Raw genomic sequence first — 238745 nt, 5'->3', positions numbered from 1 at the left:
AATAAAATAAAATAAAATGTATGAGGATTGAATCAGCTAAAGTCCATCTTTAAAAACTAAGTTTTAGACTTTGTCTTGTCTTTAAATCTCTATTTTACACTTGAAGAAAGAGCAGAGCAGAGTCACTGGTCTCAAATGTAGCTGTTGCGATTCTCTTTTGGTGGAAATTACTTTCAGCAGGTTTGACACTCTGCCGAAAGCTGCCTGTTGCTTATCAATATGTGCAGTCTAACATATAGGTTTAATGTGGGCAAACCATATTAATAACCATTGTAAAAAAAAAAATGACAGCAGGTGTGAATGTGAGTATAATTGTTCTGCTGTGTATATTAGTCCTGTGACAGGCTGCTGGTGTGTCCTGAGTTAACACTGCCTCTGACCCTGTGAGTGCCGGGCCCCAGATAAACAGTTTTTGTCAGTTTTTTCTCTCCCCATTATTCCTTTTTTTCCCTTTTTTTTTGGAACCCTGATTTCCCTTTTCTGGGGAAAGTCATGAGCAACATAGCAGTCACTCATTGTAATCATATCTGATTTTAAAGCCAAATTCTGTAGCAGAGGCAGACTGAACTTTTTGCACCTTTAGAGGTTAACAGAGGTTATTTATTTATTTATTTATTTATTTATTTATTTATTTACCAATTTCTGTCGTTTAGCTGATTTATTTAGAAAGGTTAAGATTTATTTATGGCACAAGTTATTCGGAAAAAAACATCGCAAAGTTTTCATTGCAGGCTATTTGAGGTCACCCCTCTCACAGCAGCCCTGGGTAATAAGTAATGATGTGTTCTCTTTCTTTCTTTTTCTGTCCCTCAGGCATGTAGAATACGCAGACCTTCGCAGTGCCACTGAGCGGCTGACCCTGAGTGACTCAGGCGTCACAGTGCAGAGAGACAGCAGTGCGGCCCTGGGAGCAGGCTGCAGGTGAGGAGACTATTTAAATTAGGACGAAAAAAATGACTTTTAAGGCCACAACAGGGTTATCACACATAATGTGACAGCTTATGAAAACAAAAGTATGGACAGAGGGCATCCACAAAAGTTTTAACCCCTTCAGGAGTCATTATATTTGGACGTTCCCAAAGTAATTTGCAGAAAAGTTCCTAAAAGGCTTCTTTCATCAGTTTCCACACAGTCAGACTTCATATAATGTGATTGGTAAAGAAATAAACAACCTTCTGCGGACATACTGTATGTTGCCAAAAGAGACAGCCAAGAAAGAGTTTATTTATCATCACAGGTCATATTAGTCCAGATGATTAAAATAAATCTGATTCCACCAGTGGCAGTGATTTAGATCGTTCGGAAGTATGAAGCTGTGCTGGAATAGCAATGAGTCTCACTGTTGAACTCTCTCCAAGCAGCCTCTTTGTAATTAAAAGCATGCATATCCATTATAAAACTTAAATGAACCTGTGCTCCTTGCTGTGCCCCCTGCAGACTTATTTTCCTGGGTCTTTTCCATATGGAGGTGTTCAATCAGAGGCTGAAGCAGGAATAAAATGCCTTCTTTATAGTACCAGCGCCCAATGTGCCCCACAAGGCTATCCTCTCTGCACCCAAACTTATCAAGGTAAGAGCCGTTTCCTGCCCGTATATTTTCTGCTTTTACAGTAGAGGTGGGCTTCTGCTGTACTTACGGCAAAAAGAAAGTTTTAATTTATTTGAAAGTTAATTATAAATGGAGCCTCTCCTTGGGCAAACCATATTTATAAAAGGAAGCCAAGAAAATGTATTTTTTTTGTGCTTAAAAATATTTTTAAAAATATGTTTATATGTCTCATGCCATCTTACCTTATTGTATTGTTGACAATGTAAATTCATGAAAAAAAACAATCTAACATTGTTGTGTTCTTAACAAATCACACAGTGACCAGAGGAATGTGATGTACTTACATTGTTAAAAAAAAAAAATCTGTTGACTGAACTTGAGAAGACAAGTTAGGGTAATTTTGTAATGATTTAAAAAAAAAAAAAAAAGCTTTTGCAGTCAAATAAACTTAGAAGGATTTAAGCCAAACTACTAAGAACTGAAATTAAGTTAATTAATATGTTTATTTGACTGCAAGAGTTCATTTGTTTTGAATCATTGCGGAATTTCCTCAGTCTGTAAAGAAATTCTGGTGATCCGTTTTTATGCCTCTGTGCTGACGTTTTTGGGATGTCTATCCATCACATCCCAGTCTTCCAATCTGGTACAAACATCCACTGGGGGTCAGAAATGAACTCATTAGATTTTGATTGTTGAAGTTCAAAGGTTAAAGGTCATTATCACAAAACATGTTTTTGGCCATAATTTGAGGATTCATATGGCAATTGTGACCAAATTTGACACAAACTCCTAACAGGACAAAACGAAGTGATGACATTTTATATTTGAAAGGTCAAAGGTCAACTTCAGTGGGACATGATCTGCAAAAACAATTTTCTGACCATTCAAGCCGTAACTCAGGAACAGAAGGGGAAACATTTGGTCAGACACTAAATTGGTGACACTATTTTTGGGTGTCCACCTTGAAACTGATTGTATAGATCCTCTTTGCTGATGGGGGGGGCAGTAAACTGTGACTGCAACTGAAATAGTTTGCATAGGCATTCAACAGTGAGGCAATAACTCTAGTCTAAGTATGATCTTATTTTGTTTTCTCTCCTTTATTTCTGAATTAAGAAAATGTGGGGAGAAAAGGTTTTGCCAGGATTATTATCAAATTTTCATCTGTGAACATGAGGGAAGAAAAAAATCTTCAGCGTTACTTTCCTTTTTCATCTGCTTTACTTGATAACTGATCTGTGATTTTTAACTTTTTTTGGGGGGCACAACTACCCCATGTTTTAAGATGGGACTACGAGACATAACAGATATGTAACTTGCTAACATGCAACATATGTACTTTGTGTTTCGAGTGCATGGAGAAATTAAAATTGAAGGAAAATATTCATGCTGTTAGTCCTATCTAGAACGTGGAGTATTGGTGCACTTTGGTCTTTTGTGACCAAAATAAGTATTGCAACAACAAACACTTTGAAAAAAAGATCTTGACCAAAAAATAATTTTTAACAGCTGAAACTTTTTTTTTCACCTGTCATCACAACATTATAGGTCAGGCTCAGAAAATGGATCACCACACTTCTTTCCCTCACTTGCCTTCAGTACTTTTACCTCCAGCCCCATACTTTGCCCTCTCCTGTGCACTTGCTTTCACTAGATCTTTGAGGACAGAAGTTCCTTTCTTGTCTCAGGAGGTGTATTTCTGACGCTGCTTCTTATTTTCTTTGCCACAGCTGCCTCTCATGGCTTAATTGTCACAGCTGGCAGCTTTTTACGAGTTTACATAATTTCAAGGTTATATGGTCCTTCATTAATATAGTAGTTCTTCTGAGCCTATGGAGCATGAAATGTATTCAACACCCAGGATAATATTTTAAGAAAATGGCTTCTTGGCATCTAGTGTTGACATTATCTATTACAATGACTTTACACACTGGACAAGGACTTCATTCCATTTGTGACAAGGACAATAGAGTAACTTCACAAGCGGAAAGTGATGACGCACGGCAGATCTGTATTTAATGTACTACCAGTGCCACTTCAGACTCTGGTAATTGAAGGGCGCTACGCTTCACCAACAATGGCTGCTCTCTGACCATTTATACTGTAAGCCTTGGAGCCAGGCCGAGTGTGGCTTCACTGTCATCTTTCTTAAAGGACAACGCACCAATCACAGCGCAGAATGTCTCTTAGAGGAGTCACGTCACAGAGCAACTCAAATATATAGAATGTGACCGTACCTGAGAGAGGATGTCCTGTCAAGCAGAGAAGTCATTCACATCTGTTTGATGTGGAGGCTTTTATCTAAAGTACCTTACAGTATGACAAGAGCATGCAGTTACAGCGAAATTCAAATACTTGCCTTACCCATTAACCCTTTGAAACCTGGGCAAATTGGCTCAGTTTCTTCCAAAAACATGGGAAAAAGGCAATGAGCAGTGAAAGAAGAAATTACCCCAAAACTTGCAAGAAGTTAGTTAAAAGTTTTTTAAAAAAATTTAATTAAAAAAATTTTTTAAAAAGTAATTAAGTAATTTTTTAAAAAAAAAAAAAAAGAAAAGAAAGTTTTAAAAGCAAAACCAACAAAAAAATAGGGAAATAACATGAAAGAAATGTGCTTGAAAATGATAGTAAATTTCTAGCATAATTTAAAATATATGTAATTAGAATAATTCAAAATATTGTTTTCCCCCTTGTTTTTTCCTCCTTTCTCTCCGTTTCCGTTTCCCTAGGTTTTTAAAAAAAATTCTTTTTCTTCATAATAATAACAATATATTTATTTATAGAGCGCTTTTCTTATAGCTCAAAGACGCTTTACAGGGAGAAAAACAAAGTCAGTTAATATATATACGTACACAATATAAATACATACTGAAATTAAAAACAAGATCAATTAAAGCATGGCAGACAGGCATAAAATGTACATAAATCAAACTACTTTTTTTTGCAATTTGCAGAACATTTCTGTGCTCATTGCCTAACACATGGTTTTGAAAGAGATCAGCACCAATTTGCTCAGGTTTAGATACTTGTGAAAGGTGTCTGAAAGCAGTCCAAGAAAGGTGATATCACTCCCAGTTTCAAAGGGTTACACAAAGGGGGACACTCCTCTGATTACAGTCTGAAGTGTTCATCAGTTCATCAACGAATTAATGGATAAATGTGATCATTCTCTGACAGTTGCTCAAAAGAAAGCAAGCAAGTTTTAATATTTTGTAGACAGTGGGATTAAGTGGTTAAAGCTATCTTTTAGATTAACCCTTTTAAACCTGAGTAAATTGGTTTGATGAAAAAAAAGCATCCGGAGAAGGCAATAACCGAACATGACGTGGCCCAAAAATTAGCAAAGAAAATTATAAAAAGTTACAACAAAAATCCCCTGAAACCTTAAGAAGTGCTGAAAAATGTATTATTTCATATATTTTTATATTCTTTCTATAACATAACTTGTAATATAAATGTATTATAACTACAAATATATTTTTCAGGATTTAGTTCCACTGTTTTTGGATAATATTGTAATAATAGTACTCTTTTTTAAAAAAACTAATATATTAAGATAATTTTCTTGGCACCTTTTACTAATATTTTGCGATTTGTGGGACATTTCTTGTCCAACTGATCGTTGCCTCTTCCCCCCATTTTTGCGAAACACAGCAAACCAATGTGTTAACATTTCAAACAGTCAAATAGCTTTTGAAAGGCATCCAAAGGAAGCATACAAACACAACAAACAACAACAACAACAAAAATGGATATTAATCTAGGTTCCAAAGGGTTGATTGATAACTTCAAGAATATTGTTCCACCCTGTATTTAGTAAAACAGTTTAACTGCGTGTGGAAACTCCATTTAAAACATGAAACATTCCTGTTTGATAATGGACGCTCTGCAAGTAGACTGAATGAGGAGGAGAGTAACAGCGGCAAAGATATGGCACCTGAGTCCTGAGTCCCTGTCCTGAGTCTTCATTTTTGTCTTCCATGTTGTCTCTGATAGTCATCAGCTTGTGGGATAGTTACAAAATATGACAACCAATGTCTCACAGTTTGAGGGAGTTTTTGAGAACATTTCCACACTGCATTGCTGCAGAGAACCAACCTGTCAGTGAACCTCAAAGTCTGTCTTTGAAACAAAGCTCCCAGTAGATGGCGGCATCAGCTCAAACCCACAAAAAAGCTGAAAGGGACGTTAATTCCATGCAGAGCTCATTTCTAATCAGACCTCATCAGCCTCAGGCTCAATAAATGTCAGCTTTAAATCATATAAAACTCAAGACAGTCCACTTACCTTCTACCCTGCAGTTATAGTGGCTTCATGAAAATAACTCATCATCCCTATGTGCTGCCCTTTGCACCTGACAAATTAAAGCAAATCTCATGAAGGGGACTAATGGGTAATTCAGCTGTAGTGAAGGAGATGAGACTAGCGCAAGTTTTGTACTTCAGCGCTTTGCAGTGAATCCAAGTATTATATATATATATATAAGTAAAAACACTTGAAGACTGTTCGTCAAACATGTAGAAATAGAACTGTTCATTTCAGACATTCTGACATGTTGAAGCAGGAAAAGCACGAGTGAAATAAATAACATGGATGACTATATGACAATAATTAATGTTATTAATGACACCTGTAATGTACCTATGACAGAAATAAATGAGTAAAAAAATGAAGACTGATACCTAAAAGCCTGTGTTTAATCAAATTCTAGACAGATCGAAGATTTCTGCTATTGTTAAATTAGTTTTTTGTTAAATGAGTTTGGAAGGCATGTTTTTTTTTTTAATTTCCCCAATTTACACAGAAATTATCTTTTGATGATCAAATTTCTTATGGCTCTTGAACACATTATGAGGGATGAGCATTTCCATCATAAAAAAATACTACGAAATCCAAGCTTAAAATAGTGATATTTTATAAAGAAAATAATTTTCTTTCGTTCTACATGTCTCATTTAAAATTTTGCCAAAAATTAAAAGCACTAACCAACCACCATGCATGACAAAAGTGAAAAAATAAGGCTATTTTCAACTCGAAGAATTTATCTTCATCTTTGATGGGTGCGTTTTTAAAAAGAAAAATCTAACAAAGAATTTATGGTGGAGGGAAGTAACAAAACAAAATCAAAAACAAAAACCAAAAAGAAAAAGAAAACCAAGTCACACCCTGGTAGCCCCTTTCCTCTGATAAATACACAACAGTCCCTAACCACTGTCTTTGGACTACCTGCTACAGGTACACATGTGAGTGTTGAAACTCCTTCTTTAAGAAAAAGGAATGATTATTCTTTTTTTTCCCATAAAAATTATGGACTGTTGATTTTATTAACGTGCAATAGTGTATTTACATCTACTCATATTTATAGTCACAACAGTTGAGGTATTGTGGGGGGAAAAAGCGTATTGGTCTCGTTTGACTCTACTTAATACCCGTAGTTCCATGCGCTCAACGCGGAAGTTAGTATGTATGGCTCCAGCGCTAACTCGTATTAGTGTTTTTATTCGTAATTACAGCCTAAAAGATAGAATTAAGAGGTAATTTATTAAATACCGAGACACGTTGCTTCATGGTATGTTGTTTAACTCTGCGCCCGCCTAAAATGGGATGTTTTTCTTTCTGTCTTCTATATTTGGGTGAACTCTGCAGGAAGCGTCATGTCGGTTGCTAGCTAGCAAGTTATCTTCCTAACACACTCGTCCCTTAAAGTGTCCGTCAGCCAGCAACATGAAAGTCCGCTCGTCTGTGTTTGCCTCGTTCATTTTAATATTTGAAGTGATTGGCGTCGCCCTCTTCCTGCGGGGATTTTTTCCTGTGCCTGTTAAGTCTTCTCTCTCATCCAAGAACAGGCTGTCAGATCTGCCAGCGGAGCCGCTGACAGGTGAGCTCTCAGCATCTCTGACTTCCCCGAGTCTACACGCGACCATCCGCCTGTAATGTGGACTATAATCTCTTAAAACTTATAAATCATTTCCTCTAATTACAGGAGGCGCTCCTAACTCCTCTCGCCTCCCCCAGCCCCTGTTTAAAAGGGTGGTTATTATGTTAGTGGATGCCCTCCGGGAGGACTTTGTGTTTGGACCCAATGGTCGCATGAATATGCCCTACACCAGACACCTGGTGGAGAGGGGCTCATCGCACAGCTTTGTGGCCAAGGCAAGACCTCCGACAGTCACCATGCCCAGGATCAAGGTAACATGTCACTGTGTCACTCAGGTATAATAATGTGGAGACTCAAATGAGCGCTCAGACATCAGGTTTGTCCATCATGCATCATCCCACTTGTGGCATGAGTTTGCAAGAAGTCCTTGTTTTGGATTGGCAGATGATGCAAATGATCAATGTTAAAAAAAATAAGACGCTAGTAAACTGTACTTAGTTTGAATGCATATCTTTAAATTAGGGGCCGACAGATTATTGGCCTCATGGAGCCGATTTTCAGCATTTCGGCATCCATATCGGCATTTTATTTTAACAGTTGCTGACAAAATTAATCAATTAAAAAGTGCAAAGAAAGTGTCAGCATGAGAGGAACTTTTACTTTTTAAAACCTCAGGGAGCTATTTTTATTCCTGTGTTTTTTATTTAAATTCTCACTTTATAGAAAAAAGTTGTTGGGAACTTGCTGTATATGATATTGAAAGTTTTCAGTTTTTTTTTAAACATTTGCTTAAGACATTTGAACAAAGTTTTGTGTTGGAGTTTGTTATATGTTGACAGAAAGATTTTCAACGTTTTTGTAAATGTGTATCGGTTCCAGATATCAGTTATCGGTCTCTACTAATAATCTGCATCGGTATCAGCCCTGAAAAACCTATGTCGATCAACCCCTGCTGTAAATCAGACTTTAATGCTAAACTACAGTAAATAAACTTGTAGTAGTTGACTTTCATCAACAGTGATGAAATTATTAAAAGGATCAGGCTGGTGTCATATATATACATTTTTTATCTACTTTCATTTTTAGGTTTAGGGATTTTCGAAAGAGCACAAATACACTTAAAAACAGGAGAGAATGGTCAGACCACAGAGAGTAATAAATTGAAACTCCAACCGAAATGGTTAGTTCCTTATGGCATGTATCTGGGGATCATGCATAGAAGTCCTGAAAGTTACTAATGTGAGAGGAGCTCACAATACAACACACTGTATCAACAAAATAATAGTGATGGCAAGGGATTCATTTCAAATGAGATATATCTATATTTTTATTGTCAATAAACCACATCAAAATACCAAAACCATCAATGTGTTAGTCCGTCTGGACACTTCCAGACTCTCAGCCGCGAGCCCCTCTGTTCCTAGTGAAGATGTAAATCTTAAAATAAAGAAAAGGTCATATATATATGTTGTTCGTTTTCTTTCAAAAGGATAAGAACTTCCCCGAAACAGGTTTGGCACAGGACATAAATGTTAGACATCAGCTAAACTTTGACATATGCTCAGTTTCCAGTACAATAGGCCTTTGGAACTGTTGTTGATTGAACTGATTATTTTGGAGGCTGCAGTTTGTGGTCCTGTTGAGCTGCATTGAGCTGACCGTCGTTCAACAGGGCTCTTCCTTTGATTTATTTTAACTTAAAATAAAATTAACAAAACATTCTCAAGTCGAAGGTGAGGTCAAAGGCTGTAGCAAATGCATGTTTTCTGCATATTTGCTGAACGTAAAAACTAGACGGGGTCCCACTCTTTCCTTCTGTAACAGCTGATCATCATCTAATTAATCATAATCTAAAAATAATTGCCCAGAATAATAATTTGACATCAATTTCTAAGTCAAAAGAAAAAAATTACATCACCTAAATAAATTAGACAACTTAGAGAATATAATTTGCAAACAACACAAAACATGGCTCCTGCAATGTTTGTAACATTTTGTCCTCTTATTGATATCAGTGACCATATATATCACACCCTTAGATGTACAGTTTAAAACGTTTAAGAGAGGAACGTCTGCTTCAATATAAGGTGAAGGGCACTGACTACTGATATTTAGTATTTAAATAAATATTGAAAGATAATATTTAATAAATAATATTTAAATAAAGGGGAACTTGAAGGGATAAAGTCTTTGCCATATTTCTAACAATTTTCTTATGTGATTTTGAGTCCCTGGCTGCAAGACCAAGTTATCAGGGATACTAAAGTTATAATTTAAGTAAATGCTGAGTTCAAATTGACCTGATTTTGCAAAATATAAATTTAATTTCATCTCCCTACTGGAAGTGAAAAGGGAACGTTGCCTTAAGTCCTCGTCCATTAGGGAGCCGCAGCTTTATTTAAAAAAAAAAAAAAAATTTTTTTTTTAAAAAGTTTATCTTTTGTCGCAGCTTAACAAAGTTACCTAATTGCTAAATGGTAGTAATGTCAGATCAGATCAATATGTAAACAGTTTAATTAAGTGCCTTGTGAACGCAGCTGAAACAATTAATTAATCGCATGGCAAACTTAATCAGAGAGAAAACTTTCTGAAACAACACAGAATTTCTAACATTGTTTCTTACACAAACATGCTGAACATTTACTGCCTCTCGGTTTATATCGTTAGAAATTCAATAGGTTTGGGATTGTTGGCTGGACAAAAGAATAATTCGAATTTTGTCTTCTTGGAATTTGGGAAAATGTGACTTGTGATAAGTAAAACAGCCCAAAAAGTTTAAATTCCTTTATTACTAAAATTTCATTAAGTTCATCTAAGAGGTGCAAGTGTTGGTTTTAAAGTTTTTAATGTTTTATGTTTTCCTGTGAGCCCATTATAATCCTGTAAAGGGACATTTTAAGATATGTTCTAAGTTTCTAGCCTGCAAGTGCAAATAGGGTAACATGGCAGAAGCTGAAAAGGGTGAAAATGTGGTGCGCTGTCACATTGAGAGTATTTTGGGAGCTGAGCCAGGAGGGAATTACACTTCTGTCATGCGCACCACGCATGAGACTTGGTTGTGTTGAAACACACTAAGATTTTGGGCCGACTGGGAAAGAGCCAGCGTGTTGTTGTCAATGGTGCTGGAGAGATTTTGCAAAGGGAGTGATTTTCCGGTAAAAGGAGCAGCTCGGTCTTGTCCGTATGGGTGCGCTGAGGTGGAGGGAGGGTTGAAGTTGTCAGGTGAGGAAGAATATTCAGTCTGAGTGTCAGAGGGCAGAGTAAAAGGCAGCATTCATGCTTCAGCAGTGGTGGGAGGAACGGGGATGTGCTGACAATGTCAAGCCATTGTAGAGACGGAGGAAGATAGGAGCCAAAAGTTGCAGGCTGGAAGAAACTTGCAACTTAAGATACACAATGTGGACAGAATCCTCCTCAGTGATGTCTGATAAATGTGCTCAGACAGGTAGGATGGGGAGCTTGAGAGTGCTGACTCGGCAATCTTCAGGTCAGCAAGGGCAGCAAAGAGCATGGTGTTGGTGGACAGTGTCAGAGAAAGTGGACAGGATGAGCACTAAAGACAAGAAGAAGAAACTGCAGAGGAGAAACAGAACATCAGTAACAACCAGGAGCACACTCCCATTCATAAAAGCCTTTCTGATGCCAGATCCAACAGAGCATGCTGCTGTTTATGTCTTTTTTTTAAATTTGTGAATTAATCTTTTAGCCTATAAAATGTCAACACTAATGAAAAATGGTATAACGTTATCAGAATTGCTCATTTTAATTAATACCAAATAAATGAAAGCCAGCAAATTTGTGACACTTTCCAACTAGGGATTCAGCTATCTCCCTTTAAATTAATCTGCCTTTTTTTCCATTAATCAGTTTGTTTTGTCAATAAAATGTCAGAAAGTAATGAAAAAGGGCAATCATAAGTTTCTAAAGCTCAAAGTTATGCCGTCAAATTGCTCGTTTGCCTAACCAGCACTTCAAAGATGCCTATAGATAATTCATTTGTGGTCTCATTGGACAAAGAGGAGCAGGACACGCTCACCACTGAGACACTCCGAACACTTTCTGTCACATATTTCTGATGTAGCTGATATTCTAATGATAAGCTGAGTTGAGCTTCTACAGAAAAACTGAATAAACGTTAAGTTGTTATTTTTGTTGAGGGATGCACTTTTAATTTTTTTGGAGGTGTTTACAGTAACTCTTGTTCTAATGGATTTTTAATGCATTTTAGGTTTGATGTTTACTGACGTATTACAACTGTTTTCACACATCCGTAGATGCAGATGTGAGTACTCTGAGTTAAAATAAACTGGTTAACTGTGTGTAAATGGTTGAAGAAACAGTTTTTTGAACAGAACTAACTCATGTTTCAAGGAGGAGCTGAAGTTACATAGTTGTCATGCACTGACGCAGGTCAGTGATGATGTGGAGGAGGGATGACGGGATAAAGCTGAGCGGGATTGAGGTGAACTTGCGGGGAGACAGATGTTCCAGTATAATCCAGGGGTTTAGAGACGGATGCAGTGATGATGGAGGGAGAGGGGCCTTAAGGCAGCTTGGAAAAACAGCTCTGCCTGTGAACCTCCTGAAAGGATTTGTTGACAGTGAGAGAGTATGTAGAGGAAAAATCAATAAGAGAGGAAGTTCAAAATAAAATCTTTCTGATTTAGAAGCACAGGCATGAAGGGTTTATGTTGCAGCAGAGATGTACAGTACACTATATGGACAAGGAGGAGAGGGGGAATTGAAAATGCCACTTTATCAGCTGTCTAGAAATGTGTACGTTTGATTTGCAGGCTTGCTGAGAGCACACAGGCACATCTATAAGCCCCGCAGAAGGGCCACTTAATCACTTTTTAAGGGGCTGGGTGTGGTCACAGTAGATTTGAGGCACAACACTTTGCGTTTTTACCTTAATGTAGTGACTCTACTGCTTTATAGTTTCCCTCATATACAGCACTGTGCAGAACCCTTCAGCCACCTTAAACGTTGTTATTTTAGCAAGTTTATAATGATCGTACATATTTATTTCTCAGTAGTCCCTTAACTAAATTACAACCAGAACATGAAGGAAATAGGTACACAGTATTAAAAACGCAAATATTTCAGAATAAAACAGCTTCAACAGGCTAAAGTTGTAAGTATTTAGTGTGACCTCTCTTTCCACGTCTGTATGTGTCTCTAACTCTCTGGGGCCAACAGTATGAGATTTACAGTGATAATCTTCGGGTATACTACAAGATTATTTAAGAAATCTTCAAGATAGTAGATAGAAAAAGCCACTTCGCCCTAACTTTTTTGGTGTTTTAATGTGTTGAATAATAAAGATCATAAATTTAATAGACTTAATAACATATTTATCTATCTATGTGTCTGTGTCTATCTATCTATCTATCTATCTATCTATCTGTCCTCATTGCAACTTAACTAAAACAATAAATTTATAGTGGCCTAAGAATTTTGCAGCGTACTGCACCCTCCAAAATAAAGTACTAGATGATTTTTTATTAATTTTTGATGTATTATTGAGGAAATACAACTGAGAGCGCTCTTTGATGAAACCAGGATGTCACACCGCAGCTGGTGCATCACGAAAACAAACATGGCAGCTCATTACTCGTCTGTAATAAAACATACAGCTTAGTTTAACCTGGAAGTGATTTAGAAGTGTTATTCACAGAGTGTTAACAACATCACAGGTGAAATTTTTCCATCACAGTGTTGCGATTTAGCGACACACCAGTAGGTGGCAGTACAGACCAACTGCCATTTCCTGCCCACTATCACTGCATTGCACCCAATTAACTGGTATGACACAGACAACTAACCTAAATCATAATCTCTCAGTGGCATGGCCATTAATGTACACACACACACACACACACACACACACACACAAGAGCTAACACTCCTCTGCTGTGTGGAGTAAAGTTACATGCACACAAAACAGCACAACTGATTTTGAAATCGCAGCGGTTCTAGCATCTAGTTTCCTGTCTGTTATTTTTTTTTTAATTAAGAGCCACATTTGTTATACAGGAAACTCCACCCTGGGGTCTTCACACTGCTTTAATGGCTCCAGTTTACTGACTCTTTCTAACCACAACAGGAGGAGAAAAGAAGTTGGTTTTGTAGCCTCAGTCGTGTATTCACATGTGGCCAGTTGAGCCGCGCTGTCAGACTTTTGGACAATGAGTCCAGTTCATCATAACAGCAGCAGTTGCAGCAGTGTGGCTGTTAGAAAGGCTTGTGTCTGCCTGGTTAGCGTGCATGCAGTAGACCAGGGGCCTCATTACAGAAACTTCCTGTGTCTTAAATCCCGTCGTATCTCAGTTTAGGATGACATTTAGGATTTTTATGATAGAAACATGTCCTAATTGCATTTAGAAAAAAAAATTAGTTTCTTTTATGGTAGGGATCTATTACAGAATAGTACTAACCTTCCCAAGATAGGAATCCTGAGTTATAAAATAACAAAAAAAAAAGAAGCCTCATGTAAGGTTGGTATGTTTATGACTATGAAGATGGGAAACAATATGATTGCAAAAATATAGTGATTGAAAGGCTACTCGAACTGTATGATGATGTGCTTAATTGCATAAATTTTATGTGAATTTTACATTTAATTAAACTGAAATGTATTTATTTGTATGGTACATTTCAGGGTTTCCCACACATTTATTTATTTGTGGTCGCCTGCCACAAAAAACATCTGCCACCATGTATTGAGTTTATATTTTTGGAGTTGGACCGTTTATTAGAAGCGTTGTTGGAATAAATATACTGTTTAGGTATTGATTGCATCACACTTTCAGAGCACAGAGCATACTCAAGGCACAGACGGAGCGGCAGAGAGCCAGATGCAGCGAAAGTGAAACTGAAACATGAATTGCACTGATTCCAAAAGTTAGCTTTCAGTAGGTTCTGCAGTAGCTGCTCCTCTTATTTTCTCTTACAGAATTAACCAATCAACTATCCATCCTGCGACTCAAACCCCACAAACTGCTGCTGAGGAAAAATAAGCCATTACAAGCTCAGCCTGTGCTGTTTTCATGGACCCACGAAAATGTCTGAAATTAGAGAGGGGACACAGGCCGATGAAAAAGGGACACACACATACAAGTTAACCCCCTCCCCCTGTAGTCAGCTACCTCCACACAGATTCTGGGGGAAACACTGAATTTTAAATTTGATTGTGATGTTATGTCAATGCTGGTACATGGTTGTTTATATCGCAGACTCACTTTGTTCGTTGGTAAAGGGTAATGTCCAGACTGAGGTTGTTGAGGTTAATGACAGGACAAGAGCTAATTTAAATATCAAATTTACACTTATAGACTAACTATAGACTAACACGTAAGACTAACTGGTTGTAGACTAAGTGGTTGTTAAGCTTTTGCCATCAGCTTTTGGTTGCCAGAAATTAAAATACAGTTGCCACTTTTACTGGCATTATATTTTGAGGTAAGTAATTGTACATTAGCTTATTGATGGAAATGTAACATAAAAGAATTCTGAAAAGTTGAGTAACAAAACAAAATGATTTGCTGTTTGCATTTCATTTGATACTCTACAGTCCTTTTCAGAATTAATTTGCTCAGTCCTTGTGATGTCGACAAGTAAAACATTAACAATAAGAGAAAGTACTTATGCAAAGCTGGTACTAATGTATCGATACTGTGGAAAATGAGTACTAAAACAGTTTCAAATATCCAGAATTGATATCTATACTTTTATAACACTACCCAAAAGTCAAACAAGTTAATTTGCTTTGGCATTGTCTCTGAAACAGATGCTTGTGTGCACAAGAGTAAATGCACTTATTCACATACAGAATTTTTGGACAAGATTCAGTCATTTGCAACAATAGCGATATAGCATTAGTCTGGATACAGTAACAGCAATATTTAAATGTCACTAATGCAACAAATATTCAACCTTTAGTTATTCTGAGGCGCATGTTTTGATGTTTGCTGTCCCCAGTTGTTTATATGATAAAAAATGTTTGCAACCAGTTGGTTGCCAATTTCTCAAAACGGTTGCAAATGACAACCTTGCAGCTGTTACTGTTGAGCCCTAATAAGATAAGACTGGATTTATGAGATAGGGTAGGACACAGCCATGAGTTAAGGAATTGCTTCTGTAATAGAAAGATTCATTTCTATCTTTGAAACTTAAGGTAAAAAAACAATTATGATATTTCTCTGTATTGTGGCCCCAAGTGAATAAAAGGTCCACTGTATTACCTCCATAAGTATTATCCAGTAATAAGACCAGAGGATATTGAGAACATTTGAAGTTAATGGTGGAAACTCTTTTATTCAGTAGTTAAAAATATGTGAAGAGGAAATGAAAAAATAAAAAAAGCCAGCCTCAAAGCCTGGAAGTCACAGTCCCTTCCATCTGTTTTTTTGGCACCTTTACACGTTTTCACGTCAGTGCCAGAGTGTCTGTGTACCCCACTGATATTGTATTTGACATTTTAGCAGTGGCACATTGCGAACTTCGACACATACTGTGGGCCAGTAATTAACACATAATGATTCAGTGATTCCTTTAGGCAGCTTCTAAATCTTTTTTTTCCTCTGTCATCTGGAGAATTTTTAAGATTTAGCCTTTTTAAACTGTGAACTTTTTTTTTCATTGTGAGCTTTTGTGCGTGTTTAGCTGATCGGTTTTCTCTCCAGAAGAATCATCTCCATATGCCTCTGTGTTTAATATTGCATAACAGCAAAGTGCTCTGCCAGATTGGCAAAAAGGGCCTGTTTTTGTCCGAACCACTGGTTTCATTGGTCAGCCTATCTCTATTAATAGACGAGGGACCTCGGTGAGACTGAACAGGCAGAAAGAGAGGACTGCGTTTGAAGATGAACCGTCAGTTTCTTTTCATTTCTTCCTGAAACAAGCATCTGCTCTTGCAGGAGCAAAACAATCGCAAGGAAGGAAGTGGTGAATAATTGAGCTCGAGGAACAAAGCTCAGAAGATGAAGCTCAAAATTTTCTAGTCAGATCAGTAACTGTGAATCAGTCGACAAAACTGAAAGGCTTCTGTAATACTCATGCATAGAGTATGTTTATCGGTTTGTCATTTTTAAAAGGAAACACAAACATTTCAGTGTGATAGTAGAGAACTTTGCTTAATAGTAAATTAAGAAAGGTTTATGAATGTTTCTCAGGTATGTGGGGGTGTGAGTTTATTGGTGGAGTTACTGTAGAACAGTTAAAGGGATACATCAGAATTTTTTGAAGTGGGGTTGTATGAGCTACTTATTCATAGTCAGTGTCCCATCAAAATCAGTTTAGGTGTATGCTACATTGAGAATATTTTCACCTCTTTACCTTTTGTCGGACAGTACATTTCGACAGGTAAGCTGTAATAGCACTCATTAGCAGCTGAATTTGTCAGCTGTCGACCACAATGCTGTAAGCTCAGCTGTGTCACCGGCTGTCGCCAGGCCTTAATGAGGAATTTTGAGAGATCAGTAAAGCTTCTGTTTTACCATCATTTAAGAATTAAACAATTATCATTAAAAGTTAACCTGGCCAACGGCACACATTAACGTTAGCCGTTTTATTATACGCCATTAGCCGACAGCCACATTAGCTGTCTCTTATGCTGTCGTTTACCTAACATCTAACAGCTAATGATAATAGAACGGCTAACTTAATGTGCGTATTAGGCAGCCAACTTCATCAGTCCTGTCCATCGAAAATGTTTATAATCAGTGTTGATTTAGTAGTAGTAGTAGTATTTTATTCAGTCATCATCCATAATACAATAAACACAAACAGTATCATCAGTATAAACAAAAACAGCAGTCTGTGTATGATGTAGAGACTGAACAGGTTTAGGCAGAAGCAAAATGCTTATATATGCCTAACCTACATGCTCATCAATTTAAGCTACCTTTCAAAATGTAAAAAAACAACAAAAAACATATTCAAGTTTGTACCCTTCAAAAATGTCTTTACAAACCATTCTTTTGAAAACCAAAAGTGAATTACACATTTTTAAACTTATACTTGCATCATTCCATAATTTGACCCCAATAATAGAGATACACCTTCTTTTAATTCCTTTTTAGCTTTTTGTACAGTAAACCTATAAACACCTCTCAGATCATATTTGCTCTCCCGTATCAAAAAGAACTTTTGGTCAGAATCTGACATTGATTTTGGTTTGAACATTATTTGCATTATTTTACAGTAAAACAAGTTATTAAATTTTATAACATGAGAATTTAGAAATAGTGGATTTGTGTGTGTGTGTGTGTGTGTTGCAGAATAATCAGTTTAACAAATTAACATAATTATTTGTTTCTGAAAAGCTCCAGACTGAAGCTGAGAAAAGTCAACCTGCAACTAGACAGAAACACTAGCAGCCTACCCTACCAACTCTATTTGATCACTGAAAATGTGGTGCCAATCACCAGAAGCAAAGAGCACAGAAAAAAACACAAGAGCACACAGTAACCATGCACAGACTGCTACAGAGTGTTTTGCAAACAAAACAGTAATACATAGAAACTGATAAGATCAATAAAGTCCCCAGATGTGAAGTGGAAAACAGGGTTATATAAGGACAAATGCATCAACAATAAAACAGATAAAATAGTGTTTCAAAAGGTGATATAAAAGATGACTTTGCCAGCCCAGCTCCCTCGGCCCGTTTCTCTAACACCTGGGCCCTCACACTTTAAAGGCTGGTCACCTCTGATTTAAGCCTGGATTTTCTGAGCGTGCCGGACGATCTCAGGCTGTGCTCCCGGCAGCTCATAGGGAGTATGAATAACAGTGCTTCCTGCCAGCATCTGCATACCCGTGTCTCCTTCAGTGCATAAAGACAAGGCCTTTGTACTTCCCCCTCGACGATGCACCACGCTCTCTCCTGACTTCCAAAATAGGCTGTGTTTCTCTTGTCAGTCAAATGGGGGCCGGTGTTGTTTTATTTCAGATTCCATGATGAAATCAGTAGAAACTGTACTTCATAAATTTTACCAATCTACCTGATTCAGCTTTCACTTTCCATCCGTGGCAGCGAGATTGGATTGGGGATGCAGTTTAGATCAAAGTAGTGACCGATCAAATGAAAAGGAGAATTGATTCATTCATTTTGTTTTTGAATATTAGTTATTTGTATTTTTACTGAACCCTGTGCTACAGCACAGATCTTAATTAGCTGGATTAATATGATGAAACTGTGAAGTTGTATAACACCATTAAAAGGCAATTATTGTTCAAAGGACAATGACAAAAACACATCTCTCCCCAGGCTCTAACCACTGGCAGTATCCCAGGCTTCATTGATGTGGTAATGAACCTGAATTCTCCTGCACTGCTGGAAGACAACCTCGTTTGGCAAGCCAAAACAGCAGGGAAGAGGATGGTCTTCTACGGAGACGACACCTGGGTGCGCCTCTTCCCCAAACACTTCATGGAGTACGACGGCACGACCTCCTTTTTTGTGTCCGACTACACTGAGGTACATGTCAGTCAAACAGCCACGGTTCAGCTTTGTGAAAGGTATGAGTGATGTGTTTTTCTCCAACAATCAATAAAGGATTAAAGCACGTGTTGGTAGATACAACACAGGAATTTTTAAAAGTGATGAGGAATCATGCCCCTGTGTCATTAAGAAACAGGTAAAGGACAGGAAGGAAAAACCTGAATAATTATGAAATCCTCCCATCCTCAGTTTGAATATGCATGAAGCACCCTTTTCTCTTTTTTAGTGTGTGTGTGTGTGTGTGTGTGTGTGTGTGTGTGTGTGTGTGCGCAAAAACCTCAAAAGCAATCAAATTTACACTCAGGTTCCTCAATTTTTAATAGACTGCTGCTGCTATACATTTAATAGTACTTTAAACTTTGCTGATTTTCAACCAGGTTTGCATCATAACAGTCGGTAGTTTGTGTAAATGAACTGTCACAGACTTCACTCTAACCCGCGCCCAAATCTCCCAGCTCAACTTGTGTCAACCTGCAGATTTTCACTGAGCTACAGATTTATTTTTTTTGCATTTTTGTTCGTCTGCCACCATCAACACAAAGCATATAGAAGTGGATCTCTCTCAAACTCAGCCCAAAGTCAGATCAAATGGTAAAACAAGGCAATGCTGATCAAATATAAACCGAGGATGTGTAACTGTGTTGCTGTAACAACAGAATATGTGGCTGTAATATGAGAATGTATGAACAGGAAATTGGCGCCATACTGTTGTTCAAACAGGGGCTGAAAAAACAAAGATCAGACGGTTAAACTAGGCAGTTCTGATCAAATACAAACCAAGATTCTGTTCCTACCGTGCCTATTTCTCATCTCAAATGTTTTCCCAAACATTTTAGTCTACTGTTTGACTGTAATTTGAGATTGTTTGTTACCAGCCAGTGGCTATATTATTTCTTATGTAAAAACGGGCAAGCTTGCATTACGTCACTCACCAACAGAAGCATTTTTTTGGTTCGGTGCAGCTCAGCGCATTCTGGCAGTTGTGAGTTTTCTACCTCTTGAATAAAAAGCAATTGCCGCAGCCCTTTTCCTCTGTTTTCTCTAGTCATGTAGCAGTAGGGTTGGATATCATTCACATTTAAAGCCGGTACCAGTACCCAGTGGTTCCTTTTTTCATGTGTAAATGTGTTCCTTCTCATCTAACATCAACTCAAGGCTATTACTAAAGTAATATCGAAAAGAAGATAGACTAAACGTCACTACTGCTGCAGCAGAGGGTCACTGCAGTGACAGTTTTGGCTTACAAGGAAGCTGACTGAGCAGCGGATGAAGCAGCTGCAGAGCTCTGTGTCTGGCGTCCCAGCTTTGGGACGCTTTGCAGCACATTGGCCTCTTTACCTGGCATTCTCACTCAGATGTGATCTCAGGTACCAAAATTTACAATTGATTTACCGTGATAATTTGATTGGTACGCTTAAAAATACCGAGCTCAGTACCCAGTCCTAAAGCACCAGTGTCTTAAGTTTTTGCATCGGCCGTGTTATTGTAAGACCGCCTTTTAGCAGTGAAATACTTCTTTAAAGTCTGACTAAAGCCAAAATAAATGTGTGTTCTTAATAAATGTTATTTACCACCCAGCCAAATTTGAGTTTGAGGGACAAGTATACAAAATTAGGTGAGTAACATTGTTTTTATATAGTGGGGGAAGAGTTATGATAAGGATGTCTCCAGTGCATCATCAAGCCACGATTTCAGGCCCACCCAAAAAATCCTGGATACAAAATAGTGAAAAACAGCTAAACAGGATAAATTATATATGTCTAAAAAGAAATCTGTGATTTTGCATACCTGGACTTAAATTTTTTAAACTATAACAAAACTCAGTAAAGACATAGTGTACATAATATACTGATAATTAATTAAGCAGCTGTTTATATATGTATTTTGTGGACTATGCTGTCCGTGAATTTTGGGAATGTCTCAGTCACTGCATCATCTACTGGGCCAAAGGATTTGCATTAGAGAGATGACAGCAGCTGAGCCACCAGGGAGGCACAGAGATGAGATCACACACAAAAATGCCGCTCATCAATTAGCTCCGTATGCCACAACTACAAATGCCGTGTAATATTTGCCCGATGATAATCAGATAATTATCCGACTCTATCGCAGCTTTGGGTAAAGCTCCTCTCAGCTCCGGTTTTATTTGCTCCAGGGGACGGTTTTGAATAATATCAACCTAAATTGGTTATCAGTTGAAATACTGCAGATCAGTAAATATGTATCTTTATGCATCATGTCTCCCATGTAGGTTGACAACAATGTGACCCGTCACTTGGATAGCACCCTAAAGAGAGACGACTGGGACATTTTGATCCTCCACTACCTGGGACTTGACCACATCGGTCACATCAGTGGACCTCACAGCTCTCTCATCCAGCCTAAACTGCTGGAGATGGACGACATCCTGAAGAAGATTCACAGCGCCCTCGTTTCAAAGGTAAATTCTCATCCTATTCTAGTTTAAATGCTGAATCTTTATGTTCTGTTGTTGCAGAGATAGTTTTATGCAGTGTGAAATTATCATGGAAATTCTTTAAATTTTGCATGAAGTTTCAAAGGTGTACTAATCAATATTTTTATTTGAACAATGGGTTAATGTGCAAGGGTAAAGTGTGCAAGTGCAGAGCAAAAGTACAATCAGTGTTTTGTGCGCCTTTTGCAGTTTTTCGTTCAGATATTCCAATTTTCAAAGTTATTTTAGTTTGTCCAACATAAACCACACCACTGGGACATTTCTGCATGGAGTCAGCTTGTATGCTGCTGGAGTTCATGAAACATTATTCTGTTTCCACAGTTAAAGGCTTCAAATGAGTCAGTGTGCTCTACTACACTTGTTTCTCTCTGAAGTTCAACTGAACTTGGTGTTTTATCTTAATTTATTGCCAAAAAGAATCAGATAACAAGAATCATCAGGGTGAACTCATGTCATCTGTTAAGAAAAATTTCAGACTAAAAAACACAGTAAAAACATGTCTGGTCTCTGCAGTTTACACATGTAAATTTTAATCTTTGAGTAACATTTCTCCTATCCTTTGATTATTGGAGTTTTACGTACTTGAAAGATGCTGTGTAAGTGAAAGGAATACAAATATGCAATAAAACTAAATATTTCAAGCACCAAGGTAGTGCAACATAATGATGTTCTCCTGGCCTCACAGAGCTTTGATAATTAAGTTGTGAATAAATCACTACTCTTTTTTAAAAACATAAAACACTGAACACTTAAAAATAGTTGCACATAAATTAATTTTGCATCTTAAATTAGCATCATAAACTGTTACTACAAACCCATTACAGAGGGCGTCTATGTAACAGGAGTCAATGGTGTTTGATGTCTCAATTTGAAATGATATTTGACACACTTTTTACACAGAAATCTTGCTATAGGGCTGTGACTGAGTCCCTTCTTTATGCTGCTCCAGTGTGTGATTTTAAATTGGTTCTGGCAGTGTGGGACCAAAAGAAGCATGACAGGCCACCAGTATTGGCGCGTAAATACGTGGGTCTTTTAAACATGGGTAAACCCGCTAAAAATAGGCTACAGACTGCTGTACCATTGCCAGTAGACTAGAGCTGTGTACACGGCTGTGCAGCAGCATGCCTTTCTGTGTGTGTGGGTGGCTTTGGTGTGTCTGTTCGGCATCACCGACAGGCCATAGAACAGGTAAACAGTAGAAAGCAGCCTGGACAGAGGAGCTGTAAAACTTTACGGTGGTTACTTCGCTTTATATATCTCTTTCTTTTTCAGTCTCTCTTTCAAACTCGCTGCAGACAAATTAGGATAGATGTTTTAGCACTCCATGGGAGGAGATGGATGGTAATTTGTGGTGGCGTGGCATTAGTTCTCCCTGGTTAAGGAGCTGAAACTAGCGTGTACACCTAGGTGTTGTGTTCCCATCAGTGCCAACCAGAGCCGGAGGCCATATATATCTGTTACTATCTGGCAGAGTCATTGACCTGGATGTGAATGCTGATTATACACTTTCTCACTGCATTAAAAAGCCAGATGTTCGCGGGTGTTAGCAGGATTTTTGTGCAGTGGAAATTACGTTTTATAGAACTGCAAGTTGGCATAACATCATGATATTTCCACCTTTTAAGAGGCAGTGTAAAAGTGGCTGTATTAGTGATAACCTTTGTAAGCACATGGCCTTGGTGTGATTATTTGTTAAGGTAAACTTTTTATAATTATGATTATTGATCAGTTTTTTTCAGGGGTCATACCATTTAACATAAAATCCTAAGCATATTCAGGTGTGTTTAGGATTTTAGGGTAAATGGTATGACAATATAATAATAATAATATATAATATAATATAAAAATGTCAATGATCTTATATTACTTAATATAATTATACTTTAGGGTCACCAGAGGCTCCTCCTTTGTAAAACAATTTCTTGTTACATGGTCTTCATTCACAATACTAACAGTGTGGCTCCTTGGTGGTAGTTACACCAACTTGACACTTCAGGATAACTTGACTTGACTTGACTGACATGATTCCCCAAATTCTTTATGAAATTTAAAACAATGGTGGTCCATAATTTACTGTAAAATAATTCTAATGTACAGTTATACCAAAGTAGTTTATGGGGTGTTTTATTGAAAATTTCAAGTTTAATTACAACATTTTTATGGTAAACAAAACATTGACATTTTTGCCATCATGTCTGGATATAACTTAAACTGATGCCAACAGACCGCTAGACCAGACATTTTACGCAAAGCTGCATTTTTAATCATTCAACCTGTGCTTTTAATCAAATAATAATAAGGTAAAATAAAATATTATGTGAAATAAGTTTGGCTTAAATGACAAAATTATTGATTTTGGCTCAATTAGGTTGACTGAAATGTTACCCATATTACCCATTTTAACGAGGGATTAAAACAAGTAATAGACGATCGATTAGTTGGTCGTAAAGAATTTAATCAAATGTGAAATTTAGTCAATCATTAGGCTGTGCATGCTGTCAAATTAAATGCAATATTTTACGGTGAGTTTTTATTGAGGAAAAAATATATTTGGTATTGTTTGAAATAAGTTTTATGTTTTGTTTTTTTTTTTCAAATAACGAGAAGTGCAAGTAAGAGAAGTGCAAGTAAGAGAAGTGCTTTTTTTTTTTTTGCAACCCTAGTTTTAACTGACCAATATCAGACTACAATTTTTTTTCTATGACTAAAATAAGACTAAGATTCTCAGACTTTTTGCCAACTTGACTTGAAAAAAAAACAGCTGACAGATTTGACATTTATATAGAGAGGTAATTACAGAAGGTAACTGCATTAAATGGCTGTCTATAAAAGAACGAACCGTGAAATATGATTGCTCGGTTTAATGTAAGGAAAATCTTGGGTTGCGGATTCAAATCGTCTGTTGTTTACTCAATGCATTGGAAAGAACTGGCTTGCCTTCTAATTTTCATTTCAAGTTAATCAGACTGATTTGCTCTCTGTGGCTGCTGCTTAATTTAATTGTTTCTTGTCCAAATCTGTTTCAAGTCAGCATTCCACTCTAATTTTGGGGCAGTAATTCTAACATTTTCAAGGCTTTTTAGGGTTATTTTAATAGTAGTCGCTGTCATTATAGAGTAAATAAATTAAATATGCAAATATGGAGAAATGATCAATAGTTAATATATTAATGTGATGCTATCAGAGGATGTTTGAGTGTGATTGGTGTTTGGATGGTCATTTAATTACACAGATAATTTGTAGTTACCATCAGTCATATTATCTGTTCCAGCAACCACAGAGATTTAATAAACTGTTAAGCTTTTCTGTTATCTTTAATTTTGTCTTCCATCAGCGTGCAAGTCTTGTGGCCTTGTTTCGTCTGCACGCTCAGACAGCTGGGCATGCATATTGTCTTTGTGCCGTGTGTGTGGTGTTAATGGGCATTGTTTTGTTGTCATTCAGCTGTGCAGCTTGTGTTTAGATTGTCAAGTCGTGTCAGTACGAGCCTACAATCTCCCTCTTGTCTCTTATCCTTCTGCGTCTCTTTAAATGGCGCGGAGACAACAGAGGCCAAATGCAGATGTGCTTGTGAAGTTTTCCTCTTTTTTTGCCAAAGGTACAGTGAAGGAGATGTCTGGAAATGTTGATGCAACATTTCACCACATCCTCACAGTTGTTAATTCTGTCTTGTTAAATCCTGTCTCTGCAGGCTACGGCGACATCTGTGTGTTGTGGGCAGCCTCACACGGGCTCCCAGTGAGCTCTTTGAATGAAAAACGTTTGAAAGTCTCGCTTCAGTCACATGAGTGAAAGCTGTGGCTGTTCTTTTCTACAGCAGCAGTGTGACCTAAATATAGGCACAGCCCAGTGGGGTCCCGCACCTCAGAAGCGTCGACAAAAACAACGATGTTTTCTCTGATCAGCTTTTAGCATGTCGACTTTGATTGGCATTTGACTGCACAACTAAACTGGTTGTTTTTTGCCGCTGCATCTCTCAGTACCAAAAGTAATGATGGCTCCCACAGCAGCACAGTGAAGGAGAAAAACAGGGTAGTTTTGAAATGACAGCCCTCAGTGTTTCCGTCGTAATGTGATGCGAGTAGACGACTTTTTCAGCTAGTTCATATTAGGAGCAGGGACATGCTCTACCTGCAGAGTGGACAGACGCAAAACTCCCCATTAAAACATGATTGGAAAGCAGGACCTCCTGGTCATAAAGACCTCCATCAGACCTTTGTGTTAATGGAGATCGCATGGCCTCAATTTTCTCCTCTGAGATATTTTGGATTTTAAGGTTTGGTTGCTGCTTTCGCTGTTTGAAGTGCTAAACTTCTTCAACCTGACCCGCAGAGCAGCGTGTAATCTGAGCCGTGTATTTCATTAGAGAGATAAATGAAATGCTGCTAATGTTTAGACTGTTGTATCTCTGTTTCATTTTGGTTTTTTCCTTCTTTCTTTTAATATTCTGTTCTGACAGAGGACCTGAATATTGTCCTGTTTTGATTTGTTAGTTATGCCAATATACAACTGATCAAAGTGGTTCTATTTTTGTGTCGAACGTACACCCACTGCTCAACTTTATCAGATGGGCTACTTTGTGTAGCTGTATATCAGAGCATTAATATAGCAGCAAACAACTATTTGCTATGTATAGATATAGTGGAGTAATGGCGTCCTGAGTGGAGAATGAAGTCAACTACCTCTGTGTGTGTTTTGTAATCTGATCTTCACAGATAGTTTGGCCATGTGTACATGTGTGTCCCTGTGAGTGTGTCCAGTTGATGAGCTAACTGCCGCTGCACTGCATTTTACTCTGATATCGCCGTGGCGTCATCGCAGAAGTGTAGCATAGGGCCCAAGCAGGTTAACACTCGCCTCTTTCACACAGAGATTGCACTATAGGGCCGCAACAAAGTCTCCTCTTTATACCGCCCCTGCACTTTAACACAGAACCAAACGACAGAGGCATCATTCTGCTCCAGTTTGTGATTTCACACCGCACGGCGACATCCTGCGATCAAAGAAGGCTTGAGGGACATGGCATTTGACACACAAGTGTTGTCTCTACACTTAAGATATATGCGTCGGCAGTGCTTTCTAAACACTAACAAAGGCAAACTTTTCAATCACAATCATTCACCTTCTCTGTTATGTGGCGGCTGATCTCGTCCTCTACTCCAAGGATAAGGAGCCCCCGAATCTCATTGTTTTCCCAGTTTTGGGACAATTACGGCCGCCATTCTTCTTCTTTAAATCTCCCACTGTTTGGTTGCACACATAAATACGCTGTGAAAAGGTCATACCAGTGCTACCCATGGTCACGTCTTTCTGGCTTTACATTTTACACAGACAACGTTTTGGGTCTGTTACTTCCTCCGCTCCTAGCTTAGAGGCGAGAACACTCTGCCCCCCCTTTCCACAATCGGACATTATATACAGCACGGGGAGGTGGTATAACTGTGTGAACAGGCAGTGTAAATCTGGGTACTGTTAGCTCTGTCAACATTGTTGCTGTTGTTAGTGCTGTTTATTAAATTGCTTTTATTTTTTTTAAAGGATCCCCAGTAGCTGATGGCTGACACCAGTGTCACCTGCTAGTCTTCCTGTGGTCTGAAATTCAGCACATCACATGCATCTCACACACACACACACACACACACACACACACACACACACACACACACACATTGTACTCATGCATGGATGATTTACATCAGATTCATCACAAAAGATGCTGTATACAAAACTGAGTCTGTTCTTCTCAAGTGTCAACACATATGCACCTTTAATTGTGTGGCGACTTTCATAACTTCATCATCAGTGGAGTATCAGTTACCTTTCAGTGCTTCTTCATGGCCCCGAAGAGAGATGGTAGTCTGAAGGTGCTAAATCAGGAGAATAAGGTGGATGTGTCAAAGTGGTCAAACCCAAAAATGAGATCCATCTCCTGTGTGTTGATGCTTATGTGGGGACACACATTGTAATGCTACAGGAAGACGTTAGTCATCGAATCCTGGCTCTGAGCCTCTTGAGAGGTTTTGGCGTTTTGGTTTTGGCGGCGATGGGTGGCGCTCACAAAGGTGCACCCATGTTTCATCCTCAGTGATGCGTCTTCTCTGAAAGGTGGAGTCAGTGCAGGAGTTGACCCCGGCAGTCTTGCGGTACTCTCACTGGTGATGCGCCTCTCAAGCTTTGATCAGAGCGTCAGCTCGGGCCATGTTGGAAGGATTGACAGCTGTGGATGGGCGGCCACTCTGGGGCATGTCGTCTATGCCGGCCCATCTCTTCACTGCCTTTCACACGCTTCTATTCACATTGCTCGAGTCAAAGGCATCGTCTTTGTGCACATTTTTTTAAACTTTTGTGGATGTTTATAGGAGTTTCTCCCTCTACAACACAGCATTCTATGACAGCTCTTTGCTTCTAACGAACAAGAGCAAACAACATTTTTTATTACTCTCAAGAAGACGCGTACAGAAATGTGTGTACCAAATTTTAATAGGTTTGAAAAAAATCTCAGCTTGCCGTTGATTTGGGGGCATTACGTTTTGAACACCCCTCATATATTAACTAAATTATATATATTAAGGCATCATTTAAGTTCTCTCAAGCATCCATTCTGATACAAATGAATCAAAATACAACATGTTATTCCTGGAGTCTAAGACAGTTAAAAAATACAAGTAAACATGAACAACTCTGTCCCAAATCTAGAAGCTAGAGTGAAGAAATAATGTCATAGGGTATAAAGTCTGGAGCTCCTCCATAGACGATGCATTGGGTGAGATTAGAGCCCGACCAATACTGGTTTTTTTTTTGGGTTGATGCTAATATTGAGGTGTAAAAAATTCCAACATTGAGACGTTGGCTGGTTTAATTTATTCAGTGCATTTGGCAGGATATTTTACAATTTCAAACTTATAAAACTTTATCATCAAAAACAGTATCAGTGCACTCAAACCATGAACTCAATGGGGAATTTATTAATTCTATAGTACTCTTAGCATCTCTTTCTGCATAATGTTTTGTCAAAAATGGATTTTTATTTTGTGCATATCAGATAACATATACGCCCATACCGATATATCTGTGATGGGCCAATATCGGCTGATAATATCAGCTGACCGATACATCGGTCAGGTTCTAGGATGTGAAGATGTGACGATGAGAGCATCCAGGGGAATGTGAATGGAGAAATTTCCTGTTTCAAAATTGAGAACTCAACAATAGAATAAAAATTATTTGGGCATAAAAAAGGAAAACAAATATTCTGTGGCTCCACAATATTAGTCTCCTATTCATTGTCTGTGGAGCCTCAGACTTTATACTTAATAACATCACAAGTTTAAGACTTCCTTCTCTGGTTTCTGGCTTTGAGAAGGAGAAGATTATGATGACAAATATTAATTAAATGTGGCCTTCGAAGTAAAAGATTGGAATTCTTATTTTAGGTGTCAGTTGCCTTTACATAACAACTTGTGTTTTTTAGCTAATTTAATTAGTTAAGCTTTCCATGTACTGACAGGCAGCTGCAAAAGTACCCCCTGGGGTACGAGTACCCGGGGATAGGAATGTTTGATTTACCAGATTGAGTAGCATAATTTCAGAGTAAGAGTGAAAACCATTTAGCTTCTTTTTTTTACCGGTGGAAAACATGAGCTGTTTTCTGATTCAGCCTGGTATCTTGTGTATAAGTTAAAAAAAAAGGTTTCAAATATGAGAAAAGTCTCCCAAAAGAGGCGCGCCAGGTGCTTTCATCGTCGAGAAGAGGAGTAAACTCTGACTTATCCTAAACAGAGAAGAAGCTTTGCACAGCGTGGGGCTCAGTGGTGTTTAGTGCCGGTCTTGAGGTGTTTTTTTTCTTTTTTGTTTTTTTTTGGTTCCCTTGTGTCCACTGCCATTTTTAACAAGCATCCAAGAGGTAAAATCTAGGACAGAAGGAAGCCTTTTGCTCCTTTGCTGAGTGAGAAACAAATCTAGTGGGTCAGCTGAGAGCACGGTGGCACAGTTTGGTTTCAACCTGCAGTGCTGGCTGAATGTATTCATCATGTTCTTGTGTCACTTTCTAACAGAATCAAAAGAGAAGGATTGATTTTACTACAGCCACTGCTAAATAAACTGTTACGCTGACTCTGGCCTTTTCTGTGTGCCTGTTTGGATAAAGTCATCCTCAATGAAAGTAACATTTTGCCTGACTTGGCTTCCAAACACAAAAACAAAATTGATCTCAGCCTTTCAGCGATCATTGCTTCCTCCGTCTTTCAGGCTGTCTATTAATCCAGGCTGGATCAGATACAATTTTCAAACTTTAATAATAAATGAATTCTCTTGTCTTTGATATTTTTTGCGATACAACACTGGAGCTGAGGAGTCTTTGAAAGTACTGTAATGTGTGGGAAGATTTGGCTTTTATTTTGTTAACATCTGTGGTTTTTTTTCTTTAAAATCAGCCCCCGCTGCAGTGACTCATGAGGCATCCTTGTTGAAGTCTTAGTCAATGGAAGGTTCTTGTGTAGTTGAAAGGGAATCACTTACTGCGGAACCTAGCTTGATCAAAGTCGGTCGCCCTCGACAAATGTGTTTGTTTGCTGCTGTTACTGTTCTTTTTTTTCAGTGTGGAGACGCAGTGAAAGCTTGCCAGGAAGTGTTTGTCCTGACTTCCTTTTCGAAAATAATAATACTTTCTTTGTCTGCTGCTATTAAATGTCTCCAACATAATAACATCAGAAATATCAAGGGAAGCAGTTTATCACTCCAGCAGCTGTCATTTTATGCTCTTGTTTTCCAAACTGTGTTTTTTCATTTGGTGCCAGATTTGAATTATTTACATCGCTGAGCTTTGAGGTTTCGCTCTCCCACATCACATACAGTGAGATACCATTAACCTTGGTATTTGCTTCTCTCAGGAGGCAGAGGGATCCTTGCCCTACCTGCTGGTTCTGTGCGGAGACCATGGCATGTCAGAGACGGGCAGCCACGGAGGCTCCTCGGAGCCAGAAGTCAATACGCCCCTGGTGCTCATAAGCCCGGCCTTCAAAAGAAAAGGTAAGCCGCCTAATGTTGCGTAAAGGAGCCCAGGGCCGCAGATTAAATCGAAGAGACTCTGTTTGGCGGGGGCCAGTGATCCCATGACAGCTACATCCTGTCAACATGCAGACCAATGAATAAGTGTGTAGACATGCTGTGATTTTGGACCGTTTAGTTAACCCTTTAAAGCCTGGACCGACTTCATTTCTCTCATGCTGCATTCAGACGCCTTTACAAGCATTTTAACCTTTGAAACGTGAGCAAATGTGGTTTGATTACTTATAAAAAATATAAAAATATGTTTTTTTTTTCCTTGTTTTTGTTCCTTTACATATCTTGTTTTCTTTTTTTTTGTGCTAATTTCAAGTATTTTTCTTTTAAACATATACTAATTTATTGATAGCTTTTGGTCCAATTTCTTGTTAAGTTGCTTATTGGTTTCTTTCTGTGGTTTTGAAAGAAATCAAGCCAAAAGCCGAAAGCACTTTGTAACTTGTTTTGAACGTGCTTAAAAAAAGGCATCATTATTATTATTATTTATTTATTTATTTATTTATTTATTTATTTATTTATTTATTTATTTATTTATTTATTTATTTATTTATTTATTTACTTAGGTTTCAAAGGGTTAAGGCATCCTGCTGTTGAGAATGTGTTTTGTTCATGACTGAAAATGATGCAGTAGTCAAACTAAACTAAGATTTTTTGTAGAAACATAAACATTCTCCTTAGTGCTCTCACAAAACTTTCCATAAGTTTTAGCGGGAGGGGCAGCGTCGTGTCTAAAGAGTGCGAGTAGAAACTCCTTTTTATTTCGGAGTGATGAATGTGGTTGAGTGTGAAAGCGTGATCGCGATAATTGCTTCTTTCTCAGCCAAGTCTATTTTTGAGATCTTTTCTCGCAAAGGTTTTTTATTTATAGACCATTCATGCTAATTAATCATTTACAGTTCACTTGAGTTGTTGCTACAGCATTGGTGGTATTGCTAGCACCCTGTGCCTCCTGTGGTGCCAGCAGCTTGAATCACTTTGCCTACAAGTTGGATTTTGTGCTCACAAATTCTAAAATTTTACCAATCACAGAAGGGGGGAGGAAGTAAATGCCAAACTCTGTGTTTTCGTCAATGAAATACATTCAGAGCCAGTTGAATTAAGTCCTTAAATCATTAATGAGGTGGATTTCTGTTTTATTCACATTGAATTAAAAGAGGCTATAAGAAAGTTTCTTCGGGAAGTAAGTAAAGTTCATATTGTGGCACCTCTTTAATGTTTAAGTATTAAAATAAAGGCAACAGACAGAATATAAAAATAAGACAGCTGCTGAAAAAGGTTGGCTTTGTGTTGTTATTTGTTCATAATAATTGACAAGCTGCAGTCAACCAGGTATTATTTCCAACTCTTAAAATCCGGATGCTTTGGCCGTTGCCCTTGGCATCAGTTATTAATGTACTGAGGCGCCTTTAAACGTCATTATGAGACTCACTGGGTGGTGACATATTTTGATGCTGTGAGCAACTGCTGCAGTACAAAGAATGAGAAAGTCTGTCTGGGGCAGAAAAGGAGATGGACTAATCAAACAAACTATGGACTTTTACCTGGAGACCGCTTTTTTTTTGTCCTGTATGAAACCAAAAGTCAGTTATTTTAATAACATGTAGTGTGCCAGAGGGGTATCCAGAGCATCACAGTTTGACATGTAAGGCCAAGCATAAGTATTTGAAGAGTTGAGACTGAGAATGTGTTGCGCAATCTTTAATCAGATTCTGATCCAAATGTTGCTTCATCCGGATTGGTGTGTGGAAGTACATTACTTTTTTTCTGAGTGCTACATGCTCACTTTAATCCTGTGAGAGGAGTACAGAAAAAAAGAAATGTCTAATGTTAAAAGAACCTAAACAATTCTGACTTAAGCAGCAAATAGTACACCCATGTTACATCCCATGGCTCAAAATAAGAAGCTGGCTGAGAAAAAAAGTTTTCAGGACTTAAAGTCCAACTGAAGGTGTTCTCTTTCCCACTTTTGTTATTGTGTTGGTGCATATCCAGCTGTCTGTCTGTGGAAGCCTTTAATTTTTATACCACTTTAAGCTTCCCTCTGCATACTTTGAAAAAAGCTTTTTAATTTTTGATCAGATTGTTTATAACGATGCAGTTATTAGTGTTATCAGCCCTTCATTGTCAAAAACAACCTACATGTTTGAAAAACACATGCAAACAAGAAAACAATGAACAGCACATAAACAACAATTTTATTGACCCTAAAAATAAATCAACTGTAAGTCAGGGACTTCATGGTGATGAAGCCCAAACCCAGGATTATTAGCCTGCTCACTACAGAAGTGCACTGAAGTTGCCGCGTTATTGTTTCAGTATTGAGATATCTGTATCAAAGTCATAATGTTGGTGTTGTGACAACACTACTTTCTATAGAGGAAAAATTGTGAAGCATCTAATTTAATTTAAATCATAAATTAAATATTATATTATATAATATTTTAATTTAATCTAAAATTTTGAATCTATTGCACCTTGAATCATTTGCAAACACAATTTTCCAAGAAACAGACTTTCTATTAATACCACCTTTGATGTTCTTATGTTGACACGGAAATGTTTTCTTTTTAATGCATCGGTTAGTACAGTCAGTGGCCTTATCAGAATTACTGGTTATCTTTAACATTTTGAGGATTGTGTGTCATTAGTAGAAAGCTGACCTGCTTGTTTTTTTTCATTAGAACATGCTGCAGTGGATCAGAGTTCATTACTGGCACGGTACCTGAGCTTCACTTTTTAATCTGAATGCATCATTGAGAAAACAGCCCTCTCACTGCAGACTGGCAGAACATTTAGTGCTGGGAGGATCCTAAGCGGGGCTGCCACTTTAATCAGTCAGTGTGGGTAAAACAAGACATACAGTCATTGTTTACCTCAGTTACTGTGTATCCTTGCCTTTTCTCGCTTTCTTTGGTAAGCCATAAGACACTGTATTACAGTGAAAACCATGAAACGTCAATAACATAGAATGGATAAGGTGAAAACGTCCCAGCCTTAAAACCCACAGCAGCAATGGTGCAACCACATCAGCACCTGATGCAACAATGTTTTGATTCATCAATGGACAAAATTTCAGCCTACTGACATGACAGAAATATTAATGAACTGAAGTATACAGCAGACTGGCAGATATGGGTACTTTGCAAAATGTCAAGGCCACGCCCTGTTTTGGGGGATTCAAAATCAAAACTCAAATAGATGTCATTGCAATATGATTTTTGTTTTGACACTGCTGTATACATCTTTTCTTGATTAACAAATGTTTGCCTCATTGGTATGGCTAATAATTGTTTCATGACCTTGCCTGAACCTGAGCGTTTGCCATATCTTAATAAATCAAGGTTCATTGCCATCATGTCCCTTCGGTCTTGTCCTGTCCAAATAGAGGAATGACCCAACACAGTCCGGACATCTACATTTGATTGAATCACAGGCATTGTTAGGGTAACTGTTGTCTGTTAACAACCTGATGCTGTTTAAATGTATGACTGCCATGTTACTGCAGCAGCCTCCCACCCAATCATTTATCATCTCTGTATGTCATGTGCCTCAAATCTAAGTGTGAAAGCCTTGGTTAACCTGCCACAATTTTGGGGGGCATTTTCTTATGTCCCTCCAACAGTGTGTTTTTTTCCCCCCAAAGTTAAATATCATGCTGTATTGAAAAAGATGTGAAACTAGCGAATGAGACCATAAAGTCATTCAGAAAATGTTTACTGAGGTAATACATCAAAAGAGAAGTGGAGTAGTTGAAGTGAAGTCACCCTCTGCTGGCATTTAGAAAGAATGCAGGTCTTAGGTATTTCTTTATATAAACTGTAAAAAATAATGGACAAAGCCACTGAAACGTCATCCATCAGTTTGTGGACTCCTGTTTTGAAGCCACAAGTTTGGCTTTTGGCATTCCCAATCTTGGATTTTTGGAGCCAAAAGTGGCCATATCTGAAAGAGGGAGATAACCCCAACACTAGGTGCTACCTCAGTGCTGGGTGCTACCTTGGTTAGCAAACTACATTTATATTAGTAGTTACCAGAAAAACTGAATCTCTGACTCCTTAGGGTCTTTAAGACTTTTTTAGGCAACCAAAACATTACAATAAACTTTCGTAAACCGTAAACCCATTGAAATAGTGACAGCTACAGCTATGCCTGTACTAGGCCATGGTTACCTTACTGATGTATGAATGCTAATTTCCCACCCTCTGTGGTACCCATACACATTTATGTGGCATCCTCAGTTTAAGGTAACTGTTTAAAATCTGTAGAGAAAACCTTGTTTTGGCGCCAAAGTGATCTCTAATCTGAGCAAATGTGTGGCTCTGTACAGTCATATTGAATATTCAAAGATGGTCACGGTGGTATTTCAGAGATAATATTAGCGAGCTACATGCGAATGACTTCATCGTCAGATACACTTTTCTCATCTGTGAATCAGCATTCAGCGTGTGTAACCTTTTACTGAGTTATGACACATCTGTTCTGCCAGAATGTGAGTCGATCTGCCCGGTGTAAGCCAAACAGTGCAAGCAGAGGGGATGTTGTTCTAAAGAGGTTCGGTTGGATGTAACAGTAAAGGCAGGCATGTGGTCAGCGGTCTGGCAAGCAGATTTCTTCTTCTTGGCTTGTTTTCAGAGAATGAATCATAAAATGATAATGCATGATATTACACACAGTTAAAATGGGATTAGTGTTTGATAAAACATCACTGGGGGGGGTTGAAAATATTTAAAATAAGGCTTTGTCAACTCTGCTCATTAGTGTTATAACTGCAACTGAAAGCATAACTTAAACATGTTGAGTCATTCATTACTAAGTAACAGATTTAAACAAGCCTCATATACTTGGCAGATTTATGGTATTATCCTGAATAGCTATGGGCTTAATACAGCAAAGTCCTTGTCTTGTTGCAAATCCGTCTCCTTTTTATATAAAATGGATAATTCTCTGGCTTATTTCATTGTGTCCAATTACCAAATTAGCTCATAGCTCTGGGGTTTGTCCCGGTCTTTAGTCTGCAGCTGTCTCACTTCCCCACACATGCAAGCTGTATTGTTCATTTTTAGATATATTATACGGCAGTATAGTTCATCACTGCAACCCAAAAACTTCACTCAGACACAGACAATTTGGGAAATGACTCCCACTCTCTGTTTGTATTCTTGAAAGCTCTCTACAGGAAGCCAAGTGTCAACATGCTCGCTTTTGACAGGAGACGAGCTTCGAAAAATTATAATGATTTCAGTCTTTCATTCATTTTTTGTTTTTGTTTGGGTTGTTTTGCATGTTGTCGTGACAACCCTCCCCATGGTCGTACCCACAGGCATTGATACAAGACTAATTATCACGGGGTTGTTTGTGGTGCCTTTGTGTTCGGATTCTGGTTGTCTGATTTAGAACTCAAATTAAATATCGCCTCGATTTTAATCAACAAACAAGATGTAACTAAATGCACTTTGCTGTAGTAAATAAAATGAGAGTCAGGTTTGGAAAGAAGCTGTAGATGTTTCACTACACACTTGCCATTTTACCGTGACCGCAGTTTGACTGTCCTGAGGGGAGAGAAAGCAGCAGCAAACTCGAAAAACCATTTCCTGCAGAATATGCGTGTGGATGCTTAGAGCTGAAATGAATTCAAAACCATGGCTGAAAATGGTGAAATATATCGCAAATTGTCGGAAATATCTGAAAAAGTGGCAAAAATGAAAGCTGAACTGCTTTAAAGTGAAGAAGCTACGAGTTGAGCTGGAAGAATGTTAAAGGAAGAAGTTGTTTACTGAAAAGGTTAAAAAAGAAGAAAAAAATTATTTGGATAACAATAGTGTGGATGCTTTCAGCAGCAAAGACTGCCTCTTGTACAGATGTACTTACATGTGGCGTAGGTCATTCTGTTTGGTGGAGTAGGTATTTCTGTTAGGTACAAATATGTATCAGAATGCACTGCTTCCAGTATAGATGTAGTTAATGCAGCGTAGGTCATTCTGTAAGGTAGACTACGTCATTTTGTAAGGTGAAATAGGTCTTTGTGTCATGTACAAATATCCTTCAGAGTAGACTGCTTCCTGAATACATTTAGATACAGGCTGCTGAAAATCATCCACGCTAATTGGTAGTATACAGTAGTACACAGTATAATATACAGTATATCTTACTTCCAAGAGACACTAAAACATGGGATTTTTCACTGTCAGTGTTTGTGTCAGGTTTATGAATTTAGAAGAAGGACCTTTTTTTATGTCTCTGTACTGGTGATACCTGCGGCCGGAGACATTATTTTTTTGGCTTGTCTGTCCGTATGTATGTCTGTACATCCTTCCTGTTCTTGTGAATGCGAAATCTCAAGAATGTCTTTTGGAAAATTCTTCAAATTTGGCACAAACGTCTAACTCAGACTCAACAATAAACTGATTAGTTTTTGTGGTCAAACATCAAGGTCAGTGTGACCTTGTCTCATGTACCTAGTCTCATTCTCCAGAACCCAATATGTTAAGAGCACGTTGAAGGAATTTCCTCAAGTTTGGCACATACGGCCACTTGGAATTAACATTTTAACTGATTAGAATTTGCTGCTCAAAAGGTCAAGGTCACTTTGACTTTGCCTCCGTCTCATTCTCATGGATGCAATATCTTAAGAAGGCAATAAGAAAGTTTCCTTAAATTTGGGTCCACATCAACTTAAGAATTAAATTATTTAGAATTTTGTTGTTAGAGGTCAAGGTTACTTTGACCTTTACAAACATGTTTTCGGCCATAGTTCAAGATATCGAATTATGACATTTCACACAAATGTCTAATAGGATTGAGTTATTAAGTGTTGATGTTTTATATTCAAAGGTCCAAGGTTAACTTCACTGGGACATCAAAATATTCTGCAAAAACACTTTTCTGTTGTTTACTTGGTGTCATACCTCAGGGAACAGCATGGGAGACATTTGGTCAGATAATGAATTGGTGACACATCCATGTTTTCACAGACATGGATGTACACTGTAAATGCAACGTGACAGGTGTTCAGAGGGCATAAATCCACAAGGCGATAACTCTAGTTTTAATTTATCTTGATGAGTATGGGAAATCTTTCAGACAAACTTTTATTGTGTAAACAAAGCATTGCGGCTTTGAAATGAGTTTGAAATAGCCACCCACAGACACCATGGGACATAACCAACTCCATGTATTTGGTTACTTGCTGTTTTTGTTTGATGATCTTGGGCGTTAGGAGAGTTGCTGTGCAATGCTGAACCGATTTGTCACTTTTAAATACTATTAAAATACCTCCAAATAAAATAAGCCTTATCAAAAACAAAGTTCAAATCAATGGAGCAAAAAAAAAAATAAATAAATAAATTTATCAAACAATAAAACTGAGATTTGACCAAAAAACATGGCAGTTGAAGACTGTGTTCTCTTCGACCTCTTTCCTGTTGACCAATTTCACACATCTGCCTTCAATGAGAGGATTGTGAGATGCCAGGTCAGGCTAAGTGATCCTCCAAAAAATGGGAAATTAAAAAGGCTAGCTAGAAATGGTTGTAACACAAAAGAATCCTCCACAGCGGACAGTTTGAAAATTGAGCCATTTCCACGTTTCCATCATGAAAATAGTTTTTGTTTGTAGATTACTTTTGGTTTCAAAGTAATAAAATGCAACTTTTATTCTTATTAAAAAAAAAAATCTATTTTGCCACGAGCTATCACTGATTAATGTAACACAATTGTATTCGGCACTTGGTTAGTTTGTGAAAGCTTTTCCATTTTCTGTCTCTGACACTGCAGGTTTTTCGTGGCATGAGAGGGTGCATTTTAACTTTCAAGTGTGTTTGGTATAAACTGAAGAACCTGATAGTTGCTCCATTCAGGTTGAGCAGATTCTTTGAATTATACAGGCTGATTGACAAGTAAAGGTTAGAAAACAACATAGCAAAACAAAGATGCCAGCAAAATATGAAATGCACTCAATTCCTGTGTCATTATTTCACCATCCAGTACTGCAGGTTCAGCAGTTCAGCTCACTGTTTTGCTTGTGTTTTTGCCCTGTTGTGTCAGGGGGAATGGAGAAGCCTGGAGTGGTAGAGCAGGTTGACCTGACTCCAACCCTGGCCCTGGGACTTGGCCTGCCCATATCTCAGAACAGCGTGGGTCGCGTCATCCCGGGCGTCTTGGAGGAAACCTCACTGCGAGACCAGCTGCGCTTCCTGCATCTCAATGGCCACCAGCTCAGCTGCCTACTCAAAGACAGCATGCCCGACTACGAGAAAGGTAGGTTACAAATTCACTGTGTCCAACTTGTGGACTCGTTAAAGCCCAGAGAGCCAGGACCTTGTCTGACAGGGAGTGTCATCATTATGCTGTATTGTTCACAGGCTGCTGATGGTATCAGCAGCTACATTTTCCCATGCACACAGCAGTGTGCAAGAAAGCAGTTGAGTTTAAGGAGTAGCTCTTTCCAAAAATGAAAATCCTGTTGTTTCATCCTCACTCAGTTGAAGTTGGAGACACCACCTAACGCACAGCAGGTCAGTTACTCCATCTTACCTTTTTCTAAACTATTGAAGTTAACAGGGTCATCTTTTTAGATGCTAAAAAATTACAAAAAAAATTCCCAGCACATGCAGTATCAAAATACAAAGTTTTTCTTACACATAACTTGCCTCAGAATTCCACCTAATTATTTTACAGTTTATGTTTTATAGAGGGTCATTATTTAGAAATATGCATGATAACAGAACATGAACATAATGGAGCATTTAGCAGCCAAAGAGTCAGATATTTCCTCCGGGAGTCGGTGGAGATCAAAAGAAGAGCTAAAAAGTACATATTATTATTAAATATTATGTTGCTGGAGGTGTATATTATATTTTACAGGCAGTTACTAAGCTTAACAAAGCTGTAAGATGGCAATAGGGGGGTTTCCATTAACCCTCAAATTGCACAAATTAAAATTGCAAATATAAAATACGCCTAATAGAAACATGTCGATTTCAAAAAAATTTATACCAAAGGCGCCACAAGAGGTGTTTTTGCATCTCATAACTCTTTAAAGTTGAGCAGATCATCTGAAAGTTTTGAATCCACAATTCCTCTGCGAAATTGTAGACTTCCAGAAATCCCTCATACACGGCCGCTCCCACATATATAAGGGGCTCACCTTATCGCTCACATAACACGTCAACATTGCCTTCGATTGGAAATAATGACAGCTAGCACGGTGGCTGCAATAGAAATAAACCTGCTAATTTTTTGAACATCCATCACAATACCTCTTGAAATGTTATCATAAGAGGAGGAGTTGCACAACATCACTCAATGGAAACGCAGTTATCTCGCAGTTGTGTTTTATTGACATTTCAAAATTAGCACTTAGGTTTTGCGCAAATCATTAATGGAAGCAGGCCAAATGTGGTGCTGGCCCAAGTGGCTAAAAAAATGGCTAGTGCTGCTTTAAAGAAATAAAATGTAGGCGTACATATGTTCTGATAGGTCTCACGTAAAATCAAGATGCTCCATAGAAGTTATTGCAACAACATATGTTAGCTCAGGCTCCGAGGATCACTGTCTTATTTAAATAACTGTTTTATTTGCATTCAGCTCACAGTTTTGTGCATGTAGTGTTTTCATTGAAGAAACTCAGAAGGCAGAGACTTAAGTTGACTCAGAAATGGTTTGTTGTAAGTCCATCTCCTCATTATTCACACGGTGTTGTCGACGACATCAAAGCAGTGTTTAACCTGAAGCAGTCTGATTAAGATGAGGGTAGAATCATCTTACAAGTTCAAACGATTCATCACACTGAAGCTCACCGTCACTGGAATCCTTTGCAAAAATGACACATTTTGGAAATTTCAGCTTGTCTTAAATGAAAATAAATCCATTGAAAAACACAAATGTATTTTGGTTAAAGGTCTCTAATGGTTGTTAAGAAATTGAAAGAAGTCATTTTGCAATTAGATAATTCTCCAAATGTTTAAGCTAACAGTATTTTTTGTATTTTTTTTTCTTTTTGGCAGTTGAACTTAGTATACATTCACAGGAAGTAGGTCACTAAAAGTTGCCATAAATACTGACCATGTGATACAAAAGCAGGTTTATAAAAGGAAAGATAAAAAGGCAGACCTGTTCCTGTCATGTCAGGGTGTAAGAGTTGAACCCTGTGCTGAAAATTTGTGTACTGATCTCTTTAAGTTCGGGAATAAATGACCTTACAGCTGCGAAAATTCCTCATGGGAGACTCACAAACAGTCTGTGGTCTGCTCTTGAACATTAATGCTGCCCACTCTTTGTGCAAATAGATGCACATATCCTCACTGAGTTCGGCTCCCTACTTTTATCTCGGGGTCACGCTGTTTGTCAGAGTTATCCATCTTGCAGCCTCTCCCACACGCCTCTCATCTGTCTCCCTCTCTGTCTGTCTCTCTGGTGCTGTCATTTTCACAAACATTTGATACACCAATGGCAGCAATTACCATTGCAAATGTTTGATAGGTCAGAAGTTATTTATCTTATCGTTTTAAATGAGACAGAGGAAAGGAGGAAGAGAGAAGGTTTTCTGATAACTGGCTTGTTTGGCATATAATTTGACACGTGGTATTTCATTTGTAATTTCATAATGTCTTAAAAAAAGCTGTTTTCCTTAAAAATGCTTTTTAAAAAACAAAAACTATAGCAGTTATCAAGGATTGTATGTATGGATCTCCTTCAGTTTTCTAGACAGCCGTCTGACTGACTTTATACTTGGTGGGTGTATTAGTGAGGGCCTAAGGAAGTTCAGTATTGAGTGTGAGTTCTTGAGATCTGCAGGATGTATTTATTAGTGTAGCATTATTGCAGCCAGAAGTAAACACTGTGTACCAACCCAAAAACCAAAAAATGAGCAAGGCTGGGAGGGGGGCTGAGACACACCCAATCGTCATCCAATCGTGCTGCCTCTTGATCCACAGCACCTCCCTGTCCCTGCATAGACGATTGGTGAGAGGGCAGCAATGTAACAGTTATGGGGCGGTGATGAGGTGGTGATAAAGCGGTGATGAGGCAGTGATGAGGCGGTGATGGGGAGCTCGGGTAATGATGAAATCAGACTTATCCTAGGATCAGCCAATAGCAAAATTCAATTGCAATAGCCAGGTTTCATTCTTTATAGTGCTGTCGCTATGCATATTTATACACAATATATGGAATTGTCAAATGTCAAGAGTTTGACAATCAACACTTTTTTGTGTATATATATAGCTTTTCAACTGCAAAAGTGGTTTTGGAGTTTAGTCACTCTTTAACTGAATGGGGTGCATATGAAGAAAGAGAAGTCACAGATGCTACATTGTAGCAAACTTAAACATTTCAACCATCAGTGATAACTTTCAAAATGAACAATTTTGTTCCCAAAAGTAGCCTGGTTTCAAATAACCTGCTGTCAGCAAATGACGCATTTACTCTAGCATTGCCAGGGGATGCAAATATGTCATGGTAGGTTTAGTGCTCAGAACTGAGAGTGTTGGCTGTAAGTAACTTACTGTAATCACATTGCATTTTAGACAAGAGAACCAGGGGAGAAGTTAGCCTACAAAGCAGCACTCTATAGCCAGGTTTAAACCAGTAAAAGACAGTTGCTGTGCATATTTATTACACAATATTTAAAATACTTTTTACTAAATTGTTAAGATAGGACTTGAATCAATCAACAACATTTTTGAATACCCACATACTTTGGTTTTCAAAAGGTTTTGAGGCTAGTTACTCTTTAATAAATCATATTTCAGTTTCAAATATAAAAACTTTCTGCTCTCTCAAAGTAAAAACACATCTTTGTGTTGTCTTTGGGCCTACAGACATGTGTATGTTGTCCTCATGTTGTTGTGAGACAAATTTACACTATGATGTCTACAAGAAAGCACAGACATGTTTAACTACCATGAGCTTGCAACTGAGTAAGCAGCAAGTAATGCATTTTTTAAAACTTGATTGGAAACTAACTACTTCCTTTCACATTAAAAAACTTACCGCTCTGGCAGCACATTTTCCTCTCTATTTTGGTCCCTGGTTTCCATAGTGATGGGATGAAATGGAAATTATTTCAGCAGACCTACATTTGGATGTGTTGATTTTTTTGAATCTGTCCACTTGGGTAATCATGAAGCTGTTATGCAGTAGAAAGTAATAGTTGTCAACATGTCACTGCTGGGAAATTCGCCTGGGATGGTATTTTAAGTAGCGTGCCTGTTGGACACCTGTTGGGGTCAAATCTAACTCGGTGTGAGAAAAGTTGCTTCAAAAGAAAGCTGCTGTCTGTCTGAAAAGAAAGCAGTATTCAATTATGTCTCATCAGGGAGACAAAGAGTACTTCAATCGAAATTTCTTCTTTTCAAAAAGATTCATAATGCCCAGACACTCTCAGCTTGAGTGTGACGCAACTGGGTATTTTAGAATTTCTCATTATTGTGCAATCTCTGTTAAGTTTTTGCAATCAGTTTTCTTTGTCTTAAAGTAAGACTAATGCACAGAACATGAAAGTCACATTTTTAAAGTTCAATCCAAAATAATATAAAAGTAAAATGATACATGTTTGTTCTGCCTCTACATCACTTTTCACAAAAATATATATATTAAAAAATGATTAATATACAAACAAATTAACTAAATTTGTTAATTGTGCCTTTACATTTGCTTATTGCTTCTTTTCTGTTATCTACTTAAATGCTGCTGCTAGTTTGAAAAGAAAAGAGGGGTTCCTGTCATTTAGTTGAGAGAGCAACTGAGGTGCTCCACCCAGTAATGATTTCTGTAGCTCCAAGAGGAGTGTGCAGTGAAATACTGCATAATTTTACTTATAATTTTACTCCTGCAAAACTGGGAAGAAAGGAATACATTATTGTGATAGGTGGCTTCTTCCCCACATCTTTGCCAACAGATTGATATAAATCTCCTTACAGTACTTTACTACAATTGCAGCTGTAGTAATAGAAAAAATAAAATAAAATCATAGTTGAATTTTCAAAGAGTACTTTTCTCAAACTCAAGAACAGCTTCCATAATTCTTGTAAAATAGTTAAATTCAGCTCATTCTCCCAGTTGGTAACCTTTTTTGATTTTTCTGACCTATTATTATTATTGTTTATTAACTTATTTCTCTTCTTTTCCACATTGCAATAAAACTGACCCAATATGTATTCTGTATTCACCTTAATGGATGTTCCTATTATAAAGGCTGTTAATGGGTGTATTTCCTACACTGCAACATCTCATTTGTTAATTACTATAAAAATGAGATGTATTCCAACTGCACTCTCTCTTAAAACATTAAATTGTATTCTTTATACATGTTTTTTTCATCATTCGTACTAATCATTTTAACAGACATAAGCCTGCTCCAATATTTCCCCATTTGTTGGATTTTCTTCAACTCTGTTACAGAATCATAACATAGCCTGATGTGATTGGTGGAATTAAAGCCGCATGGTAATAACAGATTCTCTTTGGAAGAGCTGTTCCCCTGAGCACTTTGGTTGTTTTGTTTGTTTTTTACAAGGCTGCCTTCTTTCCTGAATGTACTAAAATATTTTAAAGTGTATGATTTGGCACATTTTGCTATGGAAAATGTGAGTCTTTGTTAAATATTTGTTTTAATTGTGATTTTTTTTTAATGGAATCAGTGCCCATGTATGTAATTTAAGTTTAATTGGACTCTCCAAGGCCCCAACATTGCATTGATAAAGTGTGTTTAAAGGATGTTTCAGATTATTTCGAATAGGGGTTGTATAAGATAATTATAGTATTCAGAGTATTATGTAAAACAAATTTTAGCCACCTAAAAACATAGATATCAGTTTGAGTATACACCTTATTTAGAATATTGTCTCTGCTTTACCTTCAGACAGCCCTTTTGATTGGGAGCCAACATATACAACCCCACTTTTAAAACTGAAAAAAGCCATTTAGATTCTTCACTAGTAGTCAAACTGAAATATTTTACTCTTTTTGGTACCATTTTAGATTTTATTACATTTAATAATACAATGATACTCAACTTACTGCCCATATACTGCCCAATAGTGTGCCTGGTGGCCCTTAACCATTTTCTAATTAAAACAAAGTAATTTTTTTTATAAAATAAAATTAAAGTTAAATAAAAATAATTGAATTGTTGTTGTACTTTTGGTATACATAACATGCCAGAGTGTATAAAACAGCAATAGAGCTTGTTTATCAAGGTAGTACCAGTGATGGATCCCTGCATCCCCCACAGAGTTTCTAGCTAAGCTCATGATGTTCTAGAATCCTAAAAATATCCCAAAATCCTAGAAACTTTCTAAAATCCCAGAAATGTCCTAAAATCCTAGATATGCCCTGAAATAATAGAAACATTCTTAAATCATAGAAATGTCCTAAAATCCTAGAAATGTACTAAAGCTCTAGAAACATCCTAAAATCATTGAAATGTCCCGAATTTCTAGACGTCCTAAAATCCTAGAAACATCCAAAAATTGTAAAAAAAAAAAAACCTCCTAAAATCCTAGAAACATCGTAAAATCCTAGAAATGTGCTAAAATCCTAGAAATTTCCTAAAATTAAAAAAATTTCCTCAAATCATAGAATTTTCCCCAAATCCTGGAAATGTCTTAAAATCTTAAAAATTTCCTCAAACTCTAAAAAATGTTCCTAAAATCCTAAAAGCATCCTGAAATCCTAAATCAGAAAAAAATAAAATCAGGGATACATGTATGCAGCTGCTGTGAATGGTTCCTGGCCCCCTATCATTTTGAAAAGTGGCCCCCAAACAAAGTATCCCTGCATTACACTGTAAAGGTAAATGTTGCCTTTCCTCGTAAAACTCATTTTTAAATCCATCACTGTCGGCCTTGTTTCAATCTTCATAGTGTGTTTTTTCTTGTGCTTCTAACCTCAGGCATCTTGGAGGGCCATTAACCAATCTCTGCACTTTTCGACAGATGAAACATGGTTAGGGCCATCGATATTGTATGATTCATGCCTGTGGCTTAAGGTTCTAATATTTCTACCAACCCCTCCGTCTGCCAAAGCCACAGTCACTATTTATCACCCCTATGCCTATGCTGCTGAGATAGGTGTTATACTGGAAAATATTGTTTTTGGGAGTGTGTGTGTGTGTGTGTGTGTGTGTGTGTGTGTGTGTGTGTGTGTGTGTGTGTTTGTCACTGATGTATACCGCAAATCAAACCTCCACATTGCTTTTGTCCTTGAACATGTTCCTTAAGCACTGAAGTAAAATGAACGCAGGCATCATTTCGTCTGCTTTGAGTAAACACGTGAATGAGTCATGGCTTGTCGTTGTTAGGATCCTGACAAATTATACATTGCCTTTTTTTTCCAGGAGTAAATGGTTTTTACCATGGGATATTATCATCTTTTCAATTTAAGGAACATTATCGACACAGAAAACAGAACAAGAAAATACTGAACGTTAATAGATTTCCCATTTGAAACACCCAACATGCATCAGCATGATTGATGAGGTCATAAATAGGATTAGTAATCTCTTATTCATAATGAGACAAATAGTAAGAAAATGCCTCTTTATGATGAAATGCAGCAGGATAGGCATGCTTCAGCGTGTCTTTAAATAAGGTTATAGTTTAAAAAAAACTGCATTTCTCCCAGTGGCTCCAACTCTATTCATAGCTTAGGCATTCCTCCATGCTTGCAACATTGCTAAAATGTCACAATATGGTGACAGACTGTTGATATAGAAACAAGGAAATTGTGTTGCCAGTTGACAACAGTGCTCTCCTATAATACTGGGAAATATTGCACCCAGTCTGGAGGCCGTCTGCAAACAGAAGTGGATTGGAAAGCACAGATTGTTTGGTTTCATAAATAAGTTTAATTGTCCAGATGCATCAGATGGTATTAGGTGATAAATAAGCAGTGCAAAATGAATGTGACAGGAAACACACAGACATTAATAATGAGATGCTGCAAATGTCCTCATTTTGACACATCTCTATAAATGCGAAAGCTGCTGCAGTTCCAACACAAAGTTTTACAACATATCACAGCAAAGCCAAGTCTGTGAGTATACCTGACAGCAAACATCAGTGTTGAGTAATCCCCGATTAATGCTCACACTATGTCAACATGCAAGTTGTTGATACGGATGTCCTCCTCCCCACTTCTGTCTGATTTCAGAGGCAGGCTTTGAGCATTTCCGCGTGGCAGAAAAGGCTCATGGGAGCTGGATGAAGCTCTTAATGGAGGGCAACACCTCTGAGGTGCTCTCCAGCATGGGCAAAAAGGTGCTGAAGCAGTATCTGGAGGCCCTGACTGCCATGAGCTCGGCCCTCAGCAAACAGCTGGGAAAGTACGACATGTACTCCATGATCGCAGGCATGGTGTTCGTGTTTCAGGTGAGCGCACAAGAACTTCATTCATCCTAAGCACTCTAAATACAGGTAAACTGATGTAGCTGGTAGGCCAGTATCAGTGTTGGGAGGGTTGTTTTTGAAATGTAATAGGTCATAGATTACTAGTTACCCTGTAAAAAAATCTAATAAGTAATGTAACGATTTTATTCAATGTTACTTAAAATATTAAATTACCTTTTATTACTCTTTTAACCCTTTGAAACCTGCAGTGACATCATTTTTCTTGTGCTGCCTTCAGATGCCTTTTACCGTATTTAAACCTTTGAACCCTGAGCAAGTTGGTGCAGTTTCTTTCAAAAACATGGGAAAAAAGGCAATGAGCAACTTTGTAAGATTTGTTACACAAAGATAAGTCAATTTAGAATTTTTTTCTTTTTTTCAAAGCTAGGGAAAATATCTAGGGAAAAAAGCAAAAAAGCAAGGGAAAAACTGTATTTAAAATTATCAAAATTATGTATTTAAAATTCAGTTACAAAATTAGTAAAATATTTACCCTTAAAAATAATTATTATTCTGCAACATATTTTTTTCATTTTGTTTTTTTTTTAACATTCTTTGTCTTCTTTTTTCCCTTCTATTTCTGTTTTTTTTAAATTTTTTTTTAAAACTAATTTTAGGTAATTTTCTTGTTTTTCCCCCCTTATTTAAAACTAATTCTTGGGTCCTTTTTCTTTTATTGCTCATGCCTTCTTCCCATATTTTTGAAGGCCAGTTTGCTCAGAGCAATAAAGCTGTGAAGACTGAAAAACAACAGACTAAACCAGGCAAATACAGATATTTTTTCATGCATGACTGCAGTTACATTAACTTACAGTACCTGTAGATGTCTCCTTGAGTTTGACATCTAACAACAATGTTGACAGCTGTGTTGACAGCATTTTCACTTCTGGTAAACAAGCTTTACACTGTACACTAATATTGAAACCCTTTCCTGATTTTTAGAAGGAAAACATTGTTGAATTTCCAGCACTAAAAGGCCTTCTTTTCTGACAACATGGACATCTGCCTTTGCGTGGTCAGCTGGTCACCGGCACAGCAGACTCTGGTTGCTTTGAGCAATGTGCATTGATTTATTTGGCATACGAGAAGCGAGTAGTTCAAACAAGAGAGCAAATCAAAAACAACACTCCAAATTTGAGCACATATGCCAAGTGAATGAAGGCTGTCTGGACACAAATAGCTGGGAGCCACACGACCCTTGATGGTGAGGCTCATTGTAATTCGTCCCAACAGCTTTCCTGACCTGCGCTGTATGGAAATATGCCCCAAAAGAAGGCATTCCTGCCTCACAGAAAGTTGCAAAGCAACAGAATGATTGTTACATTCGACACTCAACAAGCTTTTTACCAAAAAGAATAGATTTGGATGCAACCCCTTCGTAATCATTTTGATTAACTGTTTTAGAGTTCAGTAATTACAGGCTGGCTGCTTTTAGTTATAATCACGCGTGCATCTGTTAGAATGCACCCTCTATGTTCCCCTAAGACTCAAATTAAATACTGACTCCTGAGACAGTTGGTCAGTTTACTGCACTTTAGTTTGTGTGGTTCTGAAAGTAAACAATATAGTGTAGCTGTAATGATAGCTCGCACAGAAGATGCAATAGCTTTCGAAGGCAGGTCACCAGCTAACTGCTACAACAAACAACACAAAACTCAAACTGTCATAGTCTCACTGGGACAATATAACAAAGGAATGCATCGGAAGCTTAATTAACCATTCAGGAACACTGTAACTCTGTATCAATGTGATGTATGCGACTTCATAAGTTTCAGACAGAAAAAAACTACTCTCTACATAATATAAACAATAAACGTAATGAGATCATATGGTGCCGATTGCGCCGATAAAGGACGCATTTTCACTGCCATTTATTTATGCTGTATTTACAGAAATTTAGGGTGCGTTCATGAATCTAATCTGACGCTTTACACTAAAATAAGAGAGCTGTTGTTCAAAGAAATGGAGCGTTCAAATCTATTTGGCGCTTTGCTGCTCCGTCTCGAAGAAGAATCTTTTGATAAGATAGATTGGCCTTAACACTAACACTACAAACTCTAAACATAACTTTAAGCATGTACCGACCCGCTTTACATTCATTATATGTGCATCCAGTTTCAAATGGCATTGCTCATTAATAATATAGATAATCCATATGCAGAGTTTTCCTTTTAAAACAATGTGTGGACTCATACAGATGTGAGGTTGTGGCAGTTTATTTTTACTATTTTCTGTGCTCGGGAGGTTTCTGGGCATGTACACCCATAGACGCTCAGATGAGGCTGTGGCTTTATAAAAAGGAAGCCACCAGGTGCTAGACCGTACACAGCAGGTGTCCAAGAGACAAAGAGCCCTAAAGAACACAAAAATAATGAGGCGAAACACCAAGCAAGAGTGAATCTGGGGTTGGCTTTTAATTTCACTTTCACTTGCAAGCATGTTTGCAAACGGTAACTTACAATCCTTCATGGTATATACCTGTAACTGCCAAAATAAAGGAACACTGTCTCCACTGCTCTCATACTGTGTACTCTAGCCTTCTGTGGTTGTATGAGTTGAACAAAAAGTCGATTTAAGGTGTTTTTCGTCCCTCTCTATTCTCTCTCTCTCTCCTGGCCCTCCAGCTCCTGTTGGTCTTACTGCTGGCGATGCCTGAAGCCCTCAGCGGTGACGCAGCAGTGGACCTCCCGGTCCTCTCAGCTCTGCTCTCCTTGCCTTTCTACCTCCTGTGCCTGCTGCTCGCTTCAGTGCACGTCTTGGTGTGCACGTCGGCAGAGAGCTCCTGTTACTTCTGCAGCCTCTCCTGGGGTCTGGTGTTTGCTGCTGTTGCCTTCTCCTCAGCAATGTTTTGTATTCTTGTCTCCATGGCAATGCGCCGACTCCCCCTGGGACCAAAGATTCACGGGAAGGTGAGTCTGTGCACCTAAATATACCACACACACACGAACACACTCACATGTAGAGAGTGGAACAGATGTTTGCCCTCAGAGGTGTATGCACATGTGATCTGGATGTAAAACCTCACAGTTTAGCAGGTTTAACAAAGAACTCTAAAGTGAGGGAAAAGATCTCATGTTAGTTTTTCGACCCACAGACAGCTGGATTCACTAACCGCTATTTAAAAGATAGATTTCTGCTTTTATAAATTTAAATTGTCACATCCTGCTGGTGGAGAAACATTACCTACGAGACCATCAGAATTTATTTGAAAGGAAATCTCCTAAATCCACCGAGGCTCAGGGGGGATAGCACGCTCTTGTCTGTTGTACCCCCACTTTGTGATTTAGCTAAGTTAGCAAAGTCTTTACTAATGCAGCTTTAAATCACTTGAATGTGCTGTGAAACAAAGGTCTGAGAAAAAAAAAGTTTTAGGAGATTTTCTTGGAACTAAGACAATTGAAAAATCACTCTGAGTGCGTCTTAGTTGATTTAAGACTTCGGGCGCCGTCTATATTAATCAAATAGTGCTTGGCTGTATGCACAGCTTATCATGTGTTTTTAATGGGGGATTGCAAAGAGCCTTCTTAATTACTCCTTAACTACTCTACAGTATTGCACAGGAAAATGGTTAGCTGATAAGTAGGGAGCAGCTTTGAAGGGCCTCTGCTCAGGAGGTTGAGCGCGTTGTCCTGTAATCAGAAGGTCGCCGGTTCGATTCCCAGCTCCTCGTGTCATCATGCCGAAGTATCCTTGGGCAAGACACTGAACCCAAAATTGCTCCTGATGGCTGTTTCTTTGCTGTGTGAATGTGTATGAATGATTAAAAGCTGAGTAGCAGGTAGCACCATGTACGGTAGCCTCGGATACCTGTGTGTGAATGTGACTCGTTGTGTGAAAGTGCTTTGAGTGGTCTGGGCTACAGAAGCACAATACAAGTGCAAGTCCATATACCATTTAGTTTGTTGATTTTCAACCATCTAACCAATGCCTGCCTCATGAAACTCTGCTGTATGCTGTTGATCGAACGACAGGCTGCACCAACGTGGACACAAAGAATTAGCAGATCAAAAAAAGAAATAGACCTGCATCTCTCTCTCTCTCTCTCTCTCTCTCTCTCTCTCTCTCTCTCTCTCTCTCTCTCTCTCTCTCTCTCTCTCAGTTAAATTCATTCAGTTTTTTCAAAGTAAGGCGGCTGTACTGGCATGACCACAATTGACTAGTATTGCCAGAGCACATTTTAACATGTGTTATACAGGGTAGAATATAGAGCAAGAACAACGACTTCTATGTCAACAACATTATCTAATGCAAGATGAACATACTGATGGACATCAGAAACAATATTTTAAAAGAGAACTAATAATAAAACAGTAATAATAATGATGATGACTGTGTGTGTGTGTGTGTGTGTGTGTGTGTGTGTGTGTGTGTGTGTGTGTGTGTGTGTGTGTGTGTGTGTGTGTGTGTGAGGGTGTGCGCTCTTCAGAGTGTGGCAGGTAAAGACATATTTTGCTGCCAGGCTGCGGCTCTCCATGTGCTCCCCCAGCAGGATTTGCAATATGTTTATTTGGGTAATCAGGTCAAAATCAGGATGTTTGTGTTTGAATTTGGGGAAATATTTTGTTTGGACTGGCTGGAGTTTTGTACATTCTGTTAGGAAGTGCCATTCTGTCTCAATTTTATCTTCCTTATACAGCTGAAGCGCTCTCCTCTTTCTCTCTCTCTCTCTCTCTCTCTCTCTCTCCCTCTCTCTCAAACTCATGCCAAAATCTGATTGAACGGTAAAACTAGGCAGTGCTGAACGATTATAAAGCAAGATTCTTTTACTCCTTTTTTTTCTCCTGAAGTCTTTCAGAAATATATTTTAGCTGAACATTTTACCAGATATGAGATTGTTACCAGCTGGCCGCCATTATGTCATATGGAGAAGTTTGCATTTTGTCACCCACCAACAGGAGCATTTATTGGTCTGCTGCAGTGCAGTGCATTCTGGTAGTTTAGGGTTTTCTTCTTCTTTAGCAAAAGCAAGTGCCGCAGTCCTTTTTTTTATTCAATAATTTCAAAGGTATTTCCATCTTTTAATATATAGGCTGCCTTGTTTTATCTCAGGATATGTGTAGTTTATGGTTTCTGTGAGGACACTTTATATCAGTGAAAAACTTCTCTGATGTTTTAACCCCTTGAAACCTGAGAAAAATGTCTTTATTCCTTTAAAAAAAAACATGGGAAGAAGGCAGTGAGCAACACAAGATGAAATAACCCCCAAATTAGCAAGCGATTAGTAAAAAGTACAAGAGAATTACCTGGAAATTAGTAAAACAAACAAACAAACAAACAAATGCAAAAGGATAAAAAAGGAAGAAAATAAGACAAGGCAATCAAAACTTGGAAAAAGGGCTACAAATATTCTGTAGCATAATTCTAAATGTGTAATTCAGATAATTATAAGTGTAGTTTGTCCCTTTTACCTAAACATTTTTCACTAGCTTTAAAAAAATAATAATTTACTAAATCTGCTTATTTCTTGCAATTTGTGAAACATTTCTTACCATGTTGCACATGGCTTTTTCCCATTTCTTTGAAAAAAAATAAAAAGTAAAACTATTAATTTGCTTGGGTTCAGAGATTGAAATACTTGTGATAGGCATCTAAAGCAGCGATGAGCAGTGATGTCGCTCCAGATTTCAAAGAGGTAATGCAGAAACTTCAAAATGGTTTTGTTGAGACATATATTAAGTATGAGATTCTTTTTGTCATTCAGTGCCGTGACCATGAGAGTTATATTAAAGGAACCCTGACTCAGTATTTCTAAAACTACAGAGTTTAACTGTTAATGCCAAGAGCACAACAGAGGGGACGTGAATCAGCTACAGATGCTGCCACAGTCTGTTCTGCTGCAGGTTTACTCTGCGTCCCAGAAGTCACAGGCTCCCATTGTTTTCAAAATCCATTAAAACCAGCTCACATGTCTGAAACACACTGCCGCATTGATGAACATCATCCATCATTTTAAACGGCATATGTTTTTAACGCACTTTATAACCTCACGATCGTTGCACCCCTTATCATAAATGTTCCATTCCAGCAGAAATGAATGAATCTGTAGAGATCATCGTGTGTCTCCAGAGTGACTGTGCCCTCCACTCTCAATTAGAGAAAGTTTTGTTATGCCGTCTTGTTGCCAAAGGCGGGTTATGTCAGTTCGGCCTGATGGAAAAAGTTAAAATAGCCCGAAGACCTTCGACTGTTCGGAAACAGCAGCAATGGACGTGCTGGTTAACACCAAGTATCAGTCATTGCAGCTGCAGAATGGATATATTAAGAGAACTGGATGCCAAGATCTTGCCCAGTTAATTCCAGTGAAAGTTGTTCACTGGGCAAATAAACCAAAAATAGTGTCAGGCTTCAGCGGACCCATAGAGTATGCTTACTATACACTCAGGCACGCTAAAAGTAATGCAGAATAACACAACAGTCCTGCAATGAATCTCCCTCTGTGACTGTTTCAGTGTTCAGTGTTTCCAAAGTTTTAGAGGTGTTTATTCACCCTGGACGTATATTGAGTGCTATTAAACTGTATTGTGTTATACCAACAGGTGTTTCTATTATTTTGTCCACACTAAGTTTATCAATGAGAGTTAGGCTGAATAACAGAATCAGCTCTCTGTCTATTGCAATACAGTTCAACCAAAAACAACATCCTCTAAAGTAATCACGAAGTTGAAACTTCAACTTCAACTTCAGCTTTATTGTCCCCTAAGGGAAATTTGCCTGAATGGAAGTCACAACAGTTAGTGTAAATTCATTCACTTCCCTTGATTTCTGTGCAGCCTTGCAGTTTTTGTCCAATGACCACAACTTTTCCACAAATTTGACCAAACATAGTATACATAGTTTCCTGTGATTTTCACCAAGCATAGCAGTCCCCCACATCAGTTTAAGATTTACAAATAGAAATTACTGCTAAGAAGACAGTGGACAGCAATGCCCAAAAGTTCTGCATTAAAATAGGGATAAACAGTTTTGAACCATGGGCGACATTATCAGAGACACATCTGACCCCGATTGATAAATGGATGTTAATATATGCTTCATACTTTTCTCTCACATACTTTACCCAGAACGGTTTATTCTGTCTCGTTCAATGAGTGCAGCTGCAAGGCTGTCTGAACTTGAATCCGATTCAACCGCCTCTCATTCACTCATCGTAGCAGGCAGCGAGAGCAGTACCATATGGTAACAGCGTGTGGGAAATGCTTGTAATTCATGAGCACTTGGATGTTATACAGGGACCATAAATGATACTTACAAGATTAGTTCTTGCAGATTTGTTTGCTAATTTTTGCCCATCAATTAGCCACAGTGTCCACTAAAGCAGCATAAGCAGCAGACAAAGGCCTGTCTGGTTACCATGAAGTTCATTTTTATAGAAGTTCTTTGCATATATAAAACCAGGTTGTTGGCTGGAGTTAAAGGTAGTTAGCTGCTTTGATCACAGATACAATTATAAATGTTTAAACTTTTGTTAATATGGACATGTTGCACACATGGTTAGCTTTGTAGGATTTTCTATAATTCAGTTATTCAGCTAATTTTAGGATACCATGAGCATCAGAGAAGAAGTGATACTGGCAGAGTAAACAATAAATAAACAATTTCATCTAGGTTCTTGCTAGGAAACAGTTTTGTGTGAAAGGAAATAAAAGCTTGTCCCATTGAGACACCTGTCCTAAATATAAGCCTGTTGAGTTCAGTGATATGTGGATGTAAATAATAGCACGGGCTATTAATTGAAGTTTTACAGTATATAATTTTCACCTGCTTCTGCATATTTATTGCAAAAAATGCCCTAAAAACATTTCAACATGCACTCCAATTTTTGAGAAAAACTGCTATGAAATTAGGCGTTTATGGCTGCAACATTCGCCCCCAAAATGTGCAAAATCCTGGAGGGGCTGATTGCATGACTGTTGTATTAGTATGCATTAGTTTCAGCAAGGTGTGCCGAATAAAGTGGCAGCTGAGTGCAGTTTTTCTCAGGCTGAGCCGGCTGGCTTCCTGCTGGCTCTCCACATACATGAGCTGCATGAAAATAATTGACTGATGCAACTCTCCCAGGCTTCTGTTGGACTTAATCGCTCAAATTTTTAAACTGCAATCAGTCATGTCAGAGTTTACAGCTGTTTCTTTTGTAATGATGCAATTATGGCCACGTCGTCAAAATCATCACAATGTCAGCTCTTCTTAAAACACTTTTGAAAACAGTGTGAACTCTGTAAATAAAACATTCTTTAGTATAGCAGATTTAGGGAGAGGCTGACTTCACATACAGCTACAAAAATAAGTTGATATATTTACATGAGCATCATGTTTCAAGGGAATGGGAAGGACAGATTTATGTAAACACATCATTAAAAATGACTTAAACACAGTAGTAATGTAAGCACCATTACAGTTGCTGTAACAAAGGTAGGTCATATTATGATGAATGCCTGTTTTCAGTGTTTGTCGGCCGTAAAGAAGACAAAAAACTGTATGTTTACATATAAGATGTCAAACTAATGAGGATTACCAGGGAGAAAAGAGGCCACATCATCTCTAACAGCTCACTGTTGCAGCAGTGCTTCGATGATTTTTTGTGGTTCAAATTTGTTTATGTTATTTTGTCTTCCCCCTGTAGCAGTTATGTTAAAATTTACTTCAACAAATAAAAGTAAGTGCCAGCGATGTTTAGATAGCTGCTCTAAATGCGGGCTATCCATCAGATATAGTGGGACTAGTTACTCCGAAGGTGGATGCATTCAGTCTTAAGTGTTTGTTTAAATTGGCTTAAAAGATGAGTCCTCTTTACTGCTGCACCTCTTTGCTCATTATAATTTATCTGTAAAGGTTACATCTCATTTCCCTCTTGGGAACTTTGCAAAAGTGCTGACAGGGCAGAAAAGTCTGAAGGAATCCACTCGGGCCATTAGGTTGGGTGAAAAAATAAACTCCCAAATCCATACACTGGAGCATGTGAAGGAAATGTACTGTAGTTTTTTTTTTTTTTTCTTGAAAAGACTGTGGAATATTTTCTTTAAGTGTGAACGTCACAAAAATGTCTAAAAAAAAAAAAAAAGTGTGCATGCATTAGCTCAGCTGGCAGGTAATGATTTGGCTGAGTAAAGAGAAGCAGAGAAATCACCAGACTTTGGCTTGAAAGGTAGAACAGTCAGAAAGTTTCGGCTCACGTCATGAAGGCAACTTAAAGCTGAGGTAGTCAGTTTTATTCTTGCGTGATTGGGCTTAAGTTCCATGATAAATGTTGAGCATATTGTAATTTAAGAGGACTGAGAGAACACTAGAATTCTGCACTTCCTCCTGTTTTCAGGCTTCTGAAAAATATGATGGTGAGACTTTAGCTTATCTTGGGTCATTTCAGAAAGAGGGCGTGAATGTTTGTAAAACTCATACATCACCATTTTATTAAGGTCCAAAGTTTGACATATTGAAGAGCATGTCCACTCAGCAAAGCAGTCCACAGTAGCGAAGAGCAAAGCAGAGGGGCCGCAGGGTGTGGTAGTGAATTTTTGTCTCATGTGTGGTCTTCTAAAGAGAGAGTGCTACAGTGAAATAAGATTAAATAAGTTAGTGTATGGGAAACACGTAAAGTGTGTTTATATGCGTGTGGTCGTCTGGTGGGAGGGGCTTAGGATAGAGAAAGGAGAGCCGTAGGTGAGGGGTGTATTATCAAAATTCTGCTCTTTTTGTGGGTTTTTGCCCTTTCCATAAAGCTGCATACCCCAGCATAAATCAATGAATGCATTAAACACACATGAACCATAGGTATTTAGGGAAAATTTAGACTACACCGTTTTGTCTCTGTTAATGACACAATAACCATAAAATCAAATGGAAAATATAATTTACTCTTATTAATTTACCGTTACTGCTGCAATTAATGTCTTAATCCTTAAACCTGTGATCATTTATTTTTATTATTTGACTAAATACTCAGTCTAAAAATGATTTCAAAGAATAGTGTAAAAAAATTCCCCACACCACAATATATTTTTAATTTGATGTACAATTATATAACAGAGAAAAGTAGGCACACCTTACATTTTAGAAGCTGAAACAAGAGAATGTGTGGGCATTACTTTTAATAAATGTCTGAATAATGATCGATTTAAAAATATACTGGTGTTTCAGCACTACTGTCCGTGTGTTATAATGAAGATTTATGTCAGGAAAGTAATGCAATTAACACATAGGTCTGTATCTTAAATGCATTAAAAAACACACAGAGGAGAATCAAAGTGCTGGATCCTAAATGGCAGACCAGCCACAGTTTAAATGCTACAGGCTGTAAAAGCTCATAACACTATACATTTATGGATAATAAACTGAAGCTGTAATCTGTCTTCAGCTATTAAAGCTGTTACTTGTGTTCATTTAGTTCTAAATCCTGCTGCAGATATATTTTTAACTACAACTTTTTACTAGTCTTAGAGGGACCGTAAAGAGTAAAGCCACATTAGCATTTCAGCTTCCTTACATTGACTTTAAGTTGATGATGGAATCAATTTTAACATTTTATTGATTACTCTGAAACCATTTTATGGATTTGTCCCATTTATTACCGATATATCTTGTTCCAAAAACGGTGATTAGACATTTACAATCATAGCTTATCTCCATGGCCAAAATCTTTATATCTGTAATAACCTGAGTGAGGAAGAACATGAGTGTGTGTCCTCTACATCATGACTGACACACTTATTTTGATATTGAGACTAGATAATGACACTCTTTTAGTGTACACTATATTAGCATTAATTATGATGTGCAGGAAAGATTATTCTGACAGGATGAAATCAGCTTTTGTAAATTTTGCATCTTTTCCGACAGTTTTCAGCAACTATCAATTTATTTAAATACTTCCAAAATACAACAAGAGTAACCACTAAGCAAGAAAAGAAAGATATTGTGCAAGAAAGTTCCAAACTGAGGGGTGAAAAGGGTAAGAAATGACCTAAAGACAGATAAAGTCTTGTTATAATCACTTGAATCAGTTTGGTTCAAAGTGCATAGCTGTGCCTGCTTTGGCTTGACAAATGACTGCATTATGGACGGCATCCAAACCTTTTATTAGAGGTATCCTGATTAGTTTCTCTGCGACGGGAAGATTAAGCACACTTACTAACTCAACACTCCAACAAAAATGTGATTAGAATTCCAGTTGAATGAATTTTAATAACCTAAAGGTGAGTGTACTTCATTTAAAAAAAAGTGGTGTCTATGAAGGAGGTGACAAGTGGGCGAATATTTGAGAAGAGAAATTGGAGAAAACAGAAATGCCAGGTGTAAAATACCAGCATCATTAAAAAAAGACCCCCGTAACAAATATAATAATTGAGTCTCTGAAAACTTTTGTGAGGAGCAACATTTTAATAAGCTGTCTTTTTTAGGCTGGACTGCAGCAAAGTGGGGGCCAGTCCTCTGAGGCAAAAGTCTGTCACTGATGAAGTGAGTGAAGTTACACCGTTGGTCGGTCGTGTGTTGGTGTTTCCCTCTTTGTCGATGTTCTCCAAATAAAAAGGCCCTATGGTGTTTCAGCTGGTAATATCTTTGCCTCTGTGATCAATCATCTGATCCACTTTCTCAATACATCCACATTTGTTGTTGCTGTGCAGTCCTATATTCATAGGGTGTTGAGATGGCTTGATGCATGTAAGAGTAGTGTAGCTGTAATGAGGAATAGCTACATAATGTGTGTGGTCAAGCGAGTAAGAGAAAGAGTGGTATTGGTAGTAAATGTACAATGTAGGTTTCAGTTTATCCATAAATAAATGCTGCGGCTCCTTAAAATTATGCAACTTTTAGTTGATTGTTGAGAATCATTTGACAACCTGGGAATGAGGCTCAACAATCATCTAAAAGCTGCATAATGTTGTTTTAGGATCCAGATAAAGCAAACAAAGTCTTCCCTGTGCTTTCATGGTCTGGAGGCTGAGGCTCAAAAGTTATCTGGCTATGTTTCAACATTTGAGGCTGTGGGTAAGTTAATCATTGTCATGGCATGCAACCTAGGTCAGTTCTGTTGAACACAGAGCCTGTTTACACCTGGTGTTAACATGCATCTCGGGTGATCCGATCATAGGTGAGCCACTCTAAGTCTTTCTGTTCACACCTGGCATTAAAACACATTTCCAAATGAATCTCAAATGAAGACTTGTAACTGGATCTCCTTGCTCAAGAAAACACATGAATCATTTCATTCACCATTATAGGACACAACTGCTGTAGGAGTGTGAGCTCCACACAAGGGACAGTTGACAGTCTGCCTGTATACACATTGACAGGGCTAACTGTTAACTTTACCCAACAGTTATTGCCAGGTGTAACGACTGTTTTTGTGTCAGTTTGCCTGGACTTTCTCCAAAAAATTTTAAATGTAGCACATCTCAAGTCTTCAAGTAAAGGAGGACAAAATACTCAAATTTTACTTATATAGCCTAACATCACTATAAAATAAGTGAAATAAATAAGTGAACTGTAAATATTTTGTCTGCTGTCTGTCTATGTGCTACCTTTTCAGTTTTTGGAAATGAGCTCATTGGATTTTGAGTTTAACACTCCACTGAGAATCTCATTGTTGAAGCACAACCTCTTTTTCTAAATACAGTGTTTGTCAGGACTATTTAACAGCTGCTGCAGAATAGGCTAATGCTAACTGGGCAGATGTTAAACTGACCATTCCCCAGGAGAAGAGTGGCTCTGGAGATGGTCCTTCAAAGCTGCAATCTAACCCGTGTAATGACAGCAACAGAAAGTGTTTTTTATTCGGTGGGGAGTTGGGTCTGATAAGAAGCTGACGTCAGCTAAGTAGGCGTTTCTTCAGTGTGGCCCAGGACAAAGAATTGGGCCATATGCAGCCCAGACCATTGGATGCATCCACACCTGTATGTAGAGCTGTCCACTTGTGAATCGATCACCTGAGATGCATGTTAATACCAGGTGTAAACAGGGCGACAGTAACACAAACTCATGCCTGTCCACTGTGCAATGGCAAGTGACTGAAATAGGACAATAAAACTTTAGAGGAGGAATCCAAAACAACAATGTTATGACAAAAGCATCATTGTGACATCAATAAATTAAAGCAGTAAATTATTTGAGTCAAACACATTCAGTACACTTTAAGAACAAATATTACTGGGTCCATTACAGAAAACTGCAGATGATAGAGACTATCACTGACTGTCCCTCTAACAATTTGTCCATAATTTAGCACACCGACCATTCTCAGCTTAGCCATATACTAGGTTTCCATCTCTTGTTTTTGCTCGAGTGAAAAGATCTTTGTTCACAGAAAAAGCTGGGAAGTCCTATCACAAATGAGTCTGAAAGGGTGTTTCACAACTGCATGGTGGAAGGTTGTGTTTAATGGTCTGCCATTAGTAAATCATAAATCATATACACATATTAGACCCACGAATTTTTGAAGTATTTCCAGAGGTATAGCGACTTATTTGTCAAGCTTACAGTACTTTGGCCTAAAGTCATAGAAATATGATGATCGACTGGCATGGGTGCAAAGATGGCACCATAAGTCCTCCAAAAATTTAAGGCAAAAGATTATATTTTAGACAAAAAGGTCATTATCCTGTCATTTTACTGTGCTTTGTCATGGTGAGGAGAGGGCCATTGACAGGGTATTGGAATAATATCCTTTATCCATTTTAGCACAATAGGCTTCAGTTGAGGTTTTGACTGATGGATTTTTCATTGTATGTGTTGGTCCTGAGGCTGCTCAAAAAGTCTACCATATTATGCTGTTGAAGAGAATATCCTTGCTCATTCATTGTTTCAATTGTATAACAGTCTTTTTTGATAATTAAAGGAATAGGTTGACATTTATTCACTTTCTAGGGAAGGTAGATTAGAAGATTGATAGTACTCATATATGTCTGTTGGATAGCCATTACTGGCTGTGGGTAACTCGTACACCACTGTACATTGTACGCTGCTGCTAATTAGCCTTCTCTGTCTGTCCGCAGGCTCTCACACTGGCCGTTTTTTATATACAAGAGTCTACTTGGGCTGGTTCCCTCTTATTTATGTACTTGTATTTGTAAAAACCAGAATCAGTATGGTCTGCGCTCTTACAGTACTTATTTGATGACAGTCCCCAAAGTTCACACAGAACTTGGTAAAAAAGCTTTTAAATTTGCTGCCCCCTCCACTTGGAATAACCTACAGAGTGACTTAAAGCTGTCTGAACTGATCACTATGGTGGAATTTAAGTCACTTTTAAAAGGTCGAGAAAATAGCACTATTGGTCAATGTGACTGCTACAATGACAACTGAAATTTGATGATTGCACTTTTTGCATTTTAACTGGAGATTGTGCTCGCTCTTTGTATAGTGTGATAGTTGTATTTGTCTGTATTTATTGTTGTAACTTTTTTTTTAGGCTGCCCTCTTAGCCAGGTCACTCTTGGAAAATATATTTTAAATTTCAGTAAGTCTTTTGGCTAAATAAAGGATGGCTACAGTCAAAAGAGGGTTAGCTTAACCTAGCACAAATGTCTTGTTTCCACCAAGCGGTCTGGTTCAGTTCAGTTCAGCCCCATACAAATTAAAAACGATTTTATTGTATTTCCGTTGTGAAAAGTTGTAGACGGTACCAAGAGAGCCATTTCATACAATTTTCCATCACCCCTCTGTTGGGTTACTAAACTCTGATCATATATTAAAAGATGGAGCTAGAAAGGCTGCTGTCCGTTGATTGGGCAAAAGAGAACCTTCAACGCCCCTCAGGGGTGAGTTGTGGGTGGTTTTGATGCTTATGCAACCACTAATCATACTGTGGAAGTTTTTCATACATTGGTCAACTATAATTATAAAATGAAAGCATATTTTGCTGCCTTTTAACCTTTACCAGTTAACTTTTTGCAGCTATAACTGAGAATAGATTGTTTAATTCACTGTGCCACTCGCTCAGAGGTTACTGCCAGCAGCTGCCAGCAACTTTTAAGGTGGTATGTTTTCTTGCATATCGCTCAGTGCATGAGTTGAGGATGTGAATTCATCAGTACACCTTTAATATCATAATAACTTTGACCATTTCATTTTTTTATTTTTTGAAAACTTTAGTGATGATTTGATCGTCAAACATTTGATAATGTTACAAAAGCCGGATCACTGTTAGTTAATGGAAACACATCAGTATGTGCTGCTAATGATTTTTACAGGGAATATCGCCATAGACACCCATTTGGTAACACTACACATGCTTGACCTTTCATCAGTGGGTCATAGACTTAATTACCATTTTATTATGTCATACTGAGATACATAGTGACTCACCAGACTTTTATTTAAATGAAAATCTTCAAGATTATTACTATAATCTGGGAGGCGGTCATAAAAAACTTGGAAACAAAAAATGTGATTGAAAGAGTTTCATACTAAACAACCTGAATACTTATAATGTATGAAAATGTATGCAACCTGGAAGCTGTAGATCCTAAATTTGCCACAGTTGTGTGATGTTGTTTTTTCTTTTTTGGAACACAACTACCTGAATTAAATATTTATTGACACAGCATGTTGTTTAAAGTAGACAGGCATGTGTGTGAAAGCTGGGAAAAATAATAAGTCATTTCAGTCCCTCAGTTAAAGTAACTGGTACTGTAGCCTGCAGAAAATGTAAGAACAGGCAGTCTTTTTCATCAAGGTGAACACAGGCTAAGATGCATGTCTATATTTGGTAGTTGTTTGTTAGACTAAAATAATGCTGCTGAATTAAGAAGTTGGCTGAACTTCATTTGAACTTGCCTCGCATGGCGATGTGCTGTCACTACCAAACAATATTATTTGCATACAAGAACGCGATTGGACGGTGCTGAAACACATATTTCAAAAGTGTGATGGAGGCATCCACAGGTGACCGAGCACAGTTTATGAGTGACAGATCACAGTCACTGTCTGCTGCTCTATGGCAAAATATAGCCTCTATACATAAAGTAGACTATAATGAATGACTGTCAAAAAAATCAGCAGTCTGGATGTAATCTTTCATCAAATGTGGATGTGAAAAGTATACAGTGTGCATCAATGGACAGTTTTCTCTGAGTCTGAAACAATGTGGTTGAGATAATAGAGCAGGTATAAGTGGTCGCAAATTGAACAGTTTTATTATGAAGTGCATAGGTCATTTAATGAATGTCACTTGATGGGTTTATTTTAATATTGAAATAGATTGCTGTGATTCACCCACACAGTAGTTTGATCTAAATAATTATCCCATTGAGTTGAACTGTTATAACTGCCAGTGGATCCACAGCACAGACAGGTGGGCGAGGGGATAATAGGTTAAGTGTGTAGTCGGGCTTGTGTATCTGTGGTAGTTGCATCTCTAGCACCATTTTGGAAAGGTATCAGGTTAAAGAGAAACTTCAGTATTGTTTTTGTGTCTGGGTGACTAATTGAGACAATCATTTTTGACATTGGTCCAGTAAACAGCGAAACAGGCTGCAAATGTAATCCCTATGGTTAATTGCGCATCGTCAGTTTACATCCATTAAAAATGCTTGCTTTTGCCTTCAGCAGACTCAGAACTGTCTAAAAACATTATGGAAAGGGTCCTTCCAGTTTTCTTTACTGACGCCTTTCACATGCGTTAAAACCTTTCAAATCTGAGCTATTTGATTTCTTTTAAAAACAGTTATGTGCCATAAATTTAAAGATTGTCCTTATGGAAGAATAACCAAACTCCCATCTGAACACTGTGAGAGACTGAAGCATCTCAAAAGCTGGCATTGCAAACAAAGGCCTCGCCACAAAGTGTTAGATAGAATTCCTTTAGCATGTTCAATACTTTTTTCCTGTGTTAGTCCACCTTTTTGCATTTATCTTTTTTTATGGACTTGATAGTTTTATTGAGTTGATATTAATGTCTGGTCTAAATTCTACACGAATAGCTGCATTAAAAATGTTTGAATATTTACTTCCCCCACTGAACATCTGTTGTTTGATTTATAAGACACTAGACTGAGAACCAAACCAACAGACAAGAGAAAAATAATGACTCAGCATCTATGAAGTAACATACAAATGTTTTTTGTCATGACCGTAACCACACTGAACACCATTTTGGACATTTTTCTTCTCTTTCACAGTCTCCATTGCGGAGCAGCGAGTGGTCGCTGTCAGAGCTGGATGTGTTGCTGCTGGCCGGCACGGTCGGACACACTCTCAGCTTGGCGGCCAGCAGCTTCGTAGAGGAAGAGCACCAAACCTGGTACTTCCTGCTCAACACCCTCTGCCTCGCCGTCTTCCAGGATGTCTGCCGCAAATACTTCAGAGAGCAGAGAGGTTCTGGAGAAGAAGAAGAGTCTATCCTCCCTTCCAAAGACAGTCATCCCTCTGCTCACCCCAAGGCTGAGATTTCCTCAGAGAAGTGGCTAGCGTTAGCCACTCCGCCATTCACTCTGGTCTGCTGCCGACTGCTGCGCTCCCTCAACCAGACCGGAGTGCAGTGGGCTCATCTTCCAGACGTGGGACACTGGCTCAACAGGTTGGCTTTACTATTCCTTTAAAATGATCCCTTTGAAATTTGGGAAACATCAGTTTTTCTAGTGCTGCGTTCGGATGCATTTCACATGCATTTCACCTTTAAAATCTGAGAAAAGTGGTTTGATTTCTTTTGAATACACAGTTTAAAAGCCACTGAGCAACTTTGTAAGAGATATCCCACAAATTGCTAGAAATTAGGAAAAGGTAAGAATGACCTGGAAATTACTTTTCACAAAGAGAGAGAGAGACAAAAAAAGAAATGATTAAAAGTCAAAAATAATTCAAAAATAGGAAAAAAAAATGTCCAAAAAACAACATTTATAATTACTGTTATTTTAATTATCATCTGTAGATTCAGATTTTTTTTGTTTTTTGTTTTGTTACCATTTTTTAAACCTTTTAATTGTCCTGTAACTTGTAACTTCTCACCATGTTTTTTTTTTTAATTTGCTCAGGATTCGAAGAAAAAAGGATGCAGAAAAACATAAGAAAAAAGCAGCTGTTATTAGTTAATTAATTGAGGCAATTACTACTACTTATTTAAAAATGGTTCAAGAGGTTGGTTTTTATTTCACACCTGCATCTTTGCCAGTGACTGACCGTCATGTCACTCATGACAGCGGTGTCGTCAGTCTCCAGTCCCTACAGCCTATATGATTATTTTATTTCATCCTTCATTTAAACATGTAGTATCACTGACACCAAAAGCTTCAACTTCAAGGTCCAGTATGCAGGATAGATGTATTGGCAGAAATGGTATATATTATTCATAACTACTCACCTGAAAAAAAAATCATCATGTTTTTGTTACCTGAGATTGAGACTTTTAAGCCTACATACAGCCTGGGTCTGCTTCCACAGAATCCACTATGTTGTTTCTGCGGTACAAACCAAACACTGGCTCTAGGTAGGGCCATTTCAATGTTTGCTTCTGTCACCATAGTTTTAATGAAATGTACCATGAGACAATTAAAATTACACTCAGAGGCCAACAATAGATATGAGACGATTTCAGTAAATATCCTCAGTGTATTTTTTACTATTATCTGCCTGGCATTAGGCTGCAAGCATTGTCTGAACTTTAAGAAAGGAGATGCATTTGGACAAAAAAAGGTGACACAGACACACCATGGAAATTTCAAAATAAAGGCACATCTTAAATATGACAATATATATAATATAATAATATTAACATTTCCCCTTTGCATCAATAATATTGGATTAGTCATTGTATCAATATATAGACCAGATTGATGCATTGTTTCACCCCTAATTCAAAACAAATGCAAAGTTTACATGCACGGAACAGTGGTTACACATTAAGAAAAAGCATTACAATCAGCATTTCAGAATAAAGTATAAAAAAAGTAGAGGGTTTTGTTTTTTAGACATGTTCATTTTAAAACCAGTATTTAAAACCAGTTACTCCAAGTTCTGTTTAAACACAAATAATGTATATTTTAAAAAGCTCCTTTATAGTAATGAAAAAGAACCAATAAGGAGTACTGATGGTCATTTCAGAGAATGTAAATGAATGAAAATTTGCCTAAAAGTCATGGAAAAGTCTTGTAAATCCACTTCACCGATATTTGGCCAGTGGTGGGTACTAATTTCCAAACTGTTAACGACGCTACCTGTAGCTGGCTGGCTTTGTTGGCTTGTGAACTTGGATGTTTTTACTAGGCAGCAGAGCAAAGACAGAGTGTTAACAGCAGCAGCTACCTGGAAGATTCAGAATTACTCTTGGCAGCATTATGATTCCTAAGAGGTTCCCTGGGGAAAAGCCGCACCACTCTATGAATAGCAAAAAGATGGAGTGGTCTGTCTTTCTCCTTAGCTTCTCTGAAGTCTTTGGAGTTCCCATTAAAGAGCTAGACATATAAAGTGATCATATCGAATCTCAGAAGTCTGTCTGGAAGTATATTTGATAGAGAATCTGTTAAATGCATGCATTAATGAGTGTACAACTCCATGTCTTTGCCTCTTGTTACCCAAGAAAAACTTTACTATTTGAACTCCTACTGGAAAGGCTCTAAGAATAGCCAAATCCTCAGCATGTTATTTGTTCTGTCCAACACTTTTATGTGTGGACTGTAATGAACATGGGGCTGCTAGCAGGGCTGAGGATTATTAGCCTTTCCTTTTTTTACGCAGATGTGTGGGAGCCTGTAGCTGCCAGGACATTATAAGAACTCATTTTTAACACAGCTACAGCTGAGGGTGAGATGGGGAACAAATTTGAGGTAAACTCGAGGTTTTAGTGGAAGTCCAACAGAATGAAAGTTAATAGGCTTCTTTCGCTGTTTAAATACCGACGTTCAGCAGTCACACGGGGATAGATTTATTGTAAAAAGGCAGAGATACCAATTTGTGAGTAGTCTCAAATGCAATGCAGTGGCAGTTTCCATTTGTCTCTCCACCTACACAAAACAGATCAATGTAACAAGTTCACCTCTCTGGGGAATATTGAAGGCCATTATGGGAAATATAGGAAATTGACGAGGCAGGTTGAGTGAAATGCAAGAAAATTACACTTGATAACAAAATAAGTCCCAGAATGATGTGGTCATCAGACATTTAAGGGAGGGTATAACATTATACAAGTATTTTCTCCTGACACTGAAACATTTTTAAGGGTGTTTTCCTGGCGAGGAAGCTGACAGAACCCTACACTTAGCATTTTTTCGAAGAAGATTCAAGAAGGGAAAATAGCCTGTGATTGCTCAGGCTGAAGAAAAACGGTGATTTCTCAGTAAAACTGACTGTTTCAGAGCCATTAATATTCTGTCAAGAGCACGGGGCAGGGGATTATGGTTTGTTCTTTAACATGCATCACATTGTGGAATAGAGATGTGGATTCTGACCTTTTCCCTGTCCAGCGTTGCCCTTTCTTCCCACCTGTACTGCCTGTTGCTTGGATAATGAGATCGAGGTAGCGTTACGCCTCATCTTGTCTCAAAACTTCCACTGCTGTCGGATCCAGAGAATGGCTAAATACACGGCTTTTATTCAACTTTGATATGTCCTCTGAGGTCTTATTACCTGTCTGTGCTCAGTGGCAGTGCAATTTCAAACTATATAGCCTTAAATTCGGTTAACAATTGAAGATCCGTGCCTCTTTAAAGTTTAAACTACTGCTGGAGGATTTGACTGACAGTGTTTCTCCTTAAAATGTTCTCTGCTGCTCAATAAATAGTCTACTTCAAGGTCTAAGCTTTTGTTTTGATTGATCATATAATTAAAGTGGAAACAAGACAACTTTTCAAGTTTTCCGCCACTCGTGTTTCCACTGCTGTCGCAAATCCAGATCGCTTCCTCAGAGCTTAGCCACTATTACAGTGCCCACAGTTAATTTGGTTGTTCAGCTGTCCACTCTCCAAAGGATAGTAACTGCAAAGAACTCATAATGATACCATTTCGGAAGTGGGGATAGGTACTGATAGCTATAAGGGAAACAGAAGCGCTATCTCAGGGTTTTCCACAAAATCATTTATTTGTGGCAGCCCGCCACAATTAAAACATTTCCTGACATATGATTTTTTATATTTTCGTAGCAGGAATGTTAATTCGGAGTGCTATTGGAATATATATATATATATATATATATATATATATATATGTGTGTGTGTGTGTGTGTGTGTTTGTATATACTGTTCTGGTATGGATTGCACCACACTCTTGGCGCGCAGAGCATACTCAGCTCTAAACTGACTGAGGAAAAAATAGAACTTGTGAAAAGTACCGGCTGTGCTGACAGACCTGCAAAAATGTCTGAATTTGGACAGGGGACACAGAATGATGAAAAAAGGGACACAGTTTCAGCAAATGCGACAGTCGTTTTCATAAAAATGATCAACTACAGCTTTAAAGCAAAAAAATGGTCTACCTCCACCTTAATGCATTCTCATTTTATTTTTTGGTAAAATAATAAAAATGTTGAAATGCATGAAATATGTAGTGTAAATGTATTTGAAATGAAATTCAGTTCTGAAATTCAAAGAGCTACTTCATATCAGAGTGCACAGCATTTTCTTCACCTCATGACCGTGTGTCTGTCTGTTGTTCTTACAGCTCGGAGCACAGGACCGTACTCTCCCTGCTGGCTGCCTTCTGTTTGGTTCTTATCTACCTCCTGGTTCAAAGACGGTGCTCGTGGGTCTCCAAGGTTGCCCTCGCTCTCGGACTTTTGGGTGTCTACAGCTACCGGGCAGCTGTCGGCAATGTCTTGTTTCCCTGGCAACACTCGGGTCGAACTACGTCCAAGTAAGTTTTGTGAACCTTATGATCGTGATTTCATTCACCATAACAGTTGGCAAATGGCTGTACCCTGTTAGCGAGTTGATTTAGAGGGCAGGAGTGCTGCTCTGATGCAGCTGAGTGTGCAGGCTGCAGTGCTGCATGTGTCACTTGGGACGAGCACTCACACCCGTATCTCTTAAGCTGTGATGATGAACTGCTGTACGGTTTTTTTTCTTTACATCTATCTACAGTAAATCTTTCCGACCCATTGTGCCATCGAGTCCTAAAAGCAACTCTGACTGCGTCTTAAATTAATTACACTGAAAGGCGAGCTGTTGATTTAAATTGACAGTCTGTAAAAAATGCAGTAGTATCGACAGTTCTTTTCTCCTCCAAAACAAACTCTCTGGCACAGCCACCAAACCTCCACCCCTCCTGTCCTCTGGAAAAGATGAAAACAAAGTCACATTTTCACAACACAGAGCAGTAAGCTAATTAGAGTACAGATTGAACAGGGATAGTGAAGAGGTAATGTAACAACATGCAGAACATTGGGATAATGCATTTGTAAATTTGCTTTTCATTTGGCTTGAAATTAGTTTTTTTTAGCTTCCATGACTGAAATACAAAACCATGCATTTCTCTCCATTGTTGAGCAGTAAAGAAAAGTCAGTTGTTGGAGGGTTTGTAAGTTTGTGAGTGCGCAGAAACTCCTTTGAGTGTTTTAAGGTGTGCAACATACGGCACAGGCCAGGGAATCCTAGCACCTGTTGGCACTGAACAGCAACCATTTTGTACTTTTTAAATGATTATTAAAGGTATTTCAGAGACCGTGTATTTAGACTTAAATAGCTTTAGGGATGGTAATGGGTTTGTCTGTTGATCCAACTGTGAAACATCTCAAAAATTTTTGGATCAGTTGCCATCTAGTTTTGTGCAGACGGTCATTGTCCCCATAGGATGAGTCCTAATGACTTTGCTGATCCCCTGAGTTTTCCTTTATTGCAACCAGCTCAGGTCAGAGTTTCCACTTATCCAGTGAAATATCTGAACATTCAGTTGAGTGGCACAACATTTTATTGACATTCATAGTCTCTAATATGGATGCACGAACAGCTTTCAAATAAAATATCAGCATCGGCCCGAAATGAGCATTTGTGCTGATATGACATGCAATAAGATGACACTTAAGAATGCAACTTTAGTTAGTTGAAATAGGTGAAATTCACCCTGGTTTTAGCAATTGCCAGGATTTTTTTAGGGATAGAATAGGCTAATAGAAAACAGTCACACTGATTTAGTCACTGATGCTCACTCACGTCGCATCCATTTAGAACATCGGCCTAAGTCAGGAATCGGGACGCAAACCGGAAGTTTTGGTGTCAGGGTCCTGCACTTTGTTTGCACGCCATCCTCCCAAACCAGTGCCTCGTGAAACCTACATGGTACATGAATGTTGTGATTCATTATCAGAAAGTAATTAATTGCATTAGCACGACAACATAACTAAGAAAGCAGTTTGGTAACATACAAACGGAATTTCTGGAATACAGATTTGATTCAAACAGGCTCTTTGACAGAATTAGAGACCAGAAATAATCTCAACCTAGAATTGGAGACATTTGTACTCATATAAGATGCAAAGACATGAAGAAATTTTACTAGTTATTGTACTGCTTAGTGATAAGGAGGGTGCTTTTTTGAGCGTGTTGGGGATAAACCTTTTTATCTCAGTTCTTAAATTGCTCTCGAGTTCCTCCTGCTATCATTGAAAGATAAATCTTAAGAACAGTTTGGATGTCTTAAACCTGCAGCTGCACTGAAACCCTTGTGGTATATACCTGAGGGTAGAAATCTCCCAAACCTTAATCAACCATACGACGTTCATAATCACATTCATTTTACACAGTGTATTATAAAACAGTTCATGTTCACATAACCCTACAGTGCACCCCAGACAATCTGTGCGTCCTTGAACTCAACCGGAATAATGAAAAGTTATGTTTAATTTGTGCCTTAAATATACATCGTTACTCTTGAAGATTGATGCTTCTTTACACTGTATACATCTGATCCTGTACAATCTATATGTAATAGCTACTGTTAGCATTGTCCAATACGAGAGGAAATCGACAATCCTGCCGCTCCTTAAGTGTGGTAATTTTTCATTCTGCAGACTGTAGCTTGGCACAGAGTTATCTCCTACTAACCCCCGTCAGAAAATAATGAGTGTGCAGGGCTGCACACAGTTCTCCTGTCTAGTTTTCTTGACCTCCCTTCATCTACCACCAGTACCTGGCCTTCCCTAACCTTTCCTGTTCTCCTTGGCAGTCTCTCCTACTTGCTCACCTAATTAAAAGCTCAACCTCTCACCCTCACCGACACAAAGACACCTGACTAAAGCCATGCAGGGACCACGGCTCATTTTGACGAAGCGTATGATTGACAAGGTTGATGTTGAGCCCGTCCTTTAGCTTTTTCTTCAGACCTCAGCAAGTTGATCATTATGGCGCTCCGCCTCAAGGATGTATTTTAGACTTGGTCCAAGCTGTGGATTGCTTGCCAAAATTTTTTATATAACTGAGACAAACTTTAATCTTGTGACAATGACACACAGTCTGTCTCAGGTCCTGTATTTTGATTATTGAGCAAGGAGAAGCTATATTTCTGTAATTGTTATACATGCACGGAATGTGAAATTCTTAATAACAATTTTGCAGATAGCTGATGCTAGGGTTTTTGTTAGTGTAGTTTATTTTTTTTATTTTTTGCTTTATTCATCCTTTTGTGCTATAGAAACAAAGAAATATACAATATGAAAATAACTGTGTTTCATTACACTTTCTTTGAATGAGCACAATACAGATTTATGAAAAACAACCTTTGAAATAAAGTTCTTCTCCTTTTTATTTAATAACTTCCTCCAGTGCCGTTTACAGCCTTTGTGTGAAATATCATAATTCCCTCTCTAATATTTGCTTTACTGTGAAAACATCAACAAATTTCTTTCTCAAACAGCTGCATTAATTCAAGTTTTTTTGTTTTTTTGCCAAAAACAAAATTTACCAGATTTCATTTGAACACCTTATGAGAATGTTATAATTTAAGATGTCCAACACTCTTGAACACATCAAAATGTACCTCAAAGGAGACGTGCCGAAATGAGCCCTAAAATTGGGAAATGAGTATTTTCCGGTTCCCTTATCTTGAAGTCAGTGGGTGTTTTGGATGTGTTTTTTGGTTAGATGCCTGAAATAAGGCTTGTGGTTAAGACGAGCTTAAAAGACTTTCACGTTCTGTTCTATGACATAAAATATGTCAATAAATACCCCACCACGTGAACTTTGAAGCTTCCATGTGTCTTCCATACGGTTGCTATCAAGTGGCTAAATGAGAGTACAAAACGTCATCACACCGAACACGACTTTACAGCATCATAGTGGAAGGGATGTAGTTTGACCGTAGTGTAGTTCAATTGTAGCCTTTTTTTTTTTTTTTTACTTCTGGTGTTTGCATGTAGGCTTAAAGTGGTGTTCATTTGTGAAGATTATCCTGCTGAACAAAACATGTAAGTATCATAAACATGTGTTTACACAGAGCTAATTTTTCTGGAAATATCCAAAATCCAATGGAAAAATCCCAAAGGCTTTTTGAGGGAACCAGGGCAATGCTAACTTTCACACAAGCCTTCAGAAAAACATCATACCTGGAGCACTCTATTCAACCTTTGTTAGCAGTAAGTTTAAGCCACTGGCTGCTAAAAGCTAATGTTACGAGCTCTTCTCGGGCTGTTTTCAGCGTGGTTGTGTTTTTCATTATCAGGGACACAGTAAAGTGAGTCCCCTGAGGTGCTGATAGTGAGTTTATTGAGTCATTTTGGCCTGAAGGCATCCTTGCACAGGATCTCTGTTCGTCCCAAACATGTTTGTCCCAAGGACCACTGGATACTTAACTTGAGTCGCGCTTTTTAGCCTGTGCAAAATTGATGACATACAGAAAAATATGGTCCACTCTCATCAGTGAAGCTCATCTTATATGCCAATAGGCCAATGGCAGTCAACAGGGCGAATATCTGCCTATACCATGTTCGATAATTATACCAGAGTAGTACTTTGTTATGGTATAGTATAGCTTCCAACTGCTGAGTTGCTGGAATCAAATAATGGTGAAAATTTCCCATGGGCCTAATTATTTGGTATTTTTGAACAACCATATAGTCGACCTTATGGTTATTGTAGATAGAATATCAGAGCAGTTTCTTTTTCTCTGAAACTATAAAGCCCCAAATGTTTTTTCACTGTGGTTTTTTTTTCTGCACCATAATGTGAATGTAAAAAGGAATGACTTTGTATAGTGACCCTTTTTAAAGTCTGGTCTTCCAGGGTTACTCTTTCTGTGTGTTTTATCAGAGTAAAGCCGCCTGACAACTCCCCGGCTCCCTCCTCGCCTTCCCTTTGTGCCTTCTGCCTAATTGCGCTGTTGCATCTTTCAAAATGGCTAATGGGGTTGAGAACCGCCAACGCTGCTCACTTTAAACGGTTCAAAGAGTTACTCGGATTGATGTCACTGTGGATACAGTTTGTCTCTCTGTCTGTTTTTCCATTCTCACGCACACACACACACCCTTCCTTATGGTATCATCAGAAATGAGCCTAAAAATAGACGACCAGTCAACTGACAGGGCAAAGATATACTCTGCATTATTTTTTATTTCACTGGATATTAAAAGATCACTGATTACAACCTGAGCACTAAGAAGCAATATAAAAAAAATCTATAGAGAAAGGAACAATCAAGGTAACAGAAAAAATTAAGTGCTCTAATAGGAAGTAGCTCAACATCAAAGCAGCCGGCTGAGGGCCAAGCCTGTCTAAGCCTCTATACGTCACAGCCAAAGTTTGCTTCAGTCTCCGTCCCCCTCCTTTGCATTTATGGCATATTTTCTACCAAAGGCAAAGCCACAAGAAGCATTTACAATGTTTGTTTTCATCTGCATGTGTATGTGCTTCACACCTGCACAAAACATGACCCATTTTTATCATGTGCTGCTTTAACTAGAAAGGGGCTGTTGTTGTGAAGGTTCCCAATTTAAAAATATTCATGCATACCGATCCCGCTTAAAAATGGAAATATATTCAAACTCGTCTCAAAACACCTGTGAACCCCTGCCACACGCACACACACATACACACACATAGACAGACAGATACTCACACAGAAAATTCAGCTTTATTACCCAAGAGGTAAACCATTTTATAACCCTGTTTCAAAGGCAATTCTGTGTTGCTACAACACATCAGTGGTAGCATTTAACAAATTATTATTCTCCACTGACTTGAAAGCATTGTTCGTTAAAGTGCTTCTGTGTGTACTTTACCTTTCCAAATCATGGTATTATTTCAGAAAAAACAAAAGCGTTTTTTTTCTGATCTAACAAAAAGTTGAAAAAAAAGAAGGAAAAAAGACATCAACACACACTGCCAGCAGAGTAGGTATTGATCTAGCGGTTTGTAGTGTAATTAGATGTTTTGTCCATAGCCATTGTTTTAAAGTCTGCCACTTTGTCCCAGTGGCATTTCAATAGTTTGCAACTTTGACGTGGCCAGATTTATCCGACAGAAAGACCACGGCTCAGACAAAGCATCGCGGGCCCTCCTCATTCTCAGGCGTCTGCTTCAAAGCTCTCCTCTGGCAGTGAATTACTTGTTTTGGCTGATTTACTGTAAGCGTTAGCCCGACGCAGGTGATTGATGAAGGGGATATACCAAACATGTTGACGGGAATTGGACATCGTCTTACCGTTTCTTATTCACTTGCTGGAACACCAGCGCTTGTTTCCAAGGTAACATGAAATCCAGGCAGCTCCTCTGTACCACATCTTGACAAGCTACTGTTTTCTGTCCACTGCTACTACCATTAAGATTACAAAATGCAGCAAATAAGATCAGATTGATTTCACTGGGGTTTTTCCACCAAGTAATGTGGGGGATTCCCTAAGGCTTTAAAGCCCGTGAAAACTTTGTTTCAAATCTAAAGTTGTTTCCTTGATAATATCCAATTGTATATAACCAGTATAACAATATAAGCAAGAAATAGTTATTCAATGTTTGAAAAAGATCTCATGTTATTATATAACAAGAGTTTAAAGGGACGGTTCACTCCAAAAACCGAATGACATATTGTTCCTCTTACCTGTAGTGTTATTTATCAGTCTTGATTGTTTAGGTGTGAGTTGCCAAGTGTTGTAGATATTGACCGTAGAGATGTCTTCCTTCACTCCAGTCTGGAACTACAGTAGATGACACTTAGGTTGTGGTCCTCAAAACACAAAATAATACATTTGAAAAACTCAACAGCAATGCCTTCCATCAGCAATCATGATCCAATTACTCAAGATAATCCACAGGCTTTACTGTGAGCAGCTTCATACACTGTAACACTTCAGTATTACTGTTAAATTATTGCAGTATTCTACAGTAGAATGTGAGGTTTACAGGGTAATATTGTGGTTTCTGTCCGTCTGTTAGGTCTACCTTTATATAAATGAAAGATACTGCATAATGCCGTAGAATTGTAAAGCAGCCCGCTGTTTATGCTAACTGTTGTTTTGGCTCCAAAAAGCATCAAGATTGAAGTGTTTTACTGTATTTTGGGAAAATGCTAAATAACCAATTCTTTTTATTTTAAAGATTATATTTTAGGCTTTTTGCCTTAGCTTAAGTCTGAAGGAGAAAAAAGAGGGGATGACTTGCAGCAAATGGCAGAGGTTGGAATTAAACCCCTGACTGCTGCTGCAAGGACGTAGCCTCTGTACGTTGGGTGCCCGCTCCACCAACTGAGCTACTGGGCGTCCTAGTTACAGTGTAGGAACTATTTTCTTTTTGCTGAACTACACCTGCTAACTGTATCACCACTCAGAAGGAAGAATGCATCTACTGCTACCTCACCTTACTCATGCTGAGGAGGACGCCATAAATGTTTACACCTCATGCTGTCACGAGCACGAGCCTCCAGTCGGTGAGTAGCTGCACACTTCCTTCTCCGTGGTGATACAGTTGGTTGGCAAATATCATCTTTTTCCATTATATTTAAAAGAAGACAGACATGTCTACTGTTGATATCGCCAACATTTGGCAACTCACACAAAAACATTCTCAATTAACAAATAACACTACGGGTGAGATGAAATAAATAAAAAAATGTTTAGTGGTGTAAGTGACTCTTTAAGGCGGAGGGAAGGCAGTTCCATTTTGGCATCATTGGGCCAAAATCCAATAATAATCTTTGAGCATTCTGTAATTCAGTTGGTCTGAAAGAAGACTACACTTCTCCACCTCCTCTTGGCTTTCAGGCTTCAAATCATTTCTTTTTTAAGTGTTCTAGAAATGCAGATGCACATGCACGTCCCTTTAGTGATAGCCTTGTTCAATGGTGGAGAGTCTTTTAAAAAAAAAGTTGCTTTTTCAGCATTGGTGACATTTGCCTACACTGCAAAGCAACCCCAAAAAAGGACTATGGAATTATCAAAAAGAGAGTCTAATAGATCAACAAAATAAAGCATGTGTCAATATCAGCAAAGCATCTCAGATATGGAGAGAAATGTTCTTCATAGTTAGGCCTAAAAACCAAAGCCAGAGGCTCACAGCTGCAACTTCAAGTTCTTGTTTATGTAGCTCGAAAGGAGGAGAGCAGGCAGCAGCTCCATAGAAAGACCCCTAGTCAGTGGCTACAGCAACCCAAATCCATCCCATGCCATCCCATCAGCTTACTTTCTGTTACTGCCTTAAATATAGGTTAGACCGGGCGCTGCTACTGGCCACAATCTTGCAGCGACACCCTGCATGGGAGGGTTGGTGCTGGCCTAACCAAAGGTCTGTCTCTGAGCTGCTAATTCCTGTCTGATTTGAGGTCTGATAAACAGAGAGAGAAAGCATAGCAAAGAGAGACTTCCTTAGAGATTACTGTATAAAGCATGTGCATATGCCCGTGGTCGTCTGGTGGGAGGTGCTAAGAAGGGAGAAACTTTAGGGTGTATTTTCAAAATTTAACTTTTCTTGTGTGCTTTTTTCTGCCTGCCCCCTTTAATATTCTAAACACTCAGCTATTCTGCTTCATCAGGAATGTGTGTATGATTTCATCAGATTGGACTGACAACCACAAAACTGTCCTCTGTTCCTCTGATTCAAAACACTGCTAAATGTTGAGTGGTGCATGAAAGTACGAGGCTGTGTTTGCAGCATGTGTACCAATATCTGCTAACAGTCCCACAACACTGTGTATCACATTTTAAAGATGGAACAACTAGAGTTGGGAAAAATGACAGTGATTGATATGTCAGATATCTCAGTTTACTGCTGAATAGAGTAAACAACTTGGTGTCAGCTTTATTGCAGTGGGAGAAATGACTGTAATGGCACTGCAGCAGCATTGTCTATCCTTATAGATGAATCTATCTTTTTACTGGCATTGCATTTCAAGGCAACAGCTTGGGTCCATGTTAACTGTCTGTCAGCCGATGTCATTCATGTACACTGGGACAAAGGGACCCATTTAAAATGTTTATATTTCAAGTTTAAAACAGTCTATATAGACCAAATCACTGTGACATTGCACTGACACATTGCACATCACTTCTGGCTAGACAACTGGCAGTTGTTTTGAATTTTGGAGTTACGTAAAATCAGCAAACTTTGACATTTCTGTGTCATTTTCAGTCGTAGCTGTAATGTTTAATTATGTTTAGTTAAACCCAATGGTCCGACCTATGTGACATCGTTGCTGTGCTTATTTTAGGTAGTTTGTTGCTTTGCTTTTATCTTTGATAAACTACGGGGACAGAAAAAAACAATGTACTGCTATAGACAGGACTGCAGCAAAATGTATTTTAGCCATCCAAAAATTAATATCAGTGTAAATATTTGCTATATTTGAATATTTGCTCTGCTTTACCTTACACAATAACTGATTGCTGCCGCAGTAGATCAGCAACTTAGTTTTCTGATGAGTTAAACGACTCTTTTTGTCAATAGAGTCTTGTGGCTTTGAGATAACGGCTTAAATTCCCGTTTAAAAAGGCTGTCTGACAGCAAGGTAAAGCGGTGAAAATATTCTAAATATAGCATCCAGAGCTTGTGCTCAGCATTGTTTGATTTCATGTATGTGACGTGAGGATTTTCTTCCTGGAAGTTTTTGTAAATAGACATTGTGATTCGGTCTGTAAGTGACACTTGTGAAATTCACCGAAATCCTGACGGGTTGTTTAAAGGCACACTTTCAGTCTGTGGGCATATCTCTGTGGATTGAGCATTTTGATACTTTCACAGTTTCTATATAACCCCTTTACCTACTTTATATTTAAAGAGGAATGAAAATCTGACTTTTTATAAAACTGGGACCTTTAAATATAATTACTATAATATGTTTAAAATGAAAGAAATAACAGAGAGAATCGTCGTGTGAGTAATAGTGTTTTGGACGTATTTTTATATTCTCTAGTCATTCTCTATGTGTCTGGCTACATAACTTTGATCCAGTGATCAATTAATACAGTCAGGATATGTTAATATTGTATCTGCTTTAATGGAAGTTTAATGACCTGCCTTCTTGTGTTATTGATTTGATCGTGGCATTCTCTGGAAAGATTTCTATTATGTTCTAGCTCTGTGAATCCACACGTTATCTCGACAAATGATGCCCAAAATAACAAAATGCCCTCTTAGCATTATTCTTTAAGATGAATGTGCTCTGCTGAAAGACACAGCTGAACACTATTATTTTACAACAACTTTGGCCTCTTCCTTGTTATTGTTCTAGAAAAAGCGACCCGCTGTGACCTCAGTGTTTGCATGGCGATCTGAACTACAGCATGCTGGAGGGCAACTGGAGGACTTTTCCAAACTCCTTCACACAAAATGACAATAATATCTCTGAGGAGGGTTGATGGGATTGTTGTTCAATACTAATGACTTAACAATTACACTGTCTGTAGTCTGGAACAAAATCTCCCTCTAGACTGAAGTTTCAAGATGCTGTGCATACTGACACCAAGCACACACTTCAAAGGAGGATGCAGCATCATTAACCCACCATTTGCCATTGTTACACGCTGCTCCTAAACTGGCTTACATCTTTCTACACTTTGACTGAAAGTTGATTTTACTTTTACAAAAATCTAGGAAACCCTGTGCCTTGCCCTTTTTACATTGCCTACTCAACCAGGTAATTACTAACTGGATTTCATATAATTTAAAAATAAAAATAAAAATAAAAATAAAAATAAAAATAAAAATAAAAAAATAAAGTAATAATAATAATAATAATAATAATAATAATAATTGCACCTATTGTCTCCACTTTTGCTATTTCTAATGGTGATTTTTATTTTAAAATTCATAAATCATTTAGTTATTGATTTTACCTTTTATATCTTATCTTTCCAGTATTTTATTGTAAAGCTGTATCCTTCATTATGTTTTTAGATTTTATTGCTCTGTAAAGCACTTTGAATTGAAATAAAGTCGCCCTGCCTGAAATTTAGTTAATGAAGTTGTTGCAACTTAAAAATGACTAGTTTCATTAAATCAGTCTTTCTAAGTTTTTACAACTCCAGTAAACCAAGTATATCTGTATTCTGTATTCTGCAAGTTGCAAAAAGATATATTTTTATTTTCTTAAACTCTCTCTCTTTAAGAAAAGAGGACTCACAGATCTCTTAACTTCATCATTGGCAAAATCCTCTTTGACATGATCAAGTTAAGTCAGACTAACTTGGTTTACTGAAGTTGCCAACACCTAGAAAGAACAAGATAATTTCACTTGTCATTTTTAAGTTGCAACAACTTGACAAAATTAAGTAAATGCAGCTTAATTTTAAGTAAACTTCACATAAATTAGGATTTATAATTACATGTACTTTACTTTATTAGGGCAGCTGGTTTCTAAGATTATCTTGTCAGGTTTTAGAGTGTGGCGGTGTCAGATAGCAGGGACTTTGTTGTTGCAGTACCTGCTGCTTGTCTGTAGAGTTCGATGGAAATAATGACATCATCCCCCCTTGAGCTAAATGACTCATTTAAGTAAGGGCTGGAGAAGTTGAGGAATCTGAAAGGTGCAAAGCTTTGCTGTGTGATATACTATAATCAGAGACACTTAAAGTAACTGCAGCCACTTTGGAGGGGGGCTGCAATTGGGGAAATGACATAAACAGGAAAGAGCCTTTATTGCTCAGACAAGGAGGACGGCTTGTGCTTTCTGCACTGAAAATGTCAAAGCAATTCAGAATTTTTCATGCCTCTGTGTTTGTTGTTTCAGATTGATTTGGATTAGTCTTTCACAGGTAATACAGGTTTCAGAAGGGAAGGCATCTTTTAATGTCCATGTAAATCTCATGTGTTTCCAATCCTGCTTTCTAGTTGTGAGCACAGCCACATTAAGCGCACAGCACAATACTTTTTGTTGCATGTCGGGTGAAAAGCTCAGTTTGTAATTCTCTAGGTTTTTCCACCCAGCACGCTCGTTAACAAGTAAGCCCGGCAGCTCAAATCCATCACTGTCCTCGCATGAAAATCAAATCCAGGCCAGGATTTTCCACTTTTCCTTTGCATAAAATAATGATGAATACAATCCCTGCCACATTGTTAGGGGAATAGTGAATAATAAAGAATAGTGCTGTGTGGAGCGTATTACTCTGCTCCTTCCCCCCTGTTGGAACAGGTTTCCACAAAATACACTGATTAATAATACATGTCCAATACTTGCTCAACTCCTTCAGGGTCAGCTATTATCCTGTAGTACATTTTCAGCTTTGACTGCATCCTGCTGCAAAATAAATGTCGCTTCACTCCGTGTCAGACTTCACTGGAGAAGAAGCATGTTTCTAATGTCATGCTTGCAGACGCAAGACTTTCTTAATGTGTAAATAGCTTTTAAGATGTCACTGATTGGAATTAGTACTTTAAATGGATGTTAGATATGATCTGGGGGCACTGTGTTTGATAGGTTAATGTGTAAAAACATTGCATTCTTACTGACTGGGTTAATTGCTTAATGTTTGCAGAGAATACAATTAAAAGCCTCAGTTTCCTCGGGCTGTAGCTCCTTAAAAATGCAGCACAGCTCCTTAACTTCATTAGCTCCTAATGCTCTTTATTTCCCCTTCATCCATTCTGAAATAGAATAAAGCAACTTATCATCACTGCGGTTCTTTCCACTCTTTTGTTGTCTGTTTTCTGTTTTATAAGGGCTAATTTACTCATTCCTCTTTTTTTGGACAAATATTAATAAATGTAAGTTAATTAAAGAGCAGTTTTGAGGAGAGAAAAAAAATCTTTTCATTAAAGTTTCTGTGGATAAGAGAGCATACACTGAATGCCTGAAATGGAAATTAGACTAAATGTAATTGCCTTCGTAATCGAAAGCACTTTTGCTTTAAAGCTTCAATTTGGGAGTTTTTAAGCATATAAATTATTGATAGTTGAAAAATGATTTTTGTAGAGTAAGCCTTTTAGAATGAGGAGGGCCTTACGGAAACTTTTTTTTAACCTTGTAGCTTCAGACTTAAGACCCAGACTCACAGGGCATACATTATGGGCCTTACCCATCTTAAAATCTGCATTAAATCTTGCTGACATGAATTCAAAGCTTACGTAGCTTACATTCGTCTAACTATTAAGGATGAAACGTTCTGTGTTGAAAATCCCCTACCACTCAAAAATGTGTCATGTTCCCTAAAATGTCTGACCTTGACTTTACTGACTCGTATCTGTCTAAAGATTGTCACTAAAGATGTGTTTTCCTCTACTGAAGGAGTTGATGTGCGCTGGTCAAGCTACATTAGATACATTACTAATATGAAAGCAAATGGCTGTCTAATACAGGAAACAAGCATCGACAGGAGAACAGACTTCAACACATTAGCAAAAGAAACCTGAAACCTCGATCACAGAGTGAACTTGTCAGTGCAGAGAGCAGAGTTAGCATTAGCACAGTGAATGTAATGTAAACTGGATCCTAAAATGTTTTTATACCAGGATGGTTTCCATTACAGGTTTGTGAAAAAATTAAGTGAAATTTTTTGGATATGTCGACAATTGCGCGATGGATGTCCAAAACATTAGCAGGTTTATTTCTACTGCAGCCACTGCACTAGCCGTCATTATTTCCAATCAAAGCCGATGTAGGCGTGTTATGCAAGCGATAATGGAAAGGCAAGCCTCCTTCTATGTGGGAGCGACCACATTTGAGGGATTTCTGGGAGTTGATAGTCCACGATTTCACAGAGGAAAATTGTGAATTCAGAACTTCTGGATGGTTGGATTGCAAGTGTCTATCGCCGGCTGAGGTGAAATCCGTGTTGAATTTGGGCAGTGTCTGATGTTGTAGACACAGAAACCTAGCTTACTAGCTAATGTTAACAAGTTTGCTGATAAATACAGTGAAATATGATGATATTGGTAAATCTTCCATTTCCTTACTTTCCATGCCTGTCTGCTGACCCACTTACAGCCAGGCAAGATGGCTCATGTGAGATTGTTTTCACAATCAATATCATATAAAATCAGCTGGTTGGTGTGTCTCTGCAAACACTTCTTTGCTGTTGGTTGAAGCTGCAACTTTGCCAGTCAAAGTTCACCAAAGCTAAACTCAAAACGAAGTGAGGATACAAGATTGCTTTGCAACAGGAAGCAAATGTTTTATTTGCCCTTCTGCTCGTATTGAATGGAAGTAAACAAATATTCACCAGTGTTAACTTTCCTCGTATGTAACTATACCGTTATGTGGGAAAACCATATCAAATAAAATGTCAATATTATTATAAGTTGTTTTTTTTAATCATTTGTCAGGAGAGGGACTTTAAAGTTGTTATGGTAATTGTTTGGAGACAAAGATGTCAAGTTCACTTGAGGCGATTTTGGATCCAACCATTTCAAGCTGAATGAGCAGGCACAGTTGTCTGACAACAGAAAGACAAACTGTATAAATGACAAAAACGAAGTGGGCACTACAAGTAGGAAGCCAGCTGGCAAAAAATACTCTTAGAGTGAGTCATGCTTCTGATTACAGTCTAATGTCTGATTTGGGTCATTATTTCTGAATAATTTTACTTAGAATTAAAAAAGGCAAACATGCATCAGTTTGTAAACTGTGATGATTTGACAACTCAAACATAGTAAGTAAGTAGTAAACAATAACTCTAATTTGCATATCTGCAGTATAAGCAGAAGTTACAGGTACAAAACCTATATTAAAAGTGTGGCAGTTCACTTTAGCTTTAGTCGACTCACGCAGGTGTTTCCACTCATGTTGACTAATTCTCTCTGCTAAGCGTGAGCACGGAGAGGTTGTGCATGCATGTGTGTATCTATCTGAAAAACCTTTCACCATGTAATCACTTGCATCCACAACCGGCCGGTTCAGAGGAGTTACGACGTTTCTCAAAAATCATGAAACACTGCAACCTTACAGGGTCCTCAAACTCACAGTCATAAAATAGTATATGAGATTAGCTTTTTACTAGCAGCCAATTACTGCAAGAGTTCTTCAGTTAAATGTGAGATGTGATTGGCCCACTACTGCAGCAGCTACAATTCATACAGTCTGAGGTTTAGCAAAGTCAAGAATGTGTGTTTACATATTTGTTATTGTGTATCGGTGAGCCGATATGTCACCAAAGCTTTCAAAAGTATGGCAATACCACTAGCCTGTTGCATCCAGTAGCATTTTTCTAAGTGCTTCCATTTACGTGATGAGAATGTGATAAACGAGGAAAAAGAGGTATAAGATGAAGTACAGTATCACATAAGGCTTTACACAGAATTATGCCGGTCAAATTAGATTTGGCTGTTCAATATGAATATTTGAAAATCCTAAGTTTATTCACCATAAAAAGGTTGAAAGTTTGAACAGGGTTCAGCAGGACGTTCAGTGTGACCGCAACATTCGCATAATATGGTAAACACGAACTGCGCCAGCAGCAGATCTGAAATGTCAACATTTTTTGCAGACCACTTCTAAGTAAAAGGTAGAAGTTATATCAAAGCATTACAGTGCAGTGCAAGGTCTCTCCCCCTCCAGGCTGCTGTGTTGTTTCTAAAGCTATCTTTACCAAAGAGTCGCATGGACATGAAGACCAGTCACTATGCAGCAAAATCTGGGGACGTTTTGGTCCCCAGGTTTTGTCGCAGTGAACTGCGCTACACACTAACTAGCAAAAAAAAAAACTACTGCTAGACTTGAAGCAATCTTACTCAAGTGAAAGGTCTCCAACTGATGATTAAAATCCCCACCTTTCAGAGGGCAGCCCCTAGTATCAGTATTACTTTAAGGTACTGGTATTATAATTGTAATTTCCTAAACTTTACCATCCCTGTTAGTCTATGAAATATCCAGAACATGTTCTATCCATCCCATTTACTGACGCATAGTCCAGTGTGACGCACTGTACATTACTTACGACAATTATATAAAAAACAAACACAGGGTGTCATCTGTTAGTGAGTTTAGACTTTTCACATAAATTAATGTCAAAAGAAACGTTTTTAATATTCCAAGTCTGTTATATAATCCCTCTGTGACCTTCAACAGTATCTTGGAGTTTTGCTTGTTTCATTGCAACTGTTGTTATTCTCACTAGTTACAACTTATGAGACTTCATTCAAAAAAGAGAGATTTGATATCAGAAGCAGCTGAAGAAAATCATATGACCCTAAAATGCACTGAGAATGTGTTGATACCACGTTTCTCAAATGAGAGCGATGTAGAGTACAACAGACAGAATGATGGGTGTGAGAAAGTCTGTTTTCCTCGGGCGATTCATTCTGTCTTCCAGGCTCATACCTTTAATTATTAATGTTACATTGACACACTGCATACTGAATGAAAGAAGGGTTATGAGTTACAGAAATATAAGGAAACCCGTCTAACAAGACACAGGTTATGAAATTAATTAAAGCAGTGAACTCTGAAAAGCTATTATAACCGAGGTCTGACAGAAATATGCAGGAACTACTGATATAGTCTATCTGACTGCAGATTATAGGATTGTTGATATGCATATGAGAAAATGCTTATAGTCCCAAACTTTTGCTATAAATTAAGATTAATAAATGAAACATGTGATGATGGGTAACTCTGCCTAAAATGAGCTACTGCTTTGAGCTTTTGCACTCAATTTTTATCATATCTGCTGTAACTGTTGCCGCCGTATTTGCTTGTTTATTATAAGACACCCCATTTATCAAAGTTTCTCTCTCAGTATCACAGAGGTAATATGTGCAGACTTTCTGTCTTCTTTTCAAAGCTTGTGTTGGGGCTTCATGCTCTGTTGCATTTGATTTATTAAGACTGTTGTTTTGGTTCTGTTAATTAGTTCGATTTTATTTTCATCCATTGTTTTACATCTTTTGTTGTCAAGAAGTATTTTTCTTTTATCATTCAGTACATAGAGTCTAAAGTTAATTTATTTTTCTCACGTTCCCATACAGAAAATCTGCTGATATTTAATTGCTAAATGCATGAACAGGTACAGAAAAGCTGCCAGAATCCCAGAGTCACTTACTTCAGTTCACTTGAATATTGAACGAGGAGTTTTGTGGAGAAAAATCAATACTGCCTTACTGCGATTGCAAAAATGACACAGTGTAATCTCTCTCTTTTAGGGGAACGGTGGAGGCGCGCTTTGTTTACGTCTTCATCTTGGGCATCCTCTTCACGGGCACCAAAGACCTGTTGCGATCCCAAATTCTCACAGCAGATGCCAAGTTGAAGAGCAGGGGATTATGGGAGATTTACAGCGGCTTGGTCTTGTTGGTTTCCCTGTTGTTTCGTGCTCACAACCTGCCGGTCCTCTGCTGCTGCCTGTTAATCCAGACTCTCATGGCTCAGTTTATCTGGAAGAAACTCCATTATGACGCAGCCCAAACCACCATCATGCATTACTGGTTCGGACAGGCCTTCTTTTACTTTCAGGTAAGCAACCGTATCGATATCAGTGATGCAAATATTTAGCCACAACTTTGTCTGTTAAAGGTCCACTGTGGAGGATTTAGGGGCATCTATTGGCAAAATGGTACATAATATTCATGATTATGTTTTAATTAGTGTATAACCACCTGAAACGAATAATTGTTATGTTTTCATTTCCTGAGTTGTCTATGTCTACGTACTGTATAAAGTGGTTCCTCTTTCACACAGGCCCCCATTAGGTGCGCTGGCCTTTGAAATTAACTTTTGTAAATGTCAAACTCTGACATTAGTCACGTGATGTCATTTGACCCAAAAATACTTTTTCCATAGACTTACAAGGGTGAAAAACACGTCTGTTACTTAGATGATACAATTTTTTGAGCATCACAATCCTTAAAACGACTTGTTTCACTATCAGAATTTGATTGGTATCAGAATTTAATTACACTTAATTTCTGATTATATTCAAGAGTCTAAAAGAGCAGCAATACTGAATCATTTTATTCCCATTCAAGTTAGCAGAGCACTCAACCAGAAGTAGCCGGCTCGGCTGGCGGAAGTTTGGAGTGCGCCTGCTCCACGGGCCACACAGGTGGAAGCAGTGCCCATCAGCTGAGTGATTTCATACACAGTAGTTAAACTTTATCGAATTCATGCGACACTTAGCAACTTTTGTGGGAATATACAGGGCCCCGCCTCCAATGCTGTATCCAGTTCTCTTTACACATCCATGCTTCAACGGAGTATGCCATGTTGCTTCTACAGCAGCCCAGAGTGGACAAACTAAACACTGGCTAAAATGAAGACTCTGTGTGTATTTGAATTTATAGCCCGTCAATTTATCGCTCTTTATTTTGGAAACTTTGTTGTTTGAGTGGTCAAACACCAAAACCACAGAGCAACTTTTTCTCTGTGCATAAACGAATGTAGTCACTGTGACGTCACCATTTATTTTGGTCATCGCCATGTTGGTGTTTTTGGAGCCAGAAGTGACCATATTTGGTTAAGAGGGAGGGACTGCGCATTGTCACACTTCTATCCCTACTGACAGCTGGCCATGTCTGCAGTTTAAATCACAAAGTAGCCACACCCTGAAGTATGCTGTGATTTAATGCCCGTTTTACTCTAAATTGAACCATCATTTGCAAGATAAACATCATGCTGCATTGAAGAAGACTTGAAACTACTGATTGAGAGCATAAACTTATTAGGAAAATCTTAACTGAACTAATAAATCAAGTGAGAAGTGTGGTCGATGTATCAAAGACTCTAATACAGTCAGATTTATTTTTGCAAACAGTGGATTTGCGCCCTGCTGGCCATTAGAATAAATGCAGGCACTTCCCCACTGGCCTCACTTTTCACACCTGGAGGCTATGTCCAAGTGTTTTATACAGTCTATGATTTCCCCACAATGTTATTACCACCTGTTTTATCCTCAGAGTAATAATAGTATATGAGACAGTGGGGAGACAAACTTGTTTGAACCTCCCTGTCGACCTCTCCAAATTAACTTTGATTGTAGTCCAGGCCAGTAAAATTCACCCTGCATTACAGCTAAAAATCAGTCTTGCAGTTAAAAAACAATTATTAAACCATTAAGAGTTTACAAATTACAACCATTTCACAAACGGCAATACGTATTGCTGCTGACGCCAAAAGAAAAGAGGTGTGAAGATGCGAATCAGAGCCAAAATCACTTCCTACCATATCTACAAAAGCGACTTCAGGGAGCAGCAAATCAGTAAGCAAGTTTTCCTTGTCTGATTGTAGGAGACATCTAATTTAACGCCCTGACACAGAGTGTAGCAACATTTAGGAAAGCTATCACCACTGATAAAGTGTTGGATACTGTAATAGGTGCAGTTCTTCTGGGCAGAGGGTGTGTTTGAGTGTAAATTATATTACTTTCATCCGGCACTGGCATGAAGACCAATTGGACCAGTTGTTTCCTGTGGATGTGTTAAGGTGTTAGCGGTGTGTGAGCTGTGAATGCTCCTCCAAGGCTGATATGATACCCGCCCTTTGATTTAACCTCCACCCAGGACAGATATTTGGTTAGCAGATGTGTGTTGTTGTCAACACTGAGCTTCCACATCGCTAACAATTTAATAAGCGTCATCACCCTGGGGTCATTAATACTGTGATGGGCTCGGGAATAGACCGCCAACAGACAATTTTCAGCCCAGGCGCCCAGGCATGTAATTACAGACCTTTGAGTAATAACGTTCTCAACAAAGCTGTAACCATAATGGATCTGTAAAGCGGCAACGCATGTGATTTAAATTTGCTGCTCTGAAACAAAAACTGGTGTCACGCACAACAATCAAAATTATGCTGAATTAAAATCTAATCAGCGAGTACAGTAGCAGCTGATTAGTGAGCTCTGGACGACAAATTGATTAGAGCTGTAAGACATTAAAGGTGCATTATGTAAGTTCCAGACAGCCACTCAAACTGAATAGGGGGCAGTGTTTCTCCCTTTAAATGTCGGTCTACTGCTGTATCCATACAACTGCAATTTACAGTCATCAGTCACAAATAAAGGCAACTCATAACTGACAGCAGAGTAAGAATACAGTCGGCCAAGATAAGGCTGCTATCTTATGATCTTTAGGTGTGGCATTTGTGAATAGTTTACTTTTTAGCTGACTGAGCTCAGTTTTAGCAACGCCACAGTAACAAGAAAACTGTCACATCCCGCCATTTGAAAATTTTATCATGAGATGGGAGCCCACAGATTGTCATTAGTTACACTAAAGATATGTTTCAGTAAATAGCCAACCTCAGATGTTACTTACCCGTCTAAAAGAAACATGGCGAGTTCAGCATCAAACCGCATCTTTTACTCTACAAGAGCTTTCTCCAGCGTTGGAGAGCCACACCAATGTTTACTCTAGTTTTGCTTCATCTCACATCACTTCTTTTCTTTGCCGCGAGATGTTGCCTCTTTCCGGGAGCTGCTTGTGATGGCAAAAACGGCCATTTTTCTGAAGCCTCTGCCATCAGTGTTTCTTACACACTAACTAATCAACTGAGAACTTTGTTAACTTTGTTGATTTTTAAGGGTAAGATGTGTCTGTACCCAGTCATTCCTTGCTTGCAAATGCACTGTTATATGTAGCTACATGCTAATGTCAGGCGAAACATGTCATCTTGGAGGCTGATGTTGTTAATTTCTCCCCAAACTTGGAACACGGCACTCACGCAGCATGTATGAGGAAAATAAAGTGTCTTTTGAATATTAAATTATATAAACATATTCTAGTAGAAACCTAATTGCAGGTATATACATGAAAATTAGAATAATAGGTCCCCTTTTATGTAAAGTCTAGACACAGTTGCTTTTGCTGTTGTGTTTTCAGAGGCTTAATTATAAATATTGCCAGAAAGCTGTTGTTTTCCAAGTGTCCTTGTTGTCTGGCAGCCAAACACACAAAACGCAAGAGGATTATGGGAGATATTCCAGGTAACCTCAGATGCAGACATTGCTAGTGTCACAAAAAAGTTAAATCGTGTCACATGATGAATTAACATCATGTCTCACGGCAGAAGTTTTGGCCGTCTGCGTTTAGCTGCCTTGATCATTTGAGATGATGGATGACTCAGACTTTGCAGTGGATTTTTTGTGGATTTATCACCGTTCCAAAACCAGATGGTCAGTAAAGCAGAAAGAAGGTGTGTATTCTTCACAAATGTGCCAGTTTGTGTTGCCACATGAGTAGGGACAAGTCATCTCGTGGGTATAAATTTAGATACAATTTAGCATAGAAATCTGAATCATCACAAGCATACCAAGTTCAGTACTTTTAGCACATTTTGTACACAGGGGCAATTCATGCTTTACATGAATAAAAGCCAAAGTAGTGCCCATATATAGTTGTAATTAAAAGAAGTGCAAAGTACATAAAATAGTAATTAAAAACAGGGTAATATGAATAAAAGACCACTAATGTGAAAAGAAATACTAAATACATGAAAAAGAATAAAGGCGTAGTGGATAAATCTTGATGTCTGCTGGGGTCAACTTCCATAATTAAAGTATATTACGAATAGCATTCAAGTTTTAGAGCTCAATCATAGACACAATCATAGATAATTTCAAACTGGATTTAAAAATAGCTATATTCAAGGTACATCAAGGATCTGCTGGCAGTTTGTTTGAGTCACATGCAGCATAACAGCAAAGGCTGCATCATTACGTACCACTCTGCAATGTGCCATCTGACCAGATGAGTTCTAAAAGTACACAAACCAATAAGTTATTTTGCCATTGTTATTGTTTCATGTGCATCATCACACAAAGCAACAATAGGCTTGTATGAGTTAAAGAGATGGTGTTATTGTTTCCTAAACGCTCTGTTTTACATGTCCACACAGATAAAAAGTAAGCAGAGTTTTGAACAATCTGCACCTTAGAAGGCATTTTGAAAAATTAGTGAACTAAAACTCTATTTGTGTGTGGACGAGAGGACAAAATGACAAGGAAAATATCTGTTTACAAAAATATCTTTTTACCGTATGTGTAGACACGGCATAAGAGTCATGCATGGTTCATATTTTTTAAGCATATCAGAGATATATTCCTGGCCTAAACCATTCAGGGATTTATGCAGTAGTAGCAGCACTTTAAAATCTATTTGTCTAGAAGCCAGTGTAAAGATCTCTGTACTGGAGTAATTTGCTCTGTTCTCTTGGTCCTAGATATATCTCTAGCAGCTGCATACTGGAAGAGCTGTGGCTGTTTAATGGTCCCTGTGGGAGCAGTAGTTAAGAGACAATCACAGTAGTCCACTCCACTGGAAATAAAGGCATGGATGAGCCTGTTTTGGTCATTTTGGGACACTAAACCCTTGATTTTGGCTATATGTTTAAGAAGATAAAACACTTTTTTCCTAATTGCTTTGATATGGCTGCTGAAAGTGAGATCTGTGTCTATTCAGCCTCATCAGACTTGGTCTTTGGTTTTTAGATCCCCGAGAGTTGGGTAATTTTTAAAACTGATTATCTTCTCCTCATTGTCAGAGATACTAATCTCTATTTTGTCCTTATTCACTTGGGGGAAAAATGGGCTCATCCAATCATCTATCTGCTATAAACAATGACATAGTTAGTCTATTGAGCTAAAGTCATCTGGTGAGACAGCCAGATATATCTGAGCATCATCTGCGTAACTGCAGCAGTCATTGTTGTTGTTGTTGTTGTTCTTTCAAAGTCAGAACTGCCCATGGTGTCAAATTTACTCCAACCTTCCATACAAGATCTGAAAAAAACAAGATTTCCCCCAGGAAGTCCTGCTCAATTTTTCACACTGTCCAGCAGTTTTCTGTTCAGAAATTCAAAAATTTCACCAGTGTATATGGTATATGAAAATATAAGTGTGCAGTGCTAAAACCCCTATCCCCTGACAGCGAGTGTGCGACTTACATTCAGCTTTTCAGACTAATAAATACACAATAGAAACACAAAAATGTTAAGAAAGGCAATATTCTCACACCTATTTTCCATATTAAACAGAAATACAACTGCACAACTTTTGAATTCACCTTTCTCTCAGTAACGGCAGTTTTCCGTTGATTTTATGATGAGTCAACAAGGCTTAATGGCCTTATTGACTCATCATAAAACACACTTCATTCAAATTCAACGGAAACAAAATTCACCAAAACCAAAAACTCTTGCTAGTAATCGAGTTAGCAAGTACACTGTTACAGCAATCATAAACTCTGATTTGGTTTAAATAAATCCTTAATCCACCAAGTTAGATGTAAAATCATGCCATTATTCCCCACGGTCTCTCTCAGCCGTTGCTGGCCGGCGGCTGTTTACATTCCTGTAAGTTATCCCTGTAACCACTAGGAATCACGTTGTCTGTCAGCTCAGCTGCCTGTTCCACCAGTAGAGACTGAGCTCTGGTGGTGCGTGCTGTGCACTTCATATAATGAGTTGAGTAGTGAATAGTATTACCATTATACCGTGAAACCTCCCAAGCTCAGTGAAAAAACCAAACATTTTTCAGCTAGACTCTCAAATAAGAAACGTGACTCATTCCCAGGACCTAAACTTCCAACGGCAGTGTAACAAGTCAGCATATCAATGATTTAGGGTGCTTAACTGTTTTCTCTAGAATTTTTTGGTTAATAGTATTACATTTTGTCATAGCATTCAGATTGCTTCTAGGTGGTTGTAGAGATGGTATATTTCCATTGTTTGACTGTGTGCCATTGATGGTCAGTCTTCTAGTTTTGATTTTTTTTCACTGAAAAGGCAAGGAAATTCATTACATTTCTCTGTGGAAAAGAGTGTTCTGTTTGGGGGGGGTTTGTTAGCTTGTCCACTTTGGCAAATAGAGTGTAGGTGTTATTGATGTTCCTGACTGTTAATCATTTTAGAGAAATGTCGCTGTCTCGTCCTGCATAACTCATAGCTGAAAATACAGAGGCTTTGTTTTTATGGGTCACAGTGGATTTGAAGTTTAGCTTTTTCTCCACTCATGTTCATCTTTACCATCATAGTATTTCTCCATGGTGCCTTCTGTTTGGTCAAAGTTTTCTTGAGTTTTACCAGTGCAACAGTATCTATCAAGACTATTGAGATTTTCAATTTAAAGTTATCCATTGCCTGTTTCTGCACCATTGTGTGGTGACATAGTTATTTTCTCCATAAACTAGGCACTAGTAGTCTTGCTTACATGCCTTCTCCAAAGAGAAACAGAGCTTATTTGAACAACAATTTGATACTTGATATAAGGTGACCTTGGGTGTTTTGAAAGGCATATATCAAATAAAATGTATTATTATTAAAGGCGTGATCAGTAAGTCCAAAAATACATAAATAATTCAAAAGAGCCATGTCCCTAAGCATAACAAAAGAAGTGCTGAGACCTTAGACAATTTTAAGAGACCCACCAAATACAAAGTGTGGCCTTGTGTGTGCACGTAGGCTGTTCAACATGATATAAAAGTACAAAAGTGTCAAGTGGTGCTACTGTCCGTGTCATTATCGTTGAGTTTAGTAACTTACTTGAACTTGGAGTAAACATTCAAGTTACAGCAGATATTCCTGTTTGGTGCTCATAACACTATTCAGGTTGTCATACATCGCTTTTAAGTTATCCTCATCAAACAGTCTGCAGACAGAGGCGGGATCAGATCATTGCTTTGCACGTTACAAGTCTTTGCAACCAACTCCTAAGTGAAGTCCCAAATCAAGACTGACAAATCCCAAGCCAAGTCCCAAGTCCTAAACTTTGAGTTTCGAGTCCTAAGTGAGTCATAATGTGCTCTTTACAAAATGCTCTTCTAACAACAGGAGTGAGTAATAATAAATTGAATTTACAAAAATAAGAGTGCTTTAAAAAAAGTGTTTTTATTTCTTAAAAATTGATTGTTAAAAGTTATTTAGCTATTAAGGTAAGGTTAGCCAAGCATTAGCTTACTAATTGCATTAGCCTAATGTTAATCTCAATTTACCTTTATTTGTGCCACATCAACTGTGAAATGAATTTGATCTGTGTCTGTTCTTTTTGACCCACACTCTCTGCATACTGCAATTCTTTGTTGACCACCAAGTATTCTTTGTGCAAACCAAATTATCTTTGGTATCATTTATGCCAATCGCCATTTAGTAACTTAAGGTTACTTTCTTTGATTCTTTCCTGCAGCTTGATTGGATGCTGTCGGATTGGAGAATTTAGTGTTGACTTACTAGGAATTGACAGAATTAAAGTTAGTTGATTCAGGAAATAAATTGATTTGTGGCACCGTTTTCACATAAGAAACTTTTTGGGTGTGGAGGAAGGTATCAAGTATTTACAAAAGGCTGAAAGTCCAAGTGAAGTCACGAGTCATTGATGTTAAAGTCCAAGTCGAGTTGAAAGTCTTTTTTGGCAGATTGAGTGTAAGGCCAACAGATTTGTAACTCAAGTCCACACCTGTGTTTGCAGACATCAGTCTTTCCACAAAATATAATATTCACTCTTTTCTTTGAATGCCATACATAAACTGTAGCAATGATCAGACCTCCCCCACTCCATGCAAGTTATGACAATCAATTTTGTCTTAATTTCATTCATAAAACATTTCCTGCACTTCTGTTTTTTCACACGGGATCTATTTGTTGAGGCTGCTGAATGACACGCCTCACATTTGGAAAAATCACAGCAGGAATTCAGCCAGAAAGCAAGTAGAAAATATCCAAACGCCGCCTTCAACCTGCTGACTGAAAACACTGTATGGAGCCAGCTGTTAATCTTCTCTCTCTCTGTGATCAGAAATGTGTGCACAGAAGGGTAACAAACCATCACTTAATGCTTTGCTGTTTATGGATCATCATTGACAGACAGAGGAGATGTCTGCTAATTCCTGCACATTTCTCTCTTTCTTGTGTGTGTATAGGGTGAAACATTCATGCGACAATCACAATGAATTTAAAATGTAATTATCACTTGTCACACACATGGAAGTTAAATCTGGCAAGTATAAAAGGCTTACAAAACGAAATACTGTAAATGAATTCTGTAGGAAAAGATGTGAGCAGACGTGACAGCGTCTGTCAGAGGTGCTGTTCAGCGGCTCGGGTTGATTGATTTGTCTGGAGGTTGCGTCTGCGAGGCGTGAACAGAGCGCAGGTGATGTCAGCAACCTGAATGTGCCTCCCAGAGATCAGATTAAGCACCTGAGAACCACAAGTTTAAAATGGATTATTTTGCCTTTGTTTTTTGTTTTGTTTTATTTATTTATTCATTTATTTTTTGCCTAATTTGATCTGAATGCAGTCAGCTAAAATCTATACCTTTGGGTGCAGAAATGTGTTGTGCTTCACTGGAGTTAAGGAGATTCTCTGGTAAAAAAATATCTTAACCTGCTTACTTTATTATACTTACTTTATTATGCTTATGTTTAATTTATTATCTGCACTGGCTAAAGACAGATCAGGTTATATATTTCGTTATTCTTTCATTTAAAAAAAATAAAATAAATAATGTCTGAGATGCTGATTGAGCAATAAAAAGACAAACTCTTTAAAAATTCTCAACTATGGAATGTTTCTTCATAATACCTGCACAGTTTTTTTAAAGTAAGCACTATATTATTGCATCTCAACAAAGGCACGGTGTCTTTTTGTAAATATATCCTACATTTACAAAACCAAACACCCTTTATATTGGGACTATAAATCCTGATTTCATTGCAGTAGCAACATTTCTCTAAAGCTCGAGTTGAAACTTCAGAACAAGAGAGAAAGAAATCAAACAAGGTTAGAGGAGTTTAATATTTCCACTTTACTGCAGGCATATTTGGCTCATTGCAGAGATACTGGAAATTGGTTGCAAAGTGAAATAAGCCAGAAATATACTAAAAAAAATGTGTGTGCTGTTTTGGTGGCACTTACACAGTAGCCTGAGTGGTGCTAACAGGAGTGGAGACAGGAAGCTGTGTATGTAGCTCTGGTCAGGGACTGGAAAACCACAAAAAACAAGTGGGCCACTGGGAAGGCGCCAGAAGCTCCCAGTAATGATGATAAAGCAAAGGGCCGTATCTTTAGAGCTCTGAAATGCTTACAAAGCTTCACCCACACATCTTTGTGCACTCATTTTTGTCTGCATACAAGCTAAGTTATTCCTGTACCTGTGGTGATGCTAAAATAACGTTTCTTTGTGTTCCTGCAGGGTAATTCCAACAACATCGCCACTGTGGACATCTCAGTCGGCTTTGTTGGGCTGGAAAGTTACGTTGAAGCGCCTGCCATCTTCCTAACGGCCCTCAGCACTTACGCGGGGCCCCTGCTGTGGGCGTGTCACCTCGTCTGCTACCTCAGCTCAGAGAGAGACAGGTAAGTGTCACTTTTAAAGTCACTCTATAGCCGGTGGTTCCCAACATGGGGGTCGCAGCCCCACAAGAGTTCATGAGATAAATGTAATGGGTCGCCAAGCGGGATCATTCATTAAGATGTTTCTCTTTAATTGATTTTTTTCATGCATAGTGTTGAAAATTTGTCCCTGAGTACGACTTATCAAAGAAAAAGAAAGAGCAGCATTTTACCCAACCTGGCTAGAACCAAGAGCATTGGTTCCCAATATAGGGGTCAGGTCCCCTCCCATGGGGTCGCAGGATACACCTGAGGGGTCATGAGTAGACAGATTTGGGTATCAGAAAAAATGTAGTTCTGCCTCACCAAATTATTTTACTGCTTTTTATCTTGTCATTAATTTTATTCCTGAGTAACTTGGCAAATTTTACAAAATATTTTTTATAATTTATAATGTTTTTTAAGCATTTCAAAAGAAGTCAGTCATCTTCAAAATCCCTGAAACGTATTAACCAGAAAAATACATTTATTATTTTACTTCGCCTTAACTTAACTCACTTATGTTATTTGTATTTGTGGCAGTATTATACTTACATTTCTTGTAATAAATGTCATGTTCTACACTTTTTTTAACTTGTGTATTCAACAATAATGGTTAATGTGTGGGTATGTTTAGGCACCACCAAGTATTGAAACCAAGTATTGACTCACAAAAAAGACAGTTTTTTGTTGTTTCTTGATTTCAAACAGTGGTCTCAAGTTTGTCAGCTGTCTCGTATATGTGTCACGCCTCATCACCCCCTCCATCTCCCAATAACAAAGTCATCTCATATGTGGGGTGACTTCAGAGATGCTTGTATGATATTTATTACACATCCAATGTAATGTATTTGTGGTGAAGCTTTCAGTACCAACATTTTCTTCTGGCAACTGAGCTATATAGGGTTGCCAAAATTTATGAAGTATAGATAATTTCATTTAAACATACTACACTCTCGTTTATTTGTTTCCATCGTCTATGCATGCAGCCGCACAGCATCGTCATTATCACATTTTTTCTGAGTGCTGGCTGTTTCTTTTTTTGTACCTTTTTGTTTTGAATCCTCTCTGTGGGTGGGACAGTACAGGTGCATCGAAATATTCTCTTAATTGGTTTACAGATAGCAACAAGGAGACTCACCTGCAGGGTATCAGAGATGCATGTAAACAGCTTAACCTGCATAAGCCCTTAACTGGAGAGAGGCCAGTGTGTGTGTGTGTGTGTGTGTGTGTGTGTGTGTGTGTGTGTGTGTGTGTGTGTGTGTGTGTGTGTGTGTGTGTGTGTGTGTGTGTGTGAATGCAGCGAATAACTATAGCAGCCCCCCCCCAACTACAGGCCCCTGCACAGTGCTGAGTGATGAGGTCTGTTTCTGGGCAACAGCTGCCCTGCTGATGGAGCCAAAAGTAAAATGCTCATTTTAACGTCGACAAAGGATGTTTTTTTTGTACAAAAGCAGTTAACCTGCTTCTGTTAGTTAAATTCCACTAACAGAAATACAAGGATACATCTAATGCTGCAGCCTTGTGATTAAAGCGTTCTGTTAAAAAAAGGAGCTTTAATTTTGTTAGCACAAAGGTCCCATAGAAATGAGTCTGCAGAGGGTGTGTATACTCCTGCATGATTTGTATTCTTAATAATCTCTGATCCCATATTTGAATATGATGTGTTTAACATTTCAGTAGTCTAGCCAGTCTCTGATTAAAAAGTTCTACTCATCTTAAACTTTCGGTGCTGCTTACAGCAGAGCCTGTAGGGCTGACGAGGTTGATTTTGATTTGATTTGTCCATCCAACACTTTGGACCAGCATAGCTCCTGGCTGGCTGGGCATTAGATTTGGTGGATATTAAAGGTCCTCGGAGAATGACTGTGGTGTCAGTGACCTCTCAACCTTTCATTTAACTGTTCAATGAGGTAAAAATGTTCCGGTGACCAAAAGTTTGATCTGTGACAAGATTTTATCAAAACCTATGCCCAGATATGCAGTTTTCACCATCATTACTCTACAGTTTCCACGTTAGCACAGAAATATTTAAATTTATTCAGCATTCATGTTCTCAAGGTGATTATAATGACCTCCATCATCTTCCCTGTAGCACCACAGTAAGAGTAGAGGGGTTTGCAAATGAGAAAAAAAAGCCAAGCTGAGATTGAAGCTACAGCAAGGCGAGCTAGGTAAAGCTGTGGCATTCCTCATCTGCCAGAAATGCCGAAATGTGAGAATCACGACAGGATTTATTGACATACAGTGGCAACAGAAAATGATTTTACAGTAACCAGTACCAACATAACACTTGAGATGTGCTGTGTATGTCATCTACAGCTGCACTTATTATTTGATCAGCCGTTAACTCTTAATAAATCACCACCTTATTTGATAATTGATTGATCAGTTTGAGTAATATTTTTAAGGAGAAAATTATCTGATTCTAGCTTCTTTTCTGGTAACTTTACTCCTTTATGACAGTAAACTGAGTATCTTTGGGATGTGAACGAAACAAAACCTTCCAGTACGTCGTATTGGGCTTTGGGAAGCACTTATCAACATTTTTCTACATTTTCAGATATTTTATTGACCAAACAACCAATAGAATAAACCTATAATTCATTATTTTTTTTATTTTTTTAAATACCTTCTATTGTGGAGGTGGTGACTTTAAAATACAACTTTTTTGTCATATTTGCCTTAACTTTCACTTCTATACAGAAGTGCTAGAGACAGATAGTCTTTGGGGAAAAAATCACATTCCTCTGTCTCCTGGCATTATAATGGCATTATCTTGCATTGAGAAAAACAGATCGCCTATGGGGATCAATAAAGGATTATCACCTGATTTTTGAAAAGATCATCCATCTCATTTAGTGCTGTGTAAATAAAGTTGCAATTTCAGCAAATATTACAAAAACATTTTTAAAGTTACCAGCTGTTGCTTTAATCAAGATAATAATCAACACTGAAATTACCATAGTTGCAGCCCTAATTTAATGTATATAAGTTAAAAATGTTGCCTAAAATGTTTTATCTGCAAAAAAAAACAAAATCTAAAGTCAGTCTTGGCTCATGCAATGATCTATTTCACCAGTGAGCAAAACTGCAACAACAGTGCAAGCAGGCAGTAAATCACATCCGGATTGACAGCACGGCTGATCCCTCTACAAGCGGACCATTATGGGATGTGATGGCGGAGCCACACCCACTGTGGTTTTATCCCCTTAATAGTCAAATCACCAGTTTGATCTGCCCGTCACTGTCATATTATGCTGCAGTGAACACGGCAGCCTCCAGAGGCCACTGCAGGGACCTGTTCTAACGTCACATTAACTCCAGCTTCGAAACACTACATCACCATCTTCCATTGTTGCTATTATTCACAGCATGGTGCTTTCTGCAGAATCCCCACCTGTAATGTGCACTCAACCACTCAGAGACATTGTGACAAATGAAACTCTAAAATAGTCTCACATACTCATTAAGAATTCACTCTGCACCATCAGCAGCCGGACCACAAGGCACATACTGGAAATGGACTTTGATCGATAGCTTTTCAGCGGGTCTCCCCTGACACAGTCAAACTCCACTGAAAGCAAAGAGAATGTTTTCATTGTTTTAGTGCACTTAATGACGGGAAACCTTTCCTGTGGCCGATCAGAGGAGACCCATTAATACGACTTGGCTTTCACCATTAAAACTGTAAAGAGTCAGATATTGTGACATAAATGCAAGTACACTTATGCCATTCCATTCTTAGTGTGCGCTTGATTTCAAAGAGGCTGCGCTGCCTCTTTGAAAATTACCTTCGTTTAGAGCAGTGAAAAAGCACAAGTGGCAGACAGATGATCTTTTATGCAGCCTGCTGCTTTGTGAGCACAAAAAGTGAAAATATTTACAGAAATTCATTGAGCTGAAGGACAACGTAGCCTTCCATCAAACTGGTTTCAGTGTTCTGCTGGAGGATTCCCAGCGGTGCGAGTCAGAGTTTCATTTATCCTTCATTCTGCTTGTATTACACTGTGTTCTTGTTGCACATTCATGACAGCTAGAAAAGGATGAATTCAGGCCAAAATATACTTTTAACTTTGAGTTCATACCTTCTTTTCATCTTCTTTCCTCAGTTTAGTCATTTTGTTATATCACTTTGTTTTTCTAACCACACAGTTGATAAATGACATCAAGCAAAGTTGAGCCTGATGAGCTTCTTTGTCAGCTAATAAATGTGTAAAACTGTGAATTAGAGAAGGTGTCAGGGTTGTCGCTCATCTTCTCCACTGAGAGCATGAAGTCCTGAGCAGCCGACATGAATGTTTTAGTAGCTGTTTGAGGTAGGACAAAAAATAAACACCAGCTCCGTGAAAGCTTTATGCTCATTCACAGAGCATGATGGGATTTGTTCTTGAGGGAGGGTGTTATTTTATTTTATGTAGCTCAGGTCATTTTATTCTCACCTACTTTCTCTCCATTTGAGCACATGGCAACTTTGCTGGTCAAAAATGTACAAATAAGTCTGTCGGGGCAACACATGCTATCAGACAAGTCCCCAGTTAGATCGTAATTCCTTTACCTCACATCATCGGCCACGTGAATGTGGATTTAACAAAAGATAATATTCAGCTGCATTGTGGGAAGTGTAGGATCCAGTGTTTTTGGAGCTGGGCCCTGAACTATGGTCTAAAAGTCTGGATATTTCAGCCTCTACTGCAACCATTTTTGAATTTCACCTGTACCTCATGAATCCACTTCAAGGAATTGAAATAGCCAATCTGCCTGATGATGATCTCCCTAGTGTTGTTGTGCAACTTAATAAAATAGTTTTTTATTCAACACGCATTTAAGAACACACTGTACAAGCACTCATTAGGAATACATACTGTTCAATATGATATAACTGTTATCAGAATAAATTCTGAAAAGAAAACAAAGTAAAATAAAATATGATGGATTAATATTCAGTACAGAGGGAAATATATGAACAACCAGTCATTTCTTAATTACTTGGAAACAAAAAAGAAAAAGTGGAGCGAAGACTTAGAAAATGAGCATCAATAAAAGTAGAAGTGAAATATATACACACAAATCTCACCAAATCACCAAACCACTCCAACTACTTCAGCTCGACTTAATGATGATGTCCCACCTCTTCTGAATGGAGTCAGGGGCTAAAATGTGATCACAACTAGAGGGAAGGATGTCTAACTCTACAAAAAAACAGGACTTTAAAGTGTTCATAAAGTGATGGTTTCCTTAAAGAGACACTCTCAGCGCACAGATATTGATCTGCAAGTTAGTAATATTGTTTAATCGAATGTTATCGAACCATTTTCTGCCTCCCAGACTGAGGCTCTTTTTTCCTGCGTGCCACAGTATTGAATTGTTGCATTCAAAAAAGCTCATCATTGATTATTGGTTAGTGTGTGTGCATGAGTGTGTGCGTGCGTGTGTGTGTGTGTGTGCATGCGTGCGTGTGTGCGTGTATGTGTGTGTGTGTGTGTGTGTGTGTGTGTGTGTGTGTGTGTGTGTGTGTGCGTGTGTGTGAACTGGCCCTTTGATTCGATGTCCACCTCCAAACTGGACTGCTTCCCGCGTCTCCTACTTCTCTTGTCTTGGGAAAAGGCTTGAAGTTCCTCCCCCTCAGCTGGGACTCTGCCTGTTTGAATGAACAAGATCCCTGTGCTAATTCACGCATGTGTTTCAGCGCGTCAGAATGAAGTCTTGTGTACACAAGTCTTTGTGTATGCGTGTGTGTTTGGTTTCACATCATCATCTCCTAATCTCCTCGCTTGCTACCCCCCCCTCCTCCTCCCATCATGCAGGTTTTAAAGTCATTAACTTCTTTATCAGAATTTGCCAGCAATCCGTATTATTGTGAGAAGATAATTGGATCAGACTCTTCTCCTGGGTACATGCGTAAGGTAAAAACTCCAAAATGCGAAAGCGTGGCTTTCGCCATGAATCATCACTATGCAGCTTTACTGATCTGACATCATCGTTTAGAAGACATAAAGCAGCTTAGGTTGACCTTGGTTCACATATAAACTTTTTTTCTGTGTTGTTCGACAGGAAGTTCGCCTGTTATTCTCAGCACAGCGTCAGCCTCTGCAGTGCTTTCCTCCTCTCTCTGATGAATCCTTTTCCTCTCTGCAGGAGCCCGGTTGCAGTCGGCCATGGCTGCTACTGCTTGGCCCTGCTGCGGTCTGTGCCAGCTGCAGCCTACATTGTGCTGGTAACTGCTCTGCGGTACCATCTCTTCATATGGAGCGTCTTTTCACCCAAATTACTGTATGAGTCCATGCACCTGCTGCTGACTGCAGGAGTCTGTCTCTTTTTCAACACAATGGAGCAAAGCCACAATTCCAGTAAGTCTTAGTAGGGGGGGAGCAAAGACACAGATCATCCTTTAAGAGAAGTCCAAGAGTACGGCCATGTCTCTTCATACTGTGTGTAAGACTGATACACACTATAATATGCTTTCCTTCACGCTGTAGTATCCTGATCTCTTCATAATACGGGAACAGACGCTTCACAAAGGCTCCTCCTTCTCAACTCTGTAGGTTTGGTTTGCAAAAAATACTTTGAGAATGCACTAACAATGTATTTTTTGAGCAGTCTATTTAAATATTTCATTCTTTCCAAGGAAAATGAATAAAAGTGAAACGATACAAAGGAGCTATTTGAAAGAGAAAAACTTTTTTAACATAAAGTATATTACCTCAGGGACTGCTGTTGGTGAGCCAGGAGCTACAAGTTTGATGTGTTGGCTACATGTATAATTGAATGATTGTGGTGTTACGTGGGAGAACATCATGTGTTTATGTTGAGCAGAGTGTAAAACGTCTGATGTTTGCTCACGGAGCTCAGCTCGTCTGTTAACAGCTTAGTGAAGCCTTGCAGCCAGGTGCAGGTGTTTTCAATTATTATGGCAGATTAGATCTTAAGTTGAAGTTTAGCTGAGCAATTCTGGGAATTACATGAGGTCATTAAACTCAACAGGTCTTTTTTTAACTTGTCAGTAGGGAAAGCACAGGTGATAAAGCTGTAATTGGTTATTCATATTTGCTGAAACTGTCACCAAGTCAACAAAGTGTTATATGAGACAGATAGTCTGTGAAAAAAATCCTGTTCTTTCTCTTCCTGCTGCCTGTAATTGCCTTAGCAGTGTACCAAAAACAACCAATCAGAGCCAATGAGTCTGAAATGCAGCTGTCAAACATGTCAATCACTGCTAGTGAACCTGTCAAACTAGGCAGCGCTCATGAAATATGATTTAAGATTCTTTTACTTGCTAATTTGTCATCTCATTTTTTTTCAGGAACTTTTTTTATTGTACTGTTTAGCTGTAAAATGAGAAAATTTGTGACCTGGCTGCCATGGTCGAGTTTAAGTACCAAGTGCCACCCACCAGCCGGACTAACTTTCTCATTTCAAAGCTTTATGTTTGAGGTTCATAGTTTTTGTTGACCTTTGAAACAGCAGTTGAAAAAACAATCTTTCCATAAGGTCCATTCAAAAGATGGAGTCCATTTCACATTCTCATTTTACAGCTAAACAGTGTACTAAAATATGTTTCTGAAAACATGAGGCGAGAAATAAACAATGCATTAACATAATCTCGATTCATGTTTGCCTAGTTTGGCAGTTTGACCGAAGTTCATGAGCAGTGATTGACATGATTGACAGCTGCATTACAGAGTGCTCAGCTCTGATTGGCTGTTTCGTTCAGATGCCATTAGAAGCACTACAAGGAGGCAGAGAAAATCACTTTTTTTGAAATAGATTGTCTAATTCTTTCAGTGCAGTGGGAAAATAGTGAAAATTTCAGCAAATATGACAAAAATTTATTTTTATTAAAAGCTACTAACCACTACAACATTTAACTACTTCATCTTTAATGGTCTGGTATTGTTCATTCTGACTCACCGTCACATAGGCATAGGATTATATGAAAATATTATGTCACAATTATCCTGACCAGAATAATAAGGACTCATGATAAAATCTTGATGATCATCAAAATATGCTTAAAACTCTTTGAATTGAAACATAATTGGAATCACAGCCTCACCTTACATTTTTGTTCAGAAACAAATATCTTTCTGCCTCACAGACGGGACACGCATCGTTTTTCTTTTTGAAAAACAAACCATCCTAAAAAGTCAGGCATTTGAAATAGTTTGAAATAGCATCACATCTTTTGATATGAAATATGCCAACACTTGTTTATGAGTTTGGGGGTTTTATGAGGTTGGTGCATATGCAGCCTGTATTTTTTTTTTTTTTGAGTCTCTTTTATTGTCGATTGCCCATCAGTGTCTTTGGGTGCAGCCAGGCACGATAATCAAGATTATATTATGAAAATTCACTACAATCAACTTATTATATATATATATATATATATATATATATATATATATATATATATACATATATATATATATATATATATATATACACACAGTATATCACCATCTGCAATAAAACTGTATTTTGTCTCATCCCTGCTGTGACATGGCTTACTAGGACACTGAGCTCTTGTTCATGTTGAAGTAACACTCGTGCTGTGACAAGTCAGCATGTCTGCAATGAAAAGGCCTATGGACAATTCCACAGGTTAAAGTTCTCAAGGTACAAAAGAAATCAATCAAACAGAGTGTGTGTCGGCCCACGCGGTCCTGAGAGGAGCTGTGATCAGGTGCTATAAGTGAAAACACCTGTGTGGGTGTTCCACAGAGGTGCAGGGGGGTTTCATGTGGGGATTTTCAAGACGCTGCATTTGTTTCTCTTCAGAACATTTTTAATATGCTGATAAACTATTATGTAATCCTTATTGTGTTTCAATCTCAAAAGTAGTTAAATTTCCATTTAGTAATTTGGAAACAGCTGCACTGTGTGTGTGTGTGTGTGTGTGTGTGTGTAAACATTCATTCTGTTCGTACTGATATTAAGGTGAGTGGGTTTAAAGATTTTGCGTCTTTTATTTATTTTTTTGGCTTTTTGCCATTATTTGAGAGGACCGTTTCAGAGTGAAAGGAAAAAAGAGAGGGGATGACATGCAGCAAAGGGCCGCGGGTTAGACTTTAACCTGCAGCCGCTGCGGCAAAGACAAAGCCTTTGAACATGGGGCGCCCGTAGGTGAGCTACTGGGTGCTCTGATTCTGTGTCTTTTGAGCACAAACTTAACACTTTTATTTCAGATCAGATAAGCAGTTAGAACTATGGGCCTACTTCTTCATAGTCTTCATTTCAAGGTTTGTGTTTAGATGCATGGCTGCATGATATAATGATGATATAATGATTTTATTGCAATGTAGTAGTCGTTATAAATCTGACTGACCTAAATTTATTCATATAATAATTTTCAATCAATAAATCATTACCATATATTTATTACTATTCCCACTCCATTTAAATTATTCTAATGTGCAAACGGAAGGAACAGGCGGGACTACATTTCACTGGAATTATTACTTACATGATTACCTGTGACATATAAAATTGATTGATTGATTCCCATCTAATTAAATGGAGAACGGCTACAGCAACCTTTGACATCTTGCCAGTTCACAATTCAGCCCCCAATCTTAAACTGGTCATATTGAAGGAGGCCAAGGACACAGTGGAAATATTGCTATGTATGTGTTATCATTTGGGGTTTTTTTTCTCCAGCTCTAACAGCGATTTTATTAATTCAGTAGCAATTTCAGTGTCTTGGCAGGCATTTCAAATGTATGTAATGTCAACTAGAGGTCTGCAGCCCATCAAGAAAACTAGACACTGTGCTTTTTTTTATTTTCAACCTGTTTTTTTTTTTTTTCTCAGCGTATGTCAATAAGGATTCAGCTACAGTTACGTCAGGTGCAAAATCCGTGCACGACCGCTTGTAGGAAACACTTGTTTTCCATGAAACTGGCACACAATGCCACGTTTTAGTCAGTTAGTTATCAGGCCAGCATTTAATCAGTGCCAGAAATACATTTTATGGCATATTGCAGTTTCTGCTTAATCCTACAGAGGCGGGATAAGAAAGGCAGTTGGGGAATACGACGCAATCATCTCCACAGTTTTAAGATGTAAACAAATTCAGTCAACTTTCCTATTGTTTTCTTTATTTCCCACAGTGTGCAGTAGGAGATATACTTTCATAGAGTAGGATAAAATGCTGCAGTTATTGTAGTTGGATGACCTTAAAGTTCTGCTGCAGGGACATAATTCCTTGTTTTACTTGCTCTCCTATGGCACTGAATCCTTGTGTATGTTCATTATAATTTGCTGATATAATTTCCATAGTCTGACAGTGCGCTGCAGACTTATAAGCTTCTTTAACGTCTACTCAATCTGTTCCCTCAGTATCACTGAGGATACCACCAAAGTAAAGCTGGCACCCTGGCTGTGATCCAAACCACGAGCATGGCTCCAAAAGAGCAGGCGATGTGTTGCTGCTCTGTTACTTACGGAGCACGGTGTTTTACTTTGGTACCTCACTGATTGCTTGGACTCCATTTTAAAATAAAAAGGGAAATATTAAAGCAGCAGTTAGAGTAACACTTCTTTACACAGCCTGTTCAAGCGGGAATATTGTGCCATTATGCTGCCTCGCCGTTCTGTATAAAAGGTATAGTTACAGAATGGGGGGGGGGGCACAGTTGTCTTGTCTTGGCAAGGTAGGTAGTATTACAGAGCTGAAATGGCAAAGACAGGATTATGGGTAGGATGGTGTGACGTATTGACAGTTTGTTATACTTACATCCCACCGCAGGAGATTTAAATAGCAGTTGTCAGTGGCTAGCAGCTAACTCAAAGAAGAATAGCTGCAAATGTCCACAAAAAATGGCTACAGTTACATGCACAACAAGATTCCTTTATTATTCCGAATATGACAATATTCTGAATTTGATGTGGTCATGTAAACGGCATATTCCAAATTAGGCCGTTTTCTGAATTAAGGATTTTCCAATAAAGACATGAAGGATATGCCGGTATTATTGAGGTTTTAGGAGCATTATTTGGACACGTATACATATATATACGAATATGCGTCTCAGTTTGAGTTTTTTCTTCAGTTTGCGACATAAGGCCTGTTGCCAACAGTTTGCAAGGCTGTGGGTTTGAAATGCACGCAGAAAAGCCCTCACTTCTGGTCAGTAGGAGAAACACACTTGCTTTTAAAAATTACAAAAGATGTGGATATCAACAGGTTTTTGGATATGTATAAATATCACAGCTCCGGCCTTTAAAGAAGGTAGTTAAAGGAATGAAATAGGGAGGATGAATTTGCATGGTGGGAAACTGTAAAAACGTATGCAGGGCTGCGTGTAAGCATGAGTGTTTGTGGAATATTCATTTTCATTAGACTTGTAAATAATTTAGTAGGAATATTGTCTTTTTCGGAATAAGGGCAAAAAGTGGACTATTTTGTGCATGTCAACCAACAAGATTCAGGAGCTCTACCCTCCAAGCAGAAAACAAAATTGGCCACCATATAACAGAGAAAGTAAATTATTGTTATTGCCCTGTTACGCATTTGTTATTCTTTATAAAGGGTCGCCAACGTGTATGTTTATTGTCACATCAGAATCAGATGCTGTTGTGTTAAACATGACACCCATCACGCTTCTTTTGCTTCCGCGATGCCAGCATGCTGTCTAAAGATCACACACCAGAGCTGCAAAATGTCGCAGCTGTTTGGTTCTGGTAAAAATGCAAAGGCAGCGCAAAAAGGTACATGGTAGCTAGACTATAGAGTCATCTCTGTAAAGCGGGTGCAACCCACGAGGGAGATTTTCAACGCAGCTGTTAGCGGCTAATTCAAAGAAGAAGAGCAGCAGCGGAAAATGTCCACACAGAGGATTAGATCAGCCGCCTGATAGCAGGGACAGTAAATGATTGTTATTGCCATGTTATGGAATTGTTATTGTTTAGAAATGGCTGCAGACGCATATGTTATATGTCACCGTAGAGGCTGACGTAGTTGTGTTAAACATTATGCCTCTTTTGATGCCAGCATGCTGCCTGTAATTACACTCTGGAAATACATAAGGCTGTTGTTGTTTGGTGTGCAAAAATGCAAAGGAAGCACAAATACAGGACTTCCTAGTGGCTCTAAAGTGCAATCTCTGTGTGAAAAGGGCTAGAAAAGACCTGTGTCTGTCTCATTATTCGTCCTGCACATCATGAACCCGCTGCTTCTGTAACATTGTGTTTGTTCATGTAATCTGTGTCATAAAAAATGTCCCCACCTCCAGTATGCAGCACTGCAGTGTTTTATTGCAGCGCTGCATTACAAAGTAAAAGCCTCCACTCCAGCAGTTATTTTGTTGAGTTATGGGCGTCTGTGATGTCAATGAACAGCTGTGACTACTTCAAAGCTGCCTCCTGATTATAACCTGGCAGTTCTTACATCATTACCCTTTGAGATTTGTCCAGAAAAAAAAGCAGGTTGAAAGATTTAGTGTTAAAGCCACAGTGTGCAACTTTTCAGCTCCAGGCAGAAAAAGAGAATTGTAAGTTGCCGCCCCAACACTTGTCACTCACCTTGATGAGCTGTCTGCCTTGAAACAGCATCTCACCTGGGGCTAAGATCACTGACATCCCCCAAAGGTGCCAGGGGTGTCGGAGAAGCAGATGCCAAACCAAGGAAGGGAGGAAAAGAAAAAAAAAAAAGCAATGCTGATGTTCGGTGTGTTTCTGAATAGATTTTGTCTGATGCAAGACGAGCTTTACACTTTGTTTTGCTGCCGTCGCGGTTGTTGCTGCGAGTCGCCTTGACAGAGACAGCCTCAACGCTGACTACAGAAAACTGAATTTAAATGTCCTGAACATCATTGAAAAGTCAGACAAACAAGAGGATTTACATTTGAATACACAGGGTCACTGACAGACACACGCTGCATATGGATCACTGCAGGTTGGCTGCTTTGCATCTGAAGCAGGACACTTTTGGCTTTGAGGTGGCTGAGTATAGTTTTTTTTCCTAAATTGTTGACAGCATGCTGTTGTCAAGTGCCTTGCCCCCCCCCCACTGTTTGTCTATCAATCACTTAAACTGTTACGTTGAATTTATAGAAAACGTTGTTTTTCTCCGATACCTCGACAGTGAACAAAAGATCTAAAAAAAAGGTTGACATTCACTATGAATTGAAGCAGACAGGGATCCAGTTTAACAACAGCAAAATTTCATCAAAACATCTTTTTACAAACTCTCACACGACTCATGCAGTATAATCCAAGTTTTGTTTATCCGGTCATATGCTCAATACCTCCCAAACACATGCATTTTTACAAAAAACATCAAGTGTAGTGTGTCCTGAGTGTGTCTGAGCATGCACGTGTATATGAGCTCTATTTCAGCTGAGTTGAAACGCGTGTCGCAGGCACTCTACCTGCCCGGGTATGAGACTGTTTGTACTGAGGTGTTTTGTTCACCTTTTTTGGATTAGTTAACTGTGGAGGCATGAGAGAAAACAAATTCAAGGCAACACACTGTACGTAACTGATACACAAATTCTCATTTTAAGATACATACATAATTACATCAAGTAAGCACGTAAGTTAAAATATCTGAGTGTTGCCCCGCTGTACTCTGCCTCTGATTGGCTTACCCTAACATTCTAACTCTAAATCCTGACCAATGCCACTGCTCCTACCTAAATCTAACCAAACCAACCAACGAGCACGAGCCAATCAGGGGTAGAGGAGGACAAGCCATGCCTTTGCCATCCTGGGGAAAAAAAATTGCACAGGGACAAAAACAGCAGTCTCTTGGTCAAAGTCCTGTGTTTGGTTGACACATCCACCCACCCGACCTCATTTCTACGAGGACTCTCGCTGCGTTCAGTTAGTTGTTCCACTTGCTCTCGGGGGAATTCCCGCCGCCATCTTAAGAGCCATTCCAATTGAATTGAATTGAGTAATTCCAATCTGAAAAGCTGACGTGAACTTGGTAAAATTGACCCGCTGAGGGAGCGAGTGAACAACGATGGCCACTTCCAAGGTCTATATCACCCACAATGCATTGCAGTTATGTATGTGATATAGGAAATACATAGGGGGTGTAGAAAGTAAAACTCTGGTTACACCACAGAACAATGAGCAGATGACTACAGTGGCAAATAAATAAAAAATATTAGCTAACCAAGTGACTGCCGGTGTATTGCAGCTATCTGCAGAAGAGGCCCCCAGCTCACAGAGAGGACTCTGCAGGCATTTATTTAATCATAAATCTTTCTGGTTATTTGTAAAAAGCAGTACAGGGCTAATCTTGCAACAGGGTGTGATTCGTGATAGTCATGTTGAAAGTGAGCGAGGGCATTGTTGACAATATTGATAATACTATGGGCTGAGGGGAAGTGAAAAAAGGGCAACTGGAACTACTAATGAAACGCAGCGGCTGTCATTCTTTACGCTACATCACCTGACTTAAAGCAGCAGTTAGCACCCATAATTAACATGACCACCAGAGGTCGCCACCTAAGAATAAACATAAATATGAGTGATAATTAATAAGCTGCAGGTACGAACGACCTATGGTATCATTTTCCGCGGGAGGACATTCTCGTAGTTTTTCTTGAGGATCATTTAACATGAACAGCAATACAAATCCTCAGATGCAGATAGATTTTCTGTTCGGTGAGGCAGTAACGAATGTTGTTTGTGTTCTGGAGAACTCTTTTTATAGTGCTGAAGATGAATTATGTTTGACAGAGCAGCATCGCTCTGCATCTCATCAGCTACCTTGCACTAAAATGCAAACTTGTGACACCACTTTAGTTGTGTGAAGTTTAAGAAACTCCTGAAGTACTTCGGGACACCGAGTTGATAATGTCATTACAGCCATCATTTTTCCTGGTGTTGGCAGCACATTTGCCTCCAGTGGCCAGCGATGTGATTTGTTATTCCTCTGGTTTTCCGCTGATGAAGTTTGGGTGTCTATGAGGGGCATTTTTTAATTTTTTGTCTTTGTCCATTTATAGTCGCTGTTCATTCTAAACATACCAGAAACTTCTTGACAGACCTATGAGATAGTTTGTATTTAGATCAACAAATGTGAAAACTTTCATACAGCGTCTATAATCTGTAGTCAGGTGAGAGAAACAAAAAAAGAAAAAGGGTTTAATTCACACCAAACAGAGTATCACCAAAAAACATGTGAAACAGCTCACAGAGAGAAAATAAATCTTCATGACTACATTTCCATTAGTTTTATTCGTTATAGTGGTTTATTTTTTCTTATCCAAAACTTCATGGATCTGTGTGTAAAACCTGACTGCACCAGTGCAAGAAGAGGCCTCAGAGCAGCTTCTCACAAATCTGATGGGACGACACTTTCCGTGTGAAATCATTCCTCTGTATCCAAATACCTACCAGCCCATGAAATGGATCTGAATAATTGTGGTGTCCACATGGTTGAAAGCATTTAAGCACGTGTTAGCAATGCATAAATACATCACATGAAAAGTGGACTGGTTTTGTGGATTTTTCGCAGCTCCATCTTTGTAGAAAATGATTCACACAAATGACCTTTTATTAGTTTCACAAGATCATTTTTGAACTGTTCAATTGTCTGAACAAATCCCCTGTTAACACGTGAAATTAGTGCTTATTCTTGCAACATCCCACATGTAATTTATGATATCTGTAGTTCATCCTGGTTTTATGTGTGTGCATATTTAAAACTCTGTGGCCCCTCACACTTCAACGTGTGACTTCCTTTTTCACCTTCTTGTGATTTCTGCACCTTCTGAGTGAGTTTAGCTTCTTCTTTGTTTTCCTTTGGCCTGCAAAAAATGTGAAATGATGAAAAATGACAGATGACTATTTACCTTTTTTTTTAATCAAGTCTCATTCTTGCATTATTTATGCACTTAATAATGAAATAAATGATTTACCACTCTGCACAATTTTAGTTTCTGTGTGATTTTTTTCCCCAGCAGTAACAACTATGAGAAGAAACTTTCAGAGCCTGATTTTGGTTGAACATTTGCATTTTTTGAGCAGACATTTTAATAAGAATTCATGCTCAGTCTTTATGTAATATTAGTGATTAGCTGCCCATTAAATTGTCTTTCAGCTCGGTGCAGCCTTGGTGGAGGCCATCTGTCTGCTCTGGAGGACGCGTGACATATGAGGCACTTTTCGCTGGAGTTTCTCCTGTTAAAGTTTCCCACTGACTTAGTAAAACTGGACACAGATCCATCTGTGAAAGTGCACCTTGCGTAGCTCCACGTACGGTGTCATAGTAGGAGGATGATAATTTAGTATCATTCTTCTATCTGCTATCCACCCACTAAATAATTATTTCATGCCTCTAGGAGCTGGACTTCAGTGCCATCATTAAAGGAACCGCACATTTCATGCTGTGTCCACTTGTGAGTGGGAGTCTCTTCAAACCTCCAAAGTGATGATGCACTTAAGATGTATTATTGCCCTCAAATCAGAAGTGTTAAAGACAACAACCTAAATTCAATTACTTTTTATTGGAACATTTTTTGTACAAGCTAAAAAATGTCCAAGTACGTACATTATTAGTCAGCATCCATGAATTAAAATATGCAATGTATCTTCATACAACGGTTTGCATGATGTTGAACGAATCATCATGTTAGGTACTAAATTTACATAGGTTAGGTTTGAGCAAAGATACATGGTAGGGTGTCGTCGTGTACTTAACTTAAAGTTATGGACTTAATGTTAAGTACTTAACATAAAGTTATGTGGGTTAGGTTAAGGAAACATGGTTTTGGCTTGTTTTGCACGTAATGTAAAAAGAAAGTAAAGTTACGTATTTAATGTAAAGTACTTCATGTAGTCGGCCCTGCAATAGTTTGGAGACCTGTCCAGGGTGTACCCCGCCTTCCGCCCGATGACAGCTGGGATTGGCTCCAGCCCCCCCGCAACCCTTACGAGGACAAGCGGTTACAGAAAATAACTTGACTGACTACTTCACGTAAATTTGCATGGGTTAAGTTCACGAAAAGATATGGTTGGGCACTTTTACGTACCTAACGTAGTTATGGACTTAACATAAAGTACTTAATGTGATGTTACATGAGTTAGGTTTAGGTAAAGAAACATGTTTTTGGCGTAATTATGTACTAACATAGAAAATAACATAAATTACATAATGTAAAGTTGCGTGGGTAAGGTTTAGGAATGTAAAGTGACGTCAGGTTTAGGAAAAGAAACATGGTTGGATGTTGTCTTTGTCATGTAAAACTACATAGGTTTAGTTTGGAAAATTAAGTTTCGTGGGGAAAGTTTAGGGAAAGAATAATGGTTGGGTGTTGATAAGTGCTTAAAGTCATGTAACAAACTCAACGTAAAGTCACTGTGGTGAGGCTTAGGAAAAGAGACCTTAAAATTGCTCAAAGTTCAAATAAGAAAAAAAAATGGTCTTCTGGGGGAATGTCCTGTGTTTATTCAACCCATACACCACCAACACCAACTTTCTTACACAGACTTTCATTATTTATACGACTACTTCTTTTGTCTGTTCAGTTCAATGGTCACATATTAGCAGACTTTGTGATTGTGCTAGCTCTATACAAATTATGGTTTATTTCTTTTTGTAGTTGTATTACGTAGTAACAATGCATTAGCACAGTCTGCAAAAACATACAGGTATGTTTCCACTGTTTCATTTTAATTTATACTTATATATATACTTGATATTTTCACCATTTCCTTTTTTATTTAGATTTTCATAATGTTACGTATTTAATCTGGGTCTTACAAAAGTAATTGCCTCGTGCATTTACATTTTTTATTTCATTGCTAAGATTTGTTTTTACAGAGCATGTTTATCTTTTTCATTCATGTTATTTAAATCCATTTGTTCTCTTAAAAACTGGGATACCGTGCATGTATGTCTATAGTGTTGCATACTGCATGAGGTCCGAGTCATGATGGAGACCTTCTTCCCAGTCATGTCCTCCAGCTCTCCTGGGGGATCCTGAGGGTAAAAAGGGAATATGTAATCCCTCATGAATGTTCTAGGTCTGCCTCCAGGGCTTTCTCACAGTTTGACATGTCCAGGAGGAATCCCAATCAGATGCCCAAAACTACTGCTTCTTGTCACGGCAAAGGTGCAGCCATGTGTCACCAAACAGGACACACTCCACTCCCCACAGACAAGTCTGGACAAAACTCTGCTTCCTGAGGCGTCTGACGGTTTTCCGACACTGAGATTAGCCAAAAGTAAATGTCAGTGGACCCACTAGGCTCGTCACACGGGAGTTTTTGCTTCCGTGACCACAGAGGCTGCAGTTCTTTTGGCCTGCCAGTACTACTCAGCAGATCCAAGAGTGCACTGGGGTGGCTGAGTCCAAAAAGCCACTGTACCAGAGGATTTTTGGGTTTTCCATCACAATTGGCACAGAGGACCTTCTGGCTACAGCACTGAGTAGCTGCCTCGGCTGTGGAGGCTTTATACACGGCCCACTCTGATTCTTTATGGATTTACTGCATGTTTTCTGCTATCAGAAATGCTAAAACGTTGTGATTGTTAAGCACACTCAATGGCTGTCACCAAGGTCCCTAAGTGCTCAGGTTCAGATCAAGCACTCCCACTCCTCTGGGTTGTTGCCCAAGTGAGCACTTAAGTCCCTCAACAGGATGTGAAGCCCTAAGGCAGTTCTCTCTGAAGCACCCAGTGACTCCACAAAGCCCAGCATGTCTGAGCTGGTAGGGGGTGGGCACACATGTGGGCACAGAGCCTTCCTCTCTGAGACCTGCAGTCACTCTGAGATGACACTCATGGTTTTCTGGACAAACTCCAACACAGCAGCTCTCAGCCAGAGGCTCGAGAACCCCCACATTTGGTGAGCAGTCTTCACCTCAGGCAACTCCAAAGAAAGAAAGTGTCCAGTCACTTTCCAGGAGTTTGGTTTCACAGCTGGTGCTGTGGTTTCACATTGTTGGAATTTCTTTAAATAATCATTTTTGCCCTCTGTGTTCTGTGATACAATCCTTTTCTTTTCTCATACATCCTTGAAGAGCTGATGTGAGACATACCCTCATTCTTGCTGATGTTTTGGTTGGTTTCATAACGGAGCTTTCATCATGTCATCCATTAAATCCAGTCGCCCCTGCTGAATTGTAAATCGTTTTCAAAGCTCCACTGTTATAGACTACAAATCATATCAGAAACTTTCAAGGCCAGTGCATTAAAACTAGTTTGATCTCATTAATATCTCATACCATATCTATGGATTGCTTAGTTCAAAGGTTCTGTATACAACATCCAGAGCATTTAATTTAGGATCAAACACTATGTAAAGATATAGTGGATGAATGGCATCCTGAGTGAAGTCACACTTCCTCTGTGTGTGTTGTAATAGGTAGTGCAGCTGTGTGCATGCATTTTAGTGCAGGTGTGTGTATCCCACTGGCTAGCTAATCAACATCACTGCAATATGCTTATATAAAGGTTACCGCTAATAACACTGTCCTGATTCACTGTGGGGGAGTGCTGTCGTTGCACAAGTATGACGACCACCACACTATGACGAGCCACCTGCTCAGCCACCTCCATGTTGAGAGCCATGTGCAGACAATCCCGGCTCCGTCTCAGTAGCCCCTTTTACACTGCCTGTCCAATCGCACAGTTATGCCTTGCCACTCTTTACAAAAGGCACAATCACAGCATGAGGGGGACAAAGTTTTCTGGCCTTTAAACCAGCAGGGGAGCCAAAATGGTGTCTGTGTAAACAGGAGTGTCAGCAAGACAGGACCATGACCAGGTTGGCTGTTTTGATGACGCATTATGTGAACCCAACACGGAAGATTTAAAAAGCAGCTAGCAACAGCCAGCAGCAGCTAGTAGCAGCTAAGCAGCAGTTAGCATCTAACTCAAAGATGTCAAACAGAGGCTGTAAATGTTCACAAATTGGGAAAAGCAATCAGATTCAGAAGTACCTTACCCTCCGAGCAGAGGCCACAATCAGCCATCACATAACATAGACAGTAAATTATTGTTAATGCCATTGATATTGTTTAGAAAGGGCTGCGAACATGTTATATGTCACACTGGAGGCCAACAGTACTGTGTTGACTGTCATGACCGACACACCGTTTTTGCTTCTGCAATGCCAGCATGTTGTCTAAAAATCACACATTGCTGTATGATGCCACTGTTGTTTTGGTTCTGCAGTGCAAAACAGTGCAAAATAAAGGGACCTGGTAGCAGCCTTATAACGCAATCTCTGTAAAAAAGGGCTATATATATGCTCCAAATTATACATATAATGTATTATTATTATTTAAAAAACGGTTGGCTTCAAATAAGATGGAAGCAGAATCCCGTAGTAATGAACCAACAGAGATTTATCACCTGACTGCAGTTTCTCCCAGTTCTACAACATCTTGAAATTCACTTTGGTTTTGCTCTTGGTTTTGGTTTTGGTTTGGTTCTCACCGTTCTCATCAGCGTTGTTTCCAGACACTGCTGTTTTCAGTGAGAAAGCTCTGATAAACCCACAGCACTCTACCTGCCAAGCACCATACAGCAGACAGACAACGTTAGCTGAAGGGAGTGAATATTGAACGCACATTCATCACACAAATGTGATCTGTATATACTCCTCATTTCTCTTCCATGTGAAGGAAGAACTAACTCTGGCCGGCGGTCCAGCAGAACATATAGAAGTAATTACAGGAATAGAGCAGCTGGGGAACTAAATGTGTGCCTTTCGAGTTAGAGCTTTCCCTGTGAAAGCGACCTTACCTCAGCTGCACCGCTCGGCTCTTTTGATGCTCCAGGAGTTGTGTGCTAAGTGGCAGATGGCAGCGAGCCAAAGAGGTTATTGCAAGTTTAGAGCTGGCTTGCTCTGAAAACACAGCCACTGCAGGAGCTATTGATTGACGCACGCCTCACTCTGTGGCTGCAGACGCTGCCAGGGTTCCCCTTCTCCCCTCGCTGCATCTCCGCCACACTTTCTGTTCCAAGCTACTGAGAGGAATCCAGCTCGCTAAAACTGTGCTCAGTTGTTGAGAAGCCTGGAGGGGAACACTGTTTGCATAAAATTACTACTGGCTTGACTTGCACAGCAGTGGAGCTTGTTAACCCGTCATGAACTACATTTTACATTTTTATTGATAGATACATTATGTGTCCAACTCAGCAAAAAAAAAAAAAAAAAATGGAAGAAAATGGATTCTGTCCTGAATGTTTTTTTACTCCACCTTAAATATTAGAATGCATTGTGAACACTTTCTGTGACTTACATAATGACTCCATAGAATAATCCAGCAGTGTCTCTCTTGGAAGAGTTTTAGGTGAGAAATGTGGCCCTCAGCAATTCCATTAACATGATAATTTTCAGTATCACGAAGTGGATGAACAAACTTGCCAGGAGTTAGCTATAATGCCTTTCCGTGCTCGATTGTTGGCAGACAGATGGAACGAACAGACATCTGGTGCAGGGAGTTTGGTTCATTCAGAGTATAAAAGATAATTAAATATCAACAGTGAGGAAAAGCATTCATTAGTTATTAATTCAGCAGGCCGCCATGTGAGATGAGTTGATTGTAATCCACAAATCCGGCTGATGGTCGGTGATGGTGGAGTCAGCCGGACATCTAAAGACTGTTAAGTCATCCGTGACCTTCATCGACCACTTCTGGGCAACCAGCAGGAGGTCAATAGCACTTTTTCCTCCTACTGAACAAAGTTTTTCATCCTTTTGAATTACAGTGGCCTGTGACTGATACAAACCATGAAGTTACATTTTCAAAACAGGATTTTTCTGTAGGGAGGAATGCAAACTATTGGATGAAAAATCACCAAACATCTCAGCACCTGGCTGTAATCCTTAACTCACTGGTACAGATCGACAGCGTTATCAGCCTCCTGCAGCATGTGCACTCAAGTTGAAGAACTGTATTTGTTGACCTGTTTAGTCAAAGTCTAGTGAACTGTCTTTGGCTTAAACATGAAAGGTCCTTACCAGAGGTGTGGACTCGAGCCACATGACTCAGACTCCATTTAGTAGCCTGGTAAAAAAACATTCTGATGTAGTGAGCTCAACATTTTGCTCTCTGTATCAGTCTGGACACTTTCAGTCGGTGGGAGTATACGCCTTGACAGACAAACACCTTCAGCCAATCCTGATGTCAGCACTAGCTACACAAACACATTTTCATTTAGACAGTAACCGTATAAAAAATATAATTTATTTATATTTACCATTTGTATGTGATTTGTATGTCGTCAACAACAATCCCCATGAGGTTTTTGCGATACACTGGCGTTGCCAGCATACTTTTGCATTTCTCATTCAGCAACCTGCTGCCTCTGGACTGCTGAATACCAGCTGGCAGCCTCCTCTTTGTTGGTCCAAAGCATTGTGAACACAGATCTGCATGGCTGTGATCCCCAGCTTTGCAGCCCCTCATATCTGCTCCTCCATCAGGGCAAACAGTGGCAAAAAAATACTTTACTGGGGAACATCTTCTTTATCACCAATGGGGCCAGTTAGTAAATCAAGCTTCTGCCAAATCCAGTCAGAAAAACGGCGAAAAAGTCTTTTCCTCCATGAAATTCTGCGAGTGCATCCTCTTGTCCTTCTTTAATTGTTGTTATTGACTCTGTTCCTGCAATTACTTCACTTATTGCTGTGTTTACTCTGCTAATGTTTAAGTTAGCACTAGCTGCTGCGGCAGCTGGCATTACTGTTACAGCTACAACGCAGCTCCTAATGGACATCGTCAACTATGGTGCAAATTCTGTGATTGGCCCAAATTAGTTTTTAATTTCTGGAGTGTGTTTGGGGCGGCAGAGAGTCCAAACCGACACAGAGAGTGAAACAGGATGGTCCTACCAGACTATCCAGTCAGGCTCAAGCGATACACTTTTGAAAAAATCCAAAAAGTCTTCCAACTCGACTTGGACTTTAACACCAGTGACTTGTGACTTCACTTGGACCTGAGTTTTTTGACGATATTCATGCCGGTGCCGTGTCCAGTGTTTGCATACAGTAATATTTCCACTGAATAGTATTGAGTTGATACACTCTTCATACTAAGGTTTCCAACATACTAAAAAAAATCTTAAATACAGTTTAAACCTACTAAATATTATGTTAGTATGGAATTTCGGGTTTAACCCACACAATATTGTTGAAAGTCATAAAAAATGTTAAATTTGGTTTTGAGTTGAAGTGATTTTTTTTTAACTTCTTTGACATTTTAACACGTGTTTCTGTATGATCTGTTTAGAACAATATGAACTGAAGTGTGTTCTGTGTATGTTGCCTCGCAGTGAAGCACACAGCCTGCTGTGATGAATACAACTTCACTGAGCTGCATGCCACCTAACACACTGTGAACACTGAGATCATATAGTTTCAAAGCATACAGAATCACTTTGATCAGTAAATATGAACACCCCTATGTCAGCTGAAGCTAAAGCACAACTGGCTTTTGAATGTGATTTCAGCACATCCGTTATAATTATCCGCATATTCATATAAATATGAATACAAGATACGCACGTAGCTCCGCTGCTAAACTATTTGAAGTCCCTGCTATGGTGCCTTTTTTTTGATGTTTTGCTCATTGTGCATTCAGTCACAACACTGCTTTAACACTGTTGCTCGTGCAGAGGAAAACTGAAAATCACAGTCTTCCAAACTATTCGCAGAGTACAAAAAAAGATATAGGCTCAAGCGAATCCAATGGTTTGGAAGCTCACACGTAGGTAATGAACTACATTTTTGTCAGGAAAGGCCCAGTGTTGGCTTTTAAAAGCCACTGGAGCTTTTCCAGACACAACTTTCTCTGGCAGCTGCACACAGACAAATGGATATGTGTCTAATGAAAGGCTTTTAGGCAGTATTGATTTTTTTTTTTTTTTCCATAAGTATGGCCGTCAGTTTTGTCCTTGACATATATTCGGACAAGTATGCAGAGGGAGAAAAACAATGTAATGCAAGACGTGTGTGTGAGAGAGCCCTTTGTGCCTGCAGCAGCATAACTATTATTCTCTCTGTGTGAGCGACTACAAAACCGGAGCGACAACATTTAAAAAGTTATTACACTTGTTAATGAGCTAATTGTCTTACTCAGTCTCAAGTAGCGCCAAAGACATTTTTGATCTCCCTCTCTCGTCTCGGGGCTCCGTCAGCTCGCCCCGGCTGTACGCTCCTGTCCACGTACATCACTCATCCAAATGTCTGCAGTGTAATCACTTGTGCAGAAATCCACCCTTATATTCCTCAGAGTGAGGAACTTAAAGATGCAAGTCAGCGGTTTTTACTTTGTGTGACCAGAGCCGGAGGCTGTCATTACACTAATGCAGCAGTGCTATCCAACAAAGGATCAGCCACGAGGAAAAAAACCCTCCAGACCGCAGAAACACAGATCTGAAGATAATGGTCTGCCCTACATAACAACCTGACATGGCTTTGCTTTTTTTCAATTGTGCAATTACTCATCATTATACCTCTGAAGCATTATTTCATGTTGCAGGACAAATGTCATGAGGCACAGTTCATACATTAATGGAGGTAATTACTCACCGATAGGCTACACAGTGGCATTTTAAAGCACTTTTGACATCGCATTAGTGTTTTTCTAATTTTGATTTTGTCATAAAAGCAGCAAAAGGTCACCAGGTCAATTCCCATGAAACATTGCCACTTAGCAATTAACCTCTCCTGTATCAACCTGATGGCCGTCAGAAGACCCTGACTGTACTACGTGAACTTAAATATAAATTGCTGGAAAACAGCATCTGTTCTCAGTCAGCTTCCCTGGATAAATACAGATTAGATTTATTGAGTGATCTTGCATTTTCTTTCCAGTGAACAGGCAGGTGACATTTGCTAATAACCACAGAGCGGGGATTCATTCGTCACGAGAGACGGCAGTTTTTAAACTGCTCCCACCGTGGTGACTTTTAGAAAGTTAATATCTCTCTCTTTTATTCATAAGGTTGAGTGCACTCTGTCATTTCATAATTACGTCTTATGGAGCTGATATTTCAACACAGCAGGGGCGCTCCCAGGAATTTCTCATAGGGGTGGCCAGAGGAGGCCACCAAAAAAAAAAGACATGACTGGATTTCAGGAATTCGATTATGCTTTTAAAGTAACCATATAGACCAGCTGAGAACTTTCAGTATGAGATCCAAGCAATTGCATACTGATATATTTTAGTGTCTTATTTTTCAGTTAACCCTTTGAAAACTGAAGTGACATCACTTTTCTTGAGCTGCTCTCAGATGCCTTTCACAAATATTTAAACCTTTGAACAAACTGGTACAATCATTTCTTTAAAAAAAAAATGTAGGAAAAAGCTAATGAGCAATTTGGTAAGAAATGCTCCACAAACAAAAATAAATTAGATAATTATTTTTATAAAGCTATAGAGAAAGGGAGGAAAGAAAAAAGCATCAGCAATACTATATTTAACTTATTATCATGATTACATATTAAAGAATATGTTACAGAGTTATAATAGTTTTAAAGTTTTTTAATAGTTTTTTGTTGTTTTTCTACTCGTTTTCTAATTATTTTCTTGTAATTTGTTTACTAATTTCTTTTGCTGTTCATTGCCTTCATCCCATGTTTTTGAATGAAATGAAACTAATTAGGTCAGGTGTCAAAGGGTTAATGACCTGATAAAGTAATACCGATGAAGTGAACATTTTGAGTTTTGTAACAGTCCTGTTTTGATGTGTTAGGCATCTATACAGGTTAGTTAAATTATTGTTCTTCAAATGAGATGGTTGTCTCGTACTCTTAAAGCTACAGTTGGTAACTTTATAAGAAATAACTTTTTGCAGCTTTATCCACATGGCACTGAATTAGACAAATCTGTGAAAAGGAAACACACTTCTCTGTCTACTCTATTGCCTTATACCATGTCTAATGGCCTTACTGCATGTAAATGAAAGCAACCAATCAGAGCCGAGGAGTCTTTAGCGCAGCTATCAATCAATGATCAGCACATGAACTGCGATAAAGCTGTCAAACTAAACAGCACTGATCAAATATGAATCAAGAATTTCTCACTGCTTTGCCTATTTCTCTCCCCAAATGTTTGCAGAAACATGTTTTAGTGTACAGTTTAGCTGTAAAAAGCGGAAAGTTTGTCACCCGGCCGACATGTTGGATAAAGTTAAATGGAATACCAAGCATCGCCCATAAGCCAGAAAAATTCTAATAATCATCAATATAGTTTCTGGACATTTTTCCTTTTTTTTTCGAGGAGCACCTTCCACCACTTAACGCAACTGCTCATTGCCATTGAAGAGAGTTAAAGAGAATTTAAAGAGTTGTTAAAAGCGTCTGAATGCAACACAACAGAAACTGATGTACATCCAGGTCTCAAAGGGTTAATTCACAACAGTGCAGTATATTTTTTAAGATCACCATCCATTTTGTATATGTAAAATCTTAATTTGTCAAATAACTTGAAAAAAAACCCAAAACAGTTAAAACAATGTTGTGGAGTAAAACTTACAGTATTTCCCTCTTGAAATGACATGTAGCACACTCTGTTCAGCAAAATCATATCTGATTATTGAATACAGAACTGGTTTGTGTTTGCTCACATTTGATCACTCTTTATGTGATGAGAATTTCTCTTCAGTGTATGACTGTTGTGCTGACAACCAACCTTTAACTGTTCTCAAAATGTCCTAAACAAATAAAAAGCCATAGAAAACTGGATTTTCTAACATATTTGGGTTCCAAATTATGTGACTCAGTCTGTTGTGGTGGCACTAACTACAGTCTGATGTTAAAAGTGGCATAATTGGCATAATTAAATGTTATATTGCTGTGAAATTTTATGTTTTAGTGCTGTGAACAGTGATCCTAATAGGAGCATAAAAGCAGCTCAGTCTCCACGAAATCATTCAATTTCTTTGGAATAAAATTTGCAAAAAAAAACCCCTCCTGTGTTGTCGATGCAATAGATTTTAGCAGCAAATGTCAGAAAATGTTAGTCTGGGCATCTGCATGAGTCTCTTGAAGATATAATCAGCAATTTATCTGCAGTGATGATGTTTGTGTTCAGTTTGACTTGGCAGTTGGAAGATATTCTGGACAACTTTTCAATTATTTTATATGTAAATAGACCCTGTGCATTCTGAAAATATATGAAATCTGTGTCTATGCTTAGCTTAGCCAGACAATCAAATGGAAAATGGGAATGGTAAATATCATCAGTCCAATAACTCCCAATGCAAATAAAGCCAGTAACTGAAGCTCTGGTGATTAGAGTGATCACAGACTGGAGTTTCATCCTCCACCATCTCATTTTTAGTTAATTTATACAGTTCTGATTTTTCAAAGTGGAGTTCTATGAGGCACCTATCCATAGAGAGTAAATTACAAGCAGTAAATATCAGTCAGCACACCCCTAGTTTGGAGACCAAGCTGGAGTCCTACATGGAAGCTGAGCAATCTGCTGCTGTGGATGGGGGTCAGCAGCAAAAAAGATTAAAAAGATTTTTAAAAAGTCTCACCTACATAATTCAATATTAAAATTCCTTTCACTCTGCACCTTACTGTCAGAGAGGGATTTCCAGTGAAAACAAAATGAAGCTATTTATGGAAGTATGTCCAACTCCACCAAGGTAAATAGCGATATACCCCCTTTCAGCTAGTTGCTATTGGACCTCCTTTGGTTGACTTATTATGTCACATACCAAACCAGTTAGCATGTGGCAAACCGTAAAAACATGGCTAACATTTTGACGCTGTACATTTCCGTTGTACTCTGTGCTTTACTTGGTACCTTCATCTTGTTTTGCTTTTTCCCCTTTTTCTTCTTCTTTTCTTTTTCTGGCTTTTTTTCACAAATTTATGCTGTTTGACTTGCGGGTTAAAGTCCAGTGCAGGAACTGTGGAGCATGCACAGATTGGCTAGGCCAGTTGAAGTGGAATACATGAAAGAGTAAATTGACCCCAAACCGCATTATCTAGGTGTGTTAGTCCGACTTTGAGAAAATCGAATCAGTACGATTTCAGGCGGACTAACATGTTTACATATATTTTAAAATTCCAGTTTCAGTTGGACGAGTGCAATAATTTGACTTTTTCTAAAATCATGTAAACATACTGACTGTAGCATACACTTTAAACTGATATTGATTGTTTTTTAGGTTGGACTTTTTTTAACGGGTTTCAATATGTTGTGATGCCAGCCCCCATCCACACCAGTGCATTACTCAGCTTCCATGTCAGCACTCCTGTCTGTTTCCCTAAACTGGGGGTGTGCCACCCAACATTTACTGTGTATAATAGACTGAATCTGGATAAGAACCTCATAAAACCCCAATTTAAAAAATCTGAACTATCCCTTTAAGTCTCTGAAATATCCCATTGATAGGCAGTTGAGTAAAACCAAATCATGTCTATTTACCTCAGCTATTGTTTGGTTTATTTTGACATTAGTTACTGAATGCTGTACCATTTTTGGTGAGTACCAAGCACAATGCATGATAATAATATATGAATTACTCCATTTCACCAGCTCCCTGAACAACTATCTTTGCAAAACCTGATATTTAACTTCATTTCAAGGTGCTAAGAGTTAGGTAAGACCATAACATTGTTAGATACTTTCTCGAAAGGTAAGAGTACACTATCTATTGTCCTGCTAAAATGTGTAGCTTTGCAAGCATACTAAGAATAAAAAAAACACAACAGGCCACCTGAAACATATCCAGAGCTGCTAACTCATTAAACTCAGTGTGATACTGCTGACCTGGGCGTCTGTGCTGCAGGTTCAAGAGTTGCCGCTGGCAAGGGTACGCACCTTATTTGTTCGAAAGGGTCTGAAAGTCTTGTTTTCTTTTCTGCTTCTATGTGGGACAGAGCGCTTACCATTAGCTTTGTTTGCATCTTTCTTTGGACATCCCCTCCATGAAACTTTTAGGACACTGACTCCCTGCAGACCTCTTTTGTTCTCTTGTAGGTCGCTGACTTAATCTTAGGTTATATATTTTACTGGCATGAAATTTTGGAAGAAAGGGAGTAGCAGGGTTTTTTATCAGTCCTGTATTGAGCTTTGGTACTTAAAGCCCGTCTTAAGTAGAATGGGAGAGTGGAAAGCATCATCTCACGGTTTGAAAAGGATAAGAGGAGGATTATTACACTGAGCCGGTACAGTACTTCTTAAAGTTTCTCTCTCAAAGTGCCCCTGAACAGACATTTGGCCACAGATGCTCATTTGAGGGCTTTAATCTGAGGGGAAAGGGACCATTTCAGCTTGATTTACCACAGAGTAGTGTTGTCTAAAGGTGGCCACGTAATAATGACAGCCAATTCGGCCATTATTTTCTCTGTCATCATTCTAGCTGTTAAGTGAAATTAGCAACAACGAGGTTGAAAATGTTTTGATGGTCCCGGGAGGATCCGTGCTGAGAGCTGATGTGCTTATTTGTGTGTGCTGGAGTTAATAAATTATTTCAAGTCGGATCAAATGGAACAATATGGGAGGCAGCGCTGCACAGTTTCCAATCTTTTAAATTGGAAATGGTGCAGGACCACCTTCTGGCTGTATCATATCGAACAGGCTGCTACATCTGCGGGTGCTTTAAAAGACCCCCAAAATGAGAGATTTTCTATCATTACCCCTGCTGCTAGTTTAAAGCAAATGACTTACGGTGCATTCAGGCTCAGACTGTCCCTCTGCTTCCTCCCACACACTCATTATCATTGATGGCAATTATATCAATCTCAGCAGTTTCACGTGCCTATCTTTGATCTGCAATTTCGCCAAAATCTTAAAGGTGCACTCTACCAATTTTACACGTCATGAGATGTACTACTCACTGTGGGAAATCAGACATATTATAATGTCTTCTATGTCCAGCACAAGGTATAGGTTTCCTTTCAACATTGGGGGGGCACACATCTGCAACAGGGAATTTGGGGGCCCTCCGCTAAAAAACACTAAGCATCAGACATTTAATTTCCTGCATTCTGATGATTTTTTATGCACAAATTTGTGCAGTTTCTGCATCAATTTATGGTGTAAACTTGTCAAATTTTTATTGGTGGGGACAAATGCATATGTTCTACATAGTGAGAGGGACGTGTCCCCCTTGACATCTAAGGCTACACTCTGAAAGGAAAGTGATGTCATTCGGGCTATCTCAGTTTAGGCTTGGAGACTATAATTGAAAACCTGCATTTCTAACTGAGGGTGTGCCCTGTAAAATCAGACAAGTTGATTTTACTTTTTTTTTTATCTAGGAAACCAATTGCCTTGGAAAATGTAATACAACTATTAGTCTTGATTTATGCTTATTTTACATGTAGTTGTTAAGTTTAAAATTTAGTTATATTCAATTTTGTGAAGTTGCTGAAACTTAACAATGGCAATATTTCTGAGTTTTAGCAAATTCAGTAAACTGAGCACACTGTGCTACATATACCTTTATTCTGCTAGTTGCAAACCGGTCAATCATATTTGTATTTTCTTAAACATGTTAAGAAAACAGAACTCACAGATCTTCATTATTAATAAAATCCTCTTCGTCATGATCAAGTTAAGTCTGACGAACTTGATTGACTGAAGTTGCTAACACTTGGATAGAACAAGGTCATTCCACCTGTAATTTTTATGTTGGAACAGCTTCGTAAAATTAAGCAAATACAGTTACTTTTCAAGTAAACTTAACACTTAAATATTAAGTACACATAAATTAAGATTAATAATGATATTTACTTTACTTTTTCAAGGCATTTGGTTTCCAAGATTATTTTAAGTAAGATTAACTTGTCAGATTTTACAGTAAAATTTTAAAGACGTTTTCCGGACAAGAATGGTCTTGTGAAAAATGTTATCCCTTTGCATCGTGGGAAATGTAGGATCCAGTGTTTTGGAGCTTGACTCACATTAGAGACTAAAAAGTCAGCCTCTGATGCTTCAAATCTTTTTTTGTCTCCTTTGAGTCGGCAAACTTTTAAGAAAATTAGATAATAAATCACTGTGTGCCTTTAAAGAGGACAACACACCGAATGTGAGATGCTGAGTCTTTTTTTTTTTTTTTTTTGGTCAACATTATGTCATGATGAGTATGTGTCTCATGTATTTTCCCAGGTGATGATAAACTACATGGCTCTATAAAATGAAAAGGTTATATCAGAAGAAGTTGGTTAAAGCCTTGGGAATTGGATTGACCACAGCATCAACAGGATTTCCAAAAGCTATACTAGCAGATGAGGTTAAATACACTTTTTATTCACAAGTAAAAATGTTAACAGCAAACATTCAAAACACAAACTCTGCTTTTGTTATACTAGCAAGCTGTTGCGTTTATGGGCCTTGATGTGCCTGCGCTGTCTGGGCCTGTATCACTTTGATCTGTTCACTGAGCCTACATCAGTCTGACTGGTGATGAGCGATATACCGGCAGATGTAAGAAAAGATCAGAATGAGAAGGAATCAGCTGAATTAAAATCCACTGCTGTCGCCCTGCTGTGTAACTTACTGCTTTTTGTTGGGGGTGTTGTTGGAAGAGAGGGAGTGGGGGGTGGGGGTTGTTTAAGCACAAAGTCATTGATTGTCACAGCAGAGGGGGGAGAAAAAAAAGCTCCGGAGCGGCTATGTGTTGCATGCCTCAGCGGGGAAAATGTCCTCGTATGCGGGCGGCAGTTCACTGGGGAGCGGGTATGAGAAGGGGAAGCAGTGATTGAGCTCCGGGTCCGTGGGCGAGTATCCCGGCAGCTCTATGGACGGGTGTCCCCCGCACTGCACTTCTGCACCTGTCTCGTCAAACACATTAAAAACACCCAAATTGATGTAAGACACCGGCTGGAAATCCGCCGAGGAACACTCGTGCTCCTCGCTGAAGATGATCGCGCCGGCGCGCTGCCTCTGAGACTGCCGGCTTCTGGAGAACTGCGCTGCTTTGTACCTTTTGATGACCACCAGGTTGATGAGCCCGAGGAGACACTCCAAGGTGCTGAGAACAGTGGAGATGACCAGACTCCGCTGGTAATCCCTCAGCTGCTCGCACGCAGGGTTCACAAGCACAGAGTGGAAGCAGTAATGGGAATATTTCCTCTCCACCAGAGAAGCCGTGTCCCCGTCCACCACCGCGCCGGAGAAGGCGGTGAGGACCCCCAACAAGAAGACCACAACCCCGAGGAGAAAGAAATTCCTGCAGCCGGGCTTCTTTAGGCAACACAGCATCGCGGAGCCCAGCAAGACCTGCCCGATTCCCACAAGTAGCCCGGAGTAGAAAGCCCCGGCCGCGGCGCCGAGGTGGAAATGCGCTCTCACCGTAGATCCCAACGAGACGCATCTTAATCCAACGACAACTTCGCTCAGGGCGCACACGAAGAGGAGGGTGCTGGAGAAAACGGTGCACAGTCCTTTCCCACTCAACTTCATTATATTCCACCTCTGCCGCTCTCGATCCCTCTCCCCCCTTCTTCATCCTCCTTCGTCCTCTCCTTCGTCTCCTCTGGAAGCACTCTCACATTGGGACATCATCTGCCGGTGACTCCTCCGGTTCAGAGCGGGCGATCCTCGCCGCTGTGGCGTCTCTCTCGCATCCCCGCCGCTTTACAGGAATATATAAATAACTAATGGCAACAATACGCGCTCCTCTTTGCCACTTATCGATACGCAAATGAGGATCACTTTACCCCAGATCACCTCCTGAGGCAACAAAAGTTTGTCCTTTTTTTTCTCCTCCTCCTGTGCACAGAGTCTCATCTGCAGTCCGCCAAATCGTCTGCTTGAATGGTGTGTGGCGTTTTTGTGGCAGAGGAGGAGGCGGCGGCTGCTCGAGATGCTCGAGGGTCCTGTGGACCAATGACCGGTGACCCACAGGCCCTCAAATCACTGCAACACTCCTACAGGACACTTTAAATGTGTCCGAGGTGCCCCGTAGTGACCTTATAGCTAAATGAAAAGGTGGGAAAACGACTTTTAGTTGGTGATCGAGAAAACAAACACCAGCAGGAACAGAAATCATTGGCTTTCAGGAACATTAATTTCTTCACACCCCTTTAATGTCCCTCCAGCCTCGTCGTAAAATCAGTTTGGTAGCCGTAGCTGTGAGTCAGTGAATTTAATTAGTAGGCCTACTGCTGCTAAACTGCATCCCTGCAAATAAAGAAGAATACATTGAGTTTTGGTTAATTATAATAACTTTATTTAAAAGACATTATATACTGTAAAATCGGAAAAGCTGATCTTATACCTCAAATAATCTTGGAAATCGATTGCCTTGAAAAGGGAAAGTTAATATAATGACTTGTCTTTACTTGTTATCTAACTGTTAAGTCTATTTGCCTTTATTTACTTAGTTTTGTAAAGTTATTGCAACTTAAACAGTGATAAGTGAAACTGAAAATTAGTCTGACTTAACGTGATCATGACAAAGACAATTTTGCCAATAATGAAGTTAGGAAATCTGCAAGCTCTGTGTTCTTAACATGTTTAAGAATATATAAATATGATTGACTAGTTTGCAACTGGCAGATTGCATATCTAGCACAGCGCACTTGGTTTGCTGGAGTTGCTAAAACTTAGAAAGATTAATTGAATCAATTTGTTATTTTTGAGTGGCAACAACCCCACAAAATGAAGTAAATATAAGTAAATGTTAAGTAAACTTAACAATTAGGTATAAAGTAGACACAAATTAAGATTAGTAGTTAAATTTACTTAACTTTTCAAGGCAAGTAAAATCAACTTGTCAGATTTTACAGTGGTGTAGGCTACATACATGCTGTGATATGTCTACGTCATCCTTGCATAATGTTCTCATAAGGGCTGCTGTTATTGTCAGGTGGATCTTTCTGGAAATCTTAAACAAAAGCATTAATAACAGTGCACAGCGCTCCGTGCGCTGTCCGTGGTGCTGAAACATCCAGCCCGGGCCAGATGGCAGCTGACTGGACTCCTCTACATCTTTCCTCTCAGCCAACCTCCCTGCAAATATAACAGGCGTCCCTGGACGTAGGAGAAACTATACTTCTCGCGTTTTATTTAGCAGGCATTTAATAACCTGTTGTGTAGGTGGGGGACATAACTGCGGTCTCTCTGTTGTTTGTTAATGACCTTGGCGTCGTGATGGAGATTGCGAGGGCCACAGACTAAACTAAAAACAGAAGCAGAGGTGTTACAGGGTGGATTACCGTTTAGAAATTCTCTTTAGTCTCAAAGCAAATGTAGAAAGACATACCGCATGAGTCATGTCGATGTTGTAATGCCTAACAGAAGTTGATGGAGCCCACACTCTAAAAGTAAATGTATGAGTATGAAGCCCATTGTGTTAGTTTTGTCCTAAAGTTCACGTTTTGTCATCAATGCTGGATACAGGCAGGGGCGGAGCAAGATGTTGTACACATAGTGGGCTCAGCCCAAATTAAGGGGGGGTCTGGGAGCATGCTAAAGAGCTACAGCACAGTTTTTCAAGCCATTTGAGATAAAAATATTGCCTAAAAATATTATAATCATTTGGGAAAACATGATAGTTGCCAAGAAATAAATCATATTATCATATTGTGGAGCCAGCATCCTATTTCTGTATTTAATTGTTCTCCAACTGTCTTCATAATTCTGAAACCAAAAAAGGAAATAAAATTAGGATGACTAATTTTATATTCTTGCCACCATTAAAAGAGGCAAAATTTTTAAGTTACATAACATGCCACTAGAAAGGGTGGGAATCTGGCATACACATTACTAATCTTGAAACCTAATTTTATTATAGGCTACCATGCTGGCATGGAGTTCACAGAGTGAATGTTTAACTCACAAATCTGGTTCATTTAAATCCATCCCATAATACTCTGGGCTGCTCTAATTGCAAATCAAGGATCCGCAACAATGCCAAGTAAATGTGGTCTTCAGTACTCTAAATTAATTATTAGGGCCAATAGAAAAACATTCACTCAATTATATTACATTTCTATAGGGATGGAGGAGCATGAAAATCAAAATAGTTCAGATAAAGTTAAGACATTAAGCAGCTGCACTTTGGCACAGTGCTGATTTGAGCTAAATGCTACTAAAATGCTTGTGAGGACAGTGCTGGCATGTTTATATATATAAAGTATAAAGTAAAGTATAAAGTAAAAAAGCCATTTTAATAATAACAACTAGAAGTGGTACGTGCTGACTTTAAGCACTCGATGCCACATTAGTTTATTTTTGTAGCATACAACATTTGCTAATTAGCACTAAACACAAATTTCAGCTTAGACTGTTCAGAAGGTTATTATTTTTCCTGGATTATGATCATAAACCACAAATGTTAAAAAAAATTGTTTTTCTAGACCTTGTGTCTTCAACACGGGGTCCATGAGTGGGGGTCTGCAGAATTACTGCAAGGAAGCCACCAAAATATTGTTTAATAATTTATTTTAAGTTTTTATTATTTTTTTTAAAAAAAGTCTGAAAGTATAGATAAATGTGAATTCAACATATTATTTGCAAAGATAACATTAATTTACATAATAAAAGCAAACATTGAATTTACAGTAGCCTACACAGCATTGATAACAGGCCGGCTGTTACCCATGAATCCTTGTGCAATCATGTTAGCTAGCTAACTCTAAATCACTGTGCAGCACATATCCAGAAAAGTGAGTTCCACAAACACAGGGGTTCCCAACTGGTGGGTCACGGTCCAAAAGCAGGTCACAAGTCCAGTCTGAATGGGCTGCAAGAAACTCATGAACATGTAAAACTTGTAAAAAAAAATTTTAAAAAATGCCGACTTTATTTTTAAGTACAATGAATTTCTAGCACAAGTGCCGTTTGTGTTTATTCTTGCATTATGTTTTCCTTCTTTGTGTTCTTAGCCAATGTGTTGCTTGTATTTTTGTCAAATAACACTGAATATTATAATAAATTAGGAAGTAATTAATTTAATGTGTGGACCTTGAACTAATGACGAAGGAGAAATCTGGATCCTGTGATTGGACCATTTTGAAAAATGTTGGTCAGTTAACTGTATTATTATTATTCCAATTGTGAAAAACTGACGGAGCATCGACCTTCTACTTAGTAGGGGGTCTGTGTTCTGTCTCTCTTTCAGCTAAGGGGCCCTTGGACTGAAAACATTAAGGCTCCTAATCTAGACTATTCTATTCATGTTTTATTTTAAAAGGAACAATGTGCATGAATCAACATTCAAACAAATACACCCGAGCTGGCTAAAAGTTTTCCTCAGCAGTCCCTTTGCCTGGTGTTAGAAGGTCTCCTAGAACAATTAGACTGCGGATGGCAATGTCAAAGACATGTCGTAGAACTAGAACTATAGCAAAAATATATATTAAATGCCAAAATTTGTTTACAAACTTAAGAGGCAACCATGTGAGACAAGTTCAGGGACATGATGCCCCGGTGTGACCTGCTGGCAGTGTCGCAGGTTGTTGGATTTGATTTGTTTCCAATTCATTTACCCTGAATGTGAAAACTTTCAGAGGACAGGCACGACTTTTTGACTTAATGAACCAAATGTTTGACGGGTGCAGGTGAGAGAATTACACCAGGGAAAGCCCTAGCCCACTAATTCATCACAATGAGCCACCTCATTGGCTGTACCACTACAGCTGCCAGTGTGTGTGTGTGTGTGTGCGTGTGTGTGTGTGTGTGTGTGTGTGTGTGTGTGTGTGTGTGTGTGTGTGTGTGTGTGAGTGAGAGAGAGAGAGAGGGGGGGGGGCTCTAATTAGGTCATGGCTACTTTGCATAGGTTTGCAGATCAGGGAAGGTGTTGTGAATGATGTGTTGATGATGTGCTGATTGGCTGATTGATTGGTAGCCCTGCTTGCTGGCAGTGGGCGGGGGCCGCTCCGCTGGCAGCACTGAGGATGTCAAGAGTGGAGCCATCACCTCATGTCTTTTGACCCAGCAGGCAAGAAAAACTACAGCTCTTAGTCCAGCCTTCTGTTACCGTGTTGTGTAATGTCCACACTTTGCTGATCAGCAGATTCAAACCAATTTTCACATTTGTTGTTCCATAATGTGGGCGTCGTGAAGCCTTTAGAGACTGTAACTGTGATTAAGAGCTATACAAATAAACTTGGACCAGGCCGGCTTGGAGAATGGCTTCAGTTAACTCGCAGTAAGAGCAGTCACAGGTACGCAGCACGCATTTTAATCTTAGGGAAAACTACTGAATTCAATTGTCCGGCAAATTTGATGAAGCAGAAGTTGTTAACAGCATATGTCTTTGATCAGGGCACAAGGAGAGCACTGCTCACCTCTATAACACAGACAATTTCCCTGTCATGGTCACAAACCTGGAAGATGCTGCCACTGAAGAGGAAAGTAATTCCCATCCTAATAGGCAAGATCACACACACACACAAGGCTGCAACATCAACCAAACATAAAATCAGCCAATTTAGAGTCCTAACATTGAGGTAAAATCCCCTTTCCCCCTTCAAGTGCAGCTTTTTAACCTAAATCAATACAAGTCATACTGTGTGTGTAAATGTGTGTGTGTGTTTGGAGCTTACTGCTTCAGCTGTGCCAAGAGTCAGCTGTGACGGGACTAACAGTGTCTGAGATGCAGTTTTACGGCAGCAGTTACACCAGCGGTGACAGGTCAGCCTGTAAAATCCTGTGTTAGCCTATAAATATTAATGAATCGAAAGCCGTCTCTACTGTTGGCTGGAACTGGGAGGGACTCGGGCTATGTTTATCTCAAAGAGGAATTGACTCAGAACTATATAAAGAATCAATACGGAGGCGCAGGTCCTGTCCAGCCAGGATAAGACGAGGGACAGGGCCTGTCAAATGGGCTGGACTGGAAGGAAGATGAACAAACAAGCAAGGTGGTCAAGGGACAGGAGTATTATTTAAAGCAGCAGTAGTCAATATTTTTCCATTAACAGTGGATCAAATGACAGGGTGTAATGTGAAAGGCGTTGCTTGTTGTGACAAACTCACAGAAAATCTTCACTTAGAGGAATACTCTGTAAATTCTCAAGCAGCTTTATATTAAAACAATGTGGGTAGTGTGAATAAATGAACTGTGGTAACCTTTTCCTTCATCTACCCAGTACCTAGATGTTCCTCCTCCTAGCTCTTGGCGCTGTTGTTCGATCTGCAGGCTGTACTTCGGCATTTCTTTATTGCCCGTCAACCCTGCCTCCAACCCGGACTCAAAGAGTATACAGCTGATCAAGAGAAAGACCCGCCCCTCACTCTGTCTCTCAAACTCGGACCGAAATCTAATTAAACAGTAAAACTAGGCAGGGCTGATTAAAAATAAATCAAGATAATGTTACTGCAGTGGCTGTTTCATACCTAAAATATTTTCAGAAATGTATTTTAGCACCCAATTTTGCCTTAATGGCGAGAGTTTGCGAAGACAAAGTGGGCGTCATACTACTTCCTGCACAGTGAAGCTGAAAAAATGGAGACCAAACAGTAAAACTAAGGAAACACTGATCAATTATAAACCAAGATTCATTTACTTTGTTGCATATTTTTCACATTAAATGCTTTCAGAAACGAGTTTTAGCTTACCGTTTGACTGTAACATGAGATCCAGCTGACCGCCATTGTGTCACATGGACAAGGTCGCAGTACGTCACCCACCAGCAGCAGGGTTTATTGGTTCGATGCATTGTGGTAGTTATAGGTTTTCTATATTTTTAGCAAAAACCAAAGCCACAGTCCCTTTTCTATTTGTTCTATAGTCACGAAACACTAATTTCAAAGGTATCAGTGTCTTTGTACTGCATAGACACCTTAGTTTTATGCGAGGACTGTCTTTGTATTGGTGAAATAAAAACTTCTTTAACTCTGCAGTTCCCCTCAAATCTGCAGAATTGTCTTTTTAGTATGTTTTAGCTCATAGTTTTGTTTTTCTAGCCCTCCTTTCAGCCATTCTTTACACCCTCAACACATTGCTGTTTTTAGTGACAAAGCTCTGATAAACCAACTGTACACTACCTGCCCGACTCAAAGGTTAGTTTCATTTTGGAAGAAGCTTTGTCCACTTGCTGTTGCGCGCCACTGTTCCCATTATTTTCTTGGCTTCCCCTTGTATGTGTGCTGCAAGATCTGCAAGGTACAGTCTGGCACCTGGTTGAAACCTTTCCATAAAGTCTCTGTTTCATCTGCTTATAGTTATTAGCCGCAGAGTTTTTGCAGATAAATGCACCGCCAAACACTTCTAATGGGTCTTAAGTGATGATAGAGGGATTACCTTTCAATGAGTCTATACATTGTTTTATTGGGAAAATCCAGCATAGCATATGTTTAAGCAGTTGTTAGCAAGATCAAGTTTAATTGATGTTTTGTGTTTTGAGTTCGCTCTGCTGCCCCCAAGTGGCTTTAAGAGAGACATGAGATACTTTTTGATATTTAATGAAATATTCCATTATTGTATGAGAATATTTTTTTCATTAGTTACTTCTTAATTTAGTGGCCAAATATATCTGGAGGTTTCCCTCCTACAGCTACTATTTGATAAATGCGAAAGAAAACTAAAGAAATGTCATAGACTGGCTTCATCTGAGCATTATGTACTATCATCTCCAGTAAATGCTCTGGGATGATTGACCATGAGGAAAGTAACAGTCTGTAGGAAACACTGAATCTTAAATAAAGAAATAAAAACAGAAAAATACATTGAATTCTGAAATAATACAGTATTGTCCACAACTAAAAACACCCTTAAAATACTTTATCACTCTGAAACTAATTACCACCATTATTCAAATATTAATGCAGTCTGTCAACAGTGTTGCCATCACCATTATCAGTCACTGTCTAAAAGAAACCAAAATAATAAAAATGTCTCCTAATTATCTCAATTGAAAGTCTATTAAATTTTAGACTCTTTCACTGGCAATTTCAATTTGCACTACTTGATGTGATAATAGACGTCACTGCTCACAACATATTTTGAGCTGGTTTCCATGGACTGATTTTTAATCAAAGAACTTCTGGTCAACCATATTTTACAAAGTGTAAAGGGCACAAAGGGCCACACGAATCAAATCCACAAAACTGAATTAAATCATGAAGACCAACAACAGTTAATGTGAGAGCAGTGTTCATTCAGCATCCCACACAGTGCATTTTTTTATGCTTAGATAAAGTCAATTATAAACCATCCTTCAGGCATTAAGTAAATGACTTCCACACTCAGTGCCATCATTGTGATCGCTCATCTACTACGCCTAAAAGAAGATTAATAGTATTTTTTTTTTTTAAATCAACATCCATGACTTTTTTCTTTTTCTTTTTACCTTCTCTATTCCAGAGCAGTGCTGGGATGATGATGAGGATGATGATGAGGATGATGATGATGATGATGATGATGATGATGATGATGATGCTGCTAATAATGATGATGATCACACTACGACCTTGCTTCATTAGTAGGAAGGAAGAGATGTAATGATGATGATCAGATGTGTGAGGTTAAAACGCAGTCAACAAGGAAGTCTGTTTGTTTTTTGTGGCATTTTGTCCTTTGTGAATTAGTCACACGTATGACACTTGCATAGTTTGAAAGTCAAACTAACATTAGCCAAATTACTAGAAAAGCTATGGGATTTTTCCATTGGATTTTGGATTACTGTAGAAAAAAAACTCTGTGGCGAACAAACATCTGTACTTAAAAGTTTTGTTCAGAAAAAGAGAATGAAGCCTGAATGCAGTCGCCAGAAGTAAAAAAGCTAATGTCAGGCTATAAACGAATCACACCATGGTCACATGACTTAACATCGCCATCACAACAATGCTGTACGGACGTGTTCAGCATGATGATGTCTCATTTAGCTACTTCTTAGCAACTGCCTTTTTTAAGACATGTAAAACCTTCAAAGTTCGAGTGGGGTGTTGATGTATTTTATGTTGTAGAGAAAATGTAATAGTCATTTCAGCTTGTGTTAACTGCAGACCTTATTTTAGGCTTCTAACCAAAAACCCACTCACTGACTTAAAAATGAAAGAACAAGATGTGCTAAAATGCTAACCCATTTCTGGTTTTAGGATTCCCTTAGGAGTCCTTTAGGATTTTATTTTATTTTATTACAGATAAGGCTAAATCATTTCCTAAAACAACTAGGTGTTATAGGCTTTACTAATTGGTACTCAAACAGAAGGAAATTGTGCATAAGTGCTTTTGCTGAGGACTATTTTCAGCTGTGGATTGACACACATTTTGTATACTAGTGTGTATTTGAGGCATCAGGCTGGTGTATGTGGGATCATCTCAAAGTGAACTACAGTGCCCATGTTCATTGTAGTGAAGGAACATGTCGGCCAGCGGAACAATGTGACTCACTGATGTGTTTTTGATAGACAACAATGGAACTCTATGAGGCAGAGGAATATGATGAATGAGGCAAACACAGTCCCTGTGAGCAGAGAAAAAAAAAAACAAAGTTGTCTTTTCAGGGTTTTTGTTGATGTTAAGAAAAATATAGAATAGTATTTTTCTTTAAGCACACGTGGTTTGCCGTTTCTTTAAGTATGTCAAACAAACAAGAACCAAACTACTAGAGTAACTTAATGCTGTTTTCCCAGGTATTCAGTTTGGTATACTTTTATTTTAATCCTTCATCAACATCAGTTTTCTTGTGGTGCATTTAGATGCCTTTCACAAATATTTAAACCCTTGAACCTTGCGCAAATTGGTGTGATTTCTTTTTTTTTTTAAAATATGGGGGAAAAGGCAATGAGCATTTTGGTAAGAAATGTCCTGCAAATTTCAAGAAATTAGCACATTCAAAGAAAGAAAAAAGTTAGTAGCTAGAGAAAATGTACAGGGAAAAAGAGAAAAAGGCTAAAAATTATAATAATTCTGTGACGATATAAATATGTAATTACTATAATTATAAATATAAACCACGCTTCCAAGGTCAATTCCTTTATTTTTATTTTTTACTTTTTTTACTTTAACATTTTTGGGGGTTTTTTTGTGCTAATTTTCAAATTATTTTCTTGTACTTTTTATTAATTTCTTGCAAATGTTTTGGTCATTTCTTCTTTTGTTACTTATTGCTGTCCTCCCATGTTTTTGAAAGAAATCGAGCCAAATTGCTCTGGTTTCAAATGGTTAATTGTATGGAACACTGTGTGTATTATATTTTCCTTATGGGCCTTTTTAATGTAAAAATAAACTTTTTTTAAAAAGAATTTTTACAAAGCTAGTGTCTGCGCTGACTTAAAATTTTAAGTTGGCTGAATTTTAAAAAGTAAATTGAGTCATTACAAAATTACCTCAACTTACCCTTTAAAATCCAGTCAAGTTAAAATTTAAAGGCAGTGTGGACACTAGCTTCTTAAAAGTTAAAAAGAAAAGTTAATTTTTACAGTGTGTGTTCAGGGGAAGCTGATGAGGCCATTTGAATGCTCTCTGGTTTGCGTCACCTTTAGCTTGGTTGTGTTTATCTACTTGTGAGTGCGGCAAAACAGTTTTGGAAGTCTTTTCCATTTAAATTCATTATGTAAGATCTAATTTGTCATATAGTAGCTCCAGGTTACTCTGCACATTTCTTGGTTACAATGATTCCCTTACATAGGACATTAATTTGATGTTTAAATTGCCAGAGATGATGATTAGGGCATTAAATCTTCTCATGTCTTTGCCAAAATTTCATATTCCCTTCATCTTAGATTCCACTGTCTGTTTTTCTGTATTGAATTATGAAAATACAGTATTTATGCAAATATGTTCCCTCTCGAAAATCTACCCTGTGCTTGTGTGCTTCTGGTATCAATGCTCCTGCTTCTCAGTGTTACAAATAAAACATGTGGCTGAGTCGATGCTAAACGGAGAGGCTGCAGAGTCCCACACAGGATTAGCTGCCTTTTCCACCATTTAGAAGAAACAGATGTCTCAGAACCAAGCTGGATCTAGTCCAGGACTCTACACCGATACACTGCTCTCCTGTTAATCCACCGTGCGTCTGTGCATGCATCTCAAAATACTAACTGCTGTTATGAACATCACATATGGTCACTACAACAGAGCGATTATTGGCAGCAGCCTGTCTTCTTCACCTGTATTTAATAACTTCCATAGCCTGCAGATTGCAAGGGAACCTGGGTGGTTTGTTTGGACTTGTGCTGGGTTCAATTAGTATTTTAATTACACACTGTCTGGGACCCTTTTTGTTTCTCGGTCTAGGTTTACCCACTAGGGAGAGCTGTCCTCCAAACATTGCTTAAAGTGATGCAGCAGGTACCTGATCTGTTTTGTTTAATAAGTTGAAACAGTGTAGACAACATTCATATTCAGTCTGCAGCCTGGATTATGCGGCCTGATTTGTTATTTCAGCTCTTATTCAACAAAGTAGCTGCTTCACATTCATTTACATAGACACGAGAACTTCATTTTAGTTAAAGGGACAGTTCACCCCAAAATGAATAATGCATATTTTTCCTCTTATCTGTAGTGCTGTTTATCAATCCAGATTGTTTTTGATGTGGGTTGCTAAGTGTTGGAGATGTGTATTTCCTGTGATGCTCAAAGTGCCAAAAAATACATTTGAAAACTCAACAGCAATGTCTCTTTCCAGAAATCATGACCAGAGGGTTATTGCACAAAACTAGGATAGTGGATTAAGGCATCCAGGCTGAATTTAGCCTTGACTTGGTTGCATGAAAGTAGAGGCACATAAGTTACTATGGAGATTTATTTTGTGCAGCTAGCCTGCTCCTGACCAGGCTAACAGCCGGGCTTTTTAAATCCCGGTGCCTGATTTCTTTAGTCACTCTGATCAGAAATACATATGTTTTATAATTATACAATGTTTTTTTTGGCCTCTTTATTTTTATTTATTTTTATAGCGCTGCATTAAAATAGGCTTCCACTCTGTAATTCGTTATAATTTTGTTATAATTTTCAGTGTAAAGTTGAGGGGGATTTAAACCAGTGCCAAACAGATAGTCAGAAGTCAGCACTCTGGTCCACAACACCACCTGTCCTCCTGATCATGTTACTGTCAGAAGTTCAGTGAATATGTAATATATATTGGTAGGTTATCACTACATTTGTTGATATGATTAGAAATGGCTAATGGAGTTGCAAAGGTGGTTTCAGTTAAGTCGGTGATGAGGCTCTCACCCTCCCTCTGATGCTCTGTGTGGCGTTGTGGATGAGATTGGTGGAGGAGGATAAAAGCTCTGCTAAATACTTGTTACCTTTATAAGTGCTGGTAATTAGTCTCCATAATACATTTCAGGAATTGATAATTTCCACTGCTAACTTTTAAGGCAAAGTGTCCAACTTATTTGTAAAAATAACATATATCCTTGCTTGGTAATTATGACGTATCAGTGTAGCTCAAGTTAAAGGTAATGAGTGATAAAAGTTTTAATCTAAAGAGGCAAAGTTCGCGTGAACAGGGACTCGAACCCTATACCCCCGGGCGGAAAACGAAAAATAAACCATTACACTACATCTCAAACACTTTTTCTAAAGTCTTCATAAAATCTGTCATGACTTATGCACTAAGTCAGTATTATTTTGTTTTGATTATTTTTCTTTGTTTGATTATAACGTCCGTACTATCCCTTTTTGCGCACTATATGCTTTACCCCATGGATGTATTACAATGAATTTACCCGCTCATACATTTCCATGAAAAACTGCTGCTCACTCGATGAAAACTCCGCTGCACGCATTTTCTCCACATCTGCATCAGGATGATCTGATCGGCACATGTGGTCTACTCACGACAGCCGTGAACGCGCATTTATCCAGAATACTTACATCTGGTTTTGGCTTAAACCAGGGGTCACTGATGAGACTAGGTCAAGTCTTGCTTTTTCCGTTGTCCTGCATATCTAAATTCTACTTTTGTGCAATAGCCCCCAGGTTCCTTAAAATAATCAACAGAGCTTGTTGTGAGCATTTTCATGTACGAACTATTTTCTTTCAACCAAACTACATCTACCAAGTGTATTACAGTGCAGGAGGAAGTGTGCATCTCCTCATGGACAAGAGGCTTCTTTTCTTGACACTGCCAGATGTAAACATGAATAGCATCCTTCTCACCTGAGCTGTAACATCAGCTAGCTCAGTGGGGCTTGGTGAGCTCGCATTAGCCTAGATGCTCACTTCCTTTTGCAGGGTGATACGGTGGATGGGTGTAGTTTGGCAGAAAAAAAATAGTTCCAAGGTTCCCATAGTCATGAATTTTCTGGAAGAAAAAAATCACAAAAGTCATGAAATTAGAAGAAAAAAAAGTGATTTGAGTCAACAGAAAGTCTTGTATAAGTTTTAGGTATACATTTTTTGGCTAGTATTTAAAATACATTCCTCATAACAGCTACTAATTTAAAGTCTAACTAAATAAATAAAATAAATAATAATAATAAATTAATTAATTAATTAAAAGGTCTGTATGTGGGTTATCTTGAGTAACAGGGTCACAATTTCTAGAAAGTGACATTGCTGCTGGTGTTGAGTTTTATAAATGTTTTTTTTTCTTTTTTGTCGCTTTGAGCACCACAAGAGAGAGCCATCTATTTCCATCATATTGGAGAGAAATCAGACATCTCTATGGCTGATATCTTCAACACTCAGCAACTCACACCACAACAATCGAGATTGATTAACAGCTACACTGAAAAGAAAAAAACTGTATTTTTGATTTTGGTCCCTTTTTTTATATTATTATTATTATTTGTCCCTTTAAATGACATCTTTTTTGTGTTGGCCAGTATATTTTTCTAAACTAATCCCATCATTGGCCTTGTTGTATCAGTGTCATATGGTTCGTTTGCTCACTCTGCTGATGACGTGATTTTGTCAGTGTCCTCCACACTGAGGAAGAAATTCAGAGAAAAGCAAGCAGTCCTCTATCATAATATCAAGTATTTAGAGAAGCTGTAATTTCACACTGCTGGCAAACCAACTGCTTGGTTAGAAACTGGAAGGATGGATTGTGTTGTAGTGTCAGCAGAAGTAGAAACAGCTGCATCTAGTGGAGTAAATCCATTTCCTAGCTCCAAGGGAGTCCAGGACATGAGGCAGTGAGCGTCAATACATGTGATGTGTGCGCACGGGCTCGCTGGTTAGTTCAGTTTTTTCTCCTGGCAGCACAGCTCTGAGAACCACACAGAACAAACTCCGCCCAATAGCAAGAAAGTTGTTCACAGAGAAACTGATATAGATTTAGAAAAGAGGGAACATTGTGATGGTGTGTGACTCATTGATTGGAATGCAGCAGCATACCACTGCATTTCATCTCTCATCTGGTTTACCATATCTGACAAACAGTATTAGACCACTCAGAAGTACTACAAAGAGTTTTATTGTTATGCTTCATGATTCTTTCTGCTGCCCTCCATTCAAACATAGCTACATGTATTCTCTACGACCAAGACATAATCCAGGATTTGTATAAAGAGTGCGTTTACAAGCACACTATGCTCCATTCAAAGTCTTTTGAGATGACTGTCCATTCAAAAATATCTGTTAATCTGGAAATTCAAGAATTGCAACAAAACTAACATAATTTATTTAAAAAAACACAACACAAAGAAATGCAAATAAATGTCAGAAGGCTCCTGCTAGCATTTTTCTTTCATTAGTTATTAACGTGTGCCTACCATATCGCAAACATTTAACTGAAATACGTGTGGGTGAAAACACATTAGCAGGAGTTGATCAGTATGCGGGGACTGCTGTCAAACACAACAAAAGACAGAAATTATAGATGCGTGGTCTAGCTCGTCTCCTGCTGCCCAGATGCTGGGACTGCTGCTTCAGGATCATCCGTCAGAGGCTCATCAGAGAGACCACCGTTTCCGTGTTTGTTCTTTAAAGATCGTCCCAAAAACAGCCAGTACTCCTTGCGGATGGTGTCCTTCTCCTGAGCCAGAAGTTGACAAATCTTTAAGGGTGATAAAGAAACACAAGAGGGGTCAGAAAACAACAATAATGGCTCAATTAACATTTTTTCGAAAATAATATAATCCTGATCTCTCACAGATTTATTGGCAATCGATGAATCTCTTAAAGGCAAACATTAATAACATGATTAAAAATGAGTCGTAATCACAATGCTGTAACCATTTTAAAAACCCTATTCACACAAGACTAGTATTACCAGGGGACCAATTTAATTTAGAAATTAACACCTTCGTCAGTGTTTTGTGTGGTGCATTCACACAGGATAAGCAGAGGTGGTATTTTACCCAAATTTACTAACATTATTCCCCAGATTGGATTGCACAGTCCTTTGTAACTCCACAGAAACACAACACTGCACCACTAGCACCAGTGTACAGTGTTAACCTCCATTTTTCTTATTAAATGTGGATTATACCAACAGAACCAATTCTTCCACATATTATCACATCCCTCAGTAATTTTACATATTAGAAAAAATCTGATTATTATGTTCATCCAACTAAAACTGTAATTTTAAAATGCACATAAATATATTAGTCCAACTGAAATTGTACTAAGTCAAATGTCTCAAAGTCAGACTAACACATCTAGATAATGCGGTTGGGGGCCGATTTACTCTATTATCTATACGCCTAAACCGGACCTGAACTGGCCTAGGCATTCTGCACATGCTTTATAGTCCACACGCCGAGCTATGACCCAGAAGTCAAGCAGTATGAATTCATAGATGAAAGCTGAGAAAAACAAAAGACGAAGAAGGGAAGAAAACAAAACAAGACGAAAATGTAAACAGAGTTTTACCAAATCTACAGTGCTGAAAAGTTATACATGTTTACATGAAAACAACCCCTTTGCTGCTTGCTAACTTGTTTGGTTTGAGACATAATAGGTCAACCAGAAGAAGGTCCAATAGCAACTAGCTGAAAGGGGGAATATCTCCACCTGCTGCGGCGGAGTCCGACATACTTCAGTTACCAAATCGATTCTCCCCCGGTGCGTGTATACTTGGACAAGGACATCGTCCAATTAAATGACCTAATCGAGATATAACTGCGACTCAACTTAACCGTGCATGTAAACGTACTGACTGATCTCATCATCTAATTAGACTTTGCTCTTTTGATGGATTTGAGCTTGGTCTTTCTGTGAATGGATCTCCATGCTGTGCAGGGAGATGAGCCTCCTGCACCCAAAATGCTGTCCAAACTTTCATGTATAACTGCCAACTCAGCCTCCGTAATTCACAAACCCAGTAAGAGGCAGAAAAGAGCCAAATCACCAAGATGCCGATTCACACGGTACTAAAAGTATCACATGAACACTGTGTTTGGCGAAAAATGGTCGGTAATTTGGCAGTGGAATTTTTAGTGACAAATGACTGACGTGCCATATTTGCATTTGACTGAGATCACAGAATACCCCCGCATTACTGCAAACTACTAGAGGTCCACAGCTGATACTACTGCCATAAAATTAGGGCTTAACGTTTTATTTTCCTAAAACAAAGCACAACAAAGCACTTACTTCTAGAGCCTTTCCTAAAGTTTCCTTTTGTTCCTCTTCTGCTGCATTTTCTTTTTGGCTGCTGTTCTCCAAGGCGTCCTCGTAGCAATCAAACAGAAATGCTAGAAGGTAAGAGGAACAATGAGTCTCCTTCAGCTCAAGGACCCTCTCCAGCAGGCCCGGTGCAGACGACAGACCTCGGTCTTGCAGCATCCTTGAGGGAGAAAAAAAAAGCAGATACTGTCAGTGAGCTTTTCAATTTTTAATAACCGAGTCTACACTAGGTTTCTCTCCTGTAGCATGTCATATTGTGAATGTCTGAATAGGGATGGCACACTGACATATCAGTGATTTCACTTGTACAAGTCTCTTTCAGTTGGAGTGAACAGGATGACAAAATACAAGAGGATAACAAACATCCTCACAGATTTCCTGGGATTCAGTTATAACTTCAGAAAAGACTCATCTGATATGTTCCTTCTTACCCTTTCAAATAGTTCCACGCGCTTTCATTGTGGGGAGCCTTCTTGATCTGGTTCAGACAGTACCTTACACAAAGAGAGGAAAATCAGTCAAATGTAGGCAGCAGAAGACTTGATGCACTTGCGCACACTGAAGGAGAAGGTTATGACAAGTTTATACTTTGGCAAGTAAATGCAGGAAATTATGTTTAACACTTCAGAAAAACTTCAAATATTTTCTTGAATGTTGTGTTTGGCTTTGATGGAACTGTATCATGTTGACATTTAAAGATACACAATATGTATCTTATGTGCAAAGAAAGAGATCCTTTTAATATAAGCTCTTTATGGTAGGAACTGTGACTCCAACAATTGCTATCACATTTTATCTAACTTGAAAAGTGCAAAATAACGTTTCAGTTTTTCCGACAGAATTAAAAAGTATGGGTGGCATTTTTTTTTAATCTTGTCTGTGTCCCTTTATCATTCAGTGTCTCCTCTCTAAATTTTAATGTTTTTGTGGGTCAGTGAACGCAGCACAGGCTGAATTTCCTGTGAGAGCTTTATTTCATCAGCAGCAGTTTGTGGAGTTTTGAGTTCCAGGATGGATTATTGATCTGTCTGTGCACGGAGTACGCTCTGCACCATGAGAGTGTAGTGCAATTACGGGGTGGGCGTTGTATTTAGGGCTAGGGCGACACGTCGACGTAACTGATTGAATAAATACGTCAATTCAAGTAACGTGCATCGACACGTCACACTGTTTCACACAGCGCGTGTCATGCAAGCGTGATCGTGTTGGGGTTTCTTTTGGCGCTGATGTTATCAAATGAGAGCGTGCACACTGCCCGCCTAAACAGCACCTGTCAGGCGCGTCTGAGCTGCATGTCAGCTGCGGCACATCTACAGATACGGTGGCTCGCCGTTTTTTTACGCGACAGTCTCTCTCTGTCACAGAAATGAGGAAATACAGAGGTGTTTGTTTCACCTCAACTTCCCTGCTTCCCTTTCAAAACAAAAGCTATCTGACTGTGTCATCAGCTGCTGATACAATGCATTTTATTTTGAAACATTTACAGGAGCTTGTATAACTTCATAAATGAGTGGAATTTGTGCTTATTAATATGAAAATACAGCACTCATATCAGCAGGCAGCGGTTTGCCTTAAGGCCCAGTTAAGGCTGGACTATTTGGATGCAGAAAGAATGGACTAGTTATTATAATTTCTATTAGAGAAAAGTTATAGTGTTATTCAAATTGCACTAATTTTAATTAATTGTAAGATGTTTTGTTGGACTGCTAGATTTGAGGTTTGTTACTGTAACAAAGAGTAACTGTTTTGTTACTCCTCCTAAAAGTGACTTGAATTTTACATTGTTTTATTTATGCATCTGTTTGATTGCTAAATGTAGATTACACTACATTCCTTTTACTTGAGTGGAACGAGCTTTTGCATTAATTAATTGCATTAATTTTATTTTGGAGAGACTTTATATCAGACTGTAAAACACAGATTACCAGTTAAGACTGGGCTATTTATTGTTGGGGAATAATGCTCTGCAGTGTATGATAAGTTTTAAAATGTTGTTTTCGGTAAATTTGTTGTTATAGTAATCGAGTAATAAAAAAATAATAGTTAGATCAATAAAAAAAATAATCGATAGATTAATCGCTAAAAAAATTATTGTTAGGTGCAGCCTTAGATATATTGAATAAACTCGACGTATTGCGGCTTGTTCCATGTGCGACATATAAATCGTCTTTATCGCTTATATCGAGTATTGACTGTTACAACGTTTTTAGAAGCGACCGGCATTATGGTTCTCTTGCTCTCTTTTACGGCTCTCTGCCTCTCACAGACACAAACACAAAGCAGGGCTTTTGCAGGGCTCCAGAATGTGACTAATTAGTCACATTTTGCTGCCATGGAGCACTCCTGAGATTTGCAAATACTATTAATATGTGAACTGGAGAGCTGTTAGTTTGTTTCCAGCTTAAAGAGAACTTGATGAGTGGTAGTGGCTGTAGTGTTAGCGGTTGAGGCATATTTGTATTACTACTACTACTTTATTTAACTATATTGTAACTGCAGTTTATTCAATATATTTTTTTAGTAGTTCATATTAGTTTAAAGGACATTTAAAAGTATTGTGATATATATTGTGTATTGCGACATAGCCTTAAAATATCACAATATTATTTTAAACCAGCACTATGTACAATGAATAACCAACTGGTATATAAATTCCAACAGTGCTCCTATTCAACAATCCAGCTCCAACAATATAAAATCAATAAGTGGTGGTAGATGTTATGGCGGGCCGCAATAAATAAATGTGTGTGGAACCCCATTCTTAACTCCAGATCATTCAAACTCTCATCAAAAGTACTCACTGAATCTCTCTTTCCACTATGGCTGGATCAGAGAAGCCTGTAGTGTGAGAAATTACAAAATGCCTCTGGTTCCACGCAGAGTTATTCCTCACATCCTCTTCCAGCAGATTCTCCACAAACTCCAGCTCATTGTCCCACAGTTTGTACTCCTGCAGATTGATTAAGACAATGTTGGCAGTGTAGTTCTTTCTGTAATCATGGTGCTTTTAATGGTGGCCCTGCGATGCATGAGACAAATACTCAAACAACACATCAACAAACAACTAAATAATTAAGTAACAGATTCATTCTGGCAGAGTGATTCACTGTGGGCTGAAAACTGGATCTGGGCCTTTTTTTGAAGCCAAACTCTGCTAAGAGCTCCAACACCTACCTGGATGACCCACTGTCTGTGCTGCCAGGCGTGGTAGTTCTTTGCATCTTGGCTGAGAATGTCCGCAATGAACTCCAGTTCTTCCGAGGGGTCATTCAACCACTCTACCACCATACGTCTGTGGTGCCTGGAAGATGAGTTCAGAAAACTAGTCTTACTGAATCATTGTAGAAAAACCTTGTTTTAACTGTTGTTAACAGAAATTCGCATACACAGCGCTATATAAACAAATACTTTACTAAGGTTGCTGTTCGTTAATATTAAGTGATGCCACACTATTTAACACCTTCTGCATGAACATTTGACCTGAAATGAATTTGCCTGCACTCACCAGACTTGATAGTTTTTGGGTTGCTCCTCGATGATGTTAGTAATGTACCTCATCTCCTCCCTCAGGTCCTTAGACAGGGCTTGCAGCAGTACTCGCCTGTAGTGCCTGCATATACACAAACCCGAGTACTGTCAATAAACACATGTAATTCTCCTACTTCATTTTTATTCAGACAAAAATTTAAATATTTTTTATTTCATAGACTACTAGACAGCTTGTGAGCGTGTAACCTATTAATTAATTAAGGGACAGCTCTATCCTGATACAATTTGACATCCAAAGATAAAATGTCACACTGTTTAACTCATGATGCTCAATCTTTATGACCCACAGTCTCTTCACTTTGACCTTTCTATTGAAGGTACCATGTTGAAAATCATTCTATAAACTGATTTTAGGCAGAAAATCACTTCTCGTTTTTGTTCCCCATAACGTGAAAATGAGACACTGCATAATAGTAAACACTGGTCCTCTATATTCCAAACATGCAGCATGCTCACCAAACTGTGTAATTGGCAGCGTTTAGCTCAATGGCATCTGCTGTCAAGGCGAAAGCCCGGTCGCTTCTTTCATCGTTCTTCAGGAGTGCACGGAAATAGTCATATACATCTGAGACTGTTAGAAGAAATATACAGTATGTACATTAGTTATTAACATCAACGCAGTTCTGGCTTAAACTACTACTTAACATTTGTTTGGTCTAATGAGACAGAGGGTGATGTATGTTGTACAGACTATAGAGCCCCTAAGGGTGAGGGGAAAAAACAAATTTCTGTAAATTAATATTGCAAGTACAAATTAAACTTTTATTCACTGTGCTAAAATAGTGAAATCAGTTGTTTTTTCAGTCCACTAGAATGAATGCCTGTGTTACTGTAGTAAAGGGTAAAGTTATTCTAATCATTATGTTATTACAAATGTATCATGTTACAAGCTATGATTCAGGGATCTACATCCACTATGTGACTCCCATCTCTTCTAATTATCTCAACAAACTTACACTTTTCAGAGTAGGCGATCTTCACTACAGGATTAGGTCCATCATCCTGAGGAACAGGCTCCAGGTCAGCCCACTCCTTTCTGTCTCTAAAACACAGAAACATGGGGGGGGTGAATATCCTGGTTGCTAACCTAAAATACTACCTGAAGGGAGCTCATGTAGATTGCACTTCTGCCTACTTAATTAAGCCTGTGACACACTGGCAAATTGGCAGGATTTATTTTAAAAACGTGAAGAAAGCAATAAGTAGCCTAAGAAGACATATTCCAAATATTAGTTAAAAATTACTTTGTATTTTTCATTACTGAACAATTTTCAATAAACAAAACCAAACCAACACAAAAATGAGTCAAAAAAGAGAAATTTAAAAAAACAACTAACAAGGACCCTGCCCTGAAAACATGCTTAAGCATTATAACACCATCATTATAATTATAATAATTAACATTGTAATAATTCTGTTATTAAAAAACTATAAACTAAAAAAATATGATAATCAGACACATGGTTGTCTGGATTTTTCCCTTGCATTTTGGAGGTAATTCTATACTAATTTCTTGCAATTTACAAGACATTTCTTGCAAAGTTGCTAATTGCCTTTTTTCTCCATGTTTTTGAAAGAAATCAAAGCGATTTGTTCGGGGTCAAAGGGTTTAAATATTTGTGGAAAGCGCCTGAAAGCAGCACAAGAAAAGTGATGTGGATCCAGGTTTCAAATGGTTACATAAACACAGCAAAGGTGTGAATTCACAGTGAAATAAGATACTTATCTGAGTCGTCGCGTCGACACAGTTTATGTTTAGCTTTTTTGGTTACTTTACTTACCCTTCTTGTCAGGGGTGGGGTGAATTCAGAGAGTACCAGTCAATAAGCACACTAATACTAATACTAATCCAATAATTGTTTATGGTGTGCTGTTCAAACGTTATCATGGCAAACACAACCGTAAAATACTGACAAAAAATGATATTAAACAATAAATTGTCAACATTAGCGTGACAAAGTATGTTATAGTGGTTACTGTAAAGCAGCTATCAAGCTAACTGTTAGCCACCCGAACATTTATGCAAACTCTACCTGTAAAATATATATCGAGTCGGGTCGATAAAGTATTCATCCCCGAGGTGGTCCTCAGTCTCTACATCAAAGTCTTTGTCCTCCTGGATTTCTACAATTTCATTTTGAATTTCCTCAACACCTGACATTGCTAACAGTGTAGCTTAATCCTGTCTGTAGTCCGCGAGGAAGGAAGAAAACGTAATATCCGGTTTAGTGAAAGCTGCATTCAGGTACTGCGGGAAGAAAATTGGGGAAAAAACGATTTCACTATGATACATCCATTAAAAATAATATTGTTTTCACCAAAAACACCTCCGTTTGATACAGTATCGTGCAGTTGTGGAACCACAGCGCCAGTGGGCAGACAGCCTGACTGATGTCCGTCTATGCAAATGTCCAGGAGTTCGCCATCAGACAGATGTGACGTTTAAGGCACAGAAAATAACACTGTCCACTTCTACACATCCAAAAAGCACCCCAAACTGGATGTGAGAGCTGACATTTTATTTATTTTATTTATTTATTTTAGCACGGCATCATATTTGAAATATCTTCAGGCATGACTAAGAATAATTACGGATGTAGGCCAATCACTTGATAATTTTTGTTACTATTATTTTTTGTCTTTTGCAGCTGGCATTTACACAGCTTTACTAATGGACCAGTAAATCTGCATAACTACACCCGTTCACACTGCGTTTGAGAATCACATCCAGTCTCAGGACACATGCTTCTGACCTCTGTCATTGGGACTTGACCAATCTGACTGTCCCCTTACACGTTTAGTCATATGCATATCATTTATTACACTCATACTGTATTACAGCGACTCAGTTTTTGGTAATATTGTTTCTGCGTATCTGTTCCCATAATCAATTCTCTTTTGAAGTGAGGTGTTGATGATTTTGAAGAGTTCACTGAGCGTCAGTGGTAGTCTAGATTTACACTCTGGCTCCCTCCTATGGAGGATTTTTTTTCTTGCGTTTGCAGACATGCATTAGAAAATATAAAGAAATATATGTACGCAAGCAGAATACACACACTTAAAAAAAATCTGTTCTGTTTTTATGAATTAACAAGTGTATTATCTCATAATTGTGAGGTTTTCATGAAAAAAGTGCTTGTATTTCTGCATTAACAATATTAAATATGGGATTCAAAAAATGACAATTAACAAATCTTAATTCAGAAAAACAAGCAGGTTTTTTTGTACAAAAACTTCTCACACTTTTGAGACAAATTTGTTAATTGAAAAACATCGATAGGTTTGTTCATACAGTTTCTCAGAATTCTGAGATTTTTTTTCTCTCTGGTGAATGCATTAGACTACCATACATATTCAATTCACATTTAAATTCTAGCAGTTGTCTCCCAAAGCCAAGCTGTGGACATGTGAGTTAACACTCTATGGAAACACCATCAGCGAGAAATGTCTTAAGGTCAAGCTGAACTTTATTTTCATCGACGACTCTGGACATTATAAAAATAAATAGATGATTCACAGTCAGTGGATCGTAATACAAATTGTTATCAAAATTATGTATCAGCCAGAATGAAGAATTAAAACACATGCATAATCACCATTCCATCAACGTATTCATGTTCTGAGTACCTGTCTCCAGTATTTGCAATAAACATCTTGTTTCGCAACAGAACCTGTTGACGGAATATAAAATCACCATTCAAATTAGACAGCTATGCAAGTTGAATATGCTTCTCTCCAACATGTTTTCAATGATGGCTTGACCCAAAATGTGTTTAGTGATCTTCTTGATCCAGTCCGTGTTTCTCAATGTAGCGTCTAGAGGAGGAAAAACATCAAACAGTCAATGTTTACTTTATGAGTTAGTGTAATATACCAAGAATTAATCACACGGTTAATAAAGACAGTTCATGTGACACACTATTACAGACAGTGCATGTGTCTCTCTGGACCAAATAAAAAAGCATGCAGTACCTTGTGGTCAAACTCTGTTTGTAAAACTAATCTGCCACATCTTAAATGGGGTTTTCATCTTCATTATATCGGCTACAACACTAACACCACTGCCAGGTGAAGTGAATGATGTCCACCAGCCCACCATGCTTAAAACATCTGCCAACACGTATTGATTTTTAATTTTTTAGGCTGGACCGTTAATTAGGGGCGATAAAGAGAACCCCAGGAATGAGTCCCAAAACCCGGAAATTTGTTAGCATTTAAAAATCTCCGTCAAGGTATGGATACAGGACCTCTGGGGATGTCCTGAGGTGTCTTGCACCAGGGCGTTGGTGGTTGGTCTTTGAGTCTTGTGTGTTGTGAGGTGATGTAACAGCACGTCCCTGCAGATGCTCGATCATATTGAGATCTGGGGAATTTAGAGGCCAGGTTGACGCCTTGAGCTCTTTGACACAAGCAATTTTTTTGGTGTGGTATGGCACATTGGCCTACCGGTTGGGCCACTGCCATCAAGGAGTGCTGTTGCCATGAGGGGGTATACTTGGTCTTTACTTCATCTGTCAGCGTTTTATTCTTGGGGCGGTTCAGGTGTATAGTACATCTAAATTATTCTAGTGCCAGAGTAATAATTTGTCCAGTATTTGAACATGAACACTTTAAGTATCAAAGGAACATTACACAAAAGCCCACCAGGAGAACATTTTTCCATGTACATCATTTTCAGAGCAGTAGTTTAATGTTTAAAATTGTTTTGGCCACTTGGGGGCAATGCCACAAGCTTTTTACAACATTGTCATAGAAGTTTTTTTGCCACTGCTTTATTCCAAAGCGAAAAAAGCGTAACGAGATCCCATTTCAGTCAGTCTGGATTTCAGAACAAATCTGTAGGGTCTAAATTAGGGAGGACAGGTGTATTTTTACATAAGACTTCAGTGTTGAGCGACAGATATGACCTTAGGACTGAATTCAGAGTAAATCTCAAACCAAATGAATATTGCAAAACTGCAAGATGTTGTGCATAATGAAGTAGGTTTGGCTTTCTCTGCGGTGTCTTATTAGCATGAACTGAAAAGACATGAAGTACTTTCAATAAATCCAGGGATTAAACAATAGTTAAGAGGCTAATGGAGGATTTTATGTAATCATGTATACCTTACCTTTTTGACATTTGTGCTGCAATATTAACAGATTCTGCTACTCTTGAAAATAATACAATAATCTATTGTATGATGTAATGATATAACATTGTTAATAGCAAAGAAAAAAATCCCACCTTCTTGCAAAATTATACAGTGCTTCTTTTCTCTCTTGGAGAGACAAATGTCTGTCAGCTGGTGATTTCCCAAATGATTTGGCAGCAGGCTGTCAATGAAAAGAAAATGAAATTATCAATTTCGTTAAAAAAAAAAAAAAAGCCAGAGAGACTGCAGTAGAAAATAATAAAAATCTATCAAGGCGGCACAGGATAAAGTACCTGAACTACAATATTCAACATTTAACTGCTTCTCTGCAACTCATAATGCCCCAGTGAAAATTCTTGGAAAAGTGAACTTCATATGTTTCCATGTGATTAAAATGGATCGTAAATGATAAATTCCCCTGTTGAGTCCAAAAGAGCAGCATGTTGAATAGTCAAACCTTTATGGTAGGGGCAGAACCAGAGGAGTAGGAGCTGTTCCGAGAAGACCCAAATGTGGACGTTCCGGTTGCTTCCATTGGGCCCTCATCCTTGTTCTCCAGCAGATTTGTTATGGTGGTGTCAACACAATTGGTTTTTGCTGTACACAACCAAGAGACAACTGTAAGTGAGTAGCAGTTCACCCTATTCACGTTTTTGATGAATGTTTTAGAAATTGGAAGAATGGATGGAGGGTGAAGGGATGTGGCATCAAAATGTATACATGCAGTGAAATTGGGTCATACCTAAGTCCTTTGTGATGACATTCAGTGGGACATGAGGCAGCACATCCTTCACCTGTTGGGCCATCTTAGCAATCCTGTGATCATCTGTACCCAAACTCTGGACCATGAAACCAAGGCCAATAGAACCAGGTCTAACACCTAGGGTAGGGAAAACAAATCAGTGGACACCCCCCCCCAAAGAAGTGACCAGGTGAATTGACGCATGTAGAAAATCATGGGGCCATATTCACAGTTTAGTTGGGTTTTTCAAACATGTGTAAACCCAATAAAAAAGGCCATAGACTCCTTTACCATTGCCAGTAGAGCAGAGCTGTGTACACTGCTCTGCAGCAGACAAGTACTGTCTGTGTGTGTGTGTTTTGGGTTATTTTTTGGATTGTCAAGTTCGAATTCACAGATGAGACAGAGAATAGGTAAACAGTAGAACACAGTATGGAGGGAGGTCTGTGAAAACTTTACGGTAATTACTTTTTTTTCTTTATCTCTTGCTTATTGAGTCTCTCTTTCAAAGTCAGTTCAAACTACATTTGTATCAATGTTTAAGCGCTGCTTAGGTGGAGACACACGGTAATTAGTGGCGGCCCATCACTGCATCTCGCCGGTAAAGGGGCTAACATTAGTGTGTTAACCCGGATGTTGTGTTCCCATCAATGCCCATCGGAGCTGCAGGCGATGAATACCTGTGACCACTGCAAAGTCTTTTGAATCGGGTGTGAATGCCGATTGTACATTCTCCCATAACATTAAAAAGTCAGATGTTAGCAGGTGCTAGTTGGTTTTTTGTGGAGTGGAAAAAAGGATTTAGCCTAAACATTTCTAGCAAGGAGTCCTAGCTGAGTAGTGATCTAGGAAAATTCTCAGGGCAACACCAAGTAAGGAGGGGACAGAAACTTTAACTTTGGTGAGGAGGTGTAGATGACCCCGTTGCTAGGTGTGATGCATTCTTTTAACAGATATGACTGGTTGTCACAGAAATGCCCTTTAGTGAGCCTGCACAGTGCCGACTTCCAGTGTAAATGAACGAACTGTGTCACAGTACAAGATTGTGAAATTGCTGCTTGTGGGATCACTCTACTAAAGGAAGGTTGAGACAGGCCCAAGTCATCACTGTTGCCAAATATCTTGTGTTAAGCACAGTGTTTTGATAACTTTCATTTCAGGCGTTGTAGCGTTATTGCGGTGGGTGGGAGAAATCATCTCTGCATGATCTAATCTGTAGTGTTTCATTAACTCACTGTCATTCAGCCTAATTTCTCCTGCCTTTGTCTCTCCACCATTTTCTCCTCTGCTAGAATTCTAGAGCCACTTAAAAGTCCTCCTTTCTACTCCCAACAATTTTAAGCCACTTTTATCTTAACCAGGATCTAGTCTGACCCATGAGGGGAAATTCCTAAAAACACATTGTTATTCTTAGAATTTCGTCATTAGATGCTACTCCTTGTACGAGGTTTGTGAATACAGCCGCAGGTGTATTATGTGTTTATCTCACTGACTTACTTGTAGATGTTTGTGGTACAGTGTGTCTTTTCCGTTTGATGTGCTCTGCTTTATCAGCTTTAGTGATCTTGGTGGGGACCAAGCCAAGTTCACCTGCTAGCAGCTGAAATTGAAGACAAACATAAGACACGTCTTTAGTATACATCAGCAGTAAAAATGCAACAAAAAAAAAACAAACAAAAAAACAGGAGGCAATTAGTTTGACAAAATATAGGGTGGAAAACGCACATCTTATAATAGAACTATTGCAAGATCCTCGTAGAAGGGCCTCGTTATGGTTGTGTGGGAAATTGGATGAAATGCCTAAATTGGATCACTGTAAAGTTTGTTTGTTACTGTATAACTTATTTGTTTTTACTGTTACAAATTGGACCCTTTTACCTCCTGGACTTTGTTGGCAAACTCCTGCATGGACTCTCCATCCTGTCTGGATACTGGTGGGAGCCAACTGGGAGGAAAATGCAGAACAAAACAGAAACAAATTAAGTAATGCCAACAACAATCACGGTAACCGAAATTTTCAAAATCAACAGGAGACTATTTAAAAACTAAATTTGGAAGACAGTATTAAACATTTACTTACAAAAGTATTTTAGCTTTGAAACCATTTGCCTTTTTATCAACATTACAGGTCAGAGAAGATGATCTTGGGGTTGGTCGCTCTGTCATGACGAAGTGTTTTCACCCACTTTTGTGGGTTTTTTAATTTTTACTCAGTGGATTGACTTAACATAATGAACATCCACAAAACTACCTCAGTTTTCAAGAAAAAAGAACAAAACTATAAGATTAGTATTGATCTTTCGGCTGCAACCCATCAGGATTCCACTTAAAAAAGGAACTTCTGATAGTAATAATGATACAAATTATTTAGTACCTTACATGATACACTGTACATGGAGCAAAAAATGTCCATAAGAGCTCCGTCAACCAGCTTGACTCTGGTGTGCTCTGTGGACAGACAAAAAACAATGAAGTCATTATTATATACTATATATATATTACAGTATTGTGTGACATGCCTGACATTCAGATGTGTATGTGTACAAACACTCAGAGACACAATATGGACAATAATAGCTGTGGCAGGTGAACTGGTGACCCAAACAATCCTGCAACTATTTAAAAATGTACTTGGTGATAGTAGAAGCTGTAATTTTTGCCTCTGCTGTTCACAGCAACACAACACACAATTATTCTCAGTACTGAGATGGCTGGATTAGACTTAAGCAGTTTGCACTAATCAGCTTATTGTTACTTCCAAGAAATTCCACTCATCGCGCATTTTATGACTTCAAAACCGTAATGAAAAATTAAATTAAAAATCCTTGAACAAAATTATCACTCATCACAAATTCATCTTTTTCAATAGATCAACATTCTTTAATGAACAAATGTAATTTAGTTTGCTGCTAAATGGTTAATTTCCTGTAAATACAGGTGCATGGCTCCCTTTGTGTGCTGCAGGCTCGGGAGCACACAGTTTTTTGACTGCAGTAAAAATGTTGTTTTTGAAAGGCTAAAAGCCATCAAATATGGAATGAAATAAAATATTTTAGATTTTAAAATGATGACATCAATCTTATTTTCAATACTTTGGGATTTTACAACCCTCCCCTGAAAATGTTTTGAGTCAGAAACAATCCTCTGCAGCCACCACCTTTATCTAATTTTAGAAATCATTTAATAAAACCAATAGTTATGCTGCCTAATATGTATCTACAATTGCGCAAATATACCAACTTGAGTCCAGTGTGTAGGATTTAGAGCTGCAACTTAGGGTGAGAATGCAGAACTGAAGTTTTTCCTGTGTGCAGAGCGAACAGAACCATGACGACTGAAGTGAAAATACAAATGGCCCTATCTAGAGCTGGTGTTTGGTTTGTCTGTTCTGGGCTACAGTAGAAACAACATTGCAGACTATGTGGCAGAGGACCTACTTCATATGTAGATATAAATGGCTTATTTTATGGTATTGAAAACACAACAACTCTTTGTTTCTGTTAATTCTAAAAAAAATGAAAACGGTTAAAATTTTTTTTTTCATTTCTGCCATTTATTCCCCCGTAAACAGAATGAAAAGACACTCAAAAAAGGGGAACTGCACAGCATTGAAATGTGGATCTAGAATTCGAATGTCGAATGAAGGTTATGAATCATGCTTAAAATAATTTGGTACAGCCGTAATAATATGCATCATTTTCCCTTCTGATTTCGTTCCTTCCTCTTCAAGTTTACAGTTTGCATTTCAGTGTCCTGTTACAGGCAGTCACATTCGCCCATAGTTTATATGTTATTAACCTAATACATGGAGATATTTACTGTGAATAATGTAAATACAGAAAAATCATGTCATCTTATTTTTGGATCTTATTTTTGTCTTAAAATACAATTTCAAACAACATTACCAAAGCAATCAGTGGTCTGGTCACCCGTAAGGCCACAGGTTGAAAGGAGTCAGTCAGTGAGAAAGGCCACGAGCTGAGAGGAGAAAAAAGGCTGGATGAGCAAGATGAGAACTTTTTTTTTTTACTTAAGAGAAATATAACTTCTGATAAATTATCACTGAGAACCATAAGCTGGTGAACTGGTGGTGTGTGATGTCAGTGGCACAAAGGACTTAATATTTTAGTGTGTAAACTCATATAAACTAAATTTCAGAACTCTGCAAACAAAAGCATGGCAATATTCTTGATCATGTTACAAAGTATTCCTCCCAGTTTTATTGGGTTTCAGTGCGTCTGTAGGAGTCTTCAGCTGAAGATATAGCACACTTGGTTCTGAGCTACTCAAATTAACGATAGAAATGAATCAATTTTGCAGCTGTTTTCACTTCCTTACACTAATTTGCCCATAGAATTCTAGAGGGAAATTAGTGAGGGGAAACAACCGCCAAAGTAATTAATCTCTATCTCAAAGTGCCATGGAAGAGGAATGATAATTTGTGGCTGGCTTGATTAAATCACTTTCTACGACCAAAATCATGAGCGGGAGGCCAAAACACTGTCTCCATGTACAAATACTGATAGATCCCAAACCGTTACTGCTGTGCTGCGCTGGTTCGATTATTGTAGGTTAATATGAATCATTATGCAAAACCAGAGACAAGAGAGCTGAAGTACAATTTGAGGGAAACATGTTACATTTTCTCAGTGCGTCATACTGTCTGCTCACACTGCATCAACCAATTTCACAACATGAAATGAATTAACCACTGAGTAGACAGATCTTGCAGCAGACGTGTAAGCACCAACCTGAACTTCAGCAGGCCAGCACAGCCGTTTGTGGTGTCCTCCTCAGGAAACAGGAGCAAAGGTGGGGTGCCTTCAGTGGAGCAGTACCTCTGAAGAGACTCCCCTATTGCCTCCTGGCCAGACGCTGAATGGATTTCCATGAAACCTCTGGCCCAACACACAAAGCCCGTGGAGCCCTCTAACTGGGGCTAATAAGAAGAAAGAGACAGAGAAAACTAACTAAAACTACATTCACTGTATTTAAAATTGAAATATTTGCACTGGTAAAACAAAAAAAGTCAAAGATAGGATAGAAAGATGGCCTTGACACTATGCACGTAAAACTTTAATATGCTTCATGCACCAGTGCACACACCGTCTCCTCTGCATCTGTCATCTGCAGCAGTTTACAAATGAAAATTGTGCACTTTCATCCTTTCAGTGTTTTTCAGCGTATGCAGAGCATATTGACAGATGCTTGCTGGTGCAGAAAACATGTAGCATTCTTGCAAATTAGAGATAGCTAAAATGTTTAAATCATACTATATACTGTATAGAAGTTTCAGACTTACATTATGGCAGGGGGTCAGGAGATTGATTATGTTGTGGTCAAACTCTGTCACATGATTGCATATGTACAGCTTGGTGTTTTTGTCTCGGGAGCGAGGGTTTTTCTGTCTGACGTGCATCCCCAGCACTGAGCACATAACCCTGACAATAAATCTAAGAGAACACAGAGAAGGTAAAGGTGGATTTAATCAGGGGCAGTATGTTCTTAACATGCAGACAATTATTCTCAATAACATACACAGTTTCTCCAACAGCAGCTTCCAGGTTATTAACATGCATCTAAATTATATGTAATGGTTCTTTAATGACTCAATCATTACCTTTAATTAAATGCGGACATACTGTGAACCATGTTTCTTTTACACGAGGTTACCTGGTTACAGACACCTAATATATAACATATGAGCGTCCAATCACCTCAAGGGTATTTTATGAGGTGGCTGAGTTTAATCTAGTCATTATAGCTTTAAGAGGCACCATGCTGCAATTATTTTTAATGGGATTCACAGCATGTATTATATAGCACGTGCTTGCATTAACTGTCACTGTTTGTCCTTATATTGACACTTGTACCTCAATCATCATTAAAACAAACTTTTACACAAATTAGAATAAGATAATTATTAATGATACACACAATTGCCTCTAAGAATTACAGCTGAGAATAAAATATGTTAATATAAAAATTAATAATGTTAAAATACACAATACTTGCCTTCTAACAAAACTCTCTGGGAGTGCACAGCTGACCAAGAACACGTGAACACCAATAAAAATCCGTATTAACATCAAACAGATGCCAACCGGAAAGTAAATCATCAGCAGCAGGAGAACAACTGCATCTTTGGGAAATCTGCACAAAGAAAATTAAAAAAAATCTGATTTTCAGGCAACATTTTAAATACAGTGCTTGGAACATGTGAGAAATAATTGCTGGTGAGATTTTGACAGACCAAATGAACCACAATGCCAATGACTTAAAGCAGGTATGAAGTGCATTTACTTCAATAGCGTATGTACTATGTACTGATACTGAGCCATCAAATAAATCCACTGCAAAATAACACACCATATAAAAAAAACTCCCCATTCTGCCACAATGTATCATTGTATTGGTAACTATTTTGATATGGGAATAATCACTTTAAGTTTTTTTTTTAAGACAAATATTTGATGGTTTAATCTTACATTTGGCATTTTTTGCCATACATGATGATGAACTGAAAAGCTCTGGACTGTTGGTTGGATAAAATATTTGATGGCGTCACCTTAGCTCTGTGAAACTATACAATGTATGTTTTAATATTGATTGAAAAAAAAAAACATTGACAAAATGATTAAAATGATCAAGAAAATAATCCGAAGTTACAACCCCACTATTGTATACAATTTGAACATTGGCGTCCCCCATGCTCTTCTGAAACTGAAGGCCAGTTAAAAATCTGTTCCCACTTCCATTTGCAGTTACAGTACCAAACGTAGTAAACTTACTATTATTAAAGAAATGTATCTATTATTAATAGAAAATGTTAATTATTAACTGATTACAAATTAACATACTGCTGTCTCCTCCAGTGGTGCTTTAACGTGAGTTTCAGTTTCGTACTAAACCACCAAGCCCGCAGCTTTCATCTTCTACGCGTCATTACACGTGTCCCTATGTGACTGTCTTGGCCTTTAGGACCTGGAGAACACCAAAGATGCCCAATATCAAAATGGTCCTATTTGGTCTGAAATCTCAAATCATTACAAGTGCTTGCTACATTTACAGCCCTTATGACCCACCTGCATTGCTGTGAAAGATGGGCCATTTATTGTTAGAATAACGCTATTTAGTCGAAGCTCATCACAATTCATATGTAAGCTGATGTTGATGGCAGCTGTTCGCTCAACGTACACAGACATACACATGTCATCTCAGCCTACTGTTTCCACCCTAAAGAAGTTGGGTATTTCAGAAAACTTCACTCTCAGCTATCAGGAAGAGTTATTTCGTGATCTCAGGTTCAAGCTAATTAGTTGACGCATTCAATGTTATAGCTGATGCCAGCGCAATGTGTAACACTGAAATACGAATTGCACAAGATTACACAACCAACATTAGCTATGAAATGTTTACTTTCACGTCACTGCCAAACAGCTTAAGTTAGCTGGTTAGCTGCGTGTTTATAACAGGTTCGGCTACATTTGGGAGCCTACAGAAGTTAGCTAGCATACAGTAGATGTCAGCGATAACATAATAACGTTACTGTATTTCTTGAACAAACAGGGTGTGATCGCAACGCTGTTATAATTGTGGCTAATTAGCTGGAGGTTAACAGCATTAGCTAGCTGCCGTTAGCTGACTTACCGACGAAAGTCAAACATGTCCTCAATCCCCCGATTCTCCATGTCTGCCAGTCGGACCTTTGCTCAGAGGCTAATGCTAAGAATACAACCTGATCGCTAAAAATAAATTAGTCATAACGTTCACGACAGCAATGTTGTCGCATGGGGGTAAAGAGGCAGTTGACGTTGTTGTTCCCCCGTTCAGCTAGTGAGAATGGAGTTAAACGTTTCCGGACAGCTTATTTTAGCAAGTTTAAGATGTTAGCTTAGCCTAAAATGCTTCTGCCCGCGGTGCTAGCAGCGCTAGCGCCTGTGTGCTTCGTCAACAGCAACAACAACTACACTTCCGGTCAGAATCGTCCAGAATAAAAGTGCAATGTCCATATTAGTAACCTGTCACAACATTTTTGTTAAATTTTGCATAGCAATGCAAATTAATACACATCTCAACCAGCACGTTATCTGCATGTTTTATGTAATCTGTAATAGCGAAAGACTAAAACTCAAAGCAGGACTAGTCTAGCTCAGCTCTGTGGCTTCGTCGGGTCATTTACTTTCAAAATAAACGTCCCTTTACAAAAGAGCAGAGAAGTTATGATGTTTTTTCGCTCTCTAGTGGTTATATTTGATATTGGACATAATTTTAGGAGACAAAGCTCTATGTAGTATTTGATAATTGTTCAGTGAGATTCTTGATTAAAAAAATCATTTGATATTTTGTAATGAGGGGATAAATGACAATTACATCTCCACCAACATTACATTATTACACTTTGCAGTGTCCCTGTGAACTGAGTGGATCTTTTTTTTTTAAAGAAAGAAATTACAAGAAAATTATCTGAAACAAGCAGAAAAAGTAAAAATAAACAAACATAATGACAAACAGTGATAAAAATGCTTTAAAAAAACAAAACAAAACAATAATTTATTATTTTTTCGTAACATACGTTTAAATAGCCTATAAAGTTATCATATTTATAAATATAGTTTTCTGGACAGTTTTCTCTATTTTTCGTGCTTTTTTAATAACCCTCCCATCTTTTTTTGAAACTCTTCCTTCTGGTATTTTTCTTGTTGTCTTCTAATAGTTTATCTCACAAATTTCTTGTTGGTCATTAGTCAAATCACGTTTCAAAGGGTTATCGGTTAACGTTTTCGTATTAGTTTGCATTCACCAATAACCAGTTGATTTGTCTTTTCATCCTAATCATACGGAATGATGTGATATGTTATACGTTTATAACATATTTATATATATATATTAGACAACGTTGCCAAATCACGAGTGTATGTTCTTGAACACACCCCTTCGATTAACACCGCTGTCTCCTCCCACAACCTCATCCCAGCTCTGTTTGGCAACAACACCGGACCGCTGCCTCTTGTATAATCACAACCGATAGCCTGATATCGATTTTTCTTTTAGGAAAACAAACATACCTCTTTAACTGAGCAAGGACGGGAAACTAGTCCCTCTTCTCTTTGACGACACACCAGAGAAAACATGGTGGTCGGATCCCGCTGTCCGGTAATCCCGTGGCTGGCCTTGGCCGCCGTGCTGGGTTCGGTATTCGGGCTTGGTGAGGACATCGACCGGCCTCTCTTCGGGCCTCCGGGCTCTCCAATCCGTCTGCATGAGTCCGACCCCGGGCTGAAGAAGGCTCTGGAGTTCGCCGAGGAGCGCTACAACCGGGGATCCAATGCCATGCACCTCCGCAAAATCAGCCGGCTCATCTCCGCCAGCAAACAGGTAACGTAACATAAACAAAGACCTGGTTTTATCTGTTTTTTAAAAAAAATATTTTAAAGTCGCAGAATTTTAGAATTATATTTTGTTATACGAGAGTTGCGTAAACGAGAAATGTTGGTTGTATTATGATTTGTGACATAATGTGCTCATTTTTTTTGGTGTAAACAACAGGCGGGGGCTATTTAAATCTGCGCAATGTTAGCAACAATTAGCTGAACAAAGGCCGGAAAGAAGGTGACTTACCTTCAAAATAATGGCATAACTGGTTTCAGTGGTTTAAGTGTTCCTAAATTTAAAGAGAACATTTTTATTTTCATAATTCACAGACTTGCTGTCAAATTTGTGTTGTATTTTAACTTTACAAAAAGTCCAAAAAGAAAGGTTTGTGACACCATATGCCTCTTCATAGGTTCACCTTTTAATTCTGTCCGGAAGTCACTTCGTGCAGTTTAACCTGGCTTGACACTACAGACAAACTGCCTCACCAGAGTCAGCACATCCATCTGTGCAGTATGGCCCGATGCCACCAGACTCTCAGTGCAGCAAGAGAAGCATCCAGATACTAGATCATTGTCAGTATACACTGACAGAAAGCTTAATCTGGCTAAATGCCATTCAAATACACATGTATTGCCACTAGTATATTAGACTTTAACACCATTTGAGTCATGTCTAAATAAATGCTTTACTAAGGGCATCATTTCTTATATGAACATTGAAAGTGACCAATGCATGTGTGTATTTTTCTGTTTTCCAGCTGGTTAAGGGTATCCGCTACACCATAACAGTGGAACTGAGTAACACCCAATGTAAAAAATCCGCCATGCTCAGGACATGTGACTTCTATCCCGAGTTACAGAAACTCAAGGTAGGATGTGTGTGTTTGAGTGTGTGGAAGGGAGAGAGAGTGAATGTACAAAAGAAAGTAGGTCACAGTTGTGGTTTTAAAACAGCAGGCTTCTGTAAGACATATGTAATAGAGAATAATAGAATTACTTTATTTTCATTGCACATTGTATAACCTAATTTGCTGTGCAGCTCCTGAAACTGAACACAAACATTCCACACATATACATCCCAAAAACTGGAAAGTGCACATACTTGCGTTGATTTATTATTGCGGCGAGTGTAGTTCTGTTTGTTCAGCAGAGATGTCACCAGTCATCAGATCTTGTGACTTGAGTTTGACTTGAAGTAACTCCAACACGCTAACGCCTCATGTCAAATGTGTATGCTTGCACACACAGCGCTAACACATGACCTTCTTTCTTTTTTGTTTCTTTGCTCCTCTACTCTAAGACTTCATAGTGGAGACCCATTCCATTTGTCTATGGGGAAAAACATGGTCTACATTGAGCTGTTTCACTCATGATAACATAAAGACTTAGAAGAGACATGAATAACAACTCCCAGTTTGGATACTGTATATAACAAATGTAATCCAATTTATTTTCAGTTCAGAATATACAATATCTCTGTCCTGTGTACGTTTCTGTTCATGTCAGACGGAGGTGTGTGTGTTCGAAGTGTGGGACGTCCCCTGGCAGGGCACTTCAACTCTGCTCAAACAAAAGTGCCAGCCTAAAGGTCAGTCAGCAGCCGAAAACGTTGATCATTAAACTTCTGATATTCTTCTTCTTTTTTTTAGTCACAGCTGTCCAGCAGTCAAAGTGTAGCTGAAAAACACAGCAGTTAGTGACAATGGTTCCTCTGCACTGGTGTCTTGCATTTTTTCTTAACCCAAGAGTCTTAGGTTACCCATAATAACTGTTGGCCTGTGCGGTATCAGTGTTATCCCATGATGCTTGGCTTTCTCTGTAATGAAAGCAGTATTTTCCAACATGACAGCTGCTCTATGGAAATGGTCAAAACCATGTATATATAGAAAATAATCTTTGAAGTGGCATGTTACAACACCATTATGAGTTATAATTGTGGTCCAAGTAATCAAAAAATCCACTTTCATTGAGTGGCACTGATCTTGCCAAGCAGTTTGTGCATGGACATAGTCACAGAACGTTCCCTTCATTTTGACCATATCATGTTCTATAAACTTTGTATGTTGCCAAAAACAGTTTGCTAAATTTGCTGTTATTATGTAACGCTTATGTTTACTTAACTGGTTGATAAGTGATGCTTCATACCAAAGAGGTAAAAAGTTAAATAGTGATTAGTGTACCAGCACATGTTGATTTAAACTTACAAGCAAAATCAATAATAATACATGTCCAAAATTGTTTAACAGCTTCCCACATATTCCCATTACTTGACGTAGTGCTTCAAATCCATAGAGTCACTGTAGCTTTGGACACATGAAACATGATTATAAATGTTCTGTACATTGACTTGTTTCTTGGATGTCTCTCTTATCAGTTGAACCGCAACAAGAAGAGACCAACCAGGTTGTAGATGCGTCCACCAGCCAGCCTCTGGAGGTAAAAATGATGAAACGCTCAGATCAATAACAGCTTCACAACAGCATTTATGTTACGTTCCATTTGTTGTCTGCCTCTTATGTACTCCATTGGTTGTGAAAACTGCTTTCATCAGCTTGAACTTGAGATTGAGGATAAGGCCATGTTGTTGATTTTGTGTGTTTATCTGTTTTTTTATCTGGCAGGAGTCTGTGGAGCTGTTGGGCCAGTTCAAAGAGTTCATGGTCAAATACAATAAAGTTTACAGCAGCCAAGAGGGTAAGTGACTGACACCAAAGTATGTGTTGTACATATATAACATATCAAACATAGCAAAGCGCAAAATGTGCCACCACCTTGTCGACAGATCGTCAACCTCAAATATACTTACAGCTTACTCATGACAGCAATAAAAGAAAACCATAACATATTCAGAGCTTTTGGAATGAGGACATTCTACATTCATGATGCAATACTTTTTGCCATACCAACATGACTGATTGAAATACGTCTTAGTGAGCTCATGTAAACGAAGAAAAGAAAGACAAAAATAGTGAAAAAAAAAAAAAAACACTGATTCCTAAAGCACACAATACTTTCAATAAAGTAAAAATTATTTGATACGATCCATACCACATAAAATAATCCTAAAAACATTAAACAAAGGGTATCTGATCCATCACAAAGGAGCACCATACAATCGATAAAACACAACCACCTATATGGAAATTAGAACCGTAAACAGACTAAAGCCTCTTTCCCACCGCACAAAAAAATACCAAACACCCACGAACATCTGGCTTTTCAATGCAAGGGGAATGTGTACCATCAGCATTCACACAGGGGTCAAATGACTTTGCAGGGGCATATATAAGCAAGAGATTCAAAGTTTAAAGAACAATGTTCACTGTCAGGTGCCAAATCAAATTTTTCTTTTTTTATCTTTGACCCTGCAGAGGCAGATCATCGTCTGCGCATCTTTCACGAGAACCTGAAGACTGCTGAGAAGCTCCAGTCTTTGGATCAAGGATCAGCTGAGTATGGAGTCACCAAGTTCAGCGACCTAACTGGTACGTGTCTGCATGTGTGTGCATTTCCTTCTATTTCCACACAGTTTCCAATGAGGAAATGCACCTTCTGCTTTTCATGCGTTGCATCAGCTTTTTGTTTGTTTGCTAAAATCCTGGTAAGTAACACAAAAGTTCGCCCTTCTGTTTTTTTCCAGAGGAAGAGTTTCGCTCTATGTACCTGAATCCTCTGCTTAGCCAATGGACTCTTCATCGACCAATGAAACCGGCCCCCCCTGCCAGAGGCCCTGCCCCTGCCAGCTGGGATTGGAGGGATCATGGAGCCGTCAGTTCCGTTAAGGACCAGGTACTAACAAACAGATTTAATTATGGGGCAGCCACTCGAAATAACGTGTTACTAAACAATAAATCACACTGTCTACTTTATGCTGATTGGTGTGTGTTTGTTATTGCAGGGGATGTGTGGCTCCTGCTGGGCATTTTCTGTGACGGGCAACATTGAAGGCCAGTGGTTCCTGAAAAATGGGACACTGCTGTCCCTCTCTGAACAAGGTTTGAACACACACACACACACACACACAACACAAGATGATACAATAATTCATTAACTTTCTCTTGCAGAATAAAAAGATCGCTGTTTGTCTTTGCAGATAAAAAACATGATTTGATTGGTTCATTGATTTGTCCCTCACAGAGCTGGTTGACTGTGATGGGCTGGATCAGGCGTGCAGAGGAGGGCTGCCATCAAATGCTTATGAAGCTATTGAGAAGCTTGGTAAGAAAGACAAGGGTGGAGGAAGTGTGATGTTTGCAACCATTTTTAAAATCCAAATCCTGTCCCCATTATTATATATATTTTTCAAGGAAATTACAGCTGTGTATTGGCTAGTAGCGGCCTGCAAAGGGTACATGTGATTTATGCTGAGTGCCAGCTTTAACCTTTAAATCTTCATCATTCTTGTGTTGTTTAGGTGGTCTGGAGACAGAGACTGACTACTCATACACCGGGCAAAAGCAGAGGTGCGACTTCACCAGCATGAAGGTGGCCGCCTACATCAACAGCTCTGTGGAGCTGTCCAAAGACGAGAAGGGTGAGTGGGCTGTGCGAAAAGAGAGGCGATGAAGGGAAGACAAAGCACTGATAAACATGTCAACATAAAATATCACTAAAATACACACTAACAAGCCTTTATTTGATCTGAAAGGGGCACTAATTAGATTAAACAAAGTAATGGTAATGACATAACTGTTTCCTACTTCAAAGACAAATACATAGAGGGTGTAAATGGGTGTTAAAATTGCAGATATATTCATCGTACTACAAATTTCAGCCGTCTGGCCATTTGAACAAAGAGCCTTTAAGTGTGTTTTTTTCTCCTCAGAAATTGCAGCCTGGCTGGCTGAGAATGGACCGATCTCCGTTGCACTGAATGCATTTGCCATGCAGGTGAGCACCAGTGTCCACCACAGTGTTGACACATTTAGCACACTGCCATCACCTTCATGTATAAGTACGTAACTGCATAACGTGAGTCAAAGTAGCAAGAAGTACAATATTGAGGTAAATGTACTTAATTACTGTCAACCACAGCAAGAGATAAAATCATGTCAAAATATATGATGTTTTCCCTAGAATGTGATCATCAGTATTTAACTATATTTAAATAATTTTGTCTTTTAAATGTCTGTAGTTCTACAGGAAGGGTGTGTCTCACCCTCTGAAGATCTTCTGCAACCCCTGGATGATTGACCACGCTGTGCTGATGGTGGGATACGGAGAACGTAAGTGTTTTTATCCAGTTTTTATCCTGGCTTCACTGACCGGCTTCCTACTCATGTATCAATGTTCCTGTGCTTTCAGGTAAAGGTGTCCCATTCTGGGCCATCAAAAACAGCTGGGGGGAGGATTATGGAGAGCAGGTAAGACAACCCCATCTACAGACTTTGCTCAGGCATTAGAGAAAGAGAAAAAAATAAGATTTATATTAGCATCTAATTTAAATCTATTTATATTATTATTGGAAATTAAGAAACCAGAACCCTTGCTCTAATTTTAGAATTAAAGATCTCACCAGAATTTCATGAGATGAACAGACGAAGTAAAAACCAGTCACTGGTGTCACGTCTCAGTGGAAATGTGACTGTGCTTAATTGCAAGTGACAATGCAAAACATCAACAGGGCCACAGTCTGGAGTTATACTGTGGTGTTGCACCATATTGTGAAAAAAAACAACTACTGTTTTGTATTATATTGCATTAAATTAGATGATTTGATGACACAGTTTAAAAAAGAATAAATAAATAGATAAAATAATGTGTCCTCTGTACTTTGTTGCTGCCCTAATGACATTGTATGTGTGATTTCTGTTCCCTCAATCTGTCATACAGGGTTACTACTACCTATACAGAGGCTCCAATGCCTGTGGGATCAACAAGATGTGCTCATCTGCTGTCGTCAACTAAAGCACTAACATACTCACAAATACACACACACACACACACACATGCTATCATACTTCATGTACCACAGTTTCCAGCTGCTCCCCCCTTTGCACAAGTCACACACACATTTAAATCAGAACGCATGATTCCAACCAGACACATAAAAAGTCCTGCTGATGTTACTTTTCCATTAAACCAGACCAGTGTTCCCCCCTGATACCTCACACCTCATGTCAGTTTACCGAAAACATACCAGCTCTAATAAAGATAGCCTCACTGAGGAATTTTATAGTAGTTTTAAAGTATGTACGCATCTCATTCCGTTAGTCCGTCAGGTCACAATGATTGCTGTGTTTTAGGGAGTTTTGATTTTAACTTGTCTTTCCTCACAGTAACTGAGCCCTCAATTGATAAAGAGTGTGCACTAGTCGTAGTTCTGTCTCGTGTGAGTTCTCCTGGATGTTTTGTTACAAGTGTCAAGCTAATGCTATATAGGGTTTTACCTTATATTGATCTGCACATTACTACATTACTGCTATGTAATTTTAAGAATTGCTGTAAGACAGTGAGAAATGAATGTGGATTGAATAATAAAGTGTGGAATCCTATTCTTTATTGACAATATCATTTTATTATATGCAACGAAACAACAGAATAAAACATCAATTCAAAATACAAACAAATGCAACATAAAAATTTCTGGTTTCCTCAGAAATGTTTAGCACGGGTGCCCAGGCAGGTCATTTGAAAATCTTGTGTGGCAGGCCAAGGCTAAAAGCCATAACTATATTTCATGAATTTTCTTATGCTGTTGAGGTATACAGGCTAGTTGGAAAGTATTGTCAGAATATTCCTCTTTTCCACCAAAATATGCGTGTACATTCATGTTTTTATAACACGGATAAACCCGCTTTCCCATTGCCAGTAGAGCCGAGCTGTGTACGCTGTAGCGCATCAGACAAGGATGTGTTTTGGTGCATCCATTTGACGCCATGGAAAGACCAGAGAATAAACAGTAGACAGCAGTATGGACAGAGGTCTGAAAACTTTACAGTGCTTACTTCTCTTTATGTATCTCTTAGTTATTCTGTCTCTCTTTCAAACTTGGCGCAGTCTAATGAAGATCAATGTTTAAGTGCTGCTTAGAAGGAAACAGACGGTAATTCAGTGGCAGCGTGTCACTGCATATCTCTAGTTAAGGAGCTGAAATTAGCACGTTCACCCAGACGTTGTGTTTCCACAAATGTCAGTCAAAGCCGGAAGCAAGAATCACCTGTGACTACTACAGTCATGTTAGCTGGTGTTAGTGTGTTTTTGTACAGTGGGAAAGAGGCTACAAAGAGTAAGGGAATCCCACACTGACATACTTTAGTTTCATATTTTACAGTTAACTTAATTATGAAAAATTATATACGTGCATGGATTAATACAGGTACAGTTAACATTTTGAGTTTCACAACAATAATGTTCTAGTGTGTTATGAATCTGTTCAAAGTAACATGCTTTAAGGGATTCATTGCTCTTCAAATAGGTTCTCCTTGCCCTGAAAAGATGATCATACAGCTTTGACTGAAATTAGTGCATTGTCTCAAAGGAATAAAACATTTACTGGGAACAAGCTTCTCAAATTTAGGGGAAACTCATGGGTACCTATAGAACTTATTTTCATTCTGCTTCAGATGTCTTGAGGTGAGAGTTTAAATGAGCTATTTGAAAAGGGCTATGCAGTTGTTCCCCTTGCTAAAATTATGCCTAAGTATGGACCATTGTTAAGCCCCCTTCCTGACAAACTATGCCGACGTGGTTGGCACTAATGATACCAATAGATGGCTTATGGTTAGGGCTGGGGTTACCTTGTCTAGTTTTACAAAATACAAATACACAACTGTGTAAGGGTGGCACCAATGTTATAGCCTACTGTCTATATAAATATAGTCTAGGATTAAGGTTATAATATATATATATTGACTTTATTCAGAAATCCCAATGAAAGTCACATTACTAAAGTTAAAGTGACCCATGAAAAATTTAAGTGGAGACAATAAATAATACAATAGACAATTATTCATCAGCCTTGTGCAAAAACTGGTGAAAGGTAACGTTATTTTAAAAAAAAGGTTTATCTTGAGTTGCCTGCAAGTACACGTTGACAACATTGAATGTTAGTGATTTTGAATATTGCTCAAGTTCGGAGTAAAACTAAACTCTATTTCCCACAATGCAATGGCATTGCAACGGAAGACGTAGACCTGTGTAGGTTAGTAGATTTTAAGAAACAAAATTCTGAACTTTTGAACTTCTGAAATTTACTATATAGTCAGACAGTTAATAGCAATTGATGCTAAGTGTCAAACTTAAATTCTAATGCCTACGTTTTAACCAGGAATGTAAACTGTAATTCCCAGTCCTGATGGCATAGCCATTTAGCCTAAAGGAAAACGAAAATTAGATAGTGACCTTTATTTTGAAAAGGGTAGACTCCTTGACACCGGAAGTGTACCATTTAGTGTTGTCAGAAAACAGGAACGCATGTGGTCTGGCTTTTCTTATAAAATATCAACGTGTCTATTTTCTAAAGCTATTTTAGCTCCTTTCAAGCTGCCCAAAAACAGTCTTTGTGTCGAAGAGGAACTATTGACGTCGCTGTTTTCTCTCTTTCAAGGTTGTTATATAACCTGCTAACGCAGTTTAGAAGGAGATAAGGTTTAGAGATAGCTAATATTAGCTCAGATGGCTAAAGCAGTGGTTTATATATTTAAAGTAGATACTCGCTAACGTTTCGAGCTAACAAGCTAGCATAATACGTTTATGGAAATGTCAAGTGTTGTCATTCATCCAAACATTGAAACTGCGGTAGACAAAGTTTTGTAAAAGTTGCTAAGCTAACTGATTATTTATTTGTGTGCGCTTAGCTAGTTTTCACGTTAACAAGTCAGACTTGAGTTTTATCACGTTCTTTATCAAATCTTCTGTCCACGTTTAGTGTTCCCCTAATGTATCCTAATGTGAACACAGGTGAGTGCATCACTGTTAACCTGCACTTTGACCACTCTTCTTCCCTCAGCTGGCGAGTGAATCTGAAGCTCACCGTTTACAATGTCACAGGCCACGAAACGCAAACATGTTGTAAAGGAGGTTCTTGGAGACTTCGTCACACCCACAGAAAACCAGCAGATTGTGAAGGTGAGCTGTGTGTTGACTGCATTGTGTTTAATGCATTGTCAGTAAACAGTCAAACACATTACAGCAAGCAGCAAGACATTTTCCTCACAGGATCTCAATCTCTACCTGTATAATTGCAGGTTACTGGTAGCCGTGGTAACAACCTCCATGAAACTGTCACAGCCCAGGGTGAGACTTTCCTGGTGAGCATGCCCACCAAATTCCGCAAGAACATCTGGATCAAGAGAGGTAAGTGATGGAGAGTGATGATTAGATTGTATATAAAAACAGAGATTATTTTTTCATAGTAAAATAGTACATAGGTTGCATATTTCCAAATCTAAGATAAGTAAATGGTTTCCCTCCATCTCTTCTTTGTGCGACAAGTGCCGATCTAATGAAGCCATTTGAATACACTGCTATATTCTGCGTACTAAGATTCATAAATACTCTTTTTGGCAATCTCACATTCAATATACAATGAATTAATATTACAATACACGGAAGCATTGCATTTTATGTTTCTATTTGCTGGTAGGCCATTACAATGAGTAAGAGTAAGAGTTTGCACATATGACGTTATTTCTCAGAATCAGTGACAACGTTCAATTTTAAGTTGTCCCATCAATTTGCAAAAAAAAAAAAAACACCTATAGACACTGCAGCATGCACTGCAATTTATAGGAAAGCTAGCATGAAATCAGTGTGCAACAATTTTAAAAGAATATCCCACGAAATCCTTGAGGTACTGGTCTAGACATGTGGGGCTTCTGATGTTTTTTTCTGAGTGGTCTGCAGATTTTAAAAAAATAATGATTTGATAATTTGGCATTTCCTGTTTTTTTTCAAGAGAAAAGACATTGATATGATATATAGGGATGTGCTAATCGAACTGGAAGGATGGGTATCGGGCCACATCAAAGCATTTTTTAAGTGATCAAGATCGGTTATTGTTAGCATGCGTCCCACCCTATCATTTGTTTACATCTGCCATCAAGGTGTTTTGCAGCAGATGTTCAGGTTCTATTGTATTGCTGCTTCTCCAATATGTAGAAACAGATTTTTTCCATGTTCAGCCGAAGCTCCTACATCACTGTAAGTGGAATTGAAATTTTTGTTGTTCAGTGAACAAGTTTTATTATAATGCTGTAAAAAGAGGAATTGTGACAGATCTTTATTTTTTGTGACTGGTAATGTTAAAGTTCAGCTAAAACACTACTTTGAGGTGGAATATTGATTAATTTACTCATTTATAGTGTGCTACTGAAAAAAATGCTGCACTAAGTGGAATTGTGATAAGAGACATTTACAAATATTTTTAGTTAGTTTACTTAATTATATTGTAAAAATAAAGTAAAAAAAAAAGTTAGATGCTGACATGTTTTGTATTGCATTGCAGAGCTGTTAGACTTTCAAGCATACACTGGATTCATTTGAATAACTTTAAACTACTTAAATTATGCACTGTGCAGCTTTGTTATCCAGGTAAATTCAAGTATCGGATTGGGACTCTGTATCTCTGTATGATATAGTCAATATCAAATGACTTCAGTCAGGATCAGGGTCAAAAAAATTAGGTCGGGACATCCCTAATATCAATAGAAGGGACCAAAATCAGTGATTAATGTAATGATGTGTTCATAAGTTTTGGCTGGAAGAAAAATCTTTTTTGTTTTTATTAATAATGACCTTTTGATTTTTGTTCACATTTCATGAATGTCTGCTTTCTGATCTGGAAGGTGACTATGTGATTGTGGATCCCATTGAGGAAGGAGAGAAGGTGAAGGCAGAGATCAGCTTCATTCTCTACAAAGATCACATTCAGTACCTGCAGAAACAGCAGCTCTGGTGAGCGCACACACACATGTAAACACACATCACACAATCAGCATCATTTTGTCAACTGTAACTGAGTTTTATTGTGTGTTTTCCCTTCACTTCCTGTCAGGCCAGAGGGGTTTACAGAGGAGCCGTCAGAGAAGGAAACGACAAACAATCAGCAGAAAAAGGAAGAGGAAACAGAGAGCAAAGACGAGGAATTCAGTGACTCTGAAGATGATGAGAGCGATCTCTTTGTGAACACTAACCGCTGTAACTACCAGTACAGTGAGAGTGAGGAGGAGGACAGTGAGGAGGAAGATGATGATGAAGAGGAAAGGACAGAAAATGGTTCATAGTGGCAGCACCGAGGACACGGACAAGCGAGAAGGAGGGATGTGAAAATGATGACAGTGTGCTCGGCAGTGTGCTCGACAGCTGTGCTGCCGCTGTCACTGACCCTGGACGGCCTGTGGTAGACGTTAAATGGCTGGGCTCATTCAGTGGACCTGAATTGAATTAAACAAAATAAGTCTTGTTTGTTAAATTGCTAGACAGAAATTGGTAATGCCAAACTTAAACTAAAATTGGAAGAATTACATGTTTAAATCAGTTTTGACTGTACTCTCGCTGTCTCTCGCATGTTTATATTCTGTTTTATACATTCATCCTCCTTTACGGGACAAAATAAATCTATTAGAAACCCACAAAATTGCATTACTCAAAACCTTGTTGTAGCTGACCAAACATGCTTCTATTTATTAGTTTAGACTAGTAAAGAAAGTCCAGGGTGTAGTGGGAATAGAAACACCTTTAACTAGCTGGATTAACACAGCTTTAGAGAGCTCTTCTTTGTAATGCTCATTGTTTTGATATGATTTTCTAAAGAATGCAGCTGTGTCACAAACACTGAAAGACTGCTTGTGACTGCTTTAGGCCTCATCTTTTACTTACATTCCTTACCCAGATGCTAATTTTGGGTTGTGTAATGATGAGAGGTGTGCTTTTCATCATTTGGATTTAACATCGTCATTCTCCATTTCTAAAAAATGTCTTTCTTTTTATTTCATATTCAAAGAGCTATCTCAAGCATGGATATGAAAATAGTATCATAATACTTTAGGTAAAACTATTGAACTGTGCATTTGTGGTGCCACTGGAGCCAGTTCTGCAGAAAGCTTTGACTTAACACATTTAACTCCCAGGAGCTTAGTGAGACAACATACTTCACATGTAAAGTGGTGCTGATTATCCCGACTGTGCAGTGGAGCTTTTCATAATGCCAGGAGAAAATTTGCAATATTGCACAGGCTGTTTATTTGGTGCAATTTGGGCAAGTGAAACATTCAGTATTGATAAACTTTGTTTAAAAGGCTCTGTTACCAGTCAGAGGAGGGGCAGGTCTTTAGGATGAGAGACCACAGACTGAATATATAAAGGTGGACAACAACACGCCCCCACTTATCCTCACGATACTCAATGAGGTGAAATGATCCGGGATATGGGGTCTGCAATCTTCCTCTGGTGAAGTTATTTGGAGCCAGAGTCTGTGCAGTAGCGATATCTGTGGTAGGGGAGTTCCTGCCAAAACCCCTGTCTGACCAATCATGAGGAGCTACATTGAATGCCAGTGCATAGATGGGCACACATAGCTGTGAATCATGGTGGAAAATCCCCTGTTTATATAACTCATGAAAACTAAACTTAAAATAAAAAATAAAATCCCTTGAGCGAATATGGTGATGAGAAATTCCCATTAACTAACATCAGAGGGGCGAGATTTATGACAGACAACAGTCAGTCAGTCAGTCATTTTCTGTAACCGCTTGTCCTCGCAAGTCGCTGGGTGCTGGAGCCATCTGCCAAAACTGTCTGTCATCAAGTGAAGGCACACCTTGACAGGAGTAAGCCAGACTATCAAAGAGGGGCTCTACACACATAGACAGACAAACATACATGCTCACGTCACACTTAGGGCAATTTAGAGTCACAATCAACCTGAGCTGCATGTCTTTGGACTGTGGGAGAAAGGAAGACCCACGGAGAGAACCAATGCAGACATCGAAGCATGCACAATAGAACCTACCCTTGGTGAGGCAACATGCATGTCTGACGCCAATTGCAGGCCCATGAGACAACGGTTAACCATTGATTGGAAAATTACACTTGCGGAAAAGTCATGTCCATTTTAATATTGATCCTTTGGACCGTTTTTTCAACAGGCTATACTATAAAAAAGCTCATGATGCTGTTCAATGACCTTTTTCGACAACGATCAGCAGTCACACTCGTTGTCCTCGAAGAACGGCAATATAACAGTCACTTCCATTTCATATGTCTTTGGACTGGACCAAGACATATACTGAGCGCACCATATAGACAGACATACATGCTAGTCACACTTTAAAGGCCTTACATTTTCCCTGAGCCGTGCATGTTTTTTTCCAAACGAAACACTACAACTATTAAAATATGACAATTCATTTTTCAACAGGCTGGATCAGATATTAGTCATGTTGTTCTACATGACTTTTTCAGCATTTTCAAGGATCACTTTTTTGACCATTTTCCTGAGCTATAGGTTTTCTTCCATACTAAACTTTGGCCTAAAAACAACACTAAAAATATTGACTTTTTAGACCATTTTTTTCAACAGCTCATTATACTATAAACATATCGGTAAATGATGCTGTTCAAATGACTTTTTCAGCATTCGAAGGATCACTTTTTGACCATTTTTCCCTGAGCTATAGTATGGCGTTTTTCTCCATCCTAATCTTTGTTCTAAAACACTAAAAATATTAAATTTTTAGACCACCTTTTCAACAAACTATACTATAAACAGCATCACCATGCTGTTCCATGACTTTTTCAGCGATTTGAAGGATCACTTTTTGACCATTTTTCCCTGAGCTATAGTATGGCGTTTTTCTCCATACTGAACTTTGTCCTAAAACACTAAAATATTCAATTTTAGACCACCTTTTCAACAGACTATAGTATAAACAGCATCAACATGCTGTTCCATGACTTTTTTCAGTGTTTCGAAGGATCACTTTTTTGACCATTTTTCCCTGAGCTATAGTATGGCGTTTTTCTCCATACTAAACTTTGGCCTAATACACTCAAAATATTGACTTTTTAGACCACTTTTTCAACAAACTATACTATAAACAGCATCGCCATGCTGTTCCATGAGTTTTTTCAGCGATTTGAAGGATCACTTTTTTGACCATTTTTCCCTGAGCTATAGTATGGCGTTTTTCTCCATACTAAACTTTGGCCTAATACACTCAAAATATTGACTTTTAGACCATTTCTTCAACAGGCTATTCTATAAACAGCACCAACATGCTGTTCTATGACTTTTTTCAGCGTTTCGAAGGATCACTTTTTTGATCATTTTTCCTTGAGCTATAGTATGGCTTTTAATCCATGCTACACTTTGGCCTAAAACACTCAAAATATTGACTTTTTAGACCATTTTTCAACAGACTATAGTATAAACACCATCAACATGCTGTTCCATGACTTTTTCAGTATTTGGAGGATCACTTTTTTGACCACTTTTCCCTGAGCCATAGTATGGCGTTTTTCTCCATACCAAACTTTGACCTGAAACACTCAAAATATTGACTTTTTAGACCATTTCTTCAACAGGCTATACTATAAACAGCATCACCATGCTGTTCCATGAGTTTTTTCAGCGATTTGAAGGATCACTTTTTTTGACCATTTTCCCTGATCTATAGTATGGCGTTTTCTCCATACTAAACTTTGTCCTAAAACACTAAAAATATTGACTTTTTAGACCATTTCTTCAACAGGCTATACAATAAACAGCATCAACATGCTGTTCTATGACTTTTTTCAGTATTTGAAGGATCACTTTTTGACCATTTTCCCTGAGCTATAGTATGGCGTTTTCTCCATACTAAACTTTGGCCTAATACACTCAAAATATTGACTTTTAGACCACTTTTTCAACAAACTATACTATAAACAGCATCACCATGCTGTTCCATGAGTTTTTCAGCGATTTGAAGGATCACTTTTTGACCATGCTTCCCTGAGCTATAGTATGGCGTTTTTCTCCATACTAAACTTTGTTCTAAAACACTAAAAATATTCAATTTTTAGACCACCTTTTCAACAGACTATACTATAAACAGCATCAACATGCTGTTCCATGAGTTTTTTCAGCGTTTCGAAGGATCACTTTTTTGCCCATTTTTCCCTGAGCTATACTATGGCGTTTTTCTCCATACTGAACTTTGCTCTGAAACGCTCAAAATATTGAATTGTTAGACCATTTTTTCAACATACTACGCTATAAACAGCATCAACATGCTGTTCCATGACTTTTTTCAGCGTTTCGAAGGATCACTTTTTTGACCATTTTTCCCTGAGCTATAGTATGGCGTTTTTCTCCATACTAAACTTTAGCCTGAAACACTAAAAATATTGACTTTTTAGACCATTTCTTCAACAGGCTATACTATAAACAGGCGAAACATTCTGTTCTATGACTTTTTTCAGTATTTGGAGAGATCACTTTTTTGACCATTTTTCCCTGAGCTATAGTATGGCGTTTTTCTCCATACTAAACTTTGGTCTAAAACACTCCAAATATTGAATGTTTTGACCATTTTTTCAACAGACTACGCTATAAACAGCATCAACGTCCTGTACTATAACTTTTTTCAGCATTTTGAAGGATCACTTTTTTGACCATTTTCCCCTGAGCTATAGTATGGCTTTTCAATCCATACTACACTTTGGCCTAAAACTCTCAAAATATTGACTTTTTAGACCATTTTTTCAACAGGCTATACTATAAACAGCCTCAACATGCCGTTCCATGACTTTTCAGTATTTGAAGGGTCACTTTTTGACCATTTTTCCCTGAGCTATAGTATGGCGTTTTCTCCATACTAAACTTTGGCCTAAAACACTCAAAATATTGACTTTTTAGACCATTTCTTCAACAGGCTATCTTATAAACAGCATCACCATGCTGTTCCATGACTTTTCAGCAAATTTGAAGGATCACTTTTTGACCATTTTTCCCTGAGCTATAGTATGGCGTTTTTCTCCATACTAAACTTTGGCCTAAAACGCTCAAAATATTGACTTTTTAGACCATTTTTTCAACAGACTACTCTATAAACAGCATCAACGTGCTGTTCCATGACTTTTTTCATCGTTTTGAAGGATCACGTTTTTGACCATTTTTCCCTGGGCAATAGTATGGCTTTTTTATCCATACTACACTTTGGCCGAAAACTCTCAAAATATTGACTTTTTAGACCATTTTTTTCAACAGGCTATAATATAAACAGCCTCAACATGCTGTTCCATGACTTTTTCAGTGTTTGAAGGATCACTTTTTGACCATTTTCCCTGAGCTATAGTATGGCGTTTTTCTCCATACTAAACTTTGACCTGAAACACCAAAATATTGACTTTTTAGACCATTTTGTCAACAGACTACTCTATAAACAGCATCAACGTGCTGTTCCATGACTTTTTTCAGCGTTTTGAAGGATCACGTTTTTGACCATTTTCCCCTGAGCTATAGTATGGTGTTTTTCTCCATCCTAAACTTTGTTCTAAAACACTAAAATATTGAATTTTTAGACCACCTTTTCAACAGACTATACTATAAACAGCATCACCATGCTGTTCCATGAGTTTTTTCAGCGATTTGAAGGATCACTTTTTTGACCATTTTTCCCTGAGCTATAGTATGGCGTTTTCTCCATACTAAACTTTGTCCTAAAACACTAACAATATTCAATTTTAGACCACCTTTTCAACAGACTATACTATAAACAGCATCAACATGCTGTTCCATGACTTTTTCAGTGATTTGAAGGATCACTTTTTGACCATTTTCCTGAGCTATAGTATGGCGTTTTCTCCATACTAAACTTTGGCCTAAAACACTCAAAATATTGACTTTTAGACCATTTCTTCAACAGGCTATCTTATAAACAGCCTAACCATGCTGTTCCATGACTTTTTCAGCAATTTGAAGGATCACTTTTTGACCATTTTTCCCTGAGCTATAGTATGGCGTTTTCTCCATACTAAACCTTGGCCTAAAACACTCAAAATATTGAATTTTTAGACCACTTTTTCAACAGACTATACTATAAACAGCATCAACATGCTGTTCCATGACTTTTTTCAGTGATTTGAAGGGTCACTTTTTTGACCATCTTTCCCTGGGCAATAGTATGGCTTTTAATCCATACTAAACTTTGGCCTAAAACTCTCAAAATATTGACTTTTTAGACCATTTTTTCAACAGACTATAGTATAAACAGCATCAACATGCTGTTCCATGACTTTTCAGTATTTGAAGGATCACTTTTTGACCATTTTCCCTGAGCTATAGTATGGCGTTTTCTCCATACTAAACTTTGGCCTAAAACACTCAAAATATTGACTTTTTAGACCATTTCTTCAACAGGCTATACTATAAACAGCATCAACATGCTGTTCTATGACTTTTCAGTATTTGGAGGGTCACTTTTTGACCATTTTTCCCTGAGCTATAGTATGGCGTTTATCTCCATACTAAACTTTGGCCTAATACGCTCAAAATATTGACTTTTAGACCACTTTTTCAACAAACTATACTATAAACAGCATCACCATGCTGTTCCATGAGTTTTTCAGCGATTTGAAGGATCACTTTTTTGACCATTTTTCCCTGAGCTATAGTATGGCGTTTTTCTCCATACTAAACTTTGTTCTAAAACACTAAAAATATTGAATTTTTAGACCACCTTTTCAACAGACTATACTATAAACAGCATCACCATGCTGTTCCATGACTTTTTTCAGCGATTTGAAGGATCACTTTTTTGACCATTTTTCCCTGAGCTATAGTATGGCTTTTTCTCCATACTAAACTTTGTCCTAAAACACTCAAAATATTGACTTTTTAGACCATTTTTCAACAGACTATAGTATAAACAGCATCAACATGCTGTTCCATGACTTTTCAGTGTTTCGAAGGATCACTTTTTTGACCATTTTCCCCTGAGCTATAGTATGGCGTTTTTCTCCATACTAAACTTTGGCCTAAAACACTCAAAATATTGACTTTTTAGACCATTTCTTTAACAGGCTATACTATAAACAGCATCAACATGCTGTTCAATGACTTTTTCAGTATTTGGAGGATCACTTTTTGACCATTTTTCCTGAGCTATAGTATGGCTTTTTCTCCATACTAAACTTTGGCCTAATACACTCAAAATATTGACTTTTTAGACCACTTTTTCAACAAACTATACTATAAACAGCATCGCCATGCTGTTCCATGAGTTTTTCAGCGATTTGAAGGATCACTTTTTTGACCATTTTTCCCTGAGCTATAGTATGGCGTTTTTCTCCATACTAAACTTTGGCCTAAAACTCTCAAAATATTGACTTTTTAGACCATTTTTTCAACAGACTATAGTATAAACACCATCAACATGCTGTTCCATGACTTTTTTCAGTATTTGGAGGGGTCACTTTTTTGACCACTTTTCCCTGAGCCATAGTATGGCGTTTTTCTCCATACTAAACTTTGACCTGAAACACCAAAATATTGACTTTTTAGACCATTTTTTTCAACAGACTACTCTATAAACAGCATCAACGTGCTGTTCCATGACTTTTTTCAGCGTTTTGAAGGATCACTTTTTTGACCATTTTTCCCTGAGCTATAGTATGGCATTTTTCTCCATACTGAACTTTGTCCTAAAACACTAAAAATATTCAATTTTTAGACCACCTTTTCAACAGACTATACTATAAACAGCATCAACATGCTGTTCCATGACTTTTTTCAGCGATTTGAAGGATCACTTTTTTGACCATTTTTCCCTGAGCTATAGTATGGCGTTTTTCTCCATACTAAACTTTGGCCTAAAACACTCAAAATATTGAATTTTTTGACCACTTTTTCAATAAACTACGCTATAAACAGCATCAACATGCTGTTCTATGACTTTTTTCAGCGATTTGAAGGATCACTTTTTTGACCATTTTTCCCTGGGCAATAGTATGGCTTTTAATCCATACTAAACTTTGGCCTAAAACTCTCAAAATATTGACTTTTTAGACCATTTTTTCAACAGACTATAGTATAAACAGCATCAACATGCTGTTCCATGACTTTTTTCAGTGTTTCGAAGGATCACTTTTTTGACCATTTTTCCCTGAGCTATAGTATGGCGTTTTTCTCCATACTAAACTTTGGCCTAAAACTCAGAAAATATTGACTGTTTAGACCATTTTTTCAACAGACTATACTATAAACAGCATCAACATGCTGTTCTATGACTTTTCAGTATTTGGAGGGTCACTTTTTGACCATTTTCCCTGAGCTATAGTATGGCGTTTTTCTCCATACTAAACTTTGGCCTAATACACTCAAAATATTGACTTTTTAGACCACTTTTTCAACAAACTATACTATAAACAGCATCACCATGCTGTTCCATGAGTTTTTTCAGCGATTTGAAGGATCACTTTTTTGACCATTTTTCCCTGAGCTATAGTATGGCGTTTTTCTCCATACTAAACTTTGGCCTAATACACTCAAAATATTGACTTTTTAGACCACTTTTTCAACAAACTATACTATAAACAGCATCACCATGCTGTTCCATGAGTTTTTTCAGCGATTTGAAGGATCACTTTTTTGACCATTTTTCCCTGAGCTATAGTATGGCGTTTTTCTCCATACTAAACTTTGTTCTAAAACACTAAAAATATTGAATTTTTAGACCACCTTTTCAACAGACTATACTATAAACAGCATCACCATGCTGTTCCATGACTTTTTTCAGCGATTTGAAGGATCACTTTTTTGACCATCTTTCCCTGGGCAATAGTATGGCTTTTAATCCCTACTTAACTTTGGCCTAAAACTCTCAAAATATTGACTTTTTAGACCATTTTTTCAACAGACTATAGTATAAACAGCATCAACATGCTGTTCCATGACTTTTTTCAGTGTTTCGAAGGATCACTTTTTTGACCATTTTTCCCTGAGCTATAGTATGGCGTTTTTCTCCATACTAAACGTTGGCCTAAAACACTCAAAATATTGACTTTTTAGACCATTTCTTCAACAGGCTATACTATAAACAGCATCAATATGCTGTTCTATGACTTTTTTCAGTATTTGGAGGGGTCACTTTTTTGACCATTTTTCCCTGAGCTATAGTATGGCGTTTTTCTCCATACCAAACTTTGACCTGGAACACTCAAAATATTGACTTTTTAGACCATTTCTTCAACAGGCTATACTATAAACAGCCTCAACATGCTGTTCTATGACTTTTTTCAGTATTTGGAGAGATCACTTTTTTGACCATTTTTCCCTGAGCTATAGTATGGCGTTTTTCTCCATACTAAACTTTGGCCTAAAACACTCAAAATATTGAATGTTTTGACCACTTTTTCAATAAACTACGCTATAAACAGCATCAACATGCTGTTCTATGACTTTTTTCAGTATTTGGAGGATCACTTTTTGACCATTTTCCCTGAGCTATAGTATGGCGTTTTTCTCCATACTAAACTTTGGCCTAATACACTCAAAATATTGACTTTTTAGACCATTTCTTCAACAGGCTATACAATAAACAGCATCAACATGCTGTTCTATGACTTTTTCAGTATTTGGAGGATCACTTTTTGACCATTTTTCCCTGAGCTATAGTATGGCGTTTTCTCCATACTAAACTTTAGCCTAATACACTCAAAATATTGACTTTTTAGACCACTTTTTCAACAAACTATACTATAAACAGCATCACCATGCTGTTCCATGAGTTTTTTCAGCGATTTGAAGGATCACTTTTTTGACCATTTTTCCCTGAGCTATAGTATGGCGTTTTTCTCCATCCTAAACTTTGTTCTAAAACACTAAAAATATTAAATTTTTAGACCACCTTTTCAACAAACTATACTATAAACAGCATCACCATGCTGTTCCATGACTTTTTTCAGCGATTTGAAGGATCACTTTTTTGACCATTTTTCCCTGAGCTATAGTATGGCGTTTTTCTCCATACTGAACTTTGTCCTAAAACACTAAAAATATTCAATTTTTAGACCACCTTTTCAACAGACTATAGTATAAACAGCCTCAACATGCTGTTCCATGACTTTTTTCAGCGTTTCGAAGGATCACTTTTTTTGACCATTTTCCCTGAGCTATAGTATGGCGTTTTTCTCCATACTAAACTTTGGCCTGAAACTCTCAAAATATTGACTTTTTAGACCATTTTTCAACAGACTATAGTATAAACACCATCAACATGCTGTTCCATGACTTTTTCAGTATTTGAAGGATCACTTTTTGACCATTTTTCCCTGAGCTATAGTATGGCGTTTTTTCTCCATACCAAACTTTGACCTGAAACACTCAAAATATTGACTTTTTAGACCATTTCTTCAACAGGCTATACTATAAACAGCATCACCATGCTGTTCCATGAGTTTTTTCAGCGATTTGAAGGATCACTTTTTTGACCATTTTTCCCTGAGCTATAGTATGGCGTTTTTCTCCATACTGAACTTTGTCCTAAAACACTAAAAATATTCAATTTTTAGACCACCTTTTCAACAGACTATACTATAAACAGCATCAACATGCTGTTCCATGAGTTTTTCAGCGATTTGAAGGATCACTTTTGACCATTTTTCCCTGAGCTATAGTATGGCGTTTTTCTCCATACTAAACTTTGGCTTAAAACACTCAAAATATTGACTTTTTTGACCACTTTTTCAATAAACTACGCTATAAACAGCATCAACATGCTGTTCTATGACTTTTTTCAGCGATTTGAAGGATCACTTTTTTGACCATTTTTCCCTGGGCAATAGTATGGCTTTTAATCCATACTAAACTTTGGCCTAAAACTCTCAAAATATTGACTTTTTAGACCATTTTTTCAACAGACTATAGTATAAACAGCATCAACATGCTGTTCCATGACTTTTTTCAGTGTTTCGAAGGATCACTTTTTGACCATTTTCCCTGAGCTATAGTATGGCTTTTTCTCCATACTAAACGTTGGCCTAAAACACTCAAAATATTGACTTTTTAGACCATTTCTTCAACAGGCTATACTATAAACAGCCTCAACATGCTGTTCTATGACTTTTTTCAGTATTTGGAGGGGTCACTTTTTTGACCATTTTTCCCTGAGCTATAGTATGGCGTCTTTCTCGATACTAAACTTTGGCCTAATACACTCAAAATATTGACTTTTTAGACCACTTTTTCAACAAACTATACTATAAACAGCATCACCATGCTGTTCCATGAGTTTTTCAGCGATTTGAAGGATCACTTTTTGACCATTTTTCCCTGAGCTATAGTATGGCGTTTTTCTCCATACTAAACTTTGGCCTAATACACTCAAAATATTGACTTTTTAGACCACTTTTTCAACAAACTATACTATAAACAGCATCACCATGCTGTTCCATGAGTTTTTTCAGCGATTTGAAGGATCACTTTTTGACCATTTTTCCCTGAGCTATAGTATGGCGTTTTTCTCCATACTAAACTTTGTTCTAAAACACTAAAAATATTGAATTTTTAGACCACCTTTTCAACAGACTATACTATAAACAGCATCACCATGCTGTTCCATGACTTTTTTCAGCGATTTGAAGGATCACTTTTTTGACCATCTTTCCCTGGGCAATAGTATGGCTTTTAATCCATACTAAACTTTGGCCTAAAACTCTCAAAATATTGACTTTTTAGACCATTTTTTCAACAGACTATAGTATAAACAGCATCAACATGCTGTTCCATGACTTTTTTCAGTGTTTCGAAGGATCACTTTTTTGACCATTTTTCCCTGAGCTATAGTATGGCGTTTTTCTCCATACTAAACTTTGGCCTGAAACTCTCAAAATATTGACTTTTTATACCATTTCTTCAACAGGCTATACTATAAACAGCATCAATATGCTGTTCTATGACTTTTTTCAGTATTTGGAGGGGTCACTTTTTTGACCATTTTTCCCTGAGCTATAGTATGGCGTTTTTCTCCATACCAAACTTTGACCTGGAACACTCAAAATATTGACTTTTTAGACCATTTCTTCAACAGGCTATACTATAAACAGCTTCAACTTCCTGTTCTATGACTTTTTCAGTATTTGGAGGATCACTTTTTTGACCATTTTTCCCTGAGCTATAGTATGGCGTTTTTCTCCATACTAAACTTTGGCCTAAAACACTCAAAATATTGAATGTTTTGACCACTTTTTCAATAAACTACGCTATAAACAGCATCAACATGCTGTTCTATGACTTTTTTCAGTATTTGGAGGGGTCACTTTTTTGACCATTTTTCCCTGAGCTATAGTATGGCGTTTTTCTCCATACTAAACTTTGGCCTAATACACTCAAAATATTGACTTTTTAGACCATTTCTTCAACAGGCTATACAATAAACAGCATCAACATGCTGTTCTATGACTTTTTCAGTATTTGGAGGGTCACTTTTTGACCATTTTTCCCTGAGCTATAGTATGGCGTTTTCTCCATACTAAACTTTAGCCTAATACACTCAAAATATTGACTTTTTAGACCACTTTTTCAACAAACTATACTATAAACAGCATCACCATGCTGTTCCATGAGTTTTTTCAGCGATTTGAAGGATCACTTTTTTGACCATTTTTCCCTGAGCTATAGTATGGCGTTTTCTCCATCCTAAACTTTGTTCTAAAACACTAAAAATATTAAATTTTTAGACCACCTTTTCAACAGACTATACTATAAACAGCATCACCATGCTGTTCCATGACTTTTTTCAGCGATTTGAAGGATCACTTTTTTGACCATTTTTCCCTGAGCTATAGTATGGCGTTTTTCTCCATACTGAACTTTGTCCTAAAACACTAAAAATATTCAATTTTTAGACCACCTTTTCAACAGACTATAGTATAAACAGCATCAACATGCTGTTCCATGACTTTTTTCAGTGTTTCGAAGGATCACTTTTTTGACCATTTTTCCCTGAGCTATAGTATGGCGTTTTTCTCCATACTAAACTTTGGTCTAACACTCTCAAAATATTGACTGTTTAGACCATTTCTTCAACAGACCATACTATGAACAGCATCAACATGCTTTTCTATGACTTTTTTCAGTGTTTTGAAGGATCACTTTTTTGACCATTTTTCCCTGAGCTATAGTATGGCGTTTTTCTCCATACTAAACTTTAGCCTGAAACACTAAAAATATTGACTTTTTAGGCCACTTTTCAACAAACTATACTATAAACAGCATCACCATGCTGTTCCATGACTTTTTCAGCGATTTGAAGGATCACTTTATTGACCATTTTTCCCTGAGCTATAGTATGGCATTTTTCCCCACACTAAATTTTGGCCTAAAACGCTCAAAATATTGACTTTTTAGACCATTTCTTCAACAGGCTATACTATAAACACCATCAACATGCTGTTCCATGACTTTTTTCAGTATTTGAAGGATCACTTTTGACCATTTTCCCTGAGCTATAGTATGGCGTTTTTCTCCATACTAAACTTTGACCTGAAACACCAAAATATTGACTTTTTAGACCATTTTTTCAACAGGCTATACTATAAACAGCCTCAACATGCCGTTCCATGACTTTTTTCAGCGTTTCGAAGGATCACTTTTTTTGACCATTTTCCCTGAGCTATAGTATGGCGTTTTTCTCCAAACGAAACTTTGCCTAAAACGCTCAAAATATTGACTTTTTAGACCATTTTTTCAACAGACTACTCTATAAACAGCATCAACGTGCTGTTCCATGACTTTTTTCAGCGTTTCGAAGGATCACTTTTTTTGACCATTTTTCCTGAGCTATAGTATGGCGTTTTTCTCCAAACGAAACTTTGCCTAAAACGCTCAAAATATCGACTTTTTAGACCACTTTTTCAACAGACTACTCTATAAACAGCATCAACGTGCTGTTCCATGACTTTTTTCAGCATTTTGAAGGATCACTTTTTTGACCATTTTTCCCTGGGCAATAGTATGGCTTTTAATCCATACTAAACTTTGGCCTAAAACTCTCAAAATATTGACTTTTTAGACCATTTTTTCAACAGACTATAGTATAAACAGCATCAACATGCTGTTCCATGACTTTTTTCAGTGTTTCGAAGGATCACTTTTTTGACCATTTTTCCCTGAGCTATAGTATGGCGTTTTTCTCCATACTAAACGTTGGCCTAAAACACTCAAAATATTGACTTTTTAGACCATTTCTTCAACAGGCTATACTATAAACAGCCGAAACATGCTGTTCAATGACTTTTTTCAGTATTTGGAGAGGTCACTTTTTTGACCATTTTTCCTATAGTATGGCGTTTTTCTCCATACTAAACTTTGGTCTAAAACACTCAAAATATTGACTGTTTAGACCATTTTTTCAACAGACTATACTATAAACAGCATCACCATGCTGTTCCATGAGTTTTTTCAACGATTTGAAGGATCACTTTTTGACCATTTTCCCTGAGCTATAGTATGGCGTTTTCTCCATACTAAACTTTGGCCTAATACACTCAAAATATTGACTTTTTAGACCACTTTTTCAACAAACTATACTATAAACAGCATCACCATGCTGTTCCATGAGTTTTTTCAGCGATTTGAAGGATCACTTTTTTGACCATTTTTCCCTGAGCTATAGTATGGCGTTTTTCTCCATACTAAACTTTGTTCTAAAACACTAAAAATATTGAATTTTTAGACCACCTTTTCAACAGACTATACTATAAACAGCATCACCATGCTGTTCCATGACTTTTTTCAGCGATTTGAAGGATCACTTTTTTGACCATCTTTCCCTGGGCAATAGTATGGCTTTTAATCCATACTAAACTTTGGCCTAAAACTCTCAAAATATTGACTTTTTAGACCATTTTTTCAACAGACTATAGTATAAACAGCATCAACATGCTGTTCCATGACTTTTTTCAGTGTTTCGAAGGATCACTTTTTTGACCATTTTTCCCTGAGCTATAGTATGGCGTTTTTCTCCATACTAAACGTTGGCCTAAAACACTCAAAATATTGACTTTTTAGACCATTTCTTCAACAGGCTATACTATAAACAGCATCAACATGCTGTTCTATGACTTTTTTCAGTATTTGGAGGGGTCACTTTTTTGACCATTTTCCCTGAGCTATAGTATGGCGTTTTTCTCCATACCAAACTTTGACCTGGAACACTCAAAATATTGACTTTTTAGACCATTTCTTCAACAGGCTATACTATAAACAGCCTCAACATGCTGTTCTATGACTTTTTTCAGTATTTGGAGATCACTTTTTGACCATTTTCCCTGAGCTATAGTATGGCGTTTTTCTCCATACTAAACTTTGGCCTAAAACACTCAAAATATTGAATGTTTTGACCACTTTTTCAATAAACTACGCTATAAACAGCATCAACATGCTGTTCTATGACTTTTTTCAGTATTTGGAGGGGTCACTTTTTTGACCATTTTTCCCTGAGCTATAGTATGGCTTTTAATCCATACTAAACTTTGGCCTAAAACTCTCAAAATATTGACTTTTTAGACCATTTCTTCAACAGGCTATACTATAAACAGCATCAACATGCTGTTCTATGACTTTTTTCAGTATTTGGAGGGGTCACTTTTTTGACCATTTTTCCCTGAGCTATAGTATGGCGTTTTTCTCCATACTAAACTTTAGCCTAATACACTCAAAATATTGACTTTTTAGACCACTTTTTCAACAAACTATACTATAAACAGCATCACCATGCTGTTCCATGAGTTTTTTCAGCGATTTGAAGGATCACTTTTTTGACCATTTTTCCCTGAGCTATAGTATGGCGTTTTTCTCCATACTAAACTTTGTTCTAAAACACTAAAAATATTGAATTTTTAGACCACCTTTTCAACAGACTATACTATAAACAGCATCACCATGCTGTTCCATGAGTTTTTTCAGCGATTTGAAGGATCACTTTTTTGACCATTTTTCCCTGAGCTATAGTATGGCGTTTTTCTCCATACTAAACTTTGGCCTAATACACTCAAAATATTGACTTTTTAGACCACTTTTTCAACAAACTATACTATAAACAGCATCACCATGCTGTTCCATGAGTTTTTCAGCGATTTGAAGGATCACTTTTTGACCATTTTCCCTGAGCTATAGTATGGCGTTTTTCTCCATCCTAAACTTTGTTCTAAAACACTAAAAATATTAAATTTTTAGACCACCTTTTCAACAAACTATACTATAAACAGCATCACCATGCTGTTCCATGACTTTTTTCAGCGATTTGAAGGATCACTTTTTTGACCATTTTTCCCTGAGCTATAGTATGGCGTTTTTCTCCATACTGAACTTTGTCCTAAAACACTAAAAATATTCAATTTTTAGACCACCTTTTCAACAGACTATAGTATAAACAGCATCAACATGCTGTTCCATGACTTTTTCAGTGTTTGAAGGATCACTTTTTTGACCATTTTTCCCTGAGCTATAGTATGGCGTTTTTCTCCATACTAAACTTTGGCCTGAAAACACTCAAGATATTGACTTTTTAGACCATTTCTTCAACAGGCTATCTTGTAAAGAGCCTAACCATGCTGTTCCATGACTTTTTTCAGCAATTTGAAGGATCACTTTTTTGACCATTTTTCCCTGAGCTATAGCATGCTTTTTCTCCATACTAAACCTTGGCCTAAAACACTCAAAATATTGAATTTTTAGACCACTTTTTCAACAGACTATACTATAAACAGCATCAACATGCTGTTCCATGACTTTTTTCAGTGATTTGGAGGATCACTTTTTTGACCATCTTTCCCTGGGCAATAGTATGGCTTTTAATCCATACTAAACTTTGGCCTAAAACTCTCAAAATATTGACTTTTTAGACCATTTTTTCAACAGACTATAGTATAAACAGCATCACCATGCTGTTCCATTACTTTTTTCAGTGTTTCGAAGGATCACTTTTTTGACCATTTTTCCCTGAGCTATAGTATGGCGTTTTTCTCCATACTAAACTTTGGCCTAATACACTCAAAATATTGACTTTTTAGACCATTTCTTCAACAGGCTATACTATAAACAGCATCAACATGCTGTTCTATGACTTTTTCAGTATTTGGAGGTCACTTTTTGACCATTTTTCCCTGAGCTATAGTATGGCGTTTTTCTCCATACTAAACTTTAGCCTAATACACTCAAAATATTGACTTTTTAGACCACTTTTTCAACAAACTATACTATAAACAGCATCACCATGCTGTTCCATGAGTTTTTTCAGCGATTTGAAGGATCACTTTTTTGACCATTTTTCCCTGAGCTATAGTATGGCGTTTTTCTCCATACTAAACTTTGTTCTAAAACACTAAAAATATTGAATTTTTAGACCACCTTTTCAACAGACTATACTATAAACAGCATCAACATGCTGTTCCATGACTTTTTTCAGTGATTTGAAGGATCACTTTTTTGACCATTTTTCCCTGAGCTATAGTATGGCGTTTTTCTCCATACTAAACTTTGTCCTAAAACACTAAAAATATTGAATTTTTAGACCAATTTTTCAGGACACTATACTATAAACAGCATCAACATGCTGTTCCATGACTTTTTTCAGTATTTGAAGGATCACTTTTGACCATTTTTCCCTGAGCTATAGTATGGCGTTTTCTCCATACTAAACTTTGACCTGAAAACACTCAAAATATTGACTTTTTAGACCATTTCTTCAACAGGCTATCTTGTAAAGAGCCTAACCATGCTGTTCCATGACTTTTTTCAGCGATTTGAAGGATCACTTTTTTGACCATTTTTCCCTGAGCTATAGTATGGCGTTTTTCTCCATACTAAACTTTGTTCTAAAACACTAAAAATATTGACTTTTTAGACCATTTCTTCAACAGGCTATACAATAAACAGCATCAACATGCTGTTCCATGACTTTTTTCAGTGTTTTGAAGGATCACTTTTTTGATAATTTTCCCCTGAGGTATAGTATGGCGTTTTTCTCCATACTAAACTTTGGCCTAAAATGCTCAAAATATTGACTTTTTAGAATATTTCTTTAACAGGCTATACTATAAACAGCATCAACATGCTGTTCAATGACTTTTTCAGTATTTGGAGGATCACTTTTTGACCATTTTTCCCTGAGCTATAGTATGGCATTTTCTCCATACTAAACTTTGGCCTAATACACTCAAAATATTGACGTTTTAGACCACTTTTTCAACAAACTATACTATAAACAGCATCACCATGCTGTTCCATGACTTTTTCAGTATTTGAAGGATCACTTTTTGACCATTTTCCCTGAGCTATAGTATGGCGTTTTTCTCCATACTAAACTTTGGCCTAATACACTCAAAATATTGACTTTTTAGACCACTTTTTCAACAAACTATACTATAAACAGCATCACCATGCTGTTCCATGAGTTTTTTCAGCGATTTGAAGGATCACTTTTTTGACCATTTTTCCCTGAGCTATAGTATGGTGTTTTTCTCCATCCTAAACTTTGTTCTAAAACACTAAAAATATTGAATTTTTAGACCACCTTTTCAACAGACTATACTATAAACAGCATCACCATGCTGTTCCATGACTTTTTCAGCGATTTGAAGGATCACTTTTTTGACCATTTTTCCCTGAGCTATAGTATGGCGTTTTTCTCCATACTGAACTTTGTCCTAAAACACTAACAATATTCAATTTTTAGACCACCTTTTCAAAAGACTATACTATAAACAGCATCAACATGCTGTTCCATGACTTTTTTCAGTGATTTGAAGGATCACTTTTTGACCATTTTTCCCTGAGCTATAGTATGGCGTTTTTCTCCATACTATACTTTGGCCTGAGAAACTAAAAATATTGACTTTTTAGACCATTTCTTCAACAGGCTATACTATAAACAGCCGAAACATGCTGTTCAATGACTTTTTTCAGCGATTTGAAGGATCACTTTTTTGACCATTTTTCCCTGCGATATAGTATGGCGTTTTTCTCCATACTAAACTTTGGCCTAATACACTCAAAATATTGACTTTTTAGACCACTTTTTCAACAAACTATACTATAAACAGCATCACCATGCTGTTCCATGAGTTTTTTCAGCGATTTGAAGGATCACTTTTTTGACCATTTTTCCCTGGGCAATAGTATGGCTTTTAATCCATACTAAACTTTGGCCTAAAACTCTCAAAATATTGACTTTTTAGACCATTTTTTCAACAGACTATAGTATAAACAGCATCAACATGCTGTTCCATGACTTTTTTCAGTGTTTCGAAGGATCACTTTTTTGACCATTTTTCCCTGAGCTATAGTATGGCGTTTTTCTCCATACTAAACGTTGGCCTAAAACACTCAAAATATTGACTTTTTAGACCATTTCTTCAACAGGCTATACTATAAAAAGCATCAACGTGCTGTTCCATTACTTTTTTCAGCATTCTGAAGGATCACTTTTTTGGACCATTTTTCCCTGAGCTATAGTATGGCATTTTTTTCCATACTAAACTTTTGCCTGAAACACTCAAAATATTGACTTTTTAGACCATTTCTTCAACAGGCTATACTATAAACAGCATCAACATGCTGTTCTATGACTTTTTTCAGTATTTGGAGGGGTCACTTTTTTGACCATTTTTCCCTGAGCTATAGTATGGCGTTTTTCTCCATACTAAACTTTGGCCTAATACACTCAAAATATTGACTTTTTAGACCACTTTTTCAACAAACTATACTATAAAAAGCATCACCATGCTGTTCCATGAGTTTTTTCAGCGATTTGAAGGATCACTTTTTTGACCATTTTTCCCTGAGCTATAGTATGGCGTTTTTCTCCATACTAAACTTTGTTCTAAAACACTAAAAATATTCAATTTTTAGACCACCTTTTCAACAGACTATACTATAAACAGCATCAACATGCTGTTCCATGAGTTTTTTCAGCGATTTGAAGGATCACTTTTTTGACCATTTTTCCCTGAGCTATAGTATGGCGTTTTCTCCATACTAAACTTTGTCCTAAAACACTCAAAATATTGACTTTTTAGACCACCTTTTCAACAGACTATACTATAAACAGCATCAACATGCTGTTCCATGACTTTTTCAGTGTTTCGAAGGATCACTTTTTTGACCATTTTTCCCTGAGCTATAGTATGGCGTTTTTCTCCATACTAAACTTTGGCCTGAAACACTCAAAATATTGACTTTTTAGACCATTTCTTCAACAGGCTATACTATAAACAGCCTCAACATGCTGTTCTATGACTAATTTCAGTATTTGGGAGAGTCAACTTTATTGACCATTTTTCCCTGAGCTATAGTATGGCGTTTTTCTCCAAACGAAACTTTGCCTAAAACGCTCAAAATATCGACTTTTTAGACCACTTTTTCAACAGACTACTCTATAAACAGCATCAACGTGCTGTTCCATGACTTTTCAGTATTTGAAGGATCACTTTTTTGACCATTTTTCCCTGAGCTATAGTATGGCGTTTTTGGCATACTAAACTTTGGCCTGAAACGCTCAAAATATTGACTTTTTAGACCATTTCTTCAACAGACTATACTATGAACAGCATCAACATGCTTTTCTATGACTTTTTTCAGTGTTTTGAAGGATCACTTTATTGACCATTTTTCCCTGAGCTATAGTATGGCATTTTTCCCCACACTAAATTTTGGCCTAAAACGCTCAAAATATTGACTTTTTAGACCATTTCTTCAACAGGCTATCTTGTAAAGAGCCTAACCATGCTGTTCCATGACTTTTTTCAGCGATTTGAAGGATCACTTTTTTGACCATTTTTCCCTGAGCTATAGTATGGCGTTTTTCTCCATACTAAACTTTGGCCTAAAACACTCAAAATATTGAATTTTTAGACCACTTTTTCAACAGACTATACTATAAACAGCATCAACATGCTGTTCCATGACTTTTTTCAGCGATTTGAAGGATCACTTTTTTGACCATCTTTCCCTGGGCAATAGTATGGCTTTTAATCCATACTAAACTTTGGCCTAAAACTCTCAAAATATTGACTTTTTAGACCATTTTTCAACAGACTATAGTATAAACAGCATCAACATGCTGTTCCATGACTTTTTCAGTGTTTGAAGGATCACTTTTTGACCATTTTCCCTGAGCTATAGTATGGCGTTTTCTCCATACTAAACTTTGGCCTAATACACTCAAAATATTGACTTTTTAGACCATTTTTTTCAACAGACTACTCTATAAACAGCATCAACGTGCTGTTCCATGACTTTTTTCAGCGTTTTGAAGGATCACTTTTTTGACCATTTTTCCCTGAGCTATAGTATGGCGTTTTTCTCCATACTAAACTTTGGCCTGAAACGCTCAAAATATTGACTTTTTAGACCACCTTTTCAACAGACTATACTATAAACAGCATCACCATGCTGTTCCATGAGTTTTTCAGCGATTTGAAGGATCACTTTTTTGACCATTTTTCCCTGAGCTATAGTATGGCGTTTTTCTCCATACTGAACTTTGTCCTAAAACACTAACAATATTCAATTTTTAGACCACCTTTTCAACAGACTATACTATAAACAGCATCAACATGCTGTTCCATGACTTTTTTCAGTGATTTGAAGGATCACTTTTTGACCATTTTTCCCTGAGCTATAGTATGGCGTTTTCTCCATACTAAACTTTGGCCTAAAACACTCAAGATATTGACTTTTTAGACCATTTCTTCAACAGGCTATACTATAAACAGCATCACCATGCTGTTCCATGAGTTTTTTAAGCGATTGGAAGTATCACTTTTTTGACCTTTTTTCCCTGAGCTATAGTATGGCGTTTTTCTCCATACTAAACTTTGGCCTGAAACACTCAAAATATTGACTTTTTAGACCACTTCTTCAACAGGCTATACTATAAACAGCCTCAACATGCTGTTCCATGACTTTTTTCAGCATTTTGAAGGATCACGTTTTTGACCATTTTTCCCTGGGCAATAGTATGGCTTTTGTATCCAAACTACACTTTGGCCGAAACCTCTCAAAATATTGACTTTTTAGACCATTTCTTCAACAGGCTATACTATAAACAGCATCAACATGCTGTTCCATGACTTTTTTCAGTGTTTCGAAGGATCACTTTTTTGACCATTTTTCCCTGAGCTATAGTATGGCGTTTTTCTCCATACTAAACGTTGGCCTAAAACACTCAAAATATTGACTTTTTAGACCATTTCTTCAACAGGCTATACTATAAACAGCATCAACATGCTGTTCTATGACTTTTTTCAGTATTTGGAGGGGTCACTTTTTTGACCATTTTTCCCTGAGCTATAGTATGGCGTTTTTCTCCATACTAAACTTTGGCCTAATACACTCAAAATATTGACTTTTTAGACCACTTTTTCAACAAACTATACTATAAACAGCATCACCATGCTGTTCCATGAGTTTTTTCAGCGATTTGAAGGATCACTTTTTTGACCATTTTTCCCTGAGCTATAGTATGGTGTTTTTCTCCATCCTAAACTTTGTTCTAAAACACTAAAAATATTGAATTTTTAGACCACCTTTTCAACAGACTATACTATAAACAGCATCACCATGCTGTTCCATGAGTTTTTTCAGCGATTTGAAGGATCACTTTTTTGACCATTTTTCCCTGAGCTATAGTATGGCGTTTTTCTCCATACTGAACTTTGTCCTAAAACACTAAAAATATTCAATTTTTAGACCACCTTTTCAACAGACTATACTATAAACAGCATCAACATGCTGTTCCATGACTTTTTTCAGCGATTTGAAGGATCACTTTTTTGACCATTTTTCCCTGAGCTATAGTATGGCGTTTTTCTCCATACTAAACTTTGGCTTAAAACACTCAAAATATTGAATTTTTTGACCACTTTTTCAATAAACTACGCTATAAACAGCATCAACATGCTGTTCTATGACTTTTTTCAGCGATTTGAAGGATCACTTTTTTGACCATTTTTCCCTGGGCAATAGTATGGCTTTTAATCCATACTAAACTTTGGCCTAAAACTCTCAAAATATTGACTTTTTAGACCATTTTTTCAACAGACTATAGTATAAACAGCATCAACATGCTGTTCCATGACTTTTTTCAGTGTTTCAAGGATCACTTTTTAACCATTTTTCCCTGAGCTATAGTATGGCGTTTTTCTCCATACTAAACGTTGGCCTAAAACACTCAAAATATTGACTTTTTAGACCATTTCTTCAACAGGCTATACTATAAACAGCATCAACATGCTGTTCTATGACTTTTTTCAGTATTTGGAGGGGTCACTTTTTTGACCATTTTTCCCTGAGCTATAGTATGGCGTTTTTCTCCATACTAAACTTTGGCCTAATACACTCAAAATATTGACTTTTTAGACCACTTTTTCAACAAACTATACTATAAACAGCATCACCATGCTGTTCCATGAGTTTTTTCAGCGATTTGAAGGATCACTTTTTTGACCATTTTTCCCTGAGCTATAGTATGGTGTTTTTCTCCATCCTAAACTTTGTTCTAAAACACTAAAAATATTGAATTTTTAGACCACCTTTTCAACAGACTATACTATAAACAGCATCACCATGCTGTTCCATGAGTTTTTTCAGCGATTTGAAGGATCACTTTTTTGACCATTTTTCCCTGAGCTATAGTATGGCGTTTTTCTCCATACTGAACTTTGTCCTAAAACACTAACAATATTCAATTTTTAGACCACCTTTTCAAAAGACTATACTATAAACAGCATCAACATGCTGTTCCATGACTTTTTTCAGTGATTTGAAGGATCACTTTTTTGACCATTTTTCCCTGAGCTATAGTATGGCGTTTTTCTCCATACTAAACTTTGGCCTGAAAACACTCAAGATATTGACTTTTTAGACCATTTCTTCAACAGGCTATCTTGTAAAGAGCCTAACCATGCTGTTCCATGACTTTTTTCAGCAATTTGAAGGATCACTTTTTTGACCATTTTTCCCTGAGCTATAGCATGGCGTTTTTCTCCATACTAAACCTTGGCCTAAAACACTCAAAATATTGAATTTTTAGACCACTTTTTCAACAGACTATACTATAAACAGCATCAACATGCTGTTCCATGACTTTTTTCAGCGATTTGGAGGATCACTTTTTTGACCATCTTTCCCTGGGCAATAGTATGGCTTTTAATCCATACTAAACTTTGGCCTAAAACTCTCAAAATATTGACTTTTTAGACCATTTTTTCAACAGACTATAGTATAAACAGCATCAACATGCTGTTCCATGACTTTTTTCAGTGTTTCGAAGGATCACTTTTTTGACCATTTTTCCCTGAGCTATAGTATGGCGTTTTCTCCATACTAAACTTTGGCCTAATACACTCAAAATATTGACTTTTTAGACCACTTTTTCAACAAACTATACTATAAACAGCATCACCATGCTGTTCCATGAGTTTTTTCAGCGATTTGAAGGATCACTTTTTTGACCATTTTTCCCTGAGCTATAGTATGGTGTTTTTCTCCATCCTAAACTTTGTTCTAAAACACTAAAAATATTGAATTTTTAGACCACCTTTTCAACAGACTATACTATAAACAGCATCACCATGCTGTTCCATGAGTTTTTTCAGCGATTTGAAGGATCACTTTTTTGACCATTTTTCCCTGGGCAATAGTATGGCTTTTCAATCCATACTACACTTGGGCCTAAAACGCTCAAAATATCGACTTTTTAGACCACTTTTTCAACAGACTACTCTATAAACAGCATCAACGTGCTGTTCCATGACTTTTTTCAGCATTTTGAAGGATCACTTTTTTGACCATTTTTCCCTGGGCAATAGTATGGCGTTTTCTCCATACTAAACTTTGGCCTAATACACTCAAAATATTGACTTTTAGACCATTATTTCAACAAACTATACTATAAACAGCATCACCATGCTGTTCCATGACTTTTTCAGCAATTTGAAGGATCACTTTTTTGACCATTTTTCCCTGAGCTATAGTATGGCGTTTTTCTCCATACTAAACTTTGTTCTAAAACACTCAAAATATTGAATTTTTAGACCACTTTTTCAACAGACTATACTATAAACAGCATCACCATGCTGTTCCATGACTTTTTCAGCGATTTGAAGGATCACTTTTTTGACCATTTTCCCTGAGCTATAGTATGGCTTTTTCTCCATACTAAACTTTGGCCTAAAACACTCAAAATATTGACTTTTTAGACCATTTTTCAACAAACTATACTATAAACAGCATCACCATGCTGTTCCATGAGTTTTTCAGCGATTTGAAGGATCACTTTTTTGACCATTTTTCCTATAGTATGGCGTTTTTCTCCATACTAAACTTTGGTCTAAAACACTCAAAATATTGACTGTTTAGACCATTTTTTCAACAGACTATACTATGAACAGCATCAACATGCCGTTCCATGACTTTTTTCAGCGTTTCGAAGGATCACTTTTTTTGACCATTTTCCCTGACCTATAGTATGGCGTTTTTCTCCATACTAAACTTTGGCCTGAAACACCCAAATATTGACTTTTTAGACCATTTTTTCAACAAACTATACTATAAAAAGCATCACCATGCTGTTCCATGAGTTTTTCAGCGATTTGAAGGATCACTTTTTGACCATTTTCCCTGAGCTATAGTATGGCGTTTTCTCCATACTAAACTTTGTCCTAAAACACTAAAAATACTCAATTTTCAGACCCCCTTTTCCACAGACTATACTATAAACAGCATCAACATGCTGTTCCATGACTTTTTCAGTGATTTGAAGGATCACTTTTTGACCATTTTTCCCTGAGCTATAGTATGGCGTTTTTTCTCCATACTAAACGTTGGCCTAAAACACTCAAAATATTGACTTTTTAGACCATTTTTTCAACAGGCTACAGTATAAACAGCATCAACATGCTGTTCTATGACTTTTTCAGTATTTGGAGGGGTCACTTTTTTGACCATTTTTCCCTGAGCTATAGTATGGCGTTTTTCTCCATACTAAACTTTGGCCTAATACACTCAAAATATTGACTTTTTAGACCACTTTTTCAACAAACTATACTATAAACAGCATCACCATGCTGTTCCATGAGTTTTTCAGCGTTTTGAAGGATCACTTTTTTGACCATCTTTCCCTGAGCTATAGTATGGCGTTTTTCTCCATACTAAACTTTGGCCTAAAACTCTAAAAATATTGACTGTTTAGACCATTTTTTCAACAGGCTATACTATAAACAGCATCACCATGCTGTTCTATGACTTTTTTCAGCGATTTGAAGGATCACTTTTTTGACCATTTTTCCCTGGGCAATAGTATGGCTTTTAATCCATACTAAACTTTGGCCTAAAACTCTCAAAATATTGACTTTTTAGACCATTTTTTCAACAGACTATAGTATAAACAGCATCAACATGCTGTTCCATGACTTTTTTCAGTGTTTCGAAGGATCACTTTTTGACCATTTTTCCCTGAGCTATAGTATGGCGTTTTCTCCATACTAAACGTTGGCCTAAAACACTCAAAATATTGACTTTTTAGACCATTTCTTCAACAGGCTATACTATAAACAGCATCAACATGCTGTTCTATGACTTTTTTCAGTATTTGGAGGGGTCACTTTTTTGACCATTTTTCCCTGAGCTATAGTATGGCGTTTTTCTCCATACTAAACTTTGGCCTAATACACTCAAAATATTGACTTTTTAGACCACTTTTTCAACAAACTATACTATAAACAGCATCACCATGCTGTTCCATGAGTTTTTCAGCGATTTGAAGGATCACTTTTTTGACCATTTTTCCCTGAGCTATAGTATGGTGTTTTTCTCCATCCTAAACTTTGTTCTAAAACACTAAAAATATTGAATTTTTAGACCACCTTTTCAACAGACTATACTATAAACAGCATCACCATGCTGTTCCATGAGTTTTTTCAGCGATTTGAAGGATCACTTTTTTGACCATTTTTCCCTGAGCTATAGTATGGCGTTTTTCTCCATACTGAACTTTGTCCTAAAACACTAAAAATATTCAATTTTTAGACCACCTTTTCAACAGACTATACTATAAACAGCATCAACATGCTGTTCCATGACTTTTCAGCGATTTGAAGGATCACTTTTTGACCATTTTTCCCTGAGCTATAGTATGGCGTTTTCTCCATACTAAACTTTGGCTTAAAACACTCAAAATATTGAATTTTTTGACCACTTTTTCAATAAACTACGCTATAAACAGCATCAACATGCTGTTCTATGACTTTTTTCAGCGATTTGAAGGATCACTGTTTTGACCATTTTTCCCTGGGCAATAGTATGGCTTTTAATCCATACTAAACTTTGGCCTAAAACTCTCAAAATATTGACTTTTTAGACCATTTTTTCAACAGACTATAGTATAAACAGCATCAACATGCTGTTCCATGACTTTTTTCAGTGTTTCGAAGGATCACTTTTTTGACCATTTTTCCCTGAGCTATAGTATGGCGTTTTTCTCCATACTAAACGTTGGCCTAAAACACTCAAAATATTGACTTTTTAGACCATTTCTTCAACAGGCTATACTATAAACAGCATCAACATGCTGTTCTATGACTTTTTTCAGTATTTGGAGGGGTCACTTTTTTGACCATTTTTCCCTGAGCTATAGTATGGCGTTTTCTCCATACTAAACTTTGGCCTAATACACTCAAAATATTGACTTTTAGACCACTTTTTCAACAAACTATACTATAAACAGCATCACCATGCTGTTCCATGAGTTTTTTCAGCGATTTGAAGGATCACTTTTTTGACCATTTTTCCCTGAGCTATAGTATGGCGTTTTTCTCCATACTAAACTTTGTTCTAAAACACTAAAAATATTGAATTTTTAGACCACCTTTTCAACAGACTATACTATAAACAGCATCAACATGCTGTTCCATGAGTTTTTTCAGCGATTTGAAGGATCACTTTTTTGACCATTTTTCCCTGAGCTATAGTATGGCGTTTTTCTCCATACTAAACTTTGGCCTAATACACTCAAAATATTGACTTTTTAGACCACTTTTTCAACAAACTATACTATAAACAGCATCGCCATGCTGTTCCATGAGTTTTTTCAGCGATTTGAAGGATCACTTTTTTGACCATTTTTCCCTGGGCTATAGTATTGGGTTTTTCTCCATACTTAAATTTTTCCTAAAACACTAACAATATTCCATTTTTAGACCACCTTTTCAACAGACTATACTATAAACAGCATCACCATGCTGTTCCATGAGTTTTTTCAGCGATTTGAAGGATCACTTTTTTGACCATTTTTCCCTGAGCTATAGTATGGCGTTTTTCTCCATACTAAACTTTGGCCTGAAACACTCAAGATATTGACTTTTTAGACCATTTCTTCAACAGGCTATCTTGTAAAGAGCCTAACCATGCTGTTCCATGACTTTTTTCAGCAATTTGAAGGATCACTTTTTTGACCATTTTTCCCTGAGCTATAGCATGGCGTTTTTCTCCATACTAAACCTTGGCCTAAAACACTCAAAATATTGACTTTTTAGACCACTTTTTCAACAAACTATACTATAAACAGCATCACCATGCTGTTCCATGAGTTTTTTCAGCGATTTGAAGGATCACTTTTTTGACCATTTTTCCCTGAGCTATAGTATGGCGTTTTTCTCCATACTAAACTTTGTTCTAAAACACTAACAATATTCAATTTTTAGACCACCTTTTCAACAGACTATACTATAAACAGCATCAACATGCTGTTCCATGACTTTTTTCAGTGATTTGAAGGATCACTTTTTTGACCATCTTTCCCTGGGCAATAGTATGGCTTTTAATCCATACTAAACTTTGGCCTAAAACTCTCAAAATATTGACTTTTTAGACCATTTTTTCAACAGACTATAGTATAAACAGCATCAACATGCTGTTCCATGACTTTTTTCAGTGTTTCGAAGGATCACTTTTTTGATCATTTTCCCTGAGCTATAGTATGGCGTTTTCTCCATACTAAACGTTGGCCTAAAACACTCAAAATATTGACTTTTTAGACCATTTTTTTCAACAGGCTATACTATAAACAGCATCAACATGCTGTTCTATGACTTTTCAGTATTTGGAGGGTCACTTTTTGACCATTTTCCCTGAGCTATAGTATGGCGTTTTTCTCCATACTAAACTTTGGCCTAATACACTCAAAATATTGACTTTTTAGACCACTTTTTCAACAAACTATACTATAAACAGCATCACCATGCTGTTTTTCAGCGATTTGAAGGATCACTTTTTTGACCATTTTTCCCTGAGCTATAGTATGGCTTTTAATCCATACTAAACTTTGGCCTAAAACTCTTAAAATATTGACTTTTTAGACCATTTCTTCAACAGGCTATACTATAAACAGCATCAACATGCTGTTCCATGAGTTTTTTCAGCGATTTGAAGGATCACTTTTTTGACCATTTTTCCCTGGGCAATAGTATGGCTTTTAATCCATACTAAACTTTGGCCTAAAACTCTCAAAATATTGACTTTTTAGACCATTTTTTCAACAGACTATAGTATAAACAGCATCAACATGCTGTTCCATGACTTTTTTCAATGTTTCGAAGGATCACGTTTTTGACCATTTTTCCCTGAGCTATAGTATGGCATTTTTCTCCATACTAAACGTTGGCCTAAAACACTCAAAATATTGACTTTTTAGACCATTTCTTCAACAGGCTATACTATAAACAGCATCACCATGCTGTTCCATGAGTTTTTTCAGCGATTTGAAGGATCACTTTTTTGACCATTTTTCCCTGAGCTATAGTATGGCGTTTTTCTCCATACTAAAATTTGTTCTAAAACACTAAAAATATTGAATTTTTAGACCACCTTTTCAACAGACTATACTATAAACAGCATCACCATGCTGTTCCATGAGTTTTTTCAGCGATTTGAAGGATCACTTTTTTGACCATTTTTCCCTGAGCTATAGTATGGCTTTTAATCCATACTAAACTTTGGCCTAAAACTCTTAAAATATTGACTTTTTAGACCATTTCTTCAACAGGCTATACTATAAACAGCATCAACATGCTGTTCTATGACTTTTTTCAGCGATTTGAAGGATCACTTTTTTGACCATTTTTCCCTGGGCAATAGTATGGCTTTTAATCCATACTAAACTTTGGCCTAAAACTCTCAAAATATTGACTTTTTAGACCATTTTTTTCAACAGACTATAGTATAAACAGCATCAACATGCTGTTCCATGACTTTTTTCAATGTTTCGAAGGATCACTTTTTTGACCATTTTTCCCTGAGCTATAGTATGGCATTTTTCTCCATACTAAACGTTGGCCTAAAACACTCAAAATATTGACTTTTTAGACCATTTCTTCAACAGGCTATACTATAAACAGCATCACCATGCTGTTCCATGAGTTTTTTCAGCGATTTGAAGGATCACTTTTTTGACCATTTTTCCCTGAGCTATAGTATGGCGTTTTTCTCCATACTAAAATTTGTTCTAAAACACTAAAAATATTGAATTTTTAGACCACCTTTTCAACAGACTATACTATAAACAGCATCACCATGCTGTTCCATGAGTTTTTTCAGCGATTTGAAGGATCACTTTTTTGACCATTTTTCCCTGAGCTATAGTATGGCGTTTTTCTCCATACTAAACTTTGTCCTAAAACACTAAAAATATTCAATTTTTAGACCACCTTTTCAACAGACTATACTATAAACAGCATCACCATGCTATTCCATGACTTTTTTCAGTATTTGGAGGGGTCACCTTTTTGACCATTTTTCCCTGAGCTATAGTATAGCGTTTTTCTCCATACTAAACGTTGGCCTAAAACACTCAAAATATTGAATTTTTTGACCACTTTTTCAACAAACTATGCTATAAACAGCATCAACATGCTGTTCCATGACTTTTTTCAGCGATTTGAAGGATCACTTTTTTGACCATCTTTCCCTGGGCAATAGTATGGCTTTTAATCCATACTAAACTTTGGCCTAAAACTCTCAAAATATTGACTTTTTAGACCATTTTTTCAACAGACTATAGTATAAACAGCATCAACATGCTGTTCCATGACTTTTTTCAGTATTTGGATGGGTCACTTTTTTGACCACTTTTCCCTGAGCCATAGTATTGCGTTTTTCTCCATACTAAACTTTGACCTGAAACACTCAAAATATTGACTTTTTAGACCATTTCTTCAACAGGCTATACTATAAACAGCATCAACATGCTGTTCTATGACTTTTTTCAGTATTTGGAGGGGTCACTTTTTTGACCATTTTTCCCTGAGCTATAGTATGGCGTTTTTCTCCATACTAAACTTTGGCCTAATACACTCAAAATATTGACTTTTTAGACCACTTTTTCAACAAACTATACTATAAACAGCATCACCATGCTGTTCCATGAGTTTTTTCAGCGATTTGAAGGATCACTTTTTTTGACCATTTTCCCTGAGCTATAGTATGGCGTTTTTCTCCATACTAAACTTTGGCCTAAAACACTCAAAATATTGAATTTTTTGACCACTTTTTCAATAAACTACGCTATAAACAGCATCACCATGCTGTTCTATGACTTTTTTCAGCGATTTGAAGGATCACTTTTTTGACCATTTTTCCCTGGGCAATAGTATGGCTTTTAATCCATACTAAACTTTGGCCTAAAACTCTCAAAATATTGACTTTTTAGACCATTTTTTCAACAGACTATAGTATAAACAGCATCAACATGCTGTTCCATGACTTTTTTCAGTGTTTCGAAGGATCACTTTTTTGACCATTTTTCCCTGAGCTATAGTATGGCTTTTAATCCATACTAAACTTTGGCCTAAAACTCTTAAAATATTGACTTTTTAGACCATTTCTTCAACAGACTATACTATAAACAGCATCGACATGCTGTTCCATGACTTTTTTCAGTATTTGGAGGGGTCACTTTTTTGACCATTTTTCCCTGAGCTATAGTATGGCGTTTTTCTCCATACTAAACTTTGGCCTGAAACACTCAAGATATTGACTTTTTAGACCATTTCTTCAACAGGCTATCTTGTAAAGAGCCTAACCATGCTGTTCCATGACTTTTTTCAGCAATTTGAAGGATCACTTTTTTGACCATTTTTCCCTGAGCTATAGCATGGCGTTTTTCTCCATACTAAACCTTGGCCTAAAACACTCAAAATATTGACTTTTTAGACCACTTTTTCAACAAACTATACTATAAACAGCATCACCATGCTGTTCCATGAGTTTTTTCAGCGATTTGAAGGATCACTTTTTTGACCATTTTTCCCTGAGCTATAGTATGGCGTTTTTCTCCATACTGAACTTTGTCCTAAAACACTAAAAATATTCAATTTTTAGACCACCTTTTCAACAGACTATACTATAAACAGCATCAACATGCTGTTCCATGACTTTTTTCAGTGATTTGAAGGATCACTTTTTTGACCATCTTTCCCTGGGCAATAGTATGGCTTTTAATCCATACTAAACGTTGGCCTAAAACTCTCAAAATATTGAGTTTTTAGACCATTTTTTCAACAGACTATAGTATAAACAGCATCAACATGCTGTTCCATGACTTTTTTCAGTGTTTCGAAGGATCACTTTTTTGACCATTTTTCCCTGAGCTATAATATGGCGTTTTTCTCCATACTAAACGTTGGCCTAAAACACTCAAAATATTGACTTTTTAGACCATTTCTTCAACAGGCTATACTATAAACAGCATCAACATGCTGTTCTATGACTTTTTTCAGTATTTGGAGGGGTCACTTTTTTGACCATTTTTCCCTGAGCTATAGTATGGCGTTTTTCTCCATACTAAACTTTGGCCTAATACACTCAAAATATTGACTTTTTAGACCATTTTTTTCAACAGACTATAGTATAAACAGCATCAACATGCTGTTCCATGACTTTTTTCAGTATTTGGAGAGATCACTTTTTTGACCATTTTTCCCTGAGCTATAGTATGGCGTTTTTCTCCATACTAAACTTTATCCTAAAACACTAAAAATATTCAATTTTTAGACCACCTTTTCAACAGACTATACTATAAACAGCATCAACATGCTGTTCCATGACTTTTTTCAGTATTTGGAGGGGTCACTTTTTTGACCATTTTTCCCTGAGCTATAGTATGGCGTTTTTCTCCATACTAAACGTTGGCCTAAAACACTCAAAATATTGAATTTTTTGACCACTTTTTCAACAAACTATGCTATAAACAGCATCAACATGCTGTTCCATGACTTTTTTCAGCGATTTGAAGGATCACTTTTTTGACCATCTTTCCCTGGGCAATAGTATGGCTTTTAATCCATACTAAACTTTGGCCTAAAACTCTCAAAATATTGACTTTTTAGACCATTTTTTCAACAGACTATAGTATAAACAGCATCAACATGCTGTTCCATGACTTTTTTCAGTATTTGGAGGGGTCACTTTTTTGACCACTTTTCCCTGAGCCATAGTATGGCGTTTTTCTCCATACCAAACTTTGACCTGAAACACTCAAAATATTGACTTTTTAGACCATTTCTTCAACAGGCTATACTATAAACAGCCTCAACATGCTGTTCTACGACTTATTTCAGTATTTGGAGAGATCACTTTTTTGACCATTTTTCCCTGAGCTATAGTATGGCGTTTTGTATCCATACTAAACTTTGGCCTAAAACACTCAAAATATTGACTTTTTAGACCATTTCTTCAACAGGCTATACTATAAACAGCATCAACATGCTGTTCTATGACTTTTTTCAGTATTTGGAGGGGTCACTTTTTTGACCACTTTTCCCTGAGCTATAGTATGGCGTTTTTCTCCATACTAAACTTTGGCCTAAAACACTCAAAATATTGAATTTTTTGACCACTTTTTCAATAAACTACGCTATAAACAGCATCAACATACTGTTCCATGACTTTTTTCAGCAATTTGAAGGATCACTTTTTTGACCATTTTTCCCTGAGCTATAGTATGGCGTTTTTCTCCATACTAAACATTGGCCTAAAACACTCAAAATATTGAATTTTAGACCACTTTTTCAACAGACTATAGCATAAACAGCATCAACATGCTGTTCCATGACTTTTTTCAGTGTTTCGAAGGATCACTTTTTTGACCATTTTTCCCTCAGCTATAGTATGGCGTTTTTCTCCATACTAAACGTTGGCCTAAAACACTCAAAATATTGACTTTTTAGACCATTTCTTCAACAGGCTATACTATAAACAGCATCACCATGCTGTTCCATGACTTTTTTCAGCAATTTGAAGGATCACTTTTTTGACCATCTTTCCCTGAGCTATAGTATGGCGTTTTTCTCCATACTAAACTTTGGCCTAAAACACTCAAAATATTGACTTTTTAGACCACTTTTTCAACAAACTATACTATAAACAGCATCACCATGCTGTTCCATGAGTTTTTTCAGCGATTTGAAGGATCACTTTTTTGACCATTTTTCCCTGGGCAATAGTATGGCTTTTAATCCATACTAAACTTTGGCCTAAAACTCTCAAAATTTTGACTTTTTAGACCATTTCTTCAACAGGCTATACTATAAACAGCCTCAACATTCTGTTCTATGACTTTTTTCAGTATTTGGAGAGATCACTTTTTTGACCATTTTTCCCTGAGCTATAGTGTGGCGTTTTTCTCCACATTAAATTTTGGCCCAAAACGCTCAAAATATTGACCTTTTAGACCATTTCTTCAACAGGCTATACTATAAACAGCCTCAACATGCTGTTCTATGACTTTTTTCAGTATTTGGAGGGGTCACTTTTTTGACCATCTTTCCCTGAGCTATAGTATGGCGTTTTTCTCCATACTAAACTTTGGCCTAAAACACTCAAAATATTGACTTTTTAGACCATTTCTTCAACAGGCTATACTATAAACAGCCTCAACATTCTGTTCTATGACTTTTTTCAGTATTTGGAGAGATCACTTTTTTGACCATTTTTCCCTGAGCTATAGTATGGCGTTTTTCTCCATACTAAACGTTGGCCTAAAACACTCAAAATATTGACTTTTTAGACCATTTCTTCAACAGGCTATACTATAAACAGCATCAACATGCTGTTCTATGACTTTTTTCAGTATTTGGAGAGGTCACTTTTTTGACCATTTTTCCCTGAGCTATAGTATGGCGTTTTTGGCATACTAAACTTTGGCCTGAAACGCTCAAAATATTGACTTTTTAGACCATTTCTTCAACAGACTATCTTGTAAAGAGCCTAACCATGCTGTTCCATGACTTTTTCAGCAATTTGAAGGATCACTTTTTGACCATTTTTCCCTGAGCTATAGCATGGCGTTTTTCTCCATACTAAACCTTGGCCTAAAACACTCAAAATATTGAATTTTTAGACCACTTTTCAACAGACTATACTATAAACAGCATCAACATGCTGTTCCATGACTTTTTTCAGCAATTTAAAGGATCACTTTTTTGACCATTTTTCCCTGGGCAATAGTATGGCTTTTAATCCATACTAAACTTTGGCCTAAAACTCTCAAAATATTGACTTTTTAGACCATTTTTTCAACAGACTATAGTATTAACAGCATCGACATGCTGTTCCATGACTTTGTCAGTATTTGGAGGGTCACTTTTTGACCATTTTTCCCTGAGGTATAGTATGGCGTTTTTCTCCATACTAAACTTTGACCTGAAACACTCAAAATATTGACTTTTTAGATCATTTTTTCAGCAGGCTGTAATATTAAAACCCCGAGCATGCTTTTCTATGACTTTTTTCAGTGTTTTGAAGGATCACTTTTTTTGACCATTTTCCCCTGAGCTATAGTATGGCTTTTCAATCCATACTACACTTTGGCCTAAAACTCTCAAAATATTGACTTTTTAGACCATTTTTTTCAACAGGCTATAATATAAACAGCCTCAACATGCCGTTCCATGACTTTTTTCAGCGTTTCGAAGGATCACTTTTTTGACCATTTTTCCCTGAGCTATAGTATGGCGTTTTTCTCCATACTAAACGTTGGCCTAAAACACTCAAAATATTGACTTTTTAGACCATTTCTTCAACAGGCTATACTATAAACAGCCTCAACATGCTGTTCTATGACTTTTTCAGTATTTGGAGGGTCACTTTTTGACCATTTTCCCTTAGCTATAGTATGGCGTTTTTCTCCATAATAAACCTTGGCCTAAAACACTCAAAATATTGAATTTTTTGACCATTTTTTCAACAGACTATACTATAAACAGCCTCAACATGCTGTTCTATGACTTTTTTTCAGTATTTGGAGAGATCACTTTTTTGACCACTTTTCCCTGAGCTATAGTATGGCGTTTTTCTCCATACTAAACTTTGACCTGAAACACTCAAAATATTGACTTTTTAGATCATTTTTCAGCAGGCTGTAATATTAAAACCCCGAGCATGCTTTTCTATGACTTTTTTCAGTGTTTTAAAGAGGTCACTTTTTTGACCATTTTCCCCTGAGCTATAGTATGGCTTTTCTATCCATACTAAACTTTGGCCTAAAACTCTCAAAATATTGACTTTTTAGACCATTTTTTCAACAGACTATAGTATAAACAGCATCAACATGCTGTTCCATGACTTTTTTCAGTGTTTCGAAGGATCACTTTTTTGACCATTTTTCCCTGAGCTATAGTATGGCGTTTTTCTCTATACTAAACTTTGGCCAACAGACTATACTATAAACAGCATCACCATGCTGTTCCATGACTTTTTTCAGTATTTGGAGGGGTCACTTTTTTGACCATTTTTCCCTGAGCTATAGTATGGCGTTTTTCTCCATACTAAACGTTGGCCTAAAACACTCAAAATATTGAATTTTTTGACCACTTTTTCAACAAACTATGCTATAAACAGCATCAACATGCTGTTCCATGAGTTTTTTCAGCGATTTGAAGGATCACTTTTTGACCATCTTTCCCTGGGCAATAGTATGGCTTTTAATCCATACTAAACTTTGGCCTAAAACTCTCAAAATATTGACTTTTTAGACCATTTTTTCAACAGACTATAGCATAAACAGCATCAACATGCTGTTCCATGACTTTTTTCAGTGTTTCGAAGGATCACTTTTTTGACCATTTTCCCCTGAGCTATAGTATGGCGTTTTTCTCCATACTAAACTTTGGCCTAAAACACTCAAAATATTGACTTTTTACAGCATTTTCCCAACAGGCTGTAATATTAAAACCCTGAGCATGGTTTTCTATGACTTTTTTCAGTGTTTTGAAGGATCACTTTTTTGACCATTTTCCCCTGAGCTATAGTATGGCTTTTCTATCCATACTAAACTTTGGCCTAAAACTCTCAAAATATTGACTTTTTAGACCATTTTTTCAACAGACTATAGTATTAACAGCATCGACATGCTGTTACATGACTTTTCAGTATTTGGAGGGATCACTTTTTGACCATTTTTCCCTGAGGTATAGTATGGCGTTTTCCCCATACTAAACTTTGGCCTGAAACACTCAAGATATTGACTTTTTTGACCATTTCTTCAACAGGCTATACTATAAACAGCATCACCATGCTGTTCCATGACTTTTTTCAGCAATTTGAAGGATCACTTTTTGACCATTTTTCCCTGAGCTATAGTATGGCGTTTTCTCCATACTAAACCTTGGCCTAAAACACTCAAAATATTGAATTTTAGACCACCTTTTCAACAGACTATACTATAAACAGCATCAACATGCTGTTCCATGACTTTTTTCAGCAATTTAAAGGATCACTTTTTTGACCATTTTTCCCTGGGCAATAGTATGGCTTTTAATCCATACTAAACTTTGGCCTAAAACTCTCAAAATATTGACTTTTTAGACCATTTTTTCAACAGACTATAGTATTAACAGCATCGACATGCTGTTCCATGACTTTTGTCATTATTTGGAGGGGTCACTTTTTTGACCATTTTTCCCTGAGGTATAGTATGGCGTTTTTCTCCATACTAAACTTTGACCTGAAACACTCAAAATACTGACTTTTTAGATCATTTTTTCAACAGGCTGTAATATTAAAACCCCGAGCATGCTTTTCTATGACTTTTTTCAGTGTTTTAAAGAGGTCACTTTTTTGACCATTTTCCCCTGAGCTATAGTATGGCTTTTCTATCCATACTAAACTTTGGCCTAAAACTCTCAAAATATTGACTTTTTAGACCATTTTTCAACAGACTATAGTATTAACAGCATCGACATGCTGTTCCATGACTTTGTCAGTATTTGGAGGGGTCACTTTTTTGACCATTTTTCCCTGAGGTATAGTATGGCGTTTTTCTCCATACTAAACTTTGACCTGAAACACTTATAATATTGACTTTTTAGATCATTTTTTTCAACAGGCTGTAATATTAAAACCCCGAGCATGCTTTTCTATGACTTTTTTCAGTGTTTTAAAGAGGTCACTTTTTTGACCATTTTCCCCTGAGCTATAGTATGGCTTTTCTATCCATACTAAACTTTGGCCTAAAACTCTCAAAATATTGACTTTTAGACCATTTTTTCAACAGACTATAGTATAAACAGCATCAACATGCTGTTCCATGACTTTTTTCAGTGTTTCGAAGGATCACTTTTTTGAACATTTTTCCCTGAGCTCTCGTATGGCGTTTTTCTCCATACTAAACGTTGGCCTAAAACACTCAAAATATTGACTTTTTAGACCATTTTTTTCAACAGGCTATACTATAAACAGCCTCAACATGCTGTTCTATGACTTTTTTCAGTATTTGGAGAGGTCACTTTTTTGACCATTTTTCCCTGAGCTATAGTATGGCGTTTTTCTCCATACTAAATTTTGGCCTAAAACACTCAAAATATTGAATTTTTTGACCATTTTTCAACAGACTATACTATAAATAGCATCAACATGCTGTTCCATGACTTTTTCAGCGATTTGAAGGATCACTTTTTGACCATTTTCCCTGGGCATTATTATGCCTTTTAATCCATACTAAACTTTGGCCTAAAACTCTCAAAATATTGACTTTTTAGACCATTTTTTCAACAGACTATAGTATTAACAGCATCAACATGCTGTTCCATGACTTTTGTCAGTATTTGGAGGGGTCACTTTTTTGACCATTTTTCCCTGAGCTATAGTATGGCGTTTTTCTCCATACTAAACTTTGGCCTGAAACACTCAAGACATTGACTTTTTAGACCATTTCTTCAACAGGCTATCTTGTAAAGAGCCTAACCATGCTGTTCCATGACTTTTTTCAGCAATTTGAAGGATCACTTTTTTGACCATTTTTCCCTGAGCTATAGCATGGCGTTTTTTCTCCGTACAAAACCTTGGCCTAAAACACTCAAAATATTGAATTTTTAGACCACTTTTTCAATAAACTACACTATAAACAGCATCAACATGCTGTTCCATGACTTTTTTCAGCAATTTGAGGGATCACTTTTGACCATCTTTCCCTGGGCAATAGTATGGCTTTTCATCCATACTAAACTTTGGCCTAAAACACTCAAAATATTGACTTTTTAGACCATTTTTTCAACAGACTATAGTATAAACAGCATCAACATGTTGTTCCATGACTTTTTTCAGTATTTGGAGGATCACTTTTTTGACCACTTTTCCCTGAGCCATAGTATGGCATTTTTCTCCATACTAAACTTTGACCTGAAACACTCAAAATATTGACTTTTTAGATCATTTTTTCAACAGGCTGTAATATTAAAACCCCGAGCATGCTTTTCTATGACTTTTTTCAGTGTTTTAAAGAGGTCACTTTTTTGACCATTTTCCCCTGAGCTATAGTATGGCTTTTCTATCCATACTACACTTTGGCCTAAAACACTCAAAATATTGACTTTTTAGACCATTTCTTCAACAGGCTATACTATAAACAGCCTCAACATGCTGTTCCATGACTTTTTTCAGTGTTTTGAAGGATCACTTTTTTGAACATCTTTCCCTGAGCTATAGTATGGCTTTTAATCCATACTAAACTTTGGCCTAAAACTCTCAAAATATTGACTTTTAGACCATTTTTCAACAGACTATAGTATTAACAGCATCGACATGCTGTTACATGACTTTTTTCAGTATTTGGAGGGATCACTTTTTTGACCATTTTTCCCTGAGGTATAGTATGGCGTTTTTCCCCATACTAAACTTTGGCCTGAAACACTCAAGATATTGACTTTTTTGACCATTTCATCAACAGGCTATACTATAAACAGCATCGCCATGCTGTTCCATGACTTTTTTCAGCAATTTGAAGGATCACTTTTTTGACCATTTTTCCCTGAGCTATAGTATGGCGTTTTTCTCCATACTAAACCTTGGCCTAAAACACTCAAAATATTGAATTTTTAGACCACCTTTTCAACAGACTATACTATAAACAGCATCAACATGCTGTTCCATGACTTTTTTCAGCAATTTAAAGGATCACTTTTTTGACCATTTTTCCCTGGGCAATAGTATGGCTTTTAATCCATACTAAACTTTGGCCTAAAACTCTCAAAATATTGACTTTTTAGACCATTTTTTCAACAGACTATAGTATTAACAGCATCGACATGCTGTTCCATGACTTTTGTCAGTATTTGGAGGGGTCACTTTTTTGACCATTTTCCCCTGATCTATAGTATGGCTTTTCTATCCATACTACACTTTGACCTGAAACACTCAAAATATTGACTTTTTAGATCATTTTTTCAGCAGGCTGTAATATTAAAACCCCGAGCATGCTTTTCTATGACTTTTTTCAGTGTTTTAAAGAGGTCACTTTTTTGACCATTTTCCCCTGAGCTATAGTATGGCTTTTCTATCCATACTAAACTTTGGCCTAAAACTCTCAAAATATTGACTTTTTAGACCATTTTTTCAACAGACTATAGTATAAACAGCATCAACATGCTGTTCCATGACTTTTTTCAGTGTTTCGAAGGATCACTTTTTTGACCACTTTTCCCTGAGCTATAGTATGGCGTTTTTCTCTATACTAAACTTTGGCCAACAGACTATACTATAAACAGCATCACCATGCTGTTCCATGACTTTTTTCAGTATTTGGAGGGGTCACTTTTTTGACCATTTTTCCCTGAGCTATAGTATGGCGTTTTTCTCCATACTAAACGTTGGCCTAAAACACTCAAAATATTGAATTTTTTGACCACTTTTTCAACAAACTATGCTATAAACAGCATCAACATGCTGTTCCATGAGTTTTTTCAGCGATTTGAAGGATCACTTTTTTGACCATCTTTCCCTGGGCAATAGTATGGCTTTTAATCCATACTAAACTTTGGCCTAAAACTCTCAAAATATTGACTTTTTAGACCATTTTTTCAACAGACTATAGCATAAACAGCATCAACATGCTGTTCCATGACTTTTTTCAGTGTTTCGAAGGATCACTTTTTTGACCATTTTTCCCTCAGCTATAGTATGGCGTTTTTCTCCATACTAAACGTTGGCCTAAAACACTCAAAATATTGACTTTTTAGATCATTTTTTCAACAGGCTGTAATATTAAAACCCCGAGCATGCTTTTCTATGACTTTTTTCAGTGTTTTAAAGAGGTCACTTTTTTGACCATTTTCCCCTGAGCTATAGTATGGCTTTTCTATCCATACTAAACTTTGGCCTAAAACTCTCAAAATATTGACTTTTTAGACCATTTTTTCAACAGACTATAGTATTAACAGCATCGACATGCTGTTACATGACTTTTTTCAGTATTTGGAGGGATCACTTTTTTGACCATTTTTCCCTGAGGTATAGTATGGCGTTTTTCCCCATACTAAACTTTGGCCTGAAACACTCAAGATATTGACTTTTTTGACCATTTCTTCAACAGGCTATACTATAAACAGCATCACCATGCTGTTCCATGACTTTTTTCAGCAATTTGAAGGATCACTTTTTTGACCATTTTTCCCTGAGCTATAGTATGGCGTTTTTCTCCATACTAAACCTTGGCCTAAAACACTCAAAATATTGAATTTTTAGACCACCTTTTCAACAGACTATACTATAAACAGCATCAACATGCTGTTCCATGACTTTTTTCAGCAATTTAAAGGATCACTTTTTTGACCATTTTTCCCTGGGCAATAGTATGGCTTTTAATCCATACTAAACTTTGGCCTAAAACTCTCAAAATATTGACTTTTTAGACCATTTTTCAACAGACTATAGTATTAACAGCATCGACATGCTGTTCCATGACTTTTGTCAGTATTTGGAGGGGTCACTTTTTTGACCATTTTTCCCTGAGGTATAGTATGGCGTTTTTCTCCATACTAAACTTTGACCTGAAACACTCAAAATACTGACTTTTTAGATCATTTTTTCAACAGGCTGTAATATTAAAACCCCGAGCATGCTTTTCTATGACTTTTTTCAGTGTTTTAAAGAGGTCACTTTTTTGACCATTTTCCCCTGAGCTATAGTATGGCTTTTCTATCCATACTAAACTTTGGCCTAAAACTCTCAAAATATTGACTTTTTAGACCATTTTTTCAACAGACTATAGTATTAACAGCATCGACATGCTGTTCCATGACTTTTGTCAGTATTTGGAGGGGTCACTTTTTTGACCATTTTTCCCTGAGGTATAGTATGGCGTTTTTCTCCATACTAAACTTTGACCTGAAACACTCAAAATATTGACTTTTTAGATCATTTTTTTCAACAGGCTGTAATATTAAAACCCCGAGCATGCTTTTCTATGACTTTTTTCAGTGTTTTAAAGAGGTCACTTTTTTGACCATTTTCCCCTGAGCTATAGTATGGCTTTTCTATCCATACTAAACTTTGGCCTAAAACTCTCAAAATATTGACTTTTTAGACCATTTTTTCAACAGACTATAGTATAAACAGCATCAACATGCTGTTCCATGACTTTTTTCAGTGTTTCGAAGGATCACTTTTTTGAACATTTTTCCCTGAGCTCTCAGATGTATGCTTTTTCTCCATACTAAACGTTGGCCTAAAACACTCAAAATATTGACTTTTTAGACCATTTTTTTCAACAGGCTATACTATAAACAGCCTCAACATGCTGTTCTATGACTTTTTTCAGTATTTGGAGGGGTCACTTTTTTGACCATTTTTCCCTGAGCTATAGTATGGCGTTTTTCTCCATAATAAACCTTGGCCTAAAACACTCAAAATATTGAATTTTTTGACCATTTTTTCAACAGACTATACTATAAATAGCATCAACATGCTGTTCCATGACTTTTTTCAGCGATTTGAAGGATCACTTTTTTGACCATTTTTCCCTGGGCAATAGTATGGCTTTTAATCCATACTAAACTTTGGCCTAAAACTCTCAAAATATTGACTTTTTAGACCATTTTTTCAACAGACTATAGTATTAACAACATCAACATGCTGTTCCATGACTTTTGTCAGTATTTGGAGGGGTCACTTTTTTGACCATTTTTCCCTGAGCTATAGTATGGCGTTTTTCTCCATACTAAACTTTGGCCTGAAACACTCAAGACATTGACTTTTTAGACCATTTCTTCAACAGGCTATCTTGTAAAGAGCCTAACCATGCTGTTCCATGACTTTTTTCAGCAATTTGAAGGATCACTTTTTTGACCATTTTTCCCTGAGCTATAGCATGGCGTTTTTTCTCCGTACAAAACCTTGGCCTAAAACACTCAAAATATTGAATTTTTAGACCACTTTTTCAATAAACTACACTATAAACAGCATCAACATGCTGTTCCATGACTTTTTTCAGCAATTTGAAGGATCACTTTTTTGACCATCTTTCCCTGGGCAATAGTATGGCTTTTCATCCATACTAAACTTTGGCCTAAAACACTCAAAATATTGACTTTTTAGACCATTTTTTCAACAGACTATAGTATAAACAGCATCAACATGTTGTTCCATGACTTTTTTCAGTATTTGGAGGATCACTTTTTTGACCACTTTTCCCTGAGCCATAGTATGGCATTTTTCTCCATACTAAACTTTGACCTGAAACACTCAAAATATTGACTTTTTAGATCATTTTTTCAACAGGCTGTAATATTAAAACCCCGAGCATGCTTTTCTATGACTTTTTTCAGTGTTTTAAAGAGGTCACGTTTTTGACCATTTTTCCCTGGGCAATAGTATGGCTTTTTTATCCATACTACACTTTGGCCGAAAACTCTCAAAATATTGACTTTTTAGACCATTTCTTCAACAGGCTATACTATAAACAGCCGAAACATGCTGTTCAATGACTTTTTTCAGTGTTTTGAAGGATCACTTTTTTGAACATCTTTCCCTGAGCTATAGTATGGCTTTTAATCCATACTAAACTTTGGCCTAAAACTCTCAAAATATTGACTTTTTAGACCATTTTGTCAACAGACTATAGTATTAACAGCATCGACATGCTGTTCTATGACTTTTTTCAGTATTTGGAGGGGTCACTTTTTTGACCATTTTTCCCTGAGGTATAGTATGGTGTTTTTCCCCATACTAAACTTTGGCCTGAAACACTCAAGATATTGACTTTTTTGACCATTTCATCAACAGGCTATACTATAAACAGCATCGCCATGCTGTTCCATGACTTTTTCAGCAATTTGAAGGATCACTTTTTTGACCATTTTTCCCTGAGCTATAGTATGGCGTTTTTCTCCATACTAAACCTTGGCCTAAAACACTCAAAATATTGAATTTTTAGACCACCTTTTCAACAGACTATACTATAAACAGCATCAACATGCTGTTCCATGACTTTTTTCAGCAATTTAAAGGATCACTTTTTTGACCATTTTCCCTGGGCAATAGTATGGCTTTTAATCCATACTAAACTTTGGCCTAAAACTCTCAAAATATTGACTTTTTAGACCATTTTTTCAACAGACTATAGTATTAACAGCATCGACATGCTGTTCCATGACTTTTGTCAGTATTTGGAGGGGTCACTTTTTTGACCATTTTCCCCTGATCTATAGTATGGCTTTTCTATCCATACTACACTTTGACCTGAAACACTCAAAATATTGACTTTTTAGATCATTTTTTCAACAGGCTGTAATATTAAAACCCCGAGCATGCTTTTCTATGACTTTTTTCAGTGTTTTAAAGAGGTCACTTTTTGACCATTTTCCCTGAGCTATAGTATGGCTTTTCTATCCATACTAAACTTTGGCCTAAAACTCTCAAAATATTGACTTTTTAGACCATTTTTTCAACAGACTATAGTATTAACAGCATCGACATGCTGTTCCATGACTTTTGTCAGTATTTGGAGGGGTCACTTTTTTGACCATTTTTCCCTGAGGTATAGTATGGCGTTTTTCTCCATACTAAACTTTGACCTGAAACACTCAAAATATTGACTTTTTAGATCATTTTTTCAACAGGCTGTAATATTAAAACCCCGAGCATGCTTTTCTATGACTTTTTTCAGTGTTTTAAAGAGGTCACTTTTTTGACCATTTTCCCCTGAGCTATAGTATGGCTTTTCTATCCATACTAAACTTTGGCCTAAAACTCTCAAAATATTGACTTTTTAGACCATTTTTTCAACAGACTATAGTATTAACAGCATCGACATGCTGTTACATGACTTTTTTCAGTATTTGGAGGGATCACTTTTTTGACCATTTTTCCCTGAGGTATAGTATGGCGTTTTTCTCCATACTAAACTTTGGCCTGAAACACTCAAGATATTGACTTTTTAGACCATTTCTTCAACAGGCTATACTATAAACAGCATCACCATGCTGTTCCATGACTTTTTTCAGCAATTTGAAGGATCACTTTTTTGACCATTTTCCCTGAGCAATAGTATGGCGATTTTCTCCATACTAAACCTTGGCCTAAAACACTCAAAATATTGAATTTTTAGACCACCTTTTCAACAGACTATACTATAAACAGCATCAACATGCTGTTCCATGACTTTTTTCAGCAATTTAAAGGATCACTTTTTTGACCATTTTTCCCTGGGCAATAGTATGGCTTTTAATCCATACTAAACTTTGGCCTAAAACTCTCAAAATATTGACTTTTTAGACCATTTTTTCAACAGACTATAGTATTAACAGCATCGACATGCTGTTCCATGACTTTGTCAGTATTTGGAGGTCACTTTTTGACCATTTTTCCCTGAGGTATAGTATGGCGTTTTTCTCCATACTAAACTTTGACCTGAAACACTCAAAATATTGACTTTTTAGATCATTTTTTCAACAGGCTGTAATATTAAAACCCCGAGCATGCTTTTCTATGACTTTTTTCAGTGTTTTAAAGAGGTCACTTTTTTGACCATTTTCCCCTGAGCTATAGTATGGCTTTTCTATCCATACTAAACTTTGGCCTAAAACTCTCAAAATATTGACTTTTTAGACCATTTTTTCAACAGACTATAGTATAAACAGCATCAACATGCTGTTCCATGACTTTTTTCAGTGTTTCGAAGGATCACTTTTTTGACCATTTTTCCCTGAGCTATAGTATGGCGTTTTTCTCCATACTAAACGTTGGCCTAAAACACTCAAAATATTGACTTTTTAGACCATTTTTTCAACAGGCTATACTATAAACAGCCTCAACATGCTGTTCTATGACTTTTTTCAGTATTTGGAGGGGTCACTTTTTTGACCATTTTTCCCTGAGCTATAGTATGGCGTTTTTCTCCATAATAAACCTTGGCCTAAAACACTCAAAATATTGAATTTTTTGACCATTTTTTCAACAGACTATACTATAAATAGCATCAACATGCTGTTCCATGACTTTTTCAGCGATTTGAAGGATCACTTTTTGACCATTTTCCCTGGGCAATAGTATGGCTTTTAATCCATACTAAACTTTGGCCTAAAACTCTCAAAATATTGACTTTTTAGACCATTTTTTCAACAGACTATAGTATTAACAGCATCAACATGCTGTTCCATGACTTTTGTCAGTATTTGGAGGGGTCACTTTTTTGACCATTTTTCCCTGAGCTATAGTATGGCGTTTTTCTCCATACTAAACTTTGGCCTGAAACACTCAAGATATTGACTTTTTAGACCATTTCTTCAACAGGCTATCTTGTAAAGAGCCTAACCATGCTGTTCCATGACTTTTTTCAGCAATTTGAAGGATCACTTTTTTGACCATTTTTCCCTGAGCTATAGCATGGCGTTTTTTCTCCGTACAAAACCTTGGCCTAAAACACTCAAAATATTGAATTTTTAGACCACTTTTTCAATAAACTACACTATAAACAGCATCAACATGCTGTTCCATGACTTTTTTCAGCAATTTGAAGGATCACTTTTTTGACCATCTTTCCCTGGGCAATAGTATGGCTTTTCATCCATACTAAACTTTGGCCTAAAACACTCAAAATATTGACTTTTTAGACCATTTTTCAACAGACTATAGTATAAACAGCATCAACATGCTGTTCCATGACTTTTTTCAGTATTTGGAGGGGTCACTTTTTTGACCACTTTTCCCTGAGCCATAGTATGGCATTTTTCTCCATACTAAACTTTGACCTGAAACACTCAAAATATTGACTTTTTAGATCATTTTTTCAACAGGCTGTAATATTAAAACCCCGAGCATGCTTTTCTATGACTTTTTTCAGTGTTTTAAAGAGGTCACTTTTTTGACCATTTTCCCCTGAGCTATAGTATGGCTTTTCTATCCATACTACACTTTGGCCTAAAACACTCAAAATATTGACTTTTTAGACCATTTCTTCAACAGGCTATACTATAAACAGCCTCAACATGCTGTTCTATGACTTTTTTCAGTGTTTTGAAGGATCACTTTTTTGAACATCTTTCCCTGGGCAACAGTATGGCTTTTAATCCATACTAAACTTTGGCCTAAAACTCTCAAAATATTGACTTTTTAGACCATTTTTTCAACAGACTATAGTATTAACAGCATCGACATGCTGTTACATGACTTTTTTCAGTATTTGGAGGGATCACTTTTTGACCATTTTTCCCTGAGGTATAGTATGGCGTTTTTCCCCATACTAAACTTTGGCCTGAAACACTCAAGATATTGACTTTTTTGACCATTTCTTCAACAGGCTATACTATAAACAGCATCACCATGCTGTTCCATGACTTTTTTCAGCAATTTGAAGGATCACTTTTTTGACCATTTTTCCCTGAGCTATAGTATGGCGTTTTTCTCCATACTAAACCTTGGCCTAAAACACTCAAAATATTGAATTTTTAGACCACCTTTTCAACAGACTATACTTTAAACAGCATCAACATGCTGTTCCATGACTTTTTTCAGCGATTTGAAGGATCACTTTTTTGACCATCTTTCCCTGGGCAATAGTATGGCTTTTAATCCATACTAAACTTTGGCCTGAAACTCTCAAAATATTGACTTTTTAGACCATTTTTTCAACAGACTATAGTATAAACAGCATCAACATGCTGTTCCATGACTTTTTTCAGTGTTTCGAAGGATCACTTTTTTGACCATTTTTCCCTGAGCTATAGTATGGCTTTTTTTTGGCATACTAAACTTTGGCCTGAAACACTCAAAATATTGACTTTTTAGACCATTTCTTCAACAGGCTATACTATAAACAGCCTCAACATGCTGTTCTATGACTTTTTCAGTATTTGGAGACATCACTTTTGTGACCATTTTTCCCTGAGCTATAGTATGGCGTTTTTCTCCATACTAAACTTTGGCCTAAAACTCTCAAAATATTGACTTTTTAGACCATTTTTTCAACAGACTATAGTATTAACAGCATCGACATGCTGTTCCATGACTTTTATCAGTATTTGGAGGGGTCACTTTTTTGACCATTTTTCCCTGAGGTATAGTATGGCGTTTTTCTCCATACTAAACTTTGGCCTAGAACACTCAAAATATTGACTTTTTAGACCATTTCTTCAACAGGCTATACTATAAACAGCATCAACATGTTGTTCTATGACTTTTTTCAGTATTTGGAGGGGTCACTTTTTTGACCATTTTTCCCTGAGCTATAGCGTGTCGTTTTTCTCCATACTCAACCTTGGCCTAAAACACTCAAAATATTGACTTTTTAGACCATTTCTTCAAAAGGCTATACTATAAACAGCCTCAACATGCTGTTCCATGACTTTTTTCAGCGATTTGAAGGATCACTTTTTTGACCATTTTTCCCTGAGCTATAGTATGGCTTTTCTATCCATACTAAACTTTGGCCTGAAACACTCAAAATATTGAATTTTTAGACCACTTTTTCAACAGACTATACTATAAACAGCATCAACATGCTGTTCTATGACTTTTTTCAGCGATTTGAAGGATCACTTTTTTGACCATTTTTCCTTGAGCTATAGTATGTCGTTTTTCTCCATACTAAACTTTGGCCTAAAACACTCAAAATATTGAATTTTTTGACCACTTTTTCAATAAACTATGCTATAAACAGCATCAACATGCTGTTCCATGACTTTTTTCAGCGTTTTGAAGGATCACTTTTTTGACCATCTTTCCCTGGGCAATAGTATGGCTTTTAATCCATACTAAACTTTGGCCTAAAACTCTCAAAATATTGACTTTTTAGACCATTTTTTCAACAGACTATAGTATAAACAGCATCAACATGCTGTTCCATGACTTTTTTCAGCGTTTCGAATGTTCACTTTTTTGACCATCTTTCCCTGGGCTATAGTATGGCGTTTTTCTCCATATTAAACTTTGGCCTAAAACACTCAAAATATTGAATTTTTAGACCATTTTTTCAACAGGCTTTAATATTAAAACCCCGAGCATGCTGTTCTATGACTTTTTTCAGTTTCACTTTTTCAACAGACTATACTATAAACAGCATCAACATGCTGTTCCATGACTTTTTTCAGCGATTTGAAGGATCACTTTTTTGACCATTTTTCCTTGAGCTATAGTATGTCGTTTTTCTCCATACTAAACTTTGGCCTAAAACTCCCAAAATATTGACTTTTTAGACCATTTCTTCAACAGACTATAGTATAAACCGCATCAACATGCTGTTCCATGACTTTTTTCAGCAATTTGAAGGATCACTTTTTTGACCATCTTTCCCTGAGCTATAGCATGGCGTTTTTCTCCATACTAAACTTTGGCCTGAAACACTCAAAATATTGACTTTTTAGACCATTTCTTCAACAGGCTATACTTTTAAAGAGCCTAACCATGCTGTTCGATGACTTTTTTCAGCGATTTGAAGGATCACTTTTTAGACCATTTCTTCAACAGGCTATATTATAAACAGCCTCAACATGCTGTTCAATGACTTTTTTCAGCGATTTGAAGGATCACTTTTTTGACCATTTTTCCCTGATCTAAAGCATGGCGTTTTTCTCCATACTAAACTTTGGCCTGAAACACTCAAAATATTGAATTTTTTGACCATTTCTTCAACAGGCTATACTATAAACAGCCTCAACATGCTGTTCTATGACTTTTTTCAGTGTTTCGAAGGATCACTTTTTTGACCATTTTTCCCTGAGCTATAGTATGGCGTTTTTCTCCATACTAAACGTTGGCCTAAAACACTCAAAACATTGTCTTTTTAGATCATTTTTTCAACAGGCTGTAATATTAAAACCCCGAGCATGCTTTTCTATGGCTTTTTTCAGCGTTTCGAAGGATCACTTTTTTGACCATTTTTCCCTGAGCTATAGTATGGCGTTTTTTTCCATACTAAACGTTGGCCTAAAACACTCAAAATATTGACTTTTTAGATCATTTTTTTCAACAGGCTGTAATATTAAAACCCCGAGCATGCTTTTCTATGACTTTTTTCAGTGTTTTAAAGAGGTCACTTTTTTGACCATTTTCCCCTGATCTATAGTATGGCTTTTCTATCCATACTACACTTTGGCCTAAAACTCTCAAAATATTGACTTTTTAGACCATTTCTTCAACAGGCTGTAATATTAAAACCCCGAGCATGCTTTTCTATGGCTTTTTTCAGCGTTTCGAAGGATCACTTTTTTGACCATTTTTCCCTGAGCTATAGTATGGCGTTTTTCTCCATACTAAACTTTGGCCTGAGACACTCAAAATATTGACTTTTTAGACCATTTCTTCAAAAGGGTATACTATACACAACCTCAACATGCTGTTCTATGACTTTTTTCAGTATTTAGAGAGATCACTTTTATGACCATTTTTCCATGAGCTATAGTATGGCGTTTTTCTCCATACTAAACTTTGGCCTAAAACTAGTGCTGGGCCGTTAACGGTGTTAACGTGCTGCGTTAACGCGGGATTCTTGTCGCGCGATAATTTCCTTATCGCGCGATAAACTATTCACTAAGTTGGGTGTATACAGTGAGCAAGGCACCAATTTCACTTTGTTGTTTAAGCGCGGATGTATACCTGGTCGAATTACGCGGAGGGGGCGTGAAGAAGGCGGAAGCTGGTCTGCCTGAGTGACTGGAGTGATTGGCTCAAGCCGTGTCACAAAGCTACTGACTGTTAATGGTCTTCTTCATGACCTCTAATGTAGGCCCACAGTTCAGTTAGGGTCATGTTATCAGAGGCTGCGCCCTCTGCTGTTCATTCCAGTTAGCAGGAAAAAGCTTTTTCCACATGGAGACAGAACCTGTGTTCCTAAATGTCTGTGTTTAACAAAATAAAAAAAAGTTAAACACCAAAGTAAATCTTATGGAACATTATTTTTCTTTACCAAATATTATAGTAGAACAGCTTTCTCAAGCATTTTGTGATGCATTTTCATCATTTAGATAGATAGATATTATTTTGAATGTCTTTGGCAAAATTCAAATCTATAATTTTAATCTAGATTAATCTAGATTAACTACAGGATTGCAGTGAGATTAATCTAGATTAAAAAAATTAATCTATGCCCAGCACTACCTAAAACACTCAAAATATTGAAGTTTTAGACCACTTTTTCAACAGACTATACTATAAACAACATCAACATGCTGTTCCATGACTTTTTTCAGCGATTTGAAGGATCACTTTTTTGACCATTTTTCCCTGATCTAAAGCATGGCGTTTTTCTACATACTAAACTTTGGCCTGAAACACTCAAAATATTGACTTTTTAGACCATTTTTTCAACAGGCTGTAATATTAAAACCCCGAGCATGCTTTTCTATGGCTTTTTTCAGCGTTTCGAAGGATCACTTTTTTGACCCTTTTTTCCCTGAGCTATGGTATGGCGTTTGTCTCCATACTAAACTTTGGCCTAAAACACTCAAAATATTGACTTTTTAGACCATTTTTTCAACAGGCTGTAATATTAAAACCCCGAGCATGCTTTTCTATGACTTTTTTCAGTGTTTTGAAGAGGTCACTTTTTTGACCATTTTCCCCTGAGCTATAGTATGGCTTTACTATCCATACTACACTTTGGCCTAAAACTCTCAACATATTGACTTTTTAGACCATTTCTTCAATAGGCTATATTGTAAATAGCCTAATCATGCTGTTCCATGACTTTTTTCAGCAATTTGAAGGATCACTTTTTTGACCATTTTTCCCTGAGCTATAGTATGGCATTTTTCTCCATACTAAACTTTGGCCTGAGACACTCAAAATATTGACTTTTTAGACCATTTCTTAAAAAGGGTATGCTATAAACAACCTCAACATGCTGTTCTATGACTTTTTTCAGTATTTAGAGAGATCACTTTTATGACCATTTTTCCATGAGCTATAGTATGGCGTTTTTCTCCATACTAAACTTTGGCCTAAAACTCTCAAAATATTGACTTTTTAGACCATTTTTTCAACAGACTATAGTATAAACAGCATCAACATGCTGTTCCATGACTTTTTTTCAGTGTTTCGAAGGATCACTTTTTTGACCATTTTTCCCTGAGCGTATAGTATGGCGTTTTTCTCCATACTAAACTTTGGCCTAAAACTCTCAAAATATTGAATTTTTAGACCACTTTTTCAACAGACTATACTATAAACAGCATCAACATGCTGTTCCATGACTTTTTTCAGTGTTTTGAAGAATCACTTTTTTGACCATTTTTCCCTGAGCTATAGTATGGATTTTCTATCCATACTACACTTTGGCCTAAAACATTGAAAATATTGACTTTTTAGACCATTTCTTCAATAGGCTATATTGTAAAGAGCCTAACCATGCTGTTCCATGACTTTTTTCAGCAATTTGAAGGATCACTTTTTTGACCATTTTTCCCTGAGCTATAGTATGGCGTTTTTCTCCATACTAAACTTTGGCCTGAAACTCTCAAAATATTGACTTTTTATACCATTTTTTCAACAGGCTGTAATATTAAAAGCCTGAGCATGCTGTTCCATGACTTTTTTCAGTGTTTCGAAGGATCACTTTTTTGACCATTTTTCCCTGAGCTATAGTATGGCTTTACTATCCATACTACACTTTGGCCTAAAACTCTCAACATATTGACTTTTTAGACCATTTCTTCAATAGGCTATATTGTAAATAGCCTAACCATGCTGTTCCATGAGTTTTTTCAGCGATTTGAAGGATCACTTTTTTGACCATTTTCCCCTGAGCTATAGTATGGCGTTTTTCTCCATACTAAACTTTGGCCTAAAACTCTTAAAATATTGACTTTTTAGACCATTTCTTCAACAGGCTATACTATAAACAGCATCAACATGCTGTTCCATGACTTTTTGCAGCGATTTGAAGGATCACTTTTTTGACCATTTTTCCCTGAGCTATAGTATGGCGTTTTTCTCCATACTAAACTTTGGCCTGAAACACTCAAAATATTGACTTTTTAGACCATTTCATAAACAGGCTATACTATAAACAGCTAAAACATGCTTTTCTATGACTTTTTTCAGTATTTGGAGGGGTGACTTTTTTGACTATTTTTCCCCTGAGCTATAGTATGGCTTTTCTATCCATACTAAACTTTCGTGTAAAATGCTCAAAATATTGAGTTTTTTTGACTATTTTTTTCAACAGACAACACCATAAACAGCATTAACATGGTATTCTATGATTTTTTTCAGTGTTTCGAAGGATCACTTTTTTGACCTTTTTTCCCCTAAGCTATAGTATGGCTTTTTTGGGCATACTAAACTTTGGCCTAAAACACTAAAAATATTGACTTTTTAGACCATTTTTTCAACAGACAACACCATAAACAGCCTCAACATGCTGTTCTATGACTTTTTTCAGAGTTTTGAAGGATCACTTTTTTTTGACCATTTTTCCCTGAGCTATAGTATGGCTTTTCTTGGCATACTAAACTTTTGCCTGAAACACTCAAAATTTTGACTTTTTAGACCATTTCTTTAACAGGTTACATTATAAACAGCCTCAACATGCTTTTCTATCACTTTATTCAGTATTTGGAGAGATCACTTTTTTGACCATTTTTCCCTGACCCATAGTATGGCTTTTTTTGGCATACTAAGTTTTGGCCTAAAACGCTCAAAATATTGACTTTTTAGACCATTTTTTCAACAGGCTTTACTATAAACAGTGTCAACATGTTGTTCTATGATGTTTTTCAGTACTTGGGGAGATCACTTTTTTGACCATTTTTCCCTGAGCTATAGTATGGCTTTTCTATCCATACTACACTTTGGCCTAAAACACTAAAAATATTGACTTTTTAGACCACTTTTTCAACAAACTATACTATAAACAGCATCACCATGCTGTTCCATGACTTTTTTCAGCATTTTGAAGGATCACTTTTTTGACCATTTTTCCCTGGGCAATAGTATGGCTTTTGTATGCATACTACACTTTGGCCGAAAACTCTCAAAATATTGACTTTTTAGACCATTTCTTCAACAGGCTATACTATAAACAGCCGAAACATGCTGTTCTATGACTCTTTTTAGTATTTGGAGATATCACTTTTTTGACCATTTTTCCCTGAGCTATAGTATGTTTTTTTTTCCCTATAATACATTTGGGCCTTAAATGCTCAAAATATTGACTTTTTAGACCATTTCTTCAACAGGCTATACTATAAACAGCATCAACATGCTGTTCTATGACTTTTTTCAGTATTTGGAGAGATCACTTTTTTGACCATTTTTCCCTGAGCTCTAGTAAGGCTTTTAATCCATACTAAACTTTGGCCTAAAACACTCAAAATATTGACTTTTTAGACCATTTCTTCAACAGGCTATACTATAAACAGCCTACACATGCTGTTCTATGACTCTTTTCAGTATTTGGAGATATCACTTTTTTGACCATTTTTCCCTGAGCTATAGTATGGCTTTTTTTCCATACTACACTTGGGCCTTAAATGCTCAAAATATTGACTTTTTAGACCATTTCTTCAACAGACTATACTATAAACAGCGTCAACATGCTGTTCCACGACTTTTTTCAGCGTTTCGAAGGATCACTTTTTGACCATTTTTCCCTGAGCTATAGTATGGCGTTTTTCTCCATAAAACACTAACCTGGCCTAAAACACTCAAAATATTGACTTTTTAGACCATATTGACTTTTTAGACATTTTCTTCAACAGGCTATATTGTAAACAGGCGAAACATTCTGTTCTATGACTTTTTTCAGTATTTGGAGAGATCACTTTTTTGACCATTTTTCCCTGAGCTATAGTATGGCTTTTTTTGGCATACTAAACTTTGGCCTGAAACACTCAAAATATTGACTTTTTAGACCATTTTTTCAACAGACTACGCTATAAACAGCATCAACGTGCTGTTCCATGACTTTTTTCAGTGTTTCGAAGGATCACTTTTTTGACCATTTTCCCCTGAGCTATAGTATGGCGTTTTTCTCCATACTAAACTTTGACCTGAAACACTCAAAATATTGACTTTTTAGACCATTTCTTCAACAGGCTATACTATAAACAGACTAAACATGCTGTTCAATGATTTTTTTCAGCATTTGGAGAGATCACTTTTTTGACACTTTTTATGGCTTTTTATCCATACTAAACTTTCGTGTAAAATGCTCAAAATATTGAGTTTTGTTGACCATTTTTTTCAACAGACAACACCATAAACAGCATTAACATGGTGTTCTATGATTTTTTTCAGTGTTTCGAAGGATCACTTTTTTGACCTTTTTTCCCCTAAGCTATAGTATGGCTTTTTTGGGCATACTAAACTTTGGCCTAAAACACTAAAAATATTGACTTTTTAGACCATTTTTTCAACAGACAACACCATAAACAGCCTCAACATGCTGTTCTATGACTTTTTTCAGAGTTTTGAAGGATCACTTTTTTTTGACCATTTTTCCCTGAGCTATAGTATGGCTTTTCTTGGCATACTAAACATTTGCCTGAAACACTCAAAATTTTGACTTTTTAGACCATTTCTTTAACAGGTTACATTATAAACAGCCTCAACATGCTTTTCTATCACTTTATTCAGTATTTGGAGAGATCACTTTTTTGACCATTTTTCCCTGACCTATAGTATGGCTTTTTTTCCATACTACACTTGGGCCTTAAATGCTCAAAATATTGACTTTTGGAACGTTTCTTCAACAGGCTACAGTATAAACCACATCAACATGCTGTTCTATGACTTTTTTCAGCATTTCAAAGGATCACTTTTTTGACCATTTTTTTTTCATGTAGTATGCCACTTTTCAGTATACTGTACTCAGGATGTCAGACATCCAGAGGGAGCTCAGAGTAGAGCCACTGCTCTTTCACGTAAAAAGGGGTCCATTGTGGTGGTTCGGGCATCTGCTTAGGATGCCTCCTGGGCACCTCTGTTAGAGATGTTTCAGGCACACCCAACTGGCAGGAGCCCCAGGACAGACCCAGAAAATGCTAGAGAGATCACATATCTCATCTGCCTTGCGGAACCCCAGGAGGATCTGGATTTTTAAAAAAAAATTTTAAAAAATCACAGTGTAGTATTTAAAAGCATAGCCATTTAAAAAATCATCCAAATGTCATAATGTAGTATGCTGTTCCAAAAATCCTCAAAACATTATATTATAGTGTACCGTTCCAAAAATCGTAAAGACATCATAACGTAAATTATTGTTTAAAAAAAAAACATGAAATGTCATAGTATAGTATGACATTCTAAAATTATCAGATCATCATAGTATAGCAGGTTCTTGAAAACAAAACCATGAAAAAATCATAGTACCTTATGTCATTCAAAAAATCATTTAAATTTATTGTATATCATGTTGTTCAAAAAAACATTAAAAAGGTCATAGTATCGTATGCCATTCCAATACTCATAAATAGTCACAGTAAGGTATGTCATTCTAAGAAGTAAAAATACATCACAAAATGGTATATTATTCAAAAAATCATGAAAAACATCACAATATATTTTCCATTCATTTACTGTTAAAAAAGTTCTTTCCAATGTAGAAAAAAGGCTGTAGTACAATAAGTTGAAAAACTCTAACATAAACTTGTATGAAAAAGTAGTAATACCAGACATAAAAAATAAGAAAAGAATCATTCTAACACACAATGCTTCGAAAACAAAACAATATATCTTAACATTGTTTTACTATCACCATTGGTCGATAATGTTGTATTTGCATTCTTACTTAAAGGCACATTTTCTTGTGAGTGCATGCAAATAATATTTACAGTTTTGACTCAGTTTGGAAAGAATTTGCCCTCCCCTCATACGTGGTGGAAGTTACACTTTTTTGACGAGTTTTTTAAACATAAATCCTTCCTTTGACTATGACCTGTATTTGCAGCAAGAACTTGTGGAGATTTATTTAAATATTCAAATTGTATCTGTTAAACCATAAAAAATGTCATTAAAACTGTCACAACAAGGAAATGTAAACATAGGATGGGTAAAAAGAGCCGCTGCTACCTTAGTGGCAGCTAAAGGGGATCCGAAGAAGAAAGAAGAAACTTTTGTCTGTGCCCAGACCTTTGAATCCACCCACTTCATGAAAGGTCAAGTTGAGTGATTGAGGATGGAAATGGAGTATAACGAGTTGACAATTCTGTCCTTTACTTGACAAGGTGAAGATCCAAAAGAGATTTATATTACCAGTTGCGTTGACTGCTGGAATGAGTGCACTGTTTTTAGTTGAAGCTGATGTCAAAACTCTTGCTGAGCAGGATGAGCCTCAATTCTGCTTCTCAGAGGGAAATTATCAGCACCCCCAACCCCCCAGGCTCATTTGGAAACACTCCTGTCACAGATGTAGAAAACCACAAACTCCACCTGTTGTGTATGACTTCAGTTTTGTGCGGCATACTTTCATCTTTTGTGTTTTTTTATCCTCCCAGGGCTCTCTTCTCCAGGCACTTTTGAAGTAGGGGCGTTTTTTTCGGCATTTGCTGTCATACCAGCGTGTCCCATCTTTGTTCTAGTTGCCTGAGAAACGCAAAATGTAAATACTATAAGTCCATTGTGTGTATTGGAAAATTACTGGGAAATTAAAGAACCAGAAAAACAGGAATGTAAAGAAATCTATTTGACACATTCAGCTTAGCTTGACCGTTCCCTATATAGTACCCCTGGAATGAGTCCTTTCAACGAGGCAACCAGGGCGATGATAACCTCTGAGGTGGCCTACTGAAAAACATCATCCCTGGGGCATTCTTTAGCAGGCCCCAGCTGGAGTGGGGCCAGTGCTTTTAAGTTTTAAACATCGCTGGAGGCTGACTGATTGACACCAGCCGCTCATTCAATTCAGAGAATAAAAACACAGTGAGACATTTCCAGTTTCACCACGACAAAACAGGTTCAGCCACAGAAATTCCAAACTCATGTTACCAATGGCTACATCGGCACAGTTGCTCTGAGCAAATAGCTTATATCTATAAAGATAATTAGACACTTTGTTTTAAACTGTTCCCTCACTCACTATTCTCTATGTAGTTTGTATTAAATAGTGTATTATACAGGAAATAATGAACAAGATTTCCAACACTAAATAAAAATACACAACCACATTGCATTGTGGTATATGGGAGTTCAATGTAGGGTACATCATATGCACACTCAGATTTGCTGTGCATTGTGGGTATTTTATAGTGCACTATAAAGTGGGTGCAATTAACTGCTGAGAATTCGAACACCACTACAAAATAGCAAACATACTATATAGTACACTATATCCGTGATAGGGAACGATTTCAAACACAGCTAAAGTCTTATTGTACACACTGAATAAGCCTTTAAACCAAGGCTGTACTTTCTGAAGAACAACACATTGTAATCTTAAAAATGACACATAAAAATCACAAGCAGTGAGACACCATTTTTCAATACACTTTTGGGTTTTGCTGCTACATCCATACTTAATATGTCCACTAGCTTATGCTAATGTAGCTAATGTTAACAATCTTTTGCAAAACATTGTCAGTGATTTTATAAATCATGCACATTTTACATTATTACTGACCATTGTCTGTTATATTATGTAGTGTTTATTATTATTATTATTATTGTTATTGTTATTGTTATTATTATTATTATTATTATTATTATTATTATTATTATTATTATGTTCTTCCATTTATTGAGATTAATTTCTCAATTTATGCAGATTAATATAAAATGTGCAAATGCATTGATATATTGATATAACTGGCAAAATATAAGACTAGACATGATAGTCACAATAATAATATAAATTATCAACTTTTTAGTTTAATTTTTATATAATACAATTAATGGCAATCCATGGTTGTCTTAAGGGAACAAAGTTGTTTTAAAAAGTAGAAAAATGTTGTTCAAGTTAGCATCGGCTGGCATGTTGATGGACCCCAGGGTTTGGTAGTGTTTTGTCTTATTAAATACGACTCGGATTAAATAGAACACGGATGCCTGTCACAAATTAACAGTGTCACTTCATCATCACTGTCAGCAGCTCACTAAAAGATTTGCTATCAGACTGCAGTGGTAAAATCATCCAATAGAAACTTGGGGTGGTCTTACAGTTTTGGTTTCTCTTCCACTCTCAGGGGTACATCCCTACACTTTTCCTGTGTCTTTTTCAGATCGGCCCACAGTTTAACTAACTGGTCAGGGCTTCGTTTGTGGACCAGTAGGATTGTGTGGTACGAACACGGCTTTTCCTCTTCCTTCTTAGGAAAGCCAAATGTGAGAAAGGCAGGCTGATGGATGGGGTCAGCGTTAAGCCGAATCATGCACATCCCCACATACACGTCGTCGATGGGGAACAGGTTAACCCTTTTAGATATGTTGTGTAGGCGTTTTGCCAACAGGCCTGAATACACAACACCCCCACCTCCTGCATATGAAGGATAGAGGCCCTTATAGAAGCTGTCGGGGATGAAGTACTTGGACTGGTTTACCCTGTTTGGTACAGCTGCAGCTATGACATCCCCCACCATGAATTCTTTCATTGTCTTGTGTGCTTGTGGTTTCTTTAGCTGGTCCTGGAGGTAGGATATCATTTTTGGTGTGTTGACAAAGACATCATCGTCCCCCTTAAATACAAAGCGAATGCTGCTGCACGAGTGCGAGAACCAGCTCCAGAAGAGCACATCTTTCAAGGTGAGGTTGAAAAATGTGTCCCTGAAGTCCCACTTCAAAATGTCTCCATACTGTTGACTCTCCATCTGCACTAAGTAAGATAAGGCCACATCCAACTCTTCAGTAGTTTCTTTGGCTAGCAGGAACACCCTGCGGACATACCCCCCACTTTCTTTTCCTTCGCTGCTGTTGCTCTTCTGTCCTGCTACCCATCCCGTCTGGCCCCAGGTCTGTCGAATGGCCTGCCGGCGCTTAAAATTTATCTTTGTTGACTTGATGGCGAGGAGAAGCAGAGGGGGCTCCTTCTCATCCTTTACCCCAGCTCCACATACTCCATCTGGTTGTATGAGGGTTGGGTAGTATCTCTTTTGCATGTAGTTTATAAAGTCTTGCATTTGCTGTGGTAGCTGGTCAAAGTTTTGGCTTGTGCTGTTCAAGTCTGTAACTGAAGAGAAACCCAGCCTCAGTGCAGACTCATGAAGAGAACTATTTTCATATCGCCTTTTGTAGTTGTTGGGCCGCAGGATGGGGTTGAAATAGCGGTCAACTGTCAGCTGAAGGCGGTTCCAATAGGCATCCTGCAGGTGGAGTTTCCAGAAAGTTTTTGGAAGTGGGGCAAAGCTGTTGTTTATCAAAAGTCCTGAGGCCACAAAGTAAGCACTGTCCATGCTCGGCTGCACTGATGTGGTGATGTGCATGTCCATACACACCATGACAGAAATGTAGACAAACAGGAGAACCAGGGAGATGCATGGCGTGCACACGCAGATTAACACTCGGCGCCAGCGACAGTAGCACCGTGCCATTCAACTGCAAATACGAAAATAGTATGTTAGTTTGGACAAAATCTATGTAATCTATTATTGTTTTTAAGTATCAAAATACAGTAACATATGATGAAAGCCAAGAGTTAGCATGCAGATGGAAGAGAGAGAGTAAAACTGAGTCACAAGAGAGAAAGAAAGAGACAAGCATGGGCGGATTATGACACAATGGGCCTCTGGGCAAAGTTGCATAAAAGCCCCCCTAGCCCCCCAAAACAGGTATGAAATTTTTCACCGCAGAGTTTTGAAGGGCCCATATTGCATAGAGTACTCAGTGCATCTTAAGTCCTATAGATGAAATGAGGGGATAGAAACACTTAAAATTTCTTGTAACATCTTCAAAGTGAATGTTTAGGCTAATCTGTAAGGCAGTTTCTTTAGGACTTTTGGGCTTTGTTTTGACCTTTTTTCCTTGAAAATTAGGGCATGTATGTGGGTTTATCAAACACAAGAAAACCTGCTAAAAATGGGCAATACACTCCTTTCCCATTTAATTTAATTTTATTTGAAAGGGAACATGTATAATATTAAATGCAAATGTTGCCATTTGATGCACTGTGCCAAAATTAACTTTAAGCTAATTTACATCTGCAGTCCGTTGGCATTAGAGTAGAGCTGTTTACGCAGCTCTGCAGCAGACAAACATGCCTTTCTTTCAGCTTGTTTTTGTTTTCTGGTGCGTGGCATTTAACGTCATGGACAGGCCAGAAAACAGGCTAGTAAACAAAAGAAAGCAGCATGGAGGCCAGTAAAAATGTTACAGTGGTTACTTCTTTTTTTTATATCTGTTGCTTATTTAGGCTTTCTTTCAAACTAATTTCTGAACAATATTCAAATGCTGCTTGGACATAGATGGACAGTATTTTGTGATGTCCTGTCATTGTATTGTGCCGGAGTTGTATCAAAATGTGTTCCCTGTATATGTGTTTCCTACTTGTTAATACCTAGTGCCCCCCTTTGTGTTAGGGTTAGTGCTAAGGGTTTGGGTAAGGTGTAGATAAAGGGAAACAATTCTGAATATCAACTTCATATTAAATGATGAAAAGATAGTTTAAAAAGGTGCAGTTATAGCAGCAGATGAAATGACTGTACACAAAACTGTATGATAGTCATAATTACTGATTTTTTTTTTTTACATGTACCTTACACTAAGTCATGTAACAAAATGAGAATGCTGAAATATGAATGACGTGTCTGCAGCTTTCTTTGCTTACCTGCTTTAAATGAAGGCTCTCATTTATTAAATACTCATCCGTTTTGATAAGCAAAGGTGGTGGTCCATGCTAGCAACCTGATGGCCCCATTATCAGCTAACTCTACAGAAGACCAAAAATAAAAGGAAGACTTCTTCTCCAACAAGAACTAAAGGTGTAATTGAGAAAGGCACACTAACGGTGAGTCAAGATTCTCGCTCTTGTTGAGCCTGAAGTCATCTGGCACGCTTACTATTGAGGCTGCTGCAATGCCTGAAGATTTGTGTGAGCAGAAAGTAAAAGCTCCACAGATAAGCTCTACTTAGAGAGCACACACACACAGTCAGGTGTGCGCATAAAGGGATACACCCACTGACACAAACGGAGAAAACAGGAATGACACGTTGTTCCTTAACCACTGATGATGAGTGAAAGTGGACTCACCCATCAACAAGGGGCAACAAACTGTTTTGCCACCTTGAATATAGCCACAGAGTGACACCTATACAAAAACAGGTAAAGCGACAGATAAACAGCCCTAACAGCTGAATCTTTCTCTACAAAGTGACATCATTTCTCTGCCTCTCCCGAGACCATAAACTCATCAGGTCAAACAAGAAGTTTGACCTGGCCTGACCTGAAGTATGAGGAGGAGACTTGAGTGCCTGGAATGATTGGAGTGTGTCTGGCATCACAAAACTTCAGTGTTGCACCTCTGGTATTTGTGGTGTTAATGTGATTCTCTACTGTCTGATGGGGATTTTATAATGAGAGGTCAAAGCTGTAGGACAGCCGAGGAGTTTTAAACACCATATATTTGCAACATCATTGGTTTATGTCATAAATTGTGACTAAGTATCACATGTCGGACACTGCTGTGGTTTGGAGGATGATGCTATTCAGATGGACCAGTTAATGATGCAAAGTGGTGAAGAAGATGGGTGTGTCCTCACTGTGCTCATCAAATGCTTCATCAGCTGGTGTGTGGGGGTAGCTTTAAACGTGTATTGAGTCACACATTGCTGCATGTCTTCTAAGAATAATAATAATTGGTAGGATTGAGATGTCTCTTCAATTTAAAGCAACTCTAAGGGATTTCTTTTGTGTTGATTGTGGCGGCCCCTGTGGTTAAAAGTGGCTGTGTTTTCATGAGAACTTCCACCTCCTGTTGTAAAAATCTGGATTAAGCAAGTGCATGTATTTGTTTTCAAAACAAGTGATAGCAAAATGCAGTTACTTTTAGCACTGTTTTCTTTTTGCAACACAGCCGTTTGCAGTAAACTTTGTTTTAGTATCATTCATACAAACAGGTTACATGGTAAAGGTACAGATTCGGCTGCTCTGTAATACCTGTGTAGGAGACGAGGGCCAATTAAGAATCAATTCATTGGCCCTTCTAGCTTTTTCCGGTCCTTTGGTCATTTCTCTTCTTTTTCTCTTTGCTTTCCCTGCCCCAGAATCAGTCTTAACCACAAAGTCTTATGTCAAAAATAACATTTCCTGAAGAAAAATTATCTCCTGCTTTCTTTTAACTGGCAAACATAAAACTATATTGCCAAATGAAAAATGTTACATCGTCTTCTCCGGTCTACATGTTGTTAATTTAAATCTTGAATAATAATCTAAACTCTAAAAATAAAAAACACTCGATGTTGTTTTCCACACAGAAATTAAGAAAATGATGAGATATGGGACAACTGTATTTTTTTTTCTTACACCCCTAAATATTCAAGAAATTCTCTAGACCCCCAATGAGGCTTTGGCGACCTCTAGTGGGGGTCTGAACCCCAGTTTAGGGAACCAGTGTACTAACAAACAGGAGACGCCATCAAATTACAGGCAAGGACAATGCTGCCATCTTCTGGTCATATTTTTGCAAATCTAATTCTTACTGTACATTTGGTGCACAAGCTTCTAGATTGTATCACCACTTCTTAATGTAGGTAAAGAAGGAACAGCAGATTCTGAATGTATTTGAACTCAATTTAAAAAACAACAACGAAATAGTAACTGAAAAAAAGAGAAAGTAGCAAAAACAGTTACATTTTGTTGAAAAGATGACTGGAGTGTTTCAAAATGGTAGGAATAAAGTTTTATTTTTCATATGAAGGGGTGGTTTTGGATTTTTCTTCTTTTACAAGTAGTATGTTCTTGATAAAACTTGCAAAAAATCTTCTAGCATATTCCAAGAATGATGGACATGAAGAGAAGGGGATTTATTGCTGAATGTTAAAATGAAGACACGTTTTTTTATTTTTTCACCGAGTGGAAAAACGATTTGCTTGCTGCTTTTTCCATGCACCCAACTACCAGTACCACTAGGACATGCAGGGGGAGGGTCGGGGGGGGGGGGTGAGAGGAGAAAAAGGGGGAGGAGGAGGAGGAAGAGGAAGGGTAAGGAGGGAAAGGAGGGAGGAAAGAAGGAGTCAGGAGGTAAAAAAGACAAAGGCAAACTGCTTGACAAACACAAACATGGTAGGGCTTGTGTGTGTTTGTGTGCGTGTGTACGTGCATGTGTGTGTGGGTGTGTGTGTGTGTGTGTGTGTGTGTGTGTGTGTGTGTGTGTGTGGAGTGTATGGCATGTGAAAGGCATGTGTGTATGTAAAGGGCAAAGGGGGGAGTGCAGGGTGAGGAAAAAAGGACAGAGAGGGGTGTTAACAATTCAACTAGCTCTAGAAGCACACTACCCTCACTTGCAGTATTTCCACATTGCAAATCCCAGATTGATTACAGTGATAGTTAAGACAA

General features: G+C 37.7%; 8 protein-coding genes across 10 annotated transcripts in view; 3 read left to right on the top strand and 5 right to left on the bottom strand.

The window, feature by feature from the left end:
* The first annotated feature begins 6979 nt into the window (after positions 1–6979).
* On the top strand, positions 6980–111302 carry pigg (phosphatidylinositol glycan anchor biosynthesis class G (EMM blood group)). Of its 2 annotated transcripts, XM_042493499.2 has the most exons (14): positions 6980–7427; positions 7533–7738; positions 18697–18906; positions 21182–21370; positions 30298–30436; positions 38516–38728; positions 46625–46842; positions 49485–49769; positions 63969–64366; positions 68437–68628; positions 85260–85569; positions 95237–95400; positions 101554–101765; positions 101895–111302. In XM_042493499.2, the coding sequence occupies exons 1-14, from the start codon at positions 7274–7276 to the stop codon at positions 101900–101902; spliced, it is 2898 nt and encodes a 965-aa protein (XP_042349433.2). In that variant the 5' UTR covers positions 6980–7273; the 3' UTR covers positions 101903–111302. The 2 variants fall into 2 exon arrangements, with proteins under 2 accessions (XP_042349433.2, XP_042349432.2); XM_042493498.2 differs by having other exon boundaries at positions 101554–111302.
* Positions 111303–126588: 15286 nt separating this feature from the next.
* On the bottom strand, positions 126589–129169 carry tmem271 (transmembrane protein 271). The gene has a single exon (XM_042492794.2). It carries the CDS (start codon positions 127756–127758, stop codon positions 126967–126969), a length of 792 nt encoding a protein of 263 aa, XP_042348728.1. The 5' UTR covers positions 127759–129169; the 3' UTR covers positions 126589–126966.
* Positions 129170–141604: 12435 nt separating this feature from the next.
* On the bottom strand, positions 141605–149551 carry fnta (farnesyltransferase, CAAX box, subunit alpha). Its single transcript, XM_042493415.2, has 9 exons — positions 149362–149551; positions 148285–148370; positions 147785–147899; positions 147285–147389; positions 146954–147080; positions 146581–146729; positions 144211–144273; positions 143747–143939; positions 141605–142202 (listed from the first exon to the last, which is right to left on the bottom strand). The coding sequence occupies exons 1-9, from the start codon at positions 149487–149489 to the stop codon at positions 142035–142037; spliced, it is 1134 nt and encodes a 377-aa protein (XP_042349349.2). The 5' UTR covers positions 149490–149551; the 3' UTR covers positions 141605–142034.
* A 1226-nt stretch (positions 149552–150777) lies between these two features.
* aup1 (AUP1 lipid droplet regulating VLDL assembly factor) lies at positions 150778–161172 on the bottom strand. Its single transcript, XM_042493594.2, has 12 exons — positions 160856–161172; positions 159221–159358; positions 158508–158658; positions 157957–158144; positions 157111–157183; positions 155580–155653; positions 155084–155150; positions 154703–154805; positions 153206–153343; positions 152921–153060; positions 152556–152644; positions 150778–151144 (listed from the first exon to the last, which is right to left on the bottom strand). The coding sequence occupies exons 1-12, from the start codon at positions 160894–160896 to the stop codon at positions 151102–151104; spliced, it is 1245 nt and encodes a 414-aa protein (XP_042349528.1). The 5' UTR covers positions 160897–161172; the 3' UTR covers positions 150778–151101.
* A 1016-nt stretch (positions 161173–162188) lies between these two features.
* Positions 162189–169076, top strand: ctsf (cathepsin F). Its single transcript, XM_042493758.2, has 14 exons — positions 162189–162583; positions 163341–163451; positions 164089–164170; positions 164957–165018; positions 165204–165276; positions 165954–166067; positions 166223–166371; positions 166481–166577; positions 166720–166800; positions 166997–167116; positions 167408–167472; positions 167717–167807; positions 167887–167945; positions 168415–169076. The coding sequence occupies exons 1-14, from the start codon at positions 162338–162340 to the stop codon at positions 168487–168489; spliced, it is 1425 nt and encodes a 474-aa protein (XP_042349692.1). The 5' UTR covers positions 162189–162337; the 3' UTR covers positions 168490–169076.
* Positions 169077–170946: 1870 nt separating this feature from the next.
* eif1ad (eukaryotic translation initiation factor 1A domain containing) lies at positions 170947–174160 on the top strand. The gene is made up of 5 exons (XM_042493404.2): positions 170947–171130; positions 171533–171651; positions 171771–171879; positions 173370–173478; positions 173579–174160. The coding sequence occupies exons 2-5, from the start codon at positions 171565–171567 to the stop codon at positions 173805–173807; spliced, it is 534 nt and encodes a 177-aa protein (XP_042349338.2). The 5' UTR covers positions 170947–171130; positions 171533–171564; the 3' UTR covers positions 173808–174160.
* Positions 174161–232998: 58838 nt separating this feature from the next.
* On the bottom strand, positions 232999–234786 carry LOC121947663 (N-acetyllactosaminide beta-1,3-N-acetylglucosaminyltransferase 2). The gene has a single exon (XM_042492741.2). The coding sequence runs from the start codon at positions 234784–234786 to the stop codon at positions 233416–233418; it is 1371 nt and encodes a 456-aa protein (XP_042348675.2). The 3' UTR covers positions 232999–233415.
* Positions 234787–238074: 3288 nt separating this feature from the next.
* The window catches only part of nrg2b (neuregulin 2b), a 78548-nt gene continuing 77877 nt past the window's right edge, over positions 238075–238745 (bottom strand). For both annotated transcript variants that reach the window (XM_088081353.1, XM_042493905.2), the window contains one exon: positions 238075–238745. This exon is cut by the window's right edge and continues 2647 nt beyond it. The gene's annotated coding sequence lies outside the window, so the exon portion shown is untranslated.

This window comes from Plectropomus leopardus, chromosome 8 (assembly GCF_026936395.1).
Source record: "Plectropomus leopardus strain MGB_pleo_1.0 chromosome 8, ASM2693639v1, whole genome shotgun sequence".
Classification (NCBI taxonomy): Eukaryota; Metazoa; Chordata; class Actinopteri; order Perciformes; family Serranidae; genus Plectropomus; species Plectropomus leopardus.
Note: the sequence above shows the minus strand (reverse complement) of the source record. Positions and strands in the feature narration are given on the sequence as shown.

Coding starts and splice junctions, on each gene's coding strand:
- tmem271 (XM_042492794.2), bottom strand. CDS start 127,758: ATGAAGTTGAGTGGGAAAGGACTGTGCACCGTTTTCTCCAGCACCCTC.
- eif1ad (XM_042493404.2), top strand. CDS start 171,565: ATGTCACAGGCCACGAAACGCAAACATGTTGTAAAGGAGGTTCTTGGA. Junction 171,652..171,770: donor AAAACCAGCAGATTGTGAAG/GTGAGCTGTGTG, acceptor GTATAATTGCAG/GTTACTGGTAGCCGTGGTAA. Junction 173,479..173,578: donor CTGCAGAAACAGCAGCTCTG/GTGAGCGCACAC, acceptor ACTTCCTGTCAG/GCCAGAGGGGTTTACAGAGG.
- aup1 (XM_042493594.2), bottom strand. CDS start 160,896: ATGGAGAATCGGGGGATTGAGGACATGTTTGACTTTCGTCG. Junction 153,344..154,702: donor TGTACCACAAACATCTACAA/GTAAGTCAGTGA, acceptor TCCCTACCCTAG/GTGTTAGACCTGGTTCTATT. Junction 151,145..152,555: donor CTGTATAATTTTGCAAGAAG/GTGGGATTTTTT, acceptor TTCCTCCTCTAG/ACGCTACATTGAGAAACACG.
- ctsf (XM_042493758.2), top strand. CDS start 162,338: ATGGTGGTCGGATCCCGCTGTCCGGTAATCCCGTGGCTGGCCTTGGCC. Junction 165,277..165,953: donor AGTTTACAGCAGCCAAGAGG/GTAAGTGACTGA, acceptor TTGACCCTGCAG/AGGCAGATCATCGTCTGCGC. Junction 167,473..167,716: donor TGAATGCATTTGCCATGCAG/GTGAGCACCAGT, acceptor AAATGTCTGTAG/TTCTACAGGAAGGGTGTGTC.
- LOC121947663 (XM_042492741.2), bottom strand. CDS start 234,786: ATGGCACGGTGCTACTGTCGCTGGCGCCGAGTGTTAATCTGCGTGTGC.
- fnta (XM_042493415.2), bottom strand. CDS start 149,489: ATGTCAGGTGTTGAGGAAATTCAAAATGAAATTGTAGAAATCCAGGAG. Junction 147,900..148,284: donor GATCGCCTACTCTGAAAAGT/GTAAGTTTGTTG, acceptor TTCTTCTAACAG/TCTCAGATGTATATGACTAT. Junction 142,203..143,746: donor CTTTAGGAAAGGCTCTAGAA/GTAAGTGCTTTG, acceptor TCACCCTTAAAG/ATTTGTCAACTTCTGGCTCA.
- pigg (XM_042493498.2), top strand. CDS start 7,274: ATGAAAGTCCGCTCGTCTGTGTTTGCCTCGTTCATTTTAATATTTGAA. Junction 7,739..18,696: donor TCACCATGCCCAGGATCAAG/GTAACATGTCAC, acceptor ATCTCTCCCCAG/GCTCTAACCACTGGCAGTAT. Junction 68,629..85,259: donor TCGGGTCGAACTACGTCCAA/GTAAGTTTTGTG, acceptor TCTCTCTTTTAG/GGGAACGGTGGAGGCGCGCT.